At 35.5% G+C, this 288,358-nt stretch overlaps 1 protein-coding gene and 1 long non-coding RNA gene across 2 annotated transcripts; both read left to right on the forward strand.

Moving 5' to 3' along the window:
- The first annotated feature begins 49,556 nt into the window (after positions 1-49,556).
- LOC146732315 (uncharacterized) lies at positions 49,557-50,579 on the forward strand. The gene is made up of 2 exons (XR_014927033.1): positions 49,557-49,644; positions 50,508-50,579. It is a non-coding gene; the product is annotated as an uncharacterized LOC146732315 (long non-coding RNA).
- Positions 50,580-50,773: 194 nt separating this feature from the next.
- On the forward strand, positions 50,774-230,688 carry LOC102804847 (uncharacterized). The gene is made up of 86 exons (XM_085493076.1): positions 50,774-50,984; positions 51,514-51,592; positions 51,909-51,979; positions 52,559-52,581; positions 52,672-52,807; positions 54,071-54,174; positions 56,568-56,741; positions 57,125-57,340; positions 59,153-59,330; positions 61,073-61,162; positions 66,298-66,449; positions 69,463-69,685; positions 69,878-70,029; positions 70,340-70,571; positions 81,984-82,147; positions 83,364-83,583; positions 83,979-84,291; positions 85,444-85,505; positions 85,767-85,930; positions 86,431-86,650; positions 87,240-87,552; positions 89,899-89,960; positions 90,049-90,212; positions 90,372-90,458; positions 90,838-90,970; positions 91,287-91,661; positions 92,159-92,188; positions 92,359-92,516; positions 92,715-92,804; positions 94,935-95,067; positions 98,453-98,765; positions 98,990-99,051; positions 99,138-99,301; positions 103,067-103,286; positions 107,762-108,074; positions 109,931-109,992; positions 113,646-113,809; positions 115,259-115,345; positions 115,659-115,791; positions 116,943-117,255; positions 117,410-117,471; positions 118,010-118,173; positions 118,788-119,007; positions 119,281-119,593; positions 123,367-123,595; positions 124,228-124,444; positions 131,115-131,427; positions 137,275-137,336; positions 139,594-139,754; positions 139,918-140,137; positions 141,766-141,920; positions 142,031-142,109; positions 143,915-144,049; positions 144,986-145,036; positions 151,523-151,677; positions 151,853-151,939; positions 153,739-153,871; positions 159,977-160,167; positions 161,843-162,059; positions 162,837-163,153; positions 171,995-172,081; positions 172,193-172,454; positions 172,588-172,742; positions 174,539-174,696; positions 179,195-179,304; positions 183,184-183,353; positions 185,172-185,255; positions 185,418-185,550; positions 186,528-186,685; positions 191,639-191,843; positions 191,965-192,143; positions 193,230-193,476; positions 204,551-204,708; positions 206,373-206,521; positions 206,820-206,932; positions 207,649-207,812; positions 207,911-207,997; positions 211,953-212,279; positions 215,596-215,674; positions 217,509-217,652; positions 217,884-218,047; positions 218,147-218,236; positions 221,375-221,525; positions 223,215-223,369; positions 224,960-225,117; positions 229,081-230,688. Exons 1-86 carry the CDS (start codon positions 50,774-50,776, stop codon positions 229,190-229,192), a joined length of 14,040 nt encoding a protein of 4,679 aa, XP_085349202.1. The 3' UTR covers positions 229,193-230,688.
- Positions 230,689-288,358: the final 57,670 nt, after the last annotated feature.

Genomic DNA, 288,358 nt, shown 5'->3' on the forward strand with positions numbered 1-288,358 from the left:
TGCATTTTTTTCATGATCCGATTAACGATAGCCGAATAGCGGCCATTTTAAGGCCGAAAATGCATCAAAATCGCACATTTTCACCATTCCGGACCCGGATCTCAGTTATGCATGGACGGATTTTGTTCAAATTTGGTACATACATTAAACATAATAGGACCTTGATGCACGTCATTTTTTTTTTTGGATCGGGTTCGAAATGGCCGACTGGCGGCCATTTTGTTTTAAAGAATTCAGTTCTGGATTCGTATCTGAGACATGCTTGGATTGATCGAGTTCAAACTTCACACACACAAGGTACATCATGTCACAAATATGTATGTGCATTTGTTTCATGATCTCATTAACGATAGCCAAATGGCGGTCGCTTTAAGGCCGAAAATGCATTGAAATCGCACATTTTCACCATTCCGGACCCGGATCTCAGTTATGCATGGACGGATTTCATTCAAATTTGGTACATACATTAAACATAATAGGACCTTGATGCACGTCATTTTTTTTTCCGGATCAAGTTCGAAATAGCCGACTGGCGGCCATTTTGTTTTAAAGAATTCAGTTCTGGATCCGTATCCGAGACGTTGATCGAGTTCAAACTTCACACACACAAGGTACATCATGTCACAAATATGTATGTGTATTTGTTTCATGATCTCATTAACGATAGCCAAATGGCGGCCGCTTTAAGGCCGAAAATGCATTGAAATCGCACATTTTCACCATTCCGGACCCGGATCTCAGTTATGCATGGACGGATTTCATTCAAATTTGGTACATACATTAAACATAATAGGACCTTGATGCACGTCATTTTTTTTTCGGATCAAGTTCGAAATAGCCGACTGGCGGCCATTTTGTTTTAACGAATTCAGTTCTGGATCCGTATCCGAGACATGTCTGGATTGATCGAGTTCAAACTTCACACACACAAGGTACATCATGTCACAAATATGTATGTGTATTTGTTTCATGATCTCATTAACGATAGCCAAATGGCGGCCGCTTTAAGGCCGAAAATGCATTGAAATCGCACATTTTCACCATTCCGGACCCGGATCTCAGTTATGCATGGACGGATTTCATTCAAATTTGGTACATACATTAAACATAATAGGACCTTGATGCACGTCATTTTTTTTTTCGGATCAAGTTCGAAATAGCCGACTGGCGGCCATTTTGTTTTAACGAATTCAGTTCTGGATCCGTATCCGAGACATGCTTGGATTGATCGAGTTCAAACTTCACACACACAAGGTACATCATGTCACAAATATGTATGTGCATTTGTTTCATGATCTCATTAACGATAGCCAAATGGCGGCCGCTTTAAGGCCGAAAATGCATTGAAATCGCACATTTTCACCATTCCGGACCCGTATCTCAGTTATGCATGGATGGATTTTGTTCAAATTTGGTACATACATTAAACATAATAGGACCTTGATGCACGTCTTTTTTTTTTCGGATCAAGTTCGAAATGGTCGACTGGCGGCCATTTTGTTAAAGAATTCAGTTCTGGATCCGTATCCAAGACATGTCTGGATTGATCAAGTTCAAACTTCACACACACAAGGTACATCATGTCACAAATAGATATGTGCCTTTGTTTCATGATCTGCTTAACAATAACGAAATGATGGCCATTTTAAGGCCGAAAATGCATCAAAATCACGTATTTTCACAATTCCAGAACCGGATCTCAGTCATGCATGGATGGATTTTGTTCAGATTTAGCACAATGTGTTGTACATATGCAGGTGCATTTCGGTCATGATCTGCTTTGAATGTATATGTCACTCAAATATGAACGGAACGCGGACGTGTCATTGACAATGACTTGTTTTTGTGTAATTTAAAATGAGGCTCCTCATTAGCTTCTCATTTGCATACAGAAATTCCCTTTGTGACGTCAGAAGGGGAACTTGCTGGGCAGCTTGCATTGCCGATACGTGTAAATAAGGCAAATTTCTTGTGCAGTTTTCTCGTCTTTGACTAAATTGCCACTTATGTACTTGTTCGTTGAGAAAGAATGGACACATAATGTAGTATCATGTTTGTTGCATGGGGTTGAGTTGAGATGCAAAATATGTCCCTTCTGGTGTAGCTGGTCACCGTGATTGTCACTGCCACCGGTTTGTACATTTGTACTCTTGAATTGACTTCGTTATTTAGCAGGTTGCTAGGCACGTCATTGCACGGTTTTATTTCATCGATCGTCTGAGTAAAAAAAAACATTCAAAATTAAAATAAAAAGAGAACATATTTTGACATTTTAAACATTAAACTATAGTGATCAATAAGATGGAGAAATAATTAAAAAAACGACAAATCACAGTTACTAAATAAATGACACCCACGTGGAAATAAATTGACATTCTGTTCAACTGGGTGATTGCGTCAGGTCATGACAAGGACTAATGCGTGAATGTCTGTGTTTAATTGGATAACAAAAATAATTGAGAGCGACACACATACAGACAAATTCAGAGTGGATTTGAGTTCGTGTGATTGTCATAATTATGACATCATATTAAAAATTTACTTGGTGGAAACACATTACAGCCCAAGCCCGGATTCTTATTCCATAAAGATCAAGCTACAAGTAAAGGTAACAATTCAGAAACTTTTAGCCTGCAAAAATGAAAAACAATTAGCAGTGTACGTGTAAGTACTGCGTAATTTCCTGTTTGTGTGACACTTTGTTTTCGTGTCACTATCAAAATTATTTTCTACCTTTTACATAACACGGACTAAATGGTCTCTATAAAGTGATAATCAGGATCATAAAAAAGTAAAATCATTTGAAACACTTACTCAACGTTTCTCTTTCTTCTGAAATCCGCCTCAGTGATGATGGGCTGGTCCGGAATCTATTCCTTTCAAAAGTGTTGGCATTGCACCATGTTTAAGTTGTTGGCGTTTCTTTTAACCTAGTTGTTCTTCCATGAATGAGGACAGTTTTTCAAAAATAGATTCTGAGTTGTAGTGGACACTACATATGATGCTGTAAAAACTTTCAATCCCAAACTTTTCTCATTATTTTCACCGCTTTCGTCCACTGACGTTGCACCTTCGGATCGATTGGAAACATGTGAATAATTACACTATGACTATACTTATTACTGCAACCGCCCACAACACAATATTTAACCATCATATGTTTGTTGTGAAACTTCAAAAAAAAAAAAAAAATAGACAAAAAAAAATGTATATCATTTAAGAGTATGTTGAATGACGTAGTGTTATAAAAGTATGGCTCAGTGGTTTTGGCGAGAGTCGGAAATCCGGGAACAGTCAACCGTTTCAGGATAGGTGGGCGTGGCTAAAGCACAAGAAATATCTCAAATTTACTTGGATGCGAGTAATCATTTTCATTGGTGACTATAGGAAATGGATAGCATGTTTCTTTGGGTTTGGATAACACTACCGTCACAAGCATTTCTTGAGCTGAGAAGAACACATTTCTTAGATTACTGCTTGAGAAATCACTAGCTTAGGTTTCTAGTGGTGGAGAGAAGACTAGCTAAGATTTCTAGGGGTGAGGAGAGGAATAGCTCAGATTTCAAGGGGTGGGATGAACACTAGCTAAGATTTCTAGGAGTGGGGAGAAGAATAGCTCAGATTTCTAGGGGTGGGATGAACTCTAGCTAAGATTTCTAGGAGTGGGGAGAAGAATAGCTGAGATTTCTAGGGGTGGCGGGAAGAATATCTCAGATTTCTAGGGGTGGGATGAACACTAGCTATGATTTCTAGGGGTGGGGGAGAAGAATAGCTCAGATTTCAAGGGGTGAGGAGAATAGCTGAGATTTCTAGGGGTGGCGAGAAGAATATCTCAGATTTCTAGGGGTGGGGAGAACACTAGCTAAGATTTCTAGGGGTGGGGAGAAGAATAGCTAAGATTTCTAGGGGTAGGGAGAAGAAAAAAAAGCTCAGATTTCTAGGGGTGGGATGAACACTAGCTAAGATTTATAGGGGTACAGCGAACACCAGCCACGATTTCTAGGGGTGGGGAGAATACTAGCCAAGATTTCTAGGGGTAGGGAGAACACTAGCCAAGATTTCTAGGGGTGGGGAGAACACTAGCCAAGATTTCCAGGGGTGGGGAGAACACTAGCCAAGATTTCTAGGGGTGGGGAGAACACTAGCCAAGATTTCTAGGGGTGGGGAGAAGATTAGCTTAGATTTCTAGGGGTGGGATGAACTCTAGCTAAGATTTCTAGGAGTGGGGAAAAGAATAGCTCATATTTCAAGGGGTGAGGAGAATAGCTGAGATTTCTGGGGGTGGCGAGAAGAATAGTTAAGATTTCTAGGGGTGGGAGAAGAAAAAAAGCTCAGATTTCTAGGGGTGGGATGAACACTAGCTAAGATTTATAGGGGTACAGAGAACACTAGCCAAGATTTCTAGGGGTGGGGAGAACACTAGCCAATATTTCTAGGGGTAGGGAGATCACTAGCCAAGATTTCTAGGGGTGGGGAGAACACTAGCCAAGATTTCTAGGGGTGGGGAGAACACTAGCTAAGATTTCTAGGGGTGGGGAGAAGAATAGCTCAGATTTCTAGGGGTGGGATGAACTCTAGCTAAGATTTCTAGGGGTGGGGAGAACACTAGCCAAGATTTCTAGGGGTGAAGGGAAAACGCATACAATCAAATGTACATAACACTAGTCTAACTACCACTTAAAGGCCCAGGTATACTATAAATATGCTCCTAAACAATAGGGATTATTTCCTTGCTTGTCATGCTGTAGTAAACAGCTCCAGCCAAGCTCTGGTAAAAATGTGTTTTCTCGAACTTACAGGTCGATTATGTCTAGCCAAAGTGAATGCAGGTGACTATGAATATCACAGTAGTGACTGTGTGTAGTATTTATGTCAATAAATAGTGTACGAGCTGAGATTTTGGCAGATAAAAGTAAAAAAAACGAACCGAGGAAAGGGACGCACTAATAATCTTGAATAATTAACTACTTTCAATCAAGGTCACATGACGTTGGACTGCTGAAACAGAATGCGTCATAGGCTGTGCAAGTGATTAACAATACTCATTAGCATAGCCACACCTCCAGTTCACACTTGCCCAGGGCAAGTGAATTGGGCCTTTAAGTTTGACACTTTCACTTTATACAAACATGTGTACAATGTGGAGGATTTGTAGTTATGTGACATATGTTGCCTAGTGTAGTTTCTCAAAAAACTGCATGTGATAAAATAAAAGCTAATTTAAATTGCATAAACTAAATTTATTAGTAGTACATAGTAGTAGTCTACCATTTTGACTAATTTAGCTGATACATGAATAATTGCCAATGTAAAATAATTGTACTTTGCCTTCATGCATGATCATGAACACATTGTATCCAGCTAAAAGAGAAATTCCATTAGTCTAGGTATAACATAGCGCTTCTAATTTTGTTTGTTCCACGTACCAGACTTTACCCTTGTAAAGTCAGAACACCAAATAACCAAGTCCTAACTATGTAATTTTTATATGCTGTTTTTTAAAAATCTTTCTGAAATAAAAAAATAAGCCAAATTTTCCATGTAAATATTGAAAAATTTGCTTAAACAAGCTTGCTCTCCAAGTATTTACAACCAAGAGTTTTTGTGGAATTGTGAATAGTGGAACATACTCAAAAACGATTTTAAAATATAGATAACAGGTGCAAACATTCTCTCTTTTGAATGCTTAGCAAGATATAGCAAGGCTGTACAGAAATAATAAAAAAGAAACATGGTGAAAAAAAGAAATGACGGGATCTCCATATTATGCACTATATTTAACTTTTAACAAAATGATAATACATTTAAATTTGGAACTGTTACAGCCATTTTAATTATGAGCATTAGCAAACTCCTTACTGAGTGATTTGTTATGCAAATTAGCAACTATCTCAAATAGCTCCTAGACGCTTTGACCTTTTATTTTGAAATTTTCACAAATGATTGACCATGTGCTTATCTTCAAGACTCCGTGGGGGCATTGTATTTGGTTGAACAGTGTTACAACAATCGTACATACAACTAGCCTGGGTGTTAATTTATGCATAAACTTGAAGTAGTGAAATTTGGGCTGCTGCCCTGCAAAATTGACAACTGGTAGACAGTTTTCAAGAGAAGATGTACCCATAAACCAATTTTGACAGGAAACAGAAGCATGGTTTAGGAGCTAATTTTTTTTAAAATCACTTTTGACCAAAAAAGCACATTTTTGTGCATATTTCAAACTACAGTGTCCATAAAAAAAAATACTAACAAAATTTAAAAATTCATACAATAAGCTTTCCGAAAATGTATAGTTTTGTGGACAAGGGAGATCATCTCGGTTTCCTAATTAACTAATTAAAATACATTAACATAGTGTGTAGCTTGTTTTATTAACAGCAGATTTGCAGTATAATGCGAAAAGGGGCATGGTACATTGTAGACAGATAGATAGATATGTTATTTGACACAAAATTTAGTATGAATGAAAAAAACATACAATAATGGTCAAGAAAAACACAAATAAACAATAGACTAAACTAAAGCTTAGATATAAAATCAATAAATTTTCCCAAGCAATTGAAAATGAAGCTATCTTTAGTGCCTAGCAAGCACTTGAATTTCTCAAGAGTTGATAACTTGCAAATGCTGTCATCAAAAATTGCTAATTCAGCTTCAAATTTAGTACGAGCTTGTACAATCTGACTATTTTTACATGCGAGTAATACATGAAATTCATCCCCAATAGCCTGTTCATTACATAGAAAACAAAAACCTTTGCTCTGGAGGTGTTTTATTATATCTAAGTTTTTCAATTGGCAACGAGTGAGAAGAAATGCGAAACTTAGTGAAGCTGACTCGGTGTTGCACATTTTTGATTTGTTCTAAATATGGTTCAAATTTTTATATGTACATAGCTTATTTTTTCTGGGTTATTAACACCTAAAATCTGTTTGCAAAGTTTAATGTGGAGTTGTTCAAAGTGTGTTTTGTCATTAAACAGACTTTGAATAAAATTGTCTTCAGTTATTTCGTTATTTTCTGTTTTAACAAGTTTGAAAGTAAAAATAACGAAATAACTGAAGACAATTTTATTGTATGACTAGAAATTTTATTGTATGAATAAAAATGGTCCAGGCACTAAATAAACAAATTGTAGACACACATGCTGTAAAGTGAATACTTATTAGTACATGTATCGCTTGCTTTCTACTACCAGACTTAGTAGAACCTACATACAATTTACCCTATTACCGGTACACAAACATAATTAAATGTAAAAATAATAATTAACAGTTACAGTTGAAAAGCCATACATGAATAATTCATTGTTTGTATATGTATGCTTTGCTGAACACTGCATGCTATAATATTAAGATGCTAAAAATACATGTCTTGTTTCTGTACTTAATTAACAAGATGTTTTTTTTGTAAGTATAATCATCTCTCTTAATGAATTAGCCACACACAAACATCATTAAAAACCTACAAGAATATTACTGAACTGTCAAATGATCTATACATATACATGACAATGCTGCTATGGTGACTGACTGTAAGTTTCACACTACAATAAAATTACTTAGCTGATCTAATGTGGTCACATTTATGACACAAGTAATTTCTAAATGCAAGTAAGTAATTTCTGTCCTGTTTTTGCAGAGTGGGTTTTAGGTGAAAACTATTACACCTAATCCTCTAAGCTCTTTCATAGACTTTAAATGGTCCATCTCTTATCAGGTGAATCATCTTAGCCCTCCTGTAGATTTTAAATAGACCAGTCCTTATCAGGTGAATCTTTTTAGCCCTCCTGTAGATTTTAAATGGACCAGTCCTTATCAGGTGAATCTTTTTAGCCCTCCTGTAGATTTTAAATTGACCAGTCCTTATCTTGTGAATCGTCTTAGCCCTCCTGTAGATTTTAAATGGACCAGTCCTTATCAGGTGAATCATCTTAGCCCTCCTGTAGATTTTAAATGGACCAGTCCTTATCAGGTGAATCTTTTTAGCCCTCCTGTAGATTTTAAATGGACCAGTCCTTATCAGGTGAATTTTCTTAGCCCTCCTGTAGATTTCATATGAACCAGTCCTTATCAGGTGAATCTTCTAAGCCCTCCTGTAGATTTTAAATTGACCAGTCCTTATCTTGTGAATCGTCTTAGCCCTCCTGTCGATTTTAAATAGTCCAGTTCTTATCAGGTGAATCGTCTTAGCCCTCCTGTAGATTTTATGGATAAGTCCTTATTTTGTGAATCTTCTAAGCCCTCCTGTAGATTTTAAATGGATAAGTCCTTCTTTTGTGAATCTTCTTAGCCCTCCTGTAGATTTTAAATGGACCAGTCCTTATCAGGTGAATCTTCTTAGCCCTCCTGTAGATTTTGAATGGACAAGACCTTATCAGGTGAATCTTCTAAGCCCTCCTGTAGATTTTAAATGGACCAGGCCTTATCAGGTGAATCTTCTTAGCCCTCCTGTAGATTTTAAATGGACCAGTCCTTATCAGGTGAATCTTCTTAGCCCTCCTGTAGATTTTGAATGGACAAGACCTTTTCAGGTGAATCTTCTAAGCCCTCCTGTAGACTTTAAATTGACCAGTCCTTATCTTGTGAATCGTCTTAGCCCTCCTGTCGATTTTAAATAGTCCATTTCTTATCAGGTGAATCGTCTTAGCCCTCCTGTAGATTTTATGGATAAGTCCTTATTTTGTGAATCTTCTAAGCCCTCCTGTAGATTTTAAATGGACCAGTCCTTATCAGGTGAATCTTCTTAGCCCTCCTGTAGATTTCAAATTGACCAGTCCTTATCTTGTGAATCGTCTTAGCCCTCCTGTAGATTTTGAATAGACCAGTCCTTATCAGGTGAATCTTCTAAGCCCTCCTGTAGATTTTAAATGGACCAGTCCTTATCAGGTGAATCTTCTTAGCCCTCCTGTAGATTTTAAATGGACCAGTCCTTATCAGGTGAATCTTCTTAGCCCTCCTGTAGATTTTAAATGGACCAGTCCTTATCAGGTGAATCTTCTAAGCCCTCCTGTAGATTTTAAATGGACCAGTCCTTATCAGGCAATTATCTCTTAGTGAAAATACCTAGACTTCTAGTACCAGCATGAACATATCAATGATTAATTCTGTCGTATGCAATCACAGGGATTGACAGCTTCCTCTTTAAGATGATATGGTGTAGTTCATTCTAACATGTACAATGTATTATTCGTCATTGTCTACACCAAATCTTTCCTCTTTAATGGTGTTTTATGCTTTCTGTTGTTTCCAATTAAACTTTATTGTATGTCCTTTATGAGTGGTGTGTCCAGTCTAAAAATAATTTTGACAGAATTACTATTGTAAACTAACATTGAGAAATGAAACTTGTGTACAATGAATCAGGATGACATTTTTGTTTTCATTACAGTTACAACTCCCAGTATTTAGATTCAATAACATGTATTATAGAATGACAGTGGTCTTGTTATAAAGCATAGGTCTTATCTCTATTCAATTTAAGTTTGAGTGTGTCCTGGTTGTGTGTTTTATTCAGATATATTCACATAACTCACTTAGATTCATGTTTACATGTACACCCAATGTAGATCTGTTATTCTGTCCAGTACCATTTATGGATTGTCTCAGTCTGTGAATGCAATTATGCATCTCCTACTCAGTTTAAGAACCTACGAAAAAAATATTGAGATCCCAAACAATATTTTCGGTGTACATATTAATCACACACACATATTTACCATGAAAACAATTTCATTCTGCCTATTTTTTCATTTATTACATAAATTTTCACTTGAGCTGACATATATTAGTTAACATACATGTACAAATTATAAGCAAACTACATTAAATCAGGATGGACATTGGACTATATAACTCCCAGTACATCCTGCAATTAAATATAACTATTATACATCTGTCACCATAAGTTACAGCGTGTCGTAATTTTGCTGTATTTTACAGGGTATTTTCATCTTACCATATTAGGAAATGAGAATTCCAAATATGGAATGATTACGCGTGTAAGCGTCCTTTAATAATAAAAACAAACACTGCTGCCACCAGGGTTTGACCGGACTCCACACAAAGAAGTTCGCTGATTCTGTTATAAACATTTTGGATTTTGGCATTCCCATGATGTATCCTTAGAAGGAAAAGATGCGCGTTGGTCGATACTGTCACTGTACTGTCTTCATGCATACTTTGAGATATCCTCGTAATAATCTCATATTATTACAATGGACCTGTATATTTAACATTGTGTGAATGTTCCTGCTTGATGTATGATCACATCTCAATTTGAATGCTCATTTTAAAATTTTATGCAGTTAGATCAGTTGAAATCCTACTTCACCTACATGTACATTGTACATATATATTCATTTTTGCACCAGTTTTTCATTATCAATATAAATCTCTTTGATGTATGTTACTTTTTATAGCTGGAATTTTAGTGTAAAACACATTAGTTGTAAAAGTCATAAACATGTATTTCAGTTAATTTTCATTTTCTTGGGATGGATAACAAATTCAAAGTGAAAATAATATAATCTTTAGTAACCATTCAAAATACAAAGCACAAACGAAAATTTACTGACGTACTGATTTTAATTTCCTGCTTATCAATCTAATTTGAATAATACAAGTACTGCTACATAACCTTTTCATAGTCTTCAAATTTTGTACAAAAATCGCATATTGCATGTGCTTATTTAAATGTACACTCATTACATTACATACATTATAAAGTTATACAAATAAATAAGTTTTTGAAATGTGACTGGACATTTGAAAAATCAGGTGTTATCAAAAATTGCTGATTCAATATGTTGTTATGCTAAAAATAAAGTCAGGATGCTTATGTAATAAAATCAAACTGTCATATGAAACCAAATGTCACAATGCAAATGTGACATTAATGACACAGAAAAATGATGTACCCGGTACATGTATTCAATGACATTCTCAACTACATATACATGTATTTAAATGCAAAATTATACATTGATATGAGCTAACATAGTTTTGTTACAATCTATAGTACCATATACATGTATCTGTGTGGTTGTTATGCAGCAAATTTGTTTCTCCAAAACATCATTAATCATGTTGTCTCTATGCATGGTCATGTCAGCAAATTTCTGGCTTTTACCTGATACTAACCACCTAGTAAAGTGACAATGCACAATGATGTCCCAAATTAGCCATTCAGATCACTGTATTGATTATATATACATGTATTTGAATTTTGTGTACATAAAACACATACATGTAGGCTACATGTATACATGTATGTTGCTAGGTGTAGTATGGAATGTATTGAATGCATGCAATCAACAATGTCCACTCTACTTTAACCGTTAAATTTATGCTGATGGAAATGACTACAATATAAGAATTTTAGCATCTTTGCAGATATACAAAATGTACATGTACAATAGATTAGTAGAATTACTGCATTTTGTGTCTCCCATCAAGTTAAAGAACTGTATACTATATTAAGGTAGAAGCATACTTGTAATTTTTGAGAAAGTTGGTCATAAATTATTATTACATGAGTGTTCATTTGTTTATTATGTAACATTATGGAGATATTGTCTCTTGGCACAATGAAATAGCATTCTTGTGTGTGTTAGTGACATATTCTGAGAAACTTGTCCTAATATTTTTCCAAAATGGCTATTTTTAGAACAATTCCATAAAACACAATGTTGCATTTTGACACTTTTTTAAAACCCAGACTTTTGAAGTAATTAAGGACGACAAACAGTACCTCACCACACATTCATACATAATATTTCAGCCTATATCACCAGCCTACAATTTAAGATATACCATAATACAAATGTATCTCTGCCATAGGGGAACCTATGGTAAAAGCACTATAATAATGGCAAAATGGCCATTATCCACTAAAATACATCCTTCATTTTCCCACAAATTAGGCTGGTGATCCCCAAATTTTATTAAGTCAATATCTTTGCAGAGGAGTACATTCTTTTGCAAAATGAATAAATTCTGGATATTTGCATTTACATGTATGAGTAGGCTTCTACATTAACACATAACCTGCTGAAATCATCTACCGATTCAAGTCAAAACAAGGACAGGAGGCAATGTGTATCAATTGTTCTTGTATATGGAATAAGAATTAAGAGTTTTTCTACTTTCCCTCAGGGTTTGTCCTCTGGAGAACCATATCATTGAATATTGTTTCACTTTTTGAAAGGAGAGATGACACTAGCTCAACCTTTGATTTGTATTACCTACCAATACCCTGGTAGTTTAACCACATGTACAATGTAACAACCTGACATGGAGTACATCCCAAGTTATTTACTTCTGATTATCTTTGTTGTTGTCACATGTTTAGGAAGCAATCGTTTCAATTAGTGTTCATTCAGAATTGATGTAATTTTCTCTTCTGCTCATTTTCAGTTTGCATTTCCTTTCATCATCACAGTGCTTTCCACTTGTTGCTAGGTTACAAGTAAAACTATTCCATTTAGTAATTGTACATGTAACTGATTGTACTGAATAAACCCATTGAAGCTGTTTTATAATGTTCAGACTGATCATAGTTCCTAATTAATGTTTGTCCTTATTTTGTTATTTTGTGTTCAATGAAATTAATTTCTAAATATTTCTTTTGTATTGACTCTGATAATAGATACTAATTAATTTACTCTACTAATATGTGTAAAATGAAAATGATGAACTTCAAAGCTATTAAAGCTGTTATGTCGCAGGCTAGCTACAGCTGTCAATATAAGAGAAAAGCCAAATCTGCAGTAATAATATGATTTGCATGCACATCATTATATTCAGAAAAAAATGGTGTTCATGAAGGGCTGTTGCACTTGATAAATCAGTAATTAGTACTACATCTTGTACAATTTAGTAACTCTTGTATCACATTTTTATAATGATAATAATAATTTATATGCATTTCTAAATAGACCAAATAATGTAGAGCTAAATGTTTAATGTGACATTTTTATGTATCACTCAGTCAGCAAATTATTATGTGCTTCCTATGGGAATGTAATTATCTTGATATCCTGCATGTCAGGTCTATTGCACAGCAAAGGAAACAGCAAATCTGATTAATTTACCATTTCACTCAGTTAATATTTCTATTTGTTGTCAGAAAATAAATCTACATCTAATGTTGACTCCTTGTATATTTACTAGTAGCTAGTCTACTGCAATCACTCTGTCTGTCACTAATTCTGGAGTAGTTTAGGGACAACATCAAAAGTTCAATGTAGGATAAAAGTTGGATAGAAAAAATAGTCCAAGATTGTTTTGACTTCATTAAAAAATAAAATCGTTTTTGTAGGATGGATACCTTTTGAGGTCTCTCCCCCCCCCAACTAAAGCAAATAAGTTTTTTATCCGACATCGATCTTTTGACATTGTTCCTAATCGTTCCCACCCGAGTCCTGTTGTATATTTACTAGTAGCTAGTCTACTGCAATCACTCTGCCCTTTACTTCTAAATCTGAGATCAAATATACAAAATGTACAACCCTGAACAAACTGTATGCAGTGAAAATAAAGTTGTATAGTTTTATTGATTTATCATCATGACAATGCTGTTTTGATGGTTTCATAGGAGCATCTGTTTGATTCCTTGCCTTTCAGTGAACTTTGTTCAAAAAATTTATGTTTATAATAATAATAATTACAAAAAGTGTAACATTTGATGTTGCTGATACAACAGTACATGTATGTTATTTCATGAAGTTTCCTTAGCAATAGTTTTGATGCATACATGTCCACTGTCCAGCTGTATTTGTTGCCATGGTTTGTTACTAACATAAACTATTCCAATGCATGATTTCATGCCACGATATTGCCTCGTTCATCAGAGTGGGTGTAACAGTTAGATCAACATATAATTAATATGCTATACAAGGTACAGAATTTACATCAAAGAGGAGTTGTCATGGTGACAAGCTAGTAAATATTGCTTCCTGATTTTGATACCTTTTTTTAAACTTAGTCTGTAACAGATTTACATGTACATTAATTTAAAAACCACGGAATTGTATAAATAGTTTTTGATATATATATATATATATATATTTTAAACTCATCTATGCACTTACAAATACATGTTGTAACTGAAAAGCTCTGTATTTTTTCACTGAATGAAATTGTGTGTAAATTTAATGCTGTATAATAAATATTTTGATAGTTATTTATGTTTGTGTGCACACTTATTGTAAAAAAAATTGTAAGAGTTCATTGTTATTTGTCCATTGTACCAGTATGTGCACAATTAGTTCCTTACTATTGTAAGGTTCATATGGTCTTAAATCCTTATTTTTCTGGTTGGTCTTTTTAAATTGTCCTTCAAAGCTTTTAAAATATGGAAATTATGTGCAGAGGTGGATTATATTGAGATGCAGCTGTAGGGTCTTAATTTTAATTCAATAAGCTTTTTTGTTGATATTATTGATTTTGAATGTGTGACAATTTTATCAGAATTCTGTCTATAATAGACTTACACATGTATCTGGTCCTCTTCAAATAGTGCAGGTTTTTCTGTCTATGCTTTCATTTCAAATTACATCTCTAAATGATTGAATTGAATACAGCTTTGAGTTTAGTAAATGTATTCTGTTAATATTTGCATTATTAATATTAATGTTCATAATTTCTAGTCCAAATTTGATAAAATTGCCTCAATGTAGATACTATAATATAGGTGTTTTTCTGTAAGGCCATCAAGACAGTAAGCCAACACTGAAATACACTATATTTCTTAATTATGATGTTGAGCTTGCCTGAAACCACTACTGACATTAATAGGGCTGCAAAATAGCTTAACTGATTTGGTAAATCTAATAAAATATCTTATTGCTCAAGTTAGTAATTAAAAGTATTCCACTATGTTATTATCTAATATACAACTGTGCATTGGCACTACAGTATTAGTATTTCAAAGGAATTATTCATGAATACATATTCTGTTTGTGCATAACAAGTTATACAATGTACATGATTTTCTATCGCTGCAGTTTTTACTGGAGATTGCTGTAATGTTCATTGTGCTAGTAACTGCGGCATATAACAATGTAAATCACAGTATGCACTGTGTACCTGTATAAGCTATCACATCCATCAAAGCTGACCACTGTTTGATCAAGTATATCATGTAGAATGTATGTGTACACACACCTTAGTGTAAATGTTGTGATATGATTTGGTTTATGTTATCGGTCAGTACTGTTGGTTTCTGGCTACCTTTCAGGGTACGTACATGTACTAAGCAACTACCAAACTGTTTATTAAGATGACAACAATACCTATTATTCTATTGTTACGTTAGCCTTGAGCTGCCCAGTAGTTAAGGCATTGAACCAGAAGGATATTTAACTTTAATTCTATACAGTACATATACTGGGTAGATTCGTTAACATTTTTAGACTTGATAGCGGTGTTTTACTGTCCATATTCAGTGTACTGATAGGTATGGCAATGTGTAACATGTATTACATTTATATTAATGGATAGCAACAAGTCTATAGTAGCAGACATCCCTTGATATTCCTGATCAAACTCACATATTTCATGATAGATGCAACTAAGTAGTCAAGTCATTAAATTAAAAAGAACTGTAAATATTTGATACTATGTAAGTACTGGGGAGGTATAATCTTAACAAAATAAATAGCAACAGACAAATTGAGTATAAAGTTATGGTGCCTGAAGTTGTTTCACTGGATAGTATGATTTTATGAGTTCCTGAGTGTCTTGTTAGCATGGATTCTTCTGGAAGATTCTTTTATATGTAGAATGTCAATCATCTGAACCAGTAACTTTGAACCAAGCACTATGTAATAAGTTTACATCGATACATGTAATATTTTAAAAGATTGTAATACATGTTTCAATTTATGACACAAACACAAGAGCATGTACATGAACTAATAATTTATTCGGTAAACAGGAGGGCACACTACAAGGCCATCGTACACAAAAATGAGACAATGCATAACAGACCAATAAGATGGTCCCTTGGTGCAGCCCTTAAAATGTTGAACAAACCAGGTGTAAACTAGCTGGCTTAGCATTTCTAGACTAAAATACAAACTAGACTAAGACTGAAAAATTTGGTTGGTGCAGCATAACTGCATGATGTTGGTATGGAATGGAAGATTGCAGCATGACTGCAACTGGAAGGTATAGGCAGCAAGTGCTGTGGCTACACCCTGGTTAAGCAGCAGGGGCTGCATGAAGTTGAGATGTTATGGGTAGAGGCAACACTGGCTGCAACCACTGAGATTAGATGTTGACGCAGCAAGGGCTGCCTGTGAAGTCTTTAATGAAAAATTAGTAATTATAATACTAGTAATAAAACTTAAAATTATACTGTACCTAAGAAAAGTATTATTGGGGGGAATATGAGCTAATCCCATAAGCGAAGTTCACGAAATGATGTAATTGTTCCAATTGAAGAATAACCCCCAAGATATAATAGGATGGTAGGAAGAAAGTGGTCTTGAACCCCCAACCTGTGCTGCTGTAGTGGCAGCTCCTATATGAAAGGAATCGCTATATCTGTGACTGGATGTCGCTTTCTGTCTCTATGGCATGTAACCATACTGTTGCTGTCCATTTCACGATGAATTACTACTTCAGTTGAGAAAATTGAGTGAATCAATTGAGAATAACTTAAGCTCCATAACACTCTCAGGCTACTTCCAATATGGCACCAGAAACAGACTCATTGTAATGCGAGAAAGTACAAAATCTATCAAAATATCACATGAGAAAGCATGAGTTATGCGTCATAAATATGATTTAATATTACACATTAAAGCGAGGGAGTCGTCACCTGCGCATGCATCAGATGGCCATAGTGTGTCATTGTTTACAAATAAGCATCTACCCATGAGCCTTTGCATTTTTAGCGTGTGTTGTCATCGCCGTGTGCGCAGGTGATGACCCTCTCGCTTTAAACCTATATTAAATGAAGAGTAGCAATCAGTGACATGAAACATTGAGATAATTATAAAAAGGTCGTCAACTAAGGATATGATTTCAGCTTGAACCAAGTGGGTCCAGTTAAGGTCTTGCCCCTATTTGAACACAACAACAATAATCTTTTTGCCAGCTTAAGGATTAACACTATTTTGGTGAAAGCTCGTCTGAATGTGGCTTAAGATGGTTATAAACACATATACATGACATTGGCATTACTGCACCATAGTTTCTAGGCACTGATTGTAGTCAACCCACTAAAATGTCAACATTGAGCACTTGTTTATGTCTGTTGCCATGGTGCACCAAGGTATATAGCCTAGCATAGATTGATCAGATCAAGACTGTCGTGTTGATTTGTTAGAAGTGAGGACCTGGTTATGTACATAACCTTATAGTTAACCTCCTTGTATCCATGTTGTAGTTTGGCATATAACTGTCTACATTATGGTTACATGCGACAATAGGATAGTAGCTCATGAATAGCATTGACTGTGATTTTATGATACCTGTAAGTACTTGATGTTTTCCATAAATCATTGTAGTTAAAACATGAACCTTGGTTGTCAATATATTTTATTAATGTCAGTGTCAACCTTTATATATAACTTGACTATAATTTTCCATAAACAGCAAATTACAATTTTTTTTTTATTCCATTTTGTTTTACCTTGCCTGTATCCTTGACAGTTTTTATCTGGTCTTTTCAAGCTTGGCCAAGTTTGATTTTAGCATGTGTTGTATACAATCTGATGTATTGTATGGCATGTGTTTTATTTTATTTTATATATTTATTTTACTTTTACTATTTTTTTTAATTATTTTGTATTTTTGGTTTTTGTTACATACATGTACTTGTGATTTAGTATATTTTTAACTATCGCCACATTGGCATTCACAATTACACAATAACTATCAACAAATAAATAATAAATCTAAATAGTGAAATTAAAAAAAAAAATGTTTTTATTTGATAATTTTCAAAATTGACAATCTTATCTATTATGATAAAATATCAACAAAGTTGAATTATGTTTGACTGGCTTGTGTAATGAGATGTGAGTTAAAATTTGGTTAAAATAGAATAAAGGCCACAATAGATTCTGTTGATCTTAAGACCATCTATTTTAGTAAATGCTTTGATTTGTTACTTAGATAATTATTGTAATATTTTCATTAGAAAATATAAAGTATATTTCCTACCAAAACTTTATTCTGTATTTTTCTCACAAATTTTGCTCAGATGTATTACTACATGTATTCTATTATATTTTGTTGTTATATTTTTTTTAAAGGACATTGAGATTAATACTGTTCATGTTGTAAACTAAATAATAATTCATTTTGACCTCATTGTTCCTTTTTAATTTTGTTCCCACTTAAAACAAGACCTGGTTCAACATCAATGCCTGTATCATATCTGACGTTATGATAACATAACTGGGTACTTTGCAAATGATCCATATAAAATGATATCGATCATTGTGACCCAAACTAATTACACAATACAGATTTAGCACCAGTCAAAATAGTATATTGATTAGAGAAAGGGGTCAATGATGAGAGGGCTTAGCAGCAGTTTACACCATTTTAAATAACAACATGTAGTTACCAAGTTTGCTCTCGTAACTTGGCGATTCTGTGTATTACATACAATAACAGATTAATCACAAATCTGTTTCTATCTTGCACACAAATAATGACCTCAGTTTTCAACAAAAGATAATATAATTTGATTAAAAATCCAGTGTAGCTACATATGTATCTATAATTCCATTTATTATGTTATTGATTATTACTCTAATGTATTTCATCAGCCCTGAATCTACTTTACATTTTCATAATCAATTACACATAGTAACTAAAATCATGGTCATTGTAATGTAAAATGTCATTTTGGGCATTGTTTTGGGCATTGTAACATAAAAATTTAAACATGTTATTGGAGTTGAACTCGGACAAAGTGCTTCACATGTACAATGTATGAACTTAAACATTTGTTTATCATATGATCGACTCATCTCATGTCATGTGTGTGTTTCTGCAGATATTCTAAGACATTAAGTTCTATGCTATGCATCAGCCTCTGTATTTTTTTGCTGTGAAACAAACCAAAATATCATCACTGCGAATTAAACACCTAACATGATTCTGTGCCAAACTTAGAATACAATAAACACCTCATCCAATAATCTTCTAAGGGTCATTCACTATTTTCCTACATTATACATTTGGAGATCCATACCATTAACATTCAGAAAACAGAAACGACATTGAAAATTACATATTGCTTTATTCATTAGTTGCCATAATGAAACTATTTTCTGACAAAAGGTGGAAAAAGGTTGTTTTGTAATCGATATGAATATTGAATATTCCTACAACTTACCAATTAGCTACTAAATTCCCATTATGTAATGGCATTTGTTCTTACAATGTATGAGTATAATTTGGTGATGTAATAATAATAATAATAATAATAATAATAATAATGTTTATTTGCCATAGATTACATAAAAAATAACAATACAGCAATAAATAATAACTAATAAATATTGATAAATAATAATAATATTAATCTATGGCTGGGAAACAGAAATTAGCTCATGCAGAGCTAGTCTAGTCTATTTCCCATCAAAATATATTTGTAAATAGCTATTTATTAAAAAGGGCAATGTGTTTATGTTTACTGCATACATGCTGTTTTGTGTTTCCAAGTTTAGTGAATGACAATACCAAATCAATTGCATTTAAATAAGTGATCTGCTTTGTAAGCGAGACCGCAAGTATTATTAACCTGTATCAGCTATAAATCAGATGCATAAACATTATGCAATTTGAACAGTTATGACAATTGAACTATTCATCATGTCAATTCTATTAAATATTCTATTTTTTTTTGCAGGACCAACTAAGGTGATTGAAATCTAACCCATAGTGCTGCTATTTATATTTGTATCTAAGTTTTGTAGATACATTTTGTGTTATGTGATGAAAATAATGCATTTTTGGAGGTAAAATAGGATATGTAGAACTAGCTACTAGTATTTCAGAATCAAGGTGAGACATTGATATTTTTCTATATTAATGGGTAATTTAAAATCAACATGTGAGTTATGTGTACTACTGTCATGTTATAAGGTTATATGGGTTGGTTACTAGTCAGTATATGACTCCTACACATAATTCAGCCATAATTTGTAATTCTAAAATCCATTGATGTTTATAGGAATTCTACAGGTGGTTCAGCCATAATTTGTAATTCTAAAATCCATTGATGTTTATAGGAATTCTACAGGTGGTTCAGCCATAACTTGTAATTCTAAAATCCATCAATATCTATAGGAATTCTACAGGTGGTTCAGGCATAATTTGTAATTCAAAAATCCATTGATATCTATAGGAATTCTACAGGTGTTCCAAGCATATTTTGTAATTCTAAAATCCATTGATATCTATAGGAATTCTACAGGTGTTTCAATCATATTTTGTAATTCCAAAATCCATTGATATCTCTTGGAATTCTACAGGTGGTTCAAGCATATTTTGTAATTCCAAAATCCATCGATATGTATAAACATTCTACAGGTGGTTCAGGCATATTTTGTAATTCCAAAAATCATTGAAATCTATAGGAATTCTACAGGTGGTTCAGCCATAATTTGTAATTCCAAAAATCATTGAAATCTATAAAAATTCTACAGGTCGTTCAGGCATAACTTGTAATTCTAAAATCCATTGATATCTATAGGAATTCTACAGGTGGTTCAGCCATAATTCTAAAATCCATTGATATCTCTAGGAATTCTACAGGTCGTTCAGGCATAACTTGTAATTCTAAAATTCATTGATATCTATAGGAATTATACAGGTGGTTCAGGCATAACTTGTAATTCTAAAATCCATTGATATCTATAGGAATTCTACAGGTCGTTCAGGCATAACTTGTAATTCTAGAATCCATTAATATCTATAGGAATTCTACAGGTGGTTCAGCCATAATTTGTAATTCTAAAATCCATTGATATCTATAGGAATTCTACAGGTCGTTCAGGCATAACTTGTAATTCTAAAATTCATTGATATCTATAGGAATTATACAGGTGGTTCAGGCATAACTTGTAATTCTAAAATCCATTGATATCTATAGGAATTCTACAGGTGTTTCAAGCATAATTTGTAATTCCAAAATTCATTGAAATCTATAGAAATTCTATAGGTGGTTCAAGCTTATTTTGTAATTCCCAAATCCATTGACATCTATAGAAATTCTACAGGTGGTTCAGGCATAACTTATAATTCCCAAATCCATTGATATCTATAGAAATTCTACAGGTGGTTCGAGCATATTTTGTAATTCCAAAATTCATTGAAATCTATAGAAATTCTACAGGTGGTTCAAGCATATTTTGTAATTCATTGAAATCTATAGGAATTCTACAGGTTGTTCAGGCATAATTTTTAATTTTAGCAATAGACAATGGTAGTAAATCTGACAATAAATAAATAAATAAATAAATACATGTATACACTGAAGAATGCACAATTCTCATTTGGTGTATTTAATGGAGTCAATGTTTTACCTTATAATTAGGGACTCTGTGGAATGCCTGATGGTGTAAAATAGTGGCTCAGCCAGAGGAAAATTAATAGCCCATGTCTAATGACCCTGCTGCCAGTTGATCTATTATCTGTTTTTTGTGCACTTTTGTTTTCCATGAATTTTAAATCCTAAAAATATTTTGGATTTGATTGGCCTTTAAACATGTTAAAAATGATATATCAAATCATCCTTCCATTGTAACCAGAAACTAACAATGCTAATACTTGGTTTGTATGACAATTGTATAACAACCTAAATAAATGCATCTAAGACCCTCACTTTGATATCACATTTACTATTAAACTTGCATATTCATACCCTCTAGAGGGTGCACTAGGCACACTTGTATCATAATGATAAGATTCCATTGTCACACTTATCTTAGGTCCATAAACAAATGAACAGTCATGCCTTATGCACCCTAGTAATGATGTGATATTATGTCTTGTCTCTAAGGGAGTTGTTGCTTGGTAGCAACTGTCAGTCAGGCTTTGTTAAATGTATGTTATACATAGCTTTTGTTGATCATGCATAACAACAAGTGTATCCACAACACTTGAATACAGAGACTGATGTAAAGATATTCTGATGTAACATTTGTGTGGCTTTGCTTCTTGGTGTCTGGAGGGTCTGTGTACCATTCCATAGACAGTTTATGTTGGGTTGCAGTTAAAGTCAGGTACACTTTCTAGCCATATAATAATATTGTCTATGAAAAAAATCAATCATTTGGTGCATGTGTGTGTTTTTGTGATGAGCATCTCTGCTCTCATCTAAATTTGCTTCTCTGTGTTTCTAATTTCCAATCTTGTCCACTATGAATTTTGTGTAATACATTGCACAACATATACATATATTAGGGCTGGTATATTATTGTGTTCACAGTTTCTTGTTTTTTACAGGAGTACTGCAAAATGGATAATTCTGATCCTACATCTCCTAGGCAGAGCCTGACTAACCGAACTAAAGCCAGACGGGTTATGTTCTACAAAAGTGGGGATGCCAACTTCACTGGTTTACAGGTTGCTGTGACTACACGTCGGTATCGCAGCTTTGAAACCCTACTCAGTGAGCTTAGTGGCAAAGTACCTCTACCTTTTGGTGTACGGAGCATCCACACACCTAGAGCAAGACATACAATTGACTCTGTTGACCAACTTGAAGATGGTGCAGCTTATTTACTTTCATCCACAAGGAAAGCAAAACCAGTACACTTAGATCAAATTGCCAAGCCTGTTGCATGGCATAATGCACGACCTCTAACTGCAAATCGTGCACGGATGCTAGCAGTACGAAGACGGTCAGCACATAGCCTTCCAGAGAACAGAGACTTACCACCTGGGGTGTCACCTGGAGCTGCTTCAGCTCCTCCACCACAATACAAGAGACCTAAGAAAATAACTATTTGTAAGAATGGTGACCCAGGAATGAAACATGTGATATTGTTGAACAGGAGAACAGCACAAAGTTATGAAAATTTCTTACAGGATATTAGTGACATGTTTAAAATGCAAGTCAATATGCTATACACAGGTGATGGACAGAAGGTGAGTGCTGCACAGCTTTTTTGTACAGTGAATAGTTTTGTCAAAATTTCATGACAATGCATCTTATTGAGTTTATTGCATGACACCTGTGACTGACAAAAATATGTAGTTCACAATTATATGGTTTGAGACATAATTTGTCAGTAACAACTGTTGGTTTTTGGTCAGGTTCATGTGTTACATTCTGCTTTATCAAATACTTGCTTCACAATTTCAATCATCCTAAAGCTATATTTTATACTCACTTACAATATAGTCCAAGCTTAACATTACATTTAGCTAACTTTTAGCTGAACTTGCTTAGCCTGCTTTTAAAACTACCATAGTAATTGCAGAATAATTCATGTGACCTAAATGTGTCATATTTGTAATACAGTATATGTAAATACTACAAAGAATAAGTTAAAATTATTTAAGACAATAATACACATGTTAACAATTTATAAAAAGGCAAAGTCAGCTGATAGCAAGCTACAAAGTTACACTCAGACTGTACTGTACTGTATGTTCTCTCATCCTTTAAAAATTCTATAATTTCTAATTTACAAAACAAATTCATTTGATCGTAAATCGATTGAATATTAGTTAAATATTGATGAAAGCGTAGAATAATAGACTTTTATCATGCTTGGGCACATTTGTATAAAAGTATAATAATGTGAATTACTCTTGATATATAATAAAATTATAGCTGCTAGACATGTGCATGATTAGACACCATTGATATAGACATTAATTTCACAAAAGGGATCACCAACTTTCTGACCTTTCTGACAAGAAACAGTGGTACTTTTCCACTAAAGCAAACAGTTTTGATGATCTGAATGAAGTTCATATCTCAAACATCTAAAAGCAATGAGTGCTGATATTGGGAGGTCTAAGGTGGCTTTGTCATCATTGCACATCTTTGTATAAATAATAATCTCTTCACAGTTGCATTTTGATAGTGTCTTCAAGCATGGTCATTAATAAAGGACTGGTAATGTCTATGACTGTGGGACAGTGTGAATACATGCACAGTACTTCTGTTTAAATACCACACAAGGTGGTTTCCTGGCAACACATTAAACTTGTATCCCATAGCAACAGTAATGATAAACACAGTCAAAACATATGTATATAGCAACCTCGATTAGTAAAATTTATTAAAGGTGTTGTCCCTACTCTTAGTCTTAGTAATTGTAGCAATAGGGGACTGAGGACATTAACCTGGTTGTAGTATAGTGATGACTAAGTACTCTAGTAATTTTTGGCATTTTCTATGTATCATTTTAATTACTTTGATACTTGGTATGGTTTGTAACAAGTTGATAACAGTTGCAATTGCTATAGCAACAACCATATAAATTACTATGGCTGTGATTTATTTAAACCATGAGACCACTTATTAAGGTGTAAATCATTGAAAACTCTGAAGGGTACAACTATTATGCAAATTACTTTTTCCCTTCACCTAGTTTTGAGATCTATTCTATGTATACAATGCATGTGGCCGTTAACTACTGATTTCTCAAGAACCTCTAATCTAATTCAATACAACTGGGTATGTAGCTGTTTAGAAATAATTCTAGATCTGATAAGGTTTTGGTAGAAATCCACTAAATCCAAATTATTGTGGTCAGTTTGGTCACCAAGATATATATATTTGTTCAACATATTCTTGCCTGTGGTGAATGCAATATCTTGCATATGACAAAATGTGTATTTGATCGCTGTGTGCAAGGCACACTGTGGGAGTTGTTGCAGTTTGGTTTATCTGTATTGGTATACTGTATACAAACTGTATTTGTGTTTCTTCCACCAATATCTTGATAACCAATCAGTAGTTGCTTTTTGATAACTGGCAAACCTGATAATGTTTCAGTGGAAATATATTATATATATAGTGACGACATGTCAATTGGCCTATATATTTTTAGTTCCTGTGTGTGTGTTTGTGCGTGCATGCGTCTGTCCGTTGCTATATCTTAGACATGCCTGGGTCGATTACATTCAAACTACACAAATACATTATACATATTATTATACATACATGTATGCATATCATTTTGTTTCACGATTTTATTCAAGATGTAGGCCATTTTTGTGCTAAAAAATCATCAAAATCAAGCATTTTTGCCACTCCAAAACTGGATCTTGGCTGTTTAAAGATGGATTTTGTTCAAACTTGGTATATACATTCAACATTATAGGCCTTGATGCACGTTATTTTGTTTTTCAGATTGGATTCAAAATGGCCGACTGGCTGCCATTTTGTTTCAATGAATGTGGTTCTAGTGCCATATCTCAGATATGTTAGACTGATTATGTTTAGATTTTAAATATTCATTATACATCTTGTAATAGATATAGAGATGTATTGGTTTGATGATCTGTTTCAAAATAACTGAATGGTGGCTTTTTTTGTGCAAAATTCTATAACCGGATCTCGGTCAGTAATCTTAGTGTTATCATTCATCAAGTATTTTTGTCATTCCATGACCAGATCTTGGTTCATACATTGAACATCATTGGATTTTAATGTTTGTGGCTTTGCATTTACAGATCAGATTCAAAATACTAGACTGGTGGCCATTTTGTTTTAATGAATGCTGTTCCAAGGCCATATCTCTAACATTTCCTGGCTGAGCATATTCAAGCTGTACATATACATCATGCATCCTACATGTATAATACATTTGTACATGCATTTATTTTATGATCCATCTTATGATTGCCAAAGGACAGTCAATTTAGTGACAAGAATTCATCAAAATCAAGCATTTCTACCATTCTGAAACAGGATCAAATCAACCTTTACACATAAATAATATTTCAGTCAAGTTCAGATTCAAAATTGCTGAATGGTTTCAGTTTGGTTTACTATTGCATGATTGGAACTATATCATTTCAATGACTTGTTAGCTGTAGATTCAAATAATGATCAGACTGCTTACCAAATTCTCCTGTATTGCATGTATTATGCTAGGGATATAAATCTTGATTTCCTCAATTCATTGTTTGTTCCTTGACAGGTTGAGAGCCTCTCAGCTATTTTCAACTGGCCTGATGTTGTGTTTGTAGCTGCAGGCAGAGAAAAATTTAAACATAAGCATTATGGCCCTGTACCGCATAGAGCTACTAAACCAAGAAGCAAACCTCGACAAAATGATGATCATAAACCAGTTAGAAAATCAAGTAAGTAAAAATCTATTAGCAGTGCCATACATTTTAAGAACAATGCACAGCCCCAGGATTTTGGGTAGTATAGCTCAGTACCTGGAGTTTGGATGGTATAGCTCAGTACCTGGAGTTGAGTAGTTTAGCTCAGTACCTGGAGTTTGGATAGTATAGCTCAGTACCTGGAGTATGGATAGTTTAGCTCTGTACCTGGAGTTTGGATAGTATAGCTCAGTACCTGGAGTTTGGATAGTATAGCTCAGTATCTGGATTTTGGATAGTATAGCTCAGTACCTGGAGTTTGGCTAGTATAGCTCAGTACCTGGAGTTTGAATAGCTTAGCTCAGTACCTGGAGTTTGGATAGTATAGCTCAGTACCTGGAGTTTGGCTAGTATAGCTCAGTACCTGGAGTTTGGATGGTATAGCTCAGTACCTGGAGTTGAGTAGTTTAGCTCAGTACCTGGAGTTTGGATAGTATAGCTCAGTACCTGGAGTATGGATAGTTTAGCTCAGTACCTGGAGTTTGGATAGTTTAGCTCAGTACCTGTAGTTGAGTAGTTTAGCTCTGTACCTGGAGTTTGGATAGTATAGCTCAGTACCTGGAGTTTGGATAGTATAGCTCAGTACCTGGATTTTGGATAGTATAGCTCAGTACCTGGAGTTTGGCTAGTATAGCTCAGTACCTGGAGTTTGAATAGCTTAGCTCAGTACCTGGAGTTTGGATAGTATAGCTCAGTACCTAGAGTTTGGATAGTATAGCTCAGTACCTGGAGTTTGGATAGTATAGCTCAGTACCTGGAGTTTGGATAGTATAGCTCAGTACCTGGAGTTTGGATAGTATAGCTCAGTACCTTGAGTTTGGATAGTATAGCTCAGTACCTGGAGTTTAGATAGTATAGCTCAGTACCTGTTGTTGAGTAGTTTAGCTCTGTACCTGGAGTTTGGATAATATAGCTTCAGTACCTGGAGTTTGGATAGTATAGCTCAGTACCTGTAGTTTGGATAGTATAGCTCAGTACCTGGAGTTTGGATAGTATAACTCAGTACCTGGAGTTTGGATAGTATAGCTCAGTACCTGGAGTTTGGATAGTATAGCTCAGTACCTGGAGTTTGGATAGCTTAGCTCAGTACCTGGAGTTTGGTTAGTATAGCTCAGTACCTGGAGTTTGAATAGCTTAGCTCAGTACCTGGAGTTTGGATAGTATAGCTCAGTACCTGGAATTTGAATAGCTTAGCTCAGTACCTGGAGTTTGGATAGTATAGCCCAGTACCTGGAGTTTGAATTGTATAGCTCAGTACCTGGAGTTTGAATAGCTTAGCTCAGTACCTGGAGTTTGGATAGTATAGCCCAGTACCTGGAGTTTGGATAGTATAGCCCAGTACCTGGAGTTAGAATAGTATAGCCCAGTACTGGAATTTGGATAGTATAGCTCAGTACCTGGAGTTTGAATAGCTTAGCTCAGTACCTGGAGTTTGAATAGCTTAGCTCAGTACCTGGAGTTTGGTTGGTATAGCTCAGTACCTGGAGTTTGGATAGTATAGCTCAGTACCTGGAGTTAGAATAGTATAGCCCAGTACCTGTAGTTGAATAGTATAGCTCAGTACCTGGAGTTTGAATAGCTTAGCTCAGTACTTGAAGTTTGGAATTTATAGCTCAGTACCTGGAGTTTGGATAGTATAGCCCAGTACCTGGAGTTTGGATAGTATAGCTCAGTACCTGGAGTTGAATAGTATTGCTTAGTACCTGGAGTTTGAATAGGATAGCTCAGTACCTGGAGTTTGGATAGTATAGCCCAGTACCTGGAGTTTGGATAGTATAGCTCAGTACCTGGAGTTGAATAGTATTGCTCAGTACCTGGAGTTTAAATAGCTTAGCTCAGTACCTGGAGTTTGGAATTTATAGCTCAGTACCTGGAGTTTGGATAGTATAGCCCAGTACCTGTAGTTGAATAGTATAGCTCAGTACCTGGAGTTAGAATAGTATAGCCCGGTACCTGGAGTTTGAATAGCTTAGCTCAGTACCTGGAGTTTGGATAGTATAGCTCAGTACCTGGAGTTTGGATAGTATAGCCCAGTACCTGGAGTTTGGATAGTATAGCCCAGTACCTGGAGTTTGGATAGTATAGCTTAGTACCTGGAGTTGAATAGCTTAGCTCAGTACCTGGAGTTTGAATAGCTTAGCTCAGTACCTGGAGTTTGGATCGTATAGCTCAGTACCTGGATTTTGGATAGTATGGCCCAGTACCTGGAGTTTGGATAGTATAGCCCAGTACCTGGAGTTTGGATAGTATAGCCCAGTACCTGGAGTGTGGATAGTATAGATCAGTACCTGTAGTTGAATAGTATAGCTCAGTACCTGGAGTTTGAATAGCTTAGCTCAGTACCTGGCGTTTGGATAGTACAGCTCAGTACCTGGAGTTTGGATAGTATAGCCCAGTACATTTGTACCTGGAGTTTGGATAGTATAGCTCAGTACCTGGAGTTTGTATAGTATAGCTCAGTACCTGGAGTTTGGATAGTATAGCCCAGTACATTTGTACCTGGAGTTTGGATCGTATAGCTCAGTACCTGGAGTTTGGATAGTATAGCTCAGTACCTGGAGTTTGGATAGTATAGCTCAGTACCTAGAGTTTGGATAGTATAGCTCAGTACCTGAAGTTTGAATAGTATAGCTCAGTACCTGGAGTTTGGATAGTATAGCCCAGTACCTGGAGTTTGAATGGTATAGTTCTGTACCTGGAGTTCGAATAGCTTAGCTCAGTACCCGGAGTTTGGATAGTATAGCTCAGTACCTGGAGTTTGGATAGTATAGCTCAGTACCTGGAGTTTGGATAGTATAGCCCAGTACCTGGAGTTTGGATAGTATAGCTCAGTACCTGGAGTTGAATAGCTTAGCTCAGTACCTGGAGTTGGGATAGTATAGCTCAGTACCTGGAGTTTGGATAGTATAGCCCAGTACCTGGAGTTTGGATGGTATAGCCCAGTACCTGGAGTTTGGATAGTATAGCTCAGTACCTGTAGTTGAATAGTATAGCTCAGTACCTGGAGTTTGGATAGTATAGCCCAGTTTCTGGAGTTTGGATAGTATAGCCCAGTACCTGGAGTTTGAATGGTATAGTTCTGTACCTTGAGTTTGGATAGTATAGCCCAGTACCTGGAGTTTGAATGGCTTAGCTCAGTACCTGGAGTTTGGATAGTATAGCTCAATACCTGGAATTTGAATAGCTTAGCTCAGTACCTGGCGTTTGGATAGTATAGCCCAGTACCTGGAGTTTGAATGGTATAGTTCTGTACCTTGAGTTTGGATAGTATAGCCCAGTACCTGGAGTTTGAATAGCTTAGCTCAGTACCTGGAGTTTGGTTGGTATAGCTCAGTACCTGGAGTTTGGATAGTATAGCTCAGTACCTGGAGTTAGAATAGTATAGCCCAGTACCTGTAGTTGAATAGTATAGCTCAGTACCTGAAGTTGAATAGCTTAGCTCAGTACCTGGAGTTTGGATAGTATAGCTCAGTACCTGGAGTTTGGATAGTATAGCCCAGTACCTGGAGTTTGGATAGTATAGCTCAGTACCTGGAGTTTGGATGGTATAGCCCAGTACCTGGAGTTTGGATAGTATAGCCCAGTACCTGGAGTTTGGATAGCTTAGCTCAGTACCTGTAGTTGAATAGTATAGTTCTGTACCTTGAGTTTGGATAGTATAGCTCAGTACCTGGAGTTTGAATAGCTTAGCTCAGTACCTGGAGTTTGGTTGGTATAGCTCAGTACCTGGAGTTTGAATAGTATAGCTCAGTACCTGGAGTTAGAATAGTATAGCCCAGTACCTGTAGTTGAATAGTATAGCTCAGTACCTGGAGTTTGAATAGCTTAGCTCAGTACCTGGAGTTTGGATAGTATAGCTCAGTACATGGAGTTTGGATAGTATAGCCCAGTACCTGGAGTTTGGATAGTATAGCTCAGTACCTGGAGTTGAATAGTATTGCTCAGTACCTGGAGTTTGAATAGCTTAGCTCAGTACCTGGAGTTTGGAATTTATAGCTCAGTACCTGGAGTTTGGATAGTATAGCCCAGTACCTGGAGTTTGGATAGTATAGCTCAGTACCTGGAGTTGAATAGTATTGCTCAGTACCTGGAGTTTGAATAGCTTAGCTCAGTACCTGGAGTTTGGATAGTATAGCCCAGTTTCTGGAGTTTGGATAGTATAGCCCAGTACCTGGAGTTTGAATGGTATAGTTCTGTACCTTGAGTTTGGATAGTATAGCCCAGTACCTGGAGTTTGAATGGCTTAGCTCAGTACCTGGAGTTTGGATAGTATAGCTCAATACCTGGAATTTGAATAGCTTAGCTCAGTACCTGGCGTTTGGATAGTATAGCCCAGTACCTGGAGTTTGAATGGTATAGTTCTGTACCTTGAGTTTGGATAGTATAGCCCAGTACCTGGAGTTTGGATAGTATAGCCCAGTACCTGGAGTGTGGATAGTATAGATCAGTACCTGTAGTTGAATAGTATAGCTCAGTACCTGGAGTTTGAATAGCTTAGCTCAGTACCTGGCGTTTGGATAGTACAGCTCAGTACCTGGAGTTTGGATAGTATAGCCCAGTACATTTGTACCTGGAGTTTGGATAGTATAGCTCAGTACCTGGAGTTTGTATAGTATAGCTCAGTACCTGGAGTTTGGATAGTATAGCCCAGTACATTTGTACCTGGAGTTTGGATCGTATAGCTCAGTACCTGGAGTTTGGATAGTATAGCTCAGTACCTGGAGTTTGGATAGTATAGCTCAGTACCTAGAGTTTGGATAGTATAGCTCAGTACCTGAAGTTTGAATAGTATAGCTCAGTACCTGGAGTTTGGATAGTATAGCCCAGTACCTGGAGTTTGAATGGTATAGTTCTGTACCTGGAGTTCGAATAGCTTAGCTCAGTACCCGGAGTTTGGATAGTATAGCTCAGTACCTGGAGTTTGGATAGTATAGCTCAGTACCTGGAGTTTGGATAGTATAGCCCAGTACCTGGAGTTTGGATAGTATAGCTCAGTACCTGGAGTTGAATAGTATTGCTCAGTACCTGGAGTTGAATACTGTAAAATGACTAATTTTCACTGGGTTTAAATTTCACTGATTTACCATTTCAGGCATATTCAGTGGGTTTTAAATTCACGGTTTCGTCATTTAGATAATGTGTTCTGTGCTAAATTTTACATATTCACTGTGTTTTAATTTAGCGCATTTTTCCAGTCTGCGAAATAAGCTAAATTAAAACCCAGTGAATAATTAACCCTTTTACAGTAGCTTAGCTCAGTACCTGGAGTTTGGATAGTATAGCTCAGTACCTGGAGTTTGGATAGTATAGCTCAGTACCTGGAGTTTGGATAGTATAGCCCAGTACCTGGAGTTTGGATAGTATAGCTCAGTACCTGGAGTTGAATAGTATTGCTCAGTACCTGGAGTTTAAATAGCTTAGCTCAGTACCTGGAGTTTGGATAGTATAGCCCAGTACCTGGAGTTTGAATGGTATAGTTCTGTACCTGGAGTTTGAATAGCTTAGCTCAGTACCTGGAGTTTGGATAGTATAGCTCAGTACCTGGAGTTTGGATAGTATAGCTCAGTACCTGAAGTTGAATAGCTTAGCTCAGTACCTGGAGTTTGGATAGTATAGCTCAGTACCTGGAGTTTGGATAGTATAGCCCAGTACCTGGAGTTTGGATAGTATAGCTCAGTACCTGGAGTTTGGATGGTATAGCCCAGTACCTGGAGTTTGGATAGTATAGCCCAGTACCTGGAGTTTGGATAGCTTAGCTCAGTACCTGTAGTTGAATAGTATAGTTCTGTACCTTGAGTTTGGATAGTATAGCTCAGTACCTGGAGTTTGAATAGCTTAGCTCAGTACCTGGAGTTTGGTTGGTATAGCTCAGTACCTGGAGTTTGAATAGTATAGCTCAGTACCTGGAGTTAGAATAGTATAGCCCAGTACCTGTAGTTGAATAGTATAGCTCAGTACCTGGAGTTTGAATAGCTTAGCTCAGTACCTGGAGTTTGGATAGTATAGCTCAGTACATGGAGTTTGGATAGTATAGCCCAGTACCTGGAGTTTGGATAGTATAGCTCAGTACCTGGAGTTGAATAGTATTGCTCAGTACCTGGAGTTTGAATAGCTTAGCTCAGTACCTGGAGTTTGGAATTTATAGCTCAGTACCTGGAGTTTGGATAGTATAGCCCAGTACCTGGAGTTTGGATAGTATAGCTCAGTACCTGGAGTTGAATAGTATTGCTCAGTACCTGGAGTTTGAATAGCTTAGCTCAGTACCTGGAGTTTGGATAGTATAGCTCAGTACCTGGAGTTTGGATAGTATAGCCCAGTACCTGTAGTTGAATAGTATAGCTCAGTACCTGGAGTTTGAATAGCTTAGCTCAGTACCTGGAGTTTGGATAGTATAGCTCAGTACCTGGAGTTTGGATAGTATAGCTCAGTACCTGGAGTTTGGATAGTATAGCCCAGTACCTGGAGTTTGGATAGTATAGCTCAGTACCTGGAGTTGAATAGTATTGCTCAGTACCTGGAGTTTAAATAGCTTAGTTCAGTACCTGGAGTTTGGAATTTATAGCTCAGTACCTGGAGTTTGGATAGTATAGCCCAGTACCTGTAGTTGAATAGTATAGCTCAGTACCTGGAGTTAGAATAGTATAGCCCGGTACCTGTAGTTGAATGGTATAGCTCAGTACCTGGAGTTTGAATAGCTTAGCTCAGTACCTGGAGTTTGGATAGTATAGCTCAGTACCTGGAGTTTAAATAGCTTAGCTCAGTACCTGGAGTTTGGATAGTATAGCCCAGTACCTGGAGTTTGAATGGTATAGTTCTGTACCTGGAGTTTGAATAGCTTAGCTCAGTACCTGGAGTTTGGATAGTATAGCTCAGTACCTGGAGTTTGGATAGTATAGCTCAGTACCTGGAGTTGAATAGCTTAGCTCAGTACCTGGAGTTTGGATAGTATAGCTCAGTACCTGGAGTTTGGATAGTATAGCCCAGTACCTGGAGTTTGGATAGTATAGCTCAGTACCTGGAGTTTGGATGGTATAGCCCAGTACCTGGAGTTTGGATAGTATAGCCCAGTACCTGGAGTTTGGATAGCTTAGCTCAGTACCTGTAGTTGAATAGTATAGTTCTGTACCTTGAGTTTGGATAGTATAGCTCAGTACCTGGAGTTTGAATAGCTTAGCTCAGTACCTGGAGTTTGGTTGGTATAGCTCAGTACCTGGAGTTTGAATAGTATAGCTCAGTACCTGGAGTTAGAATAGTATAGCCCAGTACCTGTAGTTGAATAGTATAGCTCAGTACCTGGAGTTTGAATAGCTTAGCTCAGTACCTGGAGTTTGGATAGTATAGCTCAGTACATGGAGTTTGGATAGTATAGCCCAGTACCTGGAGTTTGGATAGTATAGCTCAGTACCTGGAGTTGAATAGTATTGCTCAGTACCTGGAGTTTGAATAGCTTAGCTCAGTACCTGGAGTTTGGAATTTATAGCTCAGTACCTGGAGTTTGGATAGTATAGCCCAGTACCTGGAGTTTGGATAGTATAGCTCAGTACCTGGAGTTGAATAGTATTGCTCAGTACCTGGAGTTTGAATAGCTTAGCTCAGTACCTGGAGTTTGGATAGTATAGCTCAGTACCTGGAGTTTGGATAGTATAGCCCAGTACCTGTAGTTGAATAGTATAGCTCAGTACCTGGAGTTTGAATAGCTTAGCTCAGTACCTGGAGTTTGGATAGTATAGCTCAGTACCTGGAGTTTGGATAGTATAGCTCAGTACCTGGAGTTTGGATAGTATAGCCCAGTACCTGGAGTTTGGATAGTATAGCTCAGTACCTGGAGTTGAATAGTATTGCTCAGTACCTGGAGTTTAAATAGCTTAGCTCAGTACCTGGAGTTTGGAATTTATAGCTCAGTACCTGGAGTTTGGATAGTATAGCCCAGTACCTGTAGTTGAATAGTATAGCTCAGTACCTGGAGTTAGAATAGTATAGCCCGGTACCTGTAGTTGAATGGTATAGCTCAGTACCTGGAGTTTGAATAGCTTAGCTCAGTACCTGGAGTTTGGATAGTATAGCTCAGTACCTGGAGTTTGGATAGTATAGCCAAGTACCTGGAGTTTGGATAGTATAGCCCAGTACCTGGAGTTTGGATAGTATAGCTCAGTACCTGGAGTTGAATAGCTTAGCTCAGTACCTGGAGTTTGAATAGCTTAGCTCAGTACCTGGAGTTTGGATCGTATAGCTCAGTACCTGGATTTTGGATAGTATGGCCCAGTACCTGGAGTTTGGATAGTATAGCCCAGTACCTGGAGTGTGGATAGTATAGCTCAGTACCTGGAGTTTGAATAGCTTAGCTCAGTACCCGGCGTTTGGATAGTATAGCTCAGTACCTGGAGTTTGGATAGTATAGCCCAGTACATTTGTAGCTGGAGTTTGGATAGTATAGCTCAGTACCTGGAGTTTGTATAGTATAGCTCAGTACCTGGAGTTTGGATAGTATAGCCCAGTACATTTGTACCTGGAGTTTGGATAGTATAGCTCAGTACCTGGAGTTTGGATAGTATAGCTCAGTACCTGGAGTTTGGATAGTATAGCTCAGTACCTAGAGTTTGGATAGTATAGTTCAGTACCTGGAGTTTGAATAGTATAGCTCAGTACCTGGAATTTGGATAGTATAGCCCAGTACCTGGAGTTTGAATGGTATAGTTCTGTACCTGGAGTTTGAATAGCTTAGCTCAGTACCTGGAGTTTGGATAGTATAGCTCAGTACCTGGAGTTTGGATAGTATAGCTCAGTACCTGGAGTTGAATAGCTTAGCTCAGTACCTGGAGTTTGGATAGTATAGTTCTGTACCTGGAGTTTGAATAGCTTAGCTCAGTACCTGGAGTTTGGATAGTATAGCTCAGTACCTGGAGTTAGGATAGTATAGCCCAGTACCTGGAGTTTGGATAGTATAGCCCAGTACCTGGAGTTTGAATAGCTTAGCTCAGTACCTGGAGTTTGGTTGGTATAGCTCAGTACCTGGAGTTTGAATAGTATAGCTCAGTACCTGGAGTTAGAATAGTATAGCCCGGTACCTGTAGTTGAATAGTATAGCTCAGTACCTGGAGTTTGGATAGTATAGCCCAGTACCTGGAGTTTGGATAGTATAGCCCAGTACCTGGAGTTTGGATAGTATAGCTTAGTACCTGGAGTTGAATAGCTTAGCTCAGTACCTGGAGTTTGAATAGCTTAGCTCAGTACCTGGAGTTTGGATCGTATAGCTCAGTACCTGGATTTTGGATAGTATGGCCCAGTACCTGGAGTTTGGATAGTATAGCCCAGTACCTGGAGTTTGGATAGTATAGCCCAGTACCTGGAGTGTGGATAGTATAGATCAGTACCTGTAGTTGAATAGTATAGCTCAGTACATGGAGTTTGAATAGCTTAGCTCAGTACCTGGCGTTTGGATAGTACAGCTCAGTACCTGGAGTTTGGATAGTATAGCCCAGTACATTTGTACCTGGAGTTTGGATAGTATAGCTCAGTACCTGGAGTTTGTATAGTATAGCTCAGTACCTGGAGTTTGGATAGTATAGCCCAGTACATTTGTACCTGGAGTTTGGATCGTATAGCTCAGTACCTGGAGTTTGGATAGTATAGCTCAGTACCTGGAGTTTGGATAGTATAGCTCAGTACCTAGAGTTTGGATAGTATAGCTCAGTACCTGAAGTTTGAATAGTATAGCTCAGTACCTGGAGTTTAGATAGTATAGCCCAATACCTGGAGTTTGAATGGTATAGTTCTGTACCTGGAGTTCGAATAGCTTAGCTCAGTACCCGGAGTTTGGATAGTATAGCTCAGTACCTGGAGTTTGGATAGTATAGCTCAGTACCTGGAGTTTGGATAGTATAGCCCAGTACCTGGAGTTTGGATAGTATAGCTCAGTACCTGGAGTTGAATAGCTTAGCTCAGTACCTGGAGTTGGGATAGTATAGCTCAGTACCTGGAGTTTGGATAGTATAGCCCAGTACCTGGAGTTTGGATGGTATAGCCCAGTACCTGGAGTTTGGATAGTATAGCTCAGTACCTGTAGTTGAATAGTATAGCTCAGTACCTGGAGTTTGGATAGTATAGCCCAGTTTCTGGAGTTTGGATAGTATAGCCCAGTACCTGGAGTTTGAATGGTATAGTTCTGTACCTTGAGTTTGGATAGTATAGCCCAGTACCTGGAGTTTGAATGGCTTAGCTCAGTACCTGGAGTTTGGATAGTATAGCTCAATACCTGGAATTTGAATAGCTTAGCTCAGTACCTGGCGTTTGGATAGTATAGCCCAGTACCTGGAGTTTGAATGGTATAGTTCTGTACCTTGAGTTTGGATAGTATAGCCCAGTACCTGGAGTTTGAATAGCTTAGCTCAGTACCTGGAGTTTGGATAGTATAGCCCAGTACCTGGAGTTTGGATAGTATAGCTCAGTACCTGGAGTTAGAATAGTATAGCCCAGTACCTGTAGTTGAATAGTATAGCTCAGTACCTGGAGTTTGAATAGCTTAGCTCAGTACCTGGAGTTTGGATAGTATAGCTCAGTACATGGAGTTTGGATAGTATAGCCCAGTACCTGGAGTTTGGATAGTATAGCTCAGTACCTGGAGTTGAATAGTATTGCTCAGTACCTGGAGTTTGAATAGCTTAGCTCAGTACCTGGAGTTTGGAATTTATAGCTCAGTACCTGGAGTTTGGATAGTATAGCCCAGTACCTGGAGTTTGGATAGTATAGCTCAGTACCTGGAGTTGAATAGTATTGCTCAGTACCTGGAGTTGAATACTGTAAAATGACTAATTTTCACTGGGTTTAAATTTCACTGATTTACCATTTCAGGCATATTCAGTGGGTTTTAAATTCACGGTTTCGTCATTTAGATAATGTGTTCTGTGCTAAATTTTACATATTCACTGTGTTTTAATTTAGCGCATTTTTCCAGTCAGCGAAATAAGCTAAATTAAAACCCAGTGAATAATTAACCCTTTTACAGTAGCTTAGCTCAGTACCTGGAGTTTGGATAGTATAGCTCAGTACCTGGAGTTTGGATAGTATAGCTCAGTACCTGGAGTTTGGATAGTATAGCCCAGTACCTGGAGTTTGGATAGTATAGCTCAGTACCTGGAGTTGAATAGTATTGCTCAGTACCTGGAGTTTAAATAGCTTAGCTCAGTACCTGGAGTTTGGAATTTATAGCTCAGTACCTGGAGTTTGGATAGTATAGCCCAGTACCTGTAGTTGAATAGTATAGCTCAGTACCTGGAGTTAGAATAGTATAGCCCGGTACCTGTAGTTGAATAGTATAGCTCAGTACCTGGAGTTTGAATAGCTTAGCTCAGTACCTGGAGTTTGGATAGTATAGCTCAGTACCTGGAGTTTGGATAGTATAGCCCAGTACCTGGAGTTTGGATAGTATAGCCCAGTACCTGGAGTTTGGATAGTATAGCTCAGTACCTGGAGTTGAATAGCTTAGCTCAGTACCTGGAGTTTGAATAGCTTAGCTCAGTACCTGGAGTTTGGATCGTATAGCTCAGTACCTGGATTTTGGATAGTATGGCCCAGTACCTGGAGTTTGGATAGTATAGCCCAGTACCTGGAGTGTGTATAGTATAGTTCAGTACCTGGAGTTTGAATAGCTTAGCTCAGTACCCGGCGTTTGGATAGTATAGCTCAGTACCTGGAGTTTGGATAGTATAGCCCAGTAAATTTGTAGCTGGAGTTTGGATAGTATAGCTCAGTACCTGGAGTTTGTATAGTATAGCTCAGTACCTGGAGTTTGGATAGTATAGCCCAGTACATTTGTACCTGGAGTTTGGATAGTATAGCTCAGTACCTGGAGTTTGGATAGTATAGCTCAGTACCTGGAGTTTGGATAGTATAGCTCAGTACCTAGAGTTTGGATAGTATAGTTCAGTACCTGGAGTTTGAATAGTATAGCTCAGTACCTGGAATTTGGATAGTATAGCCCAGTACCTGGAGTTTGAATGGTATAGTTCTGTACCTGGAGTTTGAATAGCTTAGCTCAGTACCTGGAGTTTGGATAGTATAGCTCAGTACCTGGAGTTTGGATAGTATAGCTCAGTACCTGGAGTTGAATAGCTTAGCTCAGTACCTGGAGTTTGGATAGTATAGCTCAGTACCTGGAGTTTGGATAGTATAGCCCAGTACCTGGAGTTTGGATAGTATAGCTCAGTACCTGGAGTTTGGATGGTATAGCCCAGTACCTGGAGTTTGGATAGTATAGCCCAGTACCTGGAGTTTGGATAGCTTAGCTCAGTACCTGTAGTTGAATAGTATAGTTCTGTACCTTGAGTTTGGATAGTATAGCTCAGTACCTGGAGTTTGAATAGCTTAGCTCAGTACCTGGAGTTTGGTTGGTATAGCTCAGTACCTGGAGTTTGAATAGTATAGCTCAGTACCTGGAGTTAGAATAGTATAGCCCAGTACCTGTAGTTGAATAGTATAGCTCAGTACCTGGAGTTTGAATAGCTTAGCTCAGTACCTGGAGTTTGGATAGTATAGCTCAGTACATGGAGTTTGGATAGTATAGCCCAGTACCTGGAGTTTGGATAGTATAGCTCAGTACCTGGAGTTGAATAGTATTGCTCAGTACCTGGAGTTTGAATAGCTTAGCTCAGTACCTGGAGTTTGGAATTTATAGCTCAGTACCTGGAGTTTGGATAGTATAGCCCAGTACCTGGAGTTTGGATAGTATAGCTCAGTACCTGGAGTTGAATAGTATTGCTCAGTACCTGGAGTTTGAATAGCTTAGCTCAGTACCTGGAGTTTGAATAGTATAGCTCAGTACCTGGAGTTTGGATAGTATAGCCCAGTACCTGTAGTTGAATAGTATAGCTCAGTACCTGGAGTTTGAATAGCTTAGCTCAGTACCTGGAGTTTGGATAGTATAGCTCAGTACCTGGAGTTTGGATAGTATAGCTCAGTACCTGGAGTTTGGATAGTATAGCCCAGTACCTGGAGTTTGGATAGTATAGCTCAGTACCTGGAGTTGAATAGTATTGCTCAGTACCTGGAGTTTAAATAGCTTAGCTCAGTACCTGGAGTTTGGAATTTATAGCTCAGTACCTGGAGTTTGGATAGTATAGCCCAGTACCTGTAGTTGAATAGTATAGCTCAGTACCTGGAGTTAGAATAGTATAGCCCGGTACCTGTAGTTGAATGGTATAGCTCAGTACCTGGAGTTTGAATAGCTTAGCTCAGTACCTGGAGTTTGGATAGTATAGCTCAGTACCTGGAGTTTGGATAGTATAGCCAAGTACCTGGAGTTTGGATAGTATAGCCCAGTACCTGGAGTTTGGATAGTATAGCTCAGTACCTGGAGTTGAATAGCTTAGCTCAGTACCTGGAGTTTGAATAGCTTAGCTCAGTACCTGGAGTTTGGATCGTATAGCTCAGTACCTGGATTTTGGATAGTATGGCCCAGTACCTGGAGTTTGGATAGTATAGCCCAGTACCTGGAGTGTGGATAGTATAGCTCAGTACCTGGAGTTTGAATAGCTTAGCTCAGTACCCGGCGTTTGGATAGTATAGCTCAGTACCTGGAGTTTGGATAGTATAGCCCAGTACCTGGAGTTTGGATAGTATAGCTCAGTACCTGGAGTTTGGATAGTATAGCCCAGTACCTGGAGTTTGGATAGTATAGCCCAGTACCTGGAGTTTGAATAGCTTAGCTCAGTACCTGGAGTTTGGTTGGTATAGCTCAGTACCTGGAGTTTGAATAGTATAGCTCAGTACCTGGAGTTAGAATAGTATAGCCCGGTACCTGTAGTTGAATAGTATAGCTCAGTACCTGGAGTTTGAATAGCTTAGCTCAGTACCTGGAGTTTGGATAGTATAGCTCAGTACCTGGAGTTTGGATAGTATAGCCCAGTACCTGGAGTTTGGATAGTATAGCTCAGTACTTGGAGTTGAATAGCTTAGCTCAGTACCTGGAGTTTGAATAGCTTAGCTCACTACCTGGAGTTTGGATCGTATAGCTCAGTACCTGGATTTTGGATAGTATGGCCCAGTACCTGGAGTTTGGATAGTATAGCCCAGTACCTGGAGTGTGGATAGTATAGCTCAGTACCTGGAGTTTGAATAGCTTAGCTCAGTACCCGGCGTTTGGATAGTATAGCTCAGTACCTGGAGTTTGGATAGTATAGCCCAGTAAATTTGTAGCTGGAGTTTGGATAGTATAGCTCAGTACCTGGAGTTTGGATAGTATAGCCCAGTACATTTGTACCTGGAGTTTGGATAGTATAGCATAGTACCTGGAGTTTGGATAGTATAGCTCAGTACCTGGAGTTTGGATAGTATAGCTCAGTACCTAGAGTTTGCATAGTATAGTTCAGTACCTGGAGTTTGAATAGTATAGCTCAGTACCTGGAATTTGGATAGTATAGCCCAGTACCTGGAGTTTGAATGGTATAGTTCTGTACCTGGAATTTGAATAGCTTAGCTCAGTACCTGGAGTTTGGATAGTATAGCTCAGTACCTGGAGTTTGGATAGTATAGCTCAGTACCTGGAGTTGAATGGCTTAGCCCAGTACCTGTAGTTGAATAGTATAGCTCAGTACCTGGAGTTTGGATAGTATAGCCCAGTACCTGGAGTTTGGATGGTATAGCCCAGTACCTGGAGTTTGGATAGTATAGCCCAGTACCTGGAGTTTGGATGGTATAGCTCAGTACCTGGAGTTTGGATAGTATAGCTCAGTACCTGGAGTTTGGATAGTATAGCCCAGTACCTGGAGTTTGGATGGTATAGCCCAGTACCTGGAGTTTGGATAGTATAGCCCAGTACCTGGAGTTTGGATAGCTTAGCTCAGTACCTGTAGTTGAATAGTATAGTTCTGTACCTTGAGTTTGGATAGTATAGCCCAGTACCTGGAGTTTGAATAGCTTAGCTCAGTACCTGGAGTTTGGTTGGTATAGCTCAGTACCTGGAGTTTGAATAGTATAGCTCAGTACCTGGAGTTAGAATAGTATAGCCCAGTACCTGTTGTTGAATAGTATAGCTCAGTACCTGGAGTTTGAATAGCTTAGCTCAGTACCTGGAGTTTGGATAGTATAGCTCAGTACATGGAGTTTGGATAGTATAGCCCAGTACCTGGAGTTTGGATAGTATAGCTCAGTACCTGGAGTTGAATAGTATTGCTCAGTACCTGGAGTTGAATAGTATTGCTCAGTACCTGGAGTTTGAATAGCTTAGCTCAGTACCTGGAGTTTGGAATTGATAGCTCAGTACCTGGAGTTTGGATAGTATAGCCCAGTACCTGGAGTTTGGATAGTATAGCTCAGTACCTGGAGTTGAATAGTATTGCTCAGTACCTGGAGTTTGAATAGCTTAGCTCAGTACCTGGAGTTTGGATAGTATAGCTCAGTACCTGGAGTTTGGATAGTATAGCCCAGTACCTGTCGTTGAATAGTATAGCTCAGTACCTGGAGTTTGAATAGCTTAGCTCAGTACCTGGAGTTTGGATAGTATAGCTCAGTACCTGGAGTTTGGATAGTATAGCTCAGTACCTGGAGTTTGGATAGTATAGCCCAGTACCTGGAGTTTGGATAGTATAGCTCAGTACCTGGAGTTGAATAGTATTGCTCAGTACCTGGAGTTTAAATAGCTTAGCTCAGTACCTGGAGTTTGGAATTTATAGCTCAGTACCTGGAGTTTGGATAGTATAGCCCAGTACCTGGAGTTTGTATAGTATAGCTCAGTACCTGGAGTTTGGATAGTATAGCCCAGTATATTTGTACCTGGAGTTAGAATAGTATAGCCCGGTACCTGTAGTTGAATAGTATAGCTCAGTACCTGGAGTTTGAATAGCTTAGCTCAGTACCTGGAGTTTGGATAGTATAGCTCAGTACCTGGAGTTTGGATAGTATAGCCAAGTACCTGGAGTTTGGATAGTATAGCCCAGTACCTGGAGTTTGGATAGTATAGCTCAGTACCTGGAGTTGAATAGCTTAGCTCAGTACCTGGAGTTTGAATAGCTTAGCTCAGTACCTGGAGTTTGGATCGTATAGCTCAGTACCTGGAGTTTGGATAGTATAGCCCAGTATATTTGTACCTGGAGTTAGAATAGTATAGCCCGGTACCTGTAGTTGAATAGTATAGCTCAGTACCTGGAGTTTGAATAGCTTAGCTCAGTACCTGGAGTTTGGATAGTATAGCTCAGTACCTGGAGTTTGGATAGTATAGCCCAGTACCTGGAGTTTGGATAGTATAGCTCAGTACCTGGAGTTGAATAGCATAGCTCAGTACCTGGAGTTTGAATAGCTTAGCTCACTACCTGGAGTTTGGATCGTATAGCTCAGTACCTGGATTTTGGATAGTATGGCCCAGTACCTGGAGTTTGGATAGTATAGCCCAGTACCTGGAGTGTGGATAGTATAGCTCAGTACCTGGAGTTTGAATAGCTTAGCTCAGTACCCGGCGTTTGGATAGTATAGCTCAGTACCTGGAGTTTGGATAGTATAGCCCAGTAAATTTGTAGCTGGAGTTTGGATAGTATAGCTCAGTACCTGGAGTTTGTATAGTATAGCTCAGTACCTGGAGTTTGGATAGTATAGCCCAGTATATTTGTACCTGGAGTTTGGATAGTATAGCTCAGTTCCTGGAGTTTGGATAGTATAGCTCAGTACCTGGAGTTTGGATAGTATAGCTCAGTACCTAGAGTTTGGATAGTATAGTTCAGTACCTGGAGTTTGAATAGTATAGCTCAGTACCTGGAATTGGGATAGTATAGCCCAGTACCTGGAGTTTGAATGGTATAGTTCTGTACCTGGAATTTGAATAGCTTAGCTCAGTACCTGGAGTTTGGATAGTATAGCTCAGTACCTGGAGTTTGGATAGTATAGCTCAGTACCTGGAGTTGAATAGCTTAGCCCAGTACCTGTAGTTGAATAGTATAGCTCAGTACCTGGAGTTTGGATAGTATAGCCCAGTACCTGGAGTTTGGATGGTATAGCCCAGTACCTGGAGTTTGGATAGTATAGCCCAGTACCTGGAGTTTGGATGGTATAGCTCAGTACCTGGAGTTTGGATAGTATAGCTCAGTACCTGGAGTTTGGATAGTATAGCCCAGTACCTGGAGTTTGGATGGTATAGCCCAGTACCTGGAGTTTGGATAGTATAGCCCAGTACCTGGAGTTTGGATAGCTTAGCTCAGTACCTGTAGTTGAATAGTATAGTTCTGTACCTTGAGTTTGGATAGTATAGCCCAGTACCTGGAGTTTGAATAGCTTAGCTCAGTACCTGGAGTTTGGTTGGTATTGCTCAGTACCTGGAGTTTGAATAGTATAGCTCAGTACCTGGAGTTAGAATAGTATAGCCCAGTACCTGTAGTTGAATAGTATAGCTCAGTACCTGGAGTTTGAATAGCTTAGCTCAGTACCTGGAGTTTGGATAGTATAGCTCAGTACATGGAGTTTGGATAGTATAGCCCAGTACCTGGAGTTTGGATAGTATAGCTCAGTACCTGGAGTTGAATAGTATTGCTCAGTACCTGGAGTTGAATAGTATTGCTCAGTACCTGGAGTTTGAATAGCTTAGCTCAGTACCTGGAGTTTGGAATTTATAGCTCAGTACCTGGAGTTTGGATAGTATAGCCCAGTACCTGGAGTTTGGATAGTATAGCTCAATACCTGGAGTTGAATAGTATTGCTCAGTACCTGGAGTTTGAATAGCTTAGCTCAGTACCTGGAGTTTGGATAGTATAGCTCAGTACCTGGAGTTTGGATAGTATAGCCCAGTACCTGTAGTTGAATAGTATAGCTCAGTACCTGGAGTTTGAATAGCTTAGCTCAGTACCTGGAGTTTGGATAGTATAGCTCAGTACCTGGAGTTTGGATAGTATAGCTCAGTACCTGGAGTTTGGATAGTATAGCCCAGTACCTGGAGTTTGGATAGTATAGCTCAGTACCTGGAGTTGAATAGTATTGCTCAGTACCTGGAGTTTAAATAGCTTAGCTCAGTACCTGGAGTTTGGAATTTATAGCTCAGTACCTGGAGTTTGGATAGTATAGCCCAGTACCTGTAGTTGAATAGTATAGCTCAGTACCTGGAGTTAGAATAGTATAGCCCGGTACCTGTAGTTGAATAGTATAGCTCAGTACCTGGAGTTTGAATAGCTTAGCTCAGTACCTGGAGTTTGGATAGTATAGCTCAGTACCTGGAGTTTGGATAGTATAGCCAAGTACCTGGAGTTTGGATAGTATAGCCCAGTACCTGGAGTTTGGATAGTATAGCTCAGTACCTGGAGTTGAATAGCTTAGCTCAGTACCTGGAGTTTGAATAGCTTAGCTCAGTACCTGGAGTTTGGATCGTATAGCTCAGTACCTGGATTTTGGATAGTATGGCCCAGTACCTGGAGTTTGGATAGTATAGCCCAGTACCTGGAGTGTGGATAGTATAGCTCAGTACCTGGAGTTTGAATAGCTTAGCTCAGTACCCGGCGTTTGGATAGTATAGCTCAGTACCTGGAGTTTGGATAGTATAGACCAGTACATTTGTAGCTGGAGTTTGGATAGTATAGCTCAGTACCTGGAGTTTGTATAGTATAGCTCAGTACCTGGAGTTTGGATAGTATAGCCCAGTACATTTGTACCTGGAGTTTGGATAGTATAGCTCAGTACCTGGAGTTTGGATAGTATAGCTCAGTACCTGGAGTTTGGATAGTATAGCTCAGTACCTAGAGTTTGGATAGTATAGTTCAGTACCTGGAGTTTGAATAGTATAGCTCAGTACCTGGAATTTGGATAGTATAGCCCAGTACCTGGAGTTTGAATGGTATAGTTCTGTACCTGGAGTTTGAATAGCTTAGCTCAGTACCTGGAGTTTGGATAGTATAGCTCAGTACCTGGAGTTGAATAGCTTAGCTCAGTACCTGGAGTTTGGATAGTATAGCTCAGTACCTGGAGTTTGGATAGTATAGCCCAGTACCTGGAGTTTGGATAGTATAGCCCAGTACCTGGAGTTTGGATGGTATAGCCCAGTACCTGGAGTTTGGATAGTATAGCTCAGTACCTGTAGTTGAATAGTATAGTTCTGTACCTTGAGTTTGGATAGTATAGCCCAGTACCTGGAGTCTGAATGGCTTAGCTCAGTACCTGGAGTTTGGATAGTATAGCTCAATACCTGGAATTTGAATAGCTTAGCTCAGTACCTGGCATTTGGATAGTATAGCTCAGTACCTGGAGTTTGGATAGTATAGCTCAGTACCTGGAGTTTGAATAGTATAGCTCAGTACCTGGAGTTTGGATAGTATAGCTCAGTACCTGGAGTTTGGATAGTATAGCTCAGTACCTGCAGTTTGGATAGTATAGCTCAGTACCTGGAGTTTGGATAGTATAGCTCAGTACCTGGAGTTTGAATAGTATAGCTCGGTACCTGGAGTTTGGATAGTATAGCTCAGTACCTGGAATTTGGATAGTATAGCTCGGTACCTGGAGTTTGGATAGTATAGCTCAGTACCTGGAGTTTGGATAGTATAGCTCAGTACCTGGAGTTTGGATAGTATAGCTCAGTACCTGGAGTTTGGATAGTATAGCTCAGTACCTGGAGTTGAATAGCTTAGCTCGGTACCTGGAGTTTGGATAGTATAGCTCAGTACCTGGAATTTGGATAGTATAGCTCGGTACCTGGAGTTTGGATAGTATAGCTCAGTACCTGGAGTTTGGATAGTATAGCTCAGTACCTGGAATTTGAATAGCTTAGCTCAGTACCTGGCGTTTGGATAGTATAGCTCAGTACCTGGAGTTTGGATAGTATAGCTCAGTACCTGGAGTTTGAATAGTATAGCTCAGTACCTGGAGTTTGGATAGTATAGCTCAGTACCTGGAGTTTGGATAGTATAGCTCAGTACCTGGAGTTTGGATAGTATAGCTCAGTACCTGGAGTTGAATAGCTTAGCTCGGTACCTGGAGTTTGGATAGTATAGCTCAGTACCAGGAATTTGGATAGTATAGCTCGGTACCTGGAGTTTGGATAGTATAGCTCAGTACCTGGAGTTTGGATAGTATAGCTCAGTACCTGGAATTTGAATAGCTTAGCTCAGTACCTGGCGTTTGGATAGTATAGCTCAGTACCTGGAGTTTGGATAGTATAGCTCAGTACCTGGAGTTTGAATAGTATAGCTCAGTACCTGGAGTTTGGATAGTATAGCTCAGTACCTGGAGTTTGGATAGTATAGCTCAGTACCTGGAGTTTGGATAGTATAGCTCAGTACCTGGAGTTTGGATAGTATAGCTCAGTACCTGGTGTTTGAATAGTATAGCTCGGTACCTGGAGTTTGGATAGTATAGCTCAGTACCTGGAATTTGGATAGTATAGCTCGGTACCTGGAGTTTGGATAGTATAGCTCAGTACCTGGAGTTTGGATAGTATAGCTCAGTACCTGGAGTTTGGATAGTATAGCTCAGTACCTGGAGTTTGGATAGTATAGCTCAGTACCTGGAGTTTGGATGGTATAGCCCAGTACCTGGAGTTTGGATGGTATATCTCTGTGCGTGGAGTTTAAAAAAAATATAAATGTGGCCTATTTGCAAATAAACTTCTTAGTAGACATAGTGCCCAGAAAGCTAAATTGGAACTAATCCTGGTTTTTAACAGATGAGTAATGCAGGTTACTGCATCTGGGAAGCAGGCATTTTTAAGTTGAAGCGTACTCATAATTTTTGTGAAAAATGGCCATAAAGCGCATGACATTGTTCATTGGCTTTTTATAAATAACATTTTTTTGTGTGCTACAGTGACATATTTTTCAAAAAATTGTCCTAATATTTTTCCATAGAACACAATGTTAAAGAAAAATTGTCATAGAAACCTAAGGTAAAATTGGCCATTATCCACTATAGTACAACCATCTTTTCCGAAAAAATTCAATATTCTTATATTGCCCAGGAGTACAATGTATTACAAAATTAATAAATTCTGGGTATTTGCTTTTATGAGTAGTCTTCTACCTTAATGGAGGTCAGTTTGTATCCCAAATATCAGAGTAATATAAAAGTAAATGGATGGGGTGTGCTTGGTCAGACATGGATGGTATCACATTATACATCAATGTCAGCAGATAATATGTTAAGTTGGTTAAATATCATATGGTATCTTTGTGAAACCAAACCCAAGTTTATCTCTCTCACTGCCATTTTGTTTGCATACATTATGTAACCAAACACTTTTTAAGCTTGCCAACATTGAAACATTATCTTAAACTAATATTTGTTTCTACTTTTAGGAGGCAAATATAAAGTTACAATCAAGACAAATGAGATGCCATCTGCTGGCACTGATGCAACAGTATCTATTACAGCCTATGGTAAAAAAGGCAACTCAGGACCATTGATACTTGGTGGTGGTGATGGTAATACATTCCAGTCGGGTAACATTGATGAATTTACGGTTAGTCATTTACCAATATTGATACTTGGTTATGGAGATGGTATTTCAGTCCACTCAGGTAACATTGATCGAATTACAGTAAGTCATTTACCAACATTGACACTTGGTGGTGGTGATGGTAATACATTCCAGTCGGGTAACATTGATGAATTTACTGTTAGTCATTTACCAATATTGATACTTGGTTATGGAGATGGTATTTCAGTCCACTCAGGTAACATTGATCGATTTACAGTAAGTCATTTACCAACATTGACACTTGGTGGTGGTGATGGTAATAATTCCAGTCGGGTAACATTGATGAATTTACGGTTAGTCATTTACCAATATTGATACTTGGTTATGGAGATGGTATTTCAGTCCACTCAGGTAACATTGATTGAATTACAGTAAGTCATTTACCAACATTGACACTTGGTGGTGGTGATGGTAATACGTTCCAGTTGGGTAACATTGATGAATTTACGGTTAGTCATTTACCAATATTGATACTTGGTTATGGAGATGGTATTTCAGTCCACTCAGGTAACATTGATCGATTTACAGTAAGTCATTTACCAACATTGACACTTGGTGGTGGTGATGGTAATACATTCCAGTCGGGTAACATTGATAAAATTACGGTTAGTCATTTACCAATATTGATACTTGGTTATGGAGATGGTATTTCAGTCCACTCAGGTAACATTGATCGATTTACAGTAAGTCATTTACCAACATTGACACTTGGTGGTGGTGATGGTAATACATTCCAGTCAGGTAACATTGATGAATTTACGATTAGTCATTTACTACCAAACATTGACACTTAGTCATGGAGATGGTAATTCAGTCCAGTCAGGTAACATTGATCGATTTACAGCAAGTCATTTACTACCAAACATTGATACTTAGTCATGGAGATGGTTATTTAGTCCAGTCAGGTAACATTGATCGATTTACAGCAAGTCATTTACTACCAAGCATTGGGCCATTCCAGTTTATATCTGCACCCCCCCCTGTTGATGAGCTTGTGTGTTTACTTCATACAGGGTATAATTTCCATGGATGTATAAGTCATACAAAGTTTTATTTCCAAATCACCATTCACCATACAGTGATGGAAATCCAAAACTATAGTTCCTACTTACGGTGTTGATGAGTTCCTTTGTGCCACCATACAGAGTAGGATTTCCAAATATAACTCTTATATGCTAATTCAAAAATATTTATTTGACAATAGAAATCCAAACTAGTCCTGATTCACGGTGTTGATGAGCTCATTCGTGCCACCATCCTTATCTAATTTCAGTAATAACTATTTCATACTGGCCCAATTTTTTTACCATATACAGTCAGAATTCCAAGTTTTTTTAGTCATACTGTTGGAAATCTAACCTCATCAACCGGTATGTGGCGAGATAAACTAGGCCATATTTTATTTAGTAGCCATAACTGCCTGGATTTTTTTTTTCCATACTTGTCTGGATTTCCTGATTCTGTTTCTCCATATACAGTTGGAATTCCGGGGTATTTTCCCCATCATACAGTGCTGGAAATCCGACCTCATCAACATGGGGGGGGGGGGGGGGTTGCAGATATAAACTGGAATGGCCCATTGATGGTGATGGTAATACTATTGTATTATCTTTTCTTGTCAAAAAGTTATTTAGATTGTAATAGCAACATATCAGAATATTTTCCAGAACATTTGGATTTTCATCGCTTTCTAATAAAACAACTCAACTCAAAGTTAAACTAAAGAAAGGTTCTGCATTCTGAATAATTCCATGTTCATAGAATTTTTTTTAGAGAGTTTTACTTTTTTTATTTATGCAGATTACTGCTGGTGATATTGGACCCCTCTACAAAATACGTATTTCACATGACAATAGTGCAGAATTTGCTGGCTGGTTATGTGAGGAGGTAGGTATATAAATGTACTGCCATTGCTTGGTTCAACTAGTATGTAATGTGATGTTATGACTATAAAACTATGATTGGACAGTGGAGAAAAAAATATTATGTATTTTACATTTACATTCAAACTCTCAGCACATCTGCTTTATCTTTATAAATATTTATAAATTTAAATAGAAATCCTCATAATGAAATATTTTGTGACAGATATATGATATGAAAGCAGCAGCTGTGTTGTGAAAGTTCAGTATAATTAAGTACCAGCAGCTGATCAGAACCTTAAATTAAAAACCCTCTATGACATCCTATCGAATCTGCAAATCCTATTTGACTATTACAACTCTCACAATATGTTCTCTTGCATATCATATTAGGAAGTAATCATGTGAATATCACAAAGTACATGTATGTACAAAAGCAGTATTAATAACTAACGTGTTAAGTTCCTGTATTGTCTTGATGTATACTCTCATGATAACATTATTATTTAAAATTTGTCCTGCTTGTAGTTATAATTTAGTAAGAGATAACAATATGAAGTGCCAGCATAACTTATTATGAGATTCCTATATGGTAAAAAAATCACATCATATCATATTTTGCTTGGTAAATTTAAACTAAAATAATCACTATTCATGGTGATTCTTAAATTGTTAATGACCAATATTTGAATTTCTTTTTTCATTTTTATCTAAAACTATTTGTTTTAGACATGTATATATAATATTTATTAAATAATTATAAATACTATTAAATATAAATAATTATTGTAATGGAAACTAATTCCATGAAAGGTATTGAGCCTTTAAAGGGTAGAGGGCACTATAACCAGCACAAATGATGGTGAAATATGTGAATTACTTCTCAAGGTGACGCTGCAAGACATTCATACTGATGAAGAATTCACATTCCCCTGCAATAAATGGTTATCTACAGAAGAAGATGATGGAGAGATATGTAGAGAGTTGCCAGTTACTCAATATGGTCAACCAGTTATTCCAAGTAAGATTTCTATATTGATTAGGTTTGTGAGCATGTGATGTCATGTATGCAATAGCTAGTTAGTTGAATATTTATAGTATCATGGTTCACTTACTTGCATCTTTTTTTCTCAGTGTGCAAATATCAAGTTGCCATGGTAACTGGTGACTACTGGAATGGTGGAACTGATGCTGATGTTTATATCACCATGTATGGTGAGAAAGGTGATACAGGACCTAGACATTTACATCGCTCTAAACGATCTAACAAATTTGAGAAAGGCCAGACTGATATCTTCTCTGTGGAGGCTGTCTCTTTGGGTGCTATACAGAAAGTTGTTGTTGGACTTACAGATACAGATCCTGGTACGTGAAATTAGATTACTATGGATGACAGAGCAGAGTTTAATTTTTACATCTGTAGGTGATTATTTGGTCATCCATCGACTTTTGCTATACAAATAAGCAACCAGCCAAATCCTTTGGCTACATGTTATCAGATCTCATATCAGATTTGTTCATTTCATGAAGACATATTCAATTATCTAATTAAAGTGAATGTTTTGGTCATATTTTTGGAGACGATGTTATTATTGAATTCTTCCTGAAAATTATTGGCCTAGGTCTCAGATTTGTAACCTGGTGATAACAATTACTATCACCATGACATCAACCTTATAAACTGTTATGGTTGTGATATGACAAGAACAATTATCATGGCAAATGACGCTGTAAACTTTGACACTTTAGCTAATCTGTCATCGTATACAACTTAGTTGATATGACAACAATCCATGAAGACAGTGAAACTCTTTTGACCAACAGGTCACTTTTATTTTCATAAAAACGGAAGATTACCTGTTGTATGAAGTGATGTTTGTTATTTTATTTTCAGGGCATGGATGGTACTTAGAAAAAGTTATTGTCATGGAGTCACCTGATGCACATGATGAATTTGTTTTCCCATGTCACAGGTAATGCATATGAAATGAAAATACTTTGTATATATACAAATGTACAACATATACAACCAGATTATTGTGAACCATTTATTTCCCAAGATGGCTGGTTCCAAGGAAGAAAATATACTAGTCAAACCATTTATTCCACTAGTTGAATTTTTTAGTAACACCCAATGAAATGTTGGCTGTTTATTTTGCAATTATCCTGTGTCTCACAATGTACTGTGCATATAAATGTAGCAATTTAAACATTGAAAGTACTTGTGTCTAGTAATATTTCCTAGAAATGTATCCTCACCCTAAATCATTACTTGCTCTTTAAATTAAGATGGTTGGATGAAGGAGAAGATGATGGTAAAACTGTAAGAGAACTGCTCCTGGAAACTAAACCACCTAGTGGTAAGTTTAAATCAATCATGGTATCAGCTCTTAGACAGACACCAATATTCACACTATGCAAATTTTGTGCACACTCACTTGATTATACTTGCTTTATGAGATCTGTTGCATTATTTGTTAACTCGTTATAATAGACTATTTTCCATTCACTGCGAGATCCATTGTTGTGAGTAAAATCTAACATGAAAACGGGACAAACAAAGCATCATAGTGATGTCCTTTGTATGTTTGTGCAGGATTTGACAAACACAAAATTATTTTTCGGGTATTTCCATGATAATGGTCAGTTTATTGTGTATCTCAACACTATATTCCATATGCGACAGTTGTTTGATCGATCTTTCACACATTACACAAGATCTCAGAGTGAGCAGAAAATTATCTATTGCAGTTTTCATTCACCATGCAATAAATCAAAATAAATCCAAAGTATTAGATCCCAGTCCAGTTCAAAGTAATTGAATGAAAAATGTCACCTGTACTATCAGATCTAACTAAATCCATTCAGTTTAAACCAAATGTTATCTAACTCTTGTATTTGAAGATTGCTAATAAATGTTTCTTTTGTTTGTTTTTTAGTTCAAGCTCTTGAAAAAGACATGGTGAGTGATGTTGGTATAATTTGACTTTGATCAGAGCACAATAATTACATGTCTTAGTATTCTTACTGTATTTTAATTAAATCCTTATAGTGGGCACTTGAGAAATGGAAGTATGACAGAGGCAACACTGTTCTATTGTACTGTAAAGGCACTAGTAAAGCTGTACGAGTGAAAGCTGATGCTACAGTTGATGCAAATGGTGATCCAGACGGCACTGATCCTTTCTGTAAGTTACATTTTACTACACAGCTATGTTTATCTTGTTGGATGAATGGAGCTTGTTTTTTGGGTTCCATTTGTCAGTCTGTTCATCATAGTCTTGTCTGTGTCATCATAGATGGAGGTATATGAAAGGAAAATGTCTGTCCTCATTGTTGTTGCTCCATTGTAAAACTTAGAAATCAATCACTATAATAGTGATTTAAAATTGGCATTGACATTACTTATGATTCACTGATGTATGTGAGTTTGTATTGTTTTTTTAATTGAAATGGTCAAATGGCAGCTATGTTGATTTTATTTGCTTGTGTCGTTATCTATTTGTGAGACATGCTTTGACCAATTTTGTTGAAGTACATGGAGGTACAGAGACATGACATAATAGTATACATATTAGGTACATTTTGTGTTTTGATGACCTTTGAGGGATTGGACTGGTGACCATTTTCACCCCACATTCCTTACGCATGGCTTGTTTGCCTTGCCCTTAAACAAAAGTTCAGTTGAAAAAATGTCTGTCATTTGTTGTCCATCATCAAGATGTTTTGGAGTTGGGATGTCATCATGTTTGGTGCATCAGGATTCTAAGTAATTGTGCTTTGTAAATTTCACATACATGTATTCATTAGTACATGTACATTTTATTCAAAATCCTAATAGGGTTACGAATGCAATAAAGATAATTATTATTATCGGTATTATTATAACATGATGACATCACTTAAATCAAACCAAGTGGGTTGAGTTTGGGTTGTCTAAGTAATATGTCAAAATACTCCTGGACCAGTGGTCTGAGAGTAGATATAAGTGGTATTCCAAACAATACATTATCTTGATAGTAACAGCAGTACATTCCCTTGGCCTTTCTTACTTCTGGCAGCCAGTCAACTGGTTCGTGTGGATTCCGTAATGTAGTTGGTAACTTTGTTTTTCTGAATATAGTCAGTACAGTGGAAGTTTTTTTTTCTGTAGTCCAAATGTCTTTTTTTTAAAATAAATTTTCGAAAGTTTCACTGTTTTTTCACTGCTTGATATCATAACAGTGTGTACTTTCAATAGCACTAATTGTTCATCATTATACATTATTCATCCTTTATGGATAAGTCACAAATCTGAAATAGTGGTGATGTACAGTTCACAGGCACTTTAAGTTAATGTTCTGTACTTTACACTTAGAAGATTTAGTCTGCATACTGTTATGGTAGTTCTAAGTAAGGCAAATTATACCAATCAAATCATTAATTCCAGGTCATGTGATTTTTGTTTGCAGCTCATTTTGAAGTTCACAGAAGAAAAGGAAACATTCGTGTGTTCCGTAGTGTGATGAATCCATCCTACCACCTAGCTGTTGATCATTGTAAAGTCCTTGGTCAGGTAAACTAGTCAAAATAATGTAATGTATGTTTGTGTTATTACTCTGTTTATAGTTCATACATTGTTTGAAGGGGAAGCATGAGTGTTCAAAATTTAAAACACTGAATGTGATTCTATATCAACTGCTTCTAACCAGACAAAGTCTGAAAACAGAGATGTATATGGATAGACTTTTGCAGATGTGTGTGTACGTCCCAACCAGTATCTCTGACATACCTGTACCAGTCACATGCATCATATGCACCTTGATTGGTTTCATGATTGGATTTAAGATGGCTGGATGGCAGCTATTTGAGTGCTTAAAAATCAATTCTGCTATTCCAAAAACGAATCTCAGTCATGCATGGATAGGTTTTATTCAAAGTTGGTGCATTCAATTAGCTGACTGCAGAATATTTTGAATGATTGCAGTTCGAGGGCCATATCTCTGACATGCCTTGACCGATTATCGTCAAACTATATTCAATATATTTATTTGATGATCAGATTCAAGATAGTCAAAAGGGCGTCCATTTTAATATTCAAAATTTATCAAAATAAAGCTCTTCTAAAATTCTGGAACCTTATCTCATCATATATACCGTAGATGGTTTTGTTCAAAATTTGTGCATAAATTGTACATTATAGGACCATATGATTTTGTTTTATTAGATCCTATAATGTACAATTTATGCACAAATTTTGAACAAAACCATCTACACAAAATGGCCACAAGTTGTAAATTTTGTGTTAATGAATTCTATTCAAGAGCCATATTTCTGACATGCTGTTGACCAATCATATTTAAACTTTTTATTAGCATTGCTGTTGACTTTGTTTAACCAGAGCTTATCACATGAGTGATTGTTTGTTGGCATTGTCATTGTCCATATCAACGTTTAACTTTTTCAACAACTACAACTACTACAAGCCTGACCATTTTGATACTTGAGTAGACCTCACTTAGATTTGTTCATTTCATGTAGATATCTTTAATTCTCTAATTTTGGTGAATATTTTTGTCATTTTTGGAAAAAAAAGTGATGTTTTCGACTTTTTGTTGCTTTATACATGTAGATACTACAGGTGGTCCTCTCAGATTTGTTCATTTCATGATGATATTTTCAATTCTTTAATTGAAATGTGAATTGCCAACATCGGAGCTACAATGTATCTCAGCCGAGAAGCTGCTTCTTAAACTTGTTAACTCCTATGGTCTATGTAATGCAATTACTTGTCTATATTGACCGCTTCTAACAAATCTAAATTTTATTTTTCTACCATGCAGTATAGTTTACTTTTTGTACTGCCATTTTCTCATCATGTAATAGAGGTATCTATTTGATTCTATGTATATGCATGGGTTAGGTGGGTGACAGTCATAGACTGACTTTAGCTGCGTAGAATTTTATAGTATAACTCTTTGGTTTGCACACTCTCAGTAGTGTTGTAGTACTTAACTCTTGGTCCTTTGAGTGACTTCACTGAAAATATGCCATTGTAAAATTTTGTTATGAAACTGACTATTTTTAGTATGCTGGGATATATTGTCTGTTTCTTACTTCTGATACTCCTAAACGGGTTCAGGTTCATCTAGGCAATTTATAACCAGAAAAGTTTACATGAGAAATAACCCAAGTAACCCAGCATATCAATTTCGTATTAGAGACAGTTGTCATTCTCATAACATTATTCTTGCTATGGTCACATGACCTGCTTTCAGCTAAACATGCACAAGGCATTGTGGGTAACAAGGGATGTCTTTATTTTACCTAATGTGTTTTTCCTGAAAACAGCAATATTTTCTTTCAAAAAAAAATCTACTAGTTATTATTGAACTTGAAAAAACATTTCACAAACATAGTATTGCAAATTATTGCTGTTGTCAGAAAAAGAGTCACCAAAAGTGCCAGCTGAATGTCTATTAGTATGTCATGTTTCATTCAATCTATTCTGTGTCAGTTTTGCCAAAAATTTATTATGTTAAAAATCTTATCAAATCCAATAGAGGTGGGGAATGGGTGTTGGTTTGGGGTGGAGGCCATGGTTAGAAAGGGTCCTAGTCTTTTGGGGTGGTGGCGATGTTATAAACTACATTTTGTTTTTGAGAATATTGCCTCTTGAATTCATATTATAGAAATGAGAAGAATTTTGAGAAAAAGCAACTTCATTTCCACTTTCTGTTTCACTCGGTGTTTGAACATAATTTGTTAGGAACTTGTTACTCCAGGCTATTTTTTCTTGAGATTAAATAGTTATGGATAACAATGATATGAGATATGCTTATTTTTTTCTAGCTGGAAATGAATTCTTTGCGTTTATCAGTAGTATATCATTCATTTAATGTAAAACCATCATTCCACAGTATATTTTTATTGCCAGCATTGTGCTAATATTATTTTCTTCAATCATAGGGCAAAGGTGGAGCTTACTGTGAATTCCGAGTTCGCACACATCAAGACCGTAGTGTGTCTTTAGAATCAGTAAAGACACCCAGTCAGTTTGTAACATTTCTAGCCAATGGGAGAAGTGGTGATACCAGAGGTTCCAGTGTCGGACCATCTAAACAGTTTGTTACTTACGTGAAGGTGAGGCTCAATTTAAAGGGACATATGCTGCAACCAACCCACTATTGTTTTTTTGTTATAATTATCACTGCATGTACAGATCCATGATGATATTGTATTTTCAGTCAAGTTGTAAATGTGGGCTGTTGATTTACTCTCACAGAACACTGGTGAACACTTATGGTCAACATAAGTAAAACAAGTAAATTGAAGTGGTTTATATTTGAAATATTTAAAAAGCTTTTGTGTCAAAAGAAATCATTGTGAATTTTGTATATTTTGATTATTTACAGTGTTTTTCTTTACTGGGTTGCATGCCATAATTGTATTACCATAGAAACAAAACCAATTACCATGTCACATTCAAGCAAAGCAATTAAAGGAAATAATATTTTTGATAACAGGGTATGTTACGTGATGCAGGTGTTGTGGTTTTACATACATCAAGAATCCAGGTTTTTGTCAGCGATGAAGATGGAGCATGCTCAGCAAGTGGAAAGAAATCCCAGCGAGGATACTGGAAAATACATAAAGTTGAGGAAGGAGGAATTAGAATGTTGGAAAATGTAGCTTTTCCAAGTAAATTCCTGAGGGTTAAAGATGGACAATGCGATTGTCTGGTGAGATATGGATCAATTATTTGTGCCAACACATTTCATTAAACACATAAATCAATCATCATCAACCATAGTTTTGGCCAAGATGCCGAATTGTTTAAGGTAGCGAGACTATTATTTGTGTTGAAAATTACGATTTTCACATTTATTTATTAATTGATGAAATGCACCATAAACTTTCATATGATAAAGTCAATATAACATAGAATGTCATGTAAGTTGGTTAAAATATAGATTTTCTGAAGGGAAGCAAGGCAGCCTCAGTAGTGTTTTCCAAAATCAACAACACAGGTTTAATCTGTGTGCCTATAAGTTTCAAAGATAAACTCAAGACAAAGCAATGTTAGGATGTGTTATCAGTAGCTATCTGACACACAATGAGTGTTTCCAAACATTTGAGTGGTTTGTCTCCGCCCCTGTTTGTTTCACAGATTAGTCATTTGCATATGAATGTGTCAGACACAAGGTCACACAGCCACTGAAAAAAAATCATTGATTTTGGTGTTTTCATATGCCGAATTTATCCAATTATAGCTATCCCATTCCTTTATATTTTGGTTTCCAATAGCCTTACACATTTGGATGTCCCTACACATGGTAAAACAGACCTTGATGGGAAAACAAATTGATTGTGCCGATAAACAAGCTTGAAAATCTTTGCTGTTACTTTATGGACGTTTTCTAGGAGTTTATGTTTTTCAAAATACAAGGTCTTTAACAAAAAATAACGTATACTTATTGTCGTCGGATTAACACCAAATTTTCACAGCTTTAAGGTGACAATGAGAGGAACTTGAATGTGTCCAGACAAACTATTTCATCGATTATTTACCAACGAGTTGTGGTTTGAGTTGGGGGCAATGCGACTAAAACAGTAATTGAAATTCAGGACACTATTTTTTAAAACGCGTTGCTTGAATAAAACTAACCAGACACATTCAATTTACCAGACTATTGAACAACTAGGAAAAGTGAAAAAAATACTTCTTATCGCCAGCATAAATGCGTAATTATTTTTTTTACAGAAAAAGTAATTTTTCACCTTTGATTGAGTAACGCTTCGTAGATTGCAGATACGGGCATGCAAAATACACTTGTGAAAAGCTTGAAGTCTGGCGATTCTAAAAATATATACTTTCCCGGGTCTATTTGTAGTCATTTAGGCACAATTAGAAGATGAAAACAAGTATGCAAATAATAGTCCCGCTACCTTAAGTTAGGAAATCACTGAGTCAGAGTTACAAAAAACATGCCTACTTTTGCAAAACCATTGAACAAATTGAAACAGTTACATACACATACATGTACTACATGTATAATCCATTTTTAACTTGCTTGTTGCAACTCTTGGTCTTAGTCACTGGGTATGTTTGTAAAGTTGGATCAATGTTATTGTTATGAGTTTAGATGACCAAATGCACCAAAATATTGAATGATATCATTGAGGATGTATTAATTAGGAATTATTGAACAATGTCGTCAAAACTGCTAAGCATTGAACTGATAGTTTACTGCTAGTTTTCCTACTTCTCTAGGTACGTTAATTTTGTCATTTTGTAACTCGCAACTCATTGTTTGCTACTTGACCAATTCAGCATCTCATCCTGGCTGAATCATTGACTCAATGCTGACATTCCCTCAACCCACCTCCAAGTCTCTCTGTCGTCATTGCCTCCAGTACTTCTACCTTAGTCCATTGAATGATGTTGCTCTACCAGTCTTGCTTTGATGTCCTCTATCTCTGATTTCAATAAACCTTTAATGGGCAATAACAATTGATGCCCTATTCCATTATTGACAATGATATGCTTACAGGGTAATGGTGATGAGTACTGTCATTTCAAAGTGACTAAACACAAAGACAAAGGCTTTATCACTCTTCAGTCTCTAAAAAACAGAGGCATCTATGCTGGATTTGCCACTAGTGGAATTGCTAGACCTACTGTGGATACTGGAGAACGTAATGTCAGGTTTTATCCAGAAGTTGTGCAATGTGAGTAACAACTCTTGGGATATATATGCACATCCATTCAATTCTTGATTTGATTCAAGATGACCGAATGATATTATGGGGCCTTGATGCACATTATTTATTTTTCGAACAGCTTTGAATTACCCGACTAGTGGCATATTTTTTTTAATGAAAACTGTTTCAGAACCATAATAGATCATGTCACACACATGTATATGTTTGATGATCAGATTCTAGATGGCCAAATGATGACCATTTTAATGTTATAAATGCATCAAAATTAAAACTTGGTGCATACATTGAACATAATGGGATCATGCTTGCACTGTCATTATATTGAGTTTCAAAAAAGAGGGGAGAATTTTTGGTTGTGTTTTACTTTTTGACTCCCGTGTGCGAAGCACACAATGGGAGTCTTTGCAGTTAGTGTGTGTGTATGTGTATGTGTGTCTGTCTGTTCCACTGATATCTCAAGAACCATACATTGATTTTTGATGAAACTTGGTGCATAGATGCTCTGGGCCAATGCGCAGATTTGATTAGGTTTTGGTAAAAATCCGTGCATATTAATTACCTAATTTGCATGATAATTAGCTGATTTTTAGCTGTTCCATGACTGTTCCACTGATATCTAAAGAACCACTCATTGGATTTTGATAAAACTTGGCACATAGATGCTCTGATCTAATGCACAGATTTGATTAGTTTTGGGTAAAAATCTGCAATATTAATTACCTAATTTGCATAATGATTAATCAATTTTTGGCTTTTCCACTGATAACTAAAGTACTAATCATCACATTTCAATAACACTTGGTACAGAGATGTCATAGGACACTGCACAGACCTGATAGTTTTTAGGGTAATATCACTACATATTAATTACCTAATTTGCATAATTAATTAATTTTCAGCTTTTGATATTTCAAGTAGTTATCATCACATTTTAATAAAACTTGGTACATAAATGTCATAGGACACTGCACAGACCTGATAGTTTTTAGGGTAATATCAGTATATATTAATCACCTAATTTGCATAATTAATTAGTTTTCAGCTTTTGATATTTCAAGTAGTAATCCTCACATAGTTACTTAAAGACTGCGCAGCGACCTGATTAGTTTTGGGGTAAATATTTGTGCATATTAATTAACTTATTAGCATAATTAGTTAATTTTGTCCATGAATGTTCCACTGATATACATGTATAAAGAACCACCAATTGGATTTTTAATGAAACTTTTAAAGAGTACTCATCATCACATTTCAATGAACATAGGACTATGCAGAGACCTAATTAGTTTTTGGTAAATATTTATGCTTATTAATCACCTAATTAACATAATTAATTAACACTGACAATAGACAGGCCCGATCAATTAATATTAATTCTCTAATGATAATTCATAGTTTTTTTGTTCTAATCACATTTCAATGAAACCTGGTACATAGATATTACATCACACAGACCTTATTAGTTTTACACTCAAATCTGTTCATATTAGTTACCTGATTTACATAATTAGTTTTCAGTTTTCCATCAATATCTCAAATACAAGTAATTTTGAATTAATTTTTAATGTGTCTTCAATACTCTCAGCACACACAGTTCTTTCTAAGCTTTCTTTGATCTTCCCATGTATATTAACTCTGTAATTTGTATAAAACCCAATTTTTGTTTTAACATGTGACCTTAAGCAATCTATTCTCACAGTATCAGCATCTTCCAATACCAATATTAATATATTTTGTTTAATTGTTAGGGGGTATGAAGAAGGGTACAGATATTGTACCATCACCAAGAACACCACCATTAATTATAGATGATGAACCAAAGAAAACTACATACCTAGGTAAATGTATATTTAGTCCCCGTTCAGACGAAGTCCGAAAACTGGGATTTATAATTCGGTCTCCGTCCATGCTTCTGTGTATCCGTCCGTCCAGAGTCATATTGCAGAATCCTTTGGATCAATTTCGTTCATTCTTTGCATGTGCCTAGTACCTTATGTGGGACATATGCACATGCAGTGGTTTAGCGATTCGATTCAAAATGGCTGACTGGCAGCCATCTAGTTTTTTGAAATTTGGACATGCTTTGTCAGTTTTCATTCAAATTTGGTACATAGATTATACATGTTAGGATACATGTCCTCTGACCATCCGTCTGTGCGTCCGTTCGACTGTCTGTGTGTCTGTCCGTTTGAGGTCATATTTCAGAATCCTTTGAACCGATTCTGTTCATTCTTTGCATGTGCCTAGTACTTTATGTGGGACATATGCACATGTAATGGTTTAGCGATAGGATTCAAAATGGCCGCCTGGCAGCCATCTTGTTAGTCCCTGTTTGGACGCAGTCCGAAAACGGGGACTCATGTTTTGACCTCCGCGTGTCCGTGCGTCCGTGCATGCGTCCGTACCTGTATCTTAGAAATGCCTGGATCAGTCACAATCAAACTTCACACATACATCATACATTATATTATACATATGCATATCAATTTGTTTCACGATCTGATTCAAGATGGCCGAATGGCGGCCATTTTTGTGCTAAAAAATCATCCAAAATCAAGCATTTCTCGGCTGTTTACAGATGGATTTTGTTCAAAATTGGTATATACATTATTGGACCTTGATGCAAATAATTTTGTTTTTCAGATAAGATTCAAAATGGCCGACTGGTGGCCATTTTGTTTTAATGAATGTGGTTCTTGTGCCATATCTCTGACTTGCTTTCACTGATTATGTTCAAATTTTAAATATTCATTATACATCATGTCATAGATAAACAGATATATTGGTTTGATGATCCTATTCAAAATGGCCAAATGGTGGCCATTTTTGTGCTAAAAAATCATCAAATATCAAGCATTTATGGATGGATTTTATTCAAACTTGGTACATATATTAGACATTACAGGTTCCTGATGCACATCTTTTATTTTTCAGATCGGATTCAAAATGGCTGTCTGGCGGCCATTTTGTTTTAATGAATGGGCTTCTAGACCCATATCTCCCACTTGTTTTGACTGATTATATTCAAATTTTAAACATTCATTATACATCACGTCATAGATAAACAGATATATTGGTTTGACAATCCTATTTAAAATGGCCAAATGGTGGCCATTTTCGTGCTAAAAAATCATCAAATATCAAGCATTTATGGATGGATTTCATTGAAACTTGGTACATATATTAGACATTACAGGTTCCTGATGCACATCATTTATTTTTCAGATCGGATTTAAAATGACTGTCTGGCGGCCATTTTGTTTTAATGAATGGGCTTCTAGACCCATATCTCCGACTTGTTTTGACTGATTATATTCAAATTTTAAACATTCATTATACATCATGTCATAGATAAACAGATATATTGGTTTGACAATCCTATTTAAAATGGCCAAATGGTGGCCATTTTCGTGCTAAAAAATCATCAAATATCAAGCATTTCTGGCATTTATGGATGAATTTTGTTCAAACTTGGTATATACAATAGACATTATGGGTTCCTGATGCACGTAATTTTTTTCTCAGATTGGCTTCAAAATGGCTGACTGGTGGCCATTTTGTTTTAATGATTGGGCTTCTAGAGCCATATCTCTTAAATGCTTTGACTGATTATATTCAAATTTTATATATTCGTTATACATCATGTTATATATATACATGTATTCAAAATGGCTGATTTTGAATACTGTTCCAGAGCAATATCTCTCAATATGGATAAGTACTTGTTTGATGATCAGATACAAATGTCAATCATTTTAATGTTAAAAAATCATATTCCTGACATGGTTATATTCCAGCTATATTACTATCAACAAAACTATATATCTTAAATTTGATAACTAACGGGGACTGTTCCATGCATAGCTTGTTTTTTTAAAATGTGGTATCTTGGACTTGCTTTGTCAGTTTTCATTCAAATTTGGCACATACTTTATACATGTTAGGATACATGTTCATGACAATTTGTTTCAAAATCTGGTCAAGGATGGCTGATTGACAGCCATCTGACTTTTTGGCCTCACTACTATATTTCCAAGATTTATGTACCATTTTCATTCGTATTTGGCACATACATTATAGATGTCACTTTGTTCCATAATTACATCAAAGATGGCCGAATAACGGCTGTTTTTATTTGTGGCCATATTACTATATCTCTATATCTCTGGGAGGTCATCACGAAACACATGTTCGAATTTGATGTTAATAAAGAATCTGTTGTATCCGCACTTGGGACTCAAATTTCAAGGACATGCTCGCGACAACCCTTCCACTTTAATATGACAAACACAAAGAGAACTTTCAAAAATTTAACAGGGACTATGACTTGTATATCTGGTCATCTGTTCTGCGTTCATTGTTTATCTTTTTTTCTGCTATTTCTTACTGCAGGGATTCGAAGTCAAAACAAAATTGCCAAAATTTAAAAAAGTAAAATTGTATGTGACTGTATAGTTGACTTGAGACACGAACAATAATGTTTTGGCTTCTAATTTTTTTTGTTTTGACACTTAATTTATTTATAAAATTTTCTATAACTAAAAGAGGATGATTTTCAAAATCCGTATATCAATATCAATTAGCGTAACTAGTAACATCACAGCAAATCTATGTGCAGTAGTGAAACTTCATATCGACTTAAAGGGCACACTTACATCACATCAAATCTATGTACAGCAGTGACACTTCATATCAACTTGAAGGGCACACTTACATCACTGCAAATCTATGTACAGCAGTGACACTTCATATCAACTTGAAGGGCACACTTACATCACAGCAAATCTATGTACAACAGTGACGCTTCATATCAACTTGAAGGGCACACTTACATCACAGCAAATCTATGTACAGCAGTGACACTTCATATCAACTTGATGGACACACTTACATCACAGCAAATCTATGTACAGCAGTGACGCTTCATATCGACTTGAAGGGCACACTTACATCACATCAAATCTATGTACAGCAGTGACGCTTCATATCAACTTGAAGGGCACACTTACATCACAGCAAATCTATGTACAGCAGTGACACTTCATATCAACTTGAAGGGCACACTTACATCACATCAAATCTATGTACAGCAGTGACGCTTCATATTGACTTGAAGGGCACACTTACATCACATCAAATCTATGTACAGCAGTGACGCTTCATATCAACTTGAAGGGCACACTTACATCACATCAAATCTATGTACAGCAGTGACGCTTCATATCAACTTGAAGGGCACACTTACATCACAGCAAATCTATGTACAGCAGTGACACTTCATATCAACTTGAAGGGCACACTTACATCACATCAAATCTATGTACAGCAGTCACGCTTAATATCAACTTGAAGGGCACACTTACATCACTGCAAATCTATGTACAGCAGTGACACTTCATATCAACTTGAAGGGCACACTTATACCAGCAAATCTATGTACAGCAGTGACACTTCATATCAACTTGAAGGGCACACTTACATCACAGCAAATCTATGTACAGCAGTGACACTTCATATCAACTTGAAGGGCACATTTACATCACTGCAAATCTATGTAACAGCAGTGACGCTTCATATTGACTTGAAGGGCACACTTACATCACATCAAATCTATGTACAGCAGTGACGCTTCATATCAACTTGAAAGGCACACTTATATCACAGCAAATCTATGTACAGCAGTGACACTTCATATCAACTTGAAGGGCACACTTACATCACTGCAAATCTATGTAACAGCAGTGACACTTCATATCGACTTGAAGGGCACACTTATACCAGCAAATCTATGTACAGCAGTGACACTTCATATTGACTTGAAGGGCACACTTACATCACTGCAAATCTATGTAACAGCAGTGACGCTTCATATTGACTTGAAGGGCACACTTACATCACATCAAATCTATGTACAGCAGTGACGCTTCATATCAACTTGAAAGGCACACTTATATCACAACAAATCTATGTACAGCAGTGACACTTCATATCAACTTGAAGGGCACACTTACATCACTGCAAATCTATGTAACAGCAGTGACACTTCATATCGACTTGAAGGGCACACTTATACCAGCAAATCTATGTAAAGCAGTGACACTTCATATTGACTTGAAGGGCACACTTACATCACAGCAAATGTATGTACAGCAGTGACGCTTCATATTGACTTGACGGACACACTTACATCACATCAAATCTATGTACAGCAGTGACGCTTCATATCAACTTGAAGGGCACACTTACACCACTGCTAATCTATGTACAGCAGTGACACTTCATATCAACTTGAAGGGCACACTTACATCACAGCAAATCTATGTACAGCAGTGACACTTCATATCAACTTGAAGGGCACACTTACATCACATCAAATCTATGTACAGCAGTGACGCTTCATATCAACTTGAAGGGCACACTTACATCACAGCAAATCTATGTACAACAGTGACACTTCATATCAACTTGAAGGGCACACTTACATCACAGCAAATCTATGTACAGCAGTGACACTTCATATCAACTTGAAGGGCACACTTACATCACAGCAAATCTATGTACAACAGTGACGCTTCATATCAACTTGAAGGGCACACTTACATCACATCAAATCTATGTACAGCAGTGACGCTTCATATCAACTTGAAGGGCACACTTATATCACATCAAATCTATGTACAGCAGTGACACTTCATATCAACTTGAAGGGCACACTTATATCACAGCAAATCTATGTACAGCAGTGACACTTCATATCAACTTGAAGGGCACACTTATATCACAGCAAATCTATGTACAGCAGTGACACTTCATATCAACTTGAAGGGCACACTTATATCACAGCAAATCTATGTACAGCAGTGACACTTCATATCAACTTGAAGGACACACTTACATCACAGCAAATCTATGTACAGCAGTGACAAAATGAAAATCCCTTTCAATATATCGTAAATATCATATTTATTTATAGATGGTGACTGGAAGATTTGGTTGAAATCGGGCAAGAAGGGAACAAAAGCACCAATCACGTTTATTGCATATGGCAGGAAAGGCCCATCTGATTTGCTGACACTTGGTAAGAAAGGAGACACTATAGCTGCTGGTGATGAAACTGAATTTATGGTGAGTTTCAATCTTGTCATGTGATTGTCTGATAATTAACAGTGTGCAGGTACTTTTCAATCACTTAATGAATAGCTTAGAAAATAAATTCTGTTTAAGATGATGGTCAGCCCTATTGTTTAGACAATTTGGATGCTTTACAAGTGTAGACAGCAAACAATTATTTTCATTTTCTGTAATTGTAATGTTTAGCAGACCAACCTTGTTTCACTGTGATTCTCATGGTCACTTGTAGTTAAAATGCCTGTGAAATGCCTGCTATTTTCTGGCCAAAAATATTTTATTGTTAAATAAATATTATTATTTGTTATGTTATTAGGTACAAAATAAATTTTAAAGTGAAGAAATGGGTTTCAAATTCAATCTACGCTAATTTTATTTTTTTGTATCTTAAAACGAGGCTCTTTATTAACATCTCTTTGCATACTCAAATACCCCTTGTGATGTCGGAAGGGGAAGTTGCTGGTTAGCATGCATTGCAGATAATGTATAAAAGGCACATTTCTTATTTAATTTTCTCATCTTTGAGTGAATTGCCACTCATGTACTTGTTTCTCATCTTTGAGTGAATTGCCACTCATGTACTTGTTTCTCATCTTTGAGTGAATTGCCACTCATGTACTTGTTTCTCATCTTTGAGTGAATTGCCACTCATGTACTTGTTTCTCATCTTTGAGTGAATTGCCACTCATGTACTTGTTTCTCATCTTTGAGTGAATTGCCACTCATGTACTTGTTTCTCATCTTTGAGTGAATTGCCACTCATGTACTTGTTTCTCATCTTTGAGTGAATTGCCACTCATGTACTTGTTTCTCATCTTTGAGTGAATTGCCACTCATGTACTTGTTTCTCATCTTTGAGTGAATTGCCACTCATGTACTTGTTTCTCATCTTTGAGTGAATTGCCACTCATGTACTTGTTTCTCATCTTTGAGTGAATTGCCACTCATGTACTTGTTTCTCATCTTTGAGTGAATTGCCACTCATGTACTTGTTTCTCATCTTTGAGTGAATTGCCACTCATGTACTTGTTTCTCATCTTTGAGTGAATTGCCACTCATGTACTTGTTTCTCATCTTTGAGTGAATTGCCACTCATGTACTTGTTTCTCATCTTTGAGTGAATTGCCACTCATGTACTTGTTTCTCATCTTTGAGTGAATTGCCACTCATGTACTTGTTTCTCATCTTTGAGTGAATTGCCACTCATGTACTTGTTTCTCATCTTTGAGTGAATTGCCACTCATGTACTTGTTTCTCATCTTTGAGTGAATTGCCACTCATGTACTTGTTTCTCATCTTTGAGTGAATTGCCACTCATGTACTTGTTTCTCATCTTTGAGGAATTGCCACTCATGTACTTGTTTCTCATCTTTGAGTGAATTGCCACTCATGTACTTGTTTCTCATCTTTGAGTGAATTGCCACTCATGTACTTGTTTCTCATCTTTGAGTGAATTGCCACTCATGTACTTGTTTCTCATCTTTGAGTGAATTGCCACTCATGTACTTGTTTCTCATCTTTGAGTGAATTGCCACTCATGTACTTGTTTCTCAAAAGTACTTGAAAGTGTTATTGTATGGGGTTGAGTTAGATACAAAATATATCATTCTCTTCTGGCATAGCTGGTGTACTGCACAATCAGAGTCACTTGTACTGTGGTCGATGAAGTAGGTTGAAGTGCCGGCATCTATTGTCTAAGTAAGGTTTAATGTCTGGCTCGTCTACTAGTTATTTGTCAGATTACTATGTTCTTACACTCGTGTATTCCATCCATCGTCTAAGTGAAAAAAAAAAGATTCAAAAATAAAATAATTAGAGAAAATGTTTTCATTCTGAACATTGAACTATAACGATCAATGAAATAATAAACAAAATTATATAACGAGTTGATGATTCGTAAATCACAGTTACGAAATGATAGCCACATGCAAATGATTTGACATCCTGTTGAAATGGGTGAACCCGTCGGTCACGACGAGGAAAAGTGTGTGAATAGCGGTATTTGATTGGATAATAAAAATAATTTAATGCGAAACGCAGCAAATATTCAGAGTGTGATTTGAGTTATCGTGATTATCATAATTACGACATCACATTAAAAATACATGGTTGCAAAATATTGACAGCCCACTTGTTACACAGATCAAATTGCAAGATAAGTTCACAGAAGTGTGAAGTCAACACCAATCACAAAACAATTCAGAAACTTTGAGACAGTGTAATTAAAAACAATTGTCAAAGTTTTAGTGCTGCGTAATGGTGAACATGGGCTTGTCTGGAATATAGTTCTTTAAAAAGTGTTACCGGTAGTGCAGTACTGTTCCAGGTTTAGTCATTTTTCGGCACTTGTCTTTAAATCCAAGCTGTTTTTTTTTTTTATAAATGAGGACAGATGTTTGGCTGAAGAATCTGTGCTATAAGGAGAATGTCTATCCCGACTTTTTCTCTGATTATACGGCTTTCATCTACTGATGTCAGACTTTCGGATTGTTTGGAAATGCGTAAATTCTCACGCTATAACTGTAAGCATTGTTGAGTCCACACAAAAACATAACGTTTCAAAAAAAAAACACCGCCAAAAATAACAAGACGAAAAATATGTCAAATTTACTTAGACACGAGAAATCATTTTCAACCAAAAAATCAATAACTGTCTATTTCAGTGCAGCACAAATTCAAAATGGGAAATGTGCGTTGGCATTTCACAGGCACTTTAAATAATTGTTGCAGCAACAAGGTTTACAGCATAACCTAATACTGGAGCATCTATTCTCATTGTGAGGTAAACTGTTACTATGCAAACAACTGCACAATTTGTTAATTAGAAGGCATTTGTGGGAAATAAATCTACCCCCGGTAATTACAGTTTATCCCAGGAGGGAATTAACAGCATTCTTTAGAAATGTTTGATATTTCATAAAATTTACATTTGTGGCTACCTTATACAAATTACTATGGATTACATTGTTTCTTGTGTGGAATAAAGCAAAATAAACTGTTGTTTTGATAGATAAATCTTGGCACTATCACTGACATGTATAAAATACGTCTTGGACTGCAAGAAGAGAATTCTTGGGATGACTCCTGGCATCTTAGTCAAGTACGTATGCAAGACATGGTGAGTAATGAACAGCTGAAATTTAAAGTCAATCGTTGGTTGTCACGAACAGAAGATGATGGCGACTCTCTCAGGGAATTGGCAGTTGTCAAGCCTGGAAGAAAACCATTGCCAAGTAAGTTTATAAGTTTTTTCTGTGACAAATATAGGATTGCACTGATAATATAATATATAACAAGTTTATTTCCTGCTCATGTATGGGCCTTTACCCTGTAAATGACTTATCAATTGCATTGATTATAAACACCGTTAAACATGTCTGATTGTGCAATTGATTTTTCACAGCATGTATTCCTTATAATTTCAGTGGTGAGATATTTTGTCCAAGTCTACACTGGTGATGAACCTGGTTCTGATACTGATGCCAATGTTTATATCTGTATCTATGGTGACAGAGGGGATACTGGGAAGCGGTTGCTACACCGTTCAGATATCAGTGACAAGTTTCAACAAGGACAGGCGAGTAATTATGACAAGTTACTGTACCACACATGCCTTATTATGCATTTCTTCTAATTTATTAATTTATTTCGTGTGACGCTTCCATGTACATGTATTTTCCGTTTGTATTATCTAATGTATATTATTTAGTTCTCTCATACCTCTATCGGAGGAAGCAAAGGGAATAAATTATTATTATTATTATTATTATAAAAAATTATTATTACACAAATGGTGAAACAAGTTGACTGTGGTAAAGGGTTTAATTATGTTTCTTCATAATTGTTGTCAAATGTGAGAATGTGTTAACCACTTTATTTTTTTACAGGTGGATTCGTTTGAAATTGAAGCTATTTCACTGGGAAAACCTAGGAAAGTAGTAATATCACATGATGGTTCTGGTCCCGGTGCTGGATGGTTTTGTCAAGAAGTGGCCATCAGAGACTCTAAAGGGTCAAAGACAGAGTATGTCTTTCAATGCAATAAATGGTTGGATGAAGGCTTAGATGATAAGAAGATTGAAAGAGAATTAAAATTGACTGAAATAAGAGAAATAGAGCGTAAGTAATTCAATGGTGATTACTTTTTTTGTGTGTGCAAGATTTCTTATACCCTAGTACATATACTGCTGATAATTCCCTTGTCTTAGAGTGTTGGAGCAGGGTATTATTTGTTTTTCACCTTTTCCAACAATAACTTTAAAACCAATCGTTGCATTTTATAGAAACAGTGCACAACCCTTATAATTTTGGGGTTGAAACCCTTGCATACTAATTAACCTGATTTGTATAATAAACAATTTTCAGCTTTTCCAATAACAATATCAACGTCAATATCTCACGAACCAATTATTGCATTTCATTAGTTTTAAGGTGATTTCCATGCATATTAAGTAGCACATTTCAGCCTGTGTAAGCAAAATCTCGAAAAAAACTAATTTTGCTCAAATTTGTAATATATTGATGCTGAGCATCTGCTGGCTTAACCTCAGCTGCCATTGTTCCTTCACTGACTGTTGAAAATTTTTATTTCCTGGAGATGTTTTATGAAACAACAATGATTGCATTTATTTTGTGTTCACATGGGAGCTTTCTTTAGTTCTCTTTGATTTAAATAATCAAAATTGTTACTTCATTTGCCTCTAATTATTTAATTCTCATACACATTAATGTGTTCATTGGAAAAATTAAACATATCATAGACCTAGAAAAAAGTGTTGCAATACAAACTCTGATGTTATGACAAACTTACAGATAAATGAAAGATTTTCCACTGTATTTTTATAATCCACATTAAGATTGTTTTATCTAATACCGAAGTGAATTAGGCCACACAAAAAAATTGTTTTGTTGCCCTCAGCGACCAAAAAAATATGAAATAGGCCCAAATATTAAAAACTCGTCATTTTAAGGAGTAAAAACGTGTCTCCTCTAAAAATTAACGGTCCCGGACCGTTGTTTGATCCCCAGGGTCCTCGAGGGATAAGTGGCGACTTTGAACCTTGGGTTGACACTTTGATTTAGCATGCTTTAGATTGATTCCCATTTACCTTGACTATTTACGATACCCTTAATATCTAGCATGCTTTAGATTGATTCCCATTTACCTTGACTATTTACGATACCCTTAGTATCTAGCATGCTTTAGATTGATTCCCATTTACCTTGACTATTTACGATACCCTTAATATCTAGCATGCTTTAGATTGATTCCCATTTACCTTGACTATTTACGATACCCTTAATATCTAGCATGCTTTAGATTGATTCCCATTTACCTTGACTATTTACAATACCCTTAATATCTAGCATGCTTTAGATTGATTCCCATTTACCTTGACTATTTACGATACCCTTAATATCTAGCATGCTCTAGATTGATTCCCATTTACCTTCACTATTTACGATACCCTTAATATCTAGCATGCTTTAGATTGATTCCCATTTACCTTGACTATTTACGATACCCTTAATATCTAGCATGCTTTAGATTGATTCCCATTTACCTTGACTATTTACGATACCCTTAATATTTAGCATGCTTTAGATTGATTCCCATTTACCTTGACTATTTACGATACCCTTAATATCTAGCATGCTTTAGATTGATTCCCATTTACCTTGACTATTTACGATACCCTTAATATCTAGCATGCTTTAGATTGATTCCCATTTATCTTGACTATTTACGATACCCTTAATATCTAGCATGCTTTAGATTGATTCCCATTTACCTTGACTATTTACGATACCCTTAATATCTAGCATGCTTTAGATTGATTCCCATTTACCTTGACTATTTACGATACCCTTAATATCTAGCATGCTTTAGATTGATTCCCATTTACCTTGACTATTTACGATACCCTTAATATCTAGCATGCTTTAGATTGATTCCCATTTACCTTGACTATTTACGATACCCTTAATATTTAGCATGCTTTAGATTGATTCCCATTTACCTTCACTATTTACGATACCCTTAATATCTAGCATGCTTTAGATTGATTCCCATTTACCTTGACTATTTACGATACCCTTAATATTTAGCATGCTTTAGATTGATTCCCATTTACCTTGACTATTTACGATACCCTTAATATTTAGCATGCTTTAGATTGATTCCCATTTACCTTCACTATTTACGATACCCTTAATATTTAGCATGCTTTAGATTGATTCCCATTTACCTTCACTATTTACGATACCCTTAATATTTAGCATGCTTTAGATTGATTCCCATTTACCTTCACTATTTACGATACCCTTAATATCTAGCATGCTTTAGATTGATTCCCATTTACCTTCACTATTTACGATACCCTTAATATTTAGCATGCTTTAGATTGATTCCCATTTACCTTCACTATTTACGATACCCTTAATATCTAGCATGCTTTAGATTGATTCCCATTTACCTTCACTATTTACGATACCCTTAATATCTAGCATGCTTTAGATTGATTCCCATTTACCTTGACTATTTACGATACCCTTAATATCTAGCATGCTTTAGATTGATTCCCATTTACCTTCACTATTTACGATACCCTTAATATCTAGCATGCTTTAGATTGATTCCCATTTACCTTGACTATTTACGATACCCTTAATATCTAGCATGCTTTAGATTGATTCCCATTTACCTTGACTATTTACGATACCCTTAATATCTAGCATGCTTTAGATTGATTCCCATTTACCTTCACTATTTACGATACCCTTAATATTTAGCATGCTTTAGATTGATTCCCATTTACCTTGACTATTTACGATACCCTTAATATCTAGCATGCTTTAGATTGATTCCCATTTACCTTGACTATTTACGATACCCTTAATATCTAGCATGCTTTAGATTGATTCCCATTTACCTTGACTATTTACGATACCCTTAATATCTAGCATGCTTTAGATTGATTCCCATTTACCTTGACTATTTACGATACCCTTAATATCTAGCATGCTTTAGATTGATTCCCATTTACCTTGACTATTTACGATACCCTTAATATCTAGCATGCTTTAGATTGATTCCCATTTACCTTGACTATTTACGATACCCTTAATATCTAGCATGCTTTAGATTGATTCCCATTTACCTTCACTATTTACGATACCCTTAATATCTAGCATGCTTTAGATTGATTCCCATTTACCTTCACTATTTACGATACCCTTAATATCTAGCATGCTTTAGATTGATTCCCATTTACCTTGACTATTTACGATACCCTTAACATCTAGCATGCTTTAGATTGATTCCCATTTACCTTGACTATTTACGATACCCTTAATATTTAGCATGCTTTAGATTGATTCCCATTTACCTTGACTATTTACGATACCCTTAATATTTAGCATGCTTTAGATTGATTCCCATTTACCTTGACTATTTACGATACCCTTAATATCTAGCATGCTTTAGATTGATTCCCATTTACCTTGACTATTTACGATACCCTTAATATCTAGCATGCTTTAGATTGATTCCCATTTACCTTCACTATTTACGATACCCTTAATATCTAGCATGCTTTAGATTGATTCCCATTTACCTTCACTATTTACGATACCCTTAATATCTAGCATGCTTTAGATTGATTCCCATTTACCTTCACTATTTACGATACCCTTAATATCTAGCATGCTTTAGATTGATTCCCATTTACCTTGACTATTTACGATACCCTTAATATCTAGCATGCTTTAGATTGATTCCCATTTACCTTGACTATTTATGATACCCTTAATATCTAGCATGCTTTAGATTGATTCCCATTTACCTTCACTATTTACGATACCCTTAATATTTAGCAAGCTTTAGATTGATTCCCATTTACCTTGACTATTTACGATACCCTTAATATCTAGCATGCTTTAGATTGATTCCCATTTACCTTCACTATTTACGATACCCTTAATATCTAGCATGCTCTAGATTGATTCCCATTTACCTTGACTATTTACGATACCCTTAATATCTAGCATGCTTTAGATTGATTCCCATTTACCTTGACTATTTACGATACCCTTAATATCTAGCATGCTTTAGATTGATTCCCATTTACCTTCACTATTTACGATACCCTTAATATCTAGCATGCTTTAGATTGATTCCCATTTACCTTCACTATTTACGATACCCTTAATATCTAGCATGCTTTAGATTGATTCCCATTTACCTTGACTATTTACGATACCATTAATATCTAGCATGCTTTAGATTGATTCCCATTTACCTTGACTATTTACGATACCCTTAATATCTAGCATGCTTTAGATTGATTCCCATTTACCTTGACTATTTACGATACCCTTAATATCTAGCATGCTTTAGATTGATTCCCATTTACCTTGACTATTTACGATACCCTTAATATCTAGCATGCTTTAGATTGACTCCCATTTACCTTGACAATTTACGATACCCTTAATATCTAGCATGCTTTAGATTGATTCCCATTTACCTTGACTATTTACGATACCCTTAATATCTAGCATGCTTTAGATTGATTCCCATTTACCTTCACTATTTACGATACCCTTAATATTTAGCATGCTTTAGATTGATTCCCATTTACCTTGACTATTTACGATACCCTTAATATCTAGCATGCTTTAGATTGATTCCCATTTACCTTCACTATTTACGATACCCTTAATATCTAGCATGCTTTAGATTGATTCCCATTTACCTTGACTATTTACGATACCCTTAATATCTAGCATGCTTTAGATTGATTCCCATTTACCTTCACTATTTACGATACCCTTAATATCTAGCATGCTTTAGATTGATTCCCATTTACCTTCACTATTTACGATACCCTTAATATTTAGCATGCTTTAGATTGATTCCCATTTACCTTCACTATTTACGATACCCTTAATATTTAGCATGCTTTAGATTGATTCCCATTTACCTTGACTATTTACGATACCCTTAATATCTAGCATGCTTTAGATTGATTCCCATTTACCTTGACTATTTACGATACCCTTAATATCTAGCATGCTTTAGATTGATTCCCATTTACCTTGACTATTTACGATACCCTTAATATCTAGCATGCTTTAGATTGATTCCCATTTACCTTCACTATTTACGATACCCTTAATATCTAGCATGCTTTAGATTGATTCCCATTTACCTTGACTATTTACGATACCCTTAATATTTAGCATGCTTTAGATTGATTCCCATTTACCTTGACTATTTACGATACCCTTAATATCTAGCATGCTTTAGATTGATTCCCATTTACCTTGACTATTTACGATACCCTTAATATCTAGCATGCTTTAGATTGATTCCCATTTACCTTCACTATTTACGATACCCTTAATATCTAGCATGCTTTAGATTGATTCCCATTTACCTTCACTATTTACGATACCCTTAATATCTAGCATGCTTTAGATTGATTCCCATTTACCTTCACTATTTACGATACCCTTAATATTTAGCATGCTTTAGATTGATTCCCATTTACCTTCACTATTTACGATACCCTTAATATCTAGCATGCTTTAGATTGATTCCCATTTACCTTGACTATTTACGATACCCTTAATATCTAGCATGCTTTAGATTGATTCCCATTTACCTTCACTATTTACGATACCCTTAATATTTAGCATGCTTTAGATTGATTCCCATTTACCTTCACTATTTACGATACCCTTAATATTTAGCATGCTTTAGATTGATTCCCATTTACCTTGACTATTTACGATACCCTTAATATCTAGCATGCTCTAGATTGATTCCCATTTACCTTGACTATTTACGATACCCTTAATATCTAGCATGCTTTAGATTGATTCCCATTTACCTTGACTATTTACGATACCCTTAATATCTAGCATGCTTTAGATTGATTCCCATTTACCTTGACTATTTACGATACCCTTAATATTTAGCATGCTTTAGATTGATTCCCATTTACCTTGACTATTTACGATACCCTTAATATCTAGCATGCTCTAGATTGATTCCCATTTACCTTGACTATTTACGATACCCTTAATATCTAGCATGCTTTAGATTGATTCCCATTTACCTTGACTATTTACGATACCCTTAATATCTAGCATGCTCTAGATTGATTCCCATTTACCTTGACTATTTACGATACCCTTAATATCTAGCATGCTTTAGATTGATTCTCATTTACCTTGACTATTTACGATACCCTTAATATCTAGCATGCTTTAGATTGATTCCCATTTACCTTGACTATTTACGATACCCTTAATATCTAGCATGCTTTAGATTGATTCCCATTTACCTTGACTATTTATGATACCCTTAATATCTAGCATGCTTTAGATTGATTCCCATTTACCTTCACTATTTACGATACCCTTAATATTTAGCAAGCTTTAGATTGATTCCCATTTACCTTGACAATTTACGATACCCTTAATATCTAGCATGCTTTAGATTGATTCCCATTTACCTTGACTATTTACGATACCCTTAATATTTAGCATGCTTTAGATTGATTCCCATTTACCTTGACTATTTACGATACCATTAATATCTAGCATGCTTTAGATTGATTCCCATTTACCTTGACTATTTACGATACCTTTAATATCTAGCATGCTTTAGATTGATTCCCATTTACCTTCACTATTTACGATACCCTTAATATCTAGCATGCTTTAGATTGATTCCCATTTACCTTGACTATTTACGATACCCTTAATATCTAGCATGCTTTAGATTGATTCCCATTTACCTTGACTATTTACGATACCCTTAATATCTAGCATGCTCTAGATTGATTCCCATTTACCTTGACTATTTACGATACCATTAATATCTAGCATGCTTTAGATTGATTCCCATTTACCTTGACTATTTACGATACCCTTAATATCTAGCATGCTTTAGATTGATTCCCATTTACCTTCACTATTTACGATACCCTTAATATCTAGCATGCTCTAGATTGATTCCCATTTACCTTGACTATTTACGATACCCTTAATATCTAGCATGCTTTAGATTGATTCCCATTTACCTTCACTATTTACGATACCCTTAATATCTAGCATGCTTTAGATTGATTCCCATTTACCTTGACTATTTACGATACCCTTAATATCTAGCATGCTTTAGATTGATTCCCATTTACCTTGACTATTTACGATACCCTTAATATCTAGCATGCTTTAGATTGATTCCCATTTACCTTGACTATTTACGATACCCTTAATATCTAGCATGCTTTAGATTGATTCCCATTTACCTTCACTATTTACGATACCCTTAATATCTAGCATGCTTTAGATTGATTCCCATTTACCTTCACTATTTACGATACCCTTAATATCTAGCATGCTTTAGATTGATTCCCATTTACCTTGACTATTTACGATACCCTTAATATTTAGCATGCTTTAGATTGATTCCCATTTACCTTGACTATTTACGATACCATTAATATCTAGCATGCTTTAGATTGATTCCCATTTACCTTGACTATTTACGATACCTTTAATATCTAGCATGCTTTAGATTGATTCCCATTTACCTTCACTATTTACGATACCCTTAATATCTAGCATGCTTTAGATTGATTCCCATTTACCTTGACTATTTACGATACCCTTAATATCTAGCATGCTTTAGATTGATTCCCATTTACCTTGACTATTTACGATACCCTTAATATCTAGCATGCTCTAGATTGATTCCCATTTACCTTGACTATTTACGATACCATTAATATCTAGCATGCTTTAGATTGATTCCCATTTACCTTCACTATTTACGATACCCTTAATATCTAGCATGCTTTAGATTGATTCCCATTTACCTTCACTATTTACGATACCCTTAATATCTAGCATGCTCTAGATTGATTCCCATTTACCTTGACTATTTACGATACCCTTAATATCTAGCATGCTTTAGATTGATTCCCATTTACCTTCACTATTTACGATACCCTTAATATCTAGCATGCTTTAGATTGATTCCCATTTACCTTGACTATTTACGATACCCTTAATATCTAGCATGCTTTAGATTGATTCCCATTTACCTTGACTATTTACGATACCCTTAATATCTAGCATGCTTTAGATTGATTCCCATTTACCTTGACTATTTACGATACCCTTAATATCTAGCATGCTTTAGATTGATTCCCATTTACCTTCACTATTTACGATACCCTTAATATCTAGCATGCTTTAGATTGATTCCCATTTACCTTCACTATTTACGATACCCTTAATATCTAGCATGCTTTAGATTGATTCCCATTTACCTTCACTATTTACGATACCCTTAGTAAAATTAAAAATTAATTTGGCTCAAATTAATTCAAACTGGGTAAGGACTATTAATGCTACACTGGGAAATGATCTAATTAAAATAAAAAATGATCACAATATGGAAAATTGGAATCAAATACTAAAAAAAGGAAAACTCAGACTATCTGAGATTTATATTCAAAGATGGAGAGAAGAACTAAATTTCAGTGAAACCAATGAAAATAGGGGAACAAAACTGAGAACATACAAACTATTCAAAGTAAGCTATAATATGGAAAATTATTTGCAAAACATTTCAAATTTCAGCCTCAGGAAAATGCTTTCAAAATTCTGTCTGAGTGACCACAACTTAGAAATAGAATTAGGTAGAAGAACAAAGCACAAAATAGAATTAGAAAATAGACACTGTAATAAATGTAACACTAAAGCATTAGGAGATGAAAAACATTTCCTGCTATTTTGTACTGGCTATATAGAACAAAGAAAAAAACTGTTCGATGAGTGTGCAATAAATATTTTCACAATGGATGTGAATTCCATATTTAAAAAGATTATGGAGAATAATATAGCTTTAGCAAAATACTTAAAGAGCACAATTTTTAAAACCACAGAAAGTAATTAATTTATTTTTTTCTTTTATTTTACTAACATTTTATTTTTATCTCTTATGTATTGTATGTATTTATGTTCCTTACCATACAAAAACCCTCTGAAGGTTTTTAGTAGTGTAATAAAGTTATTATTATTATTAATATCTAGCATGCTTTAGATTGATTCCCATTTACCTTCACTATTTACGATACCCTTAATATCTAGCATGCTTTAGATTGATTCCCATTTACCTTCACTATTTACAATACCCTTAATATCTAGCATGCTTTAGATTGATTCCCATTTACCTTGACTATTTACGATACCCTTAATATTTAGCAAGCTTTAGATTGATTCCCATTTACCTTCACTATTTACGATACCCTTAATATTTAGCAAGCTTTAGATTGATTCCCATTTACCTTCACTATTTACGATACCCTTAATATCTAGCATGCTTTAGATTGATTCCCATTTACCTTCACTATTTACGATACCCTTAATATCTAGCATGCTTTAGATTGATTCCCATTTACCTTGACTATTTACGATACCCTTAATATCTAGCATGCTTTAGATTGATTCCCATTTACCTTCACTATTTACGATACCCTTAATATCTAGCATGCTTTAGATTGATTCCCATTTACCTTCACTATTTACGATACCCTTAATATCTAGCATGCTTTAGATTGATTCCCATTTACCTTGACTATTTACGATACCCTTAATATCTAGCATGCTTTAGATTGATTCCCATTTACCTTGACTATTTACGATACCCTTAATATCTAGCATGCTTTAGATTGATTCCCATTTACCTTGACTATTTACGATACCCTTAATATCTAGCATGCTTTAGATTGATTCCCATTTACCTTGACTATTTACGATACCCTTAATATCTAGCATGCTTTAGATTGATTCCCATTTACCTTCACTATTTACGATACCCTTAATATCTAGCATGCTTTAGATTGATTCCCATTTACCTTCACTATTTACGATACCCTTAATATCTAGCATGCTTTAGATTGATTCCCATTTACCTTCACTATTTACGATACCCTTAATATCTAGCATGCTTTAGATTGATTCCCATTTACCTTCACTATTTACGATACCCTTAATATCTAGCATGCTTTAGATTGATTCCCATTTACCTTCACTATTTACGATACCCTTAATATCTAGCATGCTTTAGATTGATTCCCATTTACCTTCACTATTTACGATACCCTTAATATTTAGCATGCTTTAGATTGATTCCCATTTACCTTCACTATTTACGATACCCTTAATATCTAGCATGCTTTAGATTGATTCCCATTTACCTTCACTATTTACGATACCCTTAATATCTAGCATGCTTTAGATTGATTCCCATTTACCTTGACTATTTACGATACCCTTAATATCTAGCATGCTTTAGATTGATTCCCATTTACCTTCACTATTTACGATACCCTTAATATCTAGCATGCTTTAGATTGATTCCCATTTACCTTGACTATTTACGATACCCTTAATATTTAGCATGCTTTAGATTGATTCCCATTTACCTTGACTATTTACGATACCCTTAATATCTAGCATGCTTTAGATTGATTCCCATTTACCTTCACTATTTACGATACCCTTAATATTTAGCATGCTTTAGATTGATTCCCATTTACCTTCACTATTTACGATACCCTTAATATCTAGCATGCTTTAGATTGATTCCCATTTACCTTGACTATTTACGATACCATTAATATCTAGCATGCTTTAGATTGATTCCCATTTACCTTCACTATTTACGATACCCTTAATATTTAGCATGCTTTAGATTGATTCCCATTTACCTTGACTATTTACGATACCCTTAATATCTAGCATGCTTTAGATTGATTCCCATTTACCTTGACTATTTACGATACCCTTAATATTTAGCATGCTTTAGATTGATTCCCATTTACCTTGACTATTTACGATACCCTTAATATCTAGCATGCTTTAGATTGATTCCCATTTACCTTGACTATTTACGATACCCTTAATATTTAGCATGCTTTAGATTGATTCCCATTTACCTTCACTATTTACGATACCCTTAATATTTAGCATGCTTTAGATTGATTCCCATTTACCTTCACTATTTACGATACCCTTAATATCTAGCATGCTTTAGATTGATTCCCATTTACCTTGACTATTTACGATACCCTTAATATCTAGCATGCTTTAGATTGATTCCCATTTACCTTGACTATTTACGATACCCTTAATATTTAGCATGCTTTAGATTGATTCCCATTTACCTTGACTATTTACGATACCCTTAATATTTAGCATGCTTTAGATTGATTCCCATTTACCTTCACTATTTACAATACCCTTAATATCTAGCATGCTTTAGATTGATTCCCATTTACCTGGACTATTTACGATACCCTTAGTTTTCAAAAGTTAAAAAAAAAAAAATTGAATTTTCCGACTTGGGGGCAACATACTGGTAAGTTTTTTTTTTGGCCTTATTGTTATACCAAAAAACACTAGCATTAATGAAGCTGAGTTCATGCACATTTTTTTTTTTTTTCATAGCTAATGATTGGTTAGTCTGGATAACAACAGGTCGTGAGGATTCTGCATCAACCACAGCTAAAGTTGCATTGTATGCATATGGTAATAGGAGTTCATCTGATGCTATAGTTCTAGGTAGTGGTAAAGATGGCTACTTCTATGCTGGTAACATTGATAAATTCAAGGTATGTTTAATCCCCGTATGTCGCATAGTAGATATAAATCAGACTTTGATTAGCTTCGCTGTCATCGAAGATGACTGAGCCGAGCTCATGAGTTAACAGCACCTACATTGTATTGTCGCACGTTGTCCGTCAACTTTTCTTGAAAACTACAAGCCTGATTGCTTTGATACATGCTGTATATGTACCTTGGGTAGACCTCTTAGATTTGTTCATTTCATGATGTTTCCTTTAATTCTCTAATTTTGGGTGAATATTTTTGTCTTTTTTGATAAAAAGTGATATTTCAACTTCTTGTTGAAAACCGCAAGTCTGATTGCTTTAGGTACCTCAGGTAGACTTCTCACAGATTTGTTCATTTTGTGTTGATATTTTCAATTCTTCAATTTTGCTGAATATTTTTGTCATTTTTGGCAAAAAATGATATTTTTGAATCCTTGTTGAAAACAGCAAGTCTGATTGCTCTGATACTATACATATTGTTCATTTTTTAATGATATCTTCAGTTTTTTAATTGAACTGTGCATTGCTAACAGTGGAGCTATCTCAGCTGACTGCTTGTTCTTTCAAGTAACTTCTTCTTTAAAACAGTCAGCTGGATTGCTGGGATGGTCCTCTGTCAGATTTCCCATACACTATATATATGGGCTATGTATAATGCATGGGCCCCAGTAGACAACTGTATCAGCTGGAAGCTACAGTAGGTTTTCTCAGCACACTTTGTCTTGGAAAATGAACTGGATGGGCCAATGTTTTCCAGAAATGCTCAAGTTCAGGTCAAGGTCATTTCAAGGTTTATACGTTTTCTGCTTTTATATGGATGATACTGAACATTGAGGGTGGAAGGGACTAAACACCTCCCCAAAATCTTTAAGGCTGGGTCAAGGTCCTCGCAAGGCCCCAGGTCAGGGTCATCTCAAGGTCACATGTTGATTGTATGTGTATTGGGAGACAGGAAGCCATTGTCATTCTCAATTCTGGCATATTTACAGCAACCAAATATTGCAAATTTATAATCTGGTAATAGTGACTTCATGTTTCAGCTTCAATTTTCTGTACACCCAAATAATCAATTTCACATATCCAAACCCTTCCAGTGACCATTGCTGCAATAACTAAGTTGTCATGGACTCCACTTCTCCTATCCACTGAGTAACTGCCACTGCCTTCTTCACCACCACTTGTTTACATGTAACATTATTTTCTCATATACTTGAAGGTGAACATCGGCAACATAGGTGACATGTATAAGATACGCATTGGCCACAATAATATGTATGATGAACCAGCTTGGTTCCTTGAGAAAGTTAGGATGAGAGACATGAACCAGGGGACCATGGTTACAATGAATGTTAACAGATGGTTGTCAAGAGAACACGATGATATGGATGTCTGGCGAGAGCTACCCATGGCTCTTCCCGGGAAAGACCTTCTTCCAGGTAGGTCAATGGTTAGATATATTAACATTTAGCTACATTTAAATCAGAACTCTAAATTGTTGTTATTGTTAATTTTTAACCATGTGTTGCAAAGCACACAGGGGAAATATTGAGTTTGGTGTGTTTATGTAAGAAAATCTCAAAAGCTTTTGAGTGGATTTCGATCAAATTTAGTACATAGGTACCTCGGGGCAATGTACATGATATAATTATCTCATTTCAACCTATGAAAACAAAAACCTCAGAAAAAATGTTGATCAAATGTTCCAAACCAATGCTCCTTTACTGATTTATTTTTTTTTATTGAAAAGCAATGATTGCATATATTCTGTATTCATATAGGAGCTTTGTGGAGTTTAACTTTGTTTTTTACAAGTTTATATATTTGTTCACAGTACTAAAATACTTCATTCAAGTTTTTACTGCTGACCTACCCAAAGCAAACACAAAGTCAACAATTTTTATGAACATCTATGGCAAAAGAGGAGACACTGGTAAGAGAGTTCTCTACAAATCTAAGAACAATGATGAGCAGTTTAATATCAATCAGGTTGACATTTTTGAAATTGAGGCAGTGCATCTTGGTGAACTTAGGAAGGTTGTGATTGGCCATGATGGAAAAACACCTGGTGAAGGATGGTATTTGGATAAGATTATTATCAAGGAATCCCAGGACAGTGATAATGAAGTCTACTTTCCCTGTAAAAAGTAAGATGATTATTCTGTTGTGCTTTTCAAGGTCTGTGAGATAATAGTATGTTACCTAGTATCAGTGACGATGACACTCACAAATTATTCTGATGAACTAAATGCACTGTCTGGCAAACCACAGATTAGTAATGGTAAATTGTGTTTCAACTCAATCTAAACTAATTATTGTCTTTGTAGTGATTCTCACAAACCTTGGAATGTGGTCAGACTATACTGTAAGAAACTATATAAAGATTCTCCCTTACAATTTTGCAGTAGATCTAATAACATGTACAGTAGAGCTAATGACATGTGCAGTAGAGCTAATGACATGTGCAATAGAGCTAATGACATGTGCAGTAGAGCTAATGGTTGGTACAGTAGAGCTAATGACATATGCAATAGAGCTAATGACATATATGCTGTAGAGCTAATGGTTGGTACAGTAGAGCTAATGACATGAGCAGCAGAGCTAATGACATGAGCAGCAGAGCTAATGACATATGCAATTGAGCTAATGGTTGGTACAGTAGAGCTAAGGACATGTAGCAATATCTAGCTAATGGTTGGTATAGTAGAGCTATTGACATGAGCAGCCAAGCTAATGACATGTGTGGTAGAGCTAATGGTTGGTACAGTAGAGCTAATGACATATATGCTGTAGAGCTAATGGTTGGTACAGTAGAGCTAATGACATGAGCAGCAGAGCTAATGACATGAGCAGCAGAGCTAATGACATGTGCAATTGAGCTAATGGTTGGTACAGTAGAGCTAAGGACATGTCACAAAATCTAGCTAATGGTTGGTATAGTAGAGCTATTGACATGAGCAGCCAAGCTAATGACATGTGTGGTAGAGCTAATGGTTGGTATAGTAGAGCTAATGACATATATGCTGTAGAGCTAATGTTTGGTATAGTAGAGCTAATGACATGTCGCAATATCTAACTCATAGTTGGTATAGTAGAGCTAATGACATGTCACAATATCTAACTAATGGTTGGTATAGTAGAGCTATTGACATGAGCAGCTGAGCTAATGACATGTGCGGTGGAGCTAATGGTTGGTACAGTAGAGCTGGTACAGAGTAAATAGAACTAATGAGCTTGTACTGTACAATCCTGTTTTACTGCTTCATAAATTAAACACATAAATGATGATTAATTGACAGATGGTTAGATAGAGGCAAGGAAGATAAGAAAATTGACAGAGAATTAACTCCGTCCAAACCAAGTAAGTCTATTTAGATTATTTATAGATTATTTATTCAAATATTAATAATTCTCAAATATTTCTTTCATATTACAGTAATAATAATACTTACTTGTTTATAATTGTATATCAATTTAGCAATGTAGATAGTAGTTTAGCTATCTAATCTGCAATATTGCTTCGCAGGTTACTTTGTCTGCAGTATTAGTTCAATACCCTGAGAATAGATTTACCTGGTAAGCCTAAAATAGTAGCATTATGTTTATTTGTCCATTTCCACAGTTGGTGAATACACCGTCATATTTACAACGGGTGGTGCATCTTTAGATAGAAACGATGCCTTAGTCTGCTTTGATGTCTATGGTGAGAAAGCACATGCTCAGCCTTTCATTTTTGGTGCTACTAAGAGGGAATATTTCTCACCTGATGCCAAAGACCAGTTTGAGGTAAGATTGTTTTCTGTAATGATATTTCTCATTATACATTGCAGCTGTGACTTGGTGGTATGCTATGCTTTGTTTCTGAAGTTTCTGATTGCCCAGTACCATAGTGGTTGTTGAACCATAGATCATTGATTTGTATGTTGTCACTGGAGCTAAATGCTGTAATATAACTGACCTATAATTTACCGCATTTGTTGTAATTGCATTATCGTATTTCTACATAGCCATTGGCAAAACAATGTCAGGTTGGGGTACCTAAAATCCCACTATATAAAACATTTTTGCTTTTCATCAGCTCTATTGGTGTGTCATCTTTGATTCTCTTCCAGAATTCCCACTCTAAGTAACTCCATTGATTTTTTGACTTGAAAAACATATTATGTAGTTATTTTTGACACTTGAGGGCATACTTCAAGTAGTTATCATCCATCCAGTTCTTCCTGGAAGGGCGTATTGATATTGTATTAACAGAACTGACATATTTTTCTTTTATTTAAATTCAGATTAATGTTGGCGAGATTGGTGACATTTACAAAATACGAGTTAGTCATGATGACCATGATAAATGGGAAGGCTGGTATTTGAAGGAAGTCAGAATGATTGACAGAATGAAAAATGATGAATATGTTTACAAATTTAATAGGTGGCTATCGCGGGATGAAGATGATATGGACATTGTCAGAGAACTGCCAACAGAGAGAAGAGGCAAGAAAACACTACCTGGTCAGTATACATATTATTAGAAACAGCAGCACATTATTACATTTACACTTATTACAAATCTAAATTAGATTAAATTGGATCACAGTTTTACAAACAAAACGGAAAATTATTGACAGCGAATACACTTACTGTTTCAAAATCCATAGTGTTCGCTGATGTAGGTAGTTTCAATAGCTTAGTGTTCCAGAGTGTATTAAGTTATTATGTTATACAGCATATAGTTTTATACCAACTGTGTTTTCAAATGTTTCTGGGTTCTAAGTATGTTGTGACACTGACAACTTACACTTGTCAGTTGAATAAAAAGTTTAATCACTAAATCATCCTGGGATACTGTAGAATACTTTATTTTCACTTGGAATTTATTTTCGCTATTTTCGCTGAAAGAATGATTCCATGAAAATAAAACCCAACGAATATACTGTATTCCACAGTATGTTTATTTTGGCATCACCAAATCTAAGTCGTGAAACTAATAACAATTACCGGTATATATTCAGGAGTAAATTGTATAAACACTATAAACAGATAAAGTTTTATTTTTAATGACTGTTATTTAAAAAAAAAGATTTTCTTCTTTCTCTGTCAGTTCTAAAATATTTTGTTGAAGTGTTCACTGGGATTAATCCCAATGCTGCTACCAAAGCTAATGTTTACATGAACATTTATGGTAAGAAGGGAGACTGTGGTAAGCGCATACTTTATAAATCACATAACAATGATGAAAAGTTCCGCAGAGAGCAAAGAGATGTGTTTGAAATTGAAGCAGTTCACCTTATGGATCTGAAAAAGATTATAATAGGGCATGATGGGAAGGCTGGAGGAGAAGGCTGGTTCCTAGATAAAGTAATCATCAAAGAATCAGAAGATGCGGATAGTCAGTGGTACTTTCCATGTAGAAAGTAAGTGTAGCATTTTAGTCCCTGTTCTGATGCTGTCCAAAAACTTATGGATTGACATCTGTGCATGTGTCCATGCATCTGTGTTTGCATCGAGACCTACATGTCTTAGGCATGCCTGCACCACAATTACAATCAAACTTCACACATACGTCATACATAATACTATACATATGCACATCAGTTTGTTTCACGATCTGATTCAAGATGGCAGAATGGATGTTCAAATTTTTTCTACTCTTGCAGTACAGTTATTGCGTAAGCTTTGGCATTTGTGGCATCATTGTCGCTTAAACATGACTTCATTGTGGCCTCAGCATCGCATCATTGTGGCATCAGCTTCACGTCATTGAAAATTGAAGCTGTGTTAGCCTCACTTATTTTATAGCATTATCGTGGCCTCAGCTCCACAGTCTCATGGCATCAACATGGCATCAGCTTCAAAGTATTGTGACATGAGTATGACCTCATTATTTGCACACGGAAAGGCACAACAAAACACACATCGCTTCAGTGTGCCTACATGAGTCTTGATTGAGTAATAAGTTCAAAATTTGTGTTGTGTTGATTCCAGCATTAAGATTTGTCAGAGTGGATCTTAATCGCCCCAGACCCGATCGTTTTGTGAGGGCATGTATACATGTGTCTGATTGTCGATTTCACATCATTAGTACTTGCAGCTGGTAATTTTAAAATAACAAAAATCACTTGGTGTCGAAACCTCAGTGACAACCAGATTTCCAAATACATGTTGTTTAGATGATATGCAAGTAATTTTTCCATGCATGTAAATCAGTCTGTCCTTGGTCCACCATAAGATTACCAATGTCATGTTGAATCACCCCTGCACCAATCTGTAAAACTGGTCTCATGTTATGTATGTTTCCTTCACAGTTCAGTCAGAGGTCAATGACATAGTCGTAACTAATATAAAATCATGTGGTCAGAAACTTACGTTACAGAATTGATACAAGACGTTTCGAATTAGATAATATAATTAACTCTGATATAACTGCCAAGTGAGGACAAGACATATTGTCCATGTCCCGAGTTCATGTGAACTTCAGTAGGATTTTTTTATTTAAATCTCAATATGGTAACAGTGTTGACAAGAGCTAGACACAAGAAAAGAAAAATGAAAAGTTGTCTAGCTGGTTGCCATGATGCTGACTTTTAATGCACTGCCAGCTAATGGTAGCTATGGACTTACGTAACTCACGTCAAAGTAATTCACATTCGTTTTGTTTACCAGTTCTACCTCAGTGTAGTATCCATCCGTTGCCATTACGTTTTAAAAACTTGCCGATCGAATTTTTAGAAACCAACACTTGATATTCCTCTTTCAATCTCTTCCTGATGTCTATCTGCTTGATTACAATGGCCTTCAAGGAAACAATTCATCGTGGAACATAATCAGTCAATCTTGATAGTTGGACAGGGTCATGCATTATTTAGCTTGAACTTTTAGATGAATACAGCTTGCGTGTAAGACAGCAAAAAGTATCTGTGTGAATACATATACGGCTGACTATGATACTTCTCAGCATTGTTTACATATATAAATTATTTCTTTGTTCAATGAAGCGATGCTGATGCCACATTGTCGCCATAATTAGGCAACAATGAAGCGAAACAATAACCACAATGAAGCAAAGCTGAGGCTGGAGTGAGGCCAAAGCTTTAATATGCGATAACTGTACTGTATGCATCATGTCATATATATACAGATGTATTGGTTTGATGTATTGGGCAACCAGTGGCCATTTTTTTAAATTTATGCTGTTACAGAGCAATATCTCAGATATAAGATGAATATCATTTAATGTTAAAAAATCATCATAATCAAGCATCAGCTTCTTGATCCATATTTAAATGTCTTTAAATTGACTGACATGTTTATGTTCAAAGTATATTCCTATAAAAAAACAAAACTATACATCTTAAATTTGATAACTAACTGGGACAGTGCCATGCATGGCTTGTTTAATATAACTGGGAGCTCTATATGGTGAAATCTCTGAAATGTAATTATAAATTTTATGTTTAGTGTCTGCTTTAGTCAAGTTTTATTGTAGATAATTAACAAATTTAACTTGATATTTCCAAACTATATTACATAAATTATTTTGAATTAATATTTAGAAAGGCCAACATGCTGATCATAAGCATGACTGAATGCTTCTCTGTAATCTATTGTATATAAAAACTGATGAACCACACCACTGGTGGAAGGAGGGGCATTTCAAGACAAATTAAAAAAAAATGTATTTTTTGTCTTTAACTTTTCAGTTATTATTATCAGCTAAGCAACCCTTCAGTCTAACTTTCTTTATCTTTTCATGGTGACAGGTGGCTGGATACATCTAAAGATGATAGAAAAATTGAAAGGGAATTAAAGCCAGGAAAACCAGGTGAGTTGAATCAGTGGTTGTTTGTTATTTCCTTGTCTTTGCCAAGATTATTAGGTTTTAGTGGTAATATTAATTCTATTTATTTCAGATCATGAGTGGGCGGTATGGATTACTACTGCAGATGACTCGTGCCAAAGAAATACAGCTGTAGGCCACATTGTAATGTATGGAGACAAAGGTAAAACTGAAATGATACCACTGGGTGCTGCTAGGTCAGACAAATTGGCACCTGGTCAAAGTGATGAATTTGAGGTGAGAAACTACTAACATTATTCAGTGTGGAAAAAATATCTGATGCTTCTACAAAAAATAATGTTTAGCATTAAGTGTATCACTCTCATACAAATGATTAGTTGTGAACCGGAACATAATATTGCAATCAATTTAAAGACCTTTCTTTCTTTTTTGTAGATACAAACTGGTAAAATTGGTAAACTTTATAAAATTCGGATTGGATATGAGGATGAAGACAAGTGGGATGGTTGGCATGTAAACGAGGCAAGTTACAAATAGTGATTCACAAACATACATATGTTTTATATATTGTATGAACATGTACAATGAAATTACATTTCTGTCAGAGAAAAATGAAAAATAAACATATTTGTTGGGTGTCTTTGGCAAGGGGGGTGTGTGCTAACTGACATGTAATTTGTGTGGACCAAACACTGCATTTCATGTTGTGTATTTTAAAACAGTATTTGCATTCATACTTTATTGATATCAATATTTATGTCATGGTCTGTTAAAATTCATTATTCCTGTTAATAAATGTTTAAACATTAACATGTCTTCATGATAGAGCAGTTTTACAATAAAACAGGATTTTTTGTTTTCAGTTAAAGAATACATAAACAATATGTTTTTATTGTTTTAGGTACGAATGATGGAGAGGTCAAGTAAGGAAATATTGACATTTAGCTTTGATAGATGGATGTCAAGATCAGAAGATGACAATGACATTGTAAGAGAACTACCAGCTGTGAGAGATGGGGAGAAAACATTGCCAGGTAAATAGATGGTGTATAGTGGGGTATTGTAGGGTAGTTTTACTGATGCACCAAATCACTCAGCTTTCATGTACATGTATGCATTAATGGTATACTTTTACATTGGTATTAATGTCTGCATAGACAACGTCATAGAAATTATAATATTTTATTGATTTTTTATCAATGTGCTGTGAAGATTGTGAATTTATTGTTGCAGTATTAACATCACACTCAATTCTATGTTAGATTGATATGCATCATCCAAGGCTGCAAATCATACATTGCTGTGCTTTTGTGATGTCAATAACTTGACAGTAATTGTTGTTTATTGCAGTAATTCGTTACTACGTTGAAGTTTACACAGGTGATTTAGACGATGCCTCAACACAGTCCAGTGCTTATATGACATTATATGGGAAGAGAGGAGACACTGGTGTCCGAGCACTTTATAAATCAATGCACAATGAAGATAAGTTTCAGAGGGGCCAGATGGATGCATTTGAAATTGAAGCCGTTCATCTTGGTGATATAAAACACATTATAATTGGCCATGATGGGGTGGAGCCTGGGCAAGGTTGGTATGTAGATCATGTGGTTGTTAAGGAAAGTGAATATGCAGAGCAGCAGTGGTATTTCCCTTGTAAGAGATGGTTTGATGTTAGCAGAGATGATAGAAAGATCGAAAGACAAATAATTCCTGGGGAACGTGGTAAGTATCTAACATAAATAAATTAAGATAGAATGTTACTTAAGAGTATGTGTGCATATTTTATTACATTTAGCAGTTGAAATATTTTGTATAAAAATCTACAATTATTTATTTTTAGTATTAGTACTTTTTTGGTTCATTGTCAATCTTATTTTTGGGCACATTTCCTTGTTAAAAGCCCATTAAAATATTGTCAATCTAGACATAAAAAATAATATTCTATATATTTTTTTTCACTATATGTTATCAAGCAAAATTTTGAGATACTGATTCAGAAAAATATCCTTGCCATAGAAACAAATAATATAATGACCTAAAACTAAATTGATCAATTTTTCTCTCAACTGAGTAAAGTGTAAACAAAATATTTTTGTTTATTAACAATGTCAAACATGTGGAATTACAAATTATACTCAGGTGCTGCCCTGTATACTAACTTCTGTTTTTATACTGAGTAATTTAATATTATAGTAAATAAGTTTTTTCATTTCTTCCAGAATATACACCGCCACCAACACCTGAACCAGGTATAATACTTTTTCATTTTATTTTTCATAAAAGAAAATCAGTCAATCGACTTTCCTTGCTTTAGGTATCGATTGGTATCTGTGCATCTTCTTCACTACTGCTATCTAATGACAAGCTAGTGTTCAGGATGCTTCTCCACAAACTGGTTTCATTACTTTGTGTCTTGCAGATGAAGGTTGGAAGTTAGAGCTGACCACAGCTGATGATTCATATCCATCACATGGTGCTGTAGCATACATATCAGTCTATGGAAATAAAAGAAACTCAGATCGAATACCACTTTCTGCATTTGATAGTTTTACTCCAGGCAAAACAGACAAGTTTGATGTAAGTTTTTTGAAAATCATATTGACAGAAATATCTGCCATTCGTTTCTCTGATCACATTTTAACATTTGAATAAACAATGAAAAATTCTATGCAACTCAACCTACTACAAATGATACACATGTAGATTAGAGGTGGACACAACAAATGGAGCTTGATTTTAATTCTGCCTTTGTCTTCATTTTTTTTTTTATTTCAGGTGAGCTTTGAGGTCAATCTTGGTGAAATCTACAAAATTAGGATAGAACATGATGATAAAGATAAATGGGAGGGATGGCATTTAAATGAGGTAAATATATATTATCAATCTGTCACTTGAACAGAGAAAGAGATTCAGACTTCCAAGCAATTGAATCTTCCTCCCAAGGAATGTACCAGTTACCAGCTATTTATTTTGAAGTATCTTGTCATAACCAGCTTTTCATAATCAACTGATAGGATCTAGCGAGGTAAACTCAATTTTCTCAGAGAATTTGACATCATGCATGCATGTACATGCTTTTGACTGATTTAACACAAACATTATACCTATTGGGATACATTTGTATTCCTTTCATGCTCTGATTCAACATGAATTCCTGTGGTTCTGGAATCGGATCTCTGTCATGCTTAGACCCAAACTTGGTTATGTACAATGAACGTTATGGGATCTTGATGCAAATCGTTTTTGACTCCCATGTGTGAAGCACAAAAAGGGAGTCTTTGCAGTTAGTGTGTGTGTGTGTCTGCGTGTGTGTGTGTGTCTGTGTGTCTGTGCGTGTGTCTGTTCCACTGATATCTCAAGAACCATACATTGATTTTTGATGAAACTTGATTCATAGATGCTCTAGGCCAATGCGCAGATTTGATTAGATTTTGCTAAAAATCCATGCATACTAATTACCTAATTTGCATGATAATTAGCTGATTTTTAGCTGTTCCATGACTGTTCCACTGATATCTAAAGAAGCACTCATTGGATTGTGATGAAAACTGCCACATAGATGCTCCAAACTAATGTGCAGATTTGATCAGTTTTGGGTAAAAATCTGTGCAATATTAATTACCTAATTTGCATAATGATTAATCAATTTTCGACTTTCCCACTGATATCTCAAGTACTAATCATCACATTTCAATGACACTTGGTACATAGATGTCATAGGACACTGCACAGACCTGATAATTTTTAGGGTAATATGAGCACATATTAATTACCTAATTTGCATAATTAATTAATTTTAATTTTCAGCTTTTGATATTTCAAGTAGTAACCATCACATTTCAATGAAATTTGGTACATGGATGTCATAGGACACTGCACAGACCTGATAGTTTTTAGGGAAATATCAGTACATATTAATTACCTAATTTGCATAATTAATTAATTTTCAGCTTTTGATATTACAAGTAGTAATCATCACATTTCAATGACACTTGGTACATGGATGTCATAGGACACTGCACAGACCTGATGGTTTTTAGGGTAATATCAGTACATATTAATTACCTAATTTGCATAATTAATTAATTTTCAGCTTTTGATATTTCAAGTAGTGATCATCACATTTCAATGACACTTGGTACATAGTTACTTGACGACTGTGCAGACCCCTGATTAGTTTTGGGGTAAATATTTGTGCATATTAATTATTAGCATAATTAGTTAATTTTCAACTTTTTGCCTGATATCTCAACTACTAATCATCATATTTCAATGAGACTTGCTACATAGACTATGCAGGACTATGCAGAGACCTGATTAGTTTTAATTGGATATTAATTACCAAATTTTGCATAATGTTCCATATATATATATGAAACTTTTAAAGAGATGCAGAGACCCAATTAGTTTTTGGTAAATTTTATGCTTATTAATCACCTAATTAACATAATTAATTAACACTGATATCTCAATTATCAACATTTGAATGAAATTTGGTACATAAATGCTCTAGAACAATAGACAGGCCTGATTAATTTTGGGTTAAAATTTGTTCATATTAATTTTCTAATTAGCATAATAATTCATATTTTTTTTGTTCTGTTCTGTTCATATTAGTTACCTAATTTACATAATTAGTTTTCAGCTTTTCCATCAATATCTCATGTACAAGTAATTTTTAATTAACTTTTAATGTGTCTTAAATACTCTCAGCACACAGGAGTTTTTTCTTTGATTTGTTTTTCTGATCAGATTTAACATGTCTGAATGGCCGCATTAAATTCTGTTCTGGAACCATGTTTATCACATGCCCTGGCTCGTCATGTTTAAACATCATATATTTAATATAATATTTCTTAAACTTGATGTCTGACTGGGTCTATGCAATGAAACTAATTTGTTATGTGTGAAGTATTTGCCAATGTTCCCCTGCAGAACATTTCTGCCTATTTTATGTGATATTAAGAATTGTTTTTCGCTCATAATCGTTCCTAGATTAAAATGCGAGACAACTCATCCAAAGAAGACTATCTCTACAAGTTTGATAGATGGTTATCAAGAAACAAAGATGATTTAGATATTGTCAGAGAACTACCAACCATCAAAGATGGGAAAGATCACTTACCTGGTAAGAACATACACACATTACCTGGCACTCCATAAAAAGGAACTTCCTGGTGTCTCAGTATATATAGGCTGGTACCATATGACATCATACTTCCTGGTGTCTCAGTATAGGCTGGTACCATATGACATCATACTTCCTTCTGTCTCAGTATAGGCTGGTACCATATGACATCATACTTCTTGGTGTCTCAGTATTGGCTGGTACCATATGACATCATACTTCCTGGTGTGTCAGTATAGGCTGGTACCATATGACATCATACTTCCTTCTGTCTCAATATAGGCTGGTTCCATATGACATCATACTTCATGGTGTCTCAGTATAGGCTGGTACCATATGACATCATACTTCATGGTGTCTCAGTATAGGCTGGTACCATATGACGTACTTCATGGTGTCTCAGTATAGGCTGGTACCATATGACATCATACTTCCTGGTGTCTCAGTATAGACTGGTACCATATGACATCATACTTCCTGGTGTCTCAATATAGGCTGGTACCATATGACATCATACTTCATGGTGTCAGTATAGGCTGGTACCATATGACATCATACTTCATGGTGTCAGTATAGGCTGGTACCATATGACATCATACTTCATGGTGTCTCAGTATAGGCTGGTACCATATGACATCATACTTCATGGTGTCTCAGTATAGGCTGGTACCATATGATATCATATTTCATGGTGTCTCAGTATAGGCTGGTACCATATGACATACTTCCTGGTGTCTCAGTATAGGCTGGTACAATATGACATCATACTTCTTGGTGTCTCAGTATTGGCTGGTACCATATGCCATCATACTGCCTGGTGTCTCAGTATAGGCTGGTACCATATGACATCATACTTCATGGTGTCTCAGTATATATAGGCCGGTACCATATGACATCATACTTCCTGGTGTCTCAGTATAGGCTGGTACCATATGACATCATACTTCTTGGTGTCTCAGTATTGGCTGGTACCATATGACATCATACTTCCTGGTGTGTCAGTATAGGCTGGTACCATATGACATCATACTTCCTTCTGTCTCAATATAGGCTGGTTCCATATGACATCATACTTCATGGTGTCTCAGTATAGGCTGGTACCATATGACATCATACTTCATGGTGTCTCAGTATAGGCTGGTACCTTTTGACGTACTTCATGGTGTCTCAGTATAGGCTGGTACCATATGACATCATACTTCCTGGTGTCTCAGTATAGACTGGTACCATATGACATCATAATTCCTGGTGTCTCAGTATAGGCTGGTACCATATGACATCATACTTCCTGGTGTCTCAGTATAGGCTGGTACCATATGACATCATACTTCATGATGTCAGTATAGGCTGGTACCATATGACATCATACTTCATGGTGTCAGTATAGGCTGGTACCATATGACATCATACTTCATGGTGTCTCAGTATAGGCTGGTACCATATGACATCATACTTCATGGTGTCTCAGTATAGGCTGGTACCATATGACATCATATTTCATGGTGTCTCAGTATAGGCTGGTACCATATGACATACTTCCTGGTGTCTCAGTATAGGCTGGTACAATATGACATCATACTTCTTGGTGTCTCAGTATTGGCTGGTACCATATGCCATCATACTGCCTGGTGTCTCAGTATAGGCTGGTACCATATGACATCGTACTTCATGGTGTCTCAGTATAGGCTGGTACCAAATGACATCATACTTCCTTCTGTCTCAGTATAGGCTGGTACCATATGACATCATACTTCCTGGTGTCTCAGTATAGGCTGGTACTATATGACATCATATTTCCTGGTGTCTCAATATAGGCTGCTACCATATGACATACTTCCTGGTGTCTCAGTATAGGCTGGTACTATATGACACCATATTTCCTGGTGTCTCAATATAGGCTGCTACCATATGACATACTTCCTGGTGTCTCAGTATAGGCTGGTACCATATGACATCATACTTCCTGGTGTCTCAGTATAGACTGGTACCATATGACATCATACTTCATGGTGTCTCAGTATAGGCTGGTACCATATGACATATTTCCTGGTGTCTCAATATAGGCTGCTACCATATGACATACTTCCTGGTGTCTCAGTATAGACTGTTACCATATGACATCATATTTCCTGGTGTCTCAGTATAGGCTGGTACCATATGTCACATACTTTCTGGTGTCTCAGTATAGGCTGGTACCATATGACATCATACTTACTGGTGTCTCAGTATAGGCTGGTACCATATGACATCATACTTCCTGGTGTCTCAGTATAGGCTGGTACCATATGTCATCATACTTCATGGTGTCAGTATAGGCTGGTACCATATGACATCATACTTCATGGTGTCTCAGTATAGGCTGGTACCATATGACATATTTCATGGTGTCTCAGTATAGGCTGGTACCATATGACATACTTCCTGGTGTCTCAGTATAGGCTGGTACAATATGACATCATACTTCTTGGTGTCTCAGTATTGGCTGGTACCATATGACATCATACTGCCTGGTGTCTCAGTATAGGCTGGTATCATATGACATCGTACTTCATGGTGTCTCAGTATAGGCTGGTACCAAATGACATCATACTTCCTTCTGTCTCAGTATAGGCTGGTACAATATGACATCATACTGCCTGGTGTCTCAGTATAGGCTGGTACAATATGACATACTTCCTGGTGTCTCAATATACATGTAGGCTGGTACCATATAACATTATACTTCCTGGTGTATCAGTATAGGCTGGTACCATATGACATACTTTCTGGTGTCTCAGTATAGGCTGGTACCAAATGACATCATACTTCCTTCTGTCTCAGTATAGGCTGGTACCATATGACATCATACTTCTTTCTGTCTCAGTATAAGCTGGTACCATTAGACATCATACTTCATGGTGTCTCAGTATAGGCTGGTACCATATGACATCATACTGCTACACATATGACATCATACTGCCACACACTCACACTCATCATCTGCTCACACACATGCAAACAAACATTGGAATTAATCTGTGTTTATATTTGTATACTAATTGATTATACATACCTTGGTACACTCACATATGTTTTGTGTAGGAGCATGACTGTGTAGGAGAATTAACCTTATGCATTTTAATCAGCTAAATTGCATAACAATTAAGCTGTTTTGAAACATTTGATGTCTGTGTAGACAAATATTTTATATCAATTTGTGCATAATAACTATCCAATTTGCATGTCAATCAATTTTTGTAACTTTGTATCTTGTATGCCACAACTATTGTGATTCTTTCTAACTCATTGAAATTGTATTTGGACAGGCCAAAAATAAAGATGAATCAATATTATATCAGAAATTTTTAATACAAATGTATGTCTTCAATTTATCCTTTAAATTCAGTTCTGAAATATTATGTGGAGGTATTCACTGGTAGAGAGCCAAAAGCTGAAACCAATGCCAATGTGTTTATGACTATATATGGTAAAAAGGGTGACAGTGGTAAACGTGTACTTTATAAATCCATGAACAATGATGTGAAATTCCAGCGTGAGCAGAGAGATGTATTTGTGATTGAGGCAGTTCACCTGATGGATTTGAAGAAAGTTGTCATAGGACATGATGGGAAGGTGGCTGGTAAAGGATGGTTTTTAGATAAAGTTATCATCAGGGAATCCGAAGATTCAGACAAAGATTTCTACTTCCCATGCAGAAAGTAAGTTAGTTTTACATCTATGAATGAGGGCAGAGATGGTTTGTGTATTTTGTTGAGGGACAACAGTAGACAGGTAGACAAATTTAAATTTATTTTGGAGGTGTTTGGTGTAATACTGAAAGTGAGTGTGATGCCTGTTTTCATGTATGTCTCTCTGTGCTATCTATGTTCACTCAAAGTGATCACATGAATGGTCAGCTTATGTCTTAATGTTTTGTTTTCAGATGGTTAGATGTTGGACAAGATGATAAAAAGATTGAAAGAGAACTGAAAGTCAGCAAAGCGGGTAAGAAGTTACACATACATAGATATTTTATTTAAAATGCAGTTATCTTGATCCAACACTGGTGTGTTTTTGCATTTGTCTTGCAGATTATGAATACACAGTTTGGATAACAACTTCCTCAGAATCCAATCCGCGAAATAATGCTCTAGTTCATTTAGTTGTTTATGGTAGTAAAGGTAAAAGTGATCCAATACTCCTCGGTTCTGCCAGACAACAGACATTTAGTCCTGGTAATACTGATGAATTTGAGGTGAGTAACAGTAAACATACATGTATAGTTAATTAATGTATGGATATTTTTGTGATCAATATGACTTGCATTTGACATGCACTGATGGTGGTGATGTCATTTGAATATTGTATACCTTGATATAATGCTGGTGATGTCATTTGAATATTGTTTACCTTGATATAATTCTGGTGATGTCATTTGAATATTGTTTACCTTGATATAATGCTGGTGATGTCATTTGAATATTGTTTACCTTGATATAATTCTGGTGATGTCATTTGAATATTGTTTACCATGACATAATGCTGGTGATGTCATTTGAATACTGTTTACCATGACATAATGCTGGTGATGTCATTTGAATATTGTTTACCTTGATATAATTCTGGTGATGTCATTTGAATATTGTTTACCTTGATATAATTCTGGTGATGTCATTTGAATATTGTATACCTTGATATAATTCTGCTGATGTCATTTGAATATTGTTTACCTTTATATAATTCTGGTGATGTCATTTGAATATTGTATACCTTGAAATAATTCTGGTGATGTCATTTGAATATTGTATACCTTGATATAATGCTGGTGATGTCATTTGAATATTGTATACCTTGATATAATTCTGGTGATGTCATTTGTATATTGTATACCTTGATATAATTCTGGTGATGTCATTTGAATATTGTTTACCTTGATATAATGCTGGTGATGTCATTTGAATATTGTATACCTTGATATAATTCTGGTGATGTCATTTGTATATTGTATACCTTGATATAATTCTGGTGATGTCATTTGAATATTGTTTACCTTGATATAATGCTGATGATGTCATTTGAATATTGTTTACCTTGATATAATTCTGGTGATGTTATTTGAATATTGTTTACCATGACATAATGCTGGTGATGTCATTTGAATACTGTTTACCATGACATAATGCTGGTGATGTCATTTGAATATTGTTTACCTTGATATAATTCTGGTGATGTCATTTGAATATTGTTTACCTTGATATAATGCTGGTGATGTCATTTGAATATTGTATACCTTGATATAATTCTGCTGATGTCATTTGAATATTGTTCACCTTTATATAATTCTGTTGATGTCATTTGAATATTGTATACCTTGAAATAATTCTGGTGATGTCATTTGAATATTGTATACCTTGATATAATTCTGGTGATGTCATTTGAATATTGTATACCTTGATATAATTCTGGTGATGTCATTTGAATATTGTATACCTTGATATAATTCTGGTGATGTCATTTGAATATTGTATACCTTGATATAATTCTGGTGATGTCATTTGAATATTGTATACCTTGAAATAATTCTGGTGATGTCATTTGAATATTGTATACCTTGATATAATTCTGGTGATGTCATTTGAATATTGTATACCTTGATATAATTCTGGTGATGTCATTTGAATATTGTATACCTTGAAATAATTCTGGTGATGTCATTTGAATATTGTATACCTTGATATAATTCTGGTGATGTCATTTGAATATTGTATACCTTGATATAATTCTGGTGATGTCATTTGAATATTGTATATCTTGATATAATTCTGGTGATGTCATTTGAATATTGTTTACCTTGATATAATTCTGGTGATGTCATTTGAATATTGTTTACCTTGATATAATTCTGGTGATGTCATTTGAATATTGTTTACCTTGATATAATTCTGGTGATGTCATTTGAATATTGTTTACCTTGATATAATTCTGTTGATGTCATTTGATTATTGTATACCTTGATATAATGCTGGTGATGTCATTTGAATATTGTATACCTTGATATAATTCTGGTGATGTCATTTGAATATTGTATACCTTGATATAATTCTGGTGATGTCATTTGAATATTGTATACCTTGAAATAATTCTGGTGATGTCATTTGAATATTGTATACCTTGATATAATTCTGGTGATGTCATTTGAATATTGTATACCTTGATATAATTCTGGTGATGTCATTTGAATATTGTATACCTTGATATAATTCTGGTGATGTCATTTGAATATTGTATACCTTGATATAATGCTGGTGATGTCATTTGTATATTGTATACCTTGATATAATTCTGGTAATGTCATTTGAATATTGTTTACCTTGATATAATTCTGGTAATGTCATTTGAATATTGTTTACCATGACATAATGCTGGTGATGTCATTTGAACATTGTATACCTTGATATAATTCTGCTGATGTCATTTGAATATTGTATACCTTGATATAATTCTGGTGATGTCATTTGAATATTGTATACCTTGATATAATTCTGGTAATGTCATTTGAATATTGTTTACCTTGATATAATTCTGGTAATGTCATTTGAATATTGTATACCTTGATATAATTCTGTTGATGTCATTTGATTATAATTCTGCTGATGTCATTTGAATATTGTATACCTTGATATAATACTGGTGATGTCATTTGAATATTGTTTACCTTGATATAATTCTGGTGATGTCATTTGAATATTGTTTACCTTGATATAATTCTGGTAATGTCATTTGAATATTGTTTACCATGACATAATGCTGGTGATGTCATTTGAATATTGTTTACCTTGATATAATTCTGGTGATGTCATTTGAATATTGTATACCTTGATATAATTCTGGTGATGTCATTTGAATATTGTTTACCTTGATATAATTCTGGTGATGTGATTTGAATATTGTATACCTTGATATAATGCTGGTGATGTCATTTGAATATTGTTTACCATGACATAATGCTGGTGATGTCATTTGAATATTGTTTACCTTGATATAATTCTGGTGATGTCATTTGAGTATTGTATACCTTGATATAATTCTGGTGATGTCATTTGAATATTGTATACCTTGATATAATTCTGGTGATGTCATTTGAGTATTGTATACCTTGATATAATTCTGCTGATGTCATTTGAATATTGTATACCTTGAAATAATGCTGGTAATGTCATTTGAATATTGTTTACCATGACATAATGCTGGTGATGTCGTTTGAATATTGTTTACCTTGATATAATTCTCGTGATGTCATTTGAATATTGTTTACCTTTATATAATTCTGTTGATGTCATTTGAATATTGTATACCTTGATATAGTTCTGGATATGTCATTTGAATATTGTATACCTTGATATAATGCTGGTGATGTCATTTGAATATTGTTTACCTTTATATAATTCTGTTGATGTCATTTGATTATTGTATACCTTGATATAATGCTGGTGATGTCATTTGAATATTGTTTACCTTGATATAATTCTGGTGATGTCATTTGAATATTGTTTACCTTGATATAATTCTGGTGATGTCATTTGAATATTGTTTACCTTGATATAATTCTGGTGATGTCATTTGAATATTGTATACCTTGATATAATTCTGGTGATGTCATTTGAATATTGTATACCTTGATATAATGCTGGTGATGTCATTTGAGTATTGTATACCTTGATATAATTCTGGTGATGTCATTTGAATATTATATACCTTGATATAATTCTGGTGATGTCATTTGAGTATTGTATACCTTGATATAATGCTGGTGATGTCATTTGAGTATTGTATACCTTGATATAATGCTGCGTGATGTCATTTGAATATTGTTTACCTTGATATAAATCTGGTGATGTCATTTGAATATTGTTTACCTTGATATAATTCCGGTGATGTCACTTGAATATTGTTTACCATGACATAATGCTGCTGATGTCATTTATACTATATGGCATGTCACATTCATTTCTCATTACAGATATATACTGGTAAAGTTGGTGAAATTTACAAAATAAGAGTTGGATACGATGATGATACTAAATGGGATGGCTGGCATTTATCACAAGTTAGAATGCGAGACAGAGTAACACATGAATATTTACAGTTTGACTGCAATCGATGGATGTCGAGAACTGATGACGATTTAGATATAGTGAGAGAATTACCAGCTGAGAGACCAGGAAAAGATACACTGCCCGGTATGCCTCTATTGATGATTTATATTTAGTAAGAAAAATACGGACTTAGAGACAAAAAAAGACCTGCTAAATAATGTTTCTAATAATATTTCAGATATAGTGAGAGAATAGACTGAGAGTTCATGAGAAGACACTGCCCTATATGTTTCTAATAATATTTCAGATATAGTGAGAGAATAGACTGAGAGTTCATGAGAAGACACTGCCCTATATGTTTCTAATAATATTTCAGATATAGTGAGAGAATAGACTGAGAGTTCATGAGAAGACACTGCCCTATATGTTTCTAATAATATTTCAGATATAGTGAGAGAATAGACTGAGAGTTCATGAGAAGACACTGCCCTATATGTTTCTAATAATATTTCAGATATAGTGAGAGAATAGACTGAGAGTTCATGAGAAGACACTGCCCTATATGTTTCTAATAATATTTCAGATATAGTGAGAGAATAGACTGAGAGTTCATGAGAAGACACTGCCCTATATGTTTCTAATAATATTTCAGATATAGTGAGAGAATAGACTGAGAGTTCATGAGAAGACACTGCCCTATATGTTTCTAATAATAATTCAGATATAGTGAGAGAATAGACTGAGAGTTCATGAGAAGACACTGCCCTATATGTTTCTAATAATATTTCAGATATAGTGAGAGAATAGACTGAGAGTTCATGAGAAGACACTGCCCTATATGTTTCTAATAATATTTCAGATATAGTGAGAGAATAGACTGAGAGTTCATGAGAAGACACTGCCCTATATGTTTCTAATAATAATTCAGATATAGTGAGAGAATAGACTGAGAGTTCATGAGAAGACACTGCCCTATATGTTTCTAATAATAATTCAGATATAGTGAGAGAATAGACTGAGAGTTCATGAGAAGACACTGCCCTATATGTTTCTAATAATAATTTCATGGCAAAAATACACCACTCTGTAGAATGTCTCAAATAAATAATAATTACATAATTAACTACCAAATTATTTCTGATTTCGGGCTTATAAAATTTCATGAATCACAGAATTGTGTTGCTTTTTACTGTTTCTTTTCTGCAACCAACTGACTGACTGGGCTTTAATTGATGAAAATGAAAACTGTTGAACTAATACTACATGGTGCTATTTTCTATGACATACATAGTTTGAAGTTAGTGTTATTGTAAAGAAATGTAATGGAGAACTGAATCGATTCTGTATCCGCCTTGTCCTCTTGACCATGAGTTGACCTACTTTAGTGTCCTTTGACCTGATAGTTAATAATGCCATTAACAATCACAATGCTGCACGGGGCTATCAACAGTTTTTGAATATTTGCAGTCACATAATGCATTGTGTCAAATTTATTATTTATTTGTTGCAAAATGTTCCATTGGTGCTAATTTTCATACACAATGGTTTTTTAGCTCCGCTGTCGACTTTGTCGAGCGGAGCTTATCATATGAGTGATTGTCCGTCGTCGTCGTCGTCCGTGTCAATGTTTTACTTTTTAGCTCCGCTGTCGACTTTGTCGAGCGGAGCTTATCATATGAGTGATTGTCCGTCGTCGTCCGTCGTCGTCGTCCGTGTCAATGTTTTACTTTTTCGACTTCTTCTTGAAAACTACAAGCCTGAATGCTTTGATACTTGGTGTATATGTACCTTGGGTAGACCTCTCTCAGATTTGTTCATTTCATGATGATATCTTCAATTCTCTAATTTTGGTGAATATTTTTTTCATTTTTAGTAAAAAGTGATATTTTCGACTTCTTGTTGAAAACCGCAAGTGCAATTGCTTTGATATTACATATATAGGTACTACATGTGGACCTCTCTCAGATTTGTTCATTTTGTAATGATATCTTTAATTCTCTAATTTTGGTGAATATTTTTGTCATTTTTGGTAAAAAGTCATATTTTCGACTTCTTGTTGAAAACCGCAAGTCCAATTGCTTTGATATTACATATATAAGTACTACATGTGGACCTCTCTCAGATTTGTTCATTTTGTAATGATATCTTCAATTCTCTAATTTTGGTGAATATTTTTGTAATTTTTGGTAAAAAGTGATATTTTCGACTTCTTGTTGAAAACCGCAAGTGCAATTGCTTTGATATTACATATATAGGTACTACATGTCGACCTCTCTCAGATTTGTTTATTTTGTAATGATATCTTCAATTCTCTAATTTTGGTGAATATTTTTGTAATTTTTGGTAAAAAGTGATATTTTCGACTTCTTGTTGAAAACCGCAAGTCCAATTGCTTTGATATTACATATATAGGTACTACATGTGGACCTCTCTCAGATTTGTTCATTTTGTAATGATATCTTTAATTCTCTAATTTTGGTGAATATTTTTGTAATTTTTGGTAAAAAGTGATATTTTCGACTTCTTGTTGAAAACCGCAAGTCCAATTGCTTTGATATTACATATATAGGTACTACATGTGGACCTCTCTCAGATTTGTTCATTTTGTAATGATATCTTTAATTCTCTAATTTTGGTGAATATTTTTGTAATTTTTGGTAAAAAGTGATATTTTCGACTTCTTGTTGAAAACCGCAAGTCCAATTGCTTTGATATTACATATATAGGTACTACATGTGGACCTCTCTCAGATTTGTTCATTTTGTAATGATATCTTTAATTCTCTAATTTCGGTGAATATTTTTGTAATTTTTGGTAAAAAGTGATATTTTCGACTTCTTGTTGAAAACCGCAAGTCCAATTGCTTTGATATTACATATATAGGTACTACATGTGGACCTCTCTCAGATTTGTTCATTTCATAATGATATCTTTAATTCTCTAATTTTGATGAATATTTTTGTAATTTTTGGTAAAAAGTGATATTTTCGACTTCTTGTTGAAAACCGCAAGTCCAATTGCTTTGATATATTATACATATAGGTACTACATGTGGACCTCTCTCAGATTTGTTCATTTTCTAATGATATCTTCTGTTCTTTAATTGCCATGTGCATTGCTAACAGCGGAGCTATCTCAGCCGACAGGCTGCTTGTTCGACTTCTTCTTGAAAACTACAAGCCTGAATGCTTTGATACTTGGTGTATATGTACCTTGGGTAGACCTCTCTTAGGTTTGTTCATTTCATGTTGATATCTTCAATTCTCTAATTTTGGTGAATATTTTTGTCATTTTTGGTAAAAAGTGATATTTTCGACTTCTTGTTAAAAACCGCAAGTGCAATTGCTTTGATATTACATATATAGGTACTACATGTGGACCTCTCTCAGATTTGTTCATTTTGTAATGATATCTTTAATTCTCTAATTTTGGTGAATATTTTTGTCATTTTTGGTAAAAAGTGATATTTTCGACTTCTTGTTAAAAACCGCAAGTGCAATTGCTTTGATATTACATATATAGGTACTACATGTGGACCTCTCTCAGATTTGTTCATTTTGTAATGATATCTTCAATTCTCTAATTTTGGTGAATATTTTTGTCATTTTTGGTAAAAAGTGATATTTTCGACTTCTTGTTAAAAATCACAAGTCCGATTGCTTTGATATTACATACATAGGTACTACATGTGGACCTCTCTCAGATTTGTTCATTTTGTGATGATGTCTTCAATTCTCTAATTTTCGTGAATATTTTTGTAATTTTTGGTAAAAAGTGATATTTTCGACTTCTTGTTAAAAACCAATAGTTCAATTGCTTTGATATTACATATTTAGATACTACATGTAGACCTTTCTCAGATTTGTTCATTTCGTGATGATATCTTGGATTCTATAATTTTGGTGAATATTTTTGTCATATTTGGTAAAAAGTGATATTTTCGACTTCTTGTTAAAAACCAAAAGTTCAATTGCTTTGATATTACATATATAGATACTACATGTAGACCTTTCTCAGATTTGTTCATTTCGTGATGATATCTTCAATTCTCTAATTTTGCTGAATATTTTAGTCATTTTTGGTAAAAAGTGATATTTTCGACTTCTTGTTAAAAACTGTAAGTCTGATTGCTTTGATACTATACATATTGTTCATTTTCTGATGATGTCTTCAGTTCTTTAATTGAAATGTGCATTTCTAACAGCGGAGCTATCTCAGCCGATAGGCTGCTTGTTTTAAAAAGGTGACTAGCACTTTTTGAAAGGTAAAACAAGTACTGAGATTGGTTTGACAGATTTCATGATGATATTAAACAAATGGAATGACTTTTTCCATGTATGTAATGTTTCAGTAATCACTGTTTTTTTAAACCCAAAGAGGACATAGTCCAAAGGATTATGGATTGGGTTACATTCATTCATCACATTATCTCATGATTTCATGGACTGATTTTTCCCTAATGTGGTATATGGTTGATACATTGATAGTATACACATACCCCACATTTTTTTTATTTGCAGATAAAATGGCTGACTATAGCTGTTACACAAGATATATAAATTTAGATAGATGATTCTTTGCTCAATTTTTAAGTCATGTCTTGTATAATTTCACCTCAGTTTTGAGATACCACATCCAAGTCTATACAAGTGAGGATGATAATGCTGGTACCGATGCCAAGATATATATGGAGGTACATGGTGAGAGAGGAGACACTGGCAAAAGAATCCTCTACAAATCACTCAATAATGAAAAGAAATTACAGAAAGGACAGATGGATATCTTTGAGATTGAAGCCGTTCATTTGGGTGATTTGAAGAAAGTAATTGTTGGACATGATATGATAAGAGCTGGACAGGGTTGGTCACTAGATAAGGTTATCATCAAAGAGGCGGAAGACGCAGACAAGGAGTGGTACTTTCAGTGCAAGAAGTAAGAAAATTGTCTTGAAATGATTGCTTTCTTCTTTAATACATGTTATTACTTTTTTGCTATTTAACAATGTTATCGATTTACATAAATAGTATTTTTTTTCTCACCTGACTAAAAATTTGCTATCCTGCTTCTCCTTCTGAAATATTGGTACACATGTCTGCAAATTGGAAAAACAAACTGAAGGAAATCTGTTCTTCACTGTGAGTCAATTAATATGACCATGGGGATGCTTGTTAATTCACCACAGATGTATATTATAGTATAGATAAAACATGTTGTCTTCATTAAAGGGAAGCAGAGGGAAGTCTGTACATTAAATTTGAGGTATATGAATGAATTCAGGCTATAAAAACAACTTGTATGTGCTGTGAAATGCCCTAAATATCGGCTATAAAATGGGATGTGAAGTAGACGACAAACGTTCTTTTTGCAGGGTGCATTTCGCCTCTAGAAGGCTAATTAGTCCCTGTGCGGACGCAGTCCGAAATTGGGGACTTATGTTTTGACCTCTGTGCGTGCGTGCATGGACCAATCACAATCAAACTTCACACATACATCATACATGATAATTTACATATCATGCATATCAATTTGTTTCACGATTTGATTCGAAATGGCCGAATGGCGGTCATTTTGTTTTAATAAATGTGGTTCTAGTGCCATATCTCTGACTTGCTGTGACTGATTATGTTCAAATTTTAAATATTCATTATACATGTCATAGATATACAGATATATTTGTTTGACGATCCTATGAAAAATGGCCGAATGGTGTCCATTTTTGTGCTAAAAAATCATCAAATATCAAGCAATTCTTGCATTTATGGATGGGTTTTGTTCAAACTTAGTACATACATTAGACATTACGGGTTCCTGATGCACGTTATTTTTATTTTTTAGATCAGATTCAGAATGGCTGACTAATGGCCATTTTGTTTTAATGAATTGGCTTCTAGAGACTTATCTCTGACATGCTTCGACTGACTATGTTCAAACTTTATATATTCATTATACATGTATTCAAAATGGCTGATTTTATTTTTTAATGCTGTTCCAGAGCAATGTCTCTCAATACTCGTTTGATGATCAGATACAAATGTCAATGATTTAAATGTTAAACAATCATCATAATCATATTCCTGACATGTTTATATTCCAGCTATATTACTATAAACAAAACTATATAATCTTAAATTTGATAACTAACAGGGACTGTGCCATGCATGGTTTGTCAATTAAAAGTCTTGATAATCATCATTGTAATGAGCAAGCAGCCCTAGATACAAATGGAACACAGTCCTACTCCATCAGCATATTGTGGAACACTGCCAATTCACATTACATATGTATGCTAAATTCATAAGACTAATAACGTTTGTCCACAGTAATCCTTTCATCCAATTTCCTTATATTTATTCACTAAAATCAGAACAAGCATCCAAATCATGTAACAAGAAGGCACGATACAAAGTGGCATAGATTTGAAGCGTTAATACTTGTATCCCAAAACTGTATCATTAAAATCACCATTTTGACCACTCACTCTTGTACCAGCGATCAGTGTTTTCAATATGTGAGCAAGAGGTTTCAATTATCAGGATGATGTCATCAACTAGCCGTCTAGAGGATAAATGGTGCCATGCGAAGAAGACGTTTGTAGTCTACTTCACAGCCTATTTTATACCCGATATTTAGGGCATTTTGCAGCACATACATGTTTTTTTATCGTCAGAATTCATTCATAGATCTCAAATTTCATGTACAGAGTAACAGAAGCCAGACCTCTGCTTCCATTAAATGTACATGTACCTGAATTGCATGAATACACTAATGTGGTATTATGTTTTTATCAGATGGCTTGATGCTGGCAAAGATGATCATAAGATAGAGCGAACTTTAAAACCATCAACTCCAGGTAAGCTTTGCCTTCACTTTTATTCACATTTGATATTTTTCTGTTTTGAAATAATCTACGATGTGTACTGGTACCAATCAGTACCGGTACCACTTCCTATTTGCTCCTAGGTTACAAGAGTCAACAATAGCCTGGGTTCACGCTACAAGGATCTAGAGAGTAACCATTCTACCATAATGCATTGCAAATCTAAAGGGATAACCATTCTACCATAATGCATTGCAAATCTAAAAGAGATAACCATTCTCCCATAATGCATTGCAAATCTAAAGGGATAACCATTCTCCCATAATGCATTGCAAATCTAAAGGGATAACCATTCTACCATAATGCATTGCAAATCTAAAGGGATAACCATTCTACCATAATGCATTGCAAATCTAAAGGGATAACCATTCTACCATAATGCATTGCAAATCTAAAGGGATAACCATTCTACCATAATGCATTGCAAATCTAAAGGGATAACCATTCTACCATAATGCATTGCAAATCTAAAGGGATAACCATTCTACCATAATGCATTGCAAATCTAAAGGGATAACCATTCTACCATAATGCATTGCAAATCTAAAGGGATAACCATTCTATCAAAATGCATTGCAAATCTAAAGGGATAACCATGCTACCATAATGCATTGCAAGTCTAAAGAGATAACCATTCTACCATAATGCATTGCAAATCTAAAGGGATAACCATTCTATCATAATGCATTGCAAATCTAAAGGGATAACCATTCTACCATAATGCATTGCAAATCTAAAGGGATAACCATTCTACCATAATGCATTGCAAATCTAAAGGGATAACCATTCTACCATAATGCATTGCAAATCTAAAGGGATAACCATTCTACCATAATGCATTGCAAATCTAAAAGGGATAACCATTCTACCATAATGCATTGCAAATCTAAAGTGATAACCATTCTACCATAATGTATTGCAAATCTAAAGGGATAACCATTCTATCATAATGCATTGCAAATCTAAAGGGATAACCATTCTATCAAAATGCATTGCAAATCTAAAGGGATAACTATTCTACCATAATGCATTGCAAATCTAAAGAGATAACCATTCTACCATAATGCATTGCAAATCTAAAGGGATAATCATTCTACCATAATGCATTACAAATCTAAAGGGATAACCATTCTACCATAATTCATTGCAAATCTAAAGGGATAACCATTCTACCATAATGCATTGCAAATCTAAAGGGATAACCATTCTATCAAAATGCATTGCAATTCTAAAGGGATAACCATTCTACCATAATGCATTGCAAATCTAAAGGGATAATCATTCTACCATAATGCATTGCAAATCTAATGGGATAACCATTCTATCATAATGCATTGCAAATCTAAAGAGATAACCATTCTACCATAATGCATTGCAAATCTAAAGGGATAACCATTCTACCATAATGCATTGCAGATCTAAAGGGATAACCATTCTACCATAATGCATTGCAAATCTAAAGGGATACCCATTCTACCATAATGCATTGCAAATCTAAAGGGATAACCATTCTACCATAATGCATTGCAAATCTAAAGGGATAACCATTCTACCATAATGCATTGCAAATCTAAAGGGATAACCATTCTACCATAATGCATTGCAAATCTAAAGGGATAACCATTCTACCATAATGCATTGCAAATCTAAAGGGATAACCATTCTACCATAATGCATTACAAATCTAAAGGGATAACTATTCTACCATAATGCATTGCAAATCTAAAGGGATAACCATTCTACCAAAATGCATTGCAAATCTAAAGGGATAACCATTCTATCAAAATGCATTGCAAATCTAAAGGGATAACCATTCTACAATAATGCATTGCAAATCTAAAGGGATAACCATTCTATCAAAATGCATTGCAAATCTAAAGGGATAACCATTCTATCAAAATGCATTGCAAATCTAAAGGGATAACCATTCTATCAAAATGCATTGCAAATCTAAAGAGATAACCATTCTACCATAATGCATTGCAAATCTAAAGGGATAACCATTCTATCAAAATGCATTGCAAATCTAAAGGGATAACCATTCTACCATAATGCATTGCAAATCTAAAGGTATAACCATTCTACCATAATGCATTGCAAATCTAAAGGGATAACCATTCTATCAAAATGCATTGCAAATCTAAAGGGATAACCATTCTATCAAAATGCATTGCAAATCTAAAGGGATAACCATTCTATCAAAATGCATTGCAAATCTAAAGAGATAACCATTCTACTATAATGCATTGCAAATCTAAAGGGATAACCATTCTATCAAAATGCATTGCAAATCTAAAGGGATAACCATTCTACCATAATGCATTGCAAATCTAAAGAGATAATCATTCTACCATAATGCATTGCAAATCTAAAGGGATAACCATTATACCATAATGCATTGCAAATCTAATGGGGTAACCATTCTACCATAATGCATTGCAAATCTAATGGGATAACCATTCTACCATAATGCATTGCAAATCTAAAGGGATAACCATTCTACCATAATGCATTGCAAATCTAAAGGGATAACCATTCTACCATAATGCATTGCAAATCTAAAGGGATAACCATTATACCATAATGCATTGCAAATCTAAAGGGATAACCATTATACCATAATGCATTGCAAATCTAAAAGGATAACCATTATACCATAATGCATTGCAAATCTAAAGGGATAACCATTCTACCATAATGCATTGCAAATCTAAAGGGATAACCATTCTACCATAATGCATTGCAAATCTAAAGGGATAACCATTCTACCATAATGCATTGCAAATCTAAAGGGATAACCATTCTACCATAATGCATTGCAAATCTAAAGGGATAACCATTCTACCATAATGCATTGCAAATCTAAAGGGATAACCATTCTACCATAATGCATTGCAAATCTAAAGGGATAACCATTCTACCATAATGCATTACAAATCTAAAGGGATAACCATTCTACCATAATGCATTGCAAATCTATAGGGATAACCATTCTACCATAATGCATTGCAAATCTATAGGGATAACCATTCTACCATAATGCATTGCAGATCTAAAGGGATAACCATTCTACCATAATGCATTGCAAATCTAAAGGGATAACCATTCTATCATAATGCATTGCAAATCTAGAGGGATAACTATTCTACCATAATGCATTGCAAATCTAAAGGGATAACCATTCTAACATAATGCATTGCAAATCTAAAGGATAACCATTCTACCATAATGCATTGCAAATCTAAAGGGATAACCATTCTACCAAAATGCATTGCAAATCTAAAGGGATAACCATTCTATCATAATGCATTGCAAATCTAAAGGGATAACCATTCTACCATAATGCATTGCAAATCTAAAGGGATAACCATTCTACCATAATGCATTGCAAATCTATAGGGATAACCATTCTACCATAATGCATTGCAGATCTAAAGGGATAACCATTCTACCATAATGCATTGCAAATCTAAAGGGATAACCATTCTATCATAATGCATTGCAAATCTAAAGGGATAACTATTCTACCATAATGCATTGTAAATCTAGAGGGATAATCATTTTACCACAATTTACCATGTATTCATCCAGTATATCTAACTGTTTTGAGCATTGACTTATTTTAGATGGAGAATGGACAGTATGGATAGCCACAGCAGAAGATTCCAAACCTCGCAAGGAATCTCCAGTTCATTTAGTTGTATACGGTAAAAATGGTAAAACTGACTCCATATTATTGGGAGATGGTAAACCAGATTACTTTGAAGCCAACACAACTAATGAAGTTGATGTAAGTATAATAAACAGTTTAATAGTTTTGCAATGTATCAAATTCATTTTACTTTTTTGTGTTTAAAAACTAATGTATGAGCTTAGTGTATTTTTTTCCGGCAATGAGAGATCACAAACAGGAGAATGTTCTGGAATACATTCCATCATCATGAATTATATTTTTTTTAGCTCTGCTCTCGACTTTGTCGAGCGGAGCTTATCATATGAGTGATTGTCTGTTGTCGTACTGTATCTGTGTCAACTTTTTGCTTTTTCAACTTCTTCTTGAAAACTATAATTCTTAATGCTTTAATACTTGGTGTATATGTACTATTGTGATGATTTCTCTAATTTTGTTGAATATTTTTGTCAGTTTTGGTAAAAAGTAATATTTTCGACTCCTTGTTTTGACAATACTCATATAGGTACGCCACATAGACCTCTCTCAGATTTGCTTATTTCGTGATGATATCTTCAGTTTCATTTCCACTCTGTACATACAGTGGATATTATGAAACCTTGATCATTCCGGATCAAGATCTTGGTTGTGTATTGACAAATTTCATTCACACTCTGTACATACATTGGATATTATTGAACCTTGATCATTCCGGATCAAGATCTTGGTTGTGTATTGACAAAATTCATTCACACTCTGTACAAACATTGGATATTATTGAACCTTGATCATTCCGGATCAAGATCTTGATTGTGTATTGACAAATTTCATTCACATCCTGTACATACATTGGATATTATTGAACCTTGATCATTCCGGATCAAGATCTTGGTAGTGTATTGACAAATTTCATTCACACTCTGTACATACATTGGATATTATTAAACCTTGATCATTCCGGATCAAGATCTTGGTAGTGTATTGACAAATTTCATTCACACTCTGTACATACATTGGATATTATTGAACCTTGATCATTCCGGATCAAGATCTTGGTAGTGTATTGACAAAATTCTTTCACACTCTGTACATACATTGGATATTATTGAACCTTGATCATTCCGGATCAAGATCTTGGTTGTGTATTGACAAAATTAATTCACACTCTGTACATACATTGGATATTATTGAACCTTGATCATTCCGGATCAAGATCTTGGTTGTGTATTGACAAATTTCATTCACACTCTGTACATACATTGGATATTATTGAACCTTGATCATTCCGGATCAAGATCTTGGTTGTGTATTGACAAATTTCATTCCCACTCTGTACATACATTGGATATTATTGAACCTTGATCATTCCGGATCAAGATCTTGGTTGTGTATTGACAAAATTCATTCACACATTTTTTTCAAAATAGCTGACTGGTGGTTATTTTGTTTTAATGAATACCGTTCCAGAGTGACATGCCTTGACCAATCATATTCATAAATTTACATCATGTTACACATATGCATGTGTTTGTTCTTTCTAAGCTTCCTTTGATTTTTTTTTGGGCACAGATTAATGTAGGAAGTATAGGACAGATTTACAAGATACGTATTGGACATGAAAACAATGACAACTGGGAAGGATGGCATCTAAAAGAGGTAACGTGTGTTCACATTCTTCCTTCCATCAACATTTAATTCATTACGTATATCACCTAGCATTAAATTTAAAATCTTCAAAATGCAACTTATTTTCACCGTTGCCACATGTGTCATTTATTAATTGAGCAAATATAGCACTTTGGACAGACCAAAAACCATTACATTTTTGCTGCCAAATGAGTTTAATATTTCATAATATGGAGTTAGAGAAATAAGACTAGGTGTCTCATCTGTACTAGAAAGGACAAAGTACATTTATGGATCAATTCATTGTAAAAAGTGAATTATCACGAAATGTAATTTATTACAGGTAAAAATGAGAGACAGGAAATCCAAAGAAGAATTACTGTTTACTTTTGATAGATGGATGTCAAGAACTGATGATGATTTAGATATCGTCAGGGAAATGCCTGTTATTAGAAGTGGACAGAACACATTACCAGGTGATAATTACTTACATTTATATATTCATATTTATGATTTCTTCAATCTTCTGTACTATTCTTGTATTTTTACTTTTTCCATATCATTATAGATGAAAGTCAAGGTATACATGTATGAGGGGAAAACTTTTGTTCTCATTGTATTTTTAAATTTACATCTCTCCTGTAAACAGTGGACTGAATTCATGTTCTCATAAAAGAATATAGACGTTGGAGCAAAAATCTTTCATGTTTTACCTCAACAAAAAATTCTGCAGGTCATGTGGATCAGATGTTCCTTTTGTTTCAAGTTTGTTTTATGTCTAGAAATATAGCATACAAAGTGTGCACTTGGATTTATTGGGCTGGTTTGTGACCGGCAATGGGCAACAGAAAGCTGTGGTTCCTTGGCTTTTTATTGACACTTGCCACTGACTTTTAGTTTTTCTCTTTATTAGCTCCACTGTCGACGAGTGGAGCTTATAGTATTGCTGATTGTTCGTCGGCATCCATCGTTGCCGTTGGCGTCGCCGTCGTCCATTGTTGCCGTTGGCGTCGCCGTCATCAACTTTAAATTTAAAATTATATTTTCGACTTCTTGCGTCAAGTCCAAGTCCAATTGCTTTGATATCACATATATAGGTACAACATGTGGACCTCTCTCAGATTTGTTCATTTCATGATATCTTCAGTTCTCTAATTTTGGTGAATATTTTTTGTAATTTTTGGTAAAAAGTGATATTTTCGACTTCTTGTTAAAAAATGCAAGTCTAATTGCTTTGATATCATACATGTATATACTACATAGGTACTACAGGTAGACCTCTCCCAGATTTGTTCATTTTGTTATGATTTTGTTCTTCAATTATCTAATTTTAATGAATATTTTTGATAAAAAGTTATATTTTCGAATTTTTGGTGAAAACAGCAAGTTCGATTGCTTTAATACAGATTGTTCATTTTCTGATGATATCTTCAGTTCTTTAATTGAAATGTTCATTGATAACAGCGGAGCTATCTCAGCCGACAGGCTGCTAGTTTTACTTTGCATTCTGTATACATCAGTCAGACACTGTAAAGTAAAGACAGACTGCTTGTCTCATAAAATGCTTGTTTCATTGAGATCTTCATTACAACTCACTCAGCTTTATTTATTACTCTTTGATTGCAAGTGATGAAGTACCAAGTACAAGTTTACACTGGTACAGTAGAAAACGCTGACACAGAAGCCACATGTTACATCTGCATCTATGGTGAGCGGGGAGACACTGGAAACAGAGTCCTCTACAAATCACTCAACAATGAGATAAAGTTTCAGAAAGGACAGAAAGATATTTTTGAAATTGAAGCAGTTCATCTTGGTGATTTAGAGAAGGTGGTGGTTGGACACAATGGCAAGAAATCAGGGCAAGGATGGTACATAGATAAAGTGATTGTGAGGGAGTCATCTGACTCTGAACGTGGTGATTATTTCCCATGTAATAGGTAAGCAATCTCAAGCATTGATTCATCTATCTAAAAATAAGCAATCATTTTAAGACACTGTTGTAAACACTTGGCATGAATGCCCTTAAATCCATATCTGAAATCAATTCTCATAAAGTTGGTGAAGACTTTGAAGATTATTATTATTTTGCAGATGGTTAGATGTCAGTAAAGATGACAGGAAAGTAGAAAGGGAATTGAAACCTGGATCTGCAGGTGAGTACCTATCTAACATGGAATCCATATTACCATATTACCTGGTATGTGTTTAAGTAATCTAATATTTGTAAGCTCACTTGTGGCTTACCTGGTGTGTTCAAGTATTCTGGTAGTTGTAAACTCACCTGTGGCTAGTCAGGTATGTGTTTTAGTAATCTGGTAGTTTTAAGCTCTCTTGTGGTTTGCCTGGTAGGTGTTCACGTATTCTCACACTGGTTGTTGTACAGTGTTCTTTTATCTGAGGATCTATATTTTATATAATTTGACTTCCAATATATACACCTTGGGAATGACCTTGGACATGTGATAAATAATTGTTGAATCTTGATGACTGTGAAAGTAAAAACCACTGTATGATGACTGTATCTGTATGATGACATTCTCCACAGATGTTCATGCTTCATTTACCATTCTTATAATCAGGCACATTGTAGTACTAAACACAATAAAAAATAAAATTAAAATGTTTATTCATTGGGTCAAAGGATAATTTGAAACAAACCCAATGAATGACTAATTATTGCTTTTTTTGAAGATGGTGAGTGGACATTATGGATTACAACAGCTGAAGATTCCAGACCTTGCAATAACTCAGCAGTACACCTTGTTGTATATGGTGAAAAAGACAAAACAGACCCTATTATATTGGGAGATGGTAAACCAGATTACTTTGAAGCAGGCACAACTGATGAGGAAGATGTAGGTTTATCTCTGCTATGTCACTTCCTATAATACATATACGATGGTGCTTCCTGTAATATGATGTTGCTTCTTGTATTAAGTACATGATGTCACTTCCTGTGATATGATGTTGCTTCCTGTAATATTATGTTACTTGTGGTTAATATGATGTCACTGTTTGAATTCACTTCTTGTAGTATGATGCCACTTGTAATATGTAATTATATTAATTCTTGTATACAAAGAATTGAAGAATATTTTCTTCATAGCCTACTTGACATGAGGGAGACATTTAAATAAATTTTCATGTCATCAAATGAAAAGTCCATAGAATAAATTTGAAACAATGTGATTGACTGCCTGCTTATACAATGTATTTAGGCATACTAAAACTTTCAGATTTCCTGTTGTAATGAAACATTTTTTTTTTTACTTGTATCTTCGCAATGTCTACTACATGAAGGCGGGCACACAACAAATTTTTTTTTGACATTTGCATAAACTATGTTCTTATCTACATTTATCCTAGACACAGTGTTTACAAATGTTGATACAAATATTAAAAAATTAATTTGAACCTACCATTGCTTTTAGGTGCAAATCTTTTCATCTCTTAAAATATTCCTTTACAGATTAAAGTCAAGGATATTGGTAAAATCTTCAAGATTCGCATAGGATATGACCATGGGGCTGACTGGGATGGATGGCATCTAGAAAAAGTTAAAATGAGAGAAAGAAAGACTGGGGAGATTTTAGAATATCAGTTTGACAGATGGATGTCCAGAACAGAGGATGATCTGGAAATTGTCAGGGAATTCCCTGCTATCAGGGAAGGAGAAGACATTTTGCCGGGTGAGATATACTTCCTTGATTAGTTTTATTTATTTGAGTAATTTTACAAATGTACATTTTCTGCCAACCCTTCTCTAATTTTTGTGAGGATCAGTCCTAGTCATGGTGAAGCTATGTAGACAACAATACTCCAGAAAATGGCAGGGTGTGTGAATTTTAGGCGTTGTGCATAAGGCTTTTACATTGTAATGATTATGTTTAATTTTTTTTGCTTCTTCTCTGATTATGTTATAATGCATCATGTTAACTCGCTTTTACTAAAATATTCTGTAGTTCTCAAGTACCACATTGAAGTCAACACTGGTACAGAAGAAAATGCTGACACAGAAGCCACATGTTACATGTGTATCTATGGTGAAAGGGGAGACACTGGAAACAGAGTCCTCTACAAATCACTCAACAATGAGATAAAGTTTCAGAAAGGACAAAAAGATATTTTTGAAATTGAAGCAGTTCATCTTGGTGAGTTGAAGAAGGTTGTCGTTGGTCATCATGGGAAGGAGCCTGGCCAAGGATGGTTTTTAAGTGATGTGGTTATCAAGGAAGCACAAGATGCTGAAGAGGAAGTCTTCTTCCCAAACAACAGGTAAAGTTTCAGTCCTGATTTCAGAAACCATTTTTTAACGGTTTGGTAATAAGTTGGTTATTTTACAGTCATTTACAAAAATGTTTCAGATATTCAATACTTCAATCTGTAATTTGTTTCTAAGCTTACAAGTGAATTTATAAACATGGTCCTTATTGTTATCAGTTTTGCACCATTGTAGAAAACAAGTTATTAACAAATTAGCAAACTACTAAATATTTGAACTATTAAATATTCTGTCTCTATTACAAAAAAAAAATCCAAGCAGCAATACCCAACTATAATCCAAACAATCAATGTCAAAAGGCAAAACTTACAAATCCGAGAACACACAAACAAAACAAACAACACACTGTCAAATCGGTGAAAGAGATACATGGACTTCAAGGCACAAGCCACGAGGTGATGTCAGGTGTTTCGAAAAGAATGAGCACATCCTGCTCCACATGTGGCACCCGCTACAAACATGTATATATCTCTCTGAGTCACAATCGTGAATTTTAGGTCATCCTCGTGCAAGACAAAAGACCATTTTCTGTTCACTGCGAGAATCACGCGTTATGTGTGAAATCGAACGTAAAAACAGGACAAACAAAGATCGGAGTGGCGTCAAACATCGCGTGGGATTTGACAAACACGAAATTATTTTGGGGAACATTTTCATGCTTAATAATGTGCTGTCCACAATATTCCTGTCGAAGATCGGCCGGTCGGTGTGAGCTACGAAATAAAGAAATTCAAATTCAAAATCGTTTTTTGCGGCAGACGTTCGACGCACGTCTTTCATGCATCTCGCGAGATCTCACAATTGTACGGAAAATAATCTATTGACATCCATCACTTCTATTACCATCTGTTTCATAGAAACATGATACTTGTCCACCAGCTGATGATACTTGCCATAGAACTTTTTAAATGGCAAGTTTAGTCTTTCTCTTACATGTATAAACCCTTGAGAAGAAGATGTTGTTGTAAAAAATCATAATTTGGAAAATTGATGATAATGAAATTAAAATCATCTCCTTTGTCATAAAGTCTGGTAGAAAGATGACCATTGTTGTCAAATTTGAGGTAAATGTCAAGGTATGAGGCCGAGGAAGCTGATTCTATAGTTTCTTTAATGTCTAGTTCTGTGGGATATATCAATGGGAGCGAATCACAAAAGTTAGGATTGTTGATGGAAAGAACATCATCAATATATCTAAATGTAAAATTAAAAGATATCTTTCCACTGCATCTAATTTGTTGATATCTTTTTGCTGCACCTAATTTGTTGATATCTTTGTGCTGTATCTAATTTGTTGATATCTTTGTGCTGCACCTAATTTGTTGATATCTTTGTGCTGCACCTAATATGTTGATATCTTTGTGCTGCACCTAATTTGTTGATATCTTTGTGCTGCATCTAATTTGTTGATATCTTTGTGCTGCATCTAATTTGTTGATATCTTTGTGCTGTATCTACTTTGTTGATATCTTTGTGCTGCATCTAATATGTTGATATCTATCCACTGCATCTAATTTGTTGATATCTTTGTGCTGCACCTAATATGTTGATATCTATCCACTGCATCTAATTTGTTGATATCTTTCCGCTGCACCTAGTTTGTTGATACTTTGTGCTGCATCTAATTTGTTGATATTTTCCGCTGCACCTAATATGTTGATATCTATCCACTGCATCTAATTTGTTGATATCTTTCCGCTGCACCTAATTTGTTGATATCTTTGTGCTGCAACTAATATGTTGATATCTATCCGCTGTATCTAATTTGTTGATATCTTTGTACTGCATCTAATTTGTTGATATCTTTGTGCTGCATCTAATTTGTTGATATCTTTGTGCTGCATCTAATTTGTTGATATCTTTGTGCTGCACCTAATTTGTTGATATCTTTGTGCTGTATCTAATTTGTTGATATCTTTGTGCTGCACCTAATTTGTTGATATCTTTGTGCTGCATCTAATTTGTTGATATCTTTGTACTGCATCTAATTTGTTGATATCTTTGTGCTGCATCTAATTTGTTGATATCTTTGTGCTGCACCTAATTTGTTGATATCTTTGTGCTGTATCTAATTTGTTGATATCTTTGTGCTGCACCTAATTTGTTGATATCTTTGTGCTGTATCTAATTTGTTGATATCTTTGTGCTGCATCTAATTTGTTGATATCTTTGTGCTGCACCTAATTTGTTGATATCTTTGTGCTGTATCTAATTTGTTGATATCTTTGTGCTGCATCTAATTTGTTGATATCTTTGTGCTGCATCTAATTTGTTGATATCTTTGTGCTGCATCTAATTTGTTGATATCTTTGTGCTGCATCTAATTTGTTGATATCTTTGTGCTGCATCTAATTTGTTGATATCTTTGTGCTGCATCTAATTTGTTGATATCTTTGTGCTGCATCTAATTTGTTGATATCTTTGTGCTGCATCTAATTTGTTGATATCTTTGTGCTGCATCTAATTTGTTGATATCTTTGTGCTGCATCTAATTTGTTGATATCTTTGTGCTGCATCTACTTTGTTGATATCTTTGTGCTGCATCTAATTTGTTGATATCTTTGTGCTGCATCTAATTTGTTGATATCTTTGTGCTGCATCTACTTTGTTGATATCTTTGTGCTGCATCTACTTTGTTGATATCTTTGTGCTGCATCTACTTTGTTGATATATTTCCACTGCATCTAATTTGTTGATATCTTTGTGCTGTATCTAATTTGTTGATATCTTTCCGCTGCACCTAATATGTTGATATCTATCCACTGTATCTAATTTGTTGATATATTTCCACTTCCAGATTTGATATCTTTAACATAAGAGATTCTCAACGCTACAAAACTTTATTTGTACTGAGTGTCATTATCAACATTTTTGTTTTCTCTCTCCCTTTCTTTCTTGTGCTACTGATAGTTATTGTGACCTCTGAGTACAATTGATATATTCAAAATGATGTATCAATATATAAAACAACTTGATACATGGCAATTTCATACTCCTTATGTTTTTATTATGTTACAGTAGCAATCAAAACACAATATTTTAAATTACTGTACGTCATAACATTGCTAATAATCTGGTAATTAGTCCCCGTTCAGACAAAGTCCGAAAACGGGAACTATTAATTTGGCTTCGGCCTGTCCATCCATCCATCCATCCATCCATTCATACGTACATCCGGATCTATATCTCGGACACCCATTGACGGATTTTATTCAAACTTTACATGAAGACAATACATAATTTTGGATGTAAAATTTGCTATTTCTGATACCTAAACGTGTCCGCAGCAGTTTCTCGAAGATGACTGGGCTGATTTGGATCAAAGTTGGTATGATGATCATACATATTGGGTTATAGTTGCATGTCATATTTTTTTCTGTGATTCAAACTAATATGGCTGACTGGTGGTCATTTTGTTTTTCATGATACCCATGCCTACTTTTCCATGAATGCAATGAACATTTCTGTTTAAATTTTGTACAAAGACGGTATACCAATAGATACATCAACATGAACATTATTTTTTGTGATTTGATTCAATATGACTGCCCTATGTCCAATTCTTGTGTAAAAGCACTAAATCATATTTTTTTTACAAATCCATCTCCTATTAATGGTTCAATCTAATCTCAATGACTTCATTAGCATCAAATTGATATGTCAGATCACACAATTTTGGACGGGGACTGTGTCATTAACAATGACTTGTTCCTGTATTAAGATTGATGTCATTTATTGCTTTTAACTCTCCATATCACATGTTTAGATGGTTGGATGTTGGGCAAGATGATAATACTATTGAAAGGGAGCTATTGCCAGGACAAAGAGAGGGAGAATGGGACATAACTATAGTGACTGCGGAAGACTCTATTCCAGCCATGGAGGCTGTAGTGTATCTTGTTGTGTATGGTGATCAAGGCAAATCAGATAATATTCCACTGGGAGATAATGATACAGTGTATTTTGAGCCTGGTAGAATAGATATTTTTGAGAGAGTAAGTATATACCATGTCATGATCTAACAAAACATTTTCTTTGTAATACAAACACGTTGATCGATACTCCCGCTGTACTGTCTTCGTGCATACTTTTCAGTATCCTCGTAATAACCTCCTACTATTCACTGACTGTACTGACTAAAAATGGAAATACAATCAGAAATGATAATACACCTGTAGATATTATAATATTAAATTTAAATTCTAATGATTTATTAGCATATGTTTACTACTGCTGCATGTAGTTTTCAAACACCAATGCAGTGCGTTAACAGGTAAAATTTCTAGTCATGCAGTTAGCAATTTTAGCAAGTGTTTGACACCTGCTTTTACAATTGAAACACCACTACATGATTTCTCTCCATCAACACATTGGACACATTGTGGAAAATGAATTAATTTGAGATGTAACAACTGCAGCCTTTTAAAAATGAGTTATAATGAGCAGTATGTTTTTGTTATACAATAAAAAAAAACATGAAATAAGCATACAACATAACCTCTTTAGTACTAGACACTTATCTGAACGCAATAAAATTGCTATCTGAATTTGGATGCTGATGTACTGAATTGGTGTTAAAACACTACGTGCAGTGCTAGTAATTAGTATCTTCTACCAATTATACCAGGTGAAGCTGAATGTTGGTAAGATTTACAAAATCCGTATCGGGCACAATGACATTGACAAGTGGGATGGATGGCATTTACAAGAGGTGAGAATGAAAGAAAGGAGTACAGAGGAAGAGTTGATATTTAGATTTGATAGATGGATGGCAAGGAACCAAGATGATTTGGATGTACTCAGAGAAATGCCAGCAATAAGGCAAGATGAAGAAGTTCTGCCAAGTAAGTACAGGTTTACCCTTGACCTCAGTATCAGTCATCTGGTTTTCATGTGTAATAACCAGAGTAACACAATTCATCATCTGCTGAGTACAATATCAAATTGTTTCAAAGGAGAGCTCTCAGTTTGATGGGTATCATATGCATGCTCACTTAATACACAAGTTCCTGTCTTGTTAATCTTGATTTGAACCGTTTGAAAAATATTGCTTAATTATTGAAAATTAAATATTTACATGTTATAAAATAAATTATAAACAAAATACATCTACATTTCCTGTATGAAGTACCATTTGTGGAATTATGTCATATAGGATGATAATACTGTACTGTTATGATAACTAAAAGTTATCTAATAACAGGTTATTGAGTTGTCAGTAACCCCAACCCGGATTAAAATCTTTGGATGGGATTACCTCCAGGAATTCCATCCCTGGAATTGCGTGTGTACCCTTGCACAATCTCTTTCTTTTTAAATCCGACTTTCGTAGTCCGACCTTTTTTAAGGGTATTGTTCGTGGTGGCGAAAAATAATGTTACATTTTTCACCAGACTCTCAGCGATTGTCTATCGCTTTCTGGCACAGTTTCAGACCAAAACAACTACTAGGAAGGAATTTCTCACTCATCAGTTCTCGAATCATTTTCTCACGTGATGGCAGATGACCCTCAACAAGTGGCGGAACTTGCGGCAAGATGTCAATGTGGTTTCACATTTCCGACGTTTGACAAGCATACGATGTGTAGTTCATGCGGCAGAATACTTGTCGTGTTTGTGAGAACTGGTCAATGGACGAGTGGTATTTGAGCCTCTGTGCGTCTACTGTGTGAGCATTGTAATATTTATTTCCGTTGACCCCTTTTGGCCAACTATTTCTATGGTAGCACCAGCTACAGGAGATGGTTGTTTTAGCCACAGAGGGCGCAACTCTACCCTACTCCACTGTTTGCTGTTTGCAAATGAATTGTCTCAGAACCATTTTGTTTGGTGTGGTGTAAATGATATCAAATGATCTTAATAAATAACTATTTCATGTTTATATTTGTAACTGCTGTACGCATCAAAAAAGGATAAACTCTATAGAATCACTAAAAGGAAGATGGTTCATTTGCATAAATTACTACCCAGATAACCTGGGCGTGGCAAGTTAGCAGTTGGGCTGGGTGTGGCAGAGGACTCCTGAACTTTCATTGAGAAGGTACTCGGCTTGGCTTATTTGGCTTATTCCAGTGTGCAATTTCACCTAAAAAGGGCTGTAATGGCATTTCCTGTAAATTATGAAGACTGTCACTGTATTTCGGGAATGAATTTAGGGTTTGTTAATTGACGGGGTGAGTAATACTCTTTGTATTCTGAATTGTTCGACCATGTGCTATTTGTCATAACAATGTTGTTACCATTCATTTGATTTAAACTGTATATTGCACCTCGATTATATTTTTCTTGAATATGCTTCCTTGAAATGCAGAGTGTATTATGTATTTGTAACCTTTTTGTATTTTCTTTGTCATTAGGTTTTTCTTTGTGTTTTGTTCACTCACTTACTTTAGTTGTAAGATGAATGAATTGTAAGAATTTCTCGAATAGAAATAAAGCCTGGAATGTGTAAACCTGGCGATTCTCTACCATACATTGTGTTGTATCAACTTATTTTCAACTTGGTCACAACTGAATGGGAGCAGGAGCAGCAGCCTCGGAAAAGTTCTGGATCGCCTCTACTGGAGATGTTTTTCGATGCTAAGAGAACTAGAGAATACCCCATGACGATGATGTCCCAGTTTATGCAACAATGGGCATCTGCTTTTGGAGGAGAGAGTACAGAGGCTTTGTTAGCAACAAAACAACGATCAGTTCGTAGAGACGAAAAGATCAAGGATCATTATTTAATACTCCCGACCCTCCTATGCTGAGTTTTGCTACCATGAACTCGTGGAATCAGAGCAATAAGCCATTAAAGGAGACTAAAGTTTAACCATGGTCTGCAAGGGTACATGTACTTCAGTCGGCTTTTATCGCACAGCGAGTAGTTGAAGGGGGCTCGTGGGGTAATCGGCAGTACAAAGGTAATTCGGACACAGGTTCTTACTCACAAAATGATTTGCTGTACCCAATGAGATATTGGGGTCATGACCGTTACGTAGTCGCCGATCTTATGGACGATGAGAAACGTATTCCATCAAACGCTCCTCCGTCTCGGGTTTTATGGCCACTCAGTTTCGATCCACCTTTATGGGACAACTATACCAGGGATTGCGTACCACAGAATCGATGGGTTCATTCAGGACAACAGAAGCGTCATTTTGTACCATTTGATCCACACTGTAAGGCACTGATACGTATGGATGACACTATTCACCGGTCCACGCTGGCGCTCTCTTATCGGGCTTGGTTCACCTTATCGATGGATATGTTGGTCAAGGAACTGATTAGTAGCAACGCTATAAGTGCGGAAGCCCATGCCCAGATCGTGGACAATATTAGAAAGTGCATGGTAGCTAGGAATGCAGCTGATGAGGATTTGTTTAGCAATGCGTTCAACTTTTTTGCTTTGGAAACACCAGGATGTTTGGAAAGAAAATATTTTGCTAGTATTGATTTATCCACTACTAAAGCCAAGCTAAGCAGAGTGGATTTCAGAGCGGACACTTTCTTTGACGGGAAAATGTCGGGCACTGTCCAAAACATCAAACCAACTTACCAAGAAGACCCTGTTTTCTGGTGCACCGCGCAGGAGCAAAGCTTTACAGAACTGTAGCTCTTTCAAATATGAGTCTGTTGAGAAATCTGCCGAGCAGAAAAATGCATTTTATCACCAAAGGGGTAATCCAAGGTAATTACCGGCCTAGAGGTAGAGGTAAGGGTGCCGGTGGCAATTCTGAGAAAAGATATACCGACTCGAAAGCGCCAGCTGCTAATCATCCTGACTAAATGTCTTACAGATTATTAAGGATAAATTCAGGAAACGATCATATTGTTTATTGTGTAAATCATTTATGTGTAACAGGGTTAAATGTATCTCAAACGCCCTTTTCAGGGCTATTTCCAGGCATAAAATCTGTCAGAGCAGAAGGTTATTTCCAAGGCGATGGACGCGTTCCCACAGAATTCTCGGTACAGACCCTATCACAGTCGCCTCGATTGAACAAACAAGATGGCGGACTTGCAAAAAAGAAATTGACCTCATTGACCGTATTCGATGCTGATTGGCCAATCGTTGAGTATGCTAATGAGCCCAAGATTGCTGATGGGGGCGCTGTTCGCAAAACAGTCAATATTTCAGAAACCAATTGCTTTCCGCTTAAGGGAGAGATTCTCAGTGTGGAAAAAATTAATAAAGGATGAGTATGTTCTGTTTCGGTTACAAAATACCATTGACCAGGCAACCTAATTTAATTCCCAGTCATGGCTTGTGTACCTCTTTCCTCAGGGACAAGGTCAAACGGGAAGCTCTGTTACAGTTGGTAAACAAGCTTATGTTGACAGGTGCAGTGTTTCCGGTAAAGAAGCTATCAGAGTCCGGTTTCCACTCCGGAGTATTTCTAGTCAAGAAATCTTCAGGTGGTTATCGGTTGGTGATGAACTTAAAACCACTCAACAGGTTTGTAATAGTAGACAAGTTAAGAATGATAACACCAGCTGCCATACGAGTGAGTCTACGCATGGGAGAATGGCTAACTTCATTGGACCTGAGAAATGCATATCACCATACAGGGATACATCCTCAGAATCAGAACCTGTTAAGGTTCATAATAGGAGGGACAACTTATCAGTGCAGATCTCTCCCATTCGGTCTCAAATCGGCTCCATATGTATTCACAAAAATCCTAGGAACAGTAGTATCAGTATTACACCGGAGGACAGTGGATCTGAGCCCCTACCTAGACGATTGGGTAGTAAAAGCATATCTAAGGGTAGATGCGAAGCAGAATACCCAGACAATTCAAACTTTACAGAGCTTGGGGTTTTTGATCAACTGAGAAAAGTTCGAATTAACGCCAACTCAGAAAATGATATTTCTGGGCATGAAAATAGACACGGCAAAAGCCATGTACAAGCTATCTTCCAGACTGTGCAAAGCTATGGTAAAGGTGATAGCATTAGTTTTGAGGGGGTCGCATACCTCAGTCAGGGACTTAATAAAACTGATTGAGAGGATGGCGTTAATGAGGAAGCTGGTACCGCAGGCAGCATTGCGATCCAGACCTATTCAGAGACTGTTGCTGGACAATACCGCAGAATTCACGCAACAGCACCACCACTTGGTCCTACCATGGTGGGGGTTGGAAGAAAACCTAATGATCGATGTTCCATTCGAGGCGATGAAACCGACGATGACGATAATAACAGATGCATTGGGAACAGGGTGGGTTGCTCATTTTATGGATATGACTGTACAGGGCCTAGGGTCATCGCACCAGGTCAGTCAGCATATAAATTGGCAAAAAATGAATTACCGGATTTTGCCGTAAATTCGCCCATCCGAAAAAATCCTCACGGGCGATTTCAAGGCTGGTTGGCGCTTATTTGGGGTTAAAATTTCGAAAAATAATCATCAAACAATTTTTGGGGACTTCTATTTCATTGAAAAATCCAACTCACAGATCTTCAACGCCGTCAGTTTGGCCACCCAAGACAAAAGAAAGTAATCTAAAATTTGATACAATTTTTTTTCTTGCTGAATTAAAGAGTAGACCACCTGAAATTTCATAACAATATCACCCAGTGTCAGTTTTCAAATACATTTTTTCTATTTTATTGGTAACGAAAGTATATTCTAAACATAGTTTCAGATAAAAACGAACACAACTGCATTGCATAGTAGCAAAGGATCACAGTTGCACAATCCGGTCATGCTGCGTTTCACAATTGTTGATTATTACTCAGTAGTGATTATCATCTGCCTCCGTCTGTCTAGGAAGACGATGTGTTGCGCCATGATGTGGTTGAACTTGAGCAGCATCTGTGGTGGCTGTAGAGCCCAATCCTTGAGTGACAGTCACAGTCCTCGCAGATGAAAACTGAGTTGTCGAGTGAGCTGGTAGATGCTTTACTCCTCAGTCGCTTCTGTCACTGTCTTTCGTGTCTGTCCTCCTCCGCTCCCCGGATGCCTTTGCTGACTGCTTGTCTCCATGATGAGCGGTCATCGGCTGTTATCTCCCATGACTGTGTGTCTATGTGAGTAGCCTTTAGGTCTCTTTTACAGACGTCAGAGAACCTCAGGTGTGGCCGACCAACTGGGTGTGTTTCCTCCTCTAGTTGACCGTACAGCAAGTTCTTTGGAAGACGTCCCTTGTCTTTATGGCTAACATGACCCAAGCAGCGCAGTCGTCTTTGTCTCAGCATGGCAAAGCTTGATGTTGTCTTGGTCTTTCTTCACGGTTGGTGATTTTGTCTTCCCAGGTGATCCCTAATAGTCGACGTAGGCACCTCATGTGGTAGTGATTATAATAACGCACAAAAAATAAATTCGTTGAATTGTTATAAAATGCTAATAATATGCAACTACATGTAAGTTTCATCGTAAGCAAATGATTCCGGTCACATATGAATGCTCGATGCTGTAGGGTATCTGCCATGTTTCTATTGCATGATTAACCAATCAAAATGCTGGATGATGCCAACATGTTAAAATTACTATAGCTCATTTAAATATGTTAATCTTATTAAATGCAGCGCGGAAGAGATTTGCCGATGTTGTAGTACGATTTTCTGGCTTGGATTTTGATGGGAAAATGGCATGATTTATTTTTCAAATCAAAAAATAGTTGTTTTCGAAAGATAAACTGAGCATTAGAAAAATAATTTAACATTATTTACAATGATAACATCTCATTGTCGAAACGAAGTTTCCCCATTCACGCTAGTCTCAATAAACACACTCTTGAATAAAAACTTAATGAACGATTTTAGGCGTCAGGAACAATTTATCACCTGTATCTAAATTGCAACTGTAACTTCACTTTTGTTGTTTGTGCTGCATGTCCAATCTCATTTGCACACCTGTATGCTGCTTCTTGAACACAGTTTTATTATTAGTTAATCCCATGCGATTAAACAAATAATTTCTTTATGAAGTGGTCAATATATACAATGTATCTGGTTATAAAAATTAATTAGCAACCTATCAGTGGTATCACACATTTCACAACGAACTGTATAGACAGCTGGATAGAAAATCCAGTGCATTGCAAAGATGATGTTGGGAGAATTAGGAATGGTAATTTGCCCACATATTCAACATTAAAACACAATAAGAACCTTTTACACAGATGAATGAATTTGTCGGTATATTACAGAAACATTTATCATATTTCTTCAGTTATTACAAAATATAGTTTGTAGTTGGTAAATTAACAATGTTTAAGCCTTCTAGGATATTGTAAGTCAATTATTTTATAAGTATATTTAATATTGGAGGTATAATATCAAAAATATCACATGCATTTTGCATGACACTTGTGATAAAATGGAAAACTGTTTTCATGGAAACAAGTTTTAGGCCCTGTTCAAATAAAGTTTGAAAACAGGGTCTATGTTTTGACCTTTGTGTTTGCATCAGTGCAGATCTTAGGTGTGTATGGATAAATTTATTCAAACATGATACAAATGACTGGTAAAATTTACAGCACTTGAAAAGCACTGGGTCTAACTGTAGTATTCTTGCTTGTTTCAGTATTCAGATACTTTATTACTGTGTTCACTGGTGAAATAGAAAATGCTGCTTGTGAAGCTACCATCTACATGTGTATCTATGGAGAGAGGGGAGATACCGGCAACAGAGTTCTGTTTAAATCACTGAACAATGAAAACCAGTTTCAGGAGGGACAGGTCGATATGTTTGAAATTGAAGCTGTCTCCTTGGGGGAACTACAGAAAGTTGTTGTAGGTCATGACAACAAAGAAGCTGGACAGGGATGGTTCTGTGAAAAAGTTATTGTTAAAGAAGCACAAGATTCAGATGCTGAATTCCATTTCCCATGCTCTAGGTATGTATTCATGACAGGACTTTGGGTGCTTACTAGATTTTTAGCTCCGCTGTTGACTTTGTCGAGCTTATCATATGAGTGATTGTCCGTCATCATTTGTGTCAACTTTTTACTTTTTCGACTTCTTGAAAACTATAACCCTGAATGCTTTAATACTTGGTGTATATGTACATGTACCTTGGGTAGGCCTCTCTTAGATTTGTTTATTTCATGATAATATCTTCAATTCTCTAATTTTGGTGAATATTTTGGTAATTTTTGGTAAAAAGTGATATTTTCGACTTCTTGTTAAAAAACGCAAGTCTGATTGCTTTGATATTATATATATAGGTACTACATGTGGACCTCTCAGATTTGTTCATTGCATGATGATATCTTCAATTTTCTAATTTTGTTGAATATTTTTGTCATTTTTGGTAAAAAGTGATATAAGTGATATCTAATTGCTTTGATATTATATATATATATATGTACAACATCTGAATCTCTCTTAGATTTGTTTAGTGTGTGATGATATCTTCAATTATCTAATTTTGATGAATATTTTTGTCATTTTTGGTGAAAAATGATATTTTTGAATTTTTGTTGTAAACAGCAAGTCTGATTGCTTTGATACTATACATATTGTTCATTTTCTAATGATATCTTCTGTTCTTTAATCGAAATGAACATTGCTAACAGCGGAGCTATCTATTCACAATTCCTGAAAGGACTTTGGGTGTACTACTAGATTCTCTAGTTCTATTCACAATTCATGGAGTAATGGAAGGATTTGGGATACCCTACTAGATTCTCTAGTTCTGTTCACAATTCATGGAGTAATGGAAGGACTTTGGGTGCCCTACTAGATTCTCTAGTTCTATTCACAATTCATGGAGTAATGGAAGGACTTTGGGTGCCCTACTAGATTCTCTAGTTCTATTCACAATTCATGAAGTCATGGAAAGACTTTGGGTGTTCTACTAGATTCTCTCGTTCTATTCACAATTCATGGAGTAATGGGAGGCCTTTGGGTGCCCTACTAGATTCTCTAGTTCTATTCACAATTCATGGAGTAATGAAAGGACTTTGGGTGCCCTACTAGATTCTTTAGTTCTATTCACAATTTATGGAGTCATGGAAGGACTTTGGGTGTCCTACTAGATTCTCTAGTTCTATTCACCATTCATGGAGTAATGGAAGGACTTTGGATGCCCTATTAGATTCTCTAGTTCTATTCACAATTCATGGAGTAATGGAAGGCCTTTGGATGCCCTACTAGATTCTCTAGGTCTATTCACAATTCACGGAGTCATGGAAGGACTTTGGATGCCCTACTAGATTCTCTAGTTCTATTCACAATTCATGGAGTCATGGAAGGACTTTGGATGCCCTACTAGATTCTCTAGTTCTATTCACAATTCATGGAGTAATGGAAGGACTTTGGATGCCCTACTAGATTCTCTAGTTTTATTCACAATTCATGGAGTCATGGAAGGACTTTGGATGCCCTACTAGATTCTCTAGGTCTATTCACAATTCATGGAGTAATGGAAGGCCTTTGGATGCCCTACTAGATTCTCTAGGTCTATTCACAATTCATGGAGTCATGGAAGGACTTTGGATGCCCTACTAGATTCTCTAGTTCTATTCACAATTCATGGAGTAATGGAAGGCCTTTGGATGCCCTACTAGATTCTCTAGGTCTATTCACAATTCATGGAGTCATGGAAGGACTTTGGATGCCCTACTAGATTCTCTAGTTCTATTCACAATTCATGGAGTCATGGAAGGACTTTAGATGTCCTACTAGATTCTCTAGTTCTATTCACAATTCATGGAGTAATGGAAGGCCTTTGGATGCCCTACTAGATTCTCTAGGTCTATTCACAATTCATGGAGTCATGGAAGGACTTTGGATGCCCTACTAGATTCTCTAGTTCTATTCACAATTCATGGAGTCATGGAAGGACTTTGGATGCCCTACTAGATTCTCTAGTTCTATTCACAATTCATGAAGTAATGGAAGGACTTTGGATGTCCTACTAGATTCTTCAGTTCTATTCACAATTCATAGAGTAATGGAAGGCCTTTGGATGCCCTACTAGATTCTCTAGTTCTATTCACAATTCATGGAGTCATGGAAGGACTTTGGATGCCCTACTAGATTATCTAGTTCTATTCACAATTCATGGAGTAATGGAAGGACTTTGGGTGCCCTACTAGATTCTCTAGTTCTATTCACAATTCATGGAGTAATGGAAGGACTTTGGGTGGCCTACTAGATTCTCTAGTTCTATTCACAATTCATGGAGTAATGGAAGGACTTTGGATGCCCTACTAGATTCTCTAGTTCTATTCACAATTCATGGAGTCATGGAAAGACTTTGGGTGCCCTACTAGATTCTCTAGTTCTATTCACAATTCATGGAGTAATGGAAGGACTTTGGGTACCCTACTAGATTCTTTAGTTCTATTCACAATTTATGGAGTCATGGAAGGACTTTGGGTGTCCTACTAGATTCTCTAGTTCTATTCGCCATTCATGGAGTAATGGAAGGACTTTGGATGTCCTACTAGATTCTCTAGTTCTATTCACAATTCATGGAGTAATGGGAGGCCTTTGGATGCCCTACTAGATTCTCTAGTTCTATTCACAATTCATGGAGTCATGGAAGGACTTTGGATGCCCTACTAGATTCTCTAGTTCTATTCACAATTCATGGAGTCATGGAAGGACTTTGGATGTTCTACTAGATTCTCTAGTTCTATTCACAATTCATGGAGTCATGGAAGGACTTTGGATGCCCTACTAGATTATCTAGTTCTATTCACAATTCATGGAGTAATGGAAGGACTTTGGGTGCCCTACTAGATTCTCTAGTTCTATTCACAATTCATGGAGTAATGGAATGACTTTGGGTGGCCTACTAGATTCTCTAGTTCTATTCACAATTCATGGAGTAATGGAAGGACTTTGGATGCCCTACTAGATTCTCTAATTCTATTCACAATTCATGGAGTCATGGAAGGACTTTGGATGCCCTACTAGATTCTATAGTTCTATTCACAATTCATGGAGTCATGGAAGGACTTTGGATGCCCTACTAGATTCTCTAGTTCTATTCACAATTCATGGAGTAATGGAAGGCCTTTGGATGCCCTACTAGATTCTCTAGGTCTAGTCACAATTCATGGAGTCATGGAAGGACTTTGGATGCCCTACTAGATTATCTAGTTCTATTCACAATTCATGGAGTAATGGAAGGACTTTGGGTGCCCTACTAGATTCTCTAGGTCTATTCACAATTCATGGAGTAATGGAAGGACTTTGGGTGGCCTACTAGATTCTCTAGTTCTATTCACAATTCATGGAGTAATGGAAGGACTTTGGATGCCCTACTAGATTCTCTAGTTCTATTCACAATTCATGGAGTCATGGAAAGACTTTGGGTGCCCTACTAGATTCTCTAGTTCTATTCACAATTCATGGAGTAATGGAAGGACTTTGGGTGCCCTACTAGATTCTTTAGTTCTATTCACAATTTATGGAGTCATGGAAGGACTTTGGGTGTCCTACTAGATTCTCTAGTTCTATTCACCATTCATGGAGTAATGGAAGGACTTTGGATGCCCTACTAGATTCTCTAGTTCTATTCACAATTCATAAAGTAATGGAAGGCCTTTGGATGCCCTACTAGATTCTCTAGTTCTATTCACAATTCATGGAGTAATGGAAGGACTTTGGGTGCCCTACTAGATTCTCTAGTTCTATTCACAATTCATGGAGTAATGGAATGACTTTGGGTGGCCTACTAGATTCTCTAGTTCTATTCACAATTCATGGAGTAAGGGAAGGACTTTGGATGCCCTACTAGATTCTCTAATTCTATTCACAATTCATGGAGTCATGGAAGGACTTTGGATGCCCTACTAGATTCTCTAGTTCTATTCACAATTTGTGGAGTAATGGAACGACTTTGGGTGTCCTACTAGATTCTCTAGTTCTATTCACAATTCATGGAGTCATAGAAGGCCTTTGGATGCCCTACTAGATTCTCTAGTTCTATTCACAATTCGTGGAGTAATGGAACGACTTTGTGTGTCCTACTAGATTCTCTAGTTCTATTCACAATTCATGGAGTAATGGAACGACTTTGAGAGTCCTACTAGATTCTCTAGTTCTATCCACAATTCATGGAGTCATAGAAGGCCTTTGGATGCCCTACTAGATTCTCTAGTTCTATTCACAATTCATGGAGTCATGGAAGGACTTTGGATGCCCTACTAGATTCTCTAGTTCTATTCACAATTCATGGAGTAATGGAAGGACTTTGGGTGCTCTACTAGATTCTCTAGTTCTATTCACAATTTGTGGAGTCATGAAAGGACTTTGGATGCCCTACTAGATTCTCTAGGTCTATTCACAATTCATGAAGTCATGGAAGGCCTTTGGATGCCCTACTAGATTCTCTAGTTCTATTCACAATTCATGGAGTAATGGAAGGACTTTGGGTGCTCTACTAGATTCTCTAGTTCTATTCACAATTTGTGGAGTCATGAAAGGACTTTGGATGCCCTACTAGATTCTCTAGTTCTATTCACAATTCGTGGAGTAATGGAACAACTTTGGGTGTCCTACTAGATTCTCTAGTTCTATTCACAATTCATGGAGTCATGGAAGGACTTTGGGTATCCTACTAGATTCTCTAGTTCTATTCACAATTCGTGGAGTAATGGAACGATTTTGGGTGTCCTACTAGATTCTCTAGTTCTATTCACAATTCATGGAGTCATGGAAGGCCTTTGGATGCCCTACTAGATTCTCTAGTTCTATTCACAATTCGTGGAGTAATGGAACGACTTTGGGTGTCCTACTAGATTCTCTAGTTCTATTCACAATTCATGGAGTCATGGAAGGACTTTGGGTGCTCTACTAGATTCTCTAGTTCTATTCACAATTCGTGGAGTCATGAAAGGACTTTGGATGCCCTACTAGATTCTCTAGTTCTATTCACAATTCATGTAGTAATGGAAGGACTTTGGATGTCCTACTAGATTCTCTAGCTCTATTCACAATTCATGAAGTCATGGAAGGATTTTGGGTGTCCTACTAGATTCTCTAGTTCTATTCACAATTCATGAAGTCATGGAAAGACTTTGGGTGTCCTACTAGATTCTCTAGTTCTATTCACAATTCGTGGAGTCATGGTAGGATTTTGGGTGTCCTACTAGATTGTCTAGTTCTATTCACAATTCATGGAGTCATGGAAGGACTTTGGACGCCCTACTAGATTCTCTAGTTCTACTCATAATTCATGGAGTAATGGAAGGACTTTGGATGTCCTACTAGATTCTCTAGTTCTATTCACAATTTATGAAGTCATGGAAGGATTTTGGGTGTCCTACTAGATTCTCTAGTCCTATTCACAATTCATGAAGTCATGGAAAGACTTTGGGTGTCCTACTAGATTCTCTAGTTCTATTCACAATTCATGAAGTCATGGAAGGATTTTGGGTGTCCTACTAGATTTTCTAGTTCTATTCACAATTCATGAAGTCATGGAAAGACTTTGGGTGTCCTACTAGATTCTCTAGTTCTATTCACAATTCATGAAGTCATGGAAAGACTTTGGTTGTCCTACAAAATACCCTAGTTCTATTCACAATTCATGAAGTCATGGAATGACTTTGGATGCCCTACAAAATACCCTAGTTCTATTTGATACATGAGAATTTCAAACCATAAATAAGTTTGCTTGTTGTTTATACCAAATTCTGTGTGAACTAGAAACCTGTCTATTAAAATATATCAGTGTTTTTAATAAATATTGAAATTATAATCACGATACATTTCTTTTCACTCAGGTGGCTGGATGTTGGGGAAGATGACCAGGAAATTGAAAGAGAGTTGTTGCCAGGGAAACCAGGTAAACTTCATCAGTAAATGTCATCAATGGTATTTTATTTACCATGGTTCAATATTGTCACAAATTTAAACAATAAACCACAGCCCAGCAATGTATACATATACAAACAAGTGTCAATGTGCTTGTAGATGGAGTTCTGTACAAAATCAAATGGTATACATTCCAGGCTGTGATTTGTTGCTATTATACATGTATCATTGTCATTTTTGTTTATTTTAGGGACAACACAATATAAAATCATATAACAATTAACGTGCCAAAAACCTTTACATGTACTATTATGCTATATTGTACAATTCAAGCATGGCTCTCATAAATTAAATCATGGTCTCTTACAATCACAGAAATGTATTCGTTGCTGTCACGATGATACACTAGTAGAATATTTGATATCCCATGATTTATTTCTATTATGTAAATTGGACGATGATAAAAAAATATTTGCCTAGAGCAAGTTGAATATGGAATATGTATACCGATATATTAAAAGCAACACGCAGCATTTCCCAAGCTTTCCTTCAAGCTTCTTGTATAACAAATATAAAAGAATACCTCAAGGCAACTGAATTTGCACTGAATTTACCTGCTAATAAACAAAATGAGCTATAAAACAGTATTGAGCTTTATGCTGTTTGGTTTGAAAACCTTTGCATATACACAAGATTTGTTTGCACGAAGGTTAGCCATTTTGAATATGCAATACAAATATTCAGTAGTTTTATTGTGGCCTTTAAAGTGGATGGTGTTATCTTTTAATCAAACTTTATTTTAAGTTCACTTTATATGTGTTAGTGCAATTTTAAAATAGTCCTGTTTTCTACTGAATAAAATTTGTGCCCTCAAGATTTTTGAGCAGAAAAAAATACTTTCTCATTGGACTAGGATGGCACTGTGTGAACTGCATTGTGTAACAAAATTAATTTTCAAAAGTTTGGTTTCATTATTAGTTAGAATGAAATCCAAAAGCTGAGACCTGTGGATTGACCTTCATCCGTGAATCTCCAACTGTATCTCTGACATGCCTTGACAGCTCATCTTAAAACTGCATTTATTTATTACACATACATGTATACTTGTATTTGTTTGCTGATCAGATTCATAATGGCCAAATTGTGGCCCTGTTTACTGTTAAAAAATTCCTAAAAATCATACATTTCTACCATTGTGGAACTGAATCTCAGTTGTGTATGGATGAATTTTGTTACTTAGTACATATGTAGATATGGCATATTACATGTATGATGTAAATATGGTGTATTACATGTGGGATATAAATATTGTGTATTACATGTGGGATGTAAATATGGTGTATTACACGCGTAATGTAAATATGGTGTATTACATGTGGGATATGAATATAGTGTAATACATGTAGGATGTAATTATGGAGTATTACATGTAGAATATGGTGTATTACATGTGGGATGTAAATATGGTGTATTACATGTGGGATGTAAATATGGTGTATAACATGTGGGATGTAAATATGGTGTATTACATGCGGAATGTAAATATGGTGTATTACATGTGGGATATGAATATAGTGTAATACATGTAGGATGTAATTATGGAGTATTACATGTAGAATATGGTGTATTACATGTGGGATGTAAATATGGTGTATAACATGTGGGATGTAAATATGGTGTATAACATTTGGGATGTAAATATGGTGTATTACATGTGGGATGTAAATATGGTGTATAACTTGTGGGATGTAAATATGGTGTATTACATGTATGATGTAAATATGATGTATTACATGTGGGATGTAAAGGACTTAATAAATTTCATAGTGATCAACTCATTGTAAATTACAATATTCAAATTCCCACCAAGGCATATTTTAATAATTCATTTAGTGCTTCCTCATGTTGCTCAATTTAAGTAATTTAGATCAGTGTCATTTACATGTTTGATGTAGTTGTTCATCCTAGTGCTGACAATAACAATGTGTATAGCAGAATTGACAGGGTATGAAATTTAAAAAATGTTGTTTTCCAAGTCAGTTGAAGATATAGCCTTACATCCATCATTAAAAGACAAATTTTGTATGTTTTCTAACCATGACAGATCAAAAACTTAAGATCTTTAATAAAGCATCCTACTAAACCCACTGTGTGACACAACTGATCGCCCTACTAGCATTCTTGCTAGCTATCACCTCTATCCTTCCCCCCACACTGTGTTGCCTAGTAACCACTAACAACGACTAACTTTGGGTTGTTTTTTTCTTTGCTAATATCCCATTCATCAGCAGAGGGAGAGTGGAAACTCGTCATCACTACCCATGAGGATTCATTCCTGCCGAGTGAAGCACTTGCATATCTTGTTGTGTATGGTGAAGATGGCAAGACTGAACCCATTGCTGTAGGTGGTGAACCTGCTCTTGAACCTGGCAATCTTGATGAATTTGATGTAAGTTTCTTTACTTACCTTTTTTTGTGAATACACAAATTGATTGGTGTAAAAGGATGTCATTTTTTACTGCTGTCTATGTAAATATGTCATTAGATTGTTATCAGTCTATTATCTAGATGTGTTTCAGTTGCGTAAACTTAATAGAGAATATTTTTTTCAGATAACACTGGACAATGTGGGTGAAATCTACAAGATACGTATTGGACATATAGATGAAGATGAGTGGGAAGGGTGGTATTTGGAAGATGTAGAGCTCAGAGATAAATGTTCAGAAGCTGTCTTTGCATTTCCTTTCAATCGATGGATGGCAAGGACGAAAGATGATTTTGACATTGTCAGAGAATTACCAGTTACCAAGGAGGGACAGGATCAACTCCCTGGTTTGTATTACTTTTAAACATCAGGATTTTATCCAAATCTAACATTAAATATTCTCATAAATGAGTTTATACCAATATGCTATAGAAAAAATGACAAAACATTGGTGTTACATTATTGGACAAATTGCAAAGTTAGCATTTCATCTTTTTAGCTCCGCTGTCGACGAAGTCAAGCGGAGCTTATAGTATTACTGATTGTCTGTCGTCGTCGGCGTACATTTTCGACTTCTTAAAAACTACAAACTGCATAGCTGTTAAACTTTTTAGGAAGGTACCTTGGGTGGTTCTCTCTCAGATTAGTTCATTTCTTGTGGATATGTTCAAGCGAATATTTCTGACATATTTGATACTTAGTATGTAGGTACCTTGGGTGGACCTCTCTCAGATTTGTTTATTTCGTGATGATATCTTCATTTCTCCAATTTTGATAAATATTTTTGTCATTTTTGGTGAAAAACGTTATTTTCAACTTCTTTTTGAAAACTGCTGATACGATTGCTTTGTAACTTTACATGTATTTGTAGTACCTTGGGTGGACCTCTATCAAATTTTTTCATTTCGTAATCATATCTTGAATTCTATATTTCTAGCGAATAGGTTTGTCATTTTTGGCTCAAAAATGATATTTTTGACTTATTCAAAATTGTTAACCTGAATGTCATGATTCTTGGTGTATATGTACCCTGGGTGGACCTATATCAGATTTGTCACTTCCTGTCAACATCTTCAATTCAATTCTAACAAATATTTTCATCATTTTCATCAAAAAATATTTTTTTGACTTGCTCTTCAGAACCAGTAGTTCAAATTCTTTGATACTTGTACACATGCAGCTTGGGTAGACCTCTATTAGATTTGTCCATTTCATTAGATCCTGATCTAATGCAGTATGTCCATTCAGTCACATATATGTAGATCCTGATCTATGCAGTATGTCCATTCACAGTCACATATTTGTAGATCCTGATCGAATGCAGTATGTCCATTCACAGTCACATATATGTAGATCCTGATCGAATGCAGTATGTCCATTCACAGTCACATATTTGTAGATCCTGATCGAATGCAGTATGTCCATTCACAGTCACATATATGTAGATCCTGATCGAATGCAGTATGTCCATTCACAGTCACATATTTGTAGATCCTGATCTAATGCAGTATGTCCATTCACAGTCACATATATGTAGATCCTGATCGAATGCAGTATGTCCATTCACAGTCACATATTTGTAGATCCTGATCGAATGCAGTATGTCCATTCACAGTCACATATATGTAGATCCTGATCTAATGCAGTATGTCTATTCAGTCACATATTTGTAGATCTTGATCTAATGCAGTATGTCTATTCAGTCACATATATGTAGATCCTGATCTAATTCAGTATGTCCATTCACAGTCACATATATGTAGATCCTGATCTAATGCAGTATGTCCATTCAGTCGCATATTTGTAGATCCTGATCTAATGCAGTATGTCCATTCAGTCACATATATGTAGATCCTGATCTAATGCAGTATGTCTATTCACAGTCACATATTTGTAGATCCTGATCTAATTCAGTATGTCCATTCACAGTCATATATATGTAGATCCTGATCTAATGCTGTATGTCAATTCACAGTATTTAAATATCAAGTACTAGTACATACCGGTGATAGATGGGCTGCTAATACTGACGCCAAACTATTTCTCACATTGTATGGTGAAAGAGGGGATAGTGGTGAAAGACTTCTATTCTACAGTAAAGATCACAATGAGAAATTCCAGAAAGATCAGGTGAGCCTTCATGAACCTAATACTGTATATTTTTAGTACTTGTGCAACATTTCTGATCAATTGTCACGATCCACAGAAGAGAAACATAAATTATGTCTAATAATTTTCAGATTGACAGTTTCACACTGGAAGCTGTATCGCTTGGAGAGCTGTCAATGGTAGAACTATCACATAATGGTGTTGGATACGGTAAGACTGAGATTGTTTTCATTCAATATCAGTTTCATTCCAATTCATATAATTTGTTGTACGTAATGCATTGATCTACTGTTAAAGTATCAAAATGCTCTAAATCTATGACATCGCTTGAAAAGCTTCATAACTTTGTTTTTCTTAACATTTGGTTTATAGATAATTTTTAGTATACTAGTGCATTTGATGATACTTTCTGTTTACCTTGATGGTGAAGGTATATCAGGGGAAATATCTGTTCTTGTTGTAGTTTTTCTTGTGGTTTCAATAACTCAACACAGTTTTTATCCAATTTTGCTCAAACTTAGATAGCATATTAAAGGGTTTGGAATCTCAGTCAACTTCGATTTTGGTATGTGTTCTAGGTTTATTTTTAGCAAGCACAATTTTCAATAAATGGGGTAAAATTTGACTAAAATAAAAAAATTAGACTTAGAAATGAGCAGATGGAATGAAGACATTTAACTGCTTATAATGAGAACAAAATAATAGTAATATGATTTCCAAGCTCTGTCAATTAAATAAATGTAACAAAATATGTGACAAATGCAATGTTTTACCACCTTGATGCACATCATTTTATTTTTCAGATCCTATTTAAAATGGCCGTCTAGCAGCTATTTTGTTTTAATGATCGCAGTTCTAGTGCCATACATGTATCTCTGCCATGCTTTGACTGACTTATGATCAAATTTTATATATTCATTTTTCTGATAAAAAAAACATCAAAAATCAATAATTTCTGGCATTCCAGAACTGAATCTTGGTGTTTATAGATGGATTTTGTTCAAACTTGGTACATACATTAGAGATTTTGGGTTCCTGGTGCACGTCATTTTATGTTTCAGATCGAATTTGAAATGGCTGACTGACGGCCATTTTGTTTAAATGAATGCGCTTCTAGAGTCGTATCTCTGGCATGCTTTCACGGATTGTTCAAATTTTATATATTCATTATACATTATGTTATACATGTAGATGTATAGATGTATTCAAAATGGCCAACTGGTGGCCATTTTGTTCTAATTAATGCTGATCCAGGGCAATATTTCTCAATATGGACAAGTACTCGTTTGATAATCAGATACAAGATGTCAATCATTTCAATGTTAAAAAATCATCAAAATCAAGCATCATCTTCTGGATGCATACTTCTGACATGTTTATGTTCCAACTATATTACTATATACAAAACTATATATCTTAAATTTGATAACTAATGGAAACTGTGCCATGCATGGCTCGTATTTTGTAAGGGTGATTTAGATTATTAATTAATACTGTACATATACATGCACTATTATTTGATAAATATGTTTACTTGTCAAAGTTTGATTAGATATGTTGCTGTACTATTATTTTGTTAGGAACATTTTTACAATTCATGTTATATAAGAAGACATTGAGATTATTATGGTACATGTAGTAATATTTGAGGAACATTAATAATTTTTTATGTAATTATTATGACTTTGTTATTTATTATTGTCGATTTTTGGTCAGAATTGTCCACACCTAAATTTTAGCTAGTATTTTTCGTGCAAAACATTTCAATATACCATTGCATTGTCTAAGGACTTTCATACCTATCTTTTGCCCTACAAAGAAAAGATATTGCATTGTTAGTTTGTATCCATCCATTTGTTATTTAATTAAGACTCTCAATGAACAAGGTGGTAATAGTTGTGCTATATTTGAATCTATTTGTTTCATCGTAATTCCTGGATATTACTGCAGTGTATTCTAATTAATCCTTGAATCAATTTAGCATTTCTTGTTTAATACTTGTAAGTATATTTCAGGTGCTGGTGTATTTGTTGATACAATACTAGTTAGAGAATCTGAAGATTCAGAAAATGAATATGTTTTCCAATGTGTGCAATGGTTGGATGATCACATGGAAGATAGACAAACCAAGAGACAAATCAAACTGTTAGGTATGTATCTATATTGGTAAATTTTAAGCTGGGTCTTGTAGTGATCTCAATATGAATGGTCTGTTAGACCTGGTGTCCTTACTATTATGTAACAATTGTTCATGTATATAAAGCCTGGATTTTTAATAAACATGTGTCGGTATGCTCAGCACTCAGTGTGTGTGTGTTGTCTCATCTCTTGTGTTTCCCTGCCAAATGCCACATGTTATACGGACATCTCAATATTTAACATTGGCAACGAGGATTGTTGCAGGTTTCATGTTTTTTCAGTTATCTCTGTTTGACGTCCATGGGAACACCAATACATTAGCACCATGTTGGAAATGTTGGTTATCACGCTTTGAAAATAGCTGTGTAGCTTGAAAGATCGCTGACCCAGAGCAGAAAAGAGCTATGCTTTTGGACTGAGGTGGCGACGACTTGTTTGAGATTTGCTAACCACGCCCGCTGAACCTGAATATGACAATGCTTACAAGAAACTGAATAAAGCATTAGAAGACTACTTTCTTCCCCAAACGAACGCTGAGTTTGAATTTATCGATTTCGGCATGTGACTCAATACAACACTGAAAGCATTGACCAGTTTGTAACTAGTTTACAGAAACTGATAATAATTGTGGTATTGAAAGACGCAGTAGCCAAAGACGCTGAAATTAAACACCAAATCATACAAGAAGGCTCGCCGTTGTGCTATGCATAGACAGTGTCTTAGAAACCTAAATCGATGAAAACCTCTTCTCATTCTCTTTTTGATATCATGAATTTTGTGAGTTTGGAGAAAGGGGATTGTATTGCACTGTGTTCTTTAAGGCAAGGAGTCAATGTGACTTAAATGTTGTTCTTGAAAATGATCTCCAATCATCAAATAACTACCATATTGTAGGTTGACAATTTTGATATCCTGTAAATCCCATATATCTGAATTTTTATTGTCAGGAGTAAGACCTGTGCAGAAAACTGAGGCAGAAGAGGACAAACACAAATCAAGTAAGACAGTATGATTGATTCTCTTGTGATAGGGTCAGTGCAAAACAAAACTTTGCATAGATATGAATAGCATTGTACCACTTTATTTAAGTGTACGTACATTTATTAATATTGATGCAAAACTATAACTTACTACATGTAATATAAATATGAGTGAATGTCATTGCTGTCGATTAATTGTAATAATGAATCTCATTACTCAGTGTCATGCATACGAATACAAGGCTTGTATTCAAAGGGTATTTAAAAAAAAGGTAATTTTTTAATGTCAGCCTTGTCATCTGCTCTTTATGCTAAAGAACATTTAATTAATCCATTATACCACTTCGAGCAACTGATGCTGTCATCACTATCGTGGTGGCTGCATATTGCCACTATCATGGTGGCTGTGTATTGCCACTATCATGGTGGCTGCATATTGCCACTGTCGTGGTGGCTGCATATTGCCACTATCATGGTGGCTGTGTATTTCCACTATCGTGGTGGCTGCATATTGCCACTATCATGGTGGCTGTGTATTTCCACTATCATGGTGGCTGTGTATTGCCACTATCGTGGTGGCTGCATATTGCCATTGTCGTGGTGGCTGCATATTGCCACTATCATGGTGGCTGTGTATTTCCACTATCGTGGTGGCTGCATATTGCCACTATCATGGTGGCTGTGTATTTCCACTATCGTGGTGGCTGTGTATTTCCACTATCATGGTGGCTGTGTATTGCCACTGTCGTGGTGGCTGCATATTGCCACTATCATGGTGGCTGTGTATTTCCACTATCGTGGTGGCTGCATATTGCCACTATCATGGTGGCTGTGTATTGCCACTATCGTGGTGGCTGTGTATTTCTACTATTTTGGTGGTTGCATTTTGCCTCTATCAGGGTGGCTGTGTATTTCTACTATCATGGTGGCTGCATATTGCCACTATCGTGGTGGCTGTGTATTGCCTATATCATGGTGGCTGTGTATTTCCACTATCGTGGTGGCTGCATATTGCCACTATCGTGGTGGCTGCATATTGCCACTATCGTGGTGACTGCATATTGCCACTATCGTGGTGGCTGCATATTGCCACTATCGTGGTGGCTGTGTATTTCTACTATCGTGGTGGCTATGTATTTCTACTATCGTGGTGGCTGCATATTGCCATTATCGTGGTGGCTGCATATTGCCACTATTGTGGTGGCTGTGTATTTCCACTATCGTGGTGGCTGTGTATTTCCACTATCGTGGTGGCTGTATATTGCCACTATCATGGTGGCTGTGTATTACCACTATCATGGTGGCTTCATATTGCCACTGTTGTGGCTGTGTATTTCCACTAACATGGTGGCTGTGTATTTCCACTAACATGGCTGTGTATTTCCACTATTGTGGTGGCTGTGTGTTTCCACTATTGTGGTGGCTGCATATTGCCACTATCGTGGTGGCTGCATATTGCCACTGTTGTGGCTGTGTATTTCCACTAACATGGTGGCTGTGTATTTCCACTAACATGGCTGTGTATTTCCACTATTGTGGTGGCTGTGTGTTTCCACTATTGTGGTGGCTGCATATTGCCACTATTGTGGTGGCTGCATATTGCCACTATTGTGGTGGCTGCATATTGCCACTATCATGGTGGCTGCATATTGCCACTATCGTGGTGGCTGCATATTGCCACTATCGTGGTGGCTGTGTATTTCCACTATCGTTGTGGCTATGTATTTCCGCTATCGTTGTGGCTATGTATTTCCGCTATCGTGGTGGCTGCATATTGCCACTATCATGGTGGCTGTGTATTACCACTATTGTGGTGACTGTGTATTACCACTATTGTGGTGACTGTATTGCCTATATAGTGGTGGCTGTGTATTACCACTATCGTGGTGGCTGTATATTACCACTATTGTGGTGACTGTATTGCCTATATCGTGGTGGCTGTGTATTGCCACTATCGTGGTGGCTGCATATTGCCACAATCGTGGTGGCTGCATATTGCCACTATCGTGGTGGCTGCATATTGCTACTATTGTGGTGGCTGCATATTGCCACCATCGTGGTGGCTGTGTATTGTCACTATCGTGGTGGCTGTGTATTGCCTATATCGTGGTGGCTGTGTATTGCCTATATCGTGGTGACTGTGTATTGCCACTATCGTGGTGGCTGTGTATTGCCACTATCGTGGTGGCTGCATATTGCCATTATCGTGGTGGCTGCATATTGCCACTATTGTGGTGGCTGTGTATTTCCACTATCGTGGTGGCTGTGTATTTCCACTATCGTGGTGGCTGTGTATTGCCACTATCCGGGTGGCTGCATATTGCCACTATCGTGGTGACTGTGTATTGCCTATATCATGGTGGCTGTGTATTGCCTATATCGTGGTGACTGCATATTGCCACTATCATGGTGGCTATGTATTTCCTCTATCATTGTGGCTGCATATTGCCATTATCATGGTGGCTGCATATTGCCATTATCGTGGTGGCTGCATATTGCCACTGTCATGGTGGCTGTGTGTTTCAACTATTGTGGTGGCTGTGTATTTCCACTATCGTGGTGGCTGTGTATTTCCACTATTGTGGTGGCTGCATATTGCCACTATCATGGAGGCTGCATATTGCCACTATCATGGTGGCTGCATATTGCCACTATCGTGGTGACTGCATATTGCCACTATCGTGGTGGCTGCATATTGCCACTATCGTGGTAGCTGTGTATTTCCACTATCGTGGTAGCTGTATATTGCCACTATCGTGGCAGCTGTGTATTTCCACTATTGTGGCGGCTGCATATTGCCACTACCGTGGTGGCTGTGTATTTCCACTATCATGGTGGCTGTGTATTTCCACTATCGTGGTGGCTGTGTATTTCCACTATCATGGTGGCTATGTATTTCCACTATCGTGGTGGCTGTATATTGCCACTATCGTGGTGGCTGCATATTGCCACTTTCGTGGTTTGCTGCATATTGCCACTATCGTGGTGGCTGTGTATTTCTACTATTGTGGTGGTTGCATTTTGCCTCTATCAGGGTGGCTGTGTATTTCTACTATCATGGTGGCTGCATATTGCCACTATCGTGGTGGCTGTGTATTGCCTATATCATGGTGGCTGTGTATTTCCACTATCATGGTGGCTGCATATTGCCACTATCGTGGTGGCTGCATATTTGCCACTATCGTGGTGGCTGCATATTTGCCACTATCGTGGTGGCTGCATATTGCCACTATTGTGGTGGCTGCATATTGCCACTATTGGTGACAATACTGTGGTGGCTGCAAGATGGCACTATCGTGGTGGCTGCCCGATGGCACTATCATGGTGGCTGCCCGAAGGCACTATCATGGTGGCTGCCCGAAGGCACTATCATGGTGGCTGCCAGATGGCAGTCTCGTGGTGGCAGCCAGATGGCACTATCATTGTGGCTGCCAGATGGCACTATCATGGTGGCTGCCAGATGGCACTATCATGGTGGCTGCCAGATAGTACTACAGTGGTGGCTGCATTTTGCCACTGGCAGTGGCTGTGTTTTGCTACTATTGTTGTGGCTGTGTTTGCTGTGGTGACTGCCAGATGCCACTACCGTGGTGGCTGCATGATGGCACTATTTCGGTGGCAATATAAACCCTCTTAAAACCTTCTATTGTCATCAACATCTTCTCAAGCCTGTCTGTACCAATACAATCAAATTTGAAAATTATATCATTCATAACGGGTCGCTGATGCATGTCACTTCATGTTAATATACATTTTTCAGACATGCTTTAACTGATTTTGATATGAACAGCACACAAGATGTTTTGTTTTTATCTTATTATTCTTTGGTTCAAAATATACCCAATTGGTTTATTTGTGAATTGTAAAAACTTTTGTGTGATATGAGAATTGTATTATTCCATGGATGACATTTGTAACACCATATTTTTAACATGCTGAATACTCTCCACTAATTAGTCCCCGTTCGGACGCAGTCCGAAAACGGGGACTTATGTTTTGACCTCTGTGCGTGCGTGCGTGCGTGTGTGTGTGTGTGCGTCTGTGTGTGCATCCGGACCTGTATCTTAGAAATGCCTGGACCAATCACAATCAAGCTTCACACATACATCATACATGATATTATACATATGCACGTCAATTTGTTTCACGATCTGATTCAAGATGGCCGAATGGCGGCCATTTTTGTGCTAAAAAATCCTAAAATTCCCGGCTGTTTACAGATGGATTTTGTTCAAACTTGGTATATACATTAGACATTATAGGACCTTGATGCAAATAATTTTGTTTTTCAGATAAGATTCAAAATGGCCGACTGGTGGCCATTATGTTTTAATGAATGGGCTTCTAGACCCATATCTCCGTCTTGTTTTGACTGATTATATTCGAATTTTAAATATTCATTATACATCATGTCATAGATAAACAGATATATTGGTTTGACGATCCTATTCAAAATGGCCGAATAGTGGTCATTTCTGTGCTAAAAAATCATCAAATATCAAGCATTTCTGGCATTTATGGATGGATTTCGTTCAAAGTTGGTACATACATTAGACATAACGGGTTCCTGATGCATGTCATTTTATTTTTCAGATTGGATTCAAAATGGCTGACTGGCGGCCATTTTGTTTTAATGATCCAGCTTCTAGAGCCATATCTCTTAAATGCTTGACTGATTATATTCAAATTTTATACAATGTATATTCATTATACATCATGTTATATATATACATGTATTCAAAATGGCTGATTTTGAATGCTGTTCCAGAGCAATATCTCTCAATATGGACAAGTACTTGTTTGACGATTAGATACAAATGTCAATCATTTTAATATTAAAAAATCATATTCCTGACATGGTTATATTCCAGCTATATTACTATCAACAAAACTATATATCTTAAATTTTATAACTAACGGGGACTGTGCCATGCACGGCTTGTTTAATTAAAATTTATTAGCTCCTCTGTCGATTTTGTCGAGCGGAGCTTATCATATAAGTGATTGTCCGTCGTCTGTTGACCGTCGTCCGTGTCAATGTTTTACTTTTTCGACTTCTTCTTGAAAACTACGAACCTGAATGCTTTGATGCTTGGTGTATATGTACCTTGGGTAGACCTCTCTCAGATTTGTTCATTTCATGATCATATCTTCAATTCTCTAATTTTGGTGAATGTTTTTGTCATTTTTGGTAAAAAATGATATTTTTGACTTTTTGTTAAAAACCGCAAGTCCAATTGCTTTGATATCACATATATAGGTACTACATGTGGACCTCTTTCAGATTTGTTCATTTTGTAATGATATCTTCAATTCTCTAATTTTGGTGAATATTTTTGTCATTTTTGGTAAAAAGTGATATTTTCAACTTCTTGTTAAAAACCGCAAGTCCAATTGCTTTGATATTACATATATAGGTACTACAAGTGGACCTCTCTCAGATTTGTTCATTTTGTAATGATATCATCAATTCTCTAATTTTGGTGAATATTTTTGTCATTTTTGGTAAAATTTTTTATTTTCGACTTCTTCTTAAAAACCGCAAGTCCAATTGCTTTGATATTCCATATATAGGTACTACATGTGGACCTCCCTCAGATTTGTTCATTCTGTAATGATATCCTCAATTTTCTAATTTTGGTGAATATTTTTGTCATTTTTGGTAAAAAGTGATATTTTCAACTTCTTGTATAAAACCGCAAGTCCAATTGCTTTGATATTACATATATTGGTAATACATGTGTACCACTCTCAAATTTGTTCATTTCATGATGATATCTTCCTTCTCTAATTTTGATGAATATTTTTGTCATTTTTGGTAAAAAGTGATATTTTCGAATTCTTGTTGAAAACAGCAAGTCAGATTGCTTTGATACTGAACATATTGTTCATTTCTAATGATATCTTCTGTTCTTTAATTGAAATGTGCATTGCTAACAGCGGAGCTTATCTCAGCCGAGAGGCTGCTTGTTCGACTTCTTCTTGAACGCTACAAGCCTGAATGCTTTGATACTTGGTGTGTATGTACATTGGGTAGACCTCTTAGATTGTTCATTTCATGATGATATCTTCAATTCTCTAATTTTGGTGAATATTTTTGTAATTTTTGGTAAAAAGTGATATTTTGGACTTCTTGTTAAAAATCACAAGTCTGATTGCTTTGATATTATACATATAGGTGCTACAAATGATCTTCTCTCAAATTTGTTCATTTCATGATGATATCTTCCTTCTCTAATTTGGATGAATATTTTTGTCATTTTTGGTAAAAAGTGATATTTTCGAATTCTTGTTGAAAACAGCAAGTCAGATTGCTTTGATACAACATATTGTTCATTTCTAATGTTATCTTCAGTTCTTTAATTGAAATGTGCATTTCTAACAGCGGAGCTATCTCAGTCGAGAGGCTGCTTTTTCTATAAATTTTGTTGTTGTTTATAATTGACACAGTCACTAAACACTGACAATGACAATGAGATGTTTTAATTTATTTCATTCTTTTAGAGGGTAATTGGAAGGTATTGGTGAAAACATGTGATGGTGAGAATGCAGGCACTGAGTCTAATGTTTTCATCAGTGTATATGGTAAAGATAACAAAAAGGAACTCATTCCACTCAACAATGGTGAAATAAGACCAGCTGAGGAAAAAGATTTTGAGGCAAGTCATTTATTCTTACCTTGTGTATTATGTTATCATCAAACTAGATAGTTTGTTTCATTCAGTGAAATCTGAAGTAAAAATACTAACTTCTGTATCAGTTTCTCATGTAAGCAGATCTATGGAGAAGAATTAGGTTTTGACATGATTTTTACTATATTTTTATTATATTTAGATCAATGTTGGTGAAATAGGTGAAATTTACAAGATAAGATTGGAGCATGATAACACTAGTGAAGAACCAGCATGGCATGTAAATAAAGTAAGTATTGTGTGAATTCATATTACTGCTTAATTGACTAAGTGTGCCTAATTGGTTCAATCAAAGTAGAATTTAAATTTAAAGTACAGTTAATGCTTAAACATTTCTAGTGCAACTCAAAAACAACAAAAACATCATTATGTCCTCACTTTATTCAGATCTTTTAAACACTATTACATTGCTAATTGCATAAAGGTATATCTCACCCTGAACATTTTGCAGCAAACACCTTCACACTGATGTACTTAAAAAACTAGCCAACTTTTACTGCGAGTGGCAAAATGCAGCCTACAGCAAGACTACAACAAAGTACATGTATGTCTAAATGCAGTATGTCAATAGTACTTTTGAGAAATATCTGCACAAAACAGAAAAGTTTTGCGCTGAGCAATTGTGCTATTGCACTAAATTGATAGTATCTTCTTCTAAATTTATTTAGAGTAGTAGCATATGTCTGTTTTCCATCAATGCTTTTTAGTCCGAAAAACGGGGACTATAATTCGGTCTCCGTCTGTCCGTGCGTCTGTTCATCTGTGTGTCCATCCGGAGTCATATCTCAGAATCCCTTGGACCAATCCCGTTCATTCTTTGCATGTGCCTAGTACTTTATGTGGGACATATGCACATGCAGTGGTTTAGTGATTTGATTCAAAATGGCCGACTGGTAGCCATCTTGTTTTTTGAAAATGTTGTATTTTGGACATGCTTTGTCAGTTTTTATTCAAATTTAGTACATAGATCATACATGTTAGGATACATGTCCCCGACCGTCCATGAGTTCCTGAGTCTGTCCGTCCGTTCGTCCGTCCGTCCGTTCATGTGTCCGTTCGTCTGTTAATCAGTCTGTGCATCAGTCTGTCCAGAGTCATATTTCAGAATCCTGTGGACCGCTTCCGTTCAATCTTTGCATGTGCCTAGTACCTTATGTGGGACTTAGCGATTCGATTCAAAATGGCCGACTGGGAGCTATCTTGTTTTTTGAAAATGTTGTATTTTGGACATGCTTTGTCAGTTGTCATTCAAACTTGGTACATAGATTATACATATTAGCATACATGTCCATGACGATTTATTTCGCAATTGGATCAAAGATGGTCGACTGGCAGGCATCTTGTTTTTGTTTTTTTATGCAGTATCTTGGACGTGCTCTGTCAGTTTTCATTCAAATTTGGCACATACATGTACTTTATACATGTTAGGATGCATGTCCATGGCAATTTGTTTCAAAATCCCGTCAAGGATGGCCGATTGACAGCCATCTGACTTTTTGGCTTTACTACTATATTTCCACAATTTATGTACCATTTTCATTCATATTTGGCACATACATCATACATATCAGTGTGTTTCATAATCAGATAAAAGATGGCCAAATAACGGCTGTTTTTATTTTTGGCCATATTACTACTACACGGAACACGTGTTTTGATGTAAATAAACAATCTGTTGTATACGCCACTTGGAACTCAAGTTTCAAGGACACGCTCGCGACAACCCCTCCGCTTTAATATGATGAGCACAAAGAGAACTTTCAAAAATTTAACGGGGACTGTGTCATTTTCAATGACTTGTCTTAAATAGTGTGTCCACCATTCCCAAAGTGCTGTCACTTTGAAATTGTTTATGTGTGTGAGATAGCGTAATTCCATAATATCTCATTTGACTAAGTATTGACCAATCATGACACAGAATCTGGATATTTATAAATTTATGCATTGTATTTCCATTATGCCTGATATAAATATGTTATTATTATAAACACTACTTTACGTCATTATACTACTGCCACTTTCATATAGGTTATAATGGAAGATAAAGACAGTAAAGAAAAATTGACTTTTATATGTAATAGTTGGTTATCAAGAGATAAAGAGAATTGTGACATTTACAAAGAATTACCAGCATTAAGATCCGGACAGGATCCTCGACCTTGTAAGTATTAATGAATTAATGTCTTATCCTCCTGTCAGAGCCACCTTAAAGTCTTTATGCATGTTACCCATAGTCATACTAGTACTGAGATACATTTGTGTATATCCATGATTAGATGAAGTACATTGTGTATATGATCTCAGGTAGTTTTGATAGCCAGTTTTGATACCTCTATCACATACACTGTGTAGGTAATCTCAGGTAGTTTTTATTGCCAGTTTTGATAACTCTATCACATACACTGTGTAGGTAATCTCAGGTAGTTTTTATTGCCAGTTTTGATACCTCTATCACATACACTGTGTAGATGATCTCAGGTAGTTTTTATTGCCAGTTTTGATACCTCTATCACATACACTGTGTAGATGATCTCAGGTAGTTTTTATTGCCAGTTTTGATACCTCCATCACATACACTGTGTAGATGATATCAGGTAGTTTTTATTGCCAGTTTTGATACCTCTATCACATACACTGTGTAGATGATCTCAGGTAGTTTTTATTGCCAGTTTTGATACCTCTATCACATACACTATGTAGGTAATCTCAGGTAGTTTTTATTGCCAGTTTTGATACTTCTATCACATACACTGTGTAGGTAATCTCAGGTAGTTTTTATTGCCAGTTGTGATACCTCTATCACATACACTGTGTAGGTAATCTCAGGTAGTTTTTATTGCCAGTTTTGATACCTCTATCACATACACTGTGTAGATGATCTCAGGTAGTTTTTATTGCCAGTTTTGATACCTCTATCACATACACTGTGTAGATGATATCAGGTAGTTTTTATTGCCAGTTTTGATACCTCTATCACATACACTGTGTAGATGATATCAGGTAGTTTTTATTGCCAGTTTTGATACCTCTATCACATACACTGTGTATATGATCTCAGGTAGTTTTTATTGCCAGTTTTGATACCTCTATCACATACACTGTGTAGATGATATCAGGTAGTTTTTATTGCCAGTTTTGATACCTCTATCACATACACTGTGTAGATGATATCAGGTAGTTTTTATTGCCAGTTTTGATACCTCTATCACATACACTGTGTAGATGATCTCAGGTAGTTTTTATTGCCAGTTTTGATACCTCTATCACATACACTGTGTAGGTAATCTCAGGTAGTTTTTATTGCCAGTTTTGATAACTCTATCACATACACTGTGTAGATGATATCAGGTAGTTTTTATTGCCAGTTTTGATACCTCTATCACATACACTGTGTAGATGATCTCAGGTAGTTTTTATTGCCAGTTTTGATACCTCTATCACATACACTGTGTAGGTAATCTCTGGTAGTTTTTATTGCCAGTTTTGATACCTCTATCACATACACTGTGTAGATGATATCAGGTAGTTTTTATTGCCAGTTTTGATACCTCTATCACATACACTGTGTAGATGATCTCAGGTAGTTTTTATTGCCAGTTTTGATACCTCTATCACATACACTGTGTAGATGATATCAGGTAGTTTTTATTGCCAGTTTTGATACCTCTATCACATACACTGTGTAGGTAATCTCAGGTAGTTTTTATTGCCAGTTTTGATACCTCTATCACATACACTGTGTAGATGATCTCAGGTAGTTTTTATTGTCAGTTTTGATACCTCTATCACATACACTGTGTAGATGATATCAGGTAGTTTTTATTGCCAGTTTTGATACCTCTATCACATATACAAAATGTACTGTGTAGGTAATCTCAGGTAGTTTTTATTGCCAGTTTTGATACCTCTATCACACACACTGTGTAGATGATATCAGGTAGTTTTTATTGCCAGTTTTGATACCTCTATCACATACACTGTGTAGATGATCTCAGGTAGTTTTAATAGCCAGTTTTGGTACCTCTAAGACATACACTGTGTAGATGATATCAAGTAGTTTTTATTGCCAGTTTTGATACCTCTATCACATACACTGTGTAGATGATCTCAGGTAGTTTTTATTGCCAATTTTGATACCTCTATCACATACACTGTGTAGGTAATCTCAGGTAGTTTTTATTGCCAGTTTTGATACCTCTATCACATACACTGTGTAGATGATATCAGGTAGTTTTTATTGCCAGTTTTGATACCTCTATTACAAACACTGTGTAGGTAATCTCAGGTAGTTTTAATAGCCAGTTTTGATACCTCTATCACATACACTGTGTAGATGATATCAGGTAGTTATTATTGCCAGTTTTGATACCTCTATCACATACACTGTGTAGGTAATCTCAGGTAGTTTTTATTGCCAGTTTTGATACCTCTATCACATACACTGTGTAGGTAATCTCAGGTAGTTTTTATTGCCAGTTTTGATACCTCTATCACATACACTATGTAGGTAATCTCAGGTAGTTTTTATTGTCAGTTTTGATACCTCTATCACATACACTGTGTAGGTAATCTCAGGTAGTTTTTATTGCCAGTTTTGATACTTCTATCACATATACAAAATGTACTGTGTAGGTAATCTCAGGTAGTTTTTATTGTCAGTTTTGATACCTCTATCACATACACTGTGTAGATGATATCAGGTAGTTTTTATTGCCAGTTTTGATACCTCTATCACATACACTGTGTAGGTAATCTCAGGTAGTTTTTATTGCCAGTTTTGATACTTCTATCACATATACAAAATGTACTGTGTAGGTAATCTCAGGTAGTTTTTATTGTCAGTTTTGATACCTCTATCACATACACCGTGTAGATGATATCAGGTAGTTTTTATTGCCAGTTTTGATACCTCTATCACATACACTGTGTAGGTAATCTCAGGTAGTTTTTATTGCCAGTTTTGATACCTCTATCACATACACTGTGTAGGTAATCTCAGGTAGTTTTTATTGCCAGTTTTGATACCTCTATCACATACACTATGTAGGTAATCTCAGGTAGTTTTTATTGTCAGTTTTGATACCTCTATCACATACACTGTGTAGGTAATCTCAGGTAGTTTTTATTGCCAGTTTTGATACTTCTATCACATATACAAAATGTACTGTGTAGGTAATCTCAGGTAGTTTTTATTGCCAGTTTTGATACCTCTATCACATACATTGTGTAGATGTTATCAGGTAGTTTTTATTGCCAGTTTTGATACCTCTATCACATACACTGTGTAGGTAATCTCAGGTAGTTTTTATTGCCAGTTTTGATACCTCTATCACATACACTGTGTAGATAATCTCAGGTAGTTTTTATTGCCAGTTTTGATACCTCTATCACATACACTGTGTAGGTAATCTCAGGTAGTTTTTATTGCCAGTTTTGATACCTCTATCACATACACTATGTAGGTAATCTCAGGTAGTTTTTATTGTCAGTTTTGATACCTCTATCACATACACTGTGTAGGTAATCTCAGGTAGTTTTTATTGCCAGTTTTGATACTTCTATCACATATACAAAATGTACTGTGTAGGTAATCTCAGGTAGTTTTTATTGCCAGTTTTGATACCTCTATCACATACACTGTGTAGATGATATCAGGTAGTTTTTATTGCCAGTTTTGATACCTCTATCACATACACTGTGTAGGTAATCTCAGGTAGTTTTTATTGCCAGTTTTGATACCTCTATCACATACACTGTGTAGATAATCTCAGGTAGTTTTTATTGCCAGTTTTGATACCTCTATCACATACACTGTGTAGGTAATCTCAGGTAGTTTTTATTGCCAGTTTTGATACCTCTATCACATACACTGTGTAGATGATATCAGGTAGTTTTTATTGCCAGTTTTGATACCTCTATCACATACACTGTGTAGGTAATCTCAGGTAGTTTTTATTGCCAGTTTTGATACCTCTATCACATACACTGTGTAGGTAATCTCAGGTAGTTTTTATTGCCAGTTTTGATACCTCTATCACATACACTATGTAGGTAATCTCAGGTAGTTTTTATTGTCAGTTTTGATACCTCTATCACATACACTGTGTAGGTAATCTCAGGTAGTTTTTATTGCCAGTTTTGATACTTCTATCACATATACAAAATGTACTGTGTAGGTAATCTCAGGTAGTTTTTATTGTCAGTTTTGATACCTCTATCACATACACTGTGTAGATGATATCAGGTAGTTTTTATTGCCAGTTTTGATACCTCTATCACATACACTGTGTAGGTAATCTCAGGTAGTTTTTATTGCCAGTTTTGATACTTCTATCACATATACAAAATGTACTGTGTAGGTAATCTCAGGTAGTTTTTATTGTCAGTTTTGATACCTCTATCACATACACCGTGTAGATGATATCAGGTAGTTTTTATTGCCAGTTTTGATACCTCTATCACATACACTGTGTAGGTAATCTCAGGTAGTTTTTATTGCCAGTTTTGATACCTCTATCACATACACTGTGTAGGTAATCTCAGGTAGTTTTTATTGCCAGTTTTGATACCTCTATCACATACACTATGTAGGTAATCTCAGGTAGTTTTTATTGTCAGTTTTGATACCTCTATCACATACACTGTGTAGGTAATCTCAGGTAGTTTTTATTGCCAGTTTTGATACTTCTATCACATATACAAAATGTACTGTGTAGGTAATCTCAGGTAGTTTTTATTGCCAGTTTTGATACCTCTATCACATACATTGTGTAGATGTTATCAGGTAGTTTTTATTGCCAGTTTTGATACCTCTATCACATACACTGTGTAGGTAATCTCAGGTAGTTTTTATTGCCAGTTTTGATACCTCTATCACATACACTGTGTAGATAATCTCAGGTAGTTTTTATTGCCAGTTTTGATACCTCTATCACATACACTGTGTAGGTAATCTCAGGTAGTTTTTATTGCCAGTTTTGATACCTCTATCACATACACTATGTAGGTAATCTCAGGTAGTTTTTATTGTCAGTTTTGATACCTCTATCACATACACTGTGTAGGTAATCTCAGGTAGTTTTTATTGCCAGTTTTGATACTTCTATCACATATACAAAATGTACTGTGTAGGTAATCTCAGGTAGTTTTTATTGCCAGTTTTGATACCTCTATCACATACACTGTGTAGATGATATCAGGTAGTTTTTATTGCCAGTTTTGATACCTCTATCACATACACTGTGTAGGTAATCTCAGGTAGTTTTTATTGCCAGTTTTGATACCTCTATCACATACACTGTGTAGATAATCTCAGGTAGTTTTTATTGCCAGTTTTGATACCTCTATCACATACACTGTGTAGGTAATCTCAGGTAGTTTTTATTGCCAGTTTTGATACCTCTATCACATACACTGTGTAGATAATCTCAGGTAGTTTTTATTGCCAGTTTTGATACCTCTATCACATACACTGTGTAGGTAATCTCAGGTAGTTTTTATTGCCAGTTTTGATACCTCTATCACATACACTGTGTAGATAATCTCAGGTAGTTTTTATTGCCAGTTTTGATACCTCTATCACATACACTGTGGAGGTAATTGTTTTAATTGCCAGTTGCTCAATGAAATAAAACACTGCACCTTTGGAGTGTCGAAACATTGTTAATCTTATGGCTACACATTTTGCAGGGCATTTAGAAGCACCACCTTCATGATGACTTGTATTTGAGATGCACAATATCTGAGAGTTGTTTTACTTCATAGATAATTATTTTCTGTTTTATATACTATGCCATTTGTAAATATGTAGTATGTAAAGGAAACTTTCAACTTCAAATGCACAAAACACTGGGAAAACTTCGACCAACAACTGACAGACCTTTCATTAACAAGTGAAGTGTCAACTGTGTCCAGCCAAATAAGCTTCATGAGCAATATGGTGTATCCTGGTCGAATACCAAAATAAATTTCTGCAGTTTTACTTGGAAAGTCAAGTACAGCACAGTAAATTTTATCCCACAGAACACTCACCCATTAATTGAATTCAAAATCATATTGTCCAACAACAAATTGCTTGCATATTGGCCAGTGTTCACAAAACATAACCATAATTTTTGAATCAGAATAATCATACACCCAGCCCAACTTTCAATATTGCTTGCCAGTGTTTCTTTGCTGTGATTAGTGTTAGATTCATTGTTGTACGTAGTCTTATGAGTTGTTGTACTGGTTATTTTAGAATTCTAACCAAATTTTTCTCTGACAGTAAAATCATACATAATTGAAGTCCATACAAGTGATGATGATGATGATGCCAGTACTGGTGCTAATGTATTCCTGACTCTGTTCGGTAGTCATGGAGACACAGGGAAGCGCCAACTTATTAAAGTGAAACCTGAGAGAAAATCTGATTCTGATGAAAATCAAGAAGAAAAGAAATTGTTTCAGAAAGGACAGGTAATTTAGCAGTAATTTTTGTCAGTAGTCTTATCATTAATTAGTCTCCGTCCGTCCGTGAGTCTGTGCGTCCATCCGGAGTCATATCCCAGAATCCCTTGGACCGATTTCGTTCATTCTTTGCATGTGCCTAGTACTTTATGTGGGACATGTGCATGTGCAGTGGTTTAGCGATTCGATTCAAAATGGCCGACTGGCAGCCATCTTGTTTTTTTGAAAATGTTGTATTTTGGACATGCTTTGTCAGTTTTCATTCAAACTTGGTACATAGATTATACATGTTAGGATACATGTCCATGATGATTTATTTCACAATTGGATCAAAGATGGCCGACTGGAAGCCATCTTGTTTTTTTCACAATTGGATCAAAGATGGCCGACTGGCAGCCATCTTGTTTTTTGAAAATGTTGTGTTTTGGACATGCTTTGTCAGTTTTCATTCAAATTTAGTACATAGATCATACATGTTAGGATACATGTCCCCGACCGTCCGTGAGTTCCTGAGGAAGTCCGTCCGACCGTCCGTGTGTCCCTCTGTCCGTGCGTCAGTCTATCCAATGTCATATTTCAGAATCTTGTGGACAGATTCTGTTCATTCTTTGCATGTGCCTAGTACCTTATGCGGGACATGTGCACATGCAGTGATTTAGCGATTCGATTCAAAATGGCCGACTGGCAGCTATCTTGTTTTTTGAAAATGTTGTATTTTGGACATGCTTTGTCAGTTGTCATTCAAACTTGGTACTGTGTAGAATTGTATAGAAGAGATTCGGGTGGATAGAGATAACGGAGGCGAGATAACAGTGGCTTGAGCAAGTAACCAGGTTTATTACACTAACATAAAACAGCATCTGACAAGTACAAGGAAAATTTCTCAATTTATAGGGGAATGGTGCAGTCTTGAATTTAGGCTAGAAAAGGATGCATTACATGTTTGTAATAGGTCAATAAGGAAGGAATCTGATTGGCTAAAATATATGCGTTGTGATAGGCTGAATCTTTTGTATGCAGAATCCAAAAGTTACATTAAGCTCGAGTGCTTATAATGATTCCCGATAGGTACATAGATTATACATGTTAGGATACATGTCCATGACGATTTATTTCGCAATTGGATCAAAGATGGTCGACTGGCAGGCATCTTGTTTTTGTTTTTTTATGCGGTATCTTGGATGTGCTCTGTCAGTTTTCATTCAAATTTGGCACATGTACTTTATACTTGTTAGGATGCATGTCTATGACAATTTGTTTCAAAATCTGGTCAAGGATGGCCAATTGACAGCCATCTGACTTTTTGGCCTTACTACTATATTTCCAAGATTTATGTACCATTTTCATTCGTATTTGGCACATACATCATACATATCAGTGTGTTTCATTATCAGATCAAAGATGGCTGAATAACGGCTGTTTTTATTTTGGCCATATTACTATGACACGAAACACATGTTTTGATGTAAATAAACAATCTGTTGTATACGCCACTTGGAACTCAAGTTTCAAGGACACGCTCGCGACAACCCCTCCGCTTTAATATGACGAGCACAAAGAGAACTTAATGGGGACTGTGTCATTTTCAATGACTTGTTTTTATAAAAATAAACCATTACATGTGTGATTTCAATGAATTCCTAAAATAAATTTGCTGCCCTTTATATGTTATTTCACACTTTAGGTTGATTCATTCCTGATAGAAGCAGTCTCTCTAGGTGAGTTAGAAAAGATAGTAGTTTTCATCGACTCTGGAGAGCCTGACAATGCTTGGCTTCTGGATAAAATTATAGTCAAAGAATCTGAATTCTCCAAGGTACAGTGGCAGTTTGCATGTCAAGACTGGATTGGGAAAATTCAAGTTGATGGCATGGTAATGTCAGACAGAGAAATTTGGGGAGGTAAGATTTTACAAAATTAGAATTGTTTTTGTTCTCACATAGCCAGGTTGTTTTGTCAATTCAAAATAGTTTATTTTGTGAGTAGTATGCATCTCTTAGTGGAAGATAATTCTCAGGCATTACTGAATCTAGACTTTATCTGAATATTAATGGTACTCAACATTACTGCAGTGAGACAGGCTCTGAATAACACATTGAATCATATTTATTTAAGCCAACCAAATCATCAATGAGCCTAGAATTCCAGTAACATTGGATGTCTTTTTAAGTTTATTTGGACTTCAACTTAGTGTTCTATTTCAGAAGTACTTTAAATAGATATATTCGCTAAATGGATCTTGTAATGGATTTTTATGGCAAGCTGAGTGTAAGAGCTACACTTCACTAACACAAAACTACATTGTGTTTCTTGTTTGAACAATGCAGGTTGGCTGCTGTCTGGCCATGTCAGGTTTTTATTGTCCGGATGCTAGACCCACTGTTACACTGGCGACTCAAAACACAAAAACATTTGTCTGGCAGGCTTTTTTGTTCATGCTAGCTGTTTTGCAAGTTGTAACCAACATTCATATACATTTAAAAAATCACTGAGAGCAACCAATGTAATATAATAGCATTGCTTTATTTACTTTATCTACTGCTACCATTTTGCCATGCCAACTTGAAATACAGTTGTCATCTTGCTAATACTTGTTCTTGTTCAGTGCAGTAGTTAGAGTGAAAGAAGATGTTGAGAAATAATGCATCATATCATTAATACCCAATTGTTGTTGTTAGTTGAAAGACCAGTATCAGCTCCTGAGACAGAAAATGAGACACCACCTGATGATGGAGAATCCAACTCACAGGGTAAATGGCATGTATGGATGAGAACTGGAAAAGATGATAAAATGGGAACAACAGCAAAGACCTATATGATGGTGTATGGACAGAATGGCTGCACAGATCCTATTCCACTATTGAAAGAAGGAGAGAGTGTGAAGGAACAAGATGAAGAAGAAAATAAACTAGATGAAAAGAAGCAGGAAAATATCAAAGAGGATAAAAAAGATGTAGTGCTAAGATTTGAATCTGGTTCAACCGAAGAATTTGACGTGAGTAAAATTTATATGAATAATTTTGTTACCCTATGCAGTGATCTCTCCATCCTATGCAGTGATCTCTCCACTCTATGCAGTGATCTCCCCACCCTTCGCAGTGATCTCTCCACTTTATGCCGTGATCTCTCCACTCTATGCCGTGATCTCTCCACTCTATGCCGTGATCTCTCCACTCTATGCCGTGATCTCTCCACTCTATGCAGTGATCTCTCCACTCTATGCAGTGATCTCTCCACTCTTTGCAGTGATCTCTCCACCTTATGCAGTGATCTCTCCACTCTATGCAGTGATCTCTCCACTCTATGCAGTGATCTCTCCACTCTATGCAGTGATCTCTCCACTCTATGCAGTGATCTCTCTACTCTATGCAGTGATCTCTCCACTCTATGCAGTGATCTCTCCATCCTATGCAGTGATCTCTCCACTCTATGCAGTGATCTCTCCACTCTATGCAGTGATCTCTCCATCCTATGCAGTGATCTCTCCACTCTATGCAGTGATCTCTCCACTCTATGCAGTGATCTCTCCACTCTATGCAGTGATCTCTCCACCCTATGCAGTGATCTCTCCACTCTATGCAGTGATCTCTCCACTCTATGCAGTGATCTTCCCACCCTATGCAGTGATCTCTCCACTCTATGCAGTGATCTCCCTACCCTTTGCAGTGATCTCTCCACTCTATGCAGTGATCTCTCCATCCTATGCAGTGATCTCTCCACTCTATACAGTGATCTCTCCACTCTATGCAGTGATCTCTCCACTCTATGCAGTGATCTCTCCACTCTATGCAGTGATCTCTCCACTCTATGCAGTGATCTTCCCACCCTATGCAGTGATCTCTCCACTCTATGCAGTGATCTCCCTACCCTTTGCAGTGATCTCTCCACTCTATGCAGTGATCTCTCCATCCTATGCAGTGATCTCTCCACTCTATACAGTGATCTCTCCACTCTATGCAGTGATCTCTCCACTCTATGCAGTGATTTCTCCATCCTATGCAGTGATCTCTCCACTCTATACAGTTAGCTCTCTACTCTATGCAGTGATCTCTCCATCCTATGCAGTGATCTCTCCACTCTATACAGTGATCTCTCCACTCTATGCAGTGATCTCTCCACCCTATGCAGTGATCTCTCCACTCTATTCAGTGATCTCTCCACTCTATTCAGTGATCTCTCCACTCTATGCAGTGATCTCTCCACTCTATGCAGTGATCTCTCCACTCTATGCAGTGATCTCTCCACTCTATGCAGTGATCTCTCCACTCTATGCAGGGATCTCTCCACTCTATGCAGGGATCTCTCCACTCTATGCAGCGATCTTCCCACCCTATGCAGTGATCTCTCCACTCTATGCAGGGATCTCTCCACTCTATGCAGTGATCTCTCCACCCTATGCAGTGATCTCACCACTCTATGCAGTGATCTCTCCACTCTATGCAGTGATCTCTCCACTCTATGCAGTGATCTCTCCACTCTATGCAGTGATCTCTCCACTCTATGCAGTGATCTTCCCACCCTATGCAGTGATCTTCCCACCCTATGCAGTGATCTCTCCATTCTATGCAGTGATCTCTCCACCCTATGCAGTGATCTCTCCACTCTATGCAGTGATCTCTCCACTCTATGCAGTGATCTCTCCACTCTATGCAGTGATCTCTCCACCCTATGCAGTGATCTTCCCACCCTATGCAGTGATCTCTCCACTCTATACAGTGATCTCTCCACTCTATGCAGTGATCTCTCCACTCTATGCAGTGATCTCTCCACTCTATGCAGTGATCTCTCCACTCTGTGCAGTGATCTCTCCACTCTATGCAGTGATCTCTCCACTCTATGCAGTGATCTCTTCACTCTATGCAGTGATCTCTTCACTCTATGCAGTGACCTCTCCACTCTATGCAGTGATCTCTCCACTCTTCGCAGTGATCTCTCCACTCTATGCAGTGATCTCTCCACCCTATGCAGTGATCTCTCCACCCTATTCAGTGATCTCTCCACCCTATGCAGTGATCTCTCCACTCTATGCAGTGATCTCTCCACTCTATGCAGTGATCTCTCCACTCTATGCAGTGATCTCTCCACTCTGTGCAGTGATCTCTCCACTCTATGCAGTGATCTCTCCACTCTATGCAGTGATCTCTTCACTCTATGCAGTGATCTCTCCACTCTATTCAGTGATCTCTCCACTCTATGCAGTGATCTCTCCACTCTATGCAGTGATCTCACCACTCTATGCAGTGATCTCTCCACCCTATGCAGTGATCTCTCCACCCTATTCAGTGATCTCTCCACCCTATGCAGTGATCTCTCCACTCTATGCAGTGATCTCTCCACTCTATGCAGTGATCTCTCCACTCTATGCAGTGATCTCTCCACTCTATGCAGTGATCTCTCCACTCTATGCAGTGATCTCACCACTCTATGCAGTGATCTCTCCACCCTATGCAGTGATCTCTCCACCCTATTCAGTGATCTCTCCACCCTATGCAGTGATCTCTCCACTCTATGCAGTGATCTCTCCACTCTATGCAGTGATCTCTCCACTCTATGCAGTGATCTCTCCACTCTATGCAGTGATCTCTCCACTCTATGCAGTGATCTCTCCACTCTATTCAGTGATCTCTCCACTCTATGCAGTGATCTCTCCACTCTATGCAGTGATCTCTCCACTCTATGCAGTGATCTCTCCACTCTATGCAGTGATCTCTCCACTCTATGCAGGGATCTCTCCACTCTTTGCAGGGATCTCTCCACTCTTTGCAGGGATCTCTCCACTCTATGCAGTGATCTTCCCACCCTATGCAGTGATCTCTCCACTCTATGCAGGGATCTCTCCACTCTATGCAGTGATCTCTCCACCCTATGCAGTGATCTCACCACTCTATGCAGTGATCTCTCCACTCTATGCAGTGATCTCTCCACTCTATGCAGTGATCTCTCCACTCTATGCAGTGATCTCTCCACTCTATGCAGTGATCTCTCCACTCTATGCAGTGATCTCTCCACTCTATGCAGTGATCTCTCCACTCTATGCAGTGATCTTCCCACCCTATGCAGTGATCTTCCCACCCTATGCAGTGATCTTCCCACCCTATGCAGTGATCTCTCCACTCTATGCAGTGATCTCTTCACCCTATGCAGTGATCTTCCCACTCTATGCAGTGATCTTCCCACTCTATGCCGTGATCTCTCCACTCTATGCAGTGATCTCTTCACTCTATTCAGTGATCTCTCCACTCTATACAGTGATCTCTCCACTCTATGCAGTGATCTCTCCACTCTATGCAGTGATCTCTCCACTCTATGCAGTGATCTCTCCACTCTATGCAGTGATCTCTCCACTCTATGCAGTGATCTCTCCACTCTATGCAGTGATCTCTCCACCCTTCGCAGTGATCTCTCCACTCTATGCAGTGACCTCTCCACTCTATGCAGTGATCTCTCCACCCTTCGCAGTGATCTCTCCACTCTATGCACTGATCTCTCCACCCTATGCAGTGATCTCTCCACTCTATTCAGTGATCTCTCCACTCTATGCAGTGATCTCTCCACTCTATGTAGTGATCTCACCACTCTATGCAGGGATCTCTCCACCCTATGCAGTGATCTCTCCACCCTATTCAGTGATCTCTCCACTCTATGCAGTGATCTCTCCACTCTATGCAGTGATCTCTCCACTCTATGCAGTGATCTCTCCACTCTATGCAGTGATCTCTCCACTCTATGCAGTGATCTCTCCACTCTATGCAGTGATCTCTCCACTCTATTCAGTGATCTCTCCACTCTATTCAGTGATCTCTCCACTCTATGCAGTGATCTCTCCACTCTATGCAGTGATCTCTCCACTCTATTCAGTGATCTCTCCACTCTATTCAGTGATCTCTCCACTCTATGCAGTGATCTCTCCACTCTATGCAGTGATCTCTCCACTCTATTCAGTGATCTCTCCACTCTATGCAGTGATCTCTCCACTCTATGCTGTGATCTCTCCACTCTATGCAGTGATCTCTCAACTCTATGCAGCGATCTCTCCACTCTATGCAGTGATCTCTCCACTCTATGCAGTGATCTCTCCACTCTATGCAGTGATCTCTCCACTCTATGCAGTGACCTCTCCACTCTATGCTGTGACCTCTCCACTCTATGCAGTGATCTCTCCACTCTATGCTGTGACCTCTCCACTCTATGCAGTGACCTCTCCACTCTATGCAGTGACCTCTCCACTCTATGCAGTGATCTCTCCACTCTATGCAGTGATCTCTCCACTCTATGCAGTGATCTCTCCACTCTATGCAGTGATCTCTCCACTCTATGCAGTGATCTCTCCACTCTATGCAGTGATCTCTCCACTCTATTCAGTGATCTCTCCACTCTATGCAGTGATCTCTCCACTCTATGCAGTGATCTCTCCACTCTATGCAGTGATCCCTCCACTCTATTCAGTGATCTCTCCACTCTATGCAGTGATCTCTCCACTCTATGCAGTGATCTCTCCACTCTATGCAGTGATCTCTCCACTCTATGCAGTGATCTCTCCACTCTATGCAGTGATCTCTCCACTCTATGCAGTGATCTCTCCACTCAATGCAGTGATCTCTCCACTCTATGCAGTGATCTCTCCACCCTTTTCAGTGATCTCTCCACCCTATGCAGTGATCTCTCCACTCTATGCAGTGATCTCTCCACTCTATGCAGTGATCTCTCCACTCTATGCAGTGATCTCTCCACTCTATGCAGTGATCTCTCCACTCTATGCAGTGATCTCTCCACTCTATTCAGTGATCTCTCCACTCTATGCAGTGATCTCTCCACTCTATGCAGTGATCTCTCCACTCTATGCAGTGATCTCTCCACTCTATGCAGTGATCTCTCCACTCTATGCAGGGATCTCTCCACTCTTTGCAGGGATCTCTCCACTCTTTGCAGGGATCTCTCCACTCTATGCAGTGATCTTCCCACCCTATGCAGTGATCTCTCCACTCTATGCAGGGATCTCTCCACTCTATGCAGTGATCTCTCCACCCTATGCAGTGATCTCACCACTCTATGCAGTGATCTCTCCACTCTATGCAGTGATCTCTCCACTCTATGCAGTGATCTCTCCACTCTATGCAGTGATCTCTCCACTCTATGCAGTGATCTCTCCACTCTATGCAGTGATCTCTCCACTCTATGCAGTGATCTTCCCACCCTATGCAGTGATCTTCCCACCCTATGCAGTGATCTTCCCACCCTATGCAGTGATCTTCCCACCCTATGCAGTGATCTCTCCACTCTATGCAGTGATCTCTTCACCCTATGCAGTGATCTTCCCACTTTATGCAGTGATCTTCCCACTCTATGCCGTGATCTCTCCACTCTATGCAGTGATCTCTTCACTCTATTCAGTGATCTCTCCACTCTATACAGTGATCTCTCCACTCTATGCAGTGATCTCTCCACTCTATGCAGTGATCTCTCCACTCTATGCAGTGATCTCTCCACTCTATGCAGTGATCTCTCCACTCTATGCAGTGATCTCTCCACTCTATGCAGTGATCTCTCCACCCTTCGCAGTGATCTCTCCACTCTATGCAGTGACCTCTCCACTCTATGCAGTGATCTCTCCACCCTTCGCAGTGATCTCTCCACTCTATGCAGTGATCTCTCCACCCTATGCAGTGATCTCTCCACTCTATTCAGTGATCTCTCCACTCTATGCAGTGATCTCTCCACTCTATGCAGTGATCTCACCACTCTATGCTGGGATCTCTCCACCCTATGCAGTGATCTCTCCACCCTATTCAGTGATCTCTCCACTCTATGCAGTGATCTCTCCACTCTATGCAGTGATCTCTCCACTCTATGCAGTGATCTCTCCACTCTATGCAGTGATCTCTCCACTCTATGCAGTGATCTCTCCACTCTATTCAGTGATCTCTCCACTCTATTCAGTGATCTCTCCACTCTATGCAGTGATCTCTCCACTCTATGCAGTGATCTCTCCACTCTATTCAGTGATCTCTCCACTCTATTCAGTGATCTCTCCACTCTATGCAGTGATCTCTCCACTCTATGCAGTGATCTCTCCACTCTATTCAGTGATCTCTCCACTCTATGCAGTGATCTCTCCACTCTATGCTGTGATCTCTCCACTCTATGCAGTGATCTCTCCACTCTATGCAGCGATCTCTCCACTCTATGCAGTGATCTCTCCACTCTATGCAGTGATCTCTCCACTCTATGCAGTGATCTCTCCACTCTATGCAGTGACCTCTCCACTCTATGCTGTGATCTCTCCACTCTATGCAGTGATCTCTTCACTCTATGCTGTGACCTCTCCACTCTATGCAGTGACCTCTCCACTCTATGCAGTGATCTCTCCACTCTATGCAGTGATCTCTCCACTCTATGCAGTGATCTCTCCACTCTATGCAGTGATCTCTCCACTCTATGCAGTGATCTCTCCACTCTATGCAGTGATCTCTCCACTCTATTCAGTGATCTCTCCACTCTATGCAGTGATCTCTCCACTCTATGCAGTGATCTCTCCACTCTATGCAGTGATCTCTCCACTCTATTCAGTGATCTCTCCACTCTATGCAGTGATCTCTCCACTCTATGCTGTGATCTCTCCACTCTATGCAGTGATCTCTCCACTCTATGCAGTGATCTCTCCACTCTATGCAGTGATCTCTCCACTCTATGCAGTGATCTCTCCACTCTATGCAGTGATCTCTCCACTCTATGCAGTGATCTCTCCACTCTATGCAGTGATCTCTCCACTCTATGCAGTGATCTCTCCACTCTATGCTGTGACCTCTCCACTCTATGCAGTGATCTCTCCACTCTATGCAGTGATCTCTCCACTCTATTCAGTGATCTCTCCACTCTATGCAGTGATCTCTCCACTCTATGCAGTGATCTCTCCACTCTATGCAGTGATCTCTCCACTCTATGCAGTGATCTCTCCACCCTTCGCAGTGATCTCTCCACTCTATGCAGTGACCTCTCCACTCTATGCAGTGATCTCTCCACCCTTCGCAGTGATCTCTCCACTCTATGCAGTGATCTCTCCACCCTATGCAGTGATCTCTCCACTCTATTCAGTGATCTCTCCACTCTATGCAGTGATCTCTCCACTCTATGCAGTGATCTCACCACTCTATGCAGGGATCTCTCCACCCTATGCAGTGATCTCTCCACCCTATTCAGTGATCTCTCCACTCTATGCAGTGATCTCTCCACTCTATGCAGTGATCTCTCCACTCTATGCAGTGATCTCTCCACTCTATGCAGTGATCTCTCCACTCTATGCAGTGATCTCTCCACTCTATTCAGTGATCTCTCCACTCTATTCAGTGATCTCTCCACTCTATGCAGTGATCTCTCCACTCTATGCAGTGATCTCTCCACTCTATTCAGTGATCTCTCCACTCTATTCAGTGATCTCTCCACTCTATGCAGTGATCTCTCCACTCTATGCAGTGATCTCTCCACTCTATTCAGTGATCTCTCCACTCTATGCAGTGATCTCTCCACTCTATGCTGTGATCTCTCCACTCTATGCAGTGATCTCTCCACTCTATGCAGCGATCTCTCCACTCTATGCAGTGATCTCTCCACTCTATGCAGTGATCTCTCCACTCTATGCAGTGATCTCTCCACTCTATGCAGTGACCTCTCCACTCTATGCTGTGATCTCTCCACTCTATGCAGTGATCTCTCCACTCTATGCTGTGACCTCTCCACTCTATGCAGTGACCTCTCCACTCTATGCAGTGATCTCTCCACTCTATGCAGTGATCTCTCCACTCTATGCAGTGATCTCTCCACTCTATGCAGTGATCTCTCCACTCTATGCAGTGATCTCTCCACTCTATGCAGTGATCTCTCCACTCTATTCAGTGATCTCTCCACTCTATGCAGTGATCTCTCCACTCTATGCAGTGATCTCTCCACTCTATGCAGTGATCTCTCCACTCTATTCAGTGATCTCTCCACTCTATGCAGTGATCTCTCCACTCTATGCTGTGATCTCTCCACTCTATGCAGTGATCTCTCCACTCTATGCAGTGATCTCTCCACTCTATGCAGTGATCTCTCCACTCTATGCAGTGATCTCTCCACTCTATGCAGTGATCTCTCCACTCTATGCAGTGATCTCTCCACTCTATGCAGTGATCTCTCCACTCTATGCAGTGATCTCTCCACTCTATGCTGTGACCTCTCCACTCTATGCAGTGATCTCTCCACTCTATGCAGTGATCTCTCCACTCTATTCAGTGATCTCTCCACTCTATGCAGTGATCTCTCCACTCTATGCAGTGATCTCTCCACTCTATGCAGTGATCTCTCCACTCTATGCAGTGATCTCTCCACTCTATGCAGTGATCTCTCCACTCTATGCAGGGATCTCTCCACTCTATGCAGTGACCTCTCCACTCTATGCAGTGATCTCCTCACCTGAGGCTATGATTGATCCCATCCCTATGCTGTGATCTTTCTTACTTTTTTAGTCCATCTTTCCTTATTATGCTGTTATCTGTGTAATGATACACCCTCCCGCTATGGTGTTTTATGGTATCCATGATAGTCATATTGAGTGATTATATTACCAAATTTTATCAGTCTATGCACTTCCAAGTCATACTGCATTAAAATTGGCATAAAGATAATGCATTTAATAGCTCTTTGGTAGACACTTACACATGACTACAGCGATTGTTAATGCTTGCTAATGTTATGTTTTTAAATGTCATCAAGAATAACCACTATTAATTTTTGTTTTATTGTGGTTCAGAACGTAATTTGTAATTATTGTTATGTATTAATCTTCTCTGCTCTATTGTAGATTGATGTTGGGGAAATTGGACCACTTTACAAAATAAGGGTTTACCATGACAACAGTGGTGAAGATCCATCTTGGTACTTAGAGAAGGTAACCACAAATAAAAAAAGTTATAAAGGCGTCCCATTGAAGTATGTGTACCAACACTTTGGCAGAAAACTAATCTTCCAAAGATTAAAAAGATGATTTTTTTTTTGTCAGGTTAAAATGAAAGACAAAGACACAAACCAAGAATTCCACTTTTTTGCAAATCGTTGGTTGAGGCACCCTGAAGATCTAATACCTGATAAGGAGGGTGATGAAGAAATGTCATCAGAAAGAAGGGATGAGATGAAAAGTGATAAATCCAATGGTAATAATCTTGACAAAAATGTGCAGGATGAAGGAGATGAAGATAATAAAATAGAACCTGATGTTTTGGTGGAATTACCAGCCATTAGACCTGATATTCCACCCCCTCCTGGTGAGTTTAAAAATGGACAGGCTTGACTTTATGTTAATGATTATGTCTGAATGTGATTTTTGCATGTCTCATTTGCTGATTAGTTGTCTCAGTTCAGTTTCAACAATATAAAAGTACAATGTTTTTGTCACAGTATACATGTATGAAGTAGGTGTCCATACCGGTGATAAAGGTGCTGCTAGCACAGATACTGAGATCTACATGACACTTTATGGTGAGAAAGGTGACACTGGAAGAAGACAACTCAGGAAATCTCAAAAACACAAGACAAAATTTCAGAGAGACCAGGTAATGTAATTGCTCCAGTTGTAAATGATGGGTAACAGATAAAATGCATTATGGGTATTGTGCAAATTAACTCTACTGGTACTCAATATATAGTATGAAAAAGCCACATGCCATTGTATTGACTTTGACACAATGCATTATGGGTATTGTGCAAATTAACTCTACTGGTACTCAATATACAGTATGAAAAAGCCACATGCCATTGTATTGACTTTGACACAATGCATTGTGGGTATTGTGCAAATTAACTCTACTGGTACTCAATATACAGTATGAAAAAGCCACATGCCATTGTATTGACTTTGACACAATGCATTATGGGTATTGTGCAAATTAACTCTACTTGTACTCAATATACAGTATGAAAAACCACATGGCATTGTATTGACTTTGACACAATGCATTATGGGTATTGTGCAAATTAACTACTGGTACTCAATATACAGTATGAAAAAGCCACATGCCATTGTATTGACTTTGACACAATGCATTATGGGTATTGTGCAAATTAACTCTACTGGTACTCAATATACAGTATGAAAAAGCCACATGCCATTGTATTGACTTTGACACAATGCATTATGGGTATTGTGCAAATTAACTCTACTGGTACTCAATATACAGTATGAAAAAGTCATATGCCATTGTATTGACTTTTACACAATGCATTATGGGTATTGTGCAAATTAACTCTACTGGTACTCAATATACAGTATGAAAAACCACATGGCATTGTATTGACTTTGACACAATGCATTATGGGTATTGTGCAAATTAACTACTGGTACTCAATATACAGTATGAAAAAGCCACATGCCATTGTATTGACTTTGACACAATGCATTATGGGTATTGTGCAAATTAACTCTACTTGTACTCAATATACAGTATGAAAAACCACATGGCATTGTATTGACTTTGACACAATGCATTATGGGTATTGTGCAAATTAACTACTGGTACTCAATATACAGTATGAAAAAGCCACATGCCATTGTATTGACTTTGACACAATGCATTATGGGTATTGTGCAAATTAACTCTACTGGTACTCAATATACAGTATGAAAAAGCCACATGCCATTGTATTGACTTTGACACAATGCATTATGGGTATTGTGCAAATTAACTCTACTGGTACTCAATATACAGTATGAAAAAGTCATATGCCATTGTATTGACTTTGACACAATGCATTATGGGTATTGTGCAAATTAACTCTACTGGTACTCAATATACAGTATGAAAAACCACATGGCATTGTATTGACTTTGACACAATGCATTATGGGTATTGTGCAAATTAACTACTGGTACTCAATATACAGTATGAAAAAGCCACATGCCATTGTATTGACTTTGACACAATGCATTATGGGTATTGTGCAAATTAACTACTGGTACTCAATATACAGTATGAAAAAGTCATATGCCATTGTATTGACTTTGACACAATGCATTATGGGTATTGTGCAAATTAACTCTACTGGTACTCAATATACAGTATAAAAAAGCAACATGCCATTGTATTGACTTTGGCACAATGCATGAAATAACAACATAATTTTGCTAGAATGTTGTAAGATGAGCTGTACATCTTGAATTTGCACTAACTATGAGTCCGTTAAATTACATGCTGACAGATAACATTTAGATACTCAAATTTTACTGCTTTGTAGATAAATAATTTTTAATTGTAATATAATCACCCACTGCAGTATAGACATATATACATTGTACCACACGGTATGAATAATTTTTTTTTTTTATTTTTTTTTTTTATTTTTTTTTTTTCAGATTGACATTTTCTACATTGAAGCTGTCGACATCTCTAAGCCAGTACGTGTTATCATTGGTCACAGTGAGGAAGGCTACGGTGCTGGATGGTACCTAGATAAAATTACCATCAAAGAAACCAAGGATTCTAACATTATGTACTACTTGCCATGTAACAGGTTGGATTTTTTTTTGTTCAATTATGTCACCTGATCCTGTCAGCTGTTATATAGTTGATGAACTCTGAAAATGAGTCACTACAAACACTGTAATAGTAGTTTATAAATAAATAAACGCTGCTCGGACTGATAAGTATGATATATTGAAGATAATATTTGGTAATCGTAGTCCTAAATAACTATTAAAAATAGCTAGACGTTTCGAGCAATGGCTCTTTATCGATAGCATAGAAGCAAGTGTGATAACGTACAGGTAGAACATAGGAACGTAAGAACGCGCATGAACTATAAGTTAGAATCACAAAAAATTCCACAATAGAACAAATAACGCGCCTTAGGTAGTGAGCTCAACAAATGAGTTGAACTGTTTGTTAATACCATGGGGTTCTTTAGTTCCAAGGCGGAATATAGTTTCCTCCTCGACACGCCTGAGCTGATTTTCGTTGCCATTGACAACACATACAACAGAAATAGACATATCTGTAATATTATGTCCACTAGAATTAAAATGAAGTGAAACCGGATAATAACGATTTGTCTGTCTAGTTTGCCGTAGATGCTCAGCAAACCGATCACCCAGTCGACGAACTGTAGAACCAATATAAAGTTTCCCGCATCTAATACATGAAATGCAATATACAACATTCATAGTGATACAACTGAACAGATATTTGACCTCAACATCTCCCTTGGGACCAAATATACGATTAGTGTCTGTAATAAAAGGACAAGTATTACACCTAGGACGATTACATGGGACAGAACCATATTTCTCAGGGTCTCCCCTTTCACCCGTATGCACCAATAACCTCCTTAAATTAGTGTCACGGCGCCAGGCAGTAGTAGGCATTAGTGGAAACGTAGAACTTGTCTCCTCACTGGTCTGTAAAATGTGAAAATGTTTGTACATGATGTTTTTAATCCTGACATTTAAAGGATGGTACGTAAGTGCCAAAATTACACGATCCTGATTGTCACGGGAAACCGTAGAACCAATACAATCAGTTCTTGACATTGACACAACCTTGGCCAATGCTTTCCCAGTGACATTACGAGGATAACCCCGTTTTCTGAAATAATCACATAAAATCCTCGCCTGGTTACGGAAATCAGTATCATCGCTGCAAATACGACGTACCCGGAGTAACTGCGAGTAAGGTATGGAGTCCTTCATTCTAGTAGGATGTGATGATTCATACTGTAAATAACAATGTGAATCAGTAGGTTTTGTGTAGATAGATGTAGAAATGCGATCACCATCTACCTTAGTAGAATAAAAGTCTTTGTGTCCTATTGGACACCACCACCTGGTCGTAATGATACTCTGGATCATTATATAAGTGTGTGTAGACGAGAAATACATACTATTAAGTTTAATAATCAGAAATGGCAAAATAGCAATATAACTCGTCAGGAACGTGACGCTCTTAATTCTCTTAAGTCACGACGTGATGAGATTGTTATTAAGCCAGCTGACAAGGGTGGAGCAGTGGTAGTTTGGCGTAGAGATTTGTATCTGGTTGAGGCAGAGAGGCAGTTATCGGATACAGACTCCTACCGGGCACTTGATGTGGATCTCACGAATGAAATACAACGGGAAATAGGTGATGTGGTTAATGGCTATATTGCTAAAGGTGATTTGCCGATAGAGGCCAAAAATCTTATAGTGCGCAGACCACGGACATCAGTCTTTTATCTATTACCTAAGATTCACAAGGTAAACAACCCTGGTAGACCCATTGTCTCAGCATGTAATTGTCCGACTGAGCACATAGCTCGATACTTGGATTCAATGTTGAGACCTATTGTTGCGTCACAGCCTACGTATGTTCAGGATACAAATGATGCACTTAGGAAACTAGAGTTATTTCGTTTCACACCGGATATACCCAGATTTTTGTTTTCTATGGATGTAAAATCCCTTTATACATCTATCCCGCACACTGATGGACTGTTGGCTTTACAGCATTTTCTGAATAAAAGGACAGTTAAGGATCCTCCTACGTTTGTGTTGGTGCGCTTAGCGGAATTAGTTTTGAACGGGAATTGCTTTTCTTTTAATGGTAAACATTATATACAGAAACGAGGTGTGGCTATGGGCAGTTGTTTTGGTCCGAGCTATGCATGTTTATTCATGTCATATCAAGAGGAGTTAATTTTTTCGTCCTTTCAAGGCACTAAACCTGAATTTTATGTCAGGTACATTGATGATGGATTTGGTGCCATGTCTGGCAGTCGGGATGAGTTATTACAGTTCATTGACTTTGTGAAGAACTTTAATCCCGCCATACAATACACACATGAGATATCAGAAATAACACTACCATTTCTCGATATTTCTACTAAGGTAGATGGTGATCGCATTTCTACATCTATCTACACAAAACCTACTGATTCACATTGTTATTTACAGTATGAATCATCACATCCTACTAGAATGAAGGACTCCATACCTTACTCGCAGTTACTCCGGGTACATCGTATTTGCAGCGATGATACTGATTTCCGTAACCAGGCGAGGATTTTATGTGATTATTTCAGAAAACGGGGTTATCCTCGTAATGTCACTGGGAAAGCATTGGCCAAGGTTGTGTCAATGTCAAGAACTGATTGTATTGGTTCTACGGTTTCCCGTGACAATCAGGATCGTGTAATTTTGGCACTTACGTACCATCCTTTAAATGTCAGGATTAAAAACATCATGTACAAACATTTTCACATTTTACAGACCAGTGAGGAGACAAGTTCTACGTTTCCACTAATGCCTACTACTGCCTGGCGCCGTGACACTAATTTAAGGAGGTTATTGGTGCATACGGGTGAAAGGTGAGACCCTGAGAAATATGGTTCTGTCCCATGTAATCGTCCTAGGTGTAATACTTGTCCTTTTATTACAGACACTAATCGTATATTTGGTCCCAAGGGAGATGTTGAGGTCAAATATCCGTTCAGTTGTATCACTATGAATGTTGTATATTGCATTTCATGTATTAGATGCGGGAAACTTTATATTGGTTCTACAGTTCGTCGACTGGGTGATCGGTTTGCTGAGCATCTACGGCAAACTAGACAGACAAATCGTTATTATCCGGTTTCACTTCATTTTAATTCTAGTGGACATAATATTACAGATATGTCTATTTCTGGTGTATGTGTTGTCAATGGCAACGAAAATCAGCTCAGGCGTGTCGAGGAGGAAACTATATTCCGCCTTGGAACTAAAGAACCCCATGGTATTAACAAACAGTTCAACTCATTTGTTGAGCTCACTACCTAAGGCGCGTTATTTGTTCTATTGTGGAATTTTTTGTGATTCTAACTTATAGTTCATGCGCGTTCCTACGTTCCTATGTTCTACCTGTACGTTATCACACTTGCTTCTATGCTATCGATAAAGAGCCATTGCTCGAAACGTCTAGCTATTTTTAATAGTTATTTAGGACTACGATTACCAAATATTATCTTCAATATATATACTACAAACACTGAATGGATATTATTATTAGTTCCCGTTCAGACAAAGTCCCAAAATGGGGACTATTAATTTGGGCTGATTCCGTCCGTACGTCTGTACGTCCGTCCGTCCATCCGGAGCTATATCTCGGATACCCATTGACGGATTTCATTCAAACTTCACATGAAGACAAAACATAATGTCTTACATATATGCACGTCAAGTTACTTTATGATCGGAGCAAAAATGGCCGACTGGCAGCCATTTTGGATGTAAAATTTACTATTTCTGATACCTCTCATACATATTAGGTTGTAGGTGCGCGTCATTTTTTTTTTTCGTGATTCGAACAAATATGGCCGACTGGCGACCATCTTGTTTTTCATGGTACCCTACTACTTTCTCTTGAATGCAATGAACGTTTCTCTTTAAATTTTGTACAAGGATAGTATACCAAGGATACATGCGCACCAACATTATTTTTGTGATTCGATTCAGTATTGGCCGGCCAATGCCCAATTTTCATGTAAAAGTGCTAAATCGTAATTTTTGCATGTCCGGAGCTGTTTCTCAGAGATGACTAGGCCAATTTGGATCAAAGTTGGTATGCTGATCATACATATTGGGTAATAGTTGCAAGTCATTTTTTTTCTCTGATTCAAATTAATATGGCTGACTGGTGGCCATTTTGTTTTTCACGATTCCCAGGTCTCCTTTTCCATGAATGCAATGAACATTTCTGTTCAAATTTTGTACAAAGACAGTATACCAATAGATACATGAACATTATTTTTGTAATTTGATTCAATATGACTGCCCAATGTTCAATTCTTGTGGAAAAGCACTAAATCATATTTTTTTACAAATCCATCTCCTATTAATGGTTTCAATCTAATCTCAATGACTTCATCAGCATCAAATTGATATGTCAGATCACAAAATTTTGGACGGGGACTGTGTCATTAACAATGACTTGTTCATTTTCATTATGATACTAATTTTATGTAAATTTTTGAGTTAATATTATGTTTTTATATTGTGTAGATGGTTTGATACTGCTGTGGATGACAGAAAAACAGAGAGAGAGGTTCCTTTGTTAGGAATATTGTCAATCCCAGCAGAACCCAAAGTGGACCCAGATGCTCTCAAGTCAGGTATTTCACTTAATAGTCATTGGAATATGTTTTGAAAATAATGGATATGTTCACCAAATAATGGATGTATCAAAGTGTATTTGCATTAATTTACATTATTTAATTTATGTTCAAACTACTGTAATAAAACCATTTATTTTCACTGATATTCAATTGCACTATAATTTTGATGTTTTGAGCATGTTCATTGTGTGTTAATATCATGAATTTGTCGAGGAAACAATGAGTTTTATTGTTATTTTACATGTTCACATAGATTTAATTTAGTGGATTTTACTTATCAGCAAAAATAGCGAAATTAAAACCCAGTGACTTATTAATGCATTTACAGTACTAAATTTTTGATTCATGTGTGAAGCACACAATAGGAGTCTTTGCAGGTTAGTTCGTCTGTGTGTGTGTCTCTGTGTGTGTTCCACACATATCTCAAGAACCAATCATCATATTTTATTGAAACTTGGTACATAGGTGCTCTGGGACAATGCTCAGAACTGATTAGTTTTTGGTTGAAATCTGTGCATATTAATATCTAATTTGCTTATTAATCAACCGATGCTAAGCATTTTCTTTTGTTTCTCATGTGCTATCAAACAGATTTTAATGAAACTTTGTACATAGATGCTCTTGAATAATACTCGGACCTGATTAGCTTTTGGTTGAAATCTGTGCATATTAATTACCTAATTTGCATATTGATTAACGAATGTTAAGCATTCTCAATTGTTTTCCTTGTTTCTCTGTACTATTATTCAGGTTTCATTGAAATTTGGTACTTAGATGCTCTGGGACAATGCGCAGACCTGATTAGGTTTTGGTTGAAATCCGTAATTAGCATATTTATTACCAAAATTTAATTTAAGCATTTTAACTTGCTTGTTGCATAGATGCTGTGGGATAATGCACAGTACTGATTAGTTTTGATTGAAATCCTGTGCATACTAATTACCTAATTTGTATTATTCAATTTTTACTTTTTCTCCAAGAACCATTAAACAGATTTAAAAAAAAACTTGATACATACATGTATACATGTAAACGCTTAAGGATAAGCCATATATATGTGCAGTTTAGGATTAAATTTTGTGCATACTAATTACCTAATTTGCATAAGTTAACCAATATATAGGTACTCCACAATTATCTTGAGTACCACTGATCACATTTTAATGAAACTAGGTACATAGGAGATTTTAAATAATCCACAGATCTGATTACTTTAGGCTTGAAATCCTTGTATATTAATTACCTGTTATTAGTTTCATATGTGTTTCCTAATATGCATAACTGTAATGTAATAAGTACTATTGCAGATAGGGACATGCATCCAGTGATATCATTCGTTCAGTTGTCATTGATAACATCTACCTATGTCTCTGACCATTTTCCTATTTGCATAGAACTTGTATTACCCAAGCCTCCATTTGTACAAAAAGAAATAACTTATCGTCGCATTCAAGCTATTGTCACAGAAGAATTTGCCAAAGAAATTGAAACAGTATTACAGAAGGAACCCCTAACAGATGTAAACAAAGCAATTTCACATTATAACTCTTGCCTTAGGAGATCTCTAAACAAACATGCACCATGTATGAAATGAACATGTATGAACAACTTCGTCGCTCGCTTGAGAATACCTGGCGTTCAACCAAACTTAAAATTCATAGACAATTTTACCAATCTCAATGTTGTACTGTTAATAAGCTAGTTAGCAATGCAAAGTCTAAATACTACTGTTTAGGTTCACATCAAATATCACCACCAATAAATCATCATCATTACCTATTCATTCTACTACTAGTCAACTGACAGAGACATGTAGCAACTTCTTCTCAACATCAGCAACACTCTGGAACTTCACGTCCGCGACCACAGATGAAATTAACAAAATAATCATAGAAGCGCTATCCAATTCCAACACATCTACTTAAGAAGTTTAAAATCCAGCTCATACCTTGGATCACCATTGTTATCAACCTCTCTCTTCTGCATGAAATCGTTCCAACCACTTTCAAGTTAGCAGTTGTTACACCTCTACTTAAACAACCATCACTTGATCAGGAAATTCTCAAGAACTACAGACCTATATCAAATTTACCATTCATCTCCAAAGTGCTTGAAAAAGTTGTAGCCCTCAGATTAAACGAATACCTCACCAAGAACGCTCTTCTAGAACCACTGCAATTGGCTTACAAAAAGTATCCAAGTACTGAGACAGCACTTGGCAAAGTCCATAGTGACATCTTATTCTCTAGACTCTGGCCATTATGTCATTTTAATACTGTTTCGACTTATCTGCGGCCTTTCATATTATCGACCATCGTATATTGCTGACACGACTAGCCAACCTGGGCATACAAGATCTAGCCTGGAAATGGCTCTCATCATACATAACAGGCAGGCATCAATCTACTGTCATTAACAATCACTCATCACAACAAGTTAAGCTTCATTATGGGGTTCCCCAAGGCTCGGTACTTATTTTCACTGTACATTTCACCACTTGATCAAATTATTCGTCGACATCAACTAAGCTTCCACCAATATGCCGATGACAATCAACTATACCTATCATTCACCAGAACCAATACCTCATCATCTATTTCCACAACTGAGTATTGTCTCCTTGACATAAAAGATTGGATAACCAATAACAAACTACAGCTGAACGATGAAAAAACAGAAGTTATGCTAATCCGTTCCAAATATGACCTGTCTCCCAATCCACTTAAATGTCTTCAACTTGGATCTACATCTATCAAACCAGTACAAGCCACTCGTAACATTGGAGTAATATTTGATGACACCCTTCAGTACAGAAAACATATCACCACTACATGTCAAAGTATTTACATGCACATCCGACGTATTGGACACATCTGACAGTATCTATCTGCTGAAACCTGTTCTAAATTAGTATGTTTCTTTCTTGTTGCTAAACTGGACTATTGCAATGCCTTACTATATGGCTTACCCGACACATAAATACATCTACTTCAAAGGGCACAGAATTGTGCTGCTCGTCTCATCACACGTTCAAAGAAGTTCAACCCTATTACCCCTGTTCTACATCAATTACATTGGCTCCCAGTTATTTACAGAATTCAATTCAAGATCCTACTACTCACATACAAGGCACTTCATGGATTAACACCTACATATCAGACCTGATTCAACTCTGTCAACCTGGTAGAACTCTTCATTCAAGTAATACATCTACACTTACAGTGCCCAGAACCAGACTCAAGACATATGGCAATCGCTCATTCTCACAAGCTTCTCCGTCATTATGGAATCAGTTACCAACAGACATTCGTTCTGCAGCCAGTTTAAACATTTTCAAATCTAAACTCAAAACTTGTATGTTTCAGAGAGCATTTCTGTGAACTGACAGTGTCATTGGGCATCATCATGATGGATATTAGGCGCTATACAAACTCTTAATTATTATTATTATTATTATAATTTTTTGTCTGACAAGATATATGACCAAAATATCAAGTCATCCTATACACGTATGGTCATTATTTATAATTGTTAAACCATAGCTACTTGGAACCACCATAATTATTGCTTGAAGCTATATTTCTAAATGCTGTATTTGCTCTATTATAAGCAGATCTGCTTACTGTGAATATAAATGACAAACATTGGTCTATGGTCAAAATAAGACATATTTCAATGATCTTGCTTTATGTGTATTGAAGATGTGTTTTTAATATTATTTGTACTTCATGCCTGCAATACCTTCAGCACACAGGAGTTCTTTCTAAGCTTTCTTTGATGTCACTTTGTGTGCAACCATATCCTCAGATATGATGAATCATGATTTTAAGTGTATTATCAAAGAATACTATCTATATTGAGTACAATTATTTTCAGAGCGTGAATGGAAGATAAAAGTGATGACTTCCAATGAAGATGGTGCTGGTACAAAAGCTATGGTTTATCTGGTTATATATGGTGAGGAAGGTCAACAAACTACTGAAGAACTCAATGATGGATCTCTCACATCACCATCCTTTGATCCTGGTAATGAAGATGAATTTGATGTAAGTTGGTGCACAGCAATTATGTTTCCAACCTGTTGATGGTACATGTACAACCTGTTGATGGTACATGTACAACCTATGTATACCTGTTGATGGTACATGTACAACCTGTTGATGGTGCATGTACAACCTGTTGATGGTACATGTACAACCTGTTGATGGTGCATGTACAACCTGTTGATGGTACATGTACAACCTGTTGATGGTACATGTACAACCTGTTGATGGTACATGTACAACCTGTTGATTGTACATGTACAAACCTGTTGATGGTACATGTACAACCTGTTGATTGTACATGTACAACCTGTTGATGGTACATGTACAACCTGTTGATTGTACATGTACAAACCTGTTGATGGTACATGTACAACCTGTTGATTGTACATGTACAACCTGTTGATGGTACATGTACAACCTGTTGATGGTACATGTACAACCTGTTGATGGTACATGTACAACGTGTTGATGGTACATGTACAACCTGTTGATGGTACATGTACAACCTGTCGATAGTGGATGTACAACCTGTTGATGGTACATGTACAACGTGTTGATGGTACATGTACAACCTGTTGATGGTACATGTACAACCTGTTGATGGTACATGTACAACGTGTTGATGGTACATGTACAACCTGTCGATAGTGGATGTACAACCTGTTGATGGTACATGTACAACGTGTTGATGGTACATGTACAACCTGTCGATAGTGGATGTACAACCTGTTGATGGTACATGTACAACCTGTTGATGGTACATGTACAATCTGTTGATTGTACATGTACAACCTGTTGATTGTACATGTACAACGTGTTTATGGTACATGTACAACGTGTTGATGGTACATGTACAACCTGTTGATGGTACATGTACAACCTGTTGATGGTACATGTACAACCTGTTGATTGTACATGTACAACCTGTTGATTGTACATGTACAACCTGTTGATGGTACATGTACAACCTGTTGATGGTACATGTACAACCTGTTGATTGTACATGTACAACCTGTTGATGGTACATGTACAACCTGTTGATGGTACATGTACAACCTGTTGATGGTACATGTACAACCTGTTGATGGTACATGTACAACCTGTTGATGGTACATGTACAACCTGTTGATGGTACATGTACAACCTGTTGATTGTACATGTACAACCTGTTGATGGTACATGTACAACCTGTTGATTGTACATGTACAACGTGTTTATGGTACATGTACAACGTGTTGATGGTACATGTACAACCTGTTGATGGTACATGTACAACCTGTTGATGGTACATGTACAACCTGTTGATGGTACATGTACAAACCTGTTGATGGTACATGTACAACGTGTTGATGGTACATGTACAACCTGTTGATGGTACATGTACAACCTGTTGATGGTACATGTACAACCTGTTGATGGTACATGTACAAACCTGTTGATGGTACATGTACAAACCTGTTGATGGTACATGTACAACGTGTTGATGGTACATGTACAACGTGTTGATGGTACATGTACAACCTGTTGATGGTACATGTACAAACCTGTTGATGGTACATGTACAACGTGTTGATGGTACATGTACAACCTGTTGATGGTACATGTACAACCTGTTGATGGTACATGTACAAACCTGTTGATGGTATACATACAACCTGTCGTTAGTGGATGTACAACCTCTTTGTGATATATATGCAACCTGTCTGTGGTACATGCAAAAATTCATCAATATATTGTATGTTGTACTTTGAATGACATAGTAGATTCTGGGTGATGTTTTGATTATATCTCGTGTTAATTTTATGTTCTTCTATTCAGCGGTTGATAGATGTTGGTAAAATCTCCAAGATCCGGCTGCTGCATAACAATACAAATCCTGATCCAAGATGGAGAGTTGATTATGTGAGTGACATACATATGCATTAAATAGCAAGTATAAAGTATCAGATTTACTCATTTATTTCGTTGGACAATCAATCAATCAATAAGCTATGTCATAAGACATTCATTGATAAGAATGAGTATAAAATGAATCAATTTGATAGAACTTTTTTTTCATTACAGCTAACAATGGAAGACAAACATACAGGAGAGAAATTAGAATTTAATTTTGATTGTTGGATTGGTGTCAATGATGGCGATGGAACTGCATGTAAAGAAGCCCCTGCTTTGAGAGAAAATGATGAACCATTGAACGGTAAATTCTGTTTAAAACACGTATTCTTTGGGACAGAGCTGCACCATCAAACGTTCTACGCTGCTAAGACATGCACCACTGTATTATGTATTTCTATGGGATCTGTGCAAGCTGCTGTAGAATGCTGGTTGAGAAGAAAACAGCACAAACTTAAATTTGAAGTAATCCTGAGCAACCAAAATTTATACATGTTGCACATGTAGGGGTTAATCTTGTTACACTGCTCACTGCATAGACTTGTATACAGTCTCTTGTTCATATTTTGGTGCTTTTTCAATAAAATAAATTATCATGGGTGTGTTTCAATGGCAAAATCCGGGTTACAGTGAAAGTCAGTTTACCACAAAATAAACGAGGGACTTGTGACCCTTGTCACTAGGATTGTACAATTTTTCTATCTTTGCCCCAACGTGCAATACAAATGCATTCCTGAGTTCTTGTTGATTCTTGTAGATTTTTTGTCGGTGTGCTTGCGATTGCTTGCCCGCTATTCACAGATGTCTTGAAAGAATTTAAGTTTACTTATTACGTATGCATGGTCTGCCCATCAAATTTGTGATGTCATCGAAATGCTCATTAATATTATTAATAGCAAGGGAACCCTTGCAAGGGTCACAAGTTTCTTGTCTATTTCGCGATAACCCAAAAACACCCACAGAATACAAGAGACTGTATGCAAGTCTATGTTCAGGGAATCTCATCAACTATCCCAAAGTACAGTTTTCTGAGACTTTGTTTTCACCGTGATAGTTGCAAGGGATTCAAATTGTTGTCAAATGCTGAAACTTACATAGCTGCTTCATTATTCATGAACAAGGCTACTGTTTTTTATCATGATAGTGAACTTAACTTGATTTTCTTGATTCAATCAAATTGACATCACCCTCAGTGTCCAGTGTTGAATTCAAATTTGAATCTGAATACTTGTACCTGTGTTGATTTACAACTTCATTGAAAAAAAAAAAATGTTTTTTTAGTTCATGAATATGTGCTTGAAGTATACACTGGTGAAAAGGATGAGAGTGGTACTGATGCTGATGTGTTTGTTATCATTGGAGGATCTAAAGGTGACACAGGAAGACGTGATTTGAGGAAACCTACTACAGAAAATGAGGAGAAGTTCCAGAAAGGACAGGTATGTAAACTAAATCAATTATACTGAACACCGTGAAAACCGTTCAAAAGATAAAAAGTTTAAATCAACAATAGCTGGAAATATCGATATTTGTTCGCACATTTTTATTTTTAGCTCCGCTGTTGACTTTGTCGAGCGGAGCTTATCATATGAGTGATTGTCCGTCGTCGTCTGTGTCAATGTTTTACTTTTTAGGGGCCCAAGCCTGTAGGGCGTGGCCCCTATTCTTATTGTTCGGTTTTTTCTTCTTCTTCTTTCTTCTTTCTTCTTTCTTTCTTCCGTAACTTTTTTCGTCAAGCCGTTTGAGAAAACCGCTGAACGGAATGGTCTGATAATGCTCTATACTGATAGTCCCTAATGTGAACTGGTGCAACATGCTTTCAGAATTTTGATTGGCCAATTAGTTTGGCAGCCATATTGGATTGAAATAAAACCGGAAGTGGCTGTTTGACCACTTTCTGAGGGTCTAGGCGTCTAGATTTTTTTATGGTATATAGTACAACTCATGTGTAATAAATATCAGAAATAAAAACTTTAGCGGTCATGTGACTTTTCCCGCCATTTTGTTTTTCCTAAAAACGGCAAAAAACACTTTAAAATCTTCTTCTTCAGAACCGCCAAGTAAAATGTTCTCATGTTCAGTACTTAGCTTCTACATATGGAGCAGATTTAGATTTGAGAAATTCATTATGATTGGTCACGTGGTTTGGCTGCCATTTTGGATTTGTTCTCAACAGGAAGTAGTTTTTTACTCATGCCACACTTGAGCGTTAATCTCAAATATTGCGTCATGGCATGTCCCTATCTAACCCTTTCAGAAACCTAAAAAAAATTTCAGATCAGTCACATGGTTTCGCCGCCATCTTGGATTTTAAACAAAATTGATCAAAAGTTTGGGCATTTGTTTCTCAGAGGTGATTCAACGAATCTACTAGATGTTTTTATATTTACCATGCCTGGCCTCAACTGCATATGAAAAAAATTATATATTTTCGATAAGTCACGTGGTTTGGCCGCCATCTTGCATTTTGTGAAAATTGAAATTATGCAACTACATGTTTTGTATTAGTCCGATTGGAATAAAATTTTGTATGTGTATTCTACTCTTTAGATACATTCTTTCCCCTGAATGGCATATGGCTAGGTCATGTGGCTACACGCCCATGGGGTGGGGGCTTCTAACCTCATTAATATGCATAGCTGCTATATCTCAAGCACTGTTGCAGTTAGGAAGATGATTCCTGTGTTATCATGACAACAGTGAACAAGCAATTTCATTAAAATAACAGATTACCATATATGGTCATGTGAACTCATTAATATGCATAACTGTTATATCTCAAGCACTGTTGCAGGTAGGAAGATGATTCCTGTGTTATCATGACAACAGTGAACCTTAGATTTGATTAAAATAACATATGACCATATATGGTCATGTGAACTCATTAATATGCATAACTGTTATATCTCAAGCACTGTTGCAGGTAGGAAAATGAAACCTGTGTTATTATGATGATGTTAAACAAGAGATTTGAATAAAATAACAGATGACCATATATGGTCATGTGAGCTCATTAATATGCATAATCGTATCTCAAACACTGTTGCAGTTAGGAAGATGAATCCTGTGTTATCATGACTATGTTGAACAAGAGATTTGATTAAAATAACAGATGACCATATATTGTCATGTGAACTCATTAATATGCATAACTGTTATATCTCAAGCACTGTTGCAGTTAGGAAGATGAATCCTGTGTTATCATGACTATGTTGAACAAGAGATTTGATTAAAATAACAGATGACCATATATTAACAACCTTTATATCTCAAATAAATATATGGAACCAACTGCATTTCGACCTCATGGTACTAATCATTCAAACTAATTGTGTATCATGTGTATCATTTGACATTATTTATGGCATGTATACTTAGGCCCCTGTGATGCTGCTTGCAGCTTTAATTCGACTTCTTCTTGAAAACTACGAGCCTGAATGCTTTGATACTTGGTGTATATGTACCTTGGGTAGACCTCTCTTAGATTTGTTCATTTCATGATGATATCTTCAATTCTCTGATTTTGGTAAATATTTTTGTCATTTTTGGTAAAAAGTGATATTTTCGACTTCTTATTAAAAACTACTAGTCCAATTGCTTTGATATTACATATATAGATACTACATGTGGACCTCTCTCAGATTTGTTCATTTTGTAATGATATCTTTAATTCTCTAATTTTGGTGAATATTTTTGTCATTTTTGGTAAAAAGTGATATTTTCGACTTCTTGTTAAAAACTGCAAGTCTAATTGCTTTGATATTACATATATAGATACTACATGTGGACATCTCTCAGATTTGTTCATTTTGTAATGATATCTTTATTTCTCTAATTTTGGTGAATATTTTTGTCATTTTTGGTAAAAAGTAATATTTTCGACTTCTTGTTAAAAACCATGAGTCCAATTGCTTTGATATTACATATATAGATACTACATGTGGACATCTCTCAGATTTGTTCATTTTGTAATGATATCTTTAATTCTCTAATTTTTGTAAAAAGTGCCATTTTCGACTTCTTGTTAAAAACCGCAAGTCCAATTGCTTTGATATTACATATATAGATACTACATGTGGACATCTCTCAGATTTGTTCATTTCGTAATGATATCTTTAATTCTTCAATTTTGGTGAATACATGTATTTTTGTCATTTTTGGTAAAAAGTGATATTTTCGACTTCTTGTTAAAAACCGTGAGTCTAATTGCTTTGATATTATTTATAAAGCTACTACATGTGGACCTCTCTCAGATTTGTTCATTTTGTAATGATATCTTTAATTCTCTAATTTTGGTGAATATTTTTGTCATTTTTGGTAAAAAAAAAGTGATATTTTCGACTTCTTCTTAAAAACCGCAAGTCCAATTGCTTTGATATTACATATATAGATACTACATGTGGACATCTCTCAGATTTGTTCATTTTGTAATGATATCTTTAATTCTTAAATTTTGGTGAATATTTTTGTAATTTTTGGTAAAAAGTGATATTTCCGACTTTTTGTTAAAAACCGCGAGTCCAATTGCTTTGATATTAATTATAAAGGTACTACAGGTGGACCTCTCTCAGATTTGTTCATTTTGTAATGATATCTTTAATTCTCTAATTTTGGTGAATGTTTTTGTAACTGTTGGTAAAAAGTGATATTTTCAACTTCTTGTTAAAAATCGCAAGTCCAATTGCTTTGATATTACATATATAAGTACTACATGTGGACCTCTCTCAGATTTGTTAATTTCGTGGGGATAACTTTAATTCTCTAATTTTGGTGATTATTTTTGTAATTTTTGGTGAAAAGTGATATTTTTGAATTCTTGTTGAAAACAGCAAGTCCGGTTGCTTTGATACTATACATATTGTTCATCTTCTAATGATATCTTCTTTTCTTTAATTGAAATGTGCATTGCTAACAGCGGAGCTATCTCAGCCGACAGGCTACTTGTTTTATAATGTAATAAAGCTTTTCCTGTGTCATTTGTGTTAATTTGTAATATCCATCGCTGAAATGTGGATGCCGAATGCATAGCATACAAAAATGTATACATGTATGCTATATACCAACATGGAAAAACCTCAATTGGTCTTTCACTGCAGGGTTCCTTATTACAGTGAATTCACAGTGAATATTGTCACATATCACATACTTTGTGGCTTTATTATTCATTCCTAGTTCAAACACAGAAAATGAGGACTGACCTCTGTATTTGTGCATCCATGTGTTCGTTCATTCGTTCAGACCTATGCCTTGAACATGCTTGGAAAAATTACATTCACAGTTCACATATAATACATAATATCATACATATGCACATCAATTTGTTTCACGATCTGATTCAAGATGTCTGAATGACGACCATTTTTGTGCTAAAAAAATCATCAAAAATCAAGCATTTCTAGCATTCTGGAACCGAATCTTTGTCGTTCATTGATGGATTTTGTTCAAACATGGTACATACATTGGACATTATAGGGCCTTGTTGCACGTCATTTTGTTTTTTCAGATCAAATTTAAAATGGCCTACTGGTATCCATTTTGTTTTAATGAATGTGGTTCTAGAGACATATCTCTGACATGCTTTTACTGATGATGTTCAAATTTTATATATTCATTATAATTCATGTCATAGATATACAGATGTATTCAAAATGGCTGACCATTTTGTTTTTTATTAATGAGCAATATTTGTCAATATGGACAAGTACTCGCTTGACGATCAGATACAAGATCTCAATCATTTTAATGTTGAAAAATTATCATAATCAAGCATCATCTTCTGTATCCATACTTCTGACATGTTTATGTTCCAACTATATTACTGTAAACAAAACTATATATCTTAAATTTGATAATTAACGAGGACTGTGCCATGCATGGCTTGTATTCCAACTATATTACTATAAACAGAACTATCGGTATATATCTTGAATTTTTATAACTAATGAGGACTGTGCCATGCATGGCTTATTATTGTTATTATTATTAGTAGTACTAGTAGTAGTAGTAGTAGTACATGTAGTAGTAGTAGTAGTATTATTAGTATTATTTGTTAATTCAAGGGCTAGGTCATACTATTTAAAACTAAAACAAGCACAGATACTACAATGATTAAATGATAATTTTCTTATTATGAGCTGTCTTCTGTGAGCTACCAGTGGACTTCCAGTTTATATTAAAACTCAATTCTAACATTGATAACCTTAATACAACACTTGCAATCAATCCTGCATAACATGCTTTTTCATCCTTTTGTTGTATGTAAATTTTTCAATTGTTTTGCTCCTGCCTTTTAGTCAGTTTTTAATATAAGTGTTCTCTAAGTATTTGTACCTGCATTTGTATATTTCATGATTGTGCATGAATCATACAGCCTTACTTTATGTCATCATCAGATGGATGCATTTGTAATTGATGCAGTCAATCTTGGTATGGTAGGAGGTATATCCGTGGGTATTGACTCAGATGACATTGATAAGAAATGGTATCTTGATAAAATAGTATTGAAAGACAGTAAGGATGAAGACGCTAAAGTAACAGAGTTCAAATGTCAGAAGTGGTTTGGAGACAATGAGACATTTGTTACCTTCTACCCAGAAGGTAAGTCGGCTAGTCAGTCAAATCTTTATCACTCAATATATATTGATGACATTCCAGCAAACCTTCTCAACTTTAAGTCCATGAACTTTAAAATAGATATTTCCAACTTGTATCTTTGCAGCCAAACTGAAATGTGTTGTTCATAGTAGTGAGAAGTCTGAAGGTAACTTGAATGGTTCTAAAGTCTATGTTGCTGCATTTATGTATAGTGAAGATACAGGCTTCACTGTGTCGGATCATGTGGTATTAGACAACGGTCAGGATGATATGTTTTCAGCCAATAAGGTGGATGAATTTGAGGTGATTATGAAATGCATATATTACCAAATTACTATTCACAAGTGAAGATTTAGTTGCTTCTATATCAATAGTTTTAAATTACAATACTCGTCTGGCTTAGCACCAATGCCCATGACTGAGTGCCCATCCCCTCCAATAATTTTACTGTCTAATCATAAAACCTGGTCTTTGATCATTGTTTGACTTTTTCTGATAATCAAATTTATATAATACAGCATGAATATTGACCACTGTGAATATGTTGTGAATGCATAGACTATGGTAACCATGCATAAACTATACATAAACATATTCAGTTTACCATTACCATTCATGCTGTTTTTTTGCCAAAATCATTTTCAACAGATCATACTGATCATACAACATTAATATATTCACTTCCTCATTGCATTCCCAGAATGCTTTTGCAAATTTCTGAAAAAATGTTGTTGGTACAAACATCACATCATTCTGATTGGTTAATAGCAGACAATCAGGTCGAAGGAGGATGTGGCACATCAAATCATGTGTGAAAAAATCATGGCGGAAAATGATTTGCATTGAGAGTTTGTGTATGGTCCAACATATTCGACAATGAAGATAATAACTCTTAGACTAATATTTTCAACCTTGTAAATTCTGGTAGTACGTAATTAATATTGTAATAAAATATATTTTTTGTTTCTTCATTGTAAAAGTGTTGTTTTAACTAATGACGACGCAACTAATTTCGCAATTTTACTTTCCCCAAGAAGTCATGTTATTCCCCTCAATCTCTCATCCTCCAAAACAGTTTTGGAGCCGAGTACTCTGGGCACTAAGTCTGACCAGTATGGTAAAGTTATGATTAGGATGGGCTCTCAGTTTAAACCCATTTTGTGATAACATCACATAGGTTGAGCCATAAGTTATCCTGGGATGGTGTCTAATGACAAGGATAAGTGCTGAAAATGACAAGATATCTCTACATATACATGTATTGCTCAATGCTTGGTTTCTTGATTTAGTGTTGTTATTTACTCTCTACATATAATCACTGGCTAGCTTTACATGATGCTATAGGGCTTATTACATTGTACTATATTTTGATACAATTACACTGTGTAGGCTAATTTTGGGGCTATAAACCTGATGGATGTTTACAAGATCAGAGGCTGGCTGGATGATGATGATGTACAGCCTAATGAAGCTGGACAAAAGAAATGCCCATCACTACATTTTAAATCTATTTGCATGAAATCTGATGGTCAAGAATTTAGCTATGAGGTCAATAAGTGGTTGTCAAAGACAGAGGACGACTGTGAAACTGTAAGAGAACTGCCAATAATAAGGACTCAGCCAGACACACTGCCAGGTAATCAACCTGCTTCAATATTTGAATGATATTGTCCATCACTTATTGCCTAGTATATTCAAATAAATTTCAAAATAATTTGTCACAGTGTTTAATTAATGTTTTTGCTACCTTCATTGAACCAAATTTAAAACTTGTCTATGCTTGTTTTGAAAATATTTTAGCAGCATAGTTTAGAAAACTCAAAATAAAATATGTGTAAACCAAACATCAAAGGCACTAAGAACAATACATTTAATTTAATATATAAAAAAATGGAATGAAAAGTTTAGACTGTTGTCAGTTTAGACTGGTTATATTACGATGTAAAAAAAAAACTGATTGAATGCATCAGTGTACCAGTAAATTAACATCAATATTTTAAACAGTAAATTTATTTCGCACTTGTGACAATTTATTAACATCTCATTGAATTATTTTCTATGCACATCTGATACTAGGATTGCACTTCCTGAGACAAGGTATATGCACTTTATTATGATATTTCTCTCTCACATCTGTGACTATGGTAATACTAAACAGCTACTTCAATGTAAATAGTATTATGTACTGATAACTCGATCTTATTAAAGTTGTAGCAAATTCATTGCATTTAGAATGTTTCAATTTTTGCAAGTTGTAATGTTTTATTTTTGATCAGTGAACCTAGTATTGCCAATGAAAGAAATGTATATTTTTTTGTGGGTTCACCAAATTACAAATGCACATTTTACTTTTGAATGTTGGCCTTCAAACGAAAAGTCATTAATTTTGTAAACATCTTAAAAATGTAAAGATGGAATAACAAACTGCAGTGAATTTCTAAAATTATCCAGAGTTTATTAAAATCTAATCAAATTGATTGTTCATAGATGAATAAAAGCACATGTCGGTGCTAATGAGTAGACCAAGGGCGGTAGGCAAAAGTGCCTGGGTCAAGAGAATACTAGAAATAATACACGAATATTTTCCTTATTATTAGCAACATTCTAGAAATGAAAAAAAAACTGTACTACGAGCATTACTGTGGTGACACACTTTGACTCGAACTCGTAGCTGTACCAGTATTGGTTTTGCGTCTTGATCAGACTCTGAGTTTTAGAAAACGTTAGTCTAGCACATACAAGACATGGCCACGCGCTTTTTGAAAACGATCGAATGTAGGATGCTTTCACCGCACTTTTCATATTAATAGATGGGGTATGACACATCCAAAGCTGACCAATAGGTGTTCGCCATATAGAACATGTGACCTGCAATTTTTCATCCAATGCTCGTACCATTGCTTACGTGTACTGTGCTCTTCTTCACATTATTATGCATGTCTGCCTTATATAAAACAAGGTACACACCATGTTCGATCACTCAAAAATAGGCTCGACCAAGCAAAATTTTCAATATGTTCATGGTCTATTTCTATATTCATAAAGATTTTTCAAAACCATCACATATAAAATATGTACTATTTTACACTAAAGTAATGATGATGTGGTTATTTGGCACTCAACCGTCAATTACGAACACCATAAATTATGTTCTTATGCCTACCGCCTTTGAGTAGACACTAATCTTTGTAGTACCCACATGTTGGTGCCACTGAGTGGACACTAATCTTTGTAGTTCCCACATGTTGGTGCCACTGAGTAGACACTAATTTTTGTAGATCCAACATGTTGGTGCCACTGAGTAGACACTAATCTTTGTAGTTCCAACATGTTGGTGCCACTGAGTAGACACTAATCTTTGTAGTTCCCACATGTTGGTGCCACTGAGTAGACACTAATCTTTGTAGTTCCAACATGTTGGTGCCACTGAGTAGACACTAATCTTTGTAGTTCCCCCATGTTGGTGCCACTGAGTAAATACTAATCTTTGTAGTTCCCACATGTTGGTGCCACTGAGTAGACACTAATCTTTGTAGTTCACACATGTTGGTGCCACTGAGTAGACACTAATCTTTGTAGTTCCCACATGTTGGTGCCCTTGAGTAGACACTAATCTTTGTAGTTCCCACATGTTGGTGCCACTGAGTGGACACTAATCTTTGTAGTTCCCACATGTTGGTGCCACTGAGTAGACACTAATTTTTGTAGTTCCAACATGTTGGTGCCACTGAGTAGACACTAATCTTTGTAGTTCCAACATGTTGGTGCCACTGAGTAGACACTAATCTTTGTATTTCCCACATGTTGGTGCCACTGAGTAGACACTAATCTTTGTAGTTCCAACATGTTGGTGCCACTGAGTAGACACTAATCTTTGTAGTTCCCCCATGTTGGTGCCACTGAGTAAACACTAACCTTTGTAGTTCCCACATGTTGGTGCCACTGAGTAGACACTAAACTTTGTAGTTCACACATGTTGGTGCCACTGAGTGGACACTAATCTTTGTAGTTCCCACATGTTGGTGCCCTTGAGTAGACACTAATCTTTGTAGTTCCCACATGTTGGTGCCACTGAGTAGACACTAATCTTTGTAGTTCCCACATGTTGGTGCCACTGAGTAGACACTAATTTTTGTAGTTCCAACATGTTGGTGCCACTGAGTAGACACTAATCTTTGTAGTTCACACATGTTGGTGCCACTGAGTAGACACTAATCTTTGTAGTTCCCACATGTTGGTGCCACTGAGTAAACACTAATCTTTGTAGTTCACACATGTTGGTGCCACTGAGTAGACACTAATCTTTGTAGTTCCCACATGTTGGGGCCACTGAGTAGACACTAATCTTTGTAGTACCCACATGTTGGTGCCACTGAGTAGACACTAATCTTTGCAGTACCCACATGTTGGTGCCACTGAGTAGACACTAATCTTTGTAGTACCCACATGTTGGTGCCACTGAGTAGACACTAATGATTGTAGTACCCACATGTTGGTGCCACTGAGTAGACACTAATCTTTGTAGTTCCCACATGTTGGTGCCACTGAGTAGACACTAATCTTTGTAGTTCCAACATGTTGATGCCACTGAGTAGACACTAATCTTTGTAGTACCCACATGTTGGTCCCACTGAGTAGACACTAATCTTTGTCGTTCCCACATGTTGGTGCCACTGAGTAGACACTAATCTTTGTAGTACCCACATGTTGGTGCCACTGAGTAGACACTAATCTTTGTAGTTCCCACATGTTGGTGCCACTGAGTAGACACTAATGATTGTAGTACCCACATGTTGGTGCCACTGAGTAGACACTAATCTTTGTATCGCCCACATGTTGGTGCGACTGAGTAGACACTAATCTCTGTAGTTCCCACATGTTGGTGCCACTGAGTAGACACTAATCTTTGTAGTTCCCACATGTTGGTGCCACTGAGTAGACACTAATCTTTGTAGTTCCCACATGTTGGTGCCACTGAGTAGACACTAATCTTTGTAGTACCCACATGTTGGTGCCACTGAGTAGACACTAATCTTTGTATCGCCCACATGTTGGTGCGACTGAGTAGACACTAATCTCTGTAGTTCCCACATGTTGGTGCCACTGAGTAAACACTAATATTTGTAGTACCCACAGGTTGGTGCCACTGAGTAGACACTAATCTTTGTAGTTCCCACATGTTGGTGCCACTGAGTAAACACTAATCTTTGTAGTTCCCACATGTTGGTGCCCTTGAGTAGACACTAATCTTTGTAGTTCCCACATGTTGGTGCCACTGAGTGGACACTAATTTTTGTAGTTCCCACATGTTGGTGCCCTTGAGTAGACACTAATCTTTGTAGTTCCCACATGTTGGTGCCACTGAGTAGACACTAATCTTTGTAGTTCCCACATGTTGGTGCCACTGAGTAGACACTAATCTTTGTAGTTCCCACATGTTGGTGCCACTGAGTAGACACTAATTTTTGTAGTTCCCACATGTTGGTGCCACTGAGTAGACACTAATTTTTGTAGTTCCCACATGTTGGTGCCACTGAGTAGACACTATTTTTTGTAGTTCCCACATGTTGGTGCCACTGAGTAGACACTAATCTTTGTAGTTCCCACATGTTGGTGCCACTGAGTAGACACTAATCTTTGTAGTACCCACATGTTGGTGCCACTGAGTAGACACTAATCTTTGTATTTCCTACATGTTGGTGCGACTGAGTAGACACTAATATTTGTAGTACCCACAGGTTGGTGCCACTGAGTAGACACTAATCTTTGTAGTTCCCACATGTTGGTGCCACTGAGTAGACACTAATCTTTGTAGTACCCACATGTTGGTGCCACTGAGTAGACACTAATCTTTGTAGTTCCCACATGTTGGTGCCACTGAGTAGACACTAATCTTTGTAGTTTCCACATGTTGGTGCCACTGAGTAGACACTAATCTTTGTAGTTCCCACATGTTGGTGCCACTGAGTAGACACTAATCTTTGTAGTACCCACGTGTTGGTGCCACTGAGTAGACACTAATCTTTGTAGTACCCACATGTTGGTGCCACTGAGTAGACACTAATCTTTGTCGTTCCCACATGTTGGTGCCACTGAGTAGACACTAATCTTTGTAGTTCCCTCATGTTGGTGCCACTGAGTAGACACTAATCTTTGTAGTTCCCACATGTTGGTGCCACTGAGTAGACACTAATCTTTGTAGTTCCCACATGTTGGTGCCACTGAGTAGACACTAATCTTTGTCGTTCCCACATGTTGGTGCCACTGAGTAGACACTAATCTTTGTAGTACCCACATGTTGGTGCCACTGAGTAGACACTCATCTTTGTAGTACCCACATGTTGGTGCCACTGAGTAGACACTAATCTTTGTAGTTCCCACATGTTGGTGCCACTGAGTAGACACTAATGATTGTAGTGCCCACATGTTGGTGCCATTAAGTAGACACTAATCTTTGTAGTTCCCACATGTTGGTGCCACTGAGTAGACACTAATCTTTGTAGTTCCCACATGTTGGTGCCACTGAGTAGACACTAATCTTTGTAGTACGCACATGTTGGTGCCACTGTGTAGACACTAATCTTTGTAGTTCCCACATGTTGGTGCCACTGAGTAGACACTAATCTTTGTAGTACCCACATGTTGGTGCCACTGAGTAGACACTAATCTTTGTAGTACCCACATGTTGGTGCCACTGAGTAGACACTAATCTTTGTAGTTCCCACATGTTGGTGCCACTGAGTAGACACTAATCTTTGTAGTTCCCACATGTTGGTGCCACTGAGTAGACACTAATCTTTGTAGTTCCCACATGTTGGTGCCACTGAGTAGACACTAATCTTTGTAGTACCCACATGTTGGTGCCACTGAGTAGACACTAATCTTTGTCGTTCCCACATGTTGGTGCCACTGAGTAGACACTAATCTTTGTAGTACCCACATGTTGGTGCCACTGAGTAGACACTAATCTTTGTCGTTCCCACATGTTGGTGCCACTGAGTAGACACTAATCTTTGTAGTTCCCACATGTTGGTGCCACTGAGTAGACACTAATCTTTGTAGTACCCACATGTTGGTGCCACTGAGTAGACACTAATCTTTGTTGTTCCCACATGTTGGTGCCACTGAGTAGACACTAATCTTTGTCGTTCCCACATGTTGGTGCCACTGAGTAGACACTAATCTTTGTAGTACCCACATGTTGGTGCCACTGAGTAGACACTAATCTTTGTCGTTCCCACATGTTGGTGCCACTGAGTAGACACTAATCTTTGTAGTACCCACATGTTGGTGACACTGAGTAGACACTAATCTTTGTCGTTCCCACATGTTGGTGCCACTGAGTAGACACTAATCTTTGTAGTTCCAACATGTTGGTGCCACTGAGTAGACACTAATCTTTGTAGTTCCCACATGTTGGTGCCACTGAGTAGACACTAATCTTTGTAGTACCCACATGTTGGTGCCACTGAGTAGACACTAATCTTTGTCGTTCCCACATGTTGGTGCCACTGAGTAGACACTAATCTTTGTCGTTCCCACATGTTAGTGCCACTGAGTAGACACTAATCTTTGTAGTTCCCACATGTTGGTGCCACTGAGTAGACACTAATCTTTGTAGTTCCCACATGTTGGTGCCACTGAGTAGACACTAATCTTTGTTGTTCCCACATGTTGGTGCCACTGAGTAGACACTAATCTTTGTAGTTCCCACATGTTAGTGCCACTGAGTAGACACTAATCTTTGTCGTTCCCACATGTTGGTGCCACTGAGTAGACACTAATCTTTGTAGTTCCCACATGTTGGTGCCACTGAGTAGACACTAATCTTTGTAGTTCCCACATGTTAGTGCCACTGAGTAGACACTAATCTTTGTTGTACCCACATGTTGGTGCCACTGAGTAGACACTAATCTTTGTTGTACCCACATGTTGGTGCCACTGAGTAGACACTAATCTTTGTTGTTCCCACATGTTGGTGCCACTGAGTAGACACTAATCTTTGTAGTTCCCACATGTTGGTGCCACTGAGTAGACACTAATCTTTGTTGTTCCCACATGTTGGTGCCACTGAGTAGACACTAATCTTTGTCGTTCCCACATGTTGGTGCCACTGAGTAGACACTAATCTTTGTCGTTCCCACATGTTGGTGCCACTGAGTAGACACTAATCTTTGTAGTTCCCACATGTTGGTGCCACTGAGTAGACACTAATCTTTGTAGTACCCACATGTTGGTGCCACTGAGTAGACACTAATGATTGTAGTACCCACATGTTGGTGCCACTGAGTAGACACTAATCTTTGTAGTTCCCACATGTTGGTGCCACTGAGTAGACACTAATCTTTGTAGTTCCAACATGTTGATGCCACTGAGTAGACACTAATCTTTGTAGTACCCACATGTTGGTCCCACTGAGTAGACACTAATCTTTGTCGTTCCCACATGTTGGTGCCACTGAGTAGACACTAATCTTTGTAGTACCCACATGTTGGTGCCACTGAGTAGACACTAATCTTTGTAGTTCCCACATGTTGGTGCCACTGAGTAGACACTAATGATTGTAGTACCCACATGTTGGTGCCACTGAGTAGACACTAATCTTTGTATCGCCCACATGTTGGTGCGACTGAGTAGACACTAATCTCTGTAGTTCCCACATGTTGGTGCCACTGAGTAGACACTAATCTTTGTAGTTCCCACATGTTGGTGCCACTGAGTAGACACTAATCTTTGTAGTTCCCACATGTTGGTGCCACTGAGTAGACACTAATCTTTGTAGTACCCACATGTTGGTGCCACTGAGTAGACACTAATCTTTGTATCGCCCACATGTTGGTGCGACTGAGTAGACACTAATCTCTGTAGTTCCCACATGTTGGTGCCACTGAGTAAACACTAATATTTGTAGTACCCACAGGTTGGTGCCACTGAGTAGACACTAATCTTTGTAGTTCCCACATGTTGGTGCCACTGAGTAAACACTAATCTTTGTAGTTCCCACATGTTGGTGCCCTTGAGTAGACACTAATCTTTGTAGTTCCCACATGTTGGTGCCACTGAGTGGACACTAATTTTTGTAGTTCCCACATGTTGGTGCCCTTGAGTAGACACTAATCTTTGTAGTTCCCACATGTTGGTGCCACTGAGTAGACACTAATCTTTGTAGTTCCCACATGTTGGTGCCACTGAGTAGACACTAATCTTTGTAGTTCCCACATGTTGGTGCCACTGAGTAGACACTAATTTTTGTAGTTCCCACATGTTGGTGCCACTGAGTAGACACTAATTTTTGTAGTTCCCACATGTTGGTGCCACTGAGTAGACACTATTTTTTGTAGTTCCCACATGTTGGTGCCACTGAGTAGACACTAATCTTTGTAGTTCCCACATGTTGGTGCCACTGAGTAGACACTAATCTTTGTAGTACCCACATGTTGGTGCCACTGAGTAGACACTAATCTTTGTATTTCCTACATGTTGGTGCGACTGAGTAGACACTAATATTTGTAGTACCCACAGGTTGGTGCCACTGAGTAGACACTAATCTTTGTAGTTCCCACATGTTGGTGCCACTGAGTAGACACTAATCTTTGTAGTACCCACATGTTGGTGCCACTGAGTAGACACTAATCTTTGTAGTTCCCACATGTTGGTGCCACTGAGTAGACACTAATCTTTGTAGTTTCCACATGTTGGTGCCACTGAGTAGACACTAATCTTTGTAGTTCCCACATGTTGGTGCCACTGAGTAGACACTAATCTTTGTAGTACCCACGTGTTGGTGCCACTGAGTAGACACTAATCTTTGTAGTACCCACATGTTGGTGCCACTGAGTAGACACTAATCTTTGTCGTTCCCACATGTTGGTGCCACTGAGTAGACACTAATCTTTGTAGTTCCCTCATGTTGGTGCCACTGAGTAGACACTAATCTTTGTAGTTCCCACATGTTGGTGCCACTGAGTAGACACTAATCTTTGTAGTTCCCACATGTTGGTGCCACTGAGTAGACACTAATCTTTGTCGTTCCCACATGTTGGTGCCACTGAGTAGACACTAATCTTTGTAGTACCCACATGTTGGTGCCACTGAGTAGACACTCATCTTTGTAGTACCCACATGTTGGTGCCACTGAGTAGACACTAATCTTTGTAGTTCCCACATGTTGGTGCCACTGAGTAGACACTAATGATTGTAGTGCCCACATGTTGGTGCCATTAAGTAGACACTAATCTTTGTAGTTCCCACATGTTGGTGCCACTGAGTAGACACTAATCTTTGTAGTTCCCACATGTTGGTGCCACTGAGTAGACACTAATCTTTGTAGTACGCACATGTTGGTGCCACTGTGTAGACACTAATCTTTGTAGTTCCCACATGTTGGTGCCACTGAGTAGACACTAATCTTTGTAGTACCCACATGTTGGTGCCACTGAGTAGACACTAATCTTTGTAGTACCCACATGTTGGTGCCACTGAGTAGACACTAATCTTTGTAGTTCCCACATGTTGGTGCCACTGAGTAGACACTAATCTTTGTAGTTCCCACATGTTGGTGCCACTGAGTAGACACTAATCTTTGTAGTTCCCACATGTTGGTGCCACTGAGTAGACACTAATCTTTGTAGTACCCACATGTTGGTGCCACTGAGTAGACACTAATCTTTGTCGTTCCCACATGTTGGTGCCACTGAGTAGACACTAATCTTTGTAGTACCCACATGTTGGTGCCACTGAGTAGACACTAATCTTTGTCGTTCCCACATGTTGGTGCCACTGAGTAGACACTAATCTTTGTAGTTCCCACATGTTGGTGCCACTGAGTAGACACTAATCTTTGTAGTACCCACATGTTGGTGCCACTGAGTAGACACTAATCTTTGTTGTTCCCACATGTTGGTGCCACTGAGTAGACACTAATCTTTGTCGTTCCCACATGTTGGTGCCACTGAGTAGACACTAATCTTTGTAGTACCCACATGTTGGTGCCACTGAGTAGACACTAATCTTTGTCGTTCCCACATGTTGGTGCCACTGAGTAGACACTAATCTTTGTAGTACCCACATGTTGGTGACACTGAGTAGACACTAATCTTTGTCGTTCCCACATGTTGGTGCCACTGAGTAGACACTAATCTTTGTAGTTCCAACATGTTGGTGCCACTGAGTAGACACTAATCTTTGTAGTTCCCACATGTTGGTGCCACTGAGTAGACACTAATCTTTGTAGTACCCACATGTTGGTGCCACTGAGTAGACACTAATCTTTGTCGTTCCCACATGTTGGTGCCACTGAGTAGACACTAATCTTTGTCGTTCCCACATGTTAGTGCCACTGAGTAGACACTAATCTTTGTAGTTCCCACATGTTGGTGCCACTGAGTAGACACTAATCTTTGTAGTTCCCACATGTTGGTGCCACTGAGTAGACACTAATCTTTGTTGTTCCCACATGTTGGTGCCACTGAGTAGACACTAATCTTTGTAGTTCCCACATGTTAGTGCCACTGAGTAGACACTAATCTTTGTCGTTCCCACATGTTGGTGCCACTGAGTAGACACTAATCTTTGTAGTTCCCACATGTTGGTGCCACTGAGTAGACACTAATCTTTGTAGTTCCCACATGTTAGTGCCACTGAGTAGACACTAATCTTTGTTGTACCCACATGTTGGTGCCACTGAGTAGACACTAATCTTTGTTGTACCCACATGTTGGTGCCACTGAGTAGACACTAATCTTTGTTGTTCCCACATGTTGGTGCCACTGAGTAGACACTAATCTTTGTAGTTCCCACATGTTGGTGCCACTGAGTAGACACTAATCTTTGTTGTTCCCACATGTTGGTGCCACTGAGTAGACACTAATCTTTGTCGTTCCCACATGTTGGTGCCACTGAGTAGACACTAATCTTTGTCGTTCCCACATGTTGGTGCCACTGAGTAGACACTAATCTTTGTAGTTCCCACATGTTGGTGCCACTGAGTAGACACTAATCTTTGTTGTTCCCACATGTTGGTGCCACTGAGTAGACACTAATCTTTGTAGTTCCCACATGTTGGTGCCACTGAGTAGACACTAATCTTTGTCGTTCCCACATGTTGGTGCCACTGAGTAGACACTAATCTTTGTTGTACCCAATTTGGTGTTCTTGAGTAAAATACTCATTGTATCGGTGGCATATTATGTGTGATATAGTTAAACCAATATGGTAAGTGATTGGGTCTTATTTGTTTAATGTCAAACATTGGTGTTTGACTCATTACACAATTACAGTGCTGTACAAGTAGGCAATGTTTTCTTTACTCAACCATGCTACACATTACTCTAAATTGTTCAATACAAATACATACAATTTGCATCAATTATAGGACATGTATGTTTTTTGTGTTTCTGGTCAAGAAGTTTTCTGTAATGTTAAGTTGTTACGTCCAAGGAATGAGCCTCTATGACTTACCTTAATCACATATGTAGCACACAGTGCCATTAAGGTTCTAAAAATGTTAGCCAGCCCTTTATTGGTAACGATTTACATGAAAGAAAAGTCTGTAAAACCAATGTACATGCAGCAGTATCTTCAAAACCTGGATGCATTTTTACAGTTGGTGACATTGTCATGTGTTGAACCAGTAACTGGGTGAGTGAACCCAGTGCCTCTAGTCCTGATGTCCATTACATTTCCCTTATCATAATTACTTTTCTTTTCAGTATCATCATATCTTATAACTGTCTTCACGTATGAAGATGCTGAATCAGGTACTGATGCTGATATCTACATTAATATTATTGGTAGTCTTGGTGACACTGGTAAAAGGTGGCTATGTAAGCCAATCAGTGGTGGTGAAAAATTTGATCAACCAGGAAAGGTGAGTTTCATAATAATTGGAGATGTGAGGTAGATACAGATACTCAATTCACAATAAAACTTGTCTTCTGATTGAACAGCCCACCCCTCTCACAAAAAAAAAAAAAAAATTGGTTCCCTCATCATTGAGAAAACACCATTTCAGCAAGCACACAAAACAAGTTCCAGGTAATGCCTGGTGAGGTAATGCCTGTTGAGCTATTAATATTAATATCTTTGGAACAAGACCATTTACAATTGCTGGATACTTTTAAAATTATTTTTTTGTCTTTGTCTTTTGCTGCAAAATTTGGATAAGTAATTCAATTTGCTATTTAAACAATATTTCTAACCTTACGCTCTTACTGGAACAATTAAACTCAAAATTCTTTAAAACTACTTCAGGTGAGGTCTAAAACCACTAATGCATACAATAACTAGCCAGATATCTTCTATTAGTTTCAAGTGTAAAACAAATAATCAAATATTGAATTGAACAAAAACAAATGCAGAAGCTTACAAACTGGGTTTAAATCTGACATTTAGTATTGAATGATAATGAAAATTGGCTCACTGTTATGAAAAATCTAAGACGAAAACTATTACATTTAACAAGTTTCAGAAAATTTTATTTCATGAATATGAATCATGATAATAAAGTTGACAGATCAAAAATTATTCAGAAGTACTATAAATGATATTGTTGGTGTTAAAAACAAGTTTTGGTCAGAAAGCACAGTACACAGCCATGTTTGGCCATTATAGCACACAGCCATGTTTATCCATTATAGCACACAGCCATATTTCTGCCATTATAGCACACAGCCATATTTGGCCATTATAGCACACAGCCATATTTGGCCATTATAGCACACAGCCATATTTGGCCATTATAGCACACAGCCATATTTGGCCATTATAGCACACAGCCATATTTGGCCATTATAGCACACAGCCATATTTATCCATTATAGCACACAGCCATATTTGGCCATTATAGCACACAGCCATATTTGGCCATTATAGCACACAGCCATATTTGGCCATTATAGCACACAGCCATATTTGGCCATTATAGCACACAGCCATATTTGGCCATTATAGCACTCAGCCATATTTGGCCATTATAGCACTCAGCCATATTTGGCCATTATAGCACTCAGCCATATTTGGCCATTATAGCACACAGCCATATTTGGCCATTATAGCACACAGCCATATTTGGCCATTATAGCACACAGCCATATTTGGCCATTATAGCACACAGCCATATTTGGCCATTATAGCACACAGCCATATTTGGCCATTATAGCACACAGCCATATTTGGCCATTATAGCACACAGCCATATTTGGCCATTATAGCACACAGCCATATTTGGCCATTATAGCACACAGCCATATTTGGCCATTATAGCACACAGCCATATTTGGCCATTATAGCACACAGCCATATTTGGCCATTATAGCACACAGCCATATTTGGCCATTATAGCACACAGCCATATTTAGCCATTATAGCACACAGCCATATTTGGCCATTATAGCACACAGCCATATTTGGCCATTATAGCACTAAGCCATATTTGGCCATTATAGCACAAAATATCTCATGGGATCATGCTATAAAAAAATACTTGATATTAATCAATGGAAGACATGATACATTTGGTGATTTTGTCAACAGGTTGATGAGTTCACTGTAGAAGCAGTATCCTTGGGGTCACTACAGAAAATTACAATATTCAAATCACCAGGTAAAGCATGGTTTGTTGATAAACTTGTCATCAAAGAAGGTCTTGCCGCTGAACAAGAAACTGAATTTAAATGTGTTAGGTGAGATGATAATCAAAATATGACACATTCTATCACTATTGAATATTTAATTGTTGGTTGTTAGATAAACAGATAATCTATACATCAACATTTAATACATAAATAAATCAGATGATTTATGTAGTCTACATGATACTCTGGTAATTAAAGACAATTTCAATATTTTGCATTATATGTAGAAAATTATTAGATATTAATTCTTTCTGTTTATTGTATTTACACTTTTACTTAATATGTTACTTTTTTCATGCAAAATATTACTGTTGCATTATATTGTGTTACTTTTCCCATTATATAGAAACCTTGGTTATGATAATCCAGATGAAACCATAGAGGAAACATTTGATTTGTCAGAAGTAAGGGAGAGTAGTAAGATTGTTGTTCCTCTTCCTGAGGAACCAACTGAATCACGTGAGTCAAAGTTGAAATAATATGACAGTACACCAGCGCATTGACCTCTGCTGCGCGTCAGTCAATACTCCCGCTGTATTGTCTTCTTGCATACTTTGAGGTATCCTCGTAATAACCTTATTATATACATCTTTTCCTTCCAAGGATACATCATGGGAATGCCAAAATCCAAAATGTTTAGAACAGACTCAGCGAAAATCTTTGTGTGGAGTCCAGTCAAACCCTGGTTACAGCCATGTTTATTTTTATTATTAGGGGACGCTTACGCGTAATCATTCCATATTGGGAATTCACATTTCCTAATATGGTAAAAATTGCAACATGCTGTAACTTATGGCGTTACAGTGGCAGATGTATAATAATATATACATGTATTAACTAAAATTTAGTGAAACCAAATCAATGTCACTATTATAATATCATTCAAAGTTTACTTCCATTTACTGTTTGAAGTTTAGGCATCAGCAGTGTACAAATTCAAATTCAATTACCACAAATTACCATGGATGTAAGCCTTAAATTTATTTATGCAAGACCACCTAAAATGCCATTACAAATGTAATTGTAAGACAGTCAGTTTGATATTTGGGACATATCTCAATCACCCCTCATTTATTGCTCTTTGGTTTTAATTAGAAGATAGTTAAGAGTTTCTTGTTGGTAATACAACAAAACACAATTTATAGTAATTGAAATTAAACAATTAATCTTTTCAGAGGGAGAATGGAAAGTTTATGTGACAACTAATGAAGATGAGAATGCTGGCACTGAAGCCAAAGTGACATTCATAGCCTATGGTACAGAGGGAGTAAGTCAGGCTTATGTACTTGGTGAAGATAAACCAGAAAAATTCAAACCAGGAACAATTGATGAATTTGATGTAAGTAGATAACTACTTACATTAAAACAGTTTTGAGTTCCCATTTTGGCCGTCTACATATTTGTAACCTACATGTTAAATGTTATCATCTTTTCTAGGTAATTCTTGGTAACATTGGCAGGATTTACAAAATTCGTCTTCAAAGTGATAATAGTGGGAAAAATCCATCATGGCTCCTGGAAAAGGTAAAGTAGTAATAATACCACGGCCAACTCATGTATGCACCACACCATAGTCAACTCATGTTTGCACTACACCATAGTCAACTCATGTATGCACCACACCATAGTCAACTCATGTATGCACCATAACATTGTCAACTCATGTATGCACCACACCATAGTCAACTCATGTATGCACCATACCATCGTCAACTCCTGTATGCACCACACCATAGTCAACTCGTGTATGCACCACATCATAGTCAACTCACGTATGCACCATACCATAGTCAACTCATGTATGCACCACACCATAGTCAACTCATGTATGCACCATACCATAGTCAACTCATGTATGCACCACACCATAGTCAACTCATGTATGCACCACACCATAGTCAACTCATGTATGCACCATAACATTGTCAACTCATGTATGCACCACACCATAGTCAACTCATGTATGCACCACACCATAGTCAACTCATGTATGCACCACACCATAGTCAACTCATGTATGCACCATAACATTGTCAACTCATGTATGCACCACACCATAGTCAACTCATGTATGCACCATACCATCGTCAACTCATGTATGCACCACACCATAGTCAACTCATGTATGCACCACACCATAGTCAACTCATGTATGCACCACACCATAGTCAACTCATGTATGCACCACACCATAGTCAACTCATGTATGCACCACACCATAGTCAACTCATGTATGCACCACACCATAGTCAACTCATGTATGCACCATACCATCGTCAACTCATGTATGCACCACACCATAGTCAACTCATGTACAGTACAGTTCTCGCGGAAGCTTTGGCTTTTGTGGCATCATTGTCGCCTACGCATGGCTTCATTGTCGCCTCAGCATCGCATCATTGTGGCATCAGCTTCGCGTCATTGAAAATTGAAGCTGTGTTCGCCTCGCTATTTTGTGGCATCATCGTGGCCTCAGCTTCGCAGTCTCATGGCATCAACATGGCATCAGCTTCAACTTATTGTGACATGAGTATGACCTCATTATTTGCACGCAGAAGGGCAGTAGACAAAAACATGTACAGAAGTTCGATATGTAATCGATTTGAAATTCAAGGCGAATAAAATAATATGATCAAGAGTAAAATGACATTTTAAAAAGATATCTTGTTTAATTATTTTAGTGTTGCGAGTATTGGGCACCAAAAACTTTGCGAAGTACATTACAATTGGCAAGGTGACGAGTTTCATATTGACTGGAAGGAAAATAAATAAATTCAAATCACACGATGCAATCGTCGTTCTGATACAACACAAGTTGCTGTATACGAAGTGAAACTGTTCTTGTTATAAAATTACCTTTTTTTCGCTCATTTTATTTGCTGCTAGAAGAGCAGATTCAGATTCCTCATTTCGGTGGTATTTTTCTGTGTTTCGTTTAGTTTTAGCCGAGTCCCACCCCATGCCCGGACTACTAAAACATGCAATACACACGTACGCCGCCTGGTGCGTCGGCGTCGTCGCCGGTCATCTTGATACAAAGTTCCAAAACAAGTGCGTACATTTCCAACATATGATTGGATGGTTGTGGTGGCATCGGTCTGGTAAAATTTGACAACCAATTCTCAAGTCACGATCAGTGATCTGAGCTCGATCTATACGTACTTTAAAAGTATTCTCACAAAAAAATATTTTCGAATGAAAACGAGCCACATGCCCTGTAAAAAATCGAATAGCGCTTGACATGCAGGAATAATTTATTGGGCTTCAGAAAAAAAACTTGTCCATTTAGTGTGGCCGTAAATATTTGGTGACCAGCCGATGAACAATTTGAAAATCATGATTCACACGGAAGTTCTTCGATACTGAAAATCATCGACCCCAGTCTGGTTTACCTTATTTCCCAACTTGCAAAACTGATTTGTATCTCAGCCCTGTTTTTTTTTTTTCTTTTTTTGAACTGAGGTAAAATCCCATCCGTTTGTCAAAATATACCGATGTTTTTCAGTGAATAATTGCGAAGCCTGTCACAGCACAAAAAAACCTTTGTGAATCGACGATGGAGATTGGATGGTATGACGACCCTTCAATTTGCGTTAAATATGTTTTGTTACAACATCATTGATTGGCTGAGAGTCACCTGATCGGAGCACGACATGGGTCGCAGAACCATATTTGTCCGTATTATCAACAGGACTTTGCGAGAAAACCACACCCACATTTTCAACCATTTTAGCGCGGAAGTTGCCAACAAATGTCGAAAACTCGTGAATTTTATGGATTCGAATAAAATAAAGCTAGCGATTCGTAAGACTGGTTAATAATATATCCCCCGATGCTCTTCGATTTTGTTTATTCCAAGGTGAGAAATGGATACTAGTAGTTGAAGTTCCATCAATTTCAAGGCGACTATTTAACCGTGACAACTCCACGCTCTGTTGTAGTTTCGTGAGGTAAAACAAAAATACAATAAATAGTACTTGTGTAATTATTTGGTTGTACAGCCCGCAAATTATGGGACATGATCCCCATGAATTGCGATAAATAAATGCTGATTGTGTTGAATGACGGACGTCGGGACCGTTTGGAGAAACAAATTACGGCCGGTAGACATTTCAAACAAATGAAATTATTAACGAAAGACGAGATTTTTCTAGGTATTTACGATCATACCAAATATATACAAAATTGACAAATACACAAAGAGGTGTAATAGTAGGTCATTTTTATTTTAGCCTTAGAAATATTTTCTTTCACTCAGTCCACGTCCATGCGTGGGAATTCTATTTAGCTTCATGGTCCTTCGGCTTGTCTTCTGCTTGGGGGAAACAACAATAATTATACAAATCGTAAACTCAACACAATCAGGAAAAGAAACCCAGACAACCATGTTGTACTTCTGTTGAATACATTTTGTAGCAGTGCGTCACGTCGGAATATTGTCTAAAATAAAATATTCAATCCCAGCCAAATCTAGGTCAAAGGGTCAGATTGCATGCATATAATTATAGATAGTTAAAACAAAAAGTATTTGAACTTTTTACGGTTGTTCAACATCTATGCACGGTTACTAAACTAGTAACCGTGATCTATGAAAACCAAACAATTTTTAGTAGTCAGAATTTTTGCACGGTCGAAAATAAAACGGAAATTGACCGGTCAAAAGCGGAAGCGGTCAAGAGGTTTGGGGGAAATGAGTACAGTACTTCTTTGTTTGATGAAGCGATGCTGATGCCACATTGTCGCCATAATGAGGCCACAATGAAGCGAAGCGATAATCGCCTAACTTTTTAATGTCGCGACATTGATGCGACGATGAAGCCATAACAATGCCATAACGATGCGATGCTGAAGCGAAGCTGACGCTGAAGTGAAGCCAAGGCTTCTGCGAGAACTGTACTGTATGCACCACACCGTAGTCAACTCCTGTATGCACCACACCATAGTCAACTCCTGTATGCACCACACCATAGTCAACTCATGTATGCACCACACCATAGTCAACTCATGTATGCACCACACCATAGTCAACTCATGTATGCACCACACCATAGTCAACTCCTGTATGCACCACACCATTGGCAACTCAACGATAACGATAAACAAGTAGATACGATAAACAAGTAGAAAATTATTTTGATAACTTTTTTATTATTTCATGTAAACTTTAGTAACAACTTTTAAAACTGTATTCAAAATACTAGTCAGTTCCTGTCTGTTGATTTTCCATTTAATTGCTGACTTTTCAAAAATACATGAATGAAATTTTTGATACTGTAACATATTTAAGCTAAAATTAATTTTTTTATAAGGTATTTTAGCTGTTTTTTGTATAAGTTTATTTTCACTGATTTTACTGAGTGTAAAATATATGAAAAAGTGTGATTTATCCATCCAGTGAAAATACATGTACTATGCATTGAAATCACATGATCCTCTTATTTCATCTTACTTCTGATTGTGTTCTTATTCTGAATCTCAGATAAAACTGAAGGATGTGCATACCAAAGAAGAGTTCTGTGCTAGACCAATGTGCTGGTTGTCTGATGAAAAAGATAATACTGACTTGATAAAGGAGGTTCCTGCCATCTGGCCAGAAAAGAAAGCATTACAACTACTACAATATGAACTGGAACTATTTACAAATTCCCAGGAAAATGCTGGCACTGATGCTAATGTCTATATAACTGTCTTTGGGGTGAATGGTGACACTGGGAGAAGAATATTAAAGAGAGCAGTTGATAATGATGATGAGAAAGATCCTGAAGAAGGCAGTGATGGTGGAGGGATCAAGTTTCCACAAGGAAAGGTTGGTAGAAAATAATCATTATAAATATAGCCTGGTTACCAGACTACAGTTACTGTAAACTGCTTATAGCCTAGGTACCAGACTACAGTACTGTGAACTGCTTATAGCCTGCGAACCAGACTACAGTCCTGTAAACTGCTTATAGCCTGGGTACCAGACTACAGTACTGTGAACTGTTTATATCCTAGGTACCAGACTACAGTCCTGTAAACTGCTTATAGCCTAGGTACCAGACGACAGTACTGTAAACTGCTTATAGCCTGGTTACAAGACTACAGTTCTGTGAACTGCTTATAGCCTAGGTACCAGACGACAGTCCTGTAAACTGCTTATAGCCTAGGTACCAGACGACAGTTCTGTAAACTGCTTATAGCCTGGTTACAAGACTACAGTCCTGTAAACTGCTTATAGCCTAGGTACCAGACGACAGTACTGTAAACTGCTTATAGCCTGGTTACAAGACTACAGTCCTGTAAACTGCTTATAGCCTAGGTACCAGACTACAGTACTGTAAACTGCTTATAGCCTAGGTACCAGACGACAGTACTGTAAACTGCTTATAGCCTGGTTACAAGACTACAGTCCTGTAAACTGCTTATAGCCTAGGTACCAGACTACAGTACTGTAAACTGCTTATAGCCTAGGTACCAGACGACAGTACTGTAAACTGCTTATAGCCTGGTTACAAGACTACAGTCCTGTAAACTGCTTATAGCCTGGTTACAAGACTACAGTCCTGTAAACTGCTTATAGCCTAGGTACCAGACTACAGTACTGTAAACTGCTTATTGCCTAGGTACCAGACTACAGTCCTGTAAACTGCTTATAGCCTAGGTACCAGACGACAGTACTGTAAACTGCTTATAGCCTGGTTACAAGACTACAGTACTGTAAACTGCTTATAGCCTAGGTACCAGACGACAGTACTGTAAACTGCTTATAGCCTGGTTACAAGACTACAGTCCTGTAAACTGCTTATAGCCTAGGTACCAGACTACAGTACTGTAAACTGCTTATAGCCTAGGTACCAGACGACAGTACTGTAAACTGCTTATAGCCTGGTTACAAGACTACAGTCCTGTAAACTGCTTATAGCCTGGTTACAAGACTACAGTCCTGTAAACTGCTTATAGCCTAGGTACCAGACTACAGTACTGTAAACTGCTTATTGCCTAGGTACCAGACTACAGTCCTGTAAACTGCTTATAGCCTAGGTACCAGACGACAGTACTGTAAACTGCTTATAGCCTGGTTACAAGACTACAGTCCTGTAAACTGCTTATAGCCTGGTTACAAGACTACAGTCCTGTAAACTGCTTATAGCCTAGGTACCAGACGACAGTACTGTAAACTGCTTATAGCCTAGGTACCAGACGACAGTACTGTAAACTGCTTATAGCCTGGTTACCAGACTACAGTCCTGTAAACTGCTTATAGCCTGGTTACCAGACTACAGTCCTGTAAACTGCTTATAGCCTGGTTACAAGACTACAGTACTGTAAACTGCTTATAGCCTGGGAACCATGCAGACTACAGTTCAGTAAACTGCTTGTAGCCTAGGTACCAGACGACAGTACTGTAAACTGCTTATAGCCTAGGTACCAGACTACAGTCCTGTAAACTGCTTATAGCCTGGTTACAAGACTACAGTTCTGTAAACTGCTTATAGCCTAGGTACCAGACTACAGTCCTGTAAACTGCTTATAGCCTGGTTACCAGACTACAGTCCTGTAAACTGCTTATAGCCTGGTTACCAGACTACAGTCCTGTAAACTGCTTATAGCCTGGTTACCAGACTACAGTCCTGTAAACTGCTTATAGCCTAGGTACCAGACTACAGTCCTGTAAACTGCTTATAGCCTGGTTACCAGACTACAGTCCTGTAAACTGCTTATAGCCTGGTTACAAGACTACAGTACTGTAAACTGCTTATAGCCTAGGTACCAGACGACAGTACTGTAAACTGCTTATAGCCTAGGTACCAGACGACAGTACTGTAAACTGCTTATAGCCTGGTTACAAGACTACAGTCCTGTAAACTGCTTATAGCCTGGTTACCAGACTACAGTCCTGTAAACTGCTTATAGCCTGGTTACCAGACTACAGTCCTGTAAACTGCTTATAGCCTAGGTACCAGACTACAGTCCTGTAAACTGCTTATAGCCTGGTTACCAGACTACAGTCCTGTAAACTGCTTATAGCCTGGTTACCAGACTACAGTCCTGTAAACTGCTTATAGCCTGATTACCAGACTACAGTCCTGTAAACTGCTTATAGCCTGGTTACCAGACTACAGTACTGTAAACTGCTTATAGCCTGGTTACAAGACTACAGTACTGTAAACTGATTATAGCCTGGGAACCATGCAGACTACAGTTCAGTAAACTGCTTGTAGCCTGGGAACCAGACTACAGTACTGTAAACTGCTTATAGCCTGGTTACCAGACTACAGTCCTGTAAACTGCTTGTAGCCTGGGAACCAGACGACAGTACTGTAAACTGCTTATAGCCTGGTTACAAGACTACAGTACTGTAAACTGATTGTAGCCTGGGAACCATGCAGACTACAGTTCTGTAAACTGCTTATAGCCTCACAACCAGGCTACAGTTCTGTAAACAGCTTATAGCCTGGGAACCAGACTACAGTACTGTAAACAGCTTATAGCCTGGGGACCGGACTACAGTACTGTAAACAGCTTATAGCCTGGGAACCATGCAGACTACAGTCCTGTAAACTGCTTATAGCCTGGAAACCATGCAGACTACAGTTCTGTAAACTGCTTATAGCCTCACAACCAGACTACAGTTCTGTAAACAGCTTATAGCCTGGGAACCAGACTACAGTTCTGTAAACAGCTTATAGCCTGGGAACCAGACTACAGTACTGTAAACAGCTTATAGCCTGGGAACCAGACTACAGTACTGTAAACAGCTTATAGCCTGGGGACCAGACTACAGTACTGTAAACAGCTTATAGCCTGGGAACCATGCAGACTACAGTCCTGTAAACTGCTTATAGCCTGGAAACCATGCAGACTACAGTTCTGTAAACTGCTTATAGCCTCACAACCAGACTACAGTTCTGTAAACTATTTCAATCTGTCTGCACCATGAAAATTTAGAGCCATGACAATGTTTCTAGTGTCCTCTGACACAGTGTCAGTGAATTTAGCAAAATTGTGTTTAAAGTGATGTCAGATGTTTTGAAATGCCAGCCCAATTCGTATTATTGTAAATGTCAACTTAAGTTGGATAACATACTATGCAGTTATGTAGGTATCTTCTATGAGATTGATTTTTTTATTTTCATCTTTAGAAAAAGACATTTATCGTAGAAGCAGTAGATCTTGGTGAATTGAGTACAGCAATAATCGGTCATGATGGAAATGGTTCTGGTAAGTTGACAATGTATAATCTTAATGTATTCACCTAATGTTCTTTGATAACTAACTAAACTTCTTTGGCAAATGTATTTGGCTTAAGGATGTACCATAGTATTTGTAATTATATACATGTATTCCCAGAACAGTTGTTCTAAACCATTACAACCTATATATTGTATTAAAGCACAGCTCTTAAATAAAATAATGTTATTATGTGGACTACAGGTATCCAATTGCTTTGATATTACATATATAGGTACTACATGTGAACCTCTCTCAGATTTGTTCATTTCATAATGGTATTTAATAATTATTTTTAACTTAACAATATAATTTGTTTTCTGTATCACTATTCACAACAACGTACATTTTAACAGTTGAGTATGGTTTTGGGGCCAGGGACTAGATTAGTTCTGCTAGAACTACCTCTCTGGTCCCCACCAGAAAAAATATATATATTTAATATTCATTCTTTTTTCTGGTGAAATAAATCTATTCTATTCTATTCTATTCTATTCTATTCTATTCTATTCTATTCTATTCTATTCTATTCTATTCTATTCTATTCTATTCCATTCCATTCCATTCCATTCCATTCCATTCCATTCCATTCCATTCCATTCCATTCCATTCCATTCCATTCCATTCCATTCCATTCCATTCCATTCTATTCTATTCTATCTTCAATCTAATTTTGATGAATATTTTTTTCATTTTTGGTAATAAACGCAGGTCCGATTGATTTTAAATTACATATATGTTGTCATAAGTTCTTAAGTGTTTTTAGTTTTTTCTCAGGCCACTTAAGAACAGACAATGAATACAGCTTTTCCTTTATTCATGTGTGTGCCATGTTTGTTTTTGGGGCTTAACTTTTTAATCCAATGAGGCAATAGAACTATTGTGATTATTGCTATGTTCACAAGGCAGTATTGGAGCCAAACTACTGCTCCTCCCACTGGTTATCACATGATTATCCCCAATGCATTTACACATTTGGGGCCGACAGACAGCCCAGATCTGAGTTAAATTCAGTTCGATCAGAGCCGAACGAAAAAGTGTTCTCAAATAATTAGTATGAAAAAAACATGGCTGAAAATGATTATTGTGTGTCGTGCTTGTGTTGTTTTTTTTTACATGGCATGATTCTGTGAGGTGGGAGAAAAAAAAAAACAGTGACGAGTCTGAGCATGGACAATTAATGCAGTGGTGTTATGATTTTTATCTTTGGTGTCTTTTAAAAGTTTCTTCAATTTCCATTGGATCTGCTCTGTCGTTTTCTTTGTCGCATAATTTCATATGCCATTATTCTGTTTTCCATTGAGCTATTTATTGCAGTATTTCTTTACTCTGTCAAATGGATATTAGGGGGGCTTATCTTTTTGTCAATTACGAACAATGTTGCCTTTGCCATAATTGAAATGAGAGGCTAATTGAAGAAAACAATTGAGGGCGTGATTAGAGCTCCGATAGAAGGGCCCTGATGTGTATACATGGTCTGGGCCATGTCGGGGCTAAACCCTATTGGAGTTCAACCCTGTGGGTTTATTGGAGCCGAACTTGGCTCAAGCCTGCTTAAGACGTAGGGCTCTGATAAAATGCTGTTTTGTGAATCTAGCATATAATGTAATAACGCAATATCCATTATTATTTCATCAAATACACTATAGTGCAAGATGTACACAGAAATGAGTATTAGTTGGGTCGTAGTTCATTTTCCTGTTTACTTGCTTAGGTACTCTCCGCAAATGCGACAAAACATATGCAAGTTATTTCAAGTTATTTTATTCAAGTTTTTAAATGCATTGTCACAAGCTTGAAGCTAATAATGACTCTAATTTTTTAGAAGGTGGATGGTTATTGGATAAGGTGATCATTCATGATATACTGAATGACAAATCATGGTTGTTCAACTGTTATAAATGGTTATCTGATGTTGAAGATGGCACCATGACTGAAACAGAACTCATAGCAATGGAAAATCCAAAAGGTAATAAATTGTGTGATAAAGTTAAACATGTTTGACTGTTGAACTTCCGCATAATGCTTTTTTTTGCCACATTCTGAATTTGTTGCTATTTATTTATTATATTCAGAGCTACTTACTATATCCACAGTAACATTGCTATAAGGCTGATATTTACTTGTCATGTAGCCTTACATGAATTGACACCAGAATGCTACGCATATGTAAAGGATAAACTTTAATTCTGAATTTCAGAGGGCGACTGGAAAGTCATAGTGACAACTAAAGATGAAGAAGATAGTGGAACAACATCCAATGTTACCATGGTAGTTTATGGTGAGAATGATAAGTCGGATGATATTCCTTTAGGAGAGAATGGTGATGTGTATTTCAATCCAGGAAGTACTGATACATTTGATGTAAGTTTAAGAGGGATTCCAAAATGTTTACCAGTGTGACAGTATTGGTGACTTGTAAGTTATACTTTTCAAATTACCGATACCATTTTCTCGTTATAGATTCATTTATCTCCTGATATTGGCAAATTATACAAGATTCGTGTTTTCCATGACAATGATGGGGAGAGTCCATCCTGGTATCTAGAAAAGGTAAGATACACATGTCTATACTGATAGTTATAATCAGCTTAAAAAACTGTTAGAAAGTATTGAAAAATTGGTTTGGATAATTATAACATGTTTTCCTATATGATTCCTAATAGACAAATTCCTATAGAAATCTCACAGGATTTTGGGAATCCTATATGATTTGGTGTCAATAGAAGATTGTTATAAGAATCACACAGGAATTAGTCTTATTTGAATCATATAGTATTTTGTGTTAAAATATTATAATAGGAAATCCACGGAGATTTGGCAAAATATGACTCACAGTATTATTTTTTTATGAAAAAAGTAATTCCCCTACTTCATATGACACTGTTTCCATAGACTTGATTTTTTTAGCTCCGTTGGCGACTTTGTTACATAAGTGATTGTCCATTGTCAGTGTCCGTGTCAACTTGTTACTTTTTTGACTTCTTGAAAACTACAAGTCTGATTGCTTTGATACTTGGTGTATCTACCTTGGGTAGACCTCTCTCAGATATATTCATTTTGTGATGATATTGTCAATTCTCAAATTTTGATGATTTTGACAGTAGAGAATCACCACCGTAATCACAATCAGTCAGGAAATGTACACTGAAATAAAACAAAAGTTTACTACTGTTACATGTACAGCATCCGGACAATTGAAAATAAATGTATGAAAAGTACAATACTGTGTTAGTGCCCATGCTCGGTCAAGCGCCCATCCCCCACTTTAGTGCAATTTTTAGTCCAATTGAGACGCAGTCCGAAAACGGGGACTTATATTTTGAGCTTTGTGCAAGCATGTGTGTGCCCGGACCTGTGTCTTAGACATGCCTGGACTAATCACAATCACACTTCACACATACATCATACATAATATTATACATATGCACATCAATTTGTTTCAGATCTGTTTCAAGATGGCCGAATGGTGGCCATTTTTGTGCTAAAAAATCATCAAAATCAAGCATGTATGGATGGATTTTGTTTAAACTTGGTACATACATGTACATTGGACATTATGGGACCTTGATACACATTTTATTTTTCAGATCCAATTAAAATGGCCGACTGGTTGCCATTTTGAAACATTTTGAAATCCCTCATATCTTCCTTACATCAAATTTATCATTACTGCCTGGATTGAAATATACATCACCATTCTCTCCTGAATGGCCGACTGGTGGCCATTTTGTTTTAATGAATGCAGTTCTAGTGCCATACATGTATCTCTGCCATGCTTTGACTGATTATGTTAAAATTTTATATATTCATTATATATCATGACATAGATAAATTGGTTTGACTATCTGATTCAAAATGGCCAAATGGCAGCCGTTTTTGTGCTAAAAACATCATCAAAAATCAAGCATTTCTGGCATTCCAGAACTTGATCTTGGCGTTTGGGGATGGATTTTGTTAAAACTTGGTACATGCGTTGGACATTATGAGACCTTGATGCACATCATTTATTTTTCAGATCCAATTTAAAATCGCCAACTGGCAGCCATTTTGTTTTAATAAATGAAGTTCTAGTGACATATCTCTGCCATGCTTCAATTGATTATGTTAAAATTGTATATATTCAATATACATCATGACATAGATATATTGGTTTGACTGTCTGATTCAAAATGGCCAAATGGCAGCAATTTTTGATTTTGTAAAAAATCAAGCATGTCTGGCATTCCAGAACTGAATCTTGGTGTTTATGGATAGATTTTGTTCAAACTTAGTACATACATTAGAGATTATGGGTTCTTGATGCACGTCATTTTATTTTTCAGATCAGATTCAAAATGGCTGACTGGCGGCCATTTTGTTTAAATGAATGCGCTTCTAGAGCCATATCTCTGATATGTTTTGACTGATTATGTTTAAATTTTATATATTCGTTTTACATCATGTTATTGATATGAAGATGTATTCAAAATGGCCAACTGGTGGCCATTTTGTTTTAATTAATGCTGTTCCAGAGCAATATTTCTCAATATGGACAAGTACTCGTTTGACGATCAGATACAAAATCATTTAAATGTTAAAAAATCATCATAATCAAGCATCATCTTCTAGATCCGTACTTCTGACATGTTTATGTTCCAACTATATTACTATAAACAAAACTATATATCTTAAAGTTGATAACTAACGGGAACTGTGCCATGCATGGCTTGTTATATTCGGGGTCACATTCAGCAAAGTGCCCACCCACCCTTTCAAATGCCACTAATTTAAAACTTGATCTTTGATCATTGCAGATTTTTGTTGCGTAGTTGCTTTGAATCATGCTCAATCTGCCAAAAATTATGCAAATATGCTATCAAAACCTATAAAAATGTTTAAATGATTTTTTCTATCAAACTATTTGGTCTACATGGCCGATTTATCAGTTTTGTTAATTTGGTGACAAAATTTCCAATTCCCAATTTTGGGTGATAACTTTTTAGTGAATATTTTTGTCATTTTTTGAAAAAATGCTATTTATGACTTCTTGAAAACTACAAGCTCAGTTACTTTGATACTAGGTATGTTGGTACCTTGGGCAGACCTGTCTAAGATTTATTCATTTTGTGAGAATATCTTCAATTCTCTAATTTTTAGAGAAATTTTTAGCCATATTTCTGGCATTTGACTGTTGGATATTGTGCGAAGCAACGCTAACAAACTTATTTATTCTGTGGGCTTGGTTTAGAGTGCAGAAGGTTGGCGGGTTAACAGTTATTTTTCACATGTCAACCTTTTCACTTTGGCGCGTAGATGTTTTGAATTGACAGCTAGCAAAAAGATTGTGCGATACGCACCGTCAGCGGCGTCTTTTTTATGATGTTTTGAACAATTTGAGCAATATGAGTGATTTGTACTGAACACCTAGACTGACTGATAACAATGTGTGATAATCCAGTTACTGGAATTGTTATTCCAAAAGTCTGTTAGATGCAACAATCTTTAATTAACAAGTTGGCCAACTCCTGCTTCAGAATTTGTTTTTCCTTCAGTACCATTGTCAGGTAACCACAGTATTCATATGGCTATCCAGGAATAAATCATGGTGGTGCACTGATGCATAGGTATGTGGTGATGTACAATGTATAGGTTTGTCTATAGAAATACATATACTGCAGTGTTGAAATTATCTGTTATTTTTATTTCTAGATCATTCTCAAAGACAAGGTTACTGGTGGAGAGGTGACATTCACATGTGAGAGATGGTTGTCACGAGAACATGATGATGAAGAAATAGTTCGAGAATTACCAGCTGTTTTTGCAGGAGTAGAGGAGGAAGAAGAAATAGAACCACCGCCAGGTAATTTTCTCAACAAAATCATATTGAAGGTTTACTGGTATGCATAGGTTTTGCATCAAGTAGTTAAATAATTGTAGCTTCAATACTGATCAGGCATAAATATTGTGCTTTGATGATGTTGTCACTACATACTTGATAATAAATCTGATTCAAATTCTGGTCAAATAATTCAACAACATTAACTTTGTTAAAATCTACTTTTACTGTAGTATTACATAAACCCAGTGTTAAAATAAACCAAAAACGTTTATGGTATCTGGCCTTGGGGTGCTATCATTTAGATTTTTAGGGGAGCTCTAAACAGAGTGTGGTCAATTTTTAGTCCCCGTTTGCACGGAGTCCGGAAACAGGGACTATTAATTTGGGTTTGGTCCGTTTGTTCATTCGTTCGTCCGTCCATCTGTCCTATATAGCTATATCTCGAACACCCATTGACGGATTTCATTCAAACTTTACATGAAGACAATGTATAATGTCTTACATATGCGGGTCAAGTTACTGCATGATCGAAGCAAAAATGGCCGACTGGTGGCCATTTTGGATGTAAAATTGGCTATTTCTGATACCTAAACGTGTCCGCAGCAGTTTCTCAGATGACTGGGCCGATTTGATCAAACTTGGTATGATGATCATACATATTTGATTATAGGTGCACATCATATTTTTTCTGTGATTCCAACAAATATAGCCGACTGCCGGCCATCTTGTTTTTTATGGTACCCATGCTACTTTATCTTGAATGCAATGAACGTTTCTCTTTAAATTTTGTATACAAAGGTAGTATGCCAAGAAATACATCTGCACCAACATTATTTTTGTGATTCAATTCAATATGAGTGACGCCCAATTTTTATGTAAAAGCACTATAAATGGTCATTTTTACATGTCCAGAGCTGTTTCTCAGAGATGACTAGGCCAATTTGAATCAAAATTGGTATGATGATTATACATATTGGGTTATAGTTGCATGTTCATTTTTTTCTGTGATTCAAACTAATATGGCTAACTGGTGGCCATTTTGTTTTTCATGATACCCATGCCTACTAGTACTTTCCCATGAATGCAATGAACATTTCTGTTTAAATTTTGTGCAGAGATAGTATACCAATAGATACATCAACATGAACATTATTTTTGTAATTTGATTCAATATGACTGCCCAATGTCCAATTCTCGTGTAAAAGCACTAAATCATAGTTTTTTTTTACAAATCCATCTTTTATTAATACTAATAGTTTCAATCTAATCTCAATGACTTCATCAGCATCAAATTGATATGTCAGATCACAAAATTTTGGATGGGGACTGTGTCATTAACAATGACTTGTTCTATGCTGATTTGACTCAGACAAACTGGTACACCAATATGTTTGGATGACTAATGTAGTTTTGCAGTCAAATTGGTTTTAACAAAAGCCAGATGTGCTCTAGTTTCCAGACTTGTGAAGATCTCAGTGATCTAAAATGTTTGTTGTAGCATCATTGGCACATGCAACCAAGTTCACAAAGAACATTGCTCTAACTTCCCCCAAAAAATCTTATTCCTTGCAACCAAGATTTAGCCCAAGTATATGAAGTGTTTTTTTCAATTTCCATGAACATGTACCAATAATAAAAATAAAATGTTGATTGACATGAACATTTCAAACCCAAATAACTGCATAATGCACAATTTCATGTTTGTTGCAGTTCTGAAGTATGAAGTAAAAGTAGAGACTGGTGATGTGTTTTCTGCGGGTACTGATTCCAACATCTATCTCAACATATATGGCGATAAAGGCGATACTGGTAAGAGGGACTTGCGCAAGAATGTGGAAAATGACAATAAATTTGAAAGTGGAAAGGTGGGTACTTGGTAGGTGACATGGGTCAGAATGAATAAACTTATACCCAACTTATACATGTACTGTGTGTGAAAAAGATTATCATAATTGCTACCTTAAAGTGCATCTCTAATTGTAGTGAACATAAAAACCAACGTTACATTGCATTCTGGATTACCATAAATACACCACTGTCATTTATTTAAAGCTTATGGCTACTAAGACATTGGCAGAGGATATAATTGACAATACAAAACTAATCAGGTCTGTGCATTCTGCCACAGCATCTAATGTACAAAATTTGGTTTTAATTTTGTTTTTGCATTAAAACTTGTATAATATCACAAAGCAAGATATATATTCTATATTTATTGCATTATACATGCATTAAAGGTTTATTTGTATCTACAAAACATCAACTGAAACAAAAACAGTCTTTTCTTTATTCTACCACATGTGGTGCTTTACCAGGGCACATTACTTAATAAGTTTTTGAACTTGATGAAAAGAAACATATTTTTCTTGGCCTAATAGAACAAAATGTTATTGTGCTATGAACTGTACTCTGCATTTGTACTACCATATATTGAAAAATAAATCACATATTAATAATCTCAGGTCACAAGCCATATTTAAATTATGATAAGCCATATCTGGTCAAGTCAATGTAAAAGTACATGAGGCTGGCAGGTAAAAAGGTAAAACTTGCAAGTACATCGATACTATATAAAGATGCAATGAGTGACCCAATGTGTAAACTTGTGTCTTTGATTGGAAATCTGCTTGACCCTGTGACAGTACATGCTTGCAAGATCAAAAAAGGCTCTCAATTTTGAATTTCTGATTGCATCTGAATTAATCTAACATTGAACTTGCATTATATATGGGGGAAGTGTATCTAGTTTTTTGTAATGTTCATCTTGGGCATGATTTGGATATTACAGCGTTTTTTTTTTGGTAAATTTAAATACTTTTTATAAAGCTCCATCAGAACTTCATTTCATTGTTTGTGTGAAATTCTCACTGAACATATGGTAAATGCTACGTTGGTCTGTATCTATTTTCATCAGAAAAAAATATTTATTGACTCAAACAAAAAACTATTCTTAATTATTTTTACTACTGCGATAATTTTGATGGTATTTGATGGCCCAGGAACTTATACATCACACATACATCAGACAAATACAGTAATCAGATCACATACTAAACTTTATTTTGCAGGTGTCAGTAGAAAATATTTGTGTTTTTGATAACCCTACATGCCCATAATTTTTTTGGAAATTGAAAAGTTGATATATGCAAATAAATCAAAAATTAATTATAAATCACTGTGTATACATATTAGCTATCTTAATGGTTGTTCAACAAATGTGCTTATTCTTAACTTCATTTATTTCTATCTGCATGTATGTCATGAATCATAGTACTTATTTGTGGGAAGGAAAATAACGTAAGATTTAGTTTTCTCATCTATAGTTAAGCTGATATTGATCACAACTCATTGGGTAAAATAAAAACACTACCTTGTATTTTTTTCACATGTTATCAAAAACAACACATTTGTATTAATTTTTAGCCTAACACTATTTACAATATTTGTAATTGCAGACTGATACTTTCTTAATTGAAGCAGTTTCTTTAGGATCGCTAGAGAAGGTTGTAGTTGGACATGATGGGGATGGTGCAGGTGCTGGCTGGTATCTTAGTAAGATTGTCATCAAAGAATCAGCTGAATCTACAGATGAGTCTGTATTTAAGTGTGACAGGTAAAGGACATTATTTATTAAAATGTGCCTACATGTGCAAAGTGTATTTGTATGTGGATGAAGTTTATTTTGATCTGTAATTGCCAGTAAATCATTTTAGACATATTTACTCTATTTTAAATAAAATAAAAGAGTTGTTATTGTGTGCATGCAAGTGTTAAATAACATTTTCTACGTGTTGTATACATCAAATGAAACTGATATGCGATGACACCATGGACTCGTATGTGATTACAGCAGCGATTGAATCAATGTGCTGTGATTGGTCTTGAATGCAATGACACTATGAACTTGTTTGTAATTGGAGCAGTGATTTGACCAATACAGTACACATGTCGCGTAGGCTTTGGCTTCTTTTTGCTACAACATCGCTTAAACAAAAGGTAGCTTCACTACAATGTGGCATTACTTTTTCTCTGCATAGCTTCGTGTCAGCTTTGCTTCAGTTTTCCAAGTACGAGTAATTTATTCAATGATCTGCTTCAAATAATAATAATTTTATTCTGTACTTAGATTAATTGTGTATCATAAACAACAAATCTAGAACAGTATTCATTTTGACAAACCTTGACATTTCCATGAATAACATATTTTTTTCGGCCAAGGGAACTATGGGTAATATAACCTTATATGGCATTGTAATCCAGCGATCATATCCAATCAGCTGACTTTCAGCGAATCACTGATGCTGTAAAAACACATATTTGAGGCACATCAACAGTTTGACCTATGTTTAAAACAATGTGTACTTGCACTTTCAAAACAGTGAGACACATCATGGAAAATTGAAGTGAAATTAATTCAATCAAGTTGTTGCACAATAAGGTAAATGATGATGATTTCATATTTACCAGTAATGAAGGAGAACCATAAAAATTTGAGTGACTAGTCCAAAATTATATTAACGCTGACCATGTATCATGTATCCATTTAGGTTGAAAAAATTATACATATAAATAACTTCTCAGTTATAGTTTCCCAGAGCTTGTGTTCACTATTTTCACGTACTAGAACATATGTAATCAACCTCAAATAATAACTAAAAGCTGCAATTGTGAGGCTGTTACGTTTTACCAGACAGAGATCATCTTTTTTGCAAAGTTTACATTTTCTGTCTAATTTTTTCTAAAACACTATTTTCGATCACAAAACTTTCAGCATATAGTGGGGCTGCAAGTGATGCTGTCGAGATGCATGACAATGACGTGCATGACAATGACGTGCATGACAATGACGTGCATGACAATGAAGCAAAGCGAACACAAACAGAAATGAAGCTGATATAGTAAAGCCTGATTATTGTTTTTGGGAACCTGAAGCAAAGCATCTAAGTCAAATAAGCCAATGCCTATGCGACAGCCTACTGTATGTGATGGCAGTAGTGATTGGAGAGTCTATAGCACACACACCTAGTGTACAGTACATTTGACCTCTCCATTGAGTCTATAGCATACACACCTAGTGTACAGTACATTTGACCTCTCCATTGAGTCTATAGCACACACACCCAGAGTACAGTGCATTTGGCCTCTCCATTGAGTCTATAGCACACACACACCTAGTGTACAGTACATTTGACCTCTCCATTGAGTCTATAGCACACACACCTAGTGTACAGTACATTTGGCCTCTCCATTGAGTCTATAGCACACACACCTAGTGTACAGTACATTTGGCCTCTCCATTGAGTCTATAGCACACACACCTAGTGTACAGTACATTTGGCCTCTCCATTGAGTCTATAGCGCACACACCTAGTGTACAGTACATTTTGCCTCTCCATTGAGTCTATAGCACACACACCTAGTGTACAGTACATTTGGCCTCTCCATTGTGTCTATAGCACACACACCTAGTGTACAGTACATTTGACCTCTCCATTGAGTCTATAGCATACACACCTAGTGTACAGTACATTTGACCTCTCCATTGAGTCTATAGCACACACACCCAGAGTACAGTGCATTTGGCCTCTCCATTGAGTCTATAGCACACACACACCTAGTGTACAGTACATTTGACCTCTCCATTGAGTCTATAGCACACACACCTAGTGTACAGTACATTTGGCCTCTCCATTGAGTCTATAGCACACACACCTAGTGTACAGTACATTTGGCCTCTCCATTGAGTCTATAGCACACACACCTAGTGTACAGTACATTTGGCCTCTCCATTGAGTCTATAGCGCACACACCTAGTGTACAGTACATTTTGCCTCTCCATTGAGTCTATAGCACACACACCTAGTGTACAGTACATTTGGCCTCTCCATTGTGTCTATAGCACACACACCTAGTGTACAGTACATTTGACCTCTCCATTGAGTCTATAGCATACACACCTAGTGTACAGTACATTTGACCTCTCCATTGAGTCTATAGCACACACACCCAGAGTACAGTGCATTTGGCCTCTCCATTGAGTCTATAGCACACACACCCAGTGTACAGTACATTTGGCCTCTCCATTGAGTCTATAGCACACACACCTAGTGTACAGTGCATTTGGCCTCTCCATTGAGTCTATAGCACACACACCTAGTGTACAGTACATTTGACCTCTCCATTGAGTCTATAGTGTACAGTACATTTGGCCTCTCCATTGAGTTTATAGCACACACACCCAGAGTACAGTACATTTGACCTCTCCATTGAGTCTATAGCACACACACCTAGTGTACAGTACATTTGGCCTCTCCATTGAGTTTATAGCACACACACCTAGTGTACAGTACATTTCACCTCTCCATTGAGTCTATAGCACACACACCCAGAGTACAGTGCATTTGGCCTCTCTATTGTGTCTATAGCACACACACCTAGTGTACAGTACATTTGACCTCTCCATTGAGTCTATAGCATACACACCCAGAGTACAGTGCATTTGGCCTCTCCATTGAGTCTATAGTGCACACACACCTAGTGTACAGTACATTTGACCTCTCCATTGAGTCTATAGCACACACACCTAGTGTACAGTACTACAGTACATTTGACCTCTCCATTGAGTCTATAGTGCACACACACCTAGTGTACAGTACATTTGACCTCTCCATTGAGTCTATAGCACACACACCTAGTGTACAGTACATTTGACCTCTCCATTGAGTCTATAGCACACACACCTAGTGTACAGTGCATTTGGCCTCTCCATTGAGTCTATAGCACACACACCTAGTGTACAGTGCATTTGGCCTCTCCATTGAGTTTATAGCACACACACCTAGTGTACAGTACATTTGACCTCTCCATTGAGTCTATAGCACACACACCTAGTGTACAGTACATTTGGCCTCTCCATTGAGTCTATAGCACACACACCTAGTGTACAGTACATTTGGCCTCTCCATTGAGTCTATAGCACACACACCCAGTGTACAGTACATTTGGCCTATCCATTGAGTCTATAGCACACACACCTAGTGTACAGTACATTTGGCCTTTCCATTGAGTCTATAGCACACATACCCAGAGTACAGTGCATTTGGCCTCTCCATTGAGTCTATAGCACACACACCTAGTGTACAGTACATTTGACCTCTCCATTGAGTCTATAGCACACACATCTAATGTACAGTACATTTGACCTCTCCATTGAGTCTATAGCACACACACCTAGTGTACAGTACATTTGGCCTCTCCATTGAGTCTATAGCACACACCCAGAGTACAGTGCATTTGGCCTCTCCATTGCGTCTATAGCAGATACACCCAGTGTACAGTACATTTGACCTCTCCATTGAGTCTATAGCACACACATCTAATGTACAGTACATTTGGCCTCTTCATTGAGTATAGCACACACACCCAGAGTACAGTGCATTTGGCCTCTCCATTGAGTCTATAGCACACACACCCAGATTACAGTGCATTTGGCCTCTCCATTGCGTCTATAGCAATACACCCAGAGTACAATGCATTTGTCTCAGTATTGGTGATAACGTATTGTTTGTTTTTTTAGATGGTTGGCTGTTGATGAAGATGATGGCCTAATAGAGAGAGAATTAGAAATAGAACCAGATGATACTCTTGATGATGCGCCTGAGGAAGATGGAGATATAAATGATGTCTGATCAATTAGCATGACGTAGTGTCTGGGATGTTGATGATATTGACCACTCTGGATGTGGGAATAAGTAGGAAATATAATATTAAAACTTGAATATACTTACCGGTATTATTATTTAAGAAAAAACGCCTGTAATAATGTACGTAGTAGAATTGTTTTGTTTTTTTGCTTTTAAAATCAAATTGTCTGCAAAAGCATTAAATTAATTGCTGCTATCAAATTTGAGTAGAGGAGATTCCTTCTGAAAATCCCCATCGCTTCAGACCTTAATAGCTAATACTAAATTGTGTATAAATGGTTTAGAACTAATTTAATATATGTCAGTAGAATATTTAACGATTGATATGTCTTGTTTTGGACATTGTAAATAGCAATGTATGGAAAGATTTTGTTGTATTTTGTATTTTAATAACTTAAACCTGAAAAAATCAGGGTGTATATAATAAATTATGTGAATATGCAAATTCAGTTACATATCAGAATTATGCAAAACTATTGGATTTTTCTATTAAATATTTATTTACAATAAAAATTAGAATATAATAATTATTATAAATTTGTATTTCTGTTAAATTTGGTGCATAGCTTTTCACGCGACGAATGTGTATTACATTACACACAACTTCATTGATGTTCTATTGGTTCTTCTTAGTGGTTACATGTATTGCTATTAAACATTTAGTTTTTAGCTTTGTGTTCTGTATAGATCTGGTAAGGTAAATTGTTTTTTAAATGATTTTTTTGGGTAAGCATATGTAGAATGTTCAGTTATTTGTTCAGTTTTAATAATGAACTTTCAGAACTGATCTTGGTGTATTTTTATTGTAAATGAATCAAATAGTGTACGGTTGACATTTATTATGAATCTATATACTTTTTACAATATGTAGCTGGAGATATCCCATGATGCATCTAACAGGATAACATTTCTTATATTTACAAAATGTAGGGTAACAATCCATATTACTAATAATTATCAAATATATAATAATTCAAGTCTTTCAAACCATAAACTAATTGTGAATAATTAGTTACATTGTTGCCAAATTATATATTTACTTTCTTCAATTTGAATATCATTTGAATCTATCACCTGATTTATAATAGGTGAAAGATCAAGTGGGAATATGACAATGATACAACTGTTATGTGCAATGTGATTTTCAGTAATACATTCTGGGATCAAACAAATAAAGCCTCGAACATTTTTTTTAATAATGTATATCCAATACTAAAAATATTTACTGGAAACAAAAATCAAATGCAAATTAAATGTTCACATTATTTAAATTCTTTGTGATTACAATTCATTACCATATCCACATGTTCTTGCATTATTGTAATTTGAAATAGTCTTAGTATACCCAAGGTTTAGTTTTTAAGGAAGATATTTTTTCAATGGAGCAAAATGAGAGGTGGAGGCTATGTCTGCAAATTATGAATATAAATCTGTTGATGTAATTGCTGATTATTTAATTTAATAAATTTCGATACAATTTATTAACGATGTAACAATGTGTTATTAACTTCAAGTGGAGTGAGAAGGTGTGTGGATGTATTTGTACTTAAAACTCACCTTGTGCTTCCTGACCAATCAGAATGCTTCATTGCAGGACTTTATACACTAAATATCCTGTTTCTGAGTCTGTCACATTTTTCTTCATTCAAATCTTTTTGTTCTCATAAACTGTTCTAGGACGTTTATGCTAAAAAGAAACCACATTGATTTGGTTTCACACTGAGCTCACATAACAGATGATGTGACAGACACTTTCCCCTGAGCAAACATGGAACACAATGTCAGTCATTGGCCTTTGGGCTATAAATATTCATAAGGTGATCTTTATGCAGATCTTGTGTGTAGAGTACAAATTCAAAAAGAACACATGTACTGCATTCAAAATTGTGTAATACACATTCCTGGTCTTTTATATGATTTTTAGTTTAGTTGTTCATATAGGTGATTGTCTGTCATCCATCAACAATTCTGTTTTTTTTTTCCTTCTTGAAAACTACCTTGTCAGATTTGTTCATTTTGTGATGATTTCTTTAATTCTCTATTTGTGTTTAATATTTATGAGATTTTGGGTAAAAAAATGTTATTTTCAACTTAAGAAAACAACCAGCTGGATTGGCCCTAAAACATTAAACACACATAGATTAGCAAACACGATGTGCTCAGTCAGACCAATTAGACATTCATATTAGAGCAAAGTTGTTATAAACAGTAAGTCCAAGTAGATATGTGCAGTAGGATAAATTAGATATTCATATTAGAGCAAATTTGTTATGAACAGTAAGTCCAAGTAGATATGTGCAGTAGGATTAATTAGACATTCATATTAGAGCAATTTTGTTATAATCAGTTAGTCCAAGTAGATATGTGCAGTAGGATAAATTAGACATTCATATTAGAGCAAATTTGTTATGAACAGTAAGTCCAAGTAGATATATGCAGTAGGATAAATTAGACATTCATATTAGAGAAAATTTGTTAGGAACAGTAAGTCCAAGCAGGGTAAGTCCAAGTAGATATGTGCAGTAGGATAAATTAGACATTCATATTAGAGCAAAGTTGTTATAAACAGTAAGTCCAAGTAGATATGTGCAGTCAGATCAATTAGACATTCATATTAGAGCAAATTTGTTATAAAAAGTAAGTCCAAGAAGATATGTGCAGTAGGATCAATTAGACATTCATATTAGAGCAAAGTTGTTATAAACAGTAAGTCCAAGTAGATATGTGCAGTAGGATAAATTAGATATTCATATTAGATCAAATTTGTTATAAACAGTAAGTCCAAGTAGATATGTGCAGTAGGATCGATTAGACATTCATATTAGAGCAAAGTTGTTATAAACAGTAAGTCCAAGTAGATATGTGCAGTAGGATCAATTAGACATTCATATTAGAGCAAATTTGTTATGAACAGTAAGTCCAAGCAGTGTAAGTCCAAGTAGATATATGCAGTAGGATAAATTAGACATTCATATTAGAGAAAATTTGTTAGGAACAGTAAGTCCAAGCAGGGTAAGTCCAAGTAGATATGTGCAGTAGGATAAATTAGACATTCATATTAGAGCAAAGTTGTTATAAACAGTAAGTCCAAGTAGATATGTGCAGTCAGATCAATTAGACATTCATATTAGAGCAAATTTGTTATAAAAAGTAAGTCCAAGAAGATATGTGCAGTAGGATCAATTAGACATTCATATTAGAGCAAAGTTGTTATAAACAGTAAGTCCAAGTAGATATGTGCAGTAGGATAAATTAGATATTCATATTAAAGCAAATTTGTTATAAACAGTAAGTCCAAGTAGATATGTGCAGTAGGATCGATTAGACATTCATATTAGAGCAAAGTTGTTATAAACAGTAAGTCCAAGTAGATATGTGCAGTAGGATCAATTAGACATTCATATTAGAGCTAATGTGTTAGGAACAGTAAGTCCAAGCAGGGTAAGTCCAAGTAGATATGTGCAGTAGGATAAATTAGACATTCATATTAGAGCAAATTTGTTGTGAACAGTATGTCCAAGTAGATATGTGCAGTAGGATCAATTAGACATTCATATTAGAGGAAATTTGTTGTGAACAGTATGTCCAAGTAGATATGTGCAGTAGGATCAATTAGACATTCATATTAGAGGAAATTTGTTGTGAACAGTATGTCCAAGTAGATATGTGCAGTAGGATCGATTTGACATTCATATTAAAGAAAAGTTGTTATAAACAGTAAGTCCAAGTAGATATGTGCAGTAGGATCAATTAGACATTCATATTAGAGCTAATTTATTATAAACAGTAAGTCCAAGTAAATATGTGCAGTAGGATCAATTAGACATTCATATTAGAGAAAATTTGTTAGGAACAGTAAGTCCAAGCAGGGTAAGTCCAAGTAGATATGTGCAGTAGGATAAATTAGACATTCATATTAGAGCAAAGTTGCTATAAACAGTAAGTCCAAGTAGATATGTGCAGTCAGATCAATTAGACATTCATATTAGAGCAAATTTGTTATAAAAAGTAAGTCCAAGAAGATATGTGCAGTAGGATCAATTAGACATTCATATTAGAGCAAAGTTGTTATAAACAGTAAGTCCAAGTAGATATGTGCAGTCAGATCAATTAGACATTCATATTAGAGCAAATTTGTTATGAACAGTAAGTCCAAGTAGATATGTGCAGTAGGATAAATTAGACATTCATATTAGAGGAAATTTGTTGTGAACAGTATGTCCAAGTAGATATGTGCAGTAGGATCGATTTGACATTCATATTAAAGAAAAGTTGTTATAAACAGTAAGTCCAAGTAGATATGTGCAGTAGGATAAATTAGACATTCATATTAGAGAAAATTTGTTAGGAACAGTAAGTCCAAGTAGATATGTGCAGTATGATCAATTAGACATTCATATTAGAGGAAATTTGTTGTGAACAGTATGTCCAAGTAGATATGTGCAGTAGGATCAATTAGACATTCATATTAGAGGAAATTTGTTGTGAACAGTATGTCCAAGTAGATATGCGCAGTAGGATCGATTTGACATTCATATTAAAGAAAAGTTGTTATAAACAGTAAGTCCAAGTAGATATGTGCAGTAGGATCAATTAGACATTCATATTAGAGCTAATTTATTATAAACAGTAAGTCCAAGTAGATATGTGCAGTAGGATCAATTAGACATTCATATTAGAGAAAATTTGTTAGGAACAGTAAGTCCAATCAGGGTAAGTCCAAGTAGATATGTGCAGTAGGATAAATTAGACATTCATATTAGAGCAAAGTTGTTATAAACAGTAAGTCCAAGTAGATATGTGCAGTCAGATCAATTAGACATTCATATTAGAGCAAATTTGTTATAAAAAGTAAGTCCAAGAAGATATGTGCAGTAGGATCAATTAGACATTCATATTAGAGCAAAGTTGTTATAAACAGTAAGTCCAAGTAGATATGTGCAGTCAGATCAATTAGACATTCATATTAGAGCAAATTTGTTATAAAAAGTAAGTCCAAGAAGATATGTACAGTAGGATCAATTAGACATTCATATTAGAGAAAATTTGTTAGGAACAGTAAGTCCAAGCAGGGTAAGTCCATGTAGATATGTGCAGTAGGATCAATTTGACATTCATATTAGAGTAAATTTGTTATGAACAGTAAGTCCAAGTAGATATGTGCAGTAGGATCAATTAGACATTTATATTAGAGCAAATTTGTTATGAACAGTAAGTCCAAGTAGATATGTGCAGTAGGATCGATTTGACATTCATATTAAAGAAAATTTGTTATAAACAGTAAGTCCAAGCAGATATGTGCAGTAGGATCAATTAGACATTCATATTAGAGCAAATTTGTTGTGAACAGTATGTCCAAGTAGATATGTGCAGTAGGATCGTTTTGACATTCATATTAAAGAAAAGTTTTTATAAACAGTAAGTCCAAGTAGATATGTGCAGTAGGATCAATTAGACATTCATATTAGAGCAAAGTTGTTATAAACAGTAAGTCCAAGCAGGGTAAGTCCAAGTAGATATGTGCAGTAGTATCAATTAGACATTCATATTATAGTAAATTTGTTGTGAACAGTATGTCCAAGTAGATATGTGCAGTAGGATCGATTTGACATTCATATTAAAGAAAAGTTGTTATAAACAGTAAGTCCAAGTAGATATGTGCAGTAGGATCAATTAGACATTCATATTAGAGCTAATTTATTATAAACAGTAAGTCCAAGTTAATATGTGCAGTAGGATCAATTAGACATTCATATTAGAGAAAATTTGTTAGGAACAGTAAGTCCAAGCAGGGTAAGTCCAAGTAGATATGTGCAGTAGGATAAATTAGACATTCATATTAGAGCAAAGTTGCTATAAACAGTAAGTCCAAGTAGATATGTGCAGTCAGATCAATTAGACATTCATATTAGAGCAAATTTGTTATAAAAAGTAAGTCCAAGAAGATATGTGCAGTAGGATCAATTAGACATTCATATTAGAGCAAAGTTGTTATAAACAGTAAGTCCAAGTAGATATGTGCAGTCAGATCAATTAGACATTCATATTAGAGTAAATTTGTTATGAACAGTAAGTCCAAGTAGATATGTGCAGTAGGATCAATTAGACATTTATATTAGAGCAAATTTGTTATGAACAGTAAGTCCAAGTAGATATGTGCAGTAGGATCGATTTGACATTCATATTAAAGAAAATTTGTTATAAACAGTAAGTCCAAGCAGATATGTGCAGCAGGATCAATTAGACATTCATATTAGAGCAAATTTGTTGTGAACAGTATGTCCAAGTAGATATGTGCAGTAGGATCGTTTTGACATTCATATTAAAGAAAAGTTTTTATAAACAGTAAGTCCAAGTAGATATGTGCAGTAGGATCAATTAGACATTCATATTAGAGCTAATGTGTTAGGAACAGTAAGTCCAAGCAGGGTAAGTCCAAGTAGATATGTGCAGTAGGGTCAATTAGACATTCATATTAGAGCAAATTTGTTATAAACAGTAAGTCCAAGTAGATATGTGCAGTAGGATCTATTAGACATTCATATTAGAGGAAATTTGTTGTGAACAGTATGTCCAAGTAGATATGTGCAGTAGGATCGATTTGACATTCATATTAAAGAAAAGTTGTTATAAACAGTAAGTCCAAGTAGATATGTGCAGTAGGATAAATTAGACATTCATATTAGAGAAAATTTGTTAGGAACAGTATGTCCAAGTAGATATGTGCAGTAGGATCAATTAGACATTCATATTAGAGGAAATTTGTTGTGAACAGTATGTCCAAGTAGATATGTGCAGTAGGATCTATTAGACATTCATATTAGAGGCAATTTGTTGTGAACAGTATGTCCAAGTAGATATGTGCAGTAGGATCGATTTGACATTCATATTAAAGAAAAGTTGTTATAAACAGTAAGTCCAAGTAGATATGTGCAGTAGGATCAATTAGACATTCATATTAGAGCTAATTTATTATAAACAGTAAGTCCAAGTAGATATGTGCAGTAGGATAAATTAGACATTCATATTAGAGAAAATTTGTTAGGAACAGTAAGTCCAAGCAGGGTAAGTCCAAGTAGATATGTGCAGTAGGATAAATTAGACATTCATATTAGAGCAAAGTTGTTATAAACAGTAAGTCCAAGTAGATATGTGCAGTCAGATCAATTAGACATTCATATTAGAGCAAATTTGTATAAAAAGTAAGTCCAAGAAGATATGTGCAGTAGGATCAATTAGACATTCATATTAGAGCAAATTTGTTATAAAAAGTAAGTCCAAGAAGATATGTGCAGTAGGATCAATTAGACATTTATATTAGAGCAAATTTGTTATAAACAGTAAGTCCAAGTAGATATGTGCAGTAGGATCAATTAGACATTGATATTAGAGAAAATTTTTTAGGAACAGTAAGTCCAAGCAGGGTAAGTCCAAGTAGATATGTGCAGTAGGATAAATTAGACATTCATATTAGAGCAAAGTTGTTATAAACAGTAAGTCCAAGTAGATATGTGCAGTCAGATCAATTAGACATTCATATTAGAGCAAATTTGTTATAAAAAGTAAGTCCAAGAAGATATGTGCAGTAGGATCAATTAGACATTCATATTAGAGCAAAGTTGTTATAAACAGTAAGTCCAAGTAGATATGTGCAGTCAGATCAATTAGACATTCATATTAGAGCAAATTTGTTATAAAAAGTAAGTCCAAGAAGATATGTACAGTAGGATCAATTAGACATTCATATTAGAGAAAATTTGTTAGGAACAGTAAGTCCAAGCAGGGTAAGTCCATGTAGATATGTGCAGTAGGATCAATTTGACATTCATATTAGAGTAAATTTGTTATGAACAGTAAGTCCAAGTAGATATGTGCAGTAGGATCAATTAGACATTTATATTAGAGCAAATTTGTTATGAACAGTAAGTCCAAGTAGATATGTGCAGTAGGATCGATTTGACATTCATATTAAAGAAAATTTGTTATAAACAGTAAGTCCAAGCAGATATGTGCAGTAGGATCAATTAGACATTCATATTAGAGCAAATTTGTTGTGAACAGTATGTCCAAGTAGATATGTGCAGTAGGATCGTTTTGACATTCATATTAAAGAAAAGTTTTTATAAACAGTAAGTCCAAGTAGATATGTGCAGTAGGATCAATTAGACATTCATATTAGAGCAAAGTTGTTATAAACAGTAAGTCCAAGCAGGGTAAGTCCAAGTAGATATGTGCAGTAGTATCAATTAGACATTCATATTATAGTAAATTTGTTGTGAACAGTATGTCCAAGTAGATATGTGCAGTAGGATCGATTTGACATTCATATTAAAGAAAAGTTGTTATAAACAGTAAGTCCAAGTAGATATGTGCAGTAGGATCAATTAGACATTCATATTAGAGCTAATTTATTATAAACAGTAAGTCCAAGTTAATATGTGCAGTAGGATCAATTAGACATTCATATTAGAGAAAATTTGTTAGGAACAGTAAGTCCAAGCAGGGTAAGTCCAAGTAGATATGTGCAGTAGGATAAATTAGACATTCATATTAGAGCAAAGTTGCTATAAACAGTAAGTCCAAGTAGATATGTGCAGTCAGATCAATTAGACATTCATATTAGAGCAAATTTGTTATAAAAAGTAAGTCCAAGAAGATATGTGCAGTAGGATCAATTAGACATTCATATTAGAGCAAAGTTGTTATAAACAGTAAGTCCAAGTAGATATGTGCAGTCAGATCAATTAGACATTCATATTAGAGTAAATTTGTTATGAACAGTAAGTCCAAGTAGATATGTGCAGTAGGATCAATTAGACATTTATATTAGAGCAAATTTGTTATGAACAGTAAGTCCAAGTAGATATGTGCAGTAGGATCGATTTGACATTCATATTAAAGAAAATTTGTTATAAACAGTAAGTCCAAGCAGATATGTGCAGCAGGATCAATTAGACATTCATATTAGAGCAAATTTGTTGTGAACAGTATGTCCAAGTAGATATGTGCAGTAGGATCGTTTTGACATTCATATTAAAGAAAAGTTTTTATAAACAGTAAGTCCAAGTAGATATGTGCAGTAGGATCAATTAGACATTCATATTAGAGCTAATGTGTTAGGAACAGTAAGTCCAAGCAGGGTAAGTCCAAGTAGATATGTGCAGTAGGGTCAATTAGACATTCATATTAGAGCAAATTTGTTATAAACAGTAAGTCCAAGTAGATATGTGCAGTAGGATCTATTAGACATTCATATTAGAGGAAATTTGTTGTGAACAGTATGTCCAAGTAGATATGTGCAGTAGGATCGATTTGACATTCATATTAAAGAAAAGTTGTTATAAACAGTAAGTCCAAGTAGATATGTGCAGTAGGATAAATTAGACGTTCATATTAGAGAAAATTTGTTAGGAACAGTATGTCCAAGTAGATATGTGCAGTAGGATCAATTAGACATTCATATTAGAGGAAATTTGTTGTGAACAGTATGTCCAAGTAGATATGTGCAGTAGGATCTATTAGACATTCATATTAGAGGCAATTTGTTGTGAACAGTATGTCCAAGTAGATATGTGCAGTAGGATCGATTTGACATTCATATTAAAGAAAAGTTGTTATAAACAGTAAGTCCAAGTAGATATGTGCAGTAGGATCGATTTGACATTCATATTAAAGAAAAGTTTTTATAAACAGTAAGTCCAAGTAGATATATGCAGTAGGATAATTTAGACATTCATATTAGAGAAAATTTGTTAGGAACAGTAAGTCCAAGTAGATATGTGCAGTAGGATCAATTAGACATTCATATTAGAGGAAATTTGTTGTGAACAGTATGTCCAAGTAGATATGTGCAGTAGGATCAATTAGACATTCATATTAGAGGAAATTTGTTGTGAACAGTATGTCCAAGTAGATATGTGCAGTAGGATCGATTTGACATTCATATTAAAGAAAAGTTGTTATAAACAGTAAGTCCAAGTAGATATGTGCAGTAGGATCAATTAGACATTCATATTAGAGCTAATGTGTTAGGAACAGTAAGTCCAAGCAGGGTAAGTCCAAGTAGATATGTGCAGTAGGATAAATTAGACATTCATATTAGAGAAAATTTGTTAGGAACAGTAAGTCCAAGCAGGGTAAGTCCAAGTAGATATGCGCAGTAGGATCAATTAGACATTCATATTAGAGGAAATTTGTTGTGAACAGTATGTCCAAGTAGATATGTGCAGTAGGATCAATTAGACATTCATATTAGAGGAAATTTGTTGTGAACAGTATGTCCAAGAAGATATGTGCAGTAGGATCAATTAGACATTCATATTAGAGGAAATTTGTTGTGAACAGTATGTCCAAGTAGATATGTGCAGTAGGATCAATTAGACATTCATATTAGAGGAAATTTGTTGTGAACAGTATGTCCTAGTAGATATGTGCAGTAGGATCGATTTGACATTCATATTAAAGAAAAGTTGTTATAAACAGTAAGTCCAAGTAGATATGTGCAGTAGGATCAATTAGACATTCATATTAGAGCTAATTTATTATAAACAGTAAGTCCAAGTAGATATGTGCAGTAGGATCAATTAGACATTCATATTAGAGAAAATTTGTTAGGAACAGTAAGTCCAATCAGGGTAAGTCCAAGTAGATATGTGCAGTAGGATAAATTAGACATTCATATTAGAGCAAAGTTGTTATAAACTGTAAGTCCAAGTAGATATGTGCAGTCAGATCAATTAGACATTCATATTAGAGCAAATTTGTTATAAAAAGTAAGTCCAAGAAGATATGTGCAGTAGGATCAATTAGACATTCATATTAGAGCAAAGTTGTTATAAACAGTAAGTCCAAGTAGATATGTGCAGTCAGATCAATTAGACATTCATATTAGAGCAAATTTGTTATAAAAAGTAAGTCCAAGAAGATATGTACAGTAGGATCAATTAGACATTCATATTAGAGAAAATTTGTTAGGAACAGTAAGTCCAAGCAGGGTAAGTCCAAGTAGATATGTGCAGTAGGATAAATTAGACATTCATATTAGAGCTAATTTATTATAAACAGTAAGTCCAAGTAGATATGTGCAGTAGGGTCAATTAGACATTCATATTAGAGAAAATTTGTTAGGAACAGTAAGTCCAATCAGGGTAAGTCCAAGTAGATATGTGCAGTAGGATAAATTAGACATTCATATTAGAGCAAAGTTGTTATAAACTGTAAGTCCAAGTAGATATGTGCAGTCAGATCAATTAGACATTCATATTAGAGCAAATTTGTTATAAAAAGTAAGTCCAAGAAGATATGTGCAGTAGGATCAATTAGACATTCATATTAGAGCAAAGTTGTTATAAACAGTAAGTCCAAGTAGATATGTGCAGTCAGATCAATTAGACATGCATATTAGAGCAAATTTGTTATAAAAAGTAAGTCCAAGAAGATATGTACAGTAGGATCAATTAGACATTCATATTAGAGAAAATTTGTTAGGAACAGTAAGTCCAAGCAGGGTAAGTCCATGTAGATATGTGCAGTAGGATAAATTAGACATTCATATTAGAGTAAATTTGTTGTGAACAGTATGTCCAAGTAGATATGTGCAGTAGGATCGATTTGACATTCATATTAAAGAAAAGTTTTTATAAACAGTAAGTCCAAGTAGATATGTGCAGTAGGATCAATTTGACATTCATATTAGAGCTAATGTGTTAGGAACAGTAAGTCCAAGCAGGGTAAGTCCAAGTAGATATGTGCAGTAGGATAAATTAGACATTCATATTAGAGAAAATTTGTTAGGAACAGTAAGTCCAAGTCGATATGTGCAGTAGGATCAATTAGGCATTCATATTAGAGGAAATTTGTTGTGAACAGTATGTCCAAGTAGATATGTGCAGTAGGATCAATTAGACATTCATATTAGAGGAAATTTGTTGTGAACAGTATGTCCAAGTAGATATGTGCAGTAGGATCAATTAGACATTCATATTAGAGGAAATTTGTTGTGAACAGTATGTCCAAGTAGATATGTGCAGTAGGATCGATTTGACATTCATATTAAAGAAAAGTTGTTATAAACAGTAAGTCCAAGTAGATATGTGCAGTAGGATCAATTAGACATTTATATTAGAGCAAATTTGTTATGAACAGTAAATCCAAGTAGATATGTGCAGTAGGATCGATTTGACATTCATATTAAAGAAAATTTGTTATAAACAGTAAGTCCAAGCAGATATGTGCAGTAGGATCAATTAGACATTCATATTAGAGAAGATTTGTTAGGAACAGTAAGTCCAAGTAGATATGTGCAGTAGGATCAATTAGACATTCATATTAGAGCAAATTTGTTGTGAACAGTATGTCCAAGTAGATATGTGCAGTAGGATCGATTTGACATTCATATTAAAGAAAAGTTTTTATAAACAGTAAGTCCAAGTAGATATGTGCAGTAGGATCAATTTGACATTCATATTAGAGCAAATTTGTTATGAACAGTAAGTCCAAGTAGATATGTGCAGTAGGATCGATTTGACATTCATATTAAAGAAAATTTGTTATAAACAGTAAGTCCAAGCAGGGTAAGTCCAAGTAGATATGTGAAGTAGGATAAATTAGACATTCATATTAGAGAAGATTTGTTAGGAACAGTAAGTCCAAGTAGATATGTGCAGTAGGATCAATTAGACATTCATATTAGAGCAAATTTGTTGTGAACAGTATGTCCAAGTAGATATGTGCAGTAGGATCGATTAGACATTCATATTAAAGAAAAGTTTTTATAAACAGTAAGTCCAAGTAGATATGTGCAGTAGGATCAATTTGACATTCATATTAGAGCTAATGTGTTAGGAACAGTAAGTCCAAGCAGGGTAAGTCCAAGTAGATATGTGCAGTAGGATAAATTAGACATTCATATTAGAGAAAATTTGTTAGGAACAGTAAGTCCAAGTCGATATGTGCAGTAGGATCAATTAGGCATTCATATTAGAGGAAATTTGTTGTGAGCAGTATGTCCAAGTAGATATGTGCAGTAGGATCAATTAGACATTCATATTAGAGTAAATTTGTTGTGAACAGTATGTCCAAGTAGATATGTGCAGTAGGATCAATTAGACATTCATATTAGAGGAAATTTGTTGTGAACAGTATGTCCAAGTAGATATGTGCAGTAGGATCGATTTGACATTCATATTAAAGAAAAGTTGTTATAAACAGTAAGTCCAAGTAGATATGTGCAGTAGGATCAATTAGACATTCATATTAGAGCTAATTTATTATAAACAGTAAGTCCAAGTAGATATGTGCAGTAGGATCAATTAGACATTCATATAAGAGAAAATTTGTTAGGAACAGTAAGTCCAAGCAGGGTAAGTCCAAGTAGATATGTGCAGTAGGATAAATTAGACATTCATATTAGAGCAAAGTTGTTTATAAACAGTAAGTCCAAGTAGATATGTGCAGTCAGATCAATTAGACATTCATATTAGAGCAAATTTGTTATAAAAAGTAAGTCCAAGAAGATATGTGCAGTAGGATCAATTAGACATTCATATTAGAGCAAAGTTGTTGTGAACAGTATGTCCAAGTAGAAATGTGCAGTAGGATCGATTTGACATTCATATTAAAGAAAAGTTTTTATAAACAGTAAGTCCAAGAAGATATGTGCAGTAGGATCAATTAGACATTCATATTAGAGCTAATGTGTTAGGAACAGTAAGTCCAAGCAGGGTAAGTCCAAGTAGATATGTGCAGTAGGATCAATTAGACATTCATATTAGAGAAAATTTGTTAGGAACAGTAAGTCCAAGTAGATATGTGCAGTAGGATCAATTAGACATTCATATTAGAGGAAATTTGTTGTGAACAGTATGTCCAAGTAGATATGTGCAGTAGGATCAATTAGACATTCATATTAGAGGAAATTTGTTGTGAACAGTATGTCCAAGTAGATATGTGCAGTAGGATCGATTTGACATTCATATTAAAGAAAAGTTGTTATAAACAGTAAGTCCAAGTAGATATGTGCAGTAGGATCAATTAGACATTCATATTAGAGCTAATTTATTATAAACAGTAAGGTCCAAGTAGATATGTGCAGTAGGATAAATTAGACATTCATATTAGAGAAAATTTGTTAGGAACAGTAAGTCCAAGCAGGGTAAGTCCAAGTAGATATGTGCAGTAGGATAAATTAGACATTCATATTAGAGCAAAGTTGTTATAAACAGTAAGTCCAAGTAGATATGTGCAGTCAGATCAATTAGACATTCATATTAGAGCAAATTTGTATAAAAAGTAAGTCCAAGAAGATATGTGCAGTAGGATCAATTAGACATTCATATTAGAGCAAATTTGTTATAAAAAGTAAGTCCAAGAAGATATGTGCAGTAGGATCAATTAGACATTTATATTAGAGCAAATTTGTTATAAACAGTAAGTCCAAGTAGATATGTGCAGTAGGATCAATTAGACATTCATATTAGAGAAAATTTGTTAGGAACAGTAAGTCCAAGCAGGGTAAGTCCAAGTAGATATGTGCAGTAGGATAAATTAGACATTCATATTAGAGCAAAGTTGTTATAAACAGTAAGTCCAAGTAGATATGTGCAGTCAGATCAATTAGACATTCATATTAGAGCAAATTTGTTATAAAAAGTAAGTCCAAGAAGATATGTGCAGTAGGATCAATTAGACATTCATATTAGAGCAAAGTTGTTGTGAACAGTATGTCCAAGTAGAAATGTGCAGTAGGATCGATTTGACATTCATATTAAAGAAAAGTTTTTATAAACAGTAAGTCCAAGTAGATATGTGCAGTAGGATCAATTAGACATTCATATTAGAGCTAATGTGTTAGAAACAGTAAGTCCAAGCAGGGTAAGTCCAAGTAGATATGTGCAGTAGGATAAATTAGACATTCATATTAGAGAAAATTTGTTAGGAACAGTAAGTCCAAGTAGATATGTGCAGTAGGATCAATTAGACATTCATATTAGAGGAAATTTGTTGTGAACAGTATGTCCAAGTAGATATGTGCAGTAGGATCAATTAGACATTCATATTAGAGGAAATTTGTTGTGAACAGTATGTCCAAGTAGATATGTGCAGTAGGATCGATTTGACATTCATATTAAAGAAAAGTTGTTATAAACAGTAAGTCCAAGTAGATATGTGCAGTAGGATCAATTAGACATTCATATTAGAGCTAATTTATTATAAACAGTAAGTCCAAGTAGATATGTGCAGTAGGATAAATTAGACATTCATATTAGAGAAAATTTGTTAGGAACAGTAAGTCCAAGCAGGGTAAGTCCAAGTAGATATGTGCAGTAGGATAAATTAGACATTCATATTAGAGCAAAGTTGTTATAAACACTAAGTCCAAGTAGATATGTGCAGTCAGATCAATTAGACATTCATATTAGAGCAAATTTGTATAAAAAGTAAGTCCAAGAAGATATGTGCAGTAGGATCAATTAGACATTCATATTAGAGCAAATTTGTTATAAAAAGTAAGTCCAAGAAGATATGTGCAGTAGGATCAATTAGACATTTAAATTAGAGCAAATTTGTTATAAACAGTAAGTCCAAGTAGATATGTGCAGTAGGATCAATTAGACATTCATATTAGAGAAAATTTGTTAGGAACAGTAAGTCCAAGCAGGGTAAGTCCAAGTAGATATGTGCAGTAGGATAAATTAGACATTCATATTAGAGCAAAGTTGTTATAAACAGTAAGTCCAAGTAGATATGTGCAGTCAGATCAATTAGACATTCATATTAGAGCAAATTTGTTATAAAAAGTAAGTCCAAGAAGATATGTGCAGTAGGATCAATTAGACATTCATATTAGAGCAAAGTTGTTATAAACAGTAAGTCCAAGTAGATATGTGCAGTTAGATCAATTAGACATTCATATTAGAGCAAATTTGTTATAAAAAGTAAGTCCAAGAAGATATGTGCAGTAGGATCAATTAGACATTTATATTAGAGCAAATTTGTTATGAACAGTAAGTCCAAGTAGATATGTGCAGTAGGATCGATTTGACATTCATATTAAAGAAAATTTGTTATAAACAGTAAGTCCAAGCAGATATGTGCAGTAGGATCAATTAGACATTCATATTAGAGCAAATTTGTTGTGAACAGTATGTCCAAGTAGATATGTGCAGTAGGATCGTTTTGACATTCATATTAAAGAAAAGTTTTTATAAACAGTAAGTCCAAGTAGATATGTGCAGTAGGATCAATTAGACATTCATATTAGAGCAAAGTTGTTATAAACAGTAAGTCCAAGCAGGGTAAGTCCAAGTAGATATGTGCAGTAGTATCAATTAGACATTCATATTATAGTAAATTTGTTGTGAACAGTATGTCCAAGTAGATATGTGCAGTAGGATCGATTTGACATTCATATTAAAGAAAAGTTGTTATAAACAGTAAGTCCAAGTAGATATGTGCAGTAGGATCAATTAGACATTCATATTAGAGCTAATTTATTATAAACAGTAAGTCCAAGTTAATATGTGCAGTAGGATCAATTAGACATTCATATTAGAGAAAATTTGTTAGGAACAGTAAGTCCAAGCAGGGTAAGTCCAAGTAGATATGTGCAGTAGGATAAATTAGACATTCATATTAGAGCAAAGTTGCTATAAACAGTAAGTCCAAGTAGATATGTGCAGTCAGATCAATTAGACATTCATATTAGAGCAAATTTGTTATAAAAAGTAAGTCCAAGAAGATATGTGCAGTAGGATCAATTAGACATTCATATTAGAGCAAAGTTGTTATAAACAGTAAGTCCAAGTAGATATGTGCAGTCAGATCAATTAGACATTCATATTAGAGTAAATTTGTTATGAACAGTAAGTCCAAGTAGATATGTGCAGTAGGATCAATTAGACATTTATATTAGAGCAAATTTGTTATGAACAGTAAGTCCAAGTAGATATGTGCAGTAGGATCGATTTGACATTCATATTAAAGAAAATTTGTTATAAACAGTAAGTCCAAGCAGATATGTGCAGCAGGATCAATTAGACATTCATATTAGAGCAAATTTGTTGTGAACAGTATGTCCAAGTAGATATGTGCAGTAGGATCGTTTTGACATTCATATTAAAGAAAAGTTTTTATAAACAGTAAGTCCAAGTAGATATGTGCAGTAGGATCAATTAGACATTCATATTAGAGCTAATGTGTTAGGAACAGTAAGTCCAAGCAGGGTAAGTCCAAGTAGATATGTGCAGTAGGGTCAATTAGACATTCATATTAGAGCAAATTTGTTATAAACAGTAAGTCCAAGTAGATATGTGCAGTAGGATCTATTAGACATTCATATTAGAGGAAATTTGTTGTGAACAGTATGTCCAAGTAGATATGTGCAGTAGGATCGATTTGACATTCATATTAAAGAAAAGTTGTTATAAACAGTAAGTCCAAGTAGATATGTGCAGTAGGATAAATTAGACGTTCATATTAGAGAAAATTTGTTAGGAACAGTATGTCCAAGTAGATATGTGCAGTAGGATCAATTAGACATTCATATTAGAGGAAATTTGTTGTGAACAGTATGTCCAAGTAGATATGTGCAGTAGGATCTATTAGACATTCATATTAGAGGCAATTTGTTGTGAACAGTATGTCCAAGTAGATATGTGCAGTAGGATCGATTTGACATTCATATTAAAGAAAAGTTGTTATAAACAGTAAGTCCAAGTAGATATGTGCAGTAGGATCGATTTGACATTCATATTAAAGAAAAGTTTTTATAAACAGTAAGTCCAAGTAGATATATGCAGTAGGATAATTTAGACATTCATATTAGAGAAAATTTGTTAGGAACAGTAAGTCCAAGTAGATATGTGCAGTAGGATCAATTAGACATTCATATTAGAGGAAATTTGTTGTGAACAGTATGTCCAAGTAGATATGTGCAGTAGGATCAATTAGACATTCATATTAGAGGAAATTTGTTGTGAACAGTATGTCCAAGTAGATATGTGCAGTAGGATCGATTTGACATTCATATTAAAGAAAAGTTGTTATAAACAGTAAGTCCAAGTAGATATGTGCAGTAGGATCAATTAGACATTCATATTAGAGCTAATGTGTTAGGAACAGTAAGTCCAAGCAGGGTAAGTCCAAGTAGATATGTGCAGTAGGATAAATTAGACATTCATATTAGAGAAAATTTGTTAGGAACAGTAAGTCCAAGCAGGGTAAGTCCAAGTAGATATGCGCAGTAGGATCAATTAGACATTCATATTAGAGGAAATTTGTTGTGAACAGTATGTCCAAGTAGATATGTGCAGTAGGATCAATTAGACATTCATATTAGAGGAAATTTGTTGTGAACAGTATGTCCAAGAAGATATGTGCAGTAGGATCAATTAGACATTCATATTAGAGGAAATTTGTTGTGAACAGTATGTCCAAGTAGATATGTGCAGTAGGATCAATTAGACATTCATATTAGAGGAAATTTGTTGTGAACAGTATGTCCTAGTAGATATGTGCAGTAGGATCGATTTGACATTCATATTAAAGAAAAGTTGTTATAAACAGTAAGTCCAAGTAGATATGTGCAGTAGGATCAATTAGACATTCATATTAGAGCTAATTTATTATAAACAGTAAGTCCAAGTAGATATGTGCAGTAGGATCAATTAGACATTCATATTAGAGAAAATTTGTTAGGAACAGTAAGTCCAATCAGGGTAAGTCCAAGTAGATATGTGCAGTAGGATAAATTAGACATTCATATTAGAGCAAAGTTGTTATAAACTGTAAGTCCAAGTAGATATGTGCAGTCAGATCAATTAGACATTCATATTAGAGCAAATTTGTTATAAAAAGTAAGTCCAAGAAGATATGTGCAGTAGGATAAATTAGACATTCATATTAGAGCAAAGTTGTTATAAACTGTAAGTCCAAGTAGATATGTGCAGTCAGATCAATTAGACATTCATATTAGAGCAAATTTGTTATAAAAAGTAAGTCCAAGAAGATATGTGCAGTAGGATCAATTAGACATTCATATTAGAGCAAAGTTGTTATAAACAGTAAGTCCAAGTAGATATGTGCAGTCAGATCAATTAGACATGCATATTAGAGCAAATTTGTTATAAAAAGTAAGTCCAAGAAGATATGTACAGTAGGATCAATTAGACATTCATATTAGAGAAAATTTGTTAGGAACAGTAAGTCCAAGCAGGGTAAGTCCATGTAGATATGTGCAGTAGGATAAATTAGACATTCATATTAGAGTAAATTTGTTGTGAACAGTATGTCCAAGTAGATATGTGCAGTAGGATCGATTTGACATTCATATTAAAGAAAAGTTTTTATAAACAGTAAGTCCAAGTAGATATGTGCAGTAGGATCAATTTGACATTCATATTAGAGCTAATGTGTTAGGAACAGTAAGTCCAAGCAGGGTAAGTCCAAGTAGATATGTGCAGTAGGATAAATTAGACATTCATATTAGAGAAAATTTGTTAGGAACAGTAAGTCCAAGTCGATATGTGCAGTAGGATCAATTAGGCATTCATATTAGAGGAAATTTGTTGTGAACAGTATGTCCAAGTAGATATGTGCAGTAGGATCAATTAGACATTCATATTAGAGGAAATTTGTTGTGAACAGTATGTCCAGGTAGATATGTGCAGTAGGATCAATTAGACATTCATATTAGAGGAAATTTGTTGTGAACAGTATGTCCAAGTAGATATGTGCAGTAGGATCGATTTGACATTCATATTAAAGAAAAGTTGTTATAAACAGTAAGTCCAAGTAGATATGTGCAGTAGGATCAATTAGACATTTATATTAGAGCAAATTTGTTATGAACAGTAAATCCAAGTAGATATGTGCAGTAGGATCGATTTGACATTCATATTAAAGAAAATTTGTTATAAACAGTAAGTCCAAGCAGATATGTGCAGTAGGATCAATTAGACATTCATATTAGAGAAGATTTGTTAGGAACAGTAAGTCCAAGTAGATATGTGCAGTAGGATCAATTAGACATTCATATTAGAGCCAAATTTGTTGTGAACAGTATGTCCAAGTAGATATGTGCAGTAGGATCGATTTGACATTCATATTAAAGAAAAGTTTTTATAAACAGTAAGTCCAAGTAGATATGTGCAGTAGGATCAATTTGACATTCATATTAGAGCAAATTTGTTATGAACAGTAAGTCCAAGTAGATATGTGCAGTAGGATCGATTTGACATTCATATTAAAGAAAATTTGTTATAAACAGTAAGTCCAAGCAGGGTAAGTCCAAGTAGATATGTGAAGTAGGATAAATTAGACATTCATATTAGAGAAGATTTGTTAGGAACAGTAAGTCCAAGTAGATATGTGCAGTAGGATCAATTAGACATTCATATTAGAGCAAATTTGTTGTGAACAGTATGTCCAAGTAGATATGTGCAGTAGGATCGATTAGACATTCATATTAAAGAAAAGTTTTTATAAACAGTAAGTCCAAGTAGATATGTGCAGTAGGATCAATTTGACATTCATATTAGAGCTAATGTGTTAGGAACAGTAAGTCCAAGCAGGGTAAGTCCAAGTAGATATGTGCAGTAGGATAAATTAGACATTCATATTAGAGAAAATTTGTTAGGAACAGTAAGTCCAAGTCGATATGTGCAGTAGGATCAATTAGGCATTCATATTAGAGGAAATTTGTTGTGAACAGTATGTCCAAGTAGATATGTGCAGTAGGATCAATTAGACATTCATATTAGAGTAAATTTGTTGTGAACAGTATGTCCAAGTAGATATGTGCAGTAGGATCAATTAGACATTCATATTAGAGGAAATTTGTTGTGAACAGTATGTCCAAGTAGATATGTGCAGTAGGATCGATTTGACATTCATATTAAAGAAAAGTTGTTATAAACAGTAAGTCCAAGTAGATATGTGCAGTAGGATCAATTAGACATTCATATTAGAGCTAATTTATTATAAACAGTAAGTCCAAGTAGATATGTGCAGTAGGATCAATTAGACATTCATATAAGAGAAAATTTGTTAGGAACAGTAAGTCCAAGCAGGGTAAGTCCAAGTAGATATGTGCAGTAGGATAAATTAGACATTCATATTAGAGCAAAGTTGTTATAAACAGTAAGTCCAAGTAGATATGTGCAGTCAGATCAATTAGACATTCATATTAGAGCAAATTTGTTATAAAAAGTAAGTCCAAGAAGATATGTGCAGTAGGATCAATTAGACATTCATATTAGAGCAAAGTTGTTGTGAACAGTATGTCCAAGTAGAAATGTGCAGTAGGATCGATTTGACATTCATATTAAAGAAAAGTTTTTATAAACAGTAAGTCCAAGAAGATATGTGCAGTAGGATCAATTAGACATTCATATTAGAGCTAATGTGTTAGGAACAGTAAGTCCAAGCAGGGTAAGTCCAAGTAGATATGTGCAGTAGGATAAATTAGACATTCATATTAGAGAAAATTTGTTAGGAACAGTAAGTCCAAGTAGATATGTGCAGTAGGATCAATTAGACATTCATATTAGAGGAAATTTGTTGTGAACAGTATGTCCAAGTAGATATGTGCAGTAGGATCAATTAGACATTCATATTAGAGGAAATTTGTTGTGAACAGTATGTCCAAGTAGATATGTGCAGTAGGATCGATTTGACATTCATATTAAAGAAAAGTTGTTATAAACAGTAAGTCCAAGTAGATATGTGCAGTAGGATCAATTAGACATTCATATTAGAGCTAATTTATTATAAACAGTAAGTCCAAGTAGATATGTGCAGTAGGATAAATTAGACATTCATATTAGAGCAAAGTTGTTATAAACAGTAAGTCCAAGTAGATATGTGCAGTCAGATCAATTAGACATTCATATTAGAGCAAATTTGTATAAAAAGTAAGTCCAAGAAGATATGTGCAGTAGGATCAATTAGACATTCATATTAGAGCAAATTTGTTATAAAAAGTAAGTCCAAGAAGATATGTGCAGTAGGATCAATTAGACATTTATATTAGAGCAAATTTGTTATAAACAGTAAGTCCAAGTAGATATGTGCAGTAGGATCAATTAGACATTCATATTAGAGAAAATTTGTTAGGAACAGTAAGTCCAAGCAGGGTAAGTCCAAGTAGATATGTGCAGTAGGATAAATTAGACATTCATATTAGAGCAAAGTTGTTATAAACAGTAAGTCCAAGTAGATATGTGCAGTCAGATCAATTAGACATTCATATTAGAGCAAATTTGTTATAAAAAGTAAGTCCAAGAAGATATGTGCAGTAGGATCAATTAGACATTCATATTAGAGCAAAGTTGTTGTGAACAGTATGTCCAAGTAGAAATGTGCAGTAGGATCGATTTGACATTCATATTAAAGAAAAGTTTTTATAAACAGTAAGTCCAAGTAGATATGTGCAGTAGGATCAATTAGACATTCATATTAGAGCTAATGTGTTAGAAACAGTAAGTCCAAGCAGGGTAAGTCCAAGTAGATATGTGCAGTAGGATAAATTAGACATTCATATTAGAGAAAATTTGTTAGGAACAGTAAGTCCAAGTAGATATGTGCAGTAGGATCAATTAGACATTCATATTAGAGGAAATTTGTTGTGAACAGTATGTCCAAGTAGATATGTGCAGTAGGATCAATTAGACATTCATATTAGAGGAAATTTGTTGTGAACAGTATGTCCAAGTAGATATGTGCAGTAGGATCGATTTGACATTCATATTAAAGAAAAGTTGTTATAAACAGTAAGTCCAAGTAGATATGTGCAGTAGGATCAATTAGACATTCATATTAGAGCTAATTTATTATAAACAGTAAGTCCAAGTAGATATGTGCAGTAGGATAAATTAGACATTCATATTAGAGAAAATTTGTTAGGAACAGTAAGTCCAAGCAGGGTAAGTCCAAGTAGATATGTGCAGTAGGATAAATTAGACATTCATATTAGAGCAAAGTTGTTATAAACACTAAGTCCAAGTAGATATGTGCAGTCAGATCAATTAGACATTCATATTAGAGCAAATTTGTATAAAAAGTAAGTCCAAGAAGATATGTGCAGTAGGATCAATTAGACATTCATATTAGAGCAAATTTGTTATAAAAAGTAAGTCCAAGAAGATATGTGCAGTAGGATCAATTAGACATTTAAATTAGAGCAAATTTGTTATAAACAGTAAGTCCAAGTAGATATGTGCAGTAGGATCAATTAGACATTCATATTAGAGAAAATTTGTTAGGAACAGTAAGTCCAAGCAGGGTAAGTCCAAGTAGATATGTGCAGTAGGATAAATTAGACATTCATATTAGAGCAAAGTTGTTATAAACAGTAAGTCCAAGTAGATATGTGCAGTCAGATCAATTAGACATTCATATTAGAGCAAATTTGTTATAAAAAGTAAGTCCAAGAAGATATGTGCAGTAGGATCAATTAGACATTCATATTAGAGCAAAGTTGTTATAAACAGTAAGTCCAAGTAGATATGTGCAGGTAGATCAATTAGACATTCATATTAGAGCAAATTTGTTATAAAAAGTAAGTCCAAGAAGATATGTGCAGTAGGATCAATTAGACATTCATATTAGAGCAAAGTTGTTATAAACAGTAAGTCCAAGCAGGGTAAGTCCAAGTAGATATGTGCAGTAGTATCAATTAGACATTCATATTATAGTAAATTTGTTGTGAACAGTATGTCCAAGTAGATATGTGCAGTAGGATCGATTTGACATTCATATTAAAGAAAAGTTGTTATAAACAGTAAGTCCAAGTAGATATGTGGAGTAGGATCGATTTGACATTCATATTAAAGAAAAGTTGTTATAAACAGTAAGTCCAAGTAGATATGTGCAGTAGGATCAATTAGACATTCATATTAGAGCTAATTTATTATAAACAGTAAGTCCAAGTAGATATGTGCAGTAGGATAAATTAGACATTCATATTAGAGAAAATTTGTTAGGAACAGTAAGTCCAAGCAGGGTAAGTCCAAGTAGATATGTGCAGTAGGATAAATTAGACATTCATATTAGAGCAAAGTTGTTATAAACAGTAAGTCCAAGTAGATATGTGCAGTCAGATCAATTAGACATTCATATTAGAGCAAATTTGTATAAAAAGTAAGTCCAAGAAGATATGTGCAGTAGGATCAATTAGACATTCATATTAGAGCAAATTTGTTATAAAAAGTAAGTCCAAGAAGATATGTGCAGTAGGATCAATTAGACATTTATATTAGAGCAAATTTGTTATAAACAGTAAGTCCAAGTAGATATGTGCAGTAGGATCAATTAGACATTGATATTAGAGAAAATTTTTTAGGAACAGTAAGTCCAAGCAGGGTAAGTCCAAGTAGATATGTGCAGTAGGATAAATTAGACATTCATATTAGAGAAAAGTTGTTATAAACAGTAAGTCCAAGTAGATATGCGCAGTCAGATCAATTAGACATTCATATTAGAGCAAATTTGTTATAAAAAGTAAGTCCAAGAAGATATGTTCAGTAGGATCAATTAGACATTCATATTAGAGCAAAGTTGTTATAAACAGTAAGTCCAAGTAGATATGTACAGTAGGATCAATTAGACATTCATATTAGAGAAAATTTGTTAGGAACAGTAAGTCCAAGAAGATATGTGCAGTAGGATCAATTAGACATTCATATTAGAGCAAAGTTGTTATAAACAGTAAGTCCAAGCAGGGTAAGTCCATGTAGATATGTGCAGTAGGATAAATTAGACATTCATATTAGAGTAAATTTGTTGTGAACAGTATGTCCAAGTAAATATGTGCAGTAGGATCGATTTGACATTCATATTAGAGTAAATTTGTTATGAACAGTAAGTCCAAGTAGATATGTGCAGTAGGATCAATTAGACATTTATATTACAGAAAATTTGTTATGAACAGTAAGTCCAAGTAGATATGTGCAGTAGGATCGATTTGACATTCATATTAAAGAAAATTTGTTATAAACAGTAAGTCCAAGCAGATATGTGCAGTAGGATCAATTAGACATTCATATTAGAGAAAATTTGTTAGGAACAGTAAGTCCAAGTAGATATGTGCAGTAGGATAAATTAGACATTCATATTAGAGCAAAGTTGTTATAAACAGTAAGTCCAAGTAGATATGTGCAGTCAGATCAATTAGACATTCATATTAGAGCAAATTTGTTATAAAAAGTAAGTCCAAGAAGATATGTGCAGTAGGATCAATTAGACATTCATATTAGAGCAAAGTTGTTGTGAACAGTATGTCCAAGTAGAAATGTGCAGTAGGATCGATTTGACATTCATATTAAACAAAAGTTTTTATAAACAGTAAGTCCAAGTAGATATGTGCAGTAGGATCAATTAGACATTCATATTAGAGCTAATGTGTTAGGAACAGTAAGTCCAAGCAGGGTAAGTCCAAGTAGATATGTGCAGTAGGATAAATTAGACATTCATATTAGAGAAAATTTGTTAGGAACAGTAAGTCCAAGTAGATATGTGCAGTATGATCAATTAGACATTCATATTAGAGCAAATTTGTTGTGAACAGTATGTCCAAGTAGATATGTGCAGTAGGATCGATTTGACATTCATATTAAAGAAAAGTTTTTATAAACAGTAAGTCCAAGTAGATATGTGCAGTAGGATCAATTAGACATTCATATTAGAGCTAATGTGTTAGGAACAGTAAGTCCAAGCAGGGTAAGTCCAAGTAGATATGCGCAGTATGATAAATTAGACATTCATATTAGAGCAAAGTTGTTATAAACAGTAAGTCCAAGTAGATATGTGCAGTAGGATCAATTAGACATTCATATTAGAGCTAATTTATTATAAACAGTAAGTCCAATTAGATATGTGCAGTAGGATCAATTAGACATTCATATTAGAGAAAATTTGTTAGGAACAGTAAGTCCAAGCAGGGTAAGTCCAAGTAGATATGTGCAGTAGGATAAATTAGACATTCATATTAGAGCAAAGTTGTTATAAACAGTAAGTCCAAGTAGATATGTGCAGTCAGATCAATTAGACATTCATATTAGAGCAAATTTGTTATAAAAAGTAAGTCCAAGAAGATATGTGCAGTAGGATCAATTAGACATTCATATTAGAGCAAAGTTGATATAAACAGTAAGTCCAAGTAGATATGTGCAGTCAGATCAATTAGACATTCATATTAGAGCAAATTTGTTATGAACAGTAAGTCCAAGTAGATATGTGCAGTAGGATCAATTAGACATTCATATTAGAGGAAATTTGTTGTGAACAGTATGTCCAGGTAGATATGTGCAGTAGGATCGATTTGACATTCATATTAAAGAAAAGTTTTTATAAACAGTAAGTCCAAGTAGATATGTGCAGTAGGATCAATTAGACATTCATATTAGAGCTAATGTGTTAGGAACAGTAAGTCCAAGCAGGGTAAGTCCAAGTAGATATATGCAGTAGGATAAATTAGACATTCATATTAGAGAAAATTTGTTAGGAACAGTAAGTCCAAGTAGATATGTGCAGTAGGATCAATTAGACATTCATATTAGAGGAAATTTGTTGTGAACAGTATGTCCAAGTAGATATGTGCAGTAGGATCAATTAGACATTCATATTAGAGGAAATTTGTTGTGAACAGTATGTCCAAGTAGATATGTGCAGTAGGATCAATTAGACATTCATATTAGAGAAAATTTGTTAGGAACAGTAAGTCCAAGTAGATATGTGCGGTAGGATCAATTAGACATTCATATTAGAGGAAATTTGTTGTGAACAGTATGTCCAAGTAGATATGTGCAGTAGGATCAATTAGACATTCATATTAGAGGAAATTTGTTGTGAACAGTATGTCCAAGTAGATATGTGCAGTAGGATCAATTAGACATTCATATTAGAGGAAATTTGTTGTGAACAGTATGTCCAAGTAGATATGTGCAGTAGGATCGATTTGACATTCATATTAAAGAAAAGTTGTTATAAACAGTAAGTCCAAGTAGATATGTGCAGTAGGATCAATTAGACATTCATATTAGAGCTAATTTATTATAAACAGTAAGTCCAAGTAGATATGTGCAGTAGGATCAATTAGACATTCATATTAGAGCAAATTTGTTATAAACAGTAAGTCCAAGCAGGATAAGTCCAAGTAGATATGTGCAGTAGGATAAATTAGACATTCATATTAGAGCAAAGTTGTTATAAACAGTAAGTCCAAGTAGATATGTGCAGTCAGATCAATTAGACATTCATATTAGAGCAAATTTGTTATAAAAAGTAAGTCCAAGAAGATATGTGCAGTAGGATCAATTAGACATTCATATTAGAGCTAATGTGTTAGGAACAGTAAGTCCAAGCAGGGTAAGTCCAAGTAGATATGTGCAGTAGGATAAATTAGACATTCATATTAGAGAAAATTTGTTAGGAACAGTAAGTCCAAGTAGATATGTGCAGTAGGATCAATTAGACATTCATATTAGAGGAAATTTGTTGTGAACAGTATGTCCAATTAGATATGTGCAGTAGGATCGATTTGACATTCATATTAAAGAAAAGTTGTTATAAACAGTAAGTCCAAGTAGATATGTGCAGTAGGATCAATTAGATATTCATATTAGAGCTAATTTATTATAAACAGTTAGTCCAAGTAGATATGTGCAGTAGGATCAATTAGACATTCATATTAGAGAAAATTTGTTAGGAACAGTAAGTCCAATCAGGGTAAGTCCAAGTAGATATGTGCAGTAGGATAAATTAGACATTCATATTAGAGCAAAGTTGTTGTAAACAGTAAGTCCAAGTAGATATGTGCAGTCAGATCAATTAGACATTCATATTAGAGCAAATTTGTTATAAAAAGTAAGTCCAAGAAGATATGTGCAGTAGGATCAATTAGACATTCATATTAGAGCAAAGTTGTTATAAACAGTAAGTCCAAGTAGATATGTGCAGTCAGATCAATTAGACATTCATATTAGAGCAAATTTGTTAGAAAAAGTAAGTCCAAGAAGATATGTGCAGTAGGATCAATTAGACATTCATATTAGAGAAAATTTGTTAGGAACAGTAAGTCCAAGCAGGTAAGTCCATGTAGATATGTGCAGTAGGATCAATTAGACATTCATATTAGAGGAAATTTGTTGTGAACAGTATGTCCAAGTAGATATGTGCAGTAGGATCAATTAGACATTCATATTAGAGGAAATTTGTTGTGAACAGTATGTCCAAGTAGATATGTGCAGTAGGATCAATTAGACATTCATATTAGATAAAATTTGTTAGGAACAGTAAGTCCAAGTAGATATGTGCGGTAGGATCAATTAGACATTCATATTAGAGGAAATTTGTTGTGAACAGTATGTCCAAGTAGATATGTGCAGTAGGATCAATTAGACATTCATATTAGAGGAAATTTGTTGTCAACAGTATGTCCAAGTAGATATGTGCAGTAGGATCAATTAGACATTCATATTAGAGAAAATTTGTTAGGAACAGTAAGTCCAAGTAGATATGTGCGGTAGGATCAATTAGACATTCATATTAGAGGAAATTTGTTGTGAACAGTATGTCCAAGTAGATATGTGCAGTAGGATCAATTAGACATTCATATTAGAGGAAATTTGTTGTGAACAGTATGACCAAGTAGATATGTGCAGTAGGATCGATTTGACATTCATATTAAAGAAAAGTTGTTATAAACAGTAAGTCCAAGTAGATATGTGCAGTAGGATCAATTAGACATTCATATTAGAGCTAATTTATTATAAACAGTAAGTCCAAGTAGATATGTGCAGTAGGATCAATTAGACATTCATATTAGAGCAAATTTGTTATAAACAGTAAGTCCAAGCAGGGTAAGTCTAAGTAGATATGTGCAGTAGGATAAATTAGACATTCATATTAGAGCAAAGTTGTTATAAACAGTAAGTCCAAGTAGATATGTGCAGTCAGATCAATTAGACATTCATATTAGAGCAAATTTGTTATAAAAAGTAAGTCCAAGAAGATATGTGCAGTAGGATCAATTAGACATTCATATTAGAGCTAATGTGTTAGGAACAGTAAGTCCAAGCAGGGTAAGTCCAAGTAGATATGTGCAGTAGGATAAATTAGACATTCATATTAGAGAAAATTTGTTAGGAACAGTAAGTCCAAGTAGATATGTGCAGTAGGATCAATTAGACATTCATATTAGAGGAAATTTGTTGTGAACAGTATGTCCAAGTAGATATGTGCAGTAGGATCGATTTGACATTCATATTAAAGAAAAGTTGTTATAAACAGTAAGTCCAAGTAGATATGTGCAGTAGGATCAATTAGACATTCATATTAGAGCTAATTTATTATAAACAGTAAGTCCAAGTAGATATGTGCAGTAGGATAAATTAGACATTCATATTAGAGAAAATTTGTTAGGAACAGTAAGTCCAAGCAGGGTAAGTCCAAGTAGATATGTGCAGTAGGATAAATTAGACATTCATATTAGAGCAAAGTTGTTATAAACAGTAAGTCCAAGTAGATATGTGCAGTCAGATCAATTAGACATTCATATTAGAGCAAATTTGTATAAAAAGTAAGTCCAAGAAGATATGTGCAGTAGGATCAATTAGACATTCATATTAGAGCAAATTTGTTATAAAAAGTAAGTCCAAGAAGATATGTGCAGTAGGATCAATTAGACATTTATATTAGAGCAAATTTGTTATAAACAGTAAGTCCAAGTAGATATGTGCAGTAGGATCAATTAGACATTGATATTAGAGAAAATTTTTTAGGAACAGTAAGTCCAAGCAGGGTAAGTCCAAGTAGATATGTGCAGTAGGATAAATTAGACATTCATATTAGAGAAAAGTTGTTATAAACAGTAAGTCCAAGTAGATATGCGCAGTCAGATCAATTAGACATTCATATTAGAGCAAATTTGTTATAAAAAGTAAGTCCAAGAAGATATGTTCAGTAGGATCAATTAGACATTCATATTAGAGCAAAGTTGTTATAAACAGTAAGTCCAAGTAGATATGTGCAGTCAGATCAATTAGACATTCATATTAGAGCAAATTTGTTATAAAAAGTAAGTCCAAGAAGATATGTACAGTAGGATCAATTAGACATTCATATTAGAGAAAATTTGTTAGGAACAGTAAGTCCAAGAAGATATGTGCAGTAGGATCAATTAGACATTCATATTAGAGCAAAGTTGTTATAAACAGTAAGTCCAAGCAGGGTAAGTCCATGTAGATATGTGCAGTAGGATAAATTAGACATTCATATTAGAGTAAATTTGTTGTGAACAGTATGTCCAAGTAAATATGTGCAGTAGGATCGATTTGACATTCATATTAGAGTAAATTTGTTATGAACAGTAAGTCCAAGTAGATATGTGCAGTAGGATCAATTAGACATTTATATTACAGAAAATTTGTTATGAACAGTAAGTCCAAGTAGATATGTGCAGTAGGATCGATTTGACATTCATATTAAAGAAAATTTGTTATAAACAGTAAGTCCAAGCAGATATGTGCAGTAGGATCAATTAGACATTCATATTAGAGAAAATTTGTTAGGAACAGTAAGTCCAAGTAGATATGTGCAGTAGGATAAATTAGACATTCATATTAGAGCAAAGTTGTTATAAACAGTAAGTCCAAGTAGATATGTGCAGTCAGATCAATTAGACATTCATATTAGAGCAAATTTGTTATAAAAAGTAAGTCCAAGAAGATATGTGCAGTAGGATCAATTAGACATTCATATTAGAGCAAAGTTGTTGTGAACAGTATGTCCAAGTAGAAATGTGCAGTAGGATCGATTTGACATTCATATTAAACAAAAGTTTTTATAAACAGTAAGTCCAAGTAGATATGTGCAGTAGGATCAATTAGACATTCATATTAGAGCTAATGTGTTAGGAACAGTAAGTCCAAGCAGGGTAAGTCCAAGTAGATATGTGCAGTAGGATAAATTAGACATTCATATTAGAGAAAATTTGTTAGGAACAGTAAGTCCAAGTAGATATGTGCAGTATGATCAATTAGACATTCATATTAGAGCAAATTTGTTGTGAACAGTATGTCCAAGTAGATATGTGCAGTAGGATCGATTTGACATTCATATTAAAGAAAAGTTTTTATAAACAGTAAGTCCAAGTAGATATGTGCAGTAGGATCAATTAGACATTCATATTAGAGCTAATGTGTTAGGAACAGTAAGTCCAAGCAGGGTAAGTCCAAGTAGATATGCGCAGTATGATAAATTAGACATTCATATTAGAGCAAAGTTGTTATAAACAGTAAGTCCAAGTAGATATGTGCAGTAGGATCAATTAGACATTCATATTAGAGCTAATTTATTATAAACAGTAAGTCCAATTAGATATGTGCAGTAGGATCAATTAGACATTCATATTAGAGAAAATTTGTTAGGAACAGTAAGTCCAAGCAGGGTAAGTCCAAGTAGATATGTGCAGTAGGATAAATTAGACATTCATATTAGAGCAAAGTTGTTATAAACAGTAAGTCCAAGTAGATATGTGCAGTCAGATCAATTAGACATTCATATTAGAGCAAATTTGTTATAAAAAGTAAGTCCAAGAAGATATGTGCAGTAGGATCAATTAGACATTCATATTAGAGCAAAGTTGATATAAACAGTAAGTCCAAGTAGATATGTGCAGTCAGATCAATTAGACATTCATATTAGAGCAAATTTGTTATGAACAGTAAGTCCAAGTAGATATGTGCAGTAGGATCAATTAGACATTCATATTAGAGGAAATTTGTTGTGAACAGTATGTCCAGGTAGATATGTGCAGTAGGATCGATTTGACATTCATATTAAAGAAAAGTTTTTATAAACAGTAAGTCCAAGTAGATATGTGCAGTAGGATCAATTAGACATTCATATTAGAGCTAATGTGTTAGGAACAGTAAGTCCAAGCAGGGTAAGTCCAAGTAGATATATGCAGTAGGATAAATTAGACATTCATATTAGAGAAAATTTGTTAGGAACAGTAAGTCCAAGTAGATATGTGCAGTAGGATCAATTAGACATTCATATTAGAGGAAATTTGTTGTGAACAGTATGTCCAAGTAGATATGTGCAGTAGGATCAATTAGACATTCATATTAGAGAAAATTTGTTGTGAACAGTATGTCCAAGTAGATATGTGCAGTAGGATCAATTAGACATTCATATTAGAGAAAATTTGTTAGGAACAGTAAGTCCAAGTAGATATGTGCGGTAGGATCAATTAGACATTCATATTAGAGGAAATTTGTTGTGAACAGTATGTCCAAGTAGATATGTGCAGTAGGATCAATTAGACATTCATATTAGAGGAAATTTGTTGTGAACAGTATGTCCAAGTAGATATGTGCAGTAGGATCAATTAGACATTCATATTAGAGGAAATTTGTTGTGAACAGTATGTCCAAGTAGATATGTGCAGTAGGATCGATTTGACATTCATATTAAAGAAAAGTTGTTATAAACAGTAAGTCCAAGTAGATATGTGCAGTAGGATCAATTAGACATTCATATTAGAGCTAATTTATTATAAACAGTAAGTCCAAGTAGATATGTGCAGTAGGATCAATTAGACATTCATATTAGAGCAAATTTGTTATAAACAGTAAGTCCAAGCAGGATAAGTCCAAGTAGATATGTGCAGTAGGATAAATTAGACATTCATATTAGAGCAAAGTTGTTATAAACAGTAAGTCCAAGTAGATATGTGCAGTCAGATCAATTAGACATTCATATTAGAGCAAATTTGTTATAAAAAGTAAGTCCAAGAAGATATGTGCAGTAGGATCAATTAGACATTCATATTAGAGCTAATGTGTTAGGAACAGTAAGTCCAAGCAGGGTAAGTCCAAGTAGATATGTGCAGTAGGATAAATTAGACATTCATATTAGAGAAAATTTGTTAGGAACAGTAAGTCCAAGTAGATATGTGCAGTAGGATCAATTAGACATTCATATTAGAGGAAATTTGTTGTGAACAGTATGTCCAATTAGATATGTGCAGTAGGATCGATTTGACATTCATATTAAAGAAAAGTTGTTATAAACAGTAAGTCCAAGTAGATATGTGCAGTAGGATCAATTAGATATTCATATTAGAGCTAATTTATTATAAACAGTTAGTCCAAGTAGATATGTGCAGTAGGATCAATTAGACATTCATATTAGAGAAAATTTGTTAGGAACAGTAAGTCCAATCAGGGTAAGTCCAAGTAGATATGTGCAGTAGGATAAATTAGACATTCATATTAGAGCAAAGTTGTTGTAAACAGTAAGTCCAAGTAGATATGTGCAGTCAGATCAATTAGACATTCATATTAGAGCAAATTTGTTATAAAAAGTAAGTCCAAGAAGATATGTGCAGTAGGATCAATTAGACATTCATATTAGAGCAAAGTTGTTATAAACAGTAAGTCCAAGTAGATATGTGCAGTCAGATCAATTAGACATTCATATTAGAGCAAATTTGTTAGAAAAAGTAAGTCCAAGAAGATATGTGCAGTAGGATCAATTAGACATTCATATTAGAGAAAATTTGTTAGGAACAGTAAGTCCAAGCAGGTAAGTCCATGTAGATATGTGCAGTAGGATCAATTAGACATTCATATTAGAGGAAATTTGTTGTGAACAGTATGTCCAAGTAGATATGTGCAGTAGGATCAATTAGACATTCATATTAGAGGAAATTTGTTGTGAACAGTATGTCCAAGTAGATATGTGCAGTAGGATCAATTAGACATTCATATTAGATAAAATTTGTTAGGAACAGTAAGTCCAAGTAGATATGTGCGGTAGGATCAATTAGACATTCATATTAGAGGAAATTTGTTGTGAACAGTATGTCCAAGTAGATATGTGCAGTAGGATCAATTAGACATTCATATTAGAGGAAATTTGTTGTCAACAGTATGTCCAAGTAGATATGTGCAGTAGGATCAATTAGACATTCATATTAGAGAAAATTTGTTAGGAACAGTAAGTCCAAGTAGATATGTGCGGTAGGATCAATTAGACATTCATATTAGAGGAAATTTGTTGTGAACAGTATGTCCAAGTAGATATGTGCAGTAGGATCAATTAGACATTCATATTAGAGGAAATTTGTTGTGAACAGTATGACCAAGTAGATATGTGCAGTAGGATCGATTTGACATTCATATTAAAGAAAAGTTGTTATAAACAGTAAGTCCAAGTAGATATGTGCAGTAGGATCAATTAGACATTCATATTAGAGCTAATTTATTATAAACAGTAAGTCCAAGTAGATATGTGCAGTAGGATCAATTAGACATTCATATTAGAGCAAATTTGTTATAAACAGTAAGTCCAAGCAGGGTAAGTCTAAGTAGATATGTGCAGTAGGATAAATTAGACATTCATATTAGAGCAAAGTTGTTATAAACAGTAAGTCCAAGTAGATATGTGCAGTCAGATCAATTAGACATTCATATTAGAGCAAATTTGTTATAAAAAGTAAGTCCAAGAAGATATGTGCAGTAGGATCAATTAGACATTCATATTAGAGCTAATGTGTTAGGAACAGTAAGTCCAAGCAGGGTAAGTCCAAGTAGATATGTGCAGTAGGATAAATTAGACATTCATATTAGAGAAAATTTGTTAGGAACAGTAAGTCCAAGTAGATATGTGCAGTAGGATCAATTAGACATTCATATTAGAGGAAATTTGTTGTGAACAGTATGTCCAAGTAGATATGTGCAGTAGGATCGATTTGACATTCATATTAAAGAAAAGTTGTTATAAACAGTAAGTCCAAGTAGATATGTGCAGTAGGATCAATTAGACATTCATATTAGAGCTAATTTATTATAAACAGTAAGTCCAAGTAGATATTTGCAGTAGGATCAATTAGACATTCATATTAGAGAAAATTTGTTAGGAACAGTAAGTCCAATCAGGGTAAGTCCAAGTAGATATGTGCAGTAGGATAAATTAGACATTCATATTAGAGCAAAGTTGTTGTAAACAGTAAGTCCAAGTAGATATGTGCAGTCAGATCAATTCGACATTCATATTAGAGCAAATTTGTTATAAAAAGTAAGTCCAAGAAGATATGTGCAGTAGGATCAATTAGACATTCATATTAGAGCAAAGTTGTTATAAACAGTAAGTCCAAGTAGATATGTGCAGTCAGATCAATTAGACATTCATATTAGAGCAAATTTGTTATAAAAAGTAAGTCCATGTAGATATGTGCAGTAGGATAAATTAGACATTCATATTAGAGTAAATTTGTTGTGAACAGTATGTCCAAGTAGATATGTGCAGTAGGATCAATTAGACATTCATATTACAGAAAATTTGTTAGGAACAGTATGTCCAAGTAGATATGTGCAGTAGGATCGATTTGACATTCATATTAGAGTAAATTTGTTATAAAAAGTAAGTCCAAGAAGATATATGCAGTAGGATCAATTAGACATTCATATTAGAGCAAAGTTGTTATAAACAGTAAGTCCAAGTAGATATGTGCAGTCAGATCAATTAGACATTCATATTAGAGCAAATTTGTTATAAAAAGTAAGTCCAAGAAGGTATGTGTAGTAGGATCAATTAGACATTCATATTAGAGAAAATTTGTTAGGAACAGTAAGTCCAAGTAGATATGTGCAGTAGGATCAATTAGACATTCATATTAGAGCAAATTTGTTGTGAACAGTATGTCCAAGTAGATATGTGCAGTAGGATCGATTTGACATTCATATTAAAGAAAAGTTTTTATAAACAGTAAGTCCAAGTAGATATGTGCAGGAGGATCAATTTGACATTCATATTAGAGCTAATGTGTTAGGAACAGTAAGTCCAAGCAGGGTAAGTCCAAGTAGATATGTGCAGTATGATAAATTAGACATTCATATTAGAGAAAATTTGTTAGGAACAGTAAGTCCAAGTAGATATGTGCAGTAGGATCAATTAGACATTCATATTAGAGGAAATTTGTTGTGAACAGTATGTCCAAGTAGATATGTGCAGTAGGATCAATTAGACATTCATATTAGAGGAAATTTGTTGTGAACAGTATGTCCAAGTAGATATGTGCAGTAGGATCAATTAGACATTCATATTAGAGGAAATTTGTTGTGAACAGTATGTCCAAGTAGATATGTGCAGTAGGATCGATTTGACATTTATATTAAAGAAAAGTTGTTATAAACAGTAAGTCCAAGTAGATATGTGCAGTAGGATCAATTAGACATTCATATTAGAGCTAATTTATTATAAACAGTAAGTCCAAGTAGATATGTGCAGTAGGATCAATTAGACATTCATATTAGAGAAAATTTGTTAGGAACAGTAAGTCCAAGTAGATATGTGCAGTAGGATAAATTAGACATTCATATTAGAGCAAAGTTGTTATAAACAGTAAGTCCAAGTAGATATGTGCAGTCAGATCAATTAGACATTCATATTAGAGCAAATTTGTTATAAAAAGTAAGTCCAAGAAGATATGTGCAGTAGGATCAATTAGACATTCATATTAGAGAAAATTTGTTAGGAACAGTAAGTCCAAGCAGGTAAGTCCATGTAGATATGTGCAGTAGGATCAATTAGACATTCATATTAGAGGAAATTTGTTGTGAACAGTATGTCCAAGTAGATATGTGCAGTAGGATCAATTAGACATTCATATTAGAGGAAATTTGTTGTGAACAGTATGTCCAAGTAGATATGTGCAGTAGGATCAATTAGACATTCATATTAGAGAAAATTTGTTAGGAACAGTAAGTCCAAGTAGATATGTGCGGTAGGATCAATTAGATATTCATATTAGAGGAAATTTGTTGTGAACAGTATGTCCAAGTAGATATGTGCAGTAGGATCAATTAGACATTCATATTAGAGGAAATTTGTTGTGAACAGTATGTCCAAGTAGATATGTGCAGTAGGATCAATTAGACATTCATATTAGAGGAAATTTGTTGTGAACAGTATGTCCAAGTAGATATGTGCAGTAGGATCGATTTGACATTCATATTAAAGAAAAGTTGTTATAAACAGTAAGTCCAAGTAGATATGTGCAGTAGGATCAATTAGACATTCATATTAGAGCTAATTTATTATAAACAGTAAGTCCAAGTAGATATGTGCAGTAGGATCAATTAGACATTCATATTAGAGCAAATTTGTTATAAACAGTAAGTCCAAGCAGGGTAAGTCTAAGTAGATATGTGCAGTAGGATAAATTAGACATTCATATTAGAGCAAAGTTGTTATAAACAGTAAGTCCAAGTAGATATGTGCAGTCAGATCAATTAGACATTCATATTAGAGCAAATTTGTTATAAAAAGTAAGTCCAAGAAGATATGTGCAGTAGGATCAATTAGACATTCATATTAGAGCTAATGTGTTAGGAACAGTAAGTCCAAGCAGGGTAAGTCCAAGTAGATATGTGCAGTAGGATAAATTAGACATTCATATTAGAGAAAATTTGTTAGGAACAGTAAGTCCAAGTAGATATGTGCAGTAGGATCAATTAGACATTCATATTAGAGGAAATTTGTTGTGAACAGTATGTCCAAGTAGATATGTGCAGTAGGATCGATTTGACATTCATATTAGAGCTAATGTGTTAGGAACAGTAAGTCCAAGCAGGGTAAGTCCAAGTAGATATGTGCAGTATGATAAATTAGACATTCATATTAGAGAAAATTTGTTAGGAACAGTAAGTCCAAGTAGATATGTGCAGTAGGATCAATTAGACATTCATATTAGAGGAAATTTGTTGTGAACAGTATGTCCAAGTAGATATGTGCAGTAGGATCAATTAGACATTCATATTAGAGGAAATTTGTTGTGAACAGTATGTCCAAGTAGATATGTGCAGTAGGATCAATTAGACATTCATATTAGAGAAAATTTGTTAGGAACAGTAAGTCCAAGTAGATATGTGCGGTAGGATCAATTAGACATTCATATTAGAGGAAATTTGTTGTGAACAGTATGTCCAAGTAGATATGTGCAGTAGGATCAATTAGACATTCATATTAGAGGAAATTTGTTGTGAACAGTATGTCCAAGTAGATATGTGCAGTAGGATCAATTAGACATTCATATTAGAGGAAATTTGTTGTGAACAGTATGTCCAAGTAGATATGTGCAGTAGGATCGATTTGACATTCATATTAAAGAAAAGTTGTTATAAACAGTAAGTCCAAGTAGATATGTGCAGTAGGATCAATTAGACATTCATATTAGAGCTAATTTATTATAAACAGTAAGTCCAAGTAGATATGTGCAGTAGGATCAATTAGACATTCATATTAGAGCAAATTTGTTATAAACAGTAAGTCCAAGCAGGGTAAGTCTAAGTAGATATGTGCAGTAGGATAAATTAGACATTCATATTAGAGCAAAGTTGTTATAAACAGTAAGTCCAAGTAGATATGTGCAGTCAGATCAATTAGACATTCATATTAGAGCAAATTTGTTATAAAAAGTAAGTCCAAGAAGATATGTGCAGTAGGATCAATTAGACATTCATATTAGAGCTAATGTGTTAGGAACAGTAAGTCCAAGCAGGGTAAGTCCAAGTAGATATGTGCAGTAGGATAAATTAGACATTCATATTAGAGAAAATTTGTTAGGAACAGTAAGTCCAAGTAGATATGTGCAGTAGGATCAATTAGACATTCATATTAGAGGAAATTTGTTGTGAACAGTATGTCCAAGTAGATATGTGCAGTAGGATCGATTTGACATTCATATTAGAGCTAATGTGTTAGGAACAGTAAGTCCAAGCAGGGTAAGTCCAAGTAGATATGTGCAGTATGATAAATTAGACATTCATATTAGAGAAAATTTGTTAGGAACAGTAAGTCCAAGTAGATATGTGCAGTAGGATCAATTAGACATTCATATTAGAGGAAATTTGTTGTGAACAGTATGTCCAAGTAGATATGTGCAGTAGGATCAATTAGACATTCATATTAGAGCTAATGTGTTAGGAACAGTAAGTCCAAGCAGGGTAAGTCCAAGTAGATATGTGCAGTATGATAAATTAGACATTCATATTAGAGAAAATTTGTTAGGAACAGTAAGTCCAAGTCGATATGTGCAGTAGGATCAATTAGACATTCATATTAGAGGAAATTTGTTGTGAACAGTATGTCCAAGTAGATATGTGCAGTAGGATCGATTTGACATTTATATTAAAGAAAAGTTGTTATAAACAGTAAGTCCAAGTAGATATGTGCAGTAGGATCAATTAGACATTCATATTAGAGCTAATTTATTATAAACAGTAAGTCCAAGTAGATATGTGCAGTAGGATCAATTAGACATTCATATTAGAGAAAATTTGTTAGGAACAGTAAGTCCAAGTAGATATGTGCAGTAGGATAAATTAGACATTCATATTAGAGCAAAGTTGTTATAAACAGTAAGTCCAAGTAGATATGTGCAGTCAGATCAATTAGACATTCATATTAGAGCAAATTTGTTATAAAAAGTAAGTCCAAGAAGATATGTGCAGTAGGATCAATTAGACATTCATATTAGAGCAAAGTTGTTGTGAACAGTATGTCCAAGTAGAAATGTGCAGTAGGATCGATTTGACATTCATATTAAACAAAAGTTTTTATAAACAGTAAGTCCAAGTAGATATGTGCAGTAGGATCAATTAGACATTCATATTAGAGCTAATGTGTTAGGAACAGTAAGTCCAAGCAGGGTAAGTCCAAGTAGATATGTGCAGTAGGATAAATTAGACATTCATATTAGAGAAAATTTGTTAGGAACAGTAAGTCCAAGTAGATATGTGCAGTAGGATCAATTAGACATTCATATTAGAGGAAAATTGTTGTGAACAGTATGTCCAAGTAGATATGTGCAGTAGGATCAATTAGACATTCATATTAGAGGAAATTTGTCGTGAACAGTATGTCCAAGTAGATATGTGCAGTAGGATCAATTAGACATTCATATTAGAGGAAATTTGTTGTGAACAGTATGTCCAAGTAGATATGTGCAGTAGGATCAATTAGACATTCATATTAGAGGAAATTTGTTGTGAACAGTATGTCCAAGTAGATATGTGCAGTAGGATCAATTAGACATTCATATTAGAGGAAATTTGTTGTGAACAGTATGTCCAAGTAGATATGTGCAGTAGGATCGATTTGACATTCATATTAAAGAAAAGTTGTTATAAACAGTAAGTCCAAGTAGATATGTGCAGTAGGATCAATTAGACATTCATATTAGAGCTAATTTATTATAAACAGTAAGTCCAAGTAGATATGTGCAGTAGGATCAATTAGACATTCATATTAGAGCAAATTTGTTATAAACAGTAAGTCCAAGCAGGGTAAGTCTAAGTAGATATGTGAAGTAGGATAAATTAGACATTCATATTAGAGCAAAGTTGTTATAAACAGTAAGTCCAAGTAGATATGTGCAGTCAGATCAATTAGACATTCATATTAGAGCAAATTTGTTATAAAAAGTAAGTCCAAGAAGATATGTGCAGTAGGATCAATTAGACATTCATATTAGAGCTAATGTGTTAGGAACAGTAAGTCCAAGCAGGGTAAGTCCAAGTAGATATGTGCAGTAGGATAAATTAGACATTCATATTAGAGAAAATTTGTTAGGAACAGTAAGTCCAAGTAGATATGTGCAGTAGGATCAATTAGACATTCATATTAGAGGAAATTTGTTGTGAACAGTATGTCCAAGTAGATATGTGCAGTAGGATCGATTTGACATTCATATTAAAGAAAAGTTGTTATAAACAGTAAGTCCAAGTAGATATGTGCAGTAGGATCAATTAGACATTCATATTAGAGCTAATTTATTATAAACAGTAAGTCCAAGTAGATATGTGCAGTAGGATCAATTAGACATTCATATTAGAGAAAATTTGTTAGGAACAGTAAGTCCAATCAGGGTAAGTCCAAGTAGATATGTGCAGTAGGATAAATTAGACATTCATATTAGAGCAAAGTTGTTGTAAACAGTAAGTCCAAGTAGATATGTGCAGTCAGATCAATTCGACATTCATATTAGAGCAAATTTGTTATAAAAAGTAAGTCCAAGAAGATATGTGCAGTAGGATCAATTAGACATTCATATTAGAGCAAAGTTGTTATAAACAGTAAGTCCAAGTAGATATGTGCAGTCAGATCAATTAGACATTCATATTAGAGCAAATTTGTTATAAAAAGTAAGTCCATGTAGATATGTGCAGTAGGATAAATTAGACATTCATATTAGAGTAAATTTGTTGTGAACAGTATGTCCAAGTAGATATGTGCAGTAGGATCAATTAGACATTCATATTACAGAAAATTTGTTAGGAACAGTAAGTCCAAGCAGGGTAAGTCCATGTAGATATGTAAAGTAGGATAAATTAGACATTCATATAAGAGTAAATTTGTTGTGAACAGTATGTCCAAGTAGATATGTGCAGTAGGATCGATTTGACATTCATATTAGAGTAAATTTGTTATAAAAAGTAAGTCCAAGTAGATATGTGCAGTAGGATCAATTAGACATTCATATTAGAGCAAAGTTGTTATAAACAGTAAGTCCAAGTAGATATGTGCAGTCAGATCAATTAGACATTCATATTAGAGCAAATTTGTTATAAAAAGTAAGTCCAAGAAGGTATGTGTAGTAGGATCAATTAGACATTCATATTAGAGAAAATTTGTTAGGAACAGTAAGTCCAAGTAGATATGTGCAGTAGGATCAATTAGACATTCATATTAGAGCAAATTTGTTGTGAACAGTATGTCCAAGTAGATATGTGCAGTAGGATCGATTTGACATTCATAATAAAGAAAAGTTTTTATAAACAGTAAGTCCAAGTAGATATGTGCAGTAGGATCAATTTGACATTCATATTAGAGCTAATGTGTTAGGAACAGTAAGTCCAAGCAGGGTAAGTCCAAGTAGATATGTGCAGTATGATAAATTAGACATTCATATTAGAGAAAATTTGTTAGGAACAGTAAGTCCAAGTAGATATGTGCAGTAGGATCAATTAGACATTCATATTAGAGGAAATTTGTTGTGAACAGTATGTCCAAGTAGATATGTGCAGTAGGATCAATTAGACATTCATATTAGAGGAAATTTGTTGTGAACAGTATGTCCAAGTAGATATGTGCAGTAGGATCAATTAGACATTCATATTAGAGGAAATTTGTTGTGAACAGTATGTCCAAGTAGATATGTGCAGTAGGATCGATTTGACATTTATATTAAAGAAAAGTTGTTATAAACAGTAAGTCCAAGTAGATATGTGCAGTAGGATCAATTAGACATTCATATTAGAGCTAATTTATTATAAACAGTAAGTCCAAGTAGATATGTGCAGTAGGATCAATTAGACATTCATATTAGAGAAAATTTGTTAGGAACAGTAAGTCCAAGTAGATATGTGCAGTCAGATCAATTAGACATTCATATTAGAGCAAATTTGTTATAAAAAGTAAGTCCAAGAAGATATGTGCAGTAGGATCAATTAGACATTCATATTAGAGCAAAGTTGTTGTGAACAGTATGTCCAAGTAGAAATGTGCAGTAGGATCGATTTGACATTCATATTAAACAAAAGTTTTTATAAACAGTAAGTCCAAGTAGATATGTGCAGTAGGATCAATTAGACATTCATATTAGAGCTAATGTGTTAGGAACAGTAAGTCCAAGCAGGGTAAGTCCAAGTAGATATGTGCAGTAGGATAAATTAGACATTCATATTAGAGAAAATTTGTTAGGAACAGTAAGTCCAAGTAGATATGTGCAGTAGGATCAATTAGACATTCATATTAGAGGAAATTTATTGTGAACAGTATGTCCAAGTAGATATGTGCAGTAGGATCAATTAGACATTCATATTAGAGGAAATTTGTTTTGAACAGTATGTCCAAGTAGATATGTGCAGTAGGATCAATTAGACATTCATATTAGAGGAAATTTGTTGTGAACAGTATGTCCAAGTAGATATGTGCAGTAGGATCGATTTGACATTCATATTAAAGAAAAGTTGTTATAAACAGTAAGTCCAAGTAGATATGTGCAGTAGGATCAATTAGACATTCATATTAGAGCTAATTTATTATAAACAGTAAGTCCAAGTAGATATGTGCAGTAGGATCAATTAGACATTCATATTAGAGAAAATTTGTTAGGAACAGTAAGTCCAAGCAGGGTAATGTCCAAGTAGATATGTGCAGTAGGATAAATTAGACATTCATATTAGAGCAAAGTTGTTATAAACAGTAAGTCCAAGTAGATATGTGCAGTCAGATCAATTAGACATTCATATTAGAGCAAATTTGTTATAAACAGTAAGTCCAAGCAGGGTAAGTCCAAGTAGATATGTGCAGTAGTATCAATTAGACATTCATATTATAGTAAATTTGTTGTGAACAGTATGTCCAAGTAGATATGTGCAGTAGGATCGATTTGACATTCATATTAAAGAAAAGTTGATATAAACAGTAAGTCCAAGTAGATATGTGCAGTAGGATCAATTAGACATTCATATTAGAGAAAATTTGTTGTGAACAGTAAGTCCAAGCAGGGTAAGTCCAAGTAGATATATGCAGTAGGATCAATTAGACATTCATATTAGAGCTAATTTATTATAAACAGTAAGTCAAATTAGATATGTGCAGTAGGATAAATTAGACATTCATATTAGAGCAAATTTGTTATGAACAGTAAGTCCGAGTAGATATGAGCAGTAGGAAAAATTAGACATTCATATTAGAGCAAATTTGTTATAAACAGTAAGTCCAAATAGATATGTGCTGTAGGATAAATTAGACATTCATATTAGAGCAAATTTGTTATAAACAGTAAGTCCAAGTAAATATGTGCAGTAGTATCAATTAGACATTCATATTAGAGCAAATTTGTTATAAACAGTAAGTCCAAATAGATATGTGCTGTAGGATAAATTAGACATTCATATTAGAGTAAATTTGTTATAAACAGTAAGTCCAAGTAGATATGTGCAGTAGTATCAATTAGACATTCATATTAGAGCTAATTTATTATAAACAGTAAGTCCAAGTAGATATGTGCAGTAGGATAAATTAGACATTCATATTAGAGCAAATTTGTTAAAAACTGTAAGTCCAAGTAGATATGTGCAGTAGGATCAATTAGACATACATATTAGAGTAAATTTGTTATAAACAGTAAGTCCAAGTAGATATGTGCAGTAGGATAAATTAGACATTCATATTAGAGCAAATTTGTTATAAACAGTAAGTCCAAATAGATATGTGCTGTAGGATAAATTAGACATTCATATTAGAGCAAATTTGTTATGAACAGTAAGTCCGAGTAGATATGTGCAGTAGGATAAATTAGACATTCATATTAGAGCAAATTTGTTATGAACAGTAAGTCCGAGTATATATGTGCAGTAGGATAAATTAGACATTCATATTAGAGCAAAGTTGTTATAAACAGTAAGTCCAAGTAGATATGTGCAGTCAGATCAATTAGACATTCATATTAGAGCAAATTTGTTATAAAAAGTAAGTCCAAGAAGATATGTGCAGTAGGATCAATTAGACATTCATATTAGAGCAAAGTTGTTATAAACAGTAAGTCCAAGTAGATATGTGCAGTAGGATCAATTAGACATTCATATTAGAGAAAAGTTGTTAGGAACAGTAAGTCCAAGTAGATATGTGCAGTAGGATCGATTTGACATTCATATTAAAGAAAAGTTGTTATAAACAGTAAGTCCAAGTAGATATGTGCAGTAGGATCAATTAGACATTCATATTAGAGCTAATTTATTGTAAACAGTAAGTCCAAGTAGATATGTGCAGTAGGATCAATTAGACATTCATATTAGAGAAAATTTGTTAGGAACAGTAAGTCCAAGCAGGGTAATGTCCAAGTAGATATGTGCAGTAGGATAAATTAGACATTCATATTAGAGCAAAGTTGTTATAAACAGTAAGTCCAAGTAGATATGTGCAGTCAGATCAATTAGACATTCATATTAGAGCAAATTTGTTATAAAAAGTAAGTCCAAGAAGATATGTTCAGTAGGATCAATTAGACATTCATATTAGAGCAAAGTTGTTATAAACAGTAAGTCCAAGTAGATATGTGCAGTCAGATCAATTAGACATTCATATTAGAGCAAATTTGTTATAAAAAGTAAGTCCAAGAAGATATGTGCAGGAGGATAAATTAGACATTCATATTAGAGCAAAGTTGTTATAAACAGTAAGTCCAAGCAGGGTAAGTCCAAGTAGATATGTGCAGTAGTATCAATTAGACATTCATATTATAGTAAATTTGTTGTGAACAGTATGTCCAAGTAGATATGTGCAGTAGGATCGATTTGACATTCATATTAAAGAAAAGTTGATATAAACAGTAAGTCCAAGTAGATATGTGCAGTAGGATCAATTAGACATTCATATTAGAGAAAATTTGTTAGGAACAGTAAGTCCAAGCAGGGTAAGTCCAAGTAGATATATGCAGTAGGATCAATTAGACATTCATATTAGAGCTAATTTATTATAAACAGTAAGTCCAATTAGATATGTGCAGTAGGATAAATTAGACATTCATATTAGAGCAAATTTGTTATGAACAGTAAGTCCAAATAGATATGTGCTGTAGGATAAATTAGACATTCATATTAGAGCAAATTTGTTATAAACAGTAAGTCCAAGTAAATATGTGCAGTAGTATCAATTAGACATTCATATTAGAGCAAATTTGTTATAAACAGTAAGTCCAAATAGATATGTGCTGTAGGATAAATTAGACATTCATATTAGAGTAAATTTGTTATAAACAGTAAGTCCAAGTAGATATGTGCAGTAGTATCAATTAGACATTCATATTAGAGCTAATTTATTATAAACAGTAAGTCCAAGTAGATATGTGCAGTAGGATAAATTAGACATTCATATTAGAGCAAATTTGTTAAAAACTGTAAGTCCAAGTAGATATGTGCAGTAGGATCAATTAGACATTCATATTAGAGTAAATTTGTTATAAACAGTAAGTCCAAGTAGATATGTGCAGTAGGATAAATTAGACATTCATATTAGAGCAAATTTGTTATAAACAGTAAGTCCAAATAGATATGTGCTGTAGGATAAATTAGACATTCATATTAGAGCAAATTTGTTATGAACAGTAAGTCCGAGTAGATATGTGCAGTAGGATAAATTAGACATTCATATTAGAGCAAATTTGTTATGAACAGTAAGTCCGAGTATATATGTGCAGTAGGATAAATTAGACATTCATATTAGAGCAAAGTTGTTATAAACAGTAAGTCCAAGTAGATATGTGCAGTCAGATCAATTAGACATTCATATTAGAGCAAATTTGTTATAAAAAGTAAGTCCAAGAAGATATGTGCAGTAGGATCAATTAGACATTCATATTAGAGCAAAGTTGTTATAAACAGTAAGTCCAAGTAGATATGTGCAGTAGGATCAATTAGACATTCATATTAGAGAAAAGTTGTTAGGAACAGTAAGTCCAAGCAGGGTAAGTCCAAGTAGATATGTGCAGTAGGATAAATTAGACATTCATATTAGAGCAAAGTTGTTATAAACAGTAAGTCCAAGTAGATATGTGCAGTCAGATCAATTAGACATTCATATTATAGTAAATTTGTTGTGAAAAGTATGTCGAAGTAGATATGTGCAGTAGGATCGATTTGACATTCATATTAAAGAAAAGTTGATATAAACAGTAAGTCCAAGTAGATATGTGCAGTAGGATCAATTGGACATTCATATTAGAGAAAATTTGTTAGGAACAGTAAGTCCATGCAGGGTAAGTCCAAGTAGATATGTGCAGTCAGATCAATTAGACATTCATATTATAGTAAATTTGTTGTGAAAAGTATGTCCAAGTAGATATGTGCAGTAGGATCGATTTGACATTCATATTAAAGAAAAGTTGATATAAACAGTAAGTCCAAGTAGATATGTGCAGTAGGATCAATTAGACATTCATATTAGAGAAAATTTGTTAGGAACAGTAAGTCCATGCAGGGTAAGTCCAAGTAGATATATGCAGTAGGATCAATTAGACATTCATATTAGAGCTAATTTATTATAACAGTAAGTCCAAGTAGATATGTGCAGTAGGATAAATTAGACATTCATATTAGAGCAAATTTGTTATGAACAGTAAGTCCGAGTAGATATGTGCAGTAGGAAAAATTAGACATTCATATTAGAGCAAATTTGTTATAAACAGTAAGTCCAAATAGATATGTGCTGTAGGATAAATTAGACATTCATATTAGAGCAAATTTGTTATAAACAGTAAGTCCAAGTAAATATTTGCAGTAGTATCAATTAGACATTCATATTAGAGCAAATTTGTTATAAACAGTAAGTCCAAATAGATATGTGCTGTAGGATAAATTAGACATTCATATTAGAGTAAATTTGTTATAAACAGTAAGTCCAAGTAGATATGTGCAGTAGTATCAATTAGACATTCATATTAGAGCTAATTTATTATGAACAGTAAGTCCAAGTAGATATGTGCAGTAGGATAAATTAGACATTCATATTAGAGCAAATTTGTTATAAACTGTAAGTCCAAGTAGATATGTGCAGTAGGATCAATTAGACATTCATATTAGAGTAAATTTGTTATAAACAGTAAGTCCAAGTAGATATGTGCAGTAGGATAAATTAGACATTCATATTAGAGCAAATTTGTTATGAACATTAGGTCCGAGTAGATATGTGCAGTAGGATAAATTAGACATTCATATTAGAACAAATTTGTTATAAACAGTAAGTCCAAATAGATATGTGCTGTAGGATAAATTAGACATTCATATTAGAGCAAATTTGTTATGAACAGTAAGTCCGAGTAGATATGTGCAGTAGGATAAATTAGACATTCATATTAGAGCAAAGTTGTTATAAACAGTAAGTCCAAGTAGATATGTGCAGTCAGATCAATTAGACATTCATATTAGAGCAAATTTGTTATAAAAAGTAAGTCCAAGAAGATATGTGCAGTAGGATCAATTAGACATTCATATTAGAGCAAAGTTGTTATAAACAGTAAGTCCAAGTAGATATGTGCAGTCAGATCAATTAGACATTCATATTAGAGCAAATTTGTTATAAAAAGTAAGTCCAAGAAGATATGTGCAGCAGGATCAATTAGACATTCATATTAGAGAAAAGTTGTTAGGAACAGTAAGTCCAAGCAGGGTAAGTCCAAGTAGATATGTGCAGTAGGATAAATTAGACATTCATATTAGAGCAAATTTGTTATAAACAGTAAGTCCAAATAGATATGTGTTGTAGGATAAATTAGACATTCATATTAGAGTAAATGTGTTATGAACAGTAAGTCCAAGCAGGGTAAGTCCAAGTAGATATGTGCAGTAGGATCAATTAGACATTCATATTAGAGCAAATTTGTTATAAACAGTAAGTCCAAATGGATATGTGCTGTAGGATATATTAGGCATTCATATTAGAGCAAATTTGTTGTGAACAGTATGTCCAAGTAGATATGTGCAGTAGGATAAATTAGACATTCATATTAGAGGAAATTTGTTGTGAACAGTATGTCCAAGTAGATATGTGCAGTAGGATCGATTTGACATTCATATTAAAGAAAAGTTGTTATAAACAGTAAGTCCAAGTAGATATGTGCAGTAGGATAAATTAGACATTCATATTAGAGCTAATATATTATAAACAGTAAGTCCAAGTAGATATGTGCAGTAGGATCAATTAGACATTCATATTAGAGAAAATTTGTTAGGAACAGTAAGTCCAATCAGGGTAAGTCCAAGTAGATATGTGCAGTAGGATAAATTAGACATTCATATTAGAGCAAAGTTGTTATAAACAGTAAGTCCAAGTAGATATGTGCAGTCAGATCAATTAGACATTCATATTAGAGCAAATTTGTTATAAAAAGTAAGTCCAAGAAGATATGTGCAGTAGGATCAATTAGACATTCATATTAGAGCAAAGTTGTTATAAACAGTAAGTCCAAGTAGATATGTGCAGTCAAATCAATTAGACATTCACATTAGAGCAAATTTGTTATAAAAAGTAAGTCCAAGAAGATATGTACAGTAGGATCAATTAGACATTCATATTAGAGAAAATTTGTTAGGAACAGTAAGTCCAAGCAGGGTAAGTCCAAGTAGATATGTGCAGTAGGATAAAGTAGACATTCATATTAGAGCAAATTTGTTATGAACAGTAAGTCCAAGTAGATATGTGCAGTAGGATCGATTTGACATTCATATTAAAGAAAATTTGTTATAAACAGTAAGTCCAAGCAGATATGTGCAGTAGGATCAATTAGACATTCATATTAGAGAAGATTTGTTAGGAACAGTAAGTCCAAGTAGATATGTGCAGTAGGATCAATTAGACATTCATATTAGAGCAAAGTTGTTATAAACAGTAAGTCCAAGTAGATATGTGCAGTCAGATCAATTAGACATTCATATTATAGTAAATTTGTTGTGAAAAGTATGTCCAAGTAGATATGTGCAGTATGATCGATTTGACATTCATATTAAAGAAAAGTTGATATAAACAGTAAGTCCAAGTAGATATGTGCAGTAGGATCAATTAGACATTCATATTAGAGAAAATTTGTTAGGAACAGTAAGTCCAAGCAGGGTAAGTCCAAGTAGATATATGCAGTAGGATCAATTAGACATTCATATTAGAGCAAATTTGTTATAAACAGTAAGTCCAAGTAAATATGTGCAGTAGTATCAATTAGACATTCATATTAGAGCAAATTTGTTATAAACAGTAAATCCAAATAGATATGAGCTGTAGGATAAATTAGACATTCATATTAGAGTAAATTTGTTATAAACAGTAAGTCCAAGTAGATATGTGCAGTAGTATCAATTAGACATTCATATTAGAGCTAATTTATTATAAACAGTAAGTCCAAGTAGATATGTGCAGTAGGATAAATTAGACATTCATATTAGAGCAAATTTGTTATAAACTGTAAGTCCAAGTAGATATGTGCAGTAGGATCAATTAGACATTCATATTAGAGTAAATTTGTTATAAACAGTAAGTCCAAGTAGATATGTGCAGTAGGATAAATTAGACATTCATATTAGAGCAAATTTTTTATGAACAGTAAGTCCAAGTAGATATGTGCAGTAGGATAAATTAGACATTCATATTAGAGGAAATTTGTTGTGAACAGTATGTCCAAGTAGATATGTGCAGTAGGATCGATTTGACATTCATATTAAAGAAAAGTTGTTATAAACAGTAAGTCCAAGTAGATATGTGCAGTAGGATAAATTAGACATTCATATTAGAGCTAATATATTATAAACAGTAAGTCCAAGTAGATATGTGCAGTAGGATCAATTAGACATTCATATTAGAGAAAATTTGTTAGGAACAGTAAGTCCAATCAGGGTAAGTCCAAGTAGATATGTGCAGTAGGATAAATTAGACATTCATATTAGAGCAAAGTTGTTATAAACAGTAAGTCCAAGTAGATATGTGCAGTCAGATCAATTAGACATTCATATTAGAGCAAATTTGTTATAAAAAGTAAGTCCAAGAAGATATGTGCAGTAGGATCAATTAGACATTCATATTAGAGCAAAGTTGTTATAAACAGTAAGTCCAAGTAGATATGTGCAGTCAAATCAATTAGACATTCACATTAGAGCAAATTTGTTATAAAAAGTAAGTCCAAGAAGATATGTACAGTAGGATCAATTAGACATTCATATTAGAGAAAATTTGTTAGGAACAGTAAGTCCAAGCAGGGTAAGTCCAAGTAGATATGTGCAGTAGGATAAAGTAGACATTCATATTAGAGCAAATTTGTTATGAACAGTAAGTCCAAGTAGATATGTGCAGTAGGATCGATTTGACATTCATATTAAAGAAAATTTGTTATAAACAGTAAGTCCAAGCAGATATGTGCAGTAGGATCAATTAGACATTCATATTAGAGAAGATTTGTTAGGAACAGTAAGTCCAAGTAGATATGTGCAGTAGGATCAATTAGACATTCATATTAGAGCAAAGTTGTTATAAACAGTAAGTCCAAGTAGATATGTGCAGTCAGATCAATTAGACATTCATATTATAGTAAATTTGTTGTGAAAAGTATGTCCAAGTAGATATGTGCAGTATGATCGATTTGACATTCATATTAAAGAAAAGTTGATATAAACAGTAAGTCCAAGTAGATATGTGCAGTAGGATCAATTAGACATTCATATTAGAGAAAATTTGTTAGGAACAGTAAGTCCAAGCAGGGTAAGTCCAAGTAGATATATGCAGTAGGATCAATTAGACATTCATATTAGAGCAAATTTGTTATAAACAGTAAGTCCAAGTAAATATGTGCAGTAGTATCAATTAGACATTCATATTAGAGCAAATTTGTTATAAACAGTAAATCCAAATAGATATGAGCTGTAGGATAAATTAGACATTCATATTAGAGTAAATTTGTTATAAACAGTAAGTCCAAGTAGATATGTGCAGTAGTATCAATTAGACATTCATATTAGAGCTAATTTATTATAAACAGTAAGTCCAAGTAGATATGTGCAGTAGGATAAATTAGACATTCATATTAGAGCAAATTTGTTATAAACTGTAAGTCCAAGTAGATATGTGCAGTAGGATCAATTAGACATTCATATTAGAGTAAATTTGTTATAAACAGTAAGTCCAAGTAGATATGTGCAGTAGGATAAATTAGACATTCATATTAGAGCAAATTTTTTATGAACAGTAAGTCCAAGTAGATATGTGCAGTAGGATAAATTAGACATTCATATTAGAGCTAATTTATTATAAACAGTAAGTCCAAGTAGATATGTGCAGTAGGATAAATTAGACATTCATATTAGAGAAAATTTGTTAGGAACAGTAAGTCCAAGTAGATATGTGCAGTAGGATCGATTTGACATTCATATTAGAGCTAATTTATTATAAACAGTAAGTCCAAGTAAATATGTGCAGCAGGATCAATTAGACATTCATATTAGAGAAAATTTGTTAGGAACAGTAAGTCCAAGTAGGGTAAGTCCAAGTAGATATGTGCAGTAGGATAAATTAGACATTCATATTAGAGCAAAGTTGTTATAAACAGTAAGTCCAAGTAGATATGTGCAGTAGGATCAATTAGACATTCATATTAGAGCAAATTTGTTATAAACAGTAAGTTCAAGTAGATATGTGCAGTATGATAAATTAGACATTCATATTAGAGCAAATTTGTTGTGAACAGTATGTCCGAGTAGATATGTGCAGTAGGATTAATTAGACATTCATATTAGAGCAAATTTGTTATAAACAGTAAGTTCAAGTAGATATGTGCAGTATGATAAATTAGACATTCATATTAGAGCAAATTTGTTGTGAACAGTATGTCCGAGTAGATATGTACAGTAGGATCAATTAGACATTCATATTAGAGCAAATTTTTTTATAAACAGTAAGTCCAAGTAGATATATGCAGTAGGATAAATTAGATATACATATTAAAGCAAATTTTTTATAAACAGTAAGTCCAAGTAGATATGTGCAGTAGGATTAATTAGACATTCATATTAGAACAAATTTGTTATAAACAGTAAGTTCAAGTAGATATGCGCAGTATGATAAATTAGACATTCATATTAGAGCAAATTTGTTGTGAACAGTATGTCCAAGTAGATGTGTGCAGTAAGATCAATTAGACATTCATATTAGAGAAAATTTGTTATAAACAGTAAGTCCAAGCAGATATGTGCAGTAGGATAAATTAGACATACATATTAGAGCAAATTTGTTATGAACAGTAAGTCCAAGCAGGGTAAGTCCAAGTAGATATGTGCAGTAGGATAAATTAGACATTCATATCAGAGCTAATTTATTATAAACAGTAAGTCCAAGTAGATATGTGCAGTAGGATAAATTAGACATTCATATTAGAGCAAATTTGTTACAAACAGTAAGTCCAAATAGATATGTGCTGTAGGATAAATTAGACATTCATATTAGAGCAAATTTGTTATAAACAGTAAGTCCAAATAGATATGTGCTGTAGGATAAATTAGACATTCATATTAGAGCAAATTTGTTAGGAACAGTATGTCCAAGTAGATATGTGCAGTAGTATCAATTAGACATTCATATTAGAGCTAATTTATTATAAACAGTAAGTCCAAGTAGATATGTGCTGTAGGATAATTTAGACATTCATATTAGAGTAAATTTGTTATAAACAGTAAGTCCAAGCAGGGTAAGTCCAAGTAGATATGTGCAGTAGTATAAATTAGACATTCATATTAGAGCAAAGTTGTTATAAACAGTAAGTCCAAGTAGATATGTGCAGTAGGATAAATTAGACATTCATATTAGAGCAAATTTGTTATAAACAGTAAGTTCAAGTAGATATGTGCAGTATGATAAATTAGATATTCATATTAGAGCAAATTTGTTGAGAACAGTATGTCCAAGTAGATGTGTGCAGTAGGATCAATTAGAAATTCATATTAGAGAAAATTTGTTATAAACAGTAAGTCCAAGCAGATATGTGCAGTAGGATAAATTAGACATTCATATTAGAGCAAATTTGTGATGAACAGTAAGTCCAAGCAGGGTAAGTCCAAGTAGATATGTGCAGTAGGATAAATTAGACATTCATATTAGAGCTAATTTATTATAAACAGTAAGTCCAAGCAGTGTAAGTCCAAGTAGATATGTGCAGTAGGATCGATTTGACATTCATATTAAAGAAAATTTGTTATAAACAGCAAGTCCAAGTAGATATGTGCAGTAGGATAAATTAGACATTCATATTAGAGCTAATTTATTATAAACAGTAAGTCCAAGTAGATATGTGCAGTAGGAGAAATTAGACATTCATATTAGAGAAAATTTGTTAGGAGCAGTAAGTCCAAGCAGGGTAAGTCCAAGTAGATATGTGCAGTAGGATAAATTAGACATTCATATTAGAGCAAATTTGTTGAGAACAGTATGTCCAAGTAGATGTGTGCAGTAGGATCAATTAGAAATTCATATTAGAGAAAATTTGTTATAAACAGTAAGTCCAAGCAGATATGTACAGTAGGATAAATTAGACATTCATATTAGAGCAAATTTGTTATGAACAGTAAGTCCAAGCAGGGTAAGTCCAAGTAGATATGTGCAGTAGGATAAATTAGACATTCATATTAGAGCTAATTTATTATAAACAGTAAGTCCAAGCAGTGTAAGTCCAAGTAGATATGTGCAGTAGGATCGATTTGACATTCATATTAAAGAAAATTTGTTATAAACAGTAAGTCCAAGTAGATATGTGCAGTAGGATAAATTAGACATTCATATTAGAGCTAATTTATTATAAACAGTAAGTCCAAGTAGATATGTGCAGTAGGATCAATTAGACATTCATATTAGAGAAAATTTGTTAGGAACAGTAAGTCCAAGCAGGGTAAGTCCAAGTAGATATGTGCAGTAGGGTAAATTAGACATTCATATTAGAGCAAAGTTGTTATAAACAGTAAGTCCAAGTAGATATGTGCAGTAGGATAAATTAGACATTCATATTAGAGCAAATTTGTTATAAACAGTAATTCCAAATAGATATGTGCTGTAGGATAAATTAGACATTCATATTAGAGCTAATTTATTATAAACAGTAAGTCCAAGTAGATATGTGCAGTAGGATAAATTAGACATTCATATTAGAGAAAATTTGTTAGGAACAGTAAGTCCAAGTAGATATGTGCAGTAGGATCGATTTGACATTCATATTAAAGAAAATTTGTTATAAACAGTAAGTCCAAGTAGATATGTGCAGTAGGATAAATTAGACATTCATATTAGAGCTAATTTATTATAAACAGTAAGTCCAAGTAAATATGTGCAGCAGGATCAATTAGACATTCATATTAGAGAAAATTTGTTAGGAACAGTAAGTCCAAGCAGGGTAAGTCCAAGTAGATATGTGCAGTAGGATAAATTAGACATTCATATTAGAGCAAAGTTGTTATAAACAGTAAGTCCAAGTAGATATGTGCAGTAGGATCAATTAGACATTCATATTAGAGCAAATTTGTTATGAACAGTGAGTCCGAGTAGATATGTGCAGTAGGATAAATTAGACATTCATATTAGAGCAAATTTGTTATAAACAGTAAGTCCAAATAGATATGTGCTGGAGGATAAATTAAACATTCATATTAGAGCAAATTTGTTATGAACAGTAAGTCCGAGTATATATGTGCAGTAGGATAAATTAGACATTCATATTAGAGCAAAGTTGTTATAAACAGTTAGTCCAAGTAGATATGTGCAGTCAGATCAATTAGACATTCATATTAGAGCAAATTTGTTATAAAAAGTAAGTCCAAGAAGATATGTGCAGTAGGATCAATTAGACATTCATATTAGAGCAAAGTTGTTATAAACAGTAAGTCCAAGTAGATATGTGGAGTCAGATCAATTAGACATTCATATTAGAGCAAATTAGATATAAAAAGTAAGTCCAAGAAGATATGTGCCGTAGGATCAATTAGACATTCATATTAGCGAAAATTTGTTAGGAACAGTAAGTCCAAGCAGGGTAAGTCCAAGTAGATATGTGCAGTAGGATAAATTAGACATTCATATTAGAGCAAATTTGTTATAAACAGTAAGTCCAAATAGATATGTGCTGTAGGATAAATTAGACATTCATATTAGAGCAAATTTGTTACAAACATTAAGTCCAAATAGATATGTGCTGTAGGATAAATTAGACATTCATATTAGAGAAAATGTGTTAGGAACAGTACGTCCAAGCAGGGTAAGTCCAAGTAGATAAGTGCAGTAGGATAAATTAGACATTCATATTAGAGCAAATTTGTTATAAACAGTAAGTCCAAATAGATATTTGCTGTAGGATAAATTAGACATTCATATTAGAGCACAGTTGTTATAAACAGTAAGTCCAAGTAGATATGTGCAGCAGGATAAATTAGACATTCATATTAGAGCTAATTTATTATAAACAGTAAGTCCAAGTAGATATGTGCAGTAGGATAAATTAGACATTCATATTAGAGAAAATTTGTTAGGAACAGTAAGTCCAAGTAGATATGTGCAGTAGGATCGATTTGACATTCATATTAAAGAAAATTTGTTATAAACAGTAAGTCCAAGTAGATATGTGCAGTAGGATAAATTAGACATTCATATTAGAGTAAATGTGTTATAAACAGTAAGTTCAAGTAGATATGTGCAGTAGGATCAATTAGACATTCATATTAGAGCAAATTTGTTATGAACAGTAAGTCCGAGTATATATGTGCAGTAGGATAAATTAGACATTCATATTAGAGCAAAGTTGTTATAAACAGTAAGTCCAAATAGATATGTGCAGTCAGATCAATTAGACATTCATATTAGAGCAAATTTGTTATAAAAAGTAATTCCAAGAAGATATGTGCAGTAGGATCAATTAGACATTCATATTAGAGCAAAGTTGTTATAAACAGCAAGTCCAAGTAGATATGTGGAGTCAGATCAATTAGACATTCATATTAGAGCAAATTTGATTTAAAAAGTAAGTCCAAGAAGATATGTGCAGTAGGATCAATTAGACATTCATATTAGAGAAAATTTGTTAGGAACAGTAAGTCCAAGCAGGGTAAGTCCAAGTAGATATGTGCAGTAGGATAAATGAGACATTCATATTAGAGCAAATTTGTTACAAACAGTAAGTCCAAATAGATATGTGCTGTAGGATAAATTAGACATTCATATTAGAGAAAATTTGTTACAAACAGTAAGTCCAAATAGATATGTGCTGTAGGATAAATTAGACATTCATATTAGAGCAAATTTGTTACAAACAGTAAGTCCAAATAGATATGTGCTGTAGGATAAATTAGACATTCATATTAGAGAAAATGTGTTAGGAACAGTGAGTCCAAGCAGGGTAAGTCCAAGTAGATAAGTGCAGTAGTATCAATTAGACATTCATATTATAGTAAATTTGTTGTGAACAGTAAGTCCAAGTAGATATGTGCAGTAGGATCGATTTGACATTCATATTAAAGAAAAGTTGATATAAACAGTTAGTCCAAGTAGATATGTGCTGTAGGATCAATTAGACATTCATATTAAAGAAAAGTTGATATAAACAGTTAGTCCAAATAGATATGTGCTGTAGGATAAATTAGACATTCATATTAGAGTAAATTTGTTATAAACAGTAAGTCCAAGTTGATATATGCAGTAGGATAAATTAGACATTCATATTAGAGCAAATTTGTTATGAACAGTAAGTCCGAGTAGATATGTGCAGTAGGATAAATTAGACATTCATATTAGAGCAAATTTGTTATAAACAGTAAGTCCAAATAGATATGTGCTGTAGGATAAATTAGACATTCATATTAGAGCAACTTTGTTATGAACAGTAAGTCCGAGTAGATATGTGCAGTAGGATAAATTAGACATTCATGTTAGAGCAAATTTGTTATAAACAGTAAGTCCAAATAGATATGTGCAGTAGGACCAATAAGACATTCATATTAGAGCAAATTTGTTATGAACAGTAAGTCCGAGTAGATATGTGCAGTAGGATCAATTAGACATTCATATTAGAGCAAATTTGTTATGCACAGTTAGTCCAAGTAGATATGTGCAGTAGGATCAATTAGACTTTCATATTAGAGCAAATTTGTTATGCACAGTAAATCCAAGTAGATATGTGCAGTAGGATCAATTAGACATTCATATTAGAGCAAATTTTTTATGAACAGTAAGTCCTAGTAGATATGTGCAGTAGGATAAATTAGACATTCATATTAGAGCTAATTTATTATAAACAGTAAGTCCAAGTAGATATGTGCAGTAGGATAAATTAGACATTCATATTAGAGAAAATTTGTTAGGAACAGTAAGTCCAAGTAGATATGTGCAGTAGGATCGATTTGACATTCATATTAAAGAAAATTTGTTATAAACAGTAAGTCCAAGTAGATATGTGCAGTAGGATAAATTAGACATTCATATTAGAGCTAATTTATTATAAACAGTAAGTCCAAGTAAATATGTGCAGCAGGATCAATTAGACATTCATATTAGAGAAAATTTGTTAGGAACAGTAAGTCCAAGTAGGGTAAGTCCAAGTAGATATGTGCAGTAGGATAAATTAGACATTCATATTAGAGCAAAGTTGTTATAAACAGTAAGTCCAAGTAGATATGTGCAGTAGGATCAATTAGACATTCATATTAGAGCAAATTTGTTATAAACAGTAAGTTCAAGTAGATATGTGCAGTATGATAAATTAGACATTCATATTAGAGCAAATTTGTTGTGAACAGTATGTCCGAGTAGATATGTGCAGTAGGATTAATTAGACATTCATATTAGAGCAAATTTGTTATAAACAGTAAGTTCAAGTAGATATGTGCAGTATGATAAATTAGACATTCATATTAGAGCAAATTTGTTGTGAACAGTATGTCCGAGTAGATATGTACAGTAGGATCAATTAGACATTCATATTAGAGCAAATTTTTTTATAAACAGTAAGTCCAAGTAGATATATGCAGTAGGATAAATTAGATATACATATTAAAGCAAATTTTTTATAAACAGTAAGTCCAAGTAGATATGTGCAGTAGGATTAATTAGACATTCATATTAGAACAAATTTGTTATAAACAGTAAGTTCAAGTAGATATGCGCAGTATGATAAATTAGACATTCATATTAGAGCAAATTTGTTGTGAACAGTATGTCCAAGTAGATGTGTGCAGTAAGATCAATTAGACATTCATATTAGAGAAAATTTGTTATAAACAGTAAGTCCAAGCAGATATGTGCAGTAGGATAAATTAGACATTCATATTAGAGCAAATTTGTTATGAACAGTAAGTCCAAGCAGGGTAAGTCCAAGTAGATATGTGCAGTAGGATAAATTAGACATTCATATCAGAGCTAATTTATTATAAACAGTAAGTCCAAGTAGATATGCGCAGTAGGATCAATTAGACATTCATATTAGAGACAATTTGTTAGGAACAGTAAGTCCAAGCAGGGTAAGTCCAAGTAGATATGTGCAGTAGGATAAATTAGACATTCATATTAGAGCAAATTTGTTAC

The sequence above is a fragment of the Saccoglossus kowalevskii genome, chromosome 18 (genome assembly GCF_978046115.1).
Source record: "Saccoglossus kowalevskii chromosome 18, keSacKowa6.1, whole genome shotgun sequence".
NCBI lineage: Eukaryota > Metazoa > Hemichordata > Enteropneusta > Harrimaniidae > Saccoglossus > Saccoglossus kowalevskii.

Excerpts from the sequence above, each read along its gene's own strand:
- LOC102804847 (XM_085493076.1), top strand. The coding sequence starts at position 50,774 with ATGGTAACTGGTGACTACTGGAATGGTGGAACTGATGCTGATGTTTAT. Across the intron at positions 84,292-85,443 it reads GTCTACTTTCCCTGTAAAAA|ATGGTTAGATAGAGGCAAGG; the intron begins GTAAGATGATTA and ends ATTAATTGACAG. Across the intron at positions 163,154-171,994 it reads GTTCAACCGAAGAATTTGAC|ATTGATGTTGGGGAAATTGG; the intron begins GTGAGTAAAATT and ends GCTCTATTGTAG.